Source organism: Malus domestica, chromosome 08, assembly GCF_042453785.1.
Source record: "Malus domestica chromosome 08, GDT2T_hap1".
In the NCBI taxonomy this organism is placed as follows: Eukaryota; Viridiplantae; Streptophyta; class Magnoliopsida; order Rosales; family Rosaceae; genus Malus; species Malus domestica.
The window spans coordinates 25,630,506-25,908,614 of record NC_091668.1 but is presented as its reverse complement, the minus strand read 5'-3'; the positions used below and the strand labels follow the sequence as shown (position 1 = coordinate 25,908,614).

The 278,109-nt window shown below is 38.4% G+C and overlaps 18 protein-coding genes, 8 long non-coding RNA genes and 2 pseudogenes across 77 annotated transcripts; 12 read left to right on the top strand and 16 right to left on the bottom strand.

Moving 5' to 3' along the window:
* The first annotated feature begins 7,592 nt into the window (after positions 1 to 7,592).
* On the top strand, positions 7,593 to 13,340 carry LOC114826610 (protein CLT2, chloroplastic). 4 transcript variants are annotated; one of them, XM_070825981.1, is made up of 11 exons: positions 7,593 to 8,118; positions 8,237 to 8,382; positions 8,631 to 8,668; positions 9,689 to 9,804; positions 9,886 to 9,921; positions 10,797 to 10,896; positions 10,980 to 11,015; positions 11,125 to 11,175; positions 11,541 to 11,664; positions 12,264 to 12,389; positions 12,918 to 13,340. In XM_070825981.1, exons 1-11 carry the CDS (start codon positions 7,703 to 7,705, stop codon positions 13,064 to 13,066), a joined length of 1,338 nt encoding a protein of 445 aa, XP_070682082.1. In that variant the 5' UTR covers positions 7,593 to 7,702; the 3' UTR covers positions 13,067 to 13,340. The 4 variants fall into 4 exon arrangements, with proteins under 4 accessions (XP_070682082.1, XP_070682083.1, XP_070682084.1 ...); XM_070825982.1 differs by lacking the exon at positions 9,886 to 9,921; XM_070825983.1 differs by lacking the exon at positions 11,125 to 11,175.
* A 1,872-nt stretch (positions 13,341 to 15,212) lies between these two features.
* On the bottom strand, positions 15,213 to 18,422 carry LOC114826609 (uncharacterized; annotated as a pseudogene).
* A 5,694-nt stretch (positions 18,423 to 24,116) lies between these two features.
* On the bottom strand, positions 24,117 to 27,400 carry LOC139197927 (uncharacterized). Of its 2 annotated transcripts, XM_070825987.1 has the most exons (8): positions 27,191 to 27,400; positions 27,009 to 27,095; positions 26,489 to 26,668; positions 26,203 to 26,391; positions 25,938 to 26,111; positions 25,694 to 25,848; positions 25,460 to 25,586; positions 24,117 to 24,351 (listed from the first exon to the last, which is right to left on the bottom strand). In XM_070825987.1, exons 2-8 carry the CDS (start codon positions 27,060 to 27,062, stop codon positions 24,340 to 24,342), a joined length of 891 nt encoding a protein of 296 aa, XP_070682088.1. In that variant the 5' UTR covers positions 27,063 to 27,095; positions 27,191 to 27,400; the 3' UTR covers positions 24,117 to 24,339. The 2 variants fall into 2 exon arrangements, with proteins under 2 accessions (XP_070682088.1, XP_070682087.1); XM_070825986.1 differs by having other exon boundaries at positions 27,009 to 27,223.
* Positions 27,277 to 42,794, top strand: LOC103428888 (protein SABRE-like). Of its 5 annotated transcripts, none has more exons than XM_070825978.1 (9): positions 27,277 to 27,407; positions 27,575 to 27,724; positions 28,341 to 28,440; positions 29,128 to 29,397; positions 30,498 to 30,760; positions 30,980 to 31,202; positions 32,187 to 32,357; positions 32,464 to 32,541; positions 41,029 to 41,316. In XM_070825978.1, exons 2-9 carry the CDS (start codon positions 27,654 to 27,656, stop codon positions 41,314 to 41,316), a joined length of 1,464 nt encoding a protein of 487 aa, XP_070682079.1. In that variant the 5' UTR covers positions 27,277 to 27,407; positions 27,575 to 27,653. The 5 variants fall into 5 exon arrangements, with proteins under 5 accessions (XP_070682079.1, XP_070682077.1, XP_070682078.1 ...); XM_070825976.1 differs by having other exon boundaries at positions 28,329 to 28,440; XM_070825977.1 differs by lacking the exon at positions 27,277 to 27,407 and having other exon boundaries at positions 27,585 to 27,724; positions 41,029 to 42,794.
* On the top strand, positions 41,344 to 47,032 carry LOC139197926 (protein CLT2, chloroplastic-like). Of its 2 annotated transcripts, XM_070825974.1 has the most exons (7): positions 42,777 to 43,125; positions 44,610 to 44,709; positions 44,793 to 44,828; positions 44,938 to 44,988; positions 45,354 to 45,477; positions 46,077 to 46,202; positions 46,731 to 47,032. In XM_070825974.1, exons 1-7 carry the CDS (start codon positions 42,983 to 42,985, stop codon positions 46,850 to 46,852), a joined length of 702 nt encoding a protein of 233 aa, XP_070682075.1. In that variant the 5' UTR covers positions 42,777 to 42,982; the 3' UTR covers positions 46,853 to 47,032. The 2 variants fall into 2 exon arrangements, 1 of the variants encoding a protein (XP_070682075.1); XR_011583326.1 differs by lacking the exons at positions 44,938 to 44,988; positions 45,354 to 45,477; positions 46,077 to 46,202; positions 46,731 to 47,032 and having other exon boundaries at positions 41,344 to 43,125; positions 44,793 to 44,829.
* A 4,847-nt stretch (positions 47,033 to 51,879) lies between these two features.
* Positions 51,880 to 58,069, bottom strand: LOC103410920 (uncharacterized). Of its 2 annotated transcripts, XM_008349572.4 has the most exons (10): positions 57,929 to 58,069; positions 57,553 to 57,645; positions 54,827 to 54,990; positions 54,644 to 54,731; positions 54,201 to 54,380; positions 53,911 to 54,099; positions 53,646 to 53,819; positions 53,403 to 53,557; positions 53,169 to 53,295; positions 51,880 to 52,115 (listed from the first exon to the last, which is right to left on the bottom strand). In XM_008349572.4, exons 3-10 carry the CDS (start codon positions 54,874 to 54,876, stop codon positions 52,104 to 52,106), a joined length of 975 nt encoding a protein of 324 aa, XP_008347794.3. In that variant the 5' UTR covers positions 54,877 to 54,990; positions 57,553 to 57,645; positions 57,929 to 58,069; the 3' UTR covers positions 51,880 to 52,103. The 2 variants fall into 2 exon arrangements, with proteins under 2 accessions (XP_008347794.3, XP_070682074.1); XM_070825973.1 differs by lacking the exons at positions 57,553 to 57,645; positions 57,929 to 58,069 and adding an exon at positions 56,679 to 57,016.
* A 3,106-nt stretch (positions 58,070 to 61,175) lies between these two features.
* Positions 61,176 to 70,721, top strand: LOC139197923 (protein SABRE-like). 8 transcript variants are annotated; one of them, XM_070825962.1, is made up of 8 exons: positions 61,176 to 61,722; positions 62,235 to 62,334; positions 63,023 to 63,292; positions 64,375 to 64,637; positions 64,857 to 65,079; positions 66,104 to 66,274; positions 66,381 to 66,458; positions 70,350 to 70,721. In XM_070825962.1, the coding sequence occupies exons 4-8, from the start codon at positions 64,567 to 64,569 to the stop codon at positions 70,479 to 70,481; spliced, it is 675 nt and encodes a 224-aa protein (XP_070682063.1). In that variant the 5' UTR covers positions 61,176 to 61,722; positions 62,235 to 62,334; positions 63,023 to 63,292; positions 64,375 to 64,566; the 3' UTR covers positions 70,482 to 70,721. The 8 variants fall into 8 exon arrangements, 6 of the variants coding, with proteins under 6 accessions (XP_070682063.1, XP_070682069.1, XP_070682066.1 ...); XM_070825965.1 differs by having other exon boundaries at positions 61,221 to 61,722; positions 70,399 to 70,721; XM_070825966.1 differs by having other exon boundaries at positions 61,221 to 61,722; positions 70,358 to 70,668.
* Positions 63,764 to 68,882, bottom strand: LOC139197924 (uncharacterized). 3 transcript variants are annotated; one of them, XM_070825971.1, is made up of 5 exons: positions 68,633 to 68,855; positions 67,394 to 67,481; positions 66,874 to 67,053; positions 66,588 to 66,776; positions 63,764 to 63,805 (listed from the first exon to the last, which is right to left on the bottom strand). In XM_070825971.1, exons 1-5 carry the CDS (start codon positions 68,692 to 68,694, stop codon positions 63,779 to 63,781), a joined length of 546 nt encoding a protein of 181 aa, XP_070682072.1. In that variant the 5' UTR covers positions 68,695 to 68,855; the 3' UTR covers positions 63,764 to 63,778. The 3 variants fall into 3 exon arrangements, with proteins under 3 accessions (XP_070682072.1, XP_070682070.1, XP_070682071.1); XM_070825969.1 differs by lacking the exon at positions 63,764 to 63,805 and having other exon boundaries at positions 66,490 to 66,776; positions 68,633 to 68,882; XM_070825970.1 differs by lacking the exons at positions 63,764 to 63,805; positions 68,633 to 68,855 and adding an exon at positions 67,577 to 67,696 and having other exon boundaries at positions 66,490 to 66,776.
* Positions 70,722 to 73,017: 2,296 nt separating the features above from the next.
* Positions 73,018 to 74,113, bottom strand: LOC139197925 (uncharacterized). Its single transcript, XR_011583325.1, has 3 exons — positions 73,873 to 74,113; positions 73,690 to 73,777; positions 73,018 to 73,252 (listed from the first exon to the last, which is right to left on the bottom strand). It is a non-coding gene; the product is annotated as an uncharacterized lncRNA (long non-coding RNA).
* Positions 74,114 to 76,940: 2,827 nt separating this feature from the next.
* On the top strand, positions 76,941 to 163,819 carry LOC103441728 (protein SABRE-like). Of its 8 annotated transcripts, none has more exons than XM_070825955.1 (23): positions 76,941 to 77,433; positions 78,034 to 78,133; positions 78,821 to 79,090; positions 80,190 to 80,452; positions 80,672 to 80,894; positions 89,745 to 89,915; positions 90,022 to 90,099; positions 90,740 to 90,994; positions 93,154 to 95,250; positions 96,634 to 98,587; positions 98,842 to 98,942; positions 99,275 to 99,631; positions 99,861 to 99,979; positions 100,453 to 100,702; positions 102,121 to 102,345; positions 103,348 to 103,487; positions 110,722 to 110,794; positions 111,452 to 111,553; positions 111,640 to 111,813; positions 112,096 to 112,410; positions 112,490 to 112,657; positions 112,855 to 113,227; positions 113,512 to 114,066. In XM_070825955.1, exons 1-23 carry the CDS (start codon positions 77,363 to 77,365, stop codon positions 113,649 to 113,651), a joined length of 8,019 nt encoding a protein of 2,672 aa, XP_070682056.1. In that variant the 5' UTR covers positions 76,941 to 77,362; the 3' UTR covers positions 113,652 to 114,066. The 8 variants fall into 8 exon arrangements, with proteins under 8 accessions (XP_070682056.1, XP_070682054.1, XP_070682055.1 ...); XM_070825953.1 differs by having other exon boundaries at positions 78,022 to 78,133; XM_070825954.1 differs by lacking the exons at positions 112,855 to 113,227; positions 113,512 to 114,066 and adding exons at positions 162,704 to 163,076; positions 163,265 to 163,819 and having other exon boundaries at positions 77,108 to 77,433; positions 78,022 to 78,133.
* LOC139198451 (uncharacterized) lies at positions 121,231 to 121,779 on the top strand. The gene is made up of 3 exons (XR_011583979.1): positions 121,231 to 121,305; positions 121,460 to 121,579; positions 121,672 to 121,779. It is a non-coding gene; the product is annotated as an uncharacterized lncRNA (long non-coding RNA).
* On the top strand, positions 126,388 to 127,684 carry LOC139198263 (uncharacterized). Its single transcript, XR_011583630.1, has 3 exons — positions 126,388 to 126,892; positions 127,010 to 127,124; positions 127,511 to 127,684. It is a non-coding gene; the product is annotated as an uncharacterized lncRNA (long non-coding RNA).
* LOC139198474 (uncharacterized) lies at positions 132,702 to 133,693 on the bottom strand. The gene is made up of 2 exons (XR_011584008.1): positions 133,559 to 133,693; positions 132,702 to 133,385 (listed from the first exon to the last, which is right to left on the bottom strand). It is a non-coding gene; the product is annotated as an uncharacterized lncRNA (long non-coding RNA).
* On the top strand, positions 158,972 to 162,292 carry LOC103446001 (protein SABRE-like). Its single transcript, XM_070826752.1, has 8 exons — positions 158,972 to 159,202; positions 159,395 to 159,466; positions 159,672 to 159,821; positions 159,968 to 160,036; positions 160,575 to 160,720; positions 161,123 to 161,195; positions 161,854 to 161,955; positions 162,035 to 162,292. The coding sequence occupies exons 5-8, from the start codon at positions 160,716 to 160,718 to the stop codon at positions 162,290 to 162,292; spliced, it is 438 nt and encodes a 145-aa protein (XP_070682853.1). The 5' UTR covers positions 158,972 to 159,202; positions 159,395 to 159,466; positions 159,672 to 159,821; positions 159,968 to 160,036; positions 160,575 to 160,715.
* Positions 163,820 to 168,477: 4,658 nt separating the features above from the next.
* LOC139197919 (protein SABRE-like) lies at positions 168,478 to 188,555 on the bottom strand. Of its 2 annotated transcripts, none has more exons than XM_070825951.1 (11): positions 188,342 to 188,555; positions 188,066 to 188,163; positions 187,809 to 187,978; positions 187,495 to 187,612; positions 187,155 to 187,239; positions 186,898 to 186,957; positions 186,731 to 186,795; positions 186,216 to 186,279; positions 184,890 to 185,114; positions 183,563 to 183,702; positions 168,478 to 168,788 (listed from the first exon to the last, which is right to left on the bottom strand). In XM_070825951.1, the coding sequence occupies exons 9-11, from the start codon at positions 185,043 to 185,045 to the stop codon at positions 168,761 to 168,763; spliced, it is 324 nt and encodes a 107-aa protein (XP_070682052.1). In that variant the 5' UTR covers positions 185,046 to 185,114; positions 186,216 to 186,279; positions 186,731 to 186,795; positions 186,898 to 186,957; positions 187,155 to 187,239; positions 187,495 to 187,612; positions 187,809 to 187,978; positions 188,066 to 188,163; positions 188,342 to 188,555; the 3' UTR covers positions 168,478 to 168,760. The 2 variants fall into 2 exon arrangements, with proteins under 2 accessions (XP_070682052.1, XP_070682053.1); XM_070825952.1 differs by having other exon boundaries at positions 187,533 to 187,612; positions 188,342 to 188,536.
* Positions 177,816 to 182,221, bottom strand: LOC139197916 (uncharacterized). The gene is made up of 2 exons (XM_070825940.1): positions 182,091 to 182,221; positions 177,816 to 181,803 (listed from the first exon to the last, which is right to left on the bottom strand). The coding sequence occupies exon 2, from the start codon at positions 181,732 to 181,734 to the stop codon at positions 178,978 to 178,980; it is 2,757 nt and encodes a 918-aa protein (XP_070682041.1). The 5' UTR covers positions 181,735 to 181,803; positions 182,091 to 182,221; the 3' UTR covers positions 177,816 to 178,977.
* Positions 188,556 to 190,657: 2,102 nt separating the features above from the next.
* On the bottom strand, positions 190,658 to 192,335 carry LOC139197917 (protein SABRE-like). Its single transcript, XM_070825942.1, has 2 exons — positions 191,015 to 192,335; positions 190,658 to 190,757 (listed from the first exon to the last, which is right to left on the bottom strand). Exons 1-2 carry the CDS (start codon positions 192,093 to 192,095, stop codon positions 190,738 to 190,740), a joined length of 1,101 nt encoding a protein of 366 aa, XP_070682043.1. The 5' UTR covers positions 192,096 to 192,335; the 3' UTR covers positions 190,658 to 190,737.
* An 82-nt stretch (positions 192,336 to 192,417) lies between these two features.
* LOC103429731 (uncharacterized) lies at positions 192,418 to 203,812 on the bottom strand. Its single transcript, XR_011583319.1, has 4 exons — positions 203,477 to 203,812; positions 203,288 to 203,390; positions 203,062 to 203,170; positions 192,418 to 192,602 (listed from the first exon to the last, which is right to left on the bottom strand). It is a non-coding gene; the product is annotated as an uncharacterized lncRNA (long non-coding RNA).
* A 959-nt stretch (positions 203,813 to 204,771) lies between these two features.
* LOC139197918 (protein ABERRANT POLLEN TRANSMISSION 1-like) lies at positions 204,772 to 210,136 on the bottom strand. Of its 18 annotated transcripts, none has more exons than XM_070825949.1 (10): positions 209,763 to 210,136; positions 209,337 to 209,360; positions 209,150 to 209,226; positions 208,900 to 208,994; positions 208,532 to 208,627; positions 208,372 to 208,434; positions 207,619 to 207,696; positions 206,624 to 206,653; positions 206,377 to 206,482; positions 204,772 to 205,539 (listed from the first exon to the last, which is right to left on the bottom strand). In XM_070825949.1, the coding sequence occupies exons 6-10, from the start codon at positions 208,388 to 208,390 to the stop codon at positions 205,512 to 205,514; spliced, it is 261 nt and encodes an 86-aa protein (XP_070682050.1). In that variant the 5' UTR covers positions 208,391 to 208,434; positions 208,532 to 208,627; positions 208,900 to 208,994; positions 209,150 to 209,226; positions 209,337 to 209,360; positions 209,763 to 210,136; the 3' UTR covers positions 204,772 to 205,511. The 18 variants fall into 17 exon arrangements, 7 of the variants coding, with proteins under 7 accessions (XP_070682044.1, XP_070682050.1, XP_070682051.1 ...); XR_011583316.1 differs by having other exon boundaries at positions 207,619 to 207,688; XM_070825943.1 differs by having other exon boundaries at positions 206,370 to 206,482.
* A 6,279-nt stretch (positions 210,137 to 216,415) lies between these two features.
* On the top strand, positions 216,416 to 217,988 carry LOC139198246 (OVARIAN TUMOR DOMAIN-containing deubiquitinating enzyme 5-like). The gene is made up of 3 exons (XM_070826707.1): positions 216,416 to 216,545; positions 216,957 to 217,058; positions 217,431 to 217,988. The coding sequence occupies exons 1-3, from the start codon at positions 216,511 to 216,513 to the stop codon at positions 217,786 to 217,788; spliced, it is 495 nt and encodes a 164-aa protein (XP_070682808.1). The 5' UTR covers positions 216,416 to 216,510; the 3' UTR covers positions 217,789 to 217,988.
* A 3,610-nt stretch (positions 217,989 to 221,598) lies between these two features.
* Positions 221,599 to 222,841, top strand: LOC139198130 (F-box/kelch-repeat protein At3g06240-like). Its single transcript, XM_070826392.1, has 2 exons — positions 221,599 to 221,992; positions 222,084 to 222,841. The coding sequence occupies exons 1-2, from the start codon at positions 221,599 to 221,601 to the stop codon at positions 222,839 to 222,841; spliced, it is 1,152 nt and encodes a 383-aa protein (XP_070682493.1).
* Positions 222,842 to 222,973: 132 nt separating this feature from the next.
* On the bottom strand, positions 222,974 to 225,539 carry LOC139197921 (uncharacterized). Of its 2 annotated transcripts, XR_011583322.1 has the most exons (4): positions 225,397 to 225,539; positions 223,804 to 224,020; positions 223,259 to 223,360; positions 222,974 to 223,172 (listed from the first exon to the last, which is right to left on the bottom strand). It is a non-coding gene; the product is annotated as an uncharacterized lncRNA (long non-coding RNA). The 2 variants fall into 2 exon arrangements; XR_011583321.1 differs by lacking the exons at positions 222,974 to 223,172; positions 223,259 to 223,360 and adding an exon at positions 225,047 to 225,099 and having other exon boundaries at positions 223,885 to 224,020; positions 225,397 to 225,523.
* A 74-nt stretch (positions 225,540 to 225,613) lies between these two features.
* Positions 225,614 to 226,592, bottom strand: LOC139197920 (uncharacterized). Its single transcript, XR_011583320.1, has 3 exons — positions 226,454 to 226,592; positions 226,096 to 226,196; positions 225,614 to 225,753 (listed from the first exon to the last, which is right to left on the bottom strand). It is a non-coding gene; the product is annotated as an uncharacterized lncRNA (long non-coding RNA).
* Positions 226,593 to 227,882: 1,290 nt separating this feature from the next.
* On the bottom strand, positions 227,883 to 229,018 carry LOC139198129 (protein SABRE-like; annotated as a pseudogene).
* Positions 229,019 to 242,207: 13,189 nt separating this feature from the next.
* Positions 242,208 to 246,109, top strand: LOC103428879 (uncharacterized). Of its 7 annotated transcripts, none has more exons than XR_011583306.1 (9): positions 242,208 to 242,431; positions 242,548 to 242,598; positions 243,005 to 243,067; positions 243,159 to 243,226; positions 243,343 to 243,465; positions 243,716 to 243,874; positions 244,040 to 244,146; positions 244,302 to 244,363; positions 245,582 to 245,735. It is a non-coding gene; the product is annotated as an uncharacterized lncRNA (long non-coding RNA). The 7 variants fall into 7 exon arrangements; XR_011583305.1 differs by lacking the exon at positions 242,208 to 242,431 and adding an exon at positions 245,950 to 246,109 and having other exon boundaries at positions 242,458 to 242,598; positions 245,582 to 245,660; XR_011583307.1 differs by lacking the exon at positions 243,716 to 243,874.
* Positions 246,110 to 246,527: 418 nt separating this feature from the next.
* On the bottom strand, positions 246,528 to 248,448 carry LOC103421309 (uncharacterized). The gene is made up of 3 exons (XM_070825939.1): positions 248,182 to 248,448; positions 248,023 to 248,091; positions 246,528 to 247,916 (listed from the first exon to the last, which is right to left on the bottom strand). The coding sequence occupies exons 1-3, from the start codon at positions 248,250 to 248,252 to the stop codon at positions 247,640 to 247,642; spliced, it is 417 nt and encodes a 138-aa protein (XP_070682040.1). The 5' UTR covers positions 248,253 to 248,448; the 3' UTR covers positions 246,528 to 247,639.
* On the bottom strand, positions 246,663 to 247,615 carry LOC139198128 (F-box/kelch-repeat protein At3g06240-like). Its single transcript, XM_070826391.1, has 2 exons — positions 247,512 to 247,615; positions 246,663 to 247,410 (listed from the first exon to the last, which is right to left on the bottom strand). Exons 1-2 carry the CDS (start codon positions 247,613 to 247,615, stop codon positions 246,663 to 246,665), a joined length of 852 nt encoding a protein of 283 aa, XP_070682492.1.
* Positions 248,449 to 271,035: 22,587 nt separating the features above from the next.
* LOC114825474 (uncharacterized) lies at positions 271,036 to 273,449 on the top strand. Its single transcript, XM_070826390.1, has 2 exons — positions 271,036 to 272,839; positions 272,932 to 273,449. Exons 1-2 carry the CDS (start codon positions 271,045 to 271,047, stop codon positions 273,447 to 273,449), a joined length of 2,313 nt encoding a protein of 770 aa, XP_070682491.1. The 5' UTR covers positions 271,036 to 271,044.
* Positions 273,450 to 278,109: the final 4,660 nt, after the last annotated feature.

Sequence of the window (278,109 nt, the reverse complement as noted above, 5' to 3'; positions counted from 1 at the left end):
TTTGCGTAATTTTTGCCATGTATTGTAATTATGGTGAATTTACTAGCAACCACTGCACTTTACAAGGATAGCTCGGGTTAATTGATCGGCAAATCGACAAAACATCTTTGGCAGAGAATCAAGGGCCGTTTTTTTTTAAAACACCCTATCCCATTCTGACCTCGATATGTGGAACCGTCTTGCGCCATGATACCACTCAATGTCATCCAAAAGCGGGCTTTAGCGCTTGCTCGCCAAAGCATGAACTGAAACACCCCAAACCCACTTTTATTTAAAAGTTGTTTTAAGGCCTTAATTGGTGAGCCATGGGGCCCACTTTGTTTTATTTTTGTGTTTTCCCGGTCTCTCCTTTCTCAGTTCTCTCTTCTCCCTTACCTCTCCCGTACCTCTCTTTCTCAACCTCTCGCCTCACTCTCTTCTCTTGGTCACGCACGGACCTTGTCACCATCAAGGGAGGCTCGCAACGAGCCCAGGACCTTTTCCCTGTGAGTTCGACGGCACGAGAGCAAAGCTCCAGCGAACCCTCCCCTTTTTCCGTTAGGTAAGTCGCGAATCTCTCCTTCTCTCTGTTAGCATGATGTGTGGTTGTGATTTCTGAGTCAAATCATTCCATCTTTATGTGAAGGTAGCAATTTCTTCCCCTCATCTTGCTCTTCATTTTCGTACTTAGATCGGGGTTTAGAACCTCCATTTTCAGGTAACCAGAGTTGTAGCAGCTCCGACCTTCTTCTTCCTCAGCAAACCAAACCTCTCAGGCCGTTTAGAAATCCCACAAGCCTTAAGCTCGTTATGCCTTAGCCTAAAACCCCAGCCCGTTTGGTTTTTATTTTTAGTTATGTGTTTTTTTTAACCCAAAAGGCCACGGGCCTTATACTGAAGGGCCTTGGGCCGGTTTCTGTTAAAGGGCTTAAAGCCCTGCCCTTTTGTGAGGCCTTAAGGCTAGCCTATGTGTGTGTGTGTTGTTGTGTGGGCTGTGCACTGCATGTGCAGCCCGTGTGTGTGTATGTGTGTGTGTGTGTGTGTGTGTGTGTGTGTGTGTGTGTGTGTGTGTGTGTGTGTGTGTGTGTGTGTGTGTGTGTGTGTGTGTGTGTGTGTGTGTGTGTGTGTGTTGTGTGTGTGTGTGTGTATGCATGTTGTGCATGCTATGCAAGCATATGCATGTCGTGCATATGTGTGTGTGTGTGGGTTTAAAGCCCAAACCACCATTCTTCACCCTAAACCCTTTTAACCCAAAAACCTTAGAATTCCAAAACCCAATAGATCCTAATCCTATTTAACCTAAACCCTAATCCGGATTTCAAGCCTAAAACTCGTTAAACCTAATTGGACCATTGACCCCCGGTCAACATTGACTTTAGGGTTGACTTTTCAGGTTTTCGTCCGAGACCCTTCTTAGGGTAATTCAACGTTCTGAATCTATTTCCAATGTCCGTTTTCCCAAATTCAATTGCTATTATACAGTTTTATTTATTGGACTCTTTATGTGCTTAGGGGCAATTATTGTGACGTTTCCGTCTTCGCTAGTGGCGCATCTTTTGGCAACTAAGTACTATGAGTGGACCCCTTCTAAAATTACATGATTTTATAGTTTAATTGCATAAATGAATAGCATGCCTACGAGTTTATGATTTGATTTTATGTTGTTTATTGAATATGTTGATTTTCGTCTCGTGTTTTTGGTGAGGAATTAATTGTTGACCTATTTTGAGCTACATGGTAATATATAGTATTTTCTATAAAAAAAACCATGAACTGGTAGACTATCTGATGGATGATGATAGGATGCTAGAACATGTTTTTGAAACCCTTCTTTATAGTATAGACGATGGATGACTTTATACTATGAAGTGGTTATTTTTTAGAGGCGTAACTATTTGTGCGTACCTAGTGGACATTATGCCGCCTGGGGCGAGGATCTGGTGTTGGCGGTTAGGCCGAGAGAAATAATCCCTAGCGAAAGGCTGAGGGACACGGTGACAGGCATTGGGCCGGGAGGGAGTTATCTCTGGCTACGGGCACAAAGACTTAGGTACAGGCATTGGGCCGAGAGTTATATTTATTCGGTGATCTTTCTAGCAGCACACCGCGCTTACGAGACAATTTATGAGACGTTTACTGTTTTGATTTCTGCGATGATATTCCGCGATATGGCTTTTGAGATATTTTTGGCATGCTAGGATTTTTATTAAATCCATCATTTATATTGCTAGTAGTTTTCATTATATAAACGGTGGGGTTAGTATCTTGATAACTGTTTTATTATTATATATATGAACTTGGTCCACTCACATTTGTTTTGCGCCCTCATTCAGGACTTAGAATCAAGGCACCTAATCCCGGCGTCAAGACACTTCCGCAGCAGCATCTTCGGATCCTCTCGATGTAGGACTCACTCCTTTATTCATTAAATTTTATCTTAACTCTTTTTAGTGACTATGTTTAGTTGTATGCTCTGAACACGTTCCTAAATTGTTAATTCATTGTATTTAAATTCATAACCCGTATTTATTTCTTATTCTTAGCTTTTGTATCAATTAACGGCTTTCGTCACCCTCGAATGTCGGCCAACACGTGTCTATCCTGGTATTCGGGGAATATCAGGGTCGGGGCGTGTCATGAACTGATCCAGGATAGGCCAGATTACGTTGGTCTTTTGAGACATCATTTTAGATTTTTTTTTTTTACCTAAAACGACTCTATATTTTTACTCTATGAAGATTAGTATATCTAGTTTGACCTGTATATTTTTGGTAATAATCAAACTTATGAATTAATTATAGTAAATTCTACAGTAGGTATACTTATTGTTGGAATTCAGTTTGACAACTTTACGTTGGGGGTGATAGATTTTCTATTATGTAGAAAATATGAAGCAATATTATTTAGTACATTCTTTGAAAGAATATATTAATGAGCACTTGCCCAATTGAGAGAGTTAGTGAAAAAAATTGGGCTTCACACTCATTAACTTATTTGCAATAAGTGTATAAATTCTATTCTAATCATATTGTTTATAAAGTTTTGGGCATTAGTTTATTAAAGCATTATTCTATCTATTGTGTGATATCTATATAGTAAAGAATTAAGGCAGTTTGTGTCTCTTTCTCAATTGACATAAACATGCATGTTAAATAACTTGTTTTCATGGCCGCTTGAGTTTTGAATTAAAAATTACTTAATTGGTATTTGACCAAATAATCATTTTATGATGGATGACTTCTTTGCCTAATGTTTCTTGGCAACAATAGTCTTTTATGATAATATTTTTTGCACTAAGCTTCACTTCTTCAGGAATACTTTTTAGCAAGATTTTGTAATGCAGACTTGTGTAAATTATGGTTTTTAAAACTCATAACATGTCAATGTTCTTTTCCAAAGAGAGAAATGTATGAGTGTTTTCGGGGTATAACATTTTTAAGAGAATTAAGTTGACTGTTTACTTGTCCAAAGATTTTGAAATCTTGGTTGTTTTCTTATTCTTTTACATGGTTGTTATACAATAATATTACATAATCAATTATCAAATGGTAGTTGTTTATGTTTATTGCCCCAAGGTGTAACATAAACTTACATAAAAGATTTCTCAGTGAAGGAAGAGAGAAAATTGTCGGTGTTGATTGAGCACAATGATACGAAACTGATGCTAGTTGATCATTTGACAAAGCCAATGATTGTGGGAACTTTCAAGAGCATGTCGAAAATATGAGTGTCCATGATAGTTTTGATTCTGCTGACATGTGTGATCTTTATCAACAGTTAATTGTTTGGAATGTATGTACATGTATATATATCATAGCATCATATGGTATGATTTTTGGATATTGTGATTCCGGGGTGAATGCAGTATTGATACATGCATAATTTTTTGGAGTTCAATTTTCAAATGAATGCTGGAAGATGTGTATAAGATGTAGATTGGGTGAAACTCAAGGTGATCACTAAAGAATGATTTTGTCATGAGCATATTTTTTCAAACCATAACTAGTTAACGTTCATGTGGGAGATTGTAAGAATCCTATTTGAACTGAACTAGTTATGATAAAGGTGAATTAATATGTTGTAAAATATAAATCAGTTTTAAGGTTTGCATACATGTAAAAACGATATCCTATAATTGAGGAAGTACATTCAACATGCCTCTGAAACCTAGCACTACTCATAGCTGCTCAAAACACGATCGTCGGCTCTATAACCTAACATCTAATCTAACAAATTTATCGTTGAACAAAAAAAAAACACGACTGGGATTTGATGCAACGGATGAACAACCAACCCCCACAATAGATAAAAGTTGGCTACCATTGTATGTATATATAAATGAATTCCCTGTTCATAGAGAATATGTTCTACGTCACTGAGGCTATCACCATAAGAATATAAGTCTTTAAGTGAGTAGAAGAGTTCTTTTACAACTGCCATTTCTTTTACGACGGCCATGTCTTCAACATGTAAGTCTATTTGCCTCAGTATTGATCGTGATCTAGACAGCATGCTAACGTGGTTACGGAGTGGCTACGGTGGTGGGTCTGTATTTAACGGCGGTGGTGAGATCATAAGAGAGGATGGGGGAAGAAGATGGGGTGGGGAAATCAGGGTTTCTTTTTCCCTCTATTCTGAAAAAAAAACAAAAGTAAAAATTTCATGTTTATCTGTTGCTTTATAATTGGTTGAGTAAATTAATGGGTTTGAAAGAACTTTTTGCCCTTAAACTTAACGGAAGAAAATGGAAATTGCAATTTTGATCAACATTGCTAACAGACTTAACCACATGCATGACCAACAGTTTTTTCATCATAGATGCCAGGGGTGGGAAACTTTGCCATAAATCGATTTACCGACCGAACCATATCGGTCGGTTTATAATAGTATGGTATAGTTTTGGTATTTTTTTCATAATTGGTTGGCAAACAATTAATGGTCTGGTTTTGGTATTGAATTTTGTATTATGGCGGTATGCCATACCTACCAATATATATATTTTTCTTTTTCTATTTAAATATTTTAGGTGTTTTTTACATGCTTGACATGTAAAGAACTGAAAAAATGTAAGTATTACTATATTTTTTCTAAGTCTAATTATAGTACTTCAATCCAATGTTTATTGATATTTTTTATTTATTATTCAATATTACTTCTTATTCTAATCATAATTTTTTTTATGTAACATTTGAATTGAAATAGTTGATGGTTCTACATCTCAAGCAGGAACATCAATTCCAAGTGCTTCAAAGAATTGATTCATGGATGATTTCACATGCATTGGTTGTTGCTACTTCAGTGACGTTGTATTATCAAAACAACAAGTTATTTGTTTTGGAATTATAATAAGAGGATCTTATAACCAAAACCATACTTTTGAGTTTTGAGTTTTTTGTTTATGCATTAGTTGCTACAATTTAATTTAGACAATTATATTAGTTAGACTTTTGAGTTTGTGAACTTATAACTATTTGGATTATGTTTGCTGACATTGTTGTTGGCTTATTAAGTTTTGATTTGATTTCCATTTTAATTTGTAAAGTCATGATTGTGTTGGCTTATCATCAATTGAAAAATTGCAGCAGGAACTTCTTTTTCTCTTTTTTGGTTTGTTGTTTATGGGTCGGTGCATGGTCTTGAGCTGTTGTTTTTGTAGCTTATCTGCAAACCATCGATTGTACCATTTACCAAAAGAACCAGCGAATAATTTTGGTTAAACTTATTTTTGGCAACAGCATGAAGACGGTTGGCTAATGGTAATTGATTTTCAATAATTGTATATGTGGTTGGCAGGTGGCACAAGGAATTATGCACATTTTGCCAACCGAACACAACCCTAGAGGTCAATTCGAAAAATGATAAACGGTAAATGGTGGGTTGAGATTTTTCTATATATATATATATATACACGTTTCCCAAAAACTGTTTTAAATGGAATTTCGTTTAAAATGCCATGTCATAATTGCTTTACATTTTAGCATATGCATTAGTATAGCTGTGTATAATATTGCATGATACTGCGGAGGCCCAGGTAAGTTCAGGTGAGTACATATTGATGGCATGGTTGCATGGTAGTTGGTTATGAGTTGATGCACGTAGAGCTCATTGTCCTGCACCCCGGTGTTAGTGCTCTACCCATGGCCAATGCCTAGCCTTCACGTGATCGTTCACCTCCCACACCGCACGCTCAGCTTGGATCCAAGTCAGGTGCCAGCCTGTCGTACAGACCACAGTAGATAGTTCCAACTCGTAGGTGACCTGTGATTCGTCGCACAACCTTCACGTGATCGTAGCACTTAAGCGTATTTATTTACATCCAGTCTGTCGTACAGACCACATTAGGTGATTCCGACTCGTGTGCAGGTTTAGAGCCATACAAGTCACATTAGGTGACTGTGTCTGGATTGACGAGCAATATGTTCAACCGTATAGCTCACATTAGGTGACTCCAGCTGACATATCATTTTTACTTTGATTTATATCACCTAACTTACATCTTTTAGTGCTGAAACGCTATGACATGGCATATTTTAGTTTTTATCGGCCTTGTGCATTGGTTTTCATATATACGTAGTATTATTTTCTGGAAACTATACAGGTTTTACAGTGAGGGGTTATTATTTTCAGAAAAGAGAAATGTGTTTTCTAAAGCTTTGTTTTTGCCCATTCACCCTTCTGTTTTTCGCCCCTCCAGGTTTTAGCTACTGAAGGTTTGTATCGACGAGAATTCTTGGCGAAATCTCTGTATAGGTGGCTGCCTCTGAGGGTATGATCCTTACCCACACTACTATACTATACTTATGCTCTAACGTTGCGTGTGAAATGAGTTCATTCCCGCTCACAGCGTACTCTTTAGGCACTTTTAGGTTTAAATTTATTCACATTTCCCACATCACTATATTTTATGGCTTCGTCACCTTCTAAGTGTCGCCCAGCACAGCTCGATTCGAAGTCCTAGTGGACATTCCGAGTCAGGGTGTGTCAGTTGGCTAGTGGTAATTGATTTTCCATAATTATGTATATGTGGTTGGCAAGTGGGACAAGGAATTTGGCACAATTTGCCAACCGAACACAGCCCTAAAGGTCAATTCGAAAAATGATAAACGGTAAATGGTGGGTTGAGATTTTTCTCCTGAAATCGCAAACCGAAAAATCCTGACCCAACCCGATTCTATCTAAACTGAAAATACCTAAAACAAATTGATCCACAAAATTTCAAACCTTGAAACATTCGGTATGGAGATCGGTTTTACATGGTTGTTCAATTCAGGAATTTCAAACCGAACCGATTATGCTAGAAGCTCAACCATTAGAGGGAGTTGTGTAATTGCGATTAATTCCTCGTTCTTCTATCATGTAATTCCTTGCGTTTAATTCCTATTTGATGTTTAAGATATTTGCTTAGCCAATCCACATCCTTATATCGCATGATGCTTTGTCTTGTTCTGCAGTGTGATGACGGTGTTAGGGTTAGTTTCATATTGTTGTGTTTTTTTAAAAGAAAATAAGAAAATTAAATATTTAACTACTTATATTACAACACTTCATGTACTGAGTCTTTTTTTCAGCACAAAAAATCTCCCATAGTTGTTAAATTCAGACGTAATGTTTTGATATGGGCACTTTAATATTTTGGTTGGTAGTTGCACGTTTTCCAAAAAAAATTCTCTCTATATTTCCCCAATAAAACACCACGTCACAACCCAGAAGTCCAAACCCTCTGATGGGATATTCAATGTCCACCACGTCGCCGTTTCACCACTTCTCCGCCCCTTTTCACGCCCGGCACTGCACCGTCAAAAATGGCGCGATCCCCTTCCCTTCTCTCTCCTCCTCCGCAATGCCGCTCCTTCAAAGCCCTCGACTCTCTCTTCTCCGCCTCCCTCAAAACGCACCGCTTCACCACACCTCTGAACGCTCCTCCTGCAGACCCTCACCGACAACTCGCGATGTAAAGGCCCGAGCATCGCTCCCAGAGCCGCCCTCCTCCACCTCCTCCACCTCCACCTTTACAAAACGCGTCGTTTTGAGCTCCGCATTGACCATAGCTCTGGCCGTCGCCAACCGCGTGTTCTACAAGCTGGCCCTCGTCCCCATGAAAAACCACCCTTTCTTCTTGGCCCAATTCACAACCTTCGGGTATAAAAATCCAACCATTTCTCTTTAATCCTTGTTAATTTTTAATTTAATTTTCGAATTTACTGGGAATTATTGCTTTTGTGATGTGAGAAGAATAGTGGGTTTGTTTTGGTTACAGCTACGTGGTGATTTATTTTTCGATATTGGTCGTACGGTACCGTTCTGGGGTTGTTACTGACGAAATGATAGGTCTTCCCAAGTCACGGTTTGCCGCCATTGGTGCCCTAGAAGCCCTTGGAGTTGCTTCTGGAATGGCTGCTGCAGGTACCATTCTTTTTTCTCTCTTGTTTTGGTTTTGGTAATGTCAAAATTTGTGTTTTGTGAGTTATTTTATCCTGTTTAATTGGTTGAGTGGTTCCATCCCCATAAAAAAAGAAAATGGTTGAATGGTGTTTTAGAATTTAAGCTAGATCTTCGTGGTTTTTGTTTGTGGTGAGAAATGAAGCTGGAAGTGTATGTTATTAGTGATGATTTTGGTGTTTGCTTTTCTGAATTTTACTTGTCCTCGACAGCCATGCTTCCCGGACCGGCCATACCCATATTGAGTCAGGTATTTTCTGATATCCCAGAAAAAAGTAGTAAGATAAGAAAAAGAAGAATTAGGACTATGCATGGTATACAAACTAGGTTTTGCCTGATGGGAATTCGTCCACAATTTCACCTACTATGGATTGATGTGCTTAAGAACATATTAACTGTTTTGGATGTGTATGCCCTGGAATAGGAAATTAGACCCATCCTGTATGGGAGTTCGGTATTGGAGGGCTTCCCCATCGACATCAGCAGCATGGAGGCATACCATATGTAATTAGAAGTATAATCTATTTCGTGAGAGAATATAATATATAAACAATGAGAGCAGTGTTTATGACGAAGGTGCTTGAAGGATAATAGGTGGATGAATAGATACCAAGCATGCCCCATATGGGATGGCCAAGGGTTTTATTGGGGTTATTGTTGCTTCATTTGAGGTCAAGATAATTTTGCGGTAAAATATTACTCTAGAGAAGTGAAGTATAAGGAACTTTCCTTACCATTTAGTTTCCTGAAAGATTTATAGAAAGAGGAAAATAAGTCTAAACTCTCTTATAATGCATTATTGTGTTGGTTGTGATTCTGTAACTGCCAATTGGATGTCTAGCAGCTGAGCCTTTTTTTTTTTAGCATAAGCCAGGCTTAATTTGGTCAAGGATCGTAGATTCTTTCAGGTTGGACTGAACCAATTTATTGCATGAATAATTATTAAATATTTGGGGGCTAGAAGTTCTGTTTACCTTTTACTTTCCTTTACTTGTTGATCAAATAGAAGATAAGAACTCAGCAGGGCTGCAGAATTTTGTTCTGCTCTCCTCAAATAATTGGAGAATGGTTTCTCTGGTTATAACTTATAATACAGTGCAGTAGAAATATGAAAATAAAATGTGAAAATCAAAGGGTATATCGAACATTTATTTTAGTCCAGATTCATAACAAAAGGCATAATGGGTCTATTACTTTGAATCTTGTTTTCTTCTTATACCTATATTTGGCATTTCCTCTTCTCAGCTTTTACTGTCTCCACATTGTGCAGACGTTTTTGGTGTGGCAGCTGAGTTTTTCTGCCCTTCTCTTGGGGAGAACATACACATTTAATCAGATTGTTGGCTGCATACTCGTAGCTACAGGTGTAGCAGCGGCTGTTTCAAGGTACCTTGATCCATTCTTCCACAGATTAAAGAGCTGCTACTGTGTTTGGTTATCTTTAATATTGTCCATTTCTTCTGTCAGGAAAGGTGAAGGATCTGTGATACAGAACTTTTCAAGGTCATTACTAGTAGTCACTTGGATGTGGTGTACTTTAAACTCATGCCATGTCTACAAATGTTAACTGCATACTTATACATTGTGTTCCAGATAATAACAAAGCAAAGATCAGAAAAGTTGAAAGGGCTCAACGATATACTGATTACATTTATAAACTTGAAGAAAACAGTTCTGAAGAAAGAACTGTGCCCAATGTTTGAACAGTTTGACATCTGTTCTGTGTTTTTCATCTCGCTGACAAATGCAATTTTAGATCAAATGCCCGAATTTTTTTGTTGAAAAGAAAGGCAAAATAACTCATTTTTATTCTGCTGATGATTAGTTTAACACCCTGTTTTGAATGTCTGCCTGAAGATTGTACTTCTAACAAGCATGCCTGCTCTGCACTTTACTTGAGAGTTTGTTAGATATCACCTTTTTTTCTTTTTGGCATCCTTTTATCTTTAATGCACTGCCTAGGATACGAACAACCTTATCATTTTATGTGATAATGGCTACCAATATTCTGTCTTCACTTAGTGGTGATTTTGATTACGAATGAAGTTTTTTCTGAATAAACTGAAATATTTCTACGGCTGCATGTATTTCATGACCCTCCTCTATTCTTACTATTTTTTATCGGGTTTTGTTCTTTCTTCTTGGTTAATAAAGTCTGTCAAGTGCCAATTTCTTTATTATCCAACTTTAGCAATGCTTTAACTGGACACTTTCTCTGAATTTTATCTTGAGATGGCGAACGTTGTTGGTAAATTTCATATTCTTAGAAAGTAAATTTGCAGTGTCATAAACTAGAGTATCATGCACTCTTGGAGTTTCATTGTGACATGTTATAAAGTAAGGCTCCTGATAGTTATATGTATTTTATGAAATTGCAGTGGCTCTGATTCTGGTCAGATGCTATCTGGAGTTGAGTCTATATGGCCAGCACTAATGATTGCTTCAAGTGCTTTTCAAGCCGGTGCATCTATAATCAAGGTTAAAGCAATGAACATTTGTTAAAAGTTCAGTGGTGCCCTTTATAGCAAAATAATCAATCTTGAATTTTTGTCTTCAAACAGGAGTTTGTCTTTGTTGATGCTGCAGCCCACCTTAAGGTATGGCTATTTCCTCATCTTTTCAAATGGTTATCTAGCCTTCTAAACTTTATGGTTGACATAACTACTCGTGCATACTTTCTAAGTCATAAACCATTTTACATTGCAGGAAAAATCACTTGACATATTTGTTGTCAATTCTTTTGGATCTGGATTTCAGGTGACTGCTATATTTTTATAAGATAGTTTTTATCTTGTTTGTAATCTTGATGCACCTTAGTATGGTGGACCCTGTTAATTATACCACAAGACCCTACCAGAACTAGAAAGATTTGCGCCGATCTTTAACTAGACTTTTAGAGGTGATGAAGGTCCATTTAATTTGAAAGTGGACATCGATATGGGACTATTTATATTCGTTCAAATGCCTGGGGTTCCCTCACTGTTATCATATGTATCCACACCTTACATCTGCTTACTCAGGTTAACCGTAAAGTCCTGCACATAAAATTTCAATTTAACTGACAGGATACTGGTTGGTGACTGGTTTTGCTGAAATTATTCTTTATTTCCTGTGACTTGTAGGCTCTTTTTGTTCTTCTGTTTCTACCTTTCTTGTCAAACCTGAGAGGCATACCATTTGCGCAACTTCCTTCATATCTAAAAGATGGTGCCTGTTGCTTTCTGAATATTGGAGCCTATACAACAGGCAAGCTGTCATATCATTTTTTTTCTTTTTGTCTGTAGTCTTTTAAAATACCTGGATTGTTTTGAGTATCTACTTTCCAGCCCATAAGTGAGCTGAAAGTTATTGTTCATAATCTGAAAACACCTATTGTCATATCAAGCATGTGCAGAATGATTTTCTCTAACCTGTTCTTACTTTTAAATGGATGACTGCAATGAATGAACAAGACTTTTATTGCATTACGAACGGGAAACATCGACTAGTAAGAGCAAAGCTTAAAATAGCATCCCAAGAATGGTAAAAGCTTTTGACACCAAGTTACATCTGAACAGTGTATATTATGAACTCATGTGAACATTACAAGGGAACTTTAGGTGGTGATGAGAAAATCTACTTACACGGTTGCATAACATTTAGGAATGATGGGAAATCATGCACTTCACATAAAATCTCAGTTTGAATGCTGGCAGTAAAAAAGAACAAATTTTTTCTGTCATGTAATTCAATTTCAATTGGTTGAAGTGGTTATTCTGATGTGATAATTCTATTCAAGATGTTAAAAGCTTCTTAAGGTTTTCTCGGGTTCAAATTCTTACCAGCACATTTGTCACTTGTGTCAGGTTGCAATGGGGCTCCGTTACTACCATTGCTGTATATAGCTACCAATCTGTTTTTCAACATTTCATTGCTGAATGTAGTAAAGATTTCCTCTGCGGTTGTTGCTTCTCTCATCGTGATGTTGTCAGGTTCGTTCTCTTTTACACTTGTATGTACGTACGCATTGTTAAGCGCTAGCCCTGTTGTGGTTATGCCAAGTACCTGGTATATCTGTATAGTCTACATATACTTAGTTGACCTTTCCACCCCTAAAGGTTAAGATTTTGGGTTGGATGACCACCGGTTACACAACAGTTTAACCTTAAACCTTTAAAGGGACCGCACATGACATGAGAACCACTCGTAACTTGTCCACGTGGATGGCCACCTAAAAGAAGGGTCCCACATGAAATTTTTATAGTACTATCCCACATTCGTTGGTTAAGTAGTTAGTAGAGCGATATATATCTCTGATTTGGTTCTGCACTTTAACAGTTTTGGCTTTTCAATTGGATGCTTTAGCATAGAGGACTAAAAAGATATTCACTGCCACGCAATATGTGCCCGCGCGCATAAGCACTTATGCGCTTCGTGGTCATTGATGTATGCAAGAATGTGCAACTAACCTATGTTTTTGAATGAAGTTTTTATAACATAAGCTTTCGTTTATGTTGCAGTGCCAATATCAATTTATGTTCTTTCCCTTCCCTTGCCGTATATGGAAGGAGGTTCAACTTTGAGCCCCTTTTTCCTCTTCGGTAGTGCGGTTCTCGTGTTGGGTCTTATTCTGTACAGCATACCCCAGCCTGCCAAGGATCTGCTTTGAAATTAGTTGACATTACCAACTCCGGTGTTGAAAGATGTTATATATTCTAGATATTGAATTTGTATACCGAGTCGCCACTCATTATTAAGGTCTGTTGGTGTTCCTCTTCAATCGTAAGTGAGAGGTTTTAGGTTCGAATCTCGTAGATGACGAATTTGATACCACATTAGGTTGTTCATTGTGTGGCTTAGCCGAACTTTCCCCCTCCCCTTAGTGTAAAATAATCTTTGTACTAAAAAAAATAAATATATATATATATATATATTTCTGGTCACGTTCAGTGTTGTTGTATATCGCGAGTCACGTCCAGTGTTGTTTTCTACTCAATCCCAGTAAGAGCATGACCTTTTCCCCAACTCTCTCTCATTAAGAACTGGAATATAACTCATTTTGTTCCGTCCTCGTTCAAACGCGTCATGTTGAACCAGAATTCAAACGAAAAACTTGTACAGATGCAGTCAGGTTATGGAGTTTCAATCGTAATTTACGTACTGGGAATAGCATAAAAGATTGACGCAAGATAAATCAAGTAAATATCATCGTAAGGTGTCCTTTGGTCTAGGGTTAGATAGTAGAACAGAAGATTTAAAACAAACAAAATTTTGTTGCCTACCTGGAACCCTCCAAAGTTCTAATCCATTACCATTAGTCCCTCAACTCATCAAAACGTGTAGTTATGATCTCTCAACTAAAAATTTATTACCATTGGTCCCTCAACTCTAATCCAACTGGCAAAATAGTTCCTCAACTTTAACTTAATTGGAACAATGATTCCTCAACTTTTAATCCAATTGTAGCAATAGTCTTTTCAGCCTAACTTATTTTGACAAAATTCTTACAAAGTTGACAAAAATGACCATAACTACACATTTTGATAAGATGAGGGACTCCAATTGTAACAAAGGTCCTTCCAACATAATTTATTTTGATAAAATTCTAATGAAGTTGATGCAAAGGATTATAGCTACACATTTTATGTGATAGTTGGAATAGACATGTGGGTTAATATGTCAAACATCACCCTTGGCTTGAAAATTGCAGCTTGGGTAATAAGCAATTCAAATTGTTTCAAGCGCGTTTCAGTTTGTATTTTTACATTTTTTTTTTAATTAAATTGTATTCTTTAAAAAAATTTAAAATTAAAAAAAATGAGAAAATAGGCATTTTAGTGTGCTCTACATTTAGGTACGGATGCAAAAAAAAAAAAAAAAACCGAAAATTCCAAACCGAACAAAAAAAATTCCAAAACCGAACCGAAAAAATCTCATACCGAAAATCCCAAAACTGAACAAAAAAAAAACTGTCTATGTCCAAAAAGCAAAAGTAAAATGTATAAGTCACGGCTAAACGAAATTTGCCAACACCGCAAATGGCAATTGCCTGCCTATAAGACCACTAAGGTAGATCCTGACCACATGCCCCAGTTCTTCTCCATTGTAACTGTCAATGGGCGTAACTTCCCGACGGTCGAAACGTTTAGGTCGTCAAAAGAAGTTAGCATGAGGCTGCCAAGCTCAACATGAGAGGTGGTCGACAGCGACCTTAGTAGCCTCATGTTGAGCTTCTTTTGACGACCTAAACATTTCGACCGTCTGGAAGTTGCTCCCATGCGCATAAGTTGACAACTTGACATTACCCCTGCCTGCCAAGGATGTGCCTGGAAATTAGTTTACAATACCAACTCAAGTGTTGAAAGATGTTATATATTCATGATATTCGATTTGTATCTCGAGTTGCCACTCAATATTTGGGTCTAGTAGTATTCTTCTTCACTCGTAAGTGAGAGGTCTAAGGTTTGAATCTCGTAGATGACGAAGTCGATACCACATTAGTTGCTTATTGTGTAGCTTAGCCTAACTCTCACCCTCGTCTAATATGTAAAATATATCGTTATACTCCAAAAAAAAAATGTATCTCGAGTCACGTCCAGTCCAGCATTGTATCCTACTCAATCCCAGTAAAGAGCATGACCTTTTCCCTAACACTCTCTCTTTAAGAACTGGAATATAACTCATTTTGCTCCGCCCTCGTTCAAACGGGTGATGTTGAACAAGAATCGAAAGAAAAACTTGTACAGATGCGGTCGTACTATGGAGCTTCAATCGTAATTTACGTACTGGTAACTGCATGTAAGATTGACACGAGATAAAGCAAGTAAATTTTCTTTGGTGTAGGGTTAGATGCAAGAACAAAAAGATTAAAACAAACAATCTAATCGGTCCAAACAAAATTTTGTTCCCTACTTGGTCTGCCGCCAAAAGAAAAACATTTAAGATTTGTGGGAAGCTATTTCATGCTACTGGAGCAATCGGAGCTTGGCCCGGCAAATAAATTGTTGGGCGTTGTCAAGTTTGGCATACGCTATTCCTTCAACGCCTCATCTGCACAATCAGTCGAAAGTGTCAATGCCTTTGCGATAATATCATAAAATCAAATAAAGCATAAAACCGACCGAAGCCATGAATAAATATACGCAAATATGGAAGAAGAAAAATTTTGAATACTGGAAACTCATGCACACAAGAAAACCCGAGTAGCCAGCTGGATAATTTAGAAGGTTCGATGGTACTGGTTCGGGCAAAAACAGAAATAATCCAGCAGCTTGCTAAAAGGATTTGAGAATTAAGATAAACATTCACCCAATTAATCACTCAGGAATGGGTACATCGGGTAATTATACACATTAGAGATAACTCGGCTGCGACAAAACCCTAACAATCTTGTAACTAATTTCAGTGCAGGTTTTGATTCTAGACAGATTTACCATACGTAACATTCACCAGCTGGGCTGCTCTATCAAGATATTACATGAAATGCCGAGAAAAATTCACACGCATGATATGGATTGATAGGAGGGAGAACAATAGGAAGTGTTCTGCAGTAAATTTATAGGTGTCGTTTTGTGCAGCTTCAAGACTCTGACCATACGTAAACATAAACGAGAAAAAGAAATGCAGGCATTCCTAGATGAGTTGTGACTAAGCAAGAAATGCATAAGCACGGCAAGTTATAGCCCACCACCAAATATTCTAATGAAGATGGTACAATCAATAATCGGCAGTCTTAGTTCAGATACCAAAACAGTACTTTTCCACATTATAAAGAGGCCCGAGTATTCAATATAAAGACGCATGTATCACTAAATGGTCTGCCTACAGAAGTCTACACGCGTATATTCCTGTGAGAACAGGACATGCTTTCCAGTTTTTCCAATAGGCTTCTATAACACAGCCATTCACGTCCTAAATTTATACCCACATATTTAGTACAAACGAACAACTTCATGGAAATATAAAACAGTTAACGTTGAATTTGCATGTTAGAAAAAGTCCAAGGGAAACAGAGGTTCACAAATGCAGTTGGTTCAAAACAAAAGAGGGACACATATTTCATAAACTAAACTTGATTCCTTTTTAAGAGATTATGATATACCTTGCGCTTCTTATGCCTCCCCATTCCACCCCTAGCACTGCGGGAGCTTGCAACCTGCTCATCATTCTCATCGTCCAAGGGTAAACCTTTAATTTCATCATAGAAATTCTCCGTCAAACCAAGCAACCTGATAGAAACGATTCAGAACAGCCATCCATCAACAGATCTTACAGAAAAATAAATTTGGAATAATTGAAAAGGAAAATCATAAATAATTTCTCAAATGTCAATTACCCATTTCATGATTTCTTTAAGTGTTTTTCTCTCTGTTTCTCCTTCTTTGTAATAGGAGCACGCGTAAAAAGTTCCTCTTCTTGCCGTTCACGTTCATCCCTCTTTGCCCTGTATCTCGCTAGTTCTATGCTTTCAGCTCCAACACTTTCTACAATCTGTAATTGACATAAAAAAAACATCAGTTACAAGAACAGTATATCCAGCAGTCATGCCTGGTAACTCCACAAAAACAGGCCACAACAAACCTCTTCAGGCCTCCCCTCCAAATCATCCACCAGTTCCCTCACATAAGCACTCTGCTTAGCTTGTCGTAAAGTATTCTTATCCCTTCTCAACGCATTTTTTTTCCTGCTTTGACAACTTATCTTCCTCCATCGAAGTCGGGGCAAATTTGGGAGGTCGATACACATCCTTGCCATCCTACAATATACAAAATAGAAGAAGAAACCTCGAGTATTGTTTGGCAGATGACAAAAGAGGAATTCAAACATAGTACTGATGCGCATTTCACCTTAAAATTCACATCTGTTTTGCTAACAAGCAAGTCAGGGTTAGGGCGGTATCTCAGCAAATCATCTGTTTGCTGAGGCACATTGGGTTGTGGTTCCTTCCCACTTTGCCCTACATCTTCGGTTGTGCTTGTAGTAACCTTGGTGAGCTTCTCAACTTGGTACTGGAGCTTCTTGTCAATGGGTCGAATCTGTTGCACACAAAAATGGTGAGAATTGATTGATAACTGACTACACGGTTACTAGAACGACAAAGAAAAAGAAAAAAAGATCACCAGAGGCCCAGACCTTTTCCAGAAACAACCTTATCTCCACAAGGCTACGAACAACGGGATGCCCATTTATTGAAAACCCTTTAGCCTTACGAAGTAAGTAATAGACAAGTGACTGGCAATAGTTTAGAAGCAGCAAATGCTTGGCTTCAAGATAGCTTATCCCATCTGTTGTAGGATAATTATTTGCTTTCACCTGATACATTTGACATGGAGAAGAAAACAAATGAAACAAGTGCCTTTTGATGCAAATCATACTTGTTATACTAACACGCCAATGGGACTCCTATGATCTCCAAGTATTAAAAGATTGCTGCAAAAAATGGAAAATTTCGAAGAAAAAAAAAACATAGCTTTCTAGTCAAATCAGTTTTTATCCCTCAAATTAATATTAAACCTCAAGGAAGCACACTATCAATCCAGAAACAGTTTTCCTACAGCCTACAAACTGGCATAACAATTTCGAAACAAGATTTCTTGACCGAAATAAACCGATAGCGAAACTAAAACGACCCCAGAAGAGGGAACTCGTTTACCTTTGCAGTTAAAGCTTGGACTTTTGCCCTCACTGTATCTAATCCTTCCTTCATTTCTCTCAACAAAGCAGCAAGCTGGGGAGCTTCTCTGAAAAAACAAAAAGCAACAGAATGTAAACAACATACCGAATTCGAATATCGAAACCCAATCAGCATAATTGCAAATTGACAAATTGAACTCACTGCTTTACTCTATTTTCAGAGATTGGGTTTGAATTTGAAGCGTCTTCCATGGTTTTGAAGCTTCAGATTTCAAAACCCTAAAGACTGTCAAAACTTAAAGCTCGATGGGAGAGAAAGAAGATGAATCAGAAGATGAAGAGGAGGAAGAGAGAAGCTTGAGTTGTTGCCTGCGAGAGGAAGAGAGGCTGGACTGGGGATACCTTACTTTCCAATCGAGCTTCTCTCTTCCTCCAAGGTGCGGTCAGGTTATGGAGTTTCAATCGTAATTTACGTACTGGGAATTGCATATAAGATTGACGCAAGATAAATCAAGTAAATATCATCGTAAGGTGTCCTTTGGTCTAGGGTTAGATAGAAGAACAGAAGATTTAAAACAAACAAAATTTTGGTGCCTACCTGGAACCCTCCAAAGTAGACCTGGCATTCGTGTCGTGTTTTTCGTGTTCGTGTCGTTTTCGTGTCATACCCGATATCTTAACGGGTCGTGTCGTGTAACACCCGTTAAAATAAACGGGTAAAATGACCCGACCCGAAATCAACCCGATAATATTAACGGGTAATATGACCGGACCAGTTACCCGTTAAGGAAAATATATTTTAAACTAATAAATAATTAAAAAAAAACATAATATTTTTTTGAGTGAAAAAAAGGTTGCACGCCCAAACTAATAACCCTAAACCTAAACCGAATTATTACTAATAACCGTAAACCATTCCTCAAATTTGATCTTCTACCAACATGTCATATTTAATCGAAAAAAATTGGAATATGTACAATTGGCTAAGCATTTAGTAGGCATACAGATTAAAAAGCAATAAAAGTATAAAACTGGGGCTTGAAGTTTTGCCAGAATTCCTCTTCCTAATAAATTATAATTAATTCATAATTAACCCGGACACTTAAGTTAAAACAATTTTCCAAGATTTAATTTATATCCCTCATTTTCGTTAGGGTCACAACAATGATCTAAAATAGTACTTTCCAAAGCAGCCACTGCTTTCAGTTCAGTTACATTTTGTTTGCACTCAAAATATACCCATTTTTACTTATTTGGGCAATTTGGGTAAAATATGGCATTTGGGGGATTAATATGCAAGAAAGCTAACTTGGAAGGATATTTAGATGCAAGTGGAGGGGTTGGACATTATAATATTGTTTCTCCAATTCGTTTGGGTGGTGGAGATGTGTATGCCTTCAAGTAGATTGGAAAAGCATTCAGACATTCTTGCAGGAGGCATGTGAAGAAGACAGCTTGCTTCTTTTTATTATTAATTTATTACAAGTGGTGGAGATATGTGGTGGAGATTCAAACTTGCTTATTCTAAATATTTCACAATGCAACCTGCCCAAGCTTCGTTCGGGCAGGAACAAAACCTCAGCAGGAGGGTTTCCTCCAGACCTCTATAAAAAGGAGCAGATGCACAAGGATTAGGGACACTCAAACAAACAAACAAAAGCACAAACTCTGCTCAAACCAGATTTGCCAAAAGCCCTCTTTTATCTAGTTTATTAGCTCTGCTGCTCACTTGCGGTATCGATCTCATTTGTAGCTTTTATGTACTCATTTCCAGCCATATAAATTACAAGCAATCTGCAATTTTAGTCACTTTCCTCTGTCATTTATATTTCCAAGCAACCTTGTCATTTACATATTGTTCTATCTCTCCATATAAGTAAAGTCCTTATTTTTAAGGCAAACAAAGAACCTTAATTTGAGCAACTCCCACTCAAATGGCACAATCTCTTGGTTCGAAGTCAAACTCAGGCGCAACCTCAATCATTCAAATCCCGTCTACTAGCGGCATCTAGTAGTGGCACGCCCGCACCCACCAATCTCGTATGTGCAGTAAATCCCCGACTTGCCCGCAAGGCACCATGGCGGATTTAGGGAGCGAACACATTTTTTTCATTTCTATGAATGGGGGAATAAAGAGGGAGAAATACTTACGTAGAGAAATAAAGAGGAAGTGGCCGTACGAATGGAGGACGAGAAGATCGTGGCTGTCGCATTAGAGCTTTTTGGAAGAACAGACGGTGGGAGAGAGGTGCTAGGAAGAATAGATGGCGTCGGCGGGTCAGGGCTCGGGAGAGACAGACAGCCGAGAGGGTTACGGGAGGGGAGAGGGAAAGGGATTAGAAATGATGACTATTTAGGGCTGGGTAGGTAGCCTGGCCCCTGGGCTCAGTGGGCTGGCTTAGTGTTGTTAGTGGCATTTGTTTTTTTTGTTTTTTGAAGACTACTAGTGGCTTTTGTTTTGATTTGATCAGATCAGTGACACTAAGTCACTGACTGACCAGTCAGAGTCAGATGGAAATAATGGAAAATATAAAGGGTTTTTTTGTCCAATTTTTTTTTAATAATATAAGTAAAATAGAATCCAACGGTACAGATTTACTCTCATTTATCTTACGGCTGTTATTTAAGTAAAGTCTTTAATAGTTTTTAAATTAATGTAGAAGTATAAAAATATAGAAAAAATATATAAACGCTCGTAATAACAAGCTTTACAACTTTCATGAAGAGCTTAACTTCAAAATTCGCCACTATAATCATATAAATCTTAGATCAAAATTTAACCGTTGATTGTTGTTTACATTTACGCTTCATTTTTCTCATCAAATTTTGTTTTTTCAGATTTTGTTTTTTGAAAACATGATCTATTAGAGGATGCCAGAAGATGAACGGTTTGGATCGTTGATATTATGTTCAGAGTTTTACGGTTAGTGAAAATATTGCTTGATGTTTATAAAGTTTCTACAAACTATATGACATCGACTCATATTTTAGTTAACCGTAAATATCGAAACGTGATATCAAAGATCTGAACTGTTCATCTTCTTACATCCGCCAGATGATCATGTTTTAAAAAAAGAAAATTAAAAAAATGAAATTCAATAACAAGAATACAGCGTAAATGACAATCGACGGTTAAATATAAATTTAAGGTTTATGGATTATAGTGTTGGATTTCGAAGCTAACCCCTTCATGAAAGTTGTAAAACTTGTCATTATGAGTGATTGTATATTTTTTTTTTACATTTTTTACACTTCTACAATAATTATTATTAATTTTGCTCTAAAATAAAAAACATTAGTCATGAGGATTTGGAGGATTTTAAAAATCTAAATGATAATGTAAGTGTAACCATTATCTACTCGTAGAGGAATAATGATGAATCACAAGTGTTTATATATTCTTTCACATTTTTCATACTTGTACGTATGTCTTCTTAGTTTATTTTAATTTTGAACAACAATATATTAAGTAAAATTTATTATCCTAAGCTTCTCAGGGGTACTGAGGTGGGCCTGGCCCACGGTTTCCTTCTGGTAGGCATCAAGATTGGCCCTATGCTGCTGGGGGAGCTGACTCATCGGCTTGGCCTGCTGCTAGTCTTGTTGTGGTCATCCTTTTAAAAGCACATCAAGTTATTACATGAACAAAAGAAGGATCCTTGGACCCAGGACTCCAACATACTTATTTCTTTTTTTTATTTTATTCTTTGGCACTTAATTAAATTAGAAAATAGGTTTTTTTTTTAAAAAAAAAATTTTAACAAACAATAGTAAGGGATACAAAGGTGGGCTAAGCCTCATACAGTCATACTGAGCCAACTATAATAATATGGTTCAACATCGCATTTAGCGAAAATTAAACACTTATCGCTTATAAATAAAGAAAAATACTATTAGATTGTACTACTAATACAGTAATACTAAGTGGCAAATTAGAAAATAGGTTATTTATTTATTTATTTTTATTTTTTTGAAAGACATTAGAAAATAGGTTTTGAATAGTAGCAAAAATGGTAGAGATCGCCATATCCATTCCATATGCATGCAGCATGCACATGGTTTTATATTCAACTGTGAGAACAGAGAAGCAGCATGTTAGAGAGAGAGAGAGAGAGAGAGAGTCCTTCCTAACCCTTTGCTTGACAGACAACCTATGGAATTTCCTCCTTCAAGGAAGGAGAGCTCCCATATCCTGGTAATGATAATAAAGAACTCTCATAAGAAAAATAAATAATGATAAAAACTTTTTTTTAAACTTATATAGAATAATAATAAAAAACTATATATTTAATATAAAATATATTGTATATATTAATATGGCTATTATATTTAATAATAAATCTTTTAGTAATTAAACTTTAAAATTATCAAAATAAATTTTTTTCTTAACGGGTCGAAACAGGTTACCCACGTGTTACCCGCGTGTATACCCGTTAAGAACCCGTTATTAACGGGTTCTTAACGGGTCACCCGATAATGACCCGATAAGTTATCGTGTTGACCCGAAACCCGTTATTTTCGTGTCGTTTTCGTGTCGTGTCATCATGTCGTGTCAGAAACTGCCGGGTCTACTCCAAAGTTCTAATCCATTACCATTGGTCCATCAACTCATCAAAACGTGTAGTTATGGTCTCTTAACTAAAAATTTATTACCATTGGTCCCTCAACTCTAATCCAACTGGTGAAATGGTTCCTCACCTTTAACCTAATTGGAGCAATGGTTCCTCAACTTTTAATCCAATTGTAGCAATAGTCTTTCCAACCTAACTTATTTTGACAAAATTCTTACAAAGTTGACAAAAATGACCATAACTGCAGGTTTTGATAAGGTGAGGGACTCCAATTGTAACAAAGGTCATTCCAACATAATTTATTTTGATAAAATTCTAATGAAGTTGATGCAAAGGATTATAGCTACACATTTTATGTGATAGTTGGAATAGACATGTGGGTTAATATGTCAAACATCACCCTTGGCTTGAAAATTGCAGCTTGGGTAATAAGCAATTCAAATTGTTTCAAGCTCGTTTCAGTTTGTATTTTTACATTTTTTTTAATTAAATTGTATTCTTTAAAAAAATTTAAAATTAAAAAAAATGAGAAAATAGGCATTTTAGTGTGCTCTACATTTAGGTACGGATGCAAAAAAAAAAACCGAAAATTCCAAACCGAACAAAAAAAATCCCAAAATCAAACCGAAAAAATCTCATACCGAAAATCCCAAAACTGAACAAAAAAAACTGTCAATGTCCAAAAAGCAAAAGTAAAATGTATAAGTCACGGCTAAACGAAATTTGCCAACACCGCAAATGGCAATTGCCTGACTATAAGACCACTAAGGTAGATCCTGACCACATGCCCCAGTTCTTCTCCATTGTAACTGTCAATGGGCGTAACTTCCCGACGGTCGAAACGTTTAGGTCGTCAAAAGAAGTTAGCATGAGGCTGCCAAGCTCAACATGAGAGGTGGTCGACAACGACCTTAGTAGCCTCATGTTGAGCTTCTTTTGACGACCTAAACATTTCGACCGTCTGGAAGTTGCTCCCATGCGCATAAGTTGACAACTTGACATTACCCCTGCCTGCCAAGGATGTGCCTGGAAATTAGTTTACAATACCAACTCAAGTGTTGAAAGATGTTATATATTCATGATATTCGATTTGTATCTCGAGTTGCCACTCAATATTAGGGTCTAGTAGTATTCTTCTTCACTCGTAAGTGAGAGGTCTAAGGTTTGAATCTCGTAGATGACGAAGTCGATACCACATTAGTTGCTTATTGTGTAGCTTAGCCTAACTCTCACCCTCGTCTAATATGTAAAATATATCGTTATACTCCAAAAAAAAAATGTATCTCGAGTCACGTCCAGTCCAGCATTGTATCCTACTCAATCCCAGTAAAGAGCATGACCTTTTCCCTAACGCTCTCTCTTTAAGAACTGGAATATAACTCATTTTGCTCCGCCCTCGTTCAAACGGGTGATGTTGAACAAGAATCGAAAGAAAAACTTGTACAGATGCGGTCGTACTATGGAGCTTCAATCGTAATTTACATACTGGTAATTGCATGTAAGATTGACACGAGATAAAGCAAGTAAATTTTCTTTGGTGTAGGGTTAGATGCAAGAACAAAAAGATTAAAACAAACAATCTAATCGGTCCAAACAAAATTTTGTTCCTTACTTGGTCTGCCGCCAAAAGAAAAACACTTAAGATTTGTGGGAAGCTATTTCATGCTACTGGAGCAATCGGAGCTTGGCCCGGCAAATAAATTGTTGGGCGTTGTCAAGTTTGGCATACGCTATTCCTTCAACGCCTCATCTGCACAATCAGTCGAAAGTGTCAATGCCTTTGCGATAATATCATAAAATCAAATAAAGCATAAAATCGACCGAAGCCATGAATAAATATACGCAAATATGGAAGAAGAAAAATTTTGAATACTGGAAACTCATGCACACAAGAAAACCCGAGTAGCCAGCTGGATAATTTAGAAGGTTCGATGGTACTGGTTCGGGCAAAAACAGAAATAATCCAGCAGCTTGCTAAAAGGATTTGAGAATTAAGATAAACATTCACCCAATTAATCACTCAGGAATGGGTACATCGGGTAATTATACACATTAGAGATAACTCGGCTGCGACAAAACCCTAACAATCTTGTAACTAATTTCAGTGCAGGTTTTGATTCTAGACAGATTTACCATACGTAACATTCACCAGCTGGGCTGCTCTATCAAGATATTACATGAAATGCCGAGAAAAATTCACACGCATGATATGGATTGATAGGAGGGAGAACAATAGGAAGTGTTCTGCAGTAAATTTATAGGTGTCGTTTTGTGCAGCTTCAAGACTCTGACCATACGTAAACATAAACAACAACAACAACAACAAAGCCTTAAGCAAGACTCTGACCATACGTAAACATAAACGAGAAAAAGAAATGCAGGCATTCCTAGATGAGTTGTGACTAAGCAAGAAATGCATAAGCACGGCAAGTTATAGCCCACCACCAAATATTCTAATGAAGATGGTACAATCAGTAATCGGCAGAGTCTTAGTTCAGATACCAAAACAGTACTTTTCCACATTATACAGAGGCTCGAGTATTCAATATAAAGACGCATGTATCACTAAATGGTCTGCCTACAGAAGTCTACACGCGCATATTCCTGTGAGAACAGGACATGCTTTCCAGTTTTTCCAATAGGCTTCTATAACACGGCCATTCACGTCCTAAATTTATACCCACATATTTAGTACAAACGAACAACTTCATGGAAATATAAAACAGTTAACGTTGAATTTGCACATTAGAAAAAGTCCAAGGGAAACAGAGGTTCACAAATGCAGTTGGTTCAAAACAAAAGAGGGACACATATTTCATAAACTAAACTTGATTCCTTTTTAAGAGATTATGATATACCTTGCGCTTCTTATGCCTCCCCATTCCACCCCTAGCACTGCGGGAGCTTGCAACCTGCTCATCATTCTCATCGTCCAAGGGTAAACCTTTAATTTCATCATAGAAATTCTCCGTCAAACCAAGCAACCTGATAGAAACGATTCAGAACGGCCATCCATCAACAGATCTTACAGAAAAATAAATTTGGAATAATTGAAAAGGAAAATCATAAATAATTTCTCAAATGTCAATTACCCATTTCTTGATTTCTTTAAGTGTTTTTCTCTCTGTTTCTCCTTCTTTGTAATAGGAGCACGCGTAAAAAGTTCCTCTTCTTGCCGGTCACGTTCATCCCTCTTTGCCCTGTATCTCGCTAGTTCTATGCTTTCAGCTCCAACACTTTCTACAATCTGTAATTGACATAAAAAAACAGCAGTTACAAGAACAGTATATCCAGCAGTCATGCCTGGTAACTCCACAAAAACAGGCCACAACAAACCTCTTCAGGCCTCCCCTCCAAATCATCCACCAGTTCCCTCACATAAGCACTCTGCTTAGCTTGTCGTAAAGTATTCTTATCCCTTCTCAACGCATTTTTTTCCTGCTTTGACAACTTATCTTCCTCCATCGAAGTCGGGGCAAATTTGGGAGGTCGATACACATCCTTGCCATCCTACAATATACAAAATAGAAGAAGAAACCTCGAGTATTGTTTGGCAGATGACAAAAGAGGAATTCAAACATAGTACTGATGCGCATTTCACCTTAAAATTCACATCTGTTTTGCTAACAAGCAAGTCAGGGTTAGGGCGGTATCTCAGCAAATCATCTGTTTGCTGAGGCACATTGGGTTGTGGTTCCTTCCCACTTTGCCCTACATCTTCGGTTGTGCTTGTAGTAACCTTGGTGAGCTTCTCAACTTGGTACTGGAGCTTCTTGTCAATGGGTCGAATCTGTTGCACACAAAAATGGTGAGAATTGATTGATAACTGACTACACGGTTACTAGAACGACAAAGAAAAAGAAAAAAAGATCACCAGAGGCCCAGACCTTTTCCAGAAACAACCTTATCTCCACAAGGCTACGAACAACGGGATGCCCATTTATTGAAAACCCTTTAGCCTTACGAAGTAAGTAATAGACAAGTGACTGGCAATAGTTTAGAAGCAGCAAATGCTTGGCTTCAAGATAGCTTATCCCATCTGCTGTAGGATAATTATTTGCTTTCACCTGATACATTTGACATGGAGAAGAAAACAAATGAAACAAGTGCCTTTTGATGCAAATCATACTTGTTATACTAACACGCCAATGGGACTCCTATGATCTCCAAGTATTAAAAGATTGCTGCAAAAAATGGAAAATTTCGAAGAAAAAAAAAACATAGCTTTCTAGTCAAATCAGTTTTTATCCCTCAAATTAATATTAAACCTCAAGGAAGCACACTATCAATCCAGAAACAGTTTTCCTACAGCCTACAAACTGGCATAACAATTTCGAAACAAGATTTCTTGACCGAAATAAACCGATAGCGAAACTAAAACGACCCCAGAAGAGGGAACTCGTTTACCTTTGCAGTTAAAGCTTGGACTTTTGCCCTCACTGTATCTAATCCTTCCTTCATTTCTCTCAACAAAGCAGCAAGCTGGGAGCTTCCCTGAAAAAACAAAAAGCAACCGAATGTAAACATCATACCGAATTCGAATATCGAAACCCAATCAGCATAATTGCAGATTGAGAAATTGAACTCACTGCTTTACTCTATTTTCAGAGATTGGGTTTGAATTTGAAGCGTCTTCCATGGTTTTGAAGCTTCAGATTTCAAAACCCTAAAGACCGTCAAAACTTAAAGCTCGATGGGAGAGAAAGAAGATGAATCAGAAGATGAAGAGGAGGAAGAGAGAAGCTTGAGTTGTTGCCTGCGAGAGGAAGAGAGGCTGGACTGGGGATACCTTACTTTCCAATCGAGGTTTTAGGTTTCGTTTTATTTTATTGAGGTTTTAGGTTTCGTTTTCTTTTTCTTTTTTTTAGAGGTTTTATTTATTTATGGTCGAAATGATTGAGAGGTTTTATTTATTTATTTTTATAAAACCAAAATAATCAAGTTTTGATGACATGATCAAGTTATGAGCGCAGAATGCTTTCCCCTTTTCGATTCTCTTCAGCAATTTACTGAAATTCATCGCATCATCAATCTCGTCGCGGGCAGACGACAATGGCAGCTTCGCCCGTCAATTTCCTCTTCTGTTTCTTGGTCATTTGCATCACGTTATGGCTCCTCTTCATGTACGTCCCTCTTTTCCCCATCTCCACCACCCATTCATATAAGATATATGTATACGTGTATGTATGTATGTATGTATGTATGTATGTATGGTATGTGAATGCTTCAAACTCGGGTTTTATTTGGATTTTATTTTTATGACTTTTGTTGGGTGCAATTCAGTTTTGATGCCAATTGCAATGCCTGTGGAATTAGAAATGGGATAAATTTGCTAGTTTTGGGAACGAAATTCGTCATACAGGCGTGCTTGAGATATCAAATTTGCAATGTTGGGACAATTTTAGCAGCCCTGGAAACCAGTGAAGACAATGTGTGTGCGAAAGTGGGTGGGTGTCTGCGTATATGTAGTGTAGGTGTATTAATTTGAAGTTTTGAACAGTATACAGAAAGGAACCATTCTGGAACTTAGTTGAAAATTGAAATAAAGAAACAAATGACTGACCAGGGTGATGATAATAGCATCAGTTATTAAGATGAGTTATTTTATGGGTTCAAAATAGGACTCTTTCATTATTACTTTGATAAACTTTTTCTTTCTTTCTCCGGGCTTGAAGTGATTTAGATAGGTTCTTGTTGCCAAGTTTTTGCACTAAGCATCTTTGGCAGATTTTCTTCAAGGTTGCTGGCTTGGATTTTGAGCCGCGTAGTGGGAGCATCTATCAGATTCCGGTTTGGCGGATGGAAGTGTATAAGGGATCTCGTGGTGGAGTTCAAAAAGGTTTTCACTTTTTCTTCAGTGGTTCGGTTTACTTATTTATTTATCATGACATGGTTGAGTAATGGGGTTTTTCTTGTTCCTTATATTAAGTTGAAAGCTAATAAAAGTATTATGAGACCTATGTTAGCATGACTTCACAATAATTACTAATGAAAAATGGATTTCATCTTTTAATCAGTAATTCCATATAAATCTCTTCTCATTAATAAGTCATGCCAGAAAATTTCTGTTCATGTTTCTCATGTGATATAACTCAGTGGTTGTTCTGCAACATGGAGTTTCTAATTGAGGCTCTCGGTCCAATGGGAAGTTCTTTATGATCTTTCTCCTTTCCTGGATGGTTTTGAGGTTTTTATATAGAGCTAAGCAGCTGTTTACAAAGCAAGTGTGTATGTTGTTTGTAGATGTGTTTCATTGGGGCTTTGTGATTTATCTCTCTGGAGTGCTCCAAGTGGTAGATCTAGTCCTTAGTTATGTCTACAAATTTGATTACTGCTCATCTATAATGGATCATAGTCTACCTAAAAGAAAATGAAGGGATTACTCTAACCCTCCCTGGGCCCTCCATATGCTGTTTGGAATTTTGTTGGATGATTGTCAATGCTTTAGGAAATTTTTGTTTTGTCAGCAGATTAGTGCCCATTAGATGTTGACATTCTTTTATTTACGACTATGGTAATTTTGCAGGGCGCTGTTGAATCTGTTTCTGTTGGTGAAATTAAACTCAGCTTACGTCAGTCCTTGGTCAAACTGTTTGGTTTTATTTCTAAAGACCCTAAGCTGCAAGTGTTAATATGTGACTTAGAAGTTGTGATGAGGCCTTCGAGTAGAAGTACGGCAAAGGCTAAACCTCGAAGACCTCGTACGACAAAGGCCAATTCAGGCAGGGGAAAGTGGATGGTTGTGGCTAATATTGCAAGATATTTGTCGGTTTCCATCACAGATTTGGTTTTGAAGGTATGCTGGATTGTACTAGTATTTTTATCCCTTTTTATCTGTAGAATACCTTCTGTTTGCTTTACTCGTTCTTAATGCGTAGAAGTTTGTTCATGAATAACTTTTTGAAGGATATTTGTAGTTGCCATTTGAAGAATAAAACCGGTTCAAGGTTAACTCATCTGAAATAAGTGGAAAGAATATGCAACACCAATTTTTTTTTTTAAAATAAGAAAATATATCAAACTACATACCTCCCACCCCCTCAAAATATAGGATTATTTTTTAAGTTGGTACAGGATCACAATTTGGTAAGTAAGAAAATATGGTCAACTAATCCCTCAATATGCTTGTTAAATGCTTGCATGGCAAATGTGGGTCTCATTTTTAATGGTTATCTGGAGTGTGTCATGTGTATTTACTAATGCGATGTGGAATAAATAAGATAGAAAACAAAGCACAAAAATAAAAAGGAAGAACAAACCTCCCTCTCTTGGACACTCTATGCCCTTACGTTCTCTCTCTCACTACCTGCAGCTGTTGGAGAGATAGATGGTAGAGAGGGAGGGAGAGAAAAGAGAAGGAGGTTTAGTCCTTCTTTTAGATTTATGGTTTTTTATGTTATTTTTTTATTTAAATTTCATCTTCTGATGACTTTTCAAAATGTTCTCTAGTTTTCTATTGTTTTGTGTTTCACGTGACATTCTAAATGCACGGTACACTTTTGGAGTCCGATTAATCATAGAACATGGGACACGTTTGCTACATAAGAATTTAACTGACCCACTCGGAGATCGGATATGTAGGTACTATTAAGTTTGTTTACCATTTTATCCAACCTCTGGAGATTGGATACCAACTTGAAATAGACCCTATAGTTGTGAGGTTTTTTGTAGGCGATCCAAAATTTTATTCCAATAAGTTGGACATATTTTGTGTCATCGACAAGAAAAAGGGATGAATCTGATAGTGTACAAATATTAGGTTGGAAATAATCAAGTTCAAGAGGCTGTGCTTTTTAATTTTTTTTCGTTAACTAGTAGTCTATTCATTTCATTTTTCAGTTGTATCTTTCGTGCCATGGACTTTATTTTGTCGTTACAATTTTTGAAATGTTACAGATGCCCAAAGCATCCATAGAAGTGAAGGAACTGAAAGTGGACATGTCTAAAGATGGTGCATCCAAGCAAAATCTTATTGTTAAGCTACAGATATCACCTATTGTTGTTCTGAGGAGTGACCCACGGGTTAGTTGTGACTTATCCAATTTTTCCACTGGAGGATCCATTTCTGCAAGCCAGTCATCATCCTCCATGATGGAAAGGACATCTGCTCTTTTTATTTGTGAAGATTTCATCCTCTCCTGTGAATTTGGTTATGATAGGTATTATCTTTGGAGAAATATGTTTCTTTCTGTAGATGCAAAAGCATAGTTAATTGCTTTTAACGTGGCTTCAATATGATTTCTTGAGTATGAGACTTTCATTCTTAAATTACTTTTTGTGTCCCTTCTATCATTAGATTTGTTTTTTTTTTTTTAATTTCCAATGATAAGGCAAGGTAAACCAGCTAATATCTTTTTATTCACTTGATTTGGATGTAGGGAAGTCGGTGTAATGATCAAGAATGTGGACATTGCCTGTGGAGAGATTACTGTGAACCTAAATGAGGAGATGCTTTCAAAAAGCAAAAGTTCATCACAAACTTCTTCTCAACCTGATAATTTTCTAGGGTCTGCTACGGATTCTGTTGCTTCTAAAAAGCCACACAAAAAACAACAAATGATTGTTGCACTCTCAAAGTACACCTCTCTATTTCCAGAAAAGGTTTGTCAACTAATATGGCTTTCAACATGATCTGTCCGTCTCTTCCCCCCTTCAGTTTGTCATATTTTTACTAATGCCATTTTCTTTCTGTTCAGATTCCTTTAAACATGAATTTTGTTAAGTGTTTTCTTCTAGACAGAATTATATTCTTTATATTGGGCATCTTTTTTTTTTGAAAGGGATTATATTGGGCATCTTTATTAAAGAATTTTGGGATATTCCTTTTTAGTGAATGTAAGTTATGATTGCACAGTTGGTTTTGATACCTTGTTCATTTTTGTAGATGTTTTCTTTTCTTGTTGATAAATAATTACTTGAGCATCAAGCTTTATTGTCAGATTTTCAAAGAATTAGTTGTTGGACTATACGTATGTGTAATTACATGCGATATGATGGTATAGATTTTCTCCTACCAAGATTTGGACTAACACCTACCCATATCCCAGGCTGTTCCTTAATCCTTACCAGTCAGGTGAAATCCTGAATAGTTATGTGATAGCAATAATTTAGTATACAGTATTAAGAGGCTGAAACAAGTCTAAACTAGTGCCAGAAGTGTGCCTTGGAGGATATCTCCCCTGTCCAGAAAGAGTCATAAAGGGTAGAGGAGTCATGAACTTTTTTGTGCCTATTTTGAAGTTGAGTGAGTGGGCTATAGATTATTTTAAAACTCTGACCAACCTTTATTTTATGCGATGTTTTGCTTGGCACCGGACTCTAATGTGATTTCTTTCTGACAGCTTCTCTTGCATCTTTCTACCCTATATCTATTACTCAGAGTTGTTGCACTGAATGTGATGATATTAGCAATTCATTTTCCATGTCAACCTCTTGAATCATATTAAGTATCATGCAATTATTTACGATTGAATCTTTCCTTGTTCTTGTTTATGTGCTTTCATCAACGTCTGGTTCATCCACTTGTGTAACTTCTCTTTTATTAAATTGTTCCTTATAAGAATTAATATTTTACTTCTTTGATAGGTTTCCTTCAGTTTACCAAAACTGGACGTGAGATTTGCGCATCGGGAATATGATTTTTCTGTCGAGAATAACATAATGGGCATCCAATTAAAAAGCACCAAATCACAATCCAGTGAAGATGTGGGGGAGACTACACGCCTTGATGTTCAATTGGATTTCAGTGAGATTCATGTATGAATGGAACTTCGACACTGTTAATATGATTTTAGTGTTTTACTTTTCACATTCGTTGCATATTGGTCTATTCTCGATGATGATTTTTGACATTATGTTTCAGTTGCTTAGAGAAGCTGGCATTTCTGTTTTGGAGATACTGAAAGTTGATGTTGTATCATTATTTTACATTCCAGTACAGGTAAGTTTTTTCAGTTTAAGTCCTGTGTCTCTTAAAAGTTAATCCTCTTCCTTCTGCTTATATTTTATACTTCTTGCATACGTTGGGTAAATATATCCAATTAAACATATCATCATGTACAGTTAATTCTGATACTGAATATATTGATGGATCGTTTTTTTTTTTTTTTGTTTTGTTTTGTTGAGAAGAATATATTGATGGATCATTGATTTAGCACTATTCAAGGATTATTTGATTGTGGTTTTTCACTGAAGGTTTGTGGTTTATACTTACTAGTAGTGCTTTCCATGTTTAATATGGAATGTATTTATATGATGAAAATAAGGAAAGAAACTGAGGACATAGTCTCTAAATAAATGAAAACAATGTTTCTAAAAGCAACGAAGCACATGATAAGATCCACGGGCCACTGCTACAGTCCATTCCAACAAATCTAGAATTTCCCATGCGATATATATATATATATTTTTCATGGTGGCCATGGTTTTGGGGAGAGAAACGAGGATGGGGAAGCTATCTTGGATTTTGCAATGGCATATGATCTCTTCTTAGCCAACACCTTCTTTAAGAAGAGAGAAGAACATGTGATCACCTACAAGAGTGGGTCGTCAAAAACACAAATAGATTTTCTTCTAATGAGGAAAGGGGATCGTATAACTTGTAAGGATTGCAAAGTTATACCAGGAGAGAGCGTGGCTAATCAACATCGCTTGTTGGTGATGGATGTACATATCAAAAGAGTAAGACAAAAGAACAAGACTTGGAAGTGCCCAAGGACTAGATGGTGGAATCTAAAAGAAGAAAAACAAGTCATTTTCAAAGAGAAGGTAATCACCCAATGTGTGTGGGATAGAGAGGGGGAAGCTAGCCAAATGTGGGATTCCATGGCTAGTTGTATCCGAAAAGTAGCAAAAGAGGTATTAGGAGAGTCCAAGGGCTTTGCCCCACACCAAAAGGAATCTTGGTGGTGGAATGAGGAGGTACAAACAAAGGTGAAGGCTAAGAAGGAATGTTGTAAAGCCTTATACAAGGAGAGGACCGATGAAAATGGTGAAAAGTATAGAAAAGCGAAGCAAGAGGCGAAAAAAGCTGTCAGAGAAGCTAAGTTAGCGGCTTACGACGATATGTATAAACGACTAGATACCAAAGAAGGAGAGTTGGATATCTATAAACTATCTAGAGCAAGGGAAAAGAAGACAAGGGACCTAAACCAAGTGAGGTGCATCAAGGATGAGGATGGAAAGGTTCTTGCTACAGAGAACGCGGTTAAAGACAGATGGAGAGGTTATTTTCATAATCTTTTCAATGAAGGACATGAAATGAGTGATTCTTTAGGGGAGTTGAGTAACTCAGAAGAGTGTAGAAACTACTCTTTTTATCGTCGAATCCGGAAGGAAGAAGTGGTTGTAGCTTTGAAGAAGATGAAGCATAAAAAAGCAATAGGCCCAGACAATATACCAATCGAAGTGTGGAAACTTTTGGGAGAGACAGGTATAACATGGCTCACTGACATTTTCAATAGGATTTTGAAAACGAAGAAGATGCCAAATGAGTGGCGAACGAGCACTTTGGTGCCTATCTACAAGAACAAGGGCGACGTACAAAATTGCATGAACTATAGGGGTATTAAGCTAATGAGTCATACAATGAAGCTCTGGGAGAGAGTCATTGAGCATAGATTGAGGCAAGAGACACGGGTTTCGGACAACCAATTCGGGTTCATGCCAGGGCGCTCAACCATGGAGGCAATCTATCTCTTACGAAGATTGATGGAAAGATATAGAGATGGGAAAAAGGATTTACACATGGTCTTTATAGATTTGGAAAAAGCGTATGATAGGGTCCCAAGAGACATTCTTTGGAGGATTTTAGAGAAGAAAGGAGTACGAGTAGCATATATCCAAGCTATAAAGGATATGTATGAAGGAGCAAAGACTGCCGTAAGAACTCATGAAGGACAAACCGAAAGCTTCCCCATAACTGTAGGATTACATCAAGGCTCATCCTTAAGTCCTTACCTTTTTGCGTTGGTAATGGATGAGTTAACAGGACATATTCAAGATGATATTCCTTGGTGTATGCTTTTCGCAGACGATATAGTGTTGATAGATGAAACTCAGGAAGGGGTAAATGCAAAGCTTAACCTTTGGAGAGAAGTGTTGGAATCAAAAGGTCTTCGCCTAAGCCGATCAAAGACAGAATATATGGAGTGCAAGTTCAGTGCAAATGGAGGCCAAAACGAGTTAGGGGTGAGGATCGGAGATCAAGAAATACCAAAAAGCGACCGTTTTCGTTACCTAGGATCTATCTTGCAAAAGAACGGAGAATTAGATGGAGATCTCAACCATAGAATACAAGCTGGATGGATGAAGTGGAAGAGTGCATCCGGTGTGTTGTGTGACCGCCGTATGCCATTGAAGCTCAAGGGAAAATTTTATAGGACGGCAATAAGGCCGGCGATGCTGTATGGCACAGAATGTTGGGCGGTGAAACATCAACACGTACACAAAATGGGTGTAGCGGAGATGAGGATGCTTCGTTGGATGTGTGGGCACACGAGAAAGGATAAGATTAGGAATGAGGATATCCGGGGTAAAGTAGGAGTAGCCGAAATTGAAGGAAAGATGAGAGAAAATCGGTTACGGTGGTTTGGACATGTGCAAAGAAGGCCTACTGACGCTCCGATTAGAAGATGCGACTATGGGACAGAGGTTCAGGGCCGAAGGGGTAGAGGAAGACCTAGGAAAACTTTGGAAGAGACTCTAAGAAAAGACTTAGAGTACTTGGATCTAACGGAGGACATGACACAGGATCGAGCACAATGGCGTTCTAAGATTCATATAGCCGATCCCACTCAGTGACTTGGATTTTCCAAGTCTCCAATCGAGAAGTTTTCCTCACTCGGGAAATTAAGGGAACACTACCCCAACCTACATGCTCCACTCAGAAAGCTTCAACATACAAGCTTCAACAAAAGAAAATTCAAAGAACTTAGCGAAGAAGGCTTTGGTGTATTTAACACAATACGTTGAAATGAAGGAAAGCTTATTTATTGATATCCCCGATCAGCTACAAATATGTACATATACATGAGTCAAAATAAACACACAAGACGGAGCCTTCACAAAGGTTGCTTAGGAGAAGTCTCAGCAGTCGGTAGAGCCCCAGAAAGAGAAGGCACCGGAGGGGGATCATTTGGAGCCTCAGTACTGGACAGAACCCTAGAAGGAGGAGGCATCAGAGGTTGATCATTCGGAGCTTCATTACGCGGTACAGCCCCAGAAGACGAAGGCAATAAATGCCTTTGGAACAAACCCACAAATCTCTGATGATCAAGTAAAACCTGACCATCAATTTCCTTCATCTGGTCAAGCTTCCTCTTCATGTTTGTAGCATAGTCATGTGCGAGCCGGTGCAACTGTTTATTCTCATGCTTGAGCCCTCTAATCTCCTGTTTGAGACTCATCACTTCAGCCGCCAAGGATTCAACTTGGCGGGTTCGAGCAAATAGGCGTTGGGCCATATTAGACACAGAACCTGCACACTGAACACTGAGAGCCAGCGAATCCTTAACAGCTAACTCATCAGACCGTTTGGAAAGTAGTCTGTTATCTTTGGGAGTGAGAAGGTTCCTGGTCACCACCGCAGCGGTCATATCATTCTTCATCACGGAATCCCCAACGGTAAGAGGACCAGTAGGAGAGACGAAGGATGGGCGCCATATGTTGTCTGGAGAAGGCGGGGCTGCCTCTTCAACAAGGTTCAAGTCAAAACGACCGTCGGAGGGGCCAGACATTTTCAAAGGTGTTGAAGAGAGAAGAGGTCGGACAAATCAAGATCTTAGAAGTGCAAGAATGAAGCTTCTACTGGTGGAGATTCAAGTGTGCTTTGGAACTTAATGTCAGCCTCTATAAAAATCTGCACTCGACGGAGCTTCAGAAATCGAAGAGGCGCCTGCTCAGAAATCGAAGAGGCGTTTGCTTTCTCAAAAGCTGGGCTGCTTAGAGATCACGAGGGTTGATCTCAGAAATCGAAGAGGCGTTTGCTTTCTCAAAAGTTGGGCTGCTCAAAGACCACGAAGGCCGATCTCAGAAATCGAAGAGGCGCTCGCTTTCTCAAAAGCTGGGCTCCCCAGAGACCACGAGGGCCGATCTCAGAAATCGAAGAGGCACCTACTTTTCCAGCCTTGTCAGCACCCGTCACACGCACACTCAGCTTTGCAGAAATTATGGGCATTCTGTCGAAGACTTCTGGGGAAGTAGAAAACACATGAATCTTACTGTTCAATCACCCACTTCCCACACGCAACAATAGCTCATGGGTACCACAGATAACTTTGCCAAAGTTCTCTGCCAAAGTTGAGCACGTGAAGCTTGCAGCTCCCACTACATCGCTCTGACCAAGAAGGGTAAAAGAATAGCAAAGAAACAGCATTAACAAAGTTTAGACCCATAAATTTTGAAGGTCTAGCTACCATATTATTACCCACAAGGGTAAAGGAACAGTACCACTGCTGGATAATTGGAAAGTCCCTGTGTGTCAACCTCTGTGCTTCGTGGCAAGGTAGACTAGCAAACATGCCCAACCTTTACTCACATTCGAGAAAACACTCCCAATAAGATTGCTTGCTCCAAAATCGAAGAGGCACCGTCCTCCGAATCTCGAGAGCCAGACTCCCAACATGACTACTTTCTTAAAAATCAAAGAGAGGGTAAAGGAACAGTACCATTGCTGGATAATTGGAAAGTCCCTGTGTGTCAACCTCTCTGCTTCGTGGCAAGGTAGACTAGCAAACATGCCCAACCTTTACTCACATTCGAGAAAACACTCCCAACAAGATTGCTTGCTCCAAAATCGAAGAGGCACCGCCCTCCGAATCTCGAGAGCCAGACTCCCAACGTGATTACTTTCTCAAAAATCGAAGAGACACTGCTCCTCGAATCTTCGAGAGCCAGACCCCCAGCATGATTGCTTTCTCAAAAATCGATGAGGCATCGTTCTCCGAATCAATCGAAGAGGCGCTCGCTTTCTCAAAAGCTGGGCTGCTCAGAGACCACGAGGGCCGATCTCAGAAATCGAAGAGGCACCTACTTTTCTAGCCTTGTCAGCACCTGTCACACGCACTCAGCTTTGCAGAAATTATGGGAATTCTGTCGAAGACTTCTGGTGAAGTAGAAAGCACATGAATCTTACTGTTCAATCACCCACTTCCCACACGCAACAATAGCTCATGGGTACCACAGATAACTTTGCCAAAGTTCTCTGCCAAAGTTGAGCACGTGAAGCTTGCAGCTCCCACTACATCGCTCTGACCAAGAAAGGTAAAAAAATAGCAAAGAAACAGCACTAACAAAGTTTAGACACATAAATTTTGAAGGTCTAGCTACCATATTATTACCCACAAGGGTAAAGGAACAGTACCACTGCTGGATAATTGGAAAGTCCCTGTGTGTCAACCTCTGTGCTTCGTGGCAATGTAGACTAGCAAACATGCCCAACCTTTACTCACTTTCGAGAAAACACTCCCAACAAGATTGCTTGCTCCAAAATCGAAGAGGCACCGTCCTCCGAATCTCGAGAGCCAGACTCCCAACATGACTACTTTCTCAAAAGCGAAGAGAGGGTAAAGGAACAGTACCATTGCTGGATAATTGGAAAGTCTCTGTGTGTCAATCTTTGTGCTTCGTGGCAAGGTAGACTAGCAAACATGCCCAACCTTTACTCAGATTCGAGACAACACTCCCAACAGGATTGCTTGCTACAAAATCGAAGAGGCACCGCCTTCCAAATCTCGAGAGCCAGACTCCCAACATGATTACTTCCTCAAAAATCGAAGAGACACTGCTCTACGAATCTCGAGAGCCAGACCCCCAGCATGATTGCTTTCTCAAAAATCAAAGAGGCATCGTTCTCCGAATCTCGAGAGCCAGATACCACAAACCACTTTTTCAAAGTGCTCTGACAGAGTTAAAACATGTGAAACTGGCAGCTCCCACTACCGTGCTATGACCAAGCAGGGTAAAGGAATAGCATTACTACTTGTTGTTAGGGAGACTCCTATATATGTCGACCTCCATCCCCAACGGACAGGCAGACCTGCAAAAATGCTCAACCCTTCATCATATCTGAGAGGGCACTCCCAACGAAGCCTTTCGAAATATTCAGCTTTCTTTCCCCCCGATAATACCTCTGCAAACAAGCTATACTAGAGCAAGAATATCTCATATCATCAGGGTTAAAAGCAAGAGTATCCCATATCATGCTTTTTCCCTGTCTTTTCCTTTGGCCTTGTTTTTACCTGCAAGACAAGGAGAAAGAGAGCAATCAGTCAGCACTTGGATCAAGCTTCCAGCCAGGAACTGACTGCCTGGAACCCCTTACCTGATTACTTACCTGGCATTGCTCTCGAGTACTCATCTTCAACATCTTATGTTTCCAGGGAAGATTCCGCATCTACTTGAGGAACAGATAGGGCAAGTGCGAAGGATACAAGGAAGCATGTGGAGACAAGCGTAACAGCACACGTGCCGATACACCCATTACTCTGTCAAAAGCAAAAGTATCCCATATCAGCAGGGTGGAACGTACTCTAGATTTGATGGACTTGTTTTGACCCTCAAATTCTTCAGTCGGCCTTATACTCTGGAGGAAACCAGAAAACCCTCCAGCTCAGTTCAAGAATAAGCCTGTGGAAAGTTACTTCTTCAAAAGCAAAAGTATCTCATATCATCTCTTCTCATTTTTCTTCTTTTTATCCTTCATGCTGCTGCAAGATGGGGAGAAGGTGAACAATCAGTCGGAGCTCTGATTGCTTACCTTGTCTGTCACCTCTTTCAGCAGACCCCCTAGCTCGGCGACTTGGGAGACTCCTACTACATGGTTTGTATCGCGCTTGACCAAGCCTGAGACTACAAGTAAGCTTCAAGTGAAATTGATACATTACCTTGTGCATCTCCACCAGTTAAAGATACCACCCCTGGATGGAGGAAGAGTACTTCCAGAGAAGATGCCACATCTACCTATGAGACAGATAAGGCAAGTCAAGACGACACCACACTCCGATACTTAGAAGTTTCGTGATTACGAGATCATTCTCCCACAATATTTCCTAATGTCATTTGTACTAAATCATTCACTTGTACTCACTAAAGGAAAGCTTGAACCTATGTACTTGTGTAAACCCTTCACAATTAATGAGAACTCTTCTATTCCGTGGACGTAGCCAATCTGGGTGAACCACGTACATCTTGTGTTTGCTTTCCTATCTCTATCCATTTATATACTTATCCACACTAATGACCGGAGCAATCTAGCGAAGATCACAAAAAGCGACCGTTTTCGCTACCTAGGATCTATCTTGCAAGAGAACGGAGAATTAGATGGAGATCTCAACCATAGAATACGAGCTGGATGGATGAAGTGTAAGAGTGCATCCGGCGTGTTGTGTGACCGTCGTAGGCCACTGAAGCTCAAGGGAAAATTTTATAGGACGGCAATAAGGCCAGCGATGTTGTATGGCACAGAATGTTGGGCGGTGAAGCATCAACACGTACACAAAATGGGTGTAGCGGAGATGAGGATGCTTCGTGGGATGTGTGGGCACACGAGAAAGGATAAGATTGGGAATGAGGATATCCGAGGTAAAGTAGGAGTAGCCGAAATTGTAGGAAAGATGAGAGAAAATCGGCTCCGATGATTTGGACATGTGCAAAGAAGGCCGACTGACGCTCCGGTTCGAAGATGTGACTACGGGACAGAGGTTCAGGGCCAAAGGGGTAGAGGAAGACCTAGGAAAACTTTGGAAGAGACTCTAAGAAAAGACTTAGAGTACTTGGATCTAACGGAGGACATGACACAAAACCGAGCGCAATGGCGTTCTAGGATTCATATAGCCGACCCCACTTAGTGGGAAAAGGCTTTGTTGTTGTTGTTGTTGTTGTTGTTGTAGAGTTTTGAACGCTCTTCTTGTCCTTGCTTGAATATCATTTTATGTACATGGGGAACTCATAGGTGATAGGATATGAAACTATCCATTCGCCATTGCAAAAATTCAGAGTGGTTTTTGTTCTATTTCCTTTAAAATGAGTAAAAGTGAGGTGTATATTAAAACCCCTAAGCAGGTCATACATAGTAGGGCCTTCTGTTTTGATTAAGAAAAAAGTTGTATTAGATCAAAGAAAACAACATTGTAGTACCATTCTCTACCAAGTGCACTTCTAAGTTCTTAAGCAATTAATATTTAGTCATATTATAATGTAAAACATTTGCATATATGTAGGTGATAGAGCTCTATTTTTGTTGATTTGCCGTCTAATTTTCACCGTCCGGTGAAGTAGCCATTGTGTCTCTTGCTCTTCTTTAGCTTCAGCTTCTTTATTTGTCATTAATCATGTATTCCTATTCCCGTTAATCTCTTTTTTTTTTTTTTTTTTAGTTCAAAAATAAAATTATGAATTACAAGTCATAACATTTGAGTTTCTGGTGTAGGGTTGCTCTCAATCATCGCACATATTTGCGAATAACATATCAAATACGGGAACCACTGTACATATGGAACTTGGTGAGCTAAATTTGCACATGGCAGATGAATACCAAGAATGCTTGAAAGAGAGCCTTTTTGGTGTAGAATCAAATTCAGGTTCTATAATTAATGTTGCAAAGGTTAGTCTGGACTGGGGCAAAAAGGACATGGAATCATCCAAAGAAGACAGTCCGAAATGTAAATTGGTTTTATCTGTTGATGTGACTGGTATGGGTGTGTTTTTTACATGCTAGCGTGTTGAGTCGCTTATATCAACTGCAATGTCCTTTCAAGCACTTTTGAAAACTTTGTCTTCTTCTGAAAGAAGAGCATCACAAAGCCGAGGACGTCCGTCCAAACCATCAGGGAAAGGGACTCAGCTGTTGAAGTTAAATCTTGAACGATGTTCTGTGAAATTTTGTGGTGAGGCAGGCTTAGAAAATACTGTTGTTGCAGATCCTAAGCGTGTGAACTATGGATCACAAGGTGGTCGAGTTGTAATAAGTACCTCAGATGATGGCACACCCCGGGTTGCAGACATAATGTCCACAACATCTGATGAACGCAAGAAACTGAGGTATTCCATTTCTCTTGACATCTTCCATTTAAGTTTGTGCGTGAACAAGGAGAAACAATCCACACAGATTGAACTTGAAAGAGCCAGATCTATCTATCAGGACCACTTGGAGGAAGATAAGCCGGAAGCCAAAGTGGCTTTGTTTGACATCCAGAATTCCAAATTTGTACGGCGTTCTGGTGGTCTGAAAGAGGTTGCTGTTTGCTCTCTTTTCAGTGCTACTGATATTACAGTTAGGTGGGAACCTGACGTACAATTATCACTAGTTGAACTTGGACTACAGTTGAAGTTACTTGTACATAATCAGAAGCTTCAGAGACATGGTAGTGAAGATGCCCCTGGCATGAAAGGTTCTGACCAGAAAAAAGAAGTCATTGCAGAACCAGTGAATTTAGACAAGCCCAAGAAGAGGGAATCTATTTTTGCTGTAGATGTGGAAATGCTGTCCATATTTGCTGAGGCTGGTGATGAGGTTGATGCAATGGTTCAGGTACAATCAATTTTTTCTGAGAAAGCCCGTATAGGTGTACTTCTTGAAGGGCTTATGCTTAGTTTTAATGGGTCCAGAGTATTAAAAAGTAGCCGGATGCAAATTTCACGTATTCCTAGTGCCTCATGCCCTTCCGACGCAAAAACACCTGTAGCTACAACATGGGATTGGGTAATTCAAGGCCTTGATGTTCATATTTGCTTGCCATATAGGTTAGAATTGCGCGGCATTGATGATTCTGTTGAAGAAATGTTGCGCGCTTTGAAGCTTGTAAGTGCTGCTAGAACTAGTCTCATCTTTCCCACGAAGAAAGATACCTCAAAACCTAAGAAGCCTGGTTCAATGAAAGTTGGCTGTTTAAAGTTTGGCATACGAAAGTTAACTGCTGATATTGAAGAAGAGCCGCTGCAAGGTTGGTTTGATGAACATTATCGGCTGATGAAGAATGAGGCATCTGAGATAGCTGTTAGGTTGAAGTTTCTTGATGAATTTGTCTCCAAAGCCAACCAGATTCCTAAAACAACCGAAACAGTAGATTCTACTCAAGGAAGAAAAACTTTCTTTAATGGAGTTGAGATTGATGTACAAGATCCATCAGCAGTCAGTGAGATGAAAGGAGAAATTTATAAACAATCATTCAAATCGTATTACAGGGCATGCAAAAATCTAGCACCATCTGAAGGTTCGGGTGCCTGTAGGGAAGGGTTTCAGTCTGGTTTTAAGCCAAGTACTTCTAGGACTTCTCTTCTTTCCATAACAGCAAGAGACTTAGATGTAACCTTGACAAGGATTGATGGTGGAGATGATGGGATGATAGAGGTCATAAAGACGCTAGATCCGGTTTGTTGTGAAAATGATATACCATTTTCTCGACTATATGGGAGTAATATTCTCTTGCACGCAGGTTCTCTTGTCGTTCAGCTACGTGATTATGCATTTTCTCTATTGTGTGGTACTTCTGGTAAATGTGAAGGTCGTCTTGTACTTGTACAGCAGGTAATTTGCAAAGTGACATATTCGGTTTGTTACCCTTCTTTTGATTTCTTGGGTTTAGCATATGTAAATTTGCTTTGCCAGTTGCTATTTTTGGGGAGAAAATATTAAAAGAAAGACAATCGTTAGACGCCTCTTCATTACAGGAGCATTGTTTTTTCCAATTATTTTCTGTTGGCCAAGCCTACCATGATAATTTAAAAAAAAAAAAAAGAACAAAACTGGAAATACAAGTGATGAACGTCTGTGCTGCAAAACTTGATGTTTGGTCAGATAGTTCGACAAAGTAGCTGAAGAATTACTCATATCCTCCAGCTTAATTTCTCCTCTTTTCTTTTTAGTAATGTCTCTTTATGAAATAAAAGTAAAGATTTACTAATTTTCTACGGCTTAAATAATCTGCTATGTGGAAAGGTCATTCCTTTGGGTTAACCAACACTTTCAAAGTGGTTTTTCTGGTCCAACATCAAGTCGTCAATTGTGATTGTCGATTAGTGATTATATGGTTCGAAAAAAGTTAAAGAGCTAGTTAATGTGCCAATATGTCATTTCATCTAGTCATGTTGAAGTAATCAGTAATGTTGTCCCCACTCTTTGGACAAGAACCAGTGTAAATTTCTTGTAAAATGTCAAATGCGGGGATATTACCCACCTTTTATCAATGCATCTCCTTTTGGTCATGCGCTAAGAATATTGTTTGTGAAGTGGAATTGTAAGTTTATTTGATTTCATACAATTCATCTTGGATAATTAAGGACTAAATACTTGCATCTATTGCTACGTGCATGCATGCTGACATAAAAAGTCTTAGAGGACATTGTGGGGTTTAGATGACCAGGTCCTTCCTGTTTTTTCAGTAGCATATTTATTTTTCCCGAATTTTTTTGTTGAAAAGAAAGGCAAAATAACTTATTTTTATTCTGCTGATGATTAGTTTAACACCCTGTTTTGAATGTCTGCCTGAAGATTGTACTTCTAACAAGCATGCCTGCTCTGCACTTTACTTGAGAGTTTGTTAGATATCACCTTTTTTTCTTTTTGGCATCCTTTTATCTTTAATGCACTGCCTAGGATACGAACAACCTTATCATTTTATGTGATAATGGCTACCAATATTCTGTCTTCACTTAGTGGTGATTTTGATTACGAATGAAGTTTTTTCTGAATAAACTGAAATATTTCTACGGCTGCATGTATTTCATGACCCTCCTCTATTCTTACTATTTTTTATCGGGTTTTGTTCTTTCTTCTTGGTTAATAAAGTCTGTCAAGTGCCAATTTCTTTATTATCCAACTTTAGCAATGCTTTAACTGGACACTTTCTCTGAATTTTATCTTGAGATGGCGAACGTTGTTGGTAAAGTTCATATTCTTAGAAAGTAAATTTGCAGTGTCATAAACTAGAGTATCATGCACTCTTGGAGTTTCATTGTGACATGTTATAAAGTAAGGCTCCTGATAGTTATATGTATTTTATGAAATTGCAGTGTCTCTGATTCTGGTCAGATGCTATCTGGAGTTGAGTCTATATGGCCAGCACTAATGATTGCTTCAAGTGCTTTTCAAGCCGGTGCATCTATAATCAAGGTTAAAGCAATGAACATTTGTTAAAAGTTCAGTGGTGCCCTTTATAGCAAAATAATCAATCTTGAATTTTTGTCTTCAAACAGGAGTTTGTCTTTGTTGATGCTGCAGCCCACCTTAAGGTATGGCTATTTCCTCATCTTTTCAAATGGTTATCTAGCCTTCTAAACTTTATGGTTGACATAACTACTCGTGCATACTTTCTAAGTCATAAACCATTTTACATTGCAGGAAAAATCACTTGACATATTTGTTGTCAATTCTTTTGGATCTGGATTTCAGGTGACTGCTATATTTTTATAAGATAGTTTTTATCTTGTTTGTAATCTTGATGCACCTTAGTATGGTGGACCCTGTTAATTATACCACAAGACCCTACCAGAACTAGAAAGATTTGCGCCGATCTTTAACTAGACTTTTAGAGGTGATGAAGGTCCATTTAATTTGAAAGTGGACATCGATATGGGACTATTTATATTCGTTCAAATGCCTGGGGTTCCCTCACTGTTATCATATGTATCCACACCTTACATCTGCTTACTCAGGTTAACCGTAAAGTCCTGCACATAAAATTTCAATTTAACTGACAGGATACTGGTTGGTGACTGGTTTTGCTGAAATTATTCTTTATTTCCTGTGACTTGTAGGCTCTTTTTGTTCTTCTGTTTCTACCTTTCTTGTCAAACCTGAGAGGCATACCATTTGCGCAACTTCCTTCATATCTAAAAGATGGTGCCTGTTGCTTTCTGAATATTGGAGCCTATACAACAGGCAAGCTGTCATATCATTTTTTTTCTTTTTGTCTGTAGTCTTTTAAAATACCTGGATTGTTTTGAGTATCTACTTTCCAGCCCATAAGTGAGCTGAAAGTTATTGTTCATAATCTGAAAACACCTATTGTCATATCAAGCATGTGCAGAATGATTTTCTCTAACCTGTTCTTACTTTTAAATGGATGACTGCAATGAATGAACAAGACTTTTATTGCATTACGAACGGGAAACATCGACTAGTAAGAGCAAAGCTTAAAATAGCATCCCAAGAATGGTAAAAGCTTTTGACACCAAGTTACATCTGAACAGTGTATATTATGAACTCATGTGAACATTACAAGGGAACTTTAGGTGGTGATGAGAAAATCTACTTACACGGTTGCATAACATTTAGGAATGATGGGAAATCATGCACTTCACATAAAATCTCAGTTTGAATGCTGGCAGTAAAAAAGAACAAATTTTTTCTGTCATGTAATTCAATTTCAATTGGTTGAAGTGGTTATTCTGATGTGATAATTCTATTCAAGATGTTAAAAGCTTCTTAAGGTTTTCTCGGGTTCAAATTCTTACCAGCACATTTGTCACTTGTGTCAGGTTGCAATGGGGCTCCGTTACTACCATTGCTGTATATAGCTACCAATCTGTTTTTCAACATTTCATTGCTGAATGTAGTAAAGATTTCCTCTGCGGTTGTTGCTTCTCTCATCGTGATGTTGTCAGGTTCGTTCTCTTTTACACTTGTATGTACGTACGCATTGTTAAGCGCTAGCCCTGTTGTGGTTATGCCAAGTACCTGGTATATCTGTATAGTCTACATATACTTAGTTGACCTTTCCACCCCTAAAGGTTAAGATTTTGGGTTGGATGACCACCGGTTACACAACAGTTTAACCTTAAACCTTTAAAGGGACCGCACATGACATGAGAACCACTCGTAACTTGTCCACGTGGATGGCCACCTAAAAGAAGGGTCCCACATGAAATTTTTATAGTACTATCCCACATTCGTTGGTTAAGTAGTTAGTAGAGCGATATATATCTCTGATTTGGTTCTGCACTTTAACAGTTTTGGCTTTTCAATTGGATGCTTTAGCATAGAGGACTAAAAAGATATTCACTGCCACGCAATATGTGCCCGCGCGCATAAGCACTTATGCGCTTCGTGGTCATTGATGTATGCAAGAATGTGCAACTAACCTATGTTTTTGAATGAAGTTTTTATAACATAAGCTTTCGTTTATGTTGCAGTGCCAATATCAATTTATGTTCTTTCCCTTCCCTTGCCGTATATGGAAGGAGGTTCAACTTTGAGCCCCTTTTTCCTGTTCGGTAGTGCGGTTCTTGTGTTGGGTGCCAAGGATGTGCTTTGAAATTAGTTGACATTACCAACTCCGGTGTTGAAAGATGTTATATATTCTAGATATTCAAATTGTATATCGAGTCGCCACTCAATATTAAGGTTTGATGGTATTCTTTTCACTCGTAAGTGAGTTTTTATTTTAGGTTCGAATCTTGTAGATGGCGAATGTGATACTACATTAGGTTTTTCATTGTGTGGCTTAACCGAACTCTTCCCCCTCCCCTTAGTGTAAAATAATATTTGTACTAAAAAATATATATATATATATATATATATATATTTCGGGTCACGTTAAGAACTGGAATACAACTCATTTTGTTCCGTCCTCGTTCAAACAGGTCATGTTGAACCAGAATTCGAACGAAAAACTTGTACAGATGCGGTCAGGTTATGGAGTTTCAATCGTAATTTACGTACTGGGAATTGCATATAAGATTGATGCAAGATAAATCAAGTAAATATCATCGTAAGGTGTCCTTTGGTCTTGGGTTAGACAGAAGAACAGAAGATTTAAAACAAACAAAATTTTGTTGCCTACTTGGAACCCTCCAAAGTTCTAATTCATTACCATTGATCTCTCAATTCATCAAAACGTGGAACTATGGTCTTTCAACTAAAAAATTATTATCATTGGTCTCTCAACTCTAATCCAACTGGAGAAATGTTTTTTTCAACTTTAACTTAATTGGAGCAATGGTCCCTCAACTTTTAATCTAATTGTAGCAATGATCATTCCAACCTAACTTATTTTGACAAAATTCTAACGAAGTTGATAAAAATGATCATAACTGCACGTTTTGATAAGGTAAGGGACTCCAATTGTAGCAATGATCATTCCAACATAACTTATTTTGATAAATTATGATGAAGTGGACAAAAATGATTATAGCTACATATTTTATGTGATAACTTTGGCTTGAAAATTGCAGCTTGGGAAATAAGCAGTTCAAATTGTTTCAAGTGCGTTTCCGTTTGTATTTTTACATTTTTCTTTTTTCTTTTTTTTTAATTAAATTGTATTCTTTAAATTTTTTAAATTAAAAAACAAAAGATAAAATAGGCATTTTAGGCTTCACCAAAAGTGTGCTCTACATTTAGGTAGGAATGGAAAAAAAAACGAAAATTCCAAACCGAACAAAAGAAATCCCAAAATTGAACTGAAAAAATCTCAAACCGAAAATCCCAAAACTGAACAAAAACACTTGTCAATGTCCCAAAAGAAAAAGTAAAATGTATAAGTCACAGCTAAATGAAATTTGCCAACACTGTAAATGGCAGTTGCCTAACTCTAAGAACACTAAGGTCGATCCTGACCACATGCCCTAGTTCTTCTCCACTGTAACTATCAATGGGCGTAACTTCCTGACGGTCAAAATGTTTAGGTCGTCAAAAGAAGCTTAGCATGAGGTTGCCAAGCTCAACATGAGAGGTGTTCGATAGTGACCTTGGCAACCTCATGCTGAGCTTCTTTTGACGACCTAAATATTTCGACCGTCTGGAAGTTGCTCCCATTGACAGTTACAGTGAAGAAGAACTGGAGCATGTGATTGGGACCGACCGTAGTGGTCTTACAGGCAATTGCCATTTGCAGCTTTGTCAAATTTTGTTTAGCCGTGACTTATACATTTTACTTTTGCTTTTGGAAGACTGGCAGTAGGGTTTACAACACCACCACCGATTTACTCTTTGAGTTGGTAGCCAAAGAGTTATTATAAATAATAAAGGGAGAAGAATCCACAACGAAGGAAGGAACCATGCCTCACCTAAATGTAGAGCCCACTTTTGGTGAAGCCTAAAATGGCTCTTTTCTCAATTTTTTTTAAAGAAGACAATTTAATTAAAAAAAATTATAAAAATACAAATACGAACGCGCTTGAAACAATTTGAACCGCTTATTACACGAGCTACCAAGGGTGATGTTTGATATATTAACCCACATGCCAATCCCAACGACCACATAAAAAAGTGTGCACGCACCAAATTGCAGAAATGAATCATCATCCTTTTTTTATGTGGTAGTTGAAATTGACATGTGGGTTAATATGTCAAACATCACCCTTGGCAGCTCGGGTACTAAGCAATTCAAATTGTTTCAAACGCGTTTGCGTTTGTATTTTTACAGTTTTCTTTTTTTTTATAATTAAATTGTATTCTTTAAAAATTTTATAATTTAAAAAAAATAAAAAATAAAAATAAAGCCATTTTAGGCTTCACCAAAATATGCTCTAATTTTAGGCATTTAGGACCAGAACATTCGGTGTGACTACAATTAGGAGAGGCATGATTTTAGTGTTGAAGGACCTAAACCAAGTGTCCCTATTATTTTTAACATATTTTGATTTGTATATTTTGTTCTTGGAAATTGCTTCTGCTGGCTCTAATATGGTGTAGTGTTGTGTTAGGTACAACACTAAGCAGAAGAACGTGTTTTGAGGTGGATACCCGTTGTTCTATTTCTTAGATTTTAATTATGACAAACGGTTTTATTTTAATTTCATATTTGGTTTGTAATTTTAAATTTAATTTTGTTGAACTATGCATAATTTTTGTTAAAATTGCAAACCAAATATGAAATTAAAATAAAATTGTTTGTCATAATTAAAATCTTAAGAAATAGAGCAGTGTCCACCTAAAAACCCGTTCATGTGCTTAGTGTTGTACCTGAAACAACACGACACCATATTAAAGCCGGCGGTAGCAATTTACATAAATATACGAAGCTTAGCATAATATAGCAGCTTAAGCAATGTCGTCCTTCACAGGAATTGAATGAATAATTTGTATTTAAAATAATCTTTAATTAATTATTTGAAAACAAAGTTTGGAAAACGTTGATTTTGGAATTTAAAATATTAAAAACAAATTTAAATTAAAACAAGTAGAGAAAGCGTCAAAGTAAGGAAAGTAAAAGTAAACAATTTTTAAAAATTAAGTTGTAAAAGTATTAGGGTTCCGTAGTCACTTTAATAATCCTATGTAATTTTACCAATTACATATGAATTAAACATGCAATTTTGAATGTTAGGTTTTTCTTATACATATTCTCCTCGTGATATATCATATTCAAGTAAGAACGTATATCTAACATGCAATACGTATGTGGTATTTAGATCAAATGTGAACATGCAAAACTCATTAAGTTAGGTAAAAACGCTTTGAAAAAACATGCAACCCTTACGAATATGTGAAATTACAATTATCAATCACAAGAAGCAATACTCAATCCTAAGATGATATTCCGATCGAATTGCATACGATTACTTATCGAAACATCTTAATGGTAGTTGATCATTAAGATATAGAGACAGTTTAAATATGGTGATTAATAATTCAAAGTATGCATGCATAATATCATAGATAATTAAATAAAAGACAACATATTCATGATAAGGCTCATGACTTCGTTACAAAAGAAAATTAGTTACAAAAAATCATAAAACAAAAGGAATTTTATTGAACTAGAAAAAGGATAGAAAACATCTTGAGAATACAAATCGTCAAAGCCTAGCCTAGTTCTCCAAATTGATGCGTTCAGAACCCTAATGGCTAAACAACCTTATCTATACTCCTACAAAATAAAATCCTGCCTAGAACAGATCTTTCAAAACCTAGGAAACAAAATGGAATAAGAGAAACTAACAAACATAATTCTAATCAAATATGGAAATTTGCCCAGCCAAAAATTAGCCATGTTTCTGGATCTCAAGGCTACATATCAAGCCCAAAACTAATTGAATTAAAGCTTAGGACGTCCTCACCAAGTTCCAAGATGAAACCAATAGCAAAAGACACAATCTTAGACACCACAAAGCCCAAATAAGCCCAAAATATCACTTTAACAGCATTGCATGATGCTTCTTTTGATTTCATCACTATAAATAAATTCCTGGGTAGAAAAATTTGTAACTTTGACACGAACAAGCTAAGAGACTTAGAAACATCCTTCTATTGAAATCACTCCAAAATTCATCCATTTGAATACTTTTTTCTCAAGAGGAAGTTGAATGTCCTATATTAGAAATATAAATCAATTTATAAAAATTCAACCAAAATAAATACCAAAACATACGGTAAAATATATAGTATAATATCGGCTCATCAAACACCCTCAATGTGAAAACTTATTCCTGGATTTCACTATTGTAATTTACATATTTCATATTTACGGGCTTTTATATTATTATGTGAATTTAATCTAATTTAATTTATTTTAGATTTTAATTACTTAATTACAAAGTGATTTTTTGAAAATAATCATATAAAATCCGTAGATGAAGGGGATCACCCCTAGTGTTTTCGAATAGAATGCGATCACACGAGTGCGTATGCGAAATCGTTTGCAAATCCAGGCGATGACAAAGAAGTTACAAACGTTTCAAGTTTGATTTAGATAGTTAAATAGGAGTTTATATAAATAAATAAAAAATAAATAAATAAATAAAAAGGAGAGGAGGACTCCCAAGGAAGAGGGAGGGTCATATTACCTGATAATATGACCACATCAAGCGCATAAATTGACAACTTGACATTACCCCTGCCTGCCAAGGATGTGCCTTGAAATTAGTTTACAATACCAACTCAAGTGTTGAAAGATGTTATATATCCATGATATTCAATTTGTATCTCGAGTCGCCACTCAATATTAGGGTCTAGTAGTATTCTTTCACTCATAAGTGAGAGACTTAAGGTTTGAATTTTGTAGATGACGAATTCGATACCACACTAGATTGCTTATTGTGTGGCTTATCCTAACTCTTCCCCTCGTCTAATATGTAAAATATATCGTTATACTAAAAAAAAAATGTATCTCTAGTCACGTCCAGTCCAGCATTGTATCCTACTCAATCCCAGTAAAGAGCATGACCTTTTCCCTAACGCTCTCTTTAAGAACTGCAATATAACTCATTTTGCTCCGCCCTCGTTCAAACGGGTCATGTTGAACAAGAATCGAAAGAAAAACTTGTACAGATGCGGTCGTATTATGGAGCTTCAATCGTAATTTACGTACTGGTAATTGCATGTAAGATCGACACGAGATAAAGCAAGTAAATTTTCTTTGGTGTAGGGTTAGATGCAAGAACAAAAAGATTAAAACAAACAACTCTAATCGGTCCAAACAAAATTTTGTTCCCTAATTGGTCTGCCGCCAAAAGAAAAACACTTGAGATTTGTAGGAAGCTATTTCATGCTACTGGAGCAATCGGAGCTTTGCCCGGCAAATAAATTGTTGGGCGTTGTCAAGCTTGGCATACGCTATTCCTTCAACGCCTCATCTGCATAATCAGTCGAAAGTGTCAATGTCTTTGCGATAATATCATAAAATCAAATAAAGCATAAAACCGACTGAAGCCATGAATAAATAAAAGCAAATATGGAAGAAGAAAAAATTTGAATACTAGAAACTCATGCACACAAGAAAACCCGAGTAGCCAGCTGGATAATTTAGAAGGTTCGATGGTACTGGTTCGGGCAAAAACAGAAATAATCCAGCAGCTTGCTAAAAGGATTTGAGAATTAAGATAAACATTCACCCAATTAATCACTCAGGAATTGGTACACCCGGTAATTATACACATTAGAGATCACTCGGCTGCGACAAAACCCTAACAATCTTGTAACTAATTTCAGTGAAGGTCTTGATTCTAGACAGATTTACCGTACGTAACATTCACCAGCTGGGCTGCTCTATCAAGATATTACATGAAATGCCAAGCAAAATTCACATGCATGATATGGATTGATAGAAGGGAGAACAATAGTAAGTGTTCTGCAGTAAATTTATAGGTGTCGTTTTGTGCAACTTCAATACTCTGACCATAAGTAAACATAAACGAGAAAAAGAAATGCAGGCATTCCTAGATGAGTTGCGACTAGGTAACAAATGCATAAGCATGGCAAGTTATAGCCCACCATCAAATATTCTAATGAAGATGGTACAATCAGTAATCGGCAGAGTCTTAGTTCAGATACCAAAACAGTACTTTTCCACATTATACAAAGGCTCGAGCATTCAATATAAAGACGCATATATCACTAAATGGTCTGCCTACATAAGTCTATACACGCATATTCCTGTGAGAACAGGACATGCTGTCCCGTTTTTCCAATAGGCTTCTATAACACGGCCATTCGCGTCCTAAATTTATACCCACATATTTAGTACAAACGAACAACTTCATGGAACTATAAAACAGTTAACGTTGAATTTGCACGTTAGAAAATGTCCTAGGGAAACAGAGGTTCACAAATGCAGTTGGTTCAGAACAAAAGACGGACACATATTTCATAAACTAAACTTGATTCCTTTTTAAGAGATTATGATATACCTTGCGCTTCTTATGCCTCCCCATTCCACCCCTAGCACTGCGGGAGCTTGCAACCTGCTCATCATTCTCATCGTCCAAGGGTAAACCCTTAATTTCATCATAGAAATTCTCCGTCAAACCAAGCAACCTGATAGAAACAATTCAGAACAGCCATCCATCAACAGATCTTACAGAAAAATAAATTTGGAATAATTGAAAAGGAAAATCATAAATAATTTCTCAAATGTCAATTACCCATTTCTTGATTTCTTTAAGTGTTTTTCTCTTTGTTTCTCCTTCTTTGTAATAGGAGCACGCGTAAAAAGTTCCTCTTCTTGCCGTTCACGTTCATCCCTCTTTGCCCTGTATCTCGCTAGTTCTATGCTTTCAGCTCCGACACTTTCTACAATCTGTAATTGACATAAAAAACAGCAGTTACAAGAACGGTATATCCAGCAGTCATGCCTGGTAACTCCACAAAAACAGGCCACAACAAACCTCTTCAGGCCTCCCCTCCAAATCATCCACCAGTTCCCTCACATAAGCACTCTGCTTAGCTTGTCGTAAAGTATTCTTATCCCTTCTCAATGCATTTTTTTCATGCTTTGACAACTTATCTTCATCCATCGAAGTCGGGGCAAATTTGGGAGGTCGATACACATCCTTACCAGCCTACAATATACAAAATAGAAGAAGAAACCTTGAGTATTGTTTGGCAGATGACAAAAGAGGAATTCAAACATTGTACTGATGCACATTTCACCTTAGAATTCACATCTGTTTTGCTAACAAGCATGTCAGGGTTAGGGCGGTATCTCAGCAAATCATCTGTTTGTTGAGGCACATTGGGTTGTGGTTCCTTCCCACTTGGCCCTACATCTTCGGTTTTGCTTGTGGTAACCTTGGTGAGCTTCTCAACTTGGTACTGGAGCTTCTTGTCAATGGGTCGAATCTGTTGCACACAAAAAGGGTGAGAATTGATTGATAACTGACTACATACACGGTTACTAGAACGACAAAGAAAAGGAAAAAAAGATCACCAGAGGCCCATACCTTTTCCAGAAACAACCTTATCTCCACAAGGCTACGAACAACGGGATGCCCATTTATTGAAAACCCTTTAGCCTTACGAAGTAAGTAATAGACAAGTGACTGGCAATAGTTTAGAAGCAGCAAATGCTTGGCTTCAAGATAGCTTATCCCATCTGCTGTCGGATAATTATTTGCTTTCACCTGATACATTTGACATGGAGAAGAAAACAAATGAAACAAGTGCCTTTTAAAAAATGGAAAATTTCGAAAAAAAAACATAGCTTTCTAGTCAAATCGGTTTTTATCCCTCAAATTAATATTCAACCTCAAGGAAGCACACTATCAATCCAGAAACAGTTTTCCTACAGCCTACAAACTGGCAGAACAATTTCGAAACAAGATTTCTTGACCGAAATAAACTGATAGCGAAACTAAAACGACCCCAGAAGAGGGAACTCGTTTACCTTTGCAGTTAAAGCTTGGACTTTTGCCCTCACTGTATCTAATCCTTCCTTCATTTCCCTCAACAAAGCAGCAAGCTGGGGAGCTTCTCTGAAAAAACAAAAAGCAACAGAATGTAAATATCATACCGAATTCGAATATCGAAACCCAATCAGCATAATTGCAGATTGAGAAATTGAACTCACTGCTTTACTCTATTTTCAGAGATTGGGTTTGAATTTGAAGCGTCTTCCATGGTTTTGAAGCTTCAGATTTCAAAACCCTAAAGATTGTCAAAACGTAAAGCTCGATGGGAGAGAAAGAAGATGAATCAGAAGAAGAGGAGGAAGAGAGAAGCTTGAGTCGTTGCCTGCCACAGGAACACAAAAATCACTAGATAATTCAATATGAGGACATGAATTTACAACTTTTAATCAAATTCTTGATGTTGTGAAGTTAAACTTAACGCGAAAGTTTGAAGTTTGAAACAACTGCTATAACAGAGCACTAGTTTGAACTTGTTTCTTTACAGTAATACCGCTACACCGATAGCAAGTCAGGTGAACAGAGTATCAGTTTCAATAGCACAAAACTACATTCATCGACTTATTACATATGACTAGGGGTGGTTCGTTATGGGATCCCATACCAAAACCCTTGTCCCGATTCCCATACCAAAATTTTCGGGAATCCCAATTTCAATACCGATCCCAAACCAAATTTTCGGGAATCCCAATTTTCGGGAATCCCGAAATAGTTTCGGGATTTCGGGACAATTCGGGAATCCCAAAAATAAATTTTGGGCTTTTGGGCTTTTGGACAAAAAAAGCTAATATTGGTCCAATTGGACAAAAACTTATTATTGGGCCGTGCCCACTGAATGTAACAGCCCCCATATGGGCTTAACTTGATTCAACCAAATAAAAAACTCATTACTTCTTCTACTTCTTCTACTTCCTCTTCCCCCTCTTCCCCCTCTTCCCCCTCTATATCCTCCTCCACATCGGAATCATCATCCCAACAATCTTCATAATAATCATTATGCAAATAATCTTGAGGTGAAGGAGTGCCTAGTTGAAGGGTACCACTAGGTTGGGTTTGTTTTCGTTTTCCTAATACCGAGACCATAGGTGTACTAGATTGACTACTAGACCCGTCCATCCTAACAAATAAAATAACAATACACATTAATATATCACAACCACAGTTCAGCATATATATATATAACCTGCAGCGAAATTCCCTTCACAATATATATATATATATATATAACCTGCAAATATATATATATAACCTGCAGCCAAATCCCAAATTCCCTTCACAATATATATATATATATATAACATGCAGCCAAACTTGCTTCATTAAGGATGTTGTTTCAAACACACACATACACAACTAAGTTGTGACAACTTGCAGCCATTATATACATACAACCTGCAGCCATTATATTTATTATATATATATATAATAAAAACTGAATCACACAACACATACACAACCTGAACCTGCAGCCATTATATATATAATAAAAACTCAGTCACATAACAGCAAACTCAGTCAAAATGCTTCAGCTATGTGCCCCAGTGACATTCCGAAGCATAAAAATACCCAATCTCAAGCACAATCAATCGTGGAAACTCAATTCAATTACTTTATGAAGCATAAAAATACCCAATCTGTTATTACAACTCAATCAATATATTCACTAAAATACAAATCAAATCTCTAAAACCACTTGCTGCTGTGATTTCAAGTGCGCAACTATACTTTCGTTTTTTTGATCTAATAATTCATGTAGAGATGGGGGGAATTTGCGTACACGGATTCAACAGTAGGGTTCATCGAACTATCTAAAACCACTTTCCCTAGACATCTATAAAGAAAAGGAACTCCACTTGATCAGCAGTGACCCAAAAGGAACATAGATTCATAAGTGATACAACAACCAGACAATAAGTTTTTTTCATGCAGAAGAAGAGAAGTGTGTGCATATATTTTACAATTGAAGTTTCCAGAGCACAATGAGCATAGTCGAAACAATGAAGGCTGCCATACCTTTTGCTGTGATTGAGAGGATGCTGTTGTGAATCTCTAAGACAGACAGAGAGGATGCTTGCTGCTGCGAATCTCTAATAAGAGGTGAGGCTGCTGCAACTTGCAAGGGGGAATGAGAGAGACAAAGAGAGGGCTGCTGCTGTGAGAGAGAGAGACAGATGGAGGAGACTGCTGCAAGGCTACGTGCGAAGTGGAAGTGCGACTGCGATCTGCGATCTGGGCAGGGGATTGGGAAAAACAAGAGAGAGACCGAGAGAGGAGGAGAGCGGCTAGGGTTAGTTTTTACTTTCGGGAACCAGTTTTTAGTTTAGGAATAAAACGGTGCCGTTTTAGACTTACGGAATTTTCGGTTCGGTTTGGGAATACCGAAATCCCAAAAACGTAAGACCGATTCCCGTACCGAAATTTCGGGAATTTTCGGTTTGGGAATGTTTCGGTTTGGGAATTTTTGGTTTGGGAATTTTTTGGTTCGGTTTCGGGAATTTTTCGGTTTGGTTTGGTATTTTTGGGATTTTTTTTCCAGCCCTACATATGACTGCAGTTTCAATGGCACAAAACTAAATGTTTGAAGTTAGATATTGGGCATTAGTTTCGATTGCTACACACAAATTTTAGAGAACCAGCGAAGCTCTACAATCCAACCCAATAGTCGATGAAGATGAAAACTGTGAGACACAACACCAATTAACAGAAACACCATTAAGATTGGGATTGACAGGAAAATCCAACACAGAGAGCCCAATCCAACAGAGGAAAATCCAAAACATGTAACCCAATCCAATCCAACAGAACCCAAAGACATCAGATTTATAGATTTCAGCACATAAAAATCGAAACTTGAACACTGAAAAAATGAATCCAGATAGAGAGATACCTCTAAATGCAGTACTGCTCAATAGGGGGAGTGGAAGGAGATAAACAGAGGCGGATCTTTGGTTGCAGATGCAGTATTGGGCAGATCGAAGCACTACAAAATACAAAGAAATCAAAACAAGCAAATCAGAAAAGAATACAAAGAAATTCAGCAGAATTAGGAACTGGTTAATGAAATCGAAACAAGCAAATCAGAAAAGAATAATAATGTCATTTCAAATTTACATCAAAATTAATTAAAGATAAGATTGGAGGATTTGTAAGAATATATGGGATTTAGTTTCAAATTTACAGCAAACACCAAACCAAGAGAGAAAGTACTACAAAATACAAAGAAAGAGAGACTGAGAAGCTACACAATCACAATTAGATCGAACCTGGAAGGGAGATGCAAAGCTGAAAGTTCACGGAGAGGCTACACGGAAGAGGATGAGGAGGAAGGTTGCGAAGGGGAGATGGGATGAACAAGTTCACAAAACGGCAGAGAGAAGAGAAATGGTAGTTTTAGGGTTTGTTGTGTGATATAGATGATGTAAATATTAAAAAAGTTAAGGGGTATTTTTGTCTTAAAATTTTATGATTTTTGTGTTCCATGGGATGGAACAACCCGTTCCAGGGGAGATACGTGGAACCAAAATTTCACCCTTTTTCGTTTCGTGGGACAGGCGTTCCACACAATTTAAGCGCACCAAACGTGGAACGGAACAAGTCCGTCCCACTCTGTTCCGTCCCGTCCCACGTACCAAACGCACTCTTACTTTCCAATTGAGGTTTTAGGTTTCGTTTTATTTTATTGAGGTTTTAGGTTTCGTTTTCTTTTTCTATTTTTTAGAGGTTTTATTTATTTATAATCGAAATGATTGAGGTGTTTTATTTATTTATTTTTATAAAACCAAGATAATCGTTTTATTTATTACAAACAATAATACTATTTCACTCTATACTAACATAAGAGATGGTTTTTAGAGCTGCGGTTCCTGCTCTGACATACTATTGAACTCATAAGTCAAAAGTACGCTATCGTCTTTTGTTATACCAAATTGTATGAAAAAAAATTAGGTTGTTATCAATGTGTGATTTGTGATGGATACCTCATATATTTATTAAAAAAAAGTTTACACACCAAATGCAACTGGCTAAAGAAGAAGTCTATTCACACTCACAACCCACCACTTGTCCTTTTAATCGTTGTTCAAAAGATTTTAGGATTTTGAGCAATGGCGGAGTCAGAATTTCATGTGAGGAGGGGCCTCACAACATGAAAAGTTGTAGTAAATTGCACATTGGGAAAACCAATCAAATTCAGTATAGAGAACAAAAAAACATGGTACAAACTCAAACTCAAACACTTGAATACGAGGTAAGAGTTAAGCATGAAAGATTTGAAAATATAACAAAAGGACAAAAGAGATGACAAAGAAAAGTTGATAGCTAAAGGAGGGGAAGGGGAGTTTGCATTGAAATAAGAGAGATGAAGTGAAAAACGAGGCATGTAAAAGGAAAAAAGAGTTTAGATTAAGAATGGCACATTTGAATTTAATGGTATTCCACTGATACGCAGCAGCAACAACAATATGTTATTATAGCAAGAAAAAAGGCACGATGGGCCCAGGACTATTCTAGTCCTTTAGTAGCTCCGCCTCTGATTTTGAGTGCATGAAAGAGAATGATGTAGAGCTAGCATTCCTTTACCTCTCCCTTCACCAAAACAAATTGGCCACCACAAGGAGGAGCTTTATGGTTATTTCATCTTCTTTTTTGTTCATGTTTCGGGTGGAGAGTTAAAATCATCTTCTTTGGTAGTTTTGAAGAATCCTCGTCAAAACAAAGGAAAACTACATTCATGAAGATTTGAAAGTCTTTCCTCAAAGATGTTTAACTTTGGTTCTAGGAACCAAAGAGAGTCTTCAAGAGTAATCATCTCATCTCTATAACTTTTTTTTTTATAAAAAAAAAAATGGTTCTTCAACCTTTACGCCTTGAAGATTTTGAGAAATTGATTTAGTTTTTTAATATATGCATATCTAGCTTCCGCCTTTAATTTGATCTTAAGCATGAGTTATTCAATAAATCCTCTAATTTCACACTATTTTTCTTTCAATAACGGGTTCATTTAAACTTTTGTCGAAACCTGCAGTATGTACGAGTAAATGGTTAACCAAGTTGAGGGTTACCTGAAAATTGGTTTTACGACAAATGATCTACATAATAAAGTGACTGTTAGTCGAGAAGAAGTTGTACTGGAATGTGAATTGCAAGTGGTACTTGTGCGCATGCACGCTATAGATGCCACTAACCTGTGATTGTATTGAAGATTTTTGGTTGACACAAGAAAGAGGTTGACACATATGCTATAGTCAGACTCATAATCCTTAACTATTTATGGGTTATTTGACGATGTATTAATATTTGATAGAAATTGCATGATAAATATCTATGATAAGCCACTAGAGGCACCTATAAATAAGCACATGAACAACCTTGATCAAATGAGTTATCCATTCCTCTAACTTGGAGCCCACTTGCTCAAGGACATGTGGCAAAACTACAATAACATTCTTAGAGTCCCACATCGATCACATACAAGAATGTGGGACTCTCCTCATATATGAAAGGAGACTTCTCCCTCACAATTAAGCTCTTTTGGATCATAGGACTCTCACATATCACCATCACTTAGTGACCGAAGCATCCTCACAAAGGTTCTCACACTCCACTTTACGTTGACTTAAAGTCCACCCGATTTTGTGCACCAACGTATTTGGATTTGCCGGAAAAACAACACTTTGATAAATACACTATCTTCAACTTAGCTAGGCTAAGTACCGATCTTTATCAAAACCTTACCTTCATTTCAACATGGGGAACGAAGAAAGTTCACCTCGCTTTGCTTATGTCCATCACGAGGGACAAGCTTCATCATCATTGCATGAATTCACCTTTGACATGCTAGTAAATTGAGCGAGCCCTTCAAAACACAAACGTCCAAAGACCCTATAGCCGTGCACCCACTAGCATGCCTAGAACAAGCCTGAGCATTGGTTCATTCGAAAGCCCTCGCCTCGCTACTGTCTTCCAAAGTTATATCTCCACAACAACTTTCTGATCACCTTCGATTGCACTACCCTTAAGATGAATTGTTATGATTATCCAATATATCTTTTGAAATGCAGTAGGAATATCACACTATAGTACTACGTCTTGATCCTTGATTTCAAGGTAAAAAAGTGTGCCATGCTTAACGAAGTGTAGGTAGGGACCCCACTTATCATCGTTATTAACACGGAGGATGACGATGATGGTGGGGTGCTAGCGGTGGTGATGCTAGGTGGTGGTGACAATAGTAGTAGAGGCGGAAGTGGTGGTGCAGACGGTAGGTGGTGGTCAAGATGGCCTCGGTGACTATGGTGGTGATGTGACGACGATGATGATGGTGGAGGCAACGCTAATAGAAGTTGTTGTGATGGCCACTTATGATTAAGAATTTTATTTTATTTTTTATTTTAAACTCTCATTCATGAAAATTTGAAAATAATAACTAATTACATGAAATTAAACTGGCAATTGAAAAACTTTTTTCATTTAAAAATTCTATATTTATAGTTCCAACTTTATTTTCCCCGTGTAAACGGAGAGTAATAATAATTGAAAGGGAAGTTCTTCATGGCAATCCTTAGAGGGTACATCAAAACCGCGCGTTGACTTATTTCACCCGCCCCAACCTCCAAAGGACATGTTCGCCATTTTCTCCTCAAGAACACTTGCCCGTACACTCGCCACGCACCTGATCCCAGGCCTTCCCACGCGCTCTCTCTCTCTCTCTCTCTCTCTCTCTCTCTTTCTCTCTCGATCTGTGCCTCAGGGATCGGATCTGCTCTGCCTCTGAAGTTTCTCTCTCATACAAAATTACAAAGCGATCGCGACGGAAGGGAAGAAAAAGAAAACTGTCAGTCTCTCTGTCGCTGGGTTCCCTTTGATTTTCCATTAGGGTTTTGATGACATGATCAAGTTATGAGCGCAGAATGCTTTCCCCTTTTCGATTCTCTGCAGCAATTTACTGAAATTCATCGCATCATCAATCTCGTCGCCGGCAGACGACAATGGCGGCTTCGCCCGTCAATTTCCTCTTCTGTTTCTTGGTCATTTGCATCACGTTATGGCTCCTCTTCATGTACGTCCCTCTTTTCCCCATCTCCACAACCCATTCATATAAGTTATATGTATATGTGTATGTATGTATGTATGGTATGTGAATGCTTTGAACTCGGGTTTTATTTTTATTAATTTTGTTGGGTGCAATTCAGTTTTTGATGCCAATTGCAATGCCTGTGGAATTAGAAATGGGATAAATTTAAGAATTTGCTAGTTTTGGAAATGAAATTCGTCATACAGGCGTGCTTTAGATATCGAATTTGCAATGCTGGGACAATTTTAGCAGCCCTGGAAACCAGTGAAGACAATGTGTGTGTGAAAGTGGGTAGGGGTTTCTGCGTATATGGAGTGTAGGTGTATAGTTTGAAGTTTTGAACAGTATTAAGATGAGTTATTTTATGGGTTCAAAATAGGACTCTTTCATTATTACTTGGATAAACTTTTTCATTCTTTCTCCGGGCTTGAAGTGATTTAGATAGGTTCTTGTTGCCAAGTTTTTGCACTAAGCATCTTTGGCAGATTTTCTTCAAGGTTGCTGGCTTGGATTTTGAGCCGCGTAGTGGGAGCATCTATCAGATTCCGGTTTGGCGGATGGAAGTGTATAAGGGATCTCGTGGTGGAGTTCAAAAAGGTTTTCACTTTTTCCTTCAGTGGTTCAGTTTACTTATTTATTTATCATGACATGGTTGAGTAAAGGGGTTTTTCTTGTTCCTTATATTAAGTTGAAAGCTAATAAAAGTATTATGAGACCTATGTTAGCATGACTTCACAATAATTACTAATGAAAAATGGATTCATCTTTTAATTAGTAATTCCATATAAATCTAGTCTCATTAATAAGTCATGCCAGAAAATTTCTGTTCATGTTTCTCATGTGATTTAACACAGTGGTTGTTCTGCAAAATGAAGTTTCTAATTGAGGCTCTCGGTCCAATGGGAAGTTCTTTATGATCTTTTTCCTTTACTGGATGGTTTTCAGGTTTTTATATAGAGCTAAGCAGCTGTTTACAAAGCAAGTGTGTTTGTTGTTTGTAGATGTGTTTAATTGGGGTTTTGTGATTTATCTCTCTGGAGTGCTCCGAGTGGTAGATCTAGTCCTTAGTTATGTCTACAAATTTGATTACTACACTCATCTATAGTGGATCATAGTCTACCTAAAAGAAAATGAAGGGATTACTCTAACCCTCCCTGGGCCCTCCGTATGCTGTTTGGAATTTTGTTGGATGATTGTCAATGCTTTAGGAAATTTTTGTTTGGTCAGCAGATTAGTGCCTATTAGATGTTGACATTCTTCTATTTACGACTATGGTAATTTGCAGGGCGCTGTTGAATCTGTTTCTGTTGGTGAAATTAAACTCAGCTTACGTCAGTCCTTGGTCAAACTGTTTGGTTTTATTTCTAAAGACCCTAAGCTGCAAGTGTTAATATGTGACTTAGAAGTTGTGATGAGGCCTTCGAGTAGAAGTACAGCAAAGGCTAAACCTCGAAAACCTCGTACGACAAAGGCCAATTCAGGCAGGGGAAAGTGGATGGTTGTGGCTAATATTGCAAGATATTTGTCGGTTTCCATCACAGATTTGGTTTTGAAGGTATGCTGGATTGTACTAGTATTTTTATCCCTTTTTATCTGTAGAATACCTTCTGTTTGCTTTACTCGTTCTTAATGCGTAGAAGTTTGTTCATGAATAACTTTTTGAAGGATATTTCTAGTTGCCATTTGAAGAATAAAACCGGTTCAAGGTTAACTCATCTGAAAAAAGTGGAAAGAATATGCAACACCATTTTTTTTTTAAAATAAAAAAAATATTAAACTATATACCTCCCACCCCCTCAAAATATAGGATTGTTTTTTAAGTTGGTACAGGATCACAATTTGGTAAGTAAGAAAATATAGTCAACTAATCCCTCAATATGCTTGTTAAATGCTTGCATGGCAAATGTGGGTCTCATTTTTAATGGTTATCTGGAGTGTGCCATGTGTATTTACTAATGCGATGTGGAATAAATAAGATAGAAAACAAAGCACAAAAATAAAAAGGAAGAACAAACCTCCCTCTCTTGGACACTCTATGCCCTTATGTTCTCTCTCTCACGACCTGCAGCTGTTGGAGAGATAGAGGAGAGAAAAGAGAAGGAGGTTTAGTCCTTCTTTTAGACTTATGGTTTTTTATGTTATTTTTTTATTTAAATTTCATCTTCTGATGACTTTTCAAAATGTTCTCTAGTTTTCTATTGTTTTGTGTTTCACGTGTCATTCTAAATGCATGGTACACATTTGGAGTCCGATTAATCATAGAACATGGGACACATTTGCTACATAAGAATTTAACTGACCCACTCGGAGATCGGATATGTAGGTACTATTAAGTTTGTTTACCATTTTATCCAACCTCTGGAGATCGGATACCAACTTGAAATAGACCCTATAGTTGTGAGGTTTTATGTAGGCGATCCAAAATTTTATTCCAATAAGTTGGACATATTTTGTGTCATCGACAAGAAAAAGGGATGAATCTGATAGTGTACAAATATTAGGTTGGAAATAATCAAGTTCAAGAGGCTGTACTTTTTAATTTTTTTCGTTAACTAGTAGTCTATTCATTTCATTTTTCAGTTGTATCTTTCGTGCCATGGACTTTATTTTGTCGTTACAATTTTTGAAATGTTACAGATGCCCAAAGCATCCATAGAAGTGAAGGAACTGAAAGTGGACATATCTAAAGATGGTGCATCCAAGCAAAATCTTATTGTTAAGCTACAGATATCACCTATTGTTGTTCTGAGGAGTGACCCACGGGTTAGTTGAGACTTATCCAATTTTTCCACTGGAGGATCCATTTCTGCAAGCCAGACATCATCCTCCATGATGGAAAGGACATCTGCTCTTTTTATTTGTGAAGATTTCATCCTCTCTTGTGAATTTGGTCATGATAGGTATTATCTTTGGAGAAATATGTTTCTTTCTGTAGATGCAAAAGCATAGTTAATTGCTTTTAATGTGGCATATGATTTCTTAAGTATGAGACTTTCATTCTTATATTACTTTTTGTGTCTCTTCTATCATTAGATTTTTTTTATTTTTTTATTTTAATTTCCAATGATAAGGCAAGGTAAACCAGCTAATATCTTTTTATTCACTTGATTTGGATGTAGGGAAGTCGGTGTAATGATCAAGAATGTGGACATTGCCTGTGGAGAGATTACTGTGAACCTAAATGAGGAGTTGCTTTCAAAAAGCAAAAGTTCATCACAAACTTCTTTTCAACCTGATAACGTTCTAGGGTCCGCTACTGATTCTGTTGCTTCTAAAAAGCCACACAAAAAACAACAAATGATTGTTGCACTCTCAAAGTACACCTCTCTATTTCCAGAAAAGGTTTGTCAACTAATATGGCTTTCAACATGATCTGTCTGTCTCTTCCCCCCTTCAGTTTGTCATAATTTTACTAATGCCATTTCTTTCTGTTCAGATTCCTTTAAACATGAATTTTCTTAAGTGTTTTCTTCTAGACAGAATGATATTCTTTATATTGGGCATCTTTATTAAAGAATTTTGGGATATTCCTTTTTAGTGAATGTAAGTTATGATTGCACAGTTGGTTTTGATACCTTGTTCATTTTTGTAGATGTTTTCTTTTCTTTTTGATAAATAATTTCCTAAAAAATATGAAACTCCAAAGACACACGCACACACACTTCAATTTAATTGCACAAGCATCAAAGAAATTACTTGAGCATCAAGCTTTATTGTCAGATTTTCAAAGAATTAGTTGTTGGACTATACGTATGTGTAATTACATGCGATATGATGGTATAGATTTTCTCCTACCAAGATTTGGACGAACACCTACCCATATCCCAGGCTGTTCCTTTATCCTTACCAGTCAGGTGAAATCCCGAATAGTTATGTGATAGCAGTAATTTAGGGTACAGTATTAAGAGGCTGAAACAAGTTTAAACTAGTGCCAGAAGTGTGCCTTGGAGGATATCTCCCCTGTCCAGAAAGAGTCATAAAGGGTAGAGGAGTCATGAACTTTTTTGTGCCTATTTTGAAGTAGAGTGAGTGGGCTATAGATTATTTTAAAACTCTGACCAACCTTTATTTTATGCCATGTTTTGCTTGGCACCGGACTCTAATGTGATTTCCTTCTGACAGCTTCTCTTGCATCTTTCTACCCTATATCTATTACTCAGAGTTGTTGCACTGAATGTGATGATATTAGCAATTCATTTTCCATGTCAACCTCTTGAATCATAATAAGTATCATGCAATTATTTACAATTGAATCTTTCCTTGTTCTTGTTTATGTGCTTTCATCAACGTCTGGTTCATCCACTTGTGTAACTTCTCTTTTATTAAATTGTTCCTTATAAGAATTAATATTTTACTTCTTTGATAGGTTTCCTTCAGTTTACCAAAACTGGACGTGAGATTTGCGCATCGGGAATATGATTTTTCTGTCGAGAATAACATAATGGGCATCCAATTAAAAAGCACCAAATCACAATCCAGTGAAGATGTGGGGGAGACTACACGCCTTGATGTTCAATTGGATTTCAGTGAGATTCATGTATGAATGGAACTTCGACACTGTTAATATGATTTTAGTGTTTTACTTTTCACATTCGTTGCATATTGGTCTATTCTCGATGATGATTTTTGACATTATGTTTCAGTTGCTTAGAGAAGCTGGCATTTCTGTTTTGGAGATACTGAAAGTTGATGTTGTATCATTATTTTACATTCCAGTACAGGTAAGTTTTTTCAGTTTAAGTCCTGTGTCTCTTAAAAGTTAATCCTCTTCCTTCTGCTTATATTTTATACTTCTTGCATACGTTGGGTAAATATATCCAATTCAAACATAGTACTGATGCGCATTTCACCTTAAAATTCACATCTGTTTTGCTAACAAGCAAGTCAGGGTTAGGGCGGTATCTCAGCAAATCATCTGTTTGCTGAGGCACATTGGGTTGTGGTTCCTTCCCACTTTGCCCTACATCTTCGGTTGTGCTTGTAGTAACCTTGGTGAGCTTCTCAACTTGGTACTGGAGCTTCTTGTCAATGGGTCGAATCTGTTGCACACAAAAAGGGTGAGAATTGATTGATAACTGACTACACGGTTACTAGAACGACAAAGAAAAAGAAAAAAAGATCACCAGAGGCCCAGACCTTTTCCAGAAACAACCTTATCTCCACAAGGCTACGAACAACGGGATGCCCATTTATTGAAAACCCTTTAGCCTTACGAAGTAAGTAATAGACAAGTGACTGGCAATAGTTTAGAAGCAGCAAATGCTTGGCTTCAAGATAGCTTATCCCATCTGCTGTAGGATAATTATTTGCTTTCACCTGATACATTTGACATGGAGAAGAAAACAAATGAAACAAGTGCCTTTTGATGCAAATCATACTTGTTATACTAACACGCCAATGGGACTCCTATGATCTCCAAGTATTAAAAGATTGCTGCAAAAAATGGAAAATTTCGAAGAAAAAAAAAACATAGCTTTCTAGTCAAATCAGTTTTTATCCCTCAAATTAATATTAAACCTCAAGGAAGCACACTATCAATCCAGAAACAGTTTTCCTACAGCCTACAAACTGGCATAACAATTTCGAAACAAGATTTCTTGACCGAAATAAACCGATAGCGAAACTAAAACGACCCCAGAAGAGGGAACTCGTTTACCTTTGCAGTTAAAGCTTGGACTTTTGCCCTCACTGTATCTAATCCTTCCTTCATTTCTCTCAACAAAGCAGCAAGCTGGAGAGCTTCTCTGAAAAAACAAAATGCAACAGAATGTAAACAACATACCGAATTCGAATATCGAAACCCAATCAGCATAATTGCAGATTGAGAAATTGAACTCACTGCTTTACTCTATTTTCAGAGATTGGGTTTGAATTTGAAGCGTCTTCCATGGTTTTGAAGCTTCAGATTTCAAAACCCTAAAGACTGTCAAAACTTAAAGCTCGATGGGAGAGAGAAGATGAATCAGAAGATGAAGAGGAGGAAGAGAGAAGCTTGAGTTGTTGCCTGCGAGAGGAAGAGAGGTTGGACTGGGGATACCTTACTTTCCAATCGAGCTTCTCTCTTCCTCCAAGGTGCGGTCAGGTTATGGAGTTTCAATCGTAATTTACGTACTGGGAATTGCATATAAGATTGACGCAAGATAAATCAAGTAAATATCATCGTAAGGTGTCCTTTGGTCTAGGGTTAGATAGAAGAACAGAAGATTTAAAACAAACAAAATTTTGGTGCCTACCTGGAACCCTCCAAAGTAGACCTGGCATTCGTGTCGTGTCGTGTTCGTGTCGTTTTCGTGTCATACCCGATATCTTAACGGGTCGTGTCGTGTAACACCCGTTAAAATAAACGGGTAAAATGACCCGACCAGAAATCAACCCGATAATATTAACGGGTAATATGACTGGACCCGTTACCCGTTAAGGAAAATATATTTTAAACTAATAAATAATTAAAAAAAAACATAATATTTTTTTGAGTGAAAAAAAGGTTGCACGCCCAAACTAATAACCCTAAACCTAAACCGAATTATTACTAATAACCGTAAACCATTCCTCAAATTTGATCTTCTACCAACATGTCAAATTTAATCGAAAAAAATTGGAATATGTACAATTGGCTAAGCATTTAGTAGGCATACAGATTAAAAAGCAATAAAAGTATAAAACTGGGGCTTGAAGTTTTGCCAGAATTCCTCTTCCTAATAAATTATAATTAATTCATAATTAACCCGGACACTTAAGTTAAAACAATTTTCCAAGATTTAATTTCTATCCCTCATTTTCGTTAGGGTCACAACAATGATCTAAAATAGTACTTTCCAAAGCAGCCACTGCTTTCAGTTCAGTTACATTTTTTTCATTTCTATGAATGGGGGAATAAAGAGGGAGAAATACTTACGTAGAGAAATAAAGAGGAAGTGGCCGTACGAATGGAGGACGAGAAGATCGTGGCTGTCGCATTAGAGCTTTTTGGAAGAACAGACGGTGGGAGAGAGGTGCTAGGAAGAATAGATGGCGTCGGCGGGTCAGGGCTCGGGAGAGACAGAGAGCCGAGAGGGTTACGGGAGGGGAGAGGGAAAGGGATTAGAAATGATGACTATTTAGGGCTGGGTAGGTAGCCTGGCCCCTGGGCTCAGTGGACTGGCTTAGGGCTGGTTTGGTATTGCTGTGCTTTGAAAAAAAGCTGCTGTGAGAATAAGCGGCTGTGCTGTGAGAATAAGCGGCTGTGAAATAAATCAGCAGAGTGTTTGGTAAACTTTTTTGTAAAAGTGCTTTTGGAAAAAAAAGCAGTCTGATAGTGGATCTTTTCATTAAAGGAGCACTGTAGTTCTATGTGCTTTGAAAAAAAGCCAGTTTTCCAAAGCTACAAATTGCAGCTTCAGCTTTTTCCTTTGATTTCAGCTTATTCTCACAGCAGCTTCCAAAATAAGCCTTTTTTTTTAAGTTTACCAAACACCAAAAACACTCCCAGCTTTTTTTCATAAGAGCTTTTTTTAAAATCACATCAACCCCAAACTGGGGCTTAGTGTTGTTAGTGGCATTTGTTTTTTTTTTTTTTTTGAAGACTACTAGTGGCTTTTGTTTTGATTTGATCAGATCAGTGACACTAAGTCACTGACTGCCCAGTCAGAGTCAGATGGAAATAATGGAAAATATAAAGAGTTTTTTTGTCCAATTTTTTTTTTAATAATATAAGTGAAATAGAATCCAACGGTACAGATTTACTCTCATTTATCTTACGGCTGTTATTTAAGTAAAGTCTTTAATAGTTTTTAAATTAATGTAGAAGTATAAAAATATAGAAAAAATATATAAACGCTCGTAATAACAAGCTTTACAACTTTCATGAAGAGCTTAACTTCAAAATTCGCCACTATAATCATATAAATCTTAGATCAAAATTTAACCGTTGATTGTTGTTTACATTTACGCTTCATTTTTCTCATCAAATTTTGTTTTTTCAGATTTTCTTTTTTGAAAACATGATCTATTAGAGGATGCCAGAAGATGAACGGTTTGGATCGTTGATATTATGTTCAGAGTTTTACGGTTAGTGAAAATATTGCTTGATGTTTATAAAGTTTCTACAAACTATATGACATCGACTCATATTTTAGTTAACCGTAAATATCGAAACGTGATATCAAAGATCTGAACCGTTCATCTTCTTACATCCGCCAGATGATCATGTTTTAAAAAAAGAAAATTTAAAAAATGAAATTCAATAACAAGAATACAGCGTAAATGACAATCGACGGTTAAATATAAATTTAAGGTTTATGGATTATAGTGTTGGATTTCGAAGCTAACCCCTTCATAAAAGTTGTAAAGCTTGTCATTATGAGTGATTGTATATTTTTTTTTTACATTTTTTACACTTCTACAATAATTATTATTAATTTTGCTCTAAAATAAAAAACATTAGTCATGAGGATTTGGAGGATTTTAAAAATCTAAATGATAATGTAAGTGTAACCATTATCTACTCGTAGAGGAATAATGATGAATCACAAGTGTTTATATATTCTTTCACATTTTTCATACTTGTACGTATGTCTTCTTAGTTTATTTTAATTTTGAACAACAATATATTAAGTAAAATTTATTATCCTAAGCTTCTCAGGGGTACTGAGGTGGGCCTGGCCCACGGTTTCCTTCTGGTAGGCATCAAGATTGGCCCTATGCTGCTGGGGGAGCTGACTCATTGGCTTGGCCTGCTGCTAGTCTTGTTGTGGTCATCCTTTTAAAAGCACATCAAGTTATTACATGAACAAAAGAAGGATCCTTGGACCCAGGACTCCAACATACTTATTTCTTTTTTTTATTTTATTCTTTGGCACTTAATTAAATTAGAAAATAGGTTTTTTTTTTTTTTTTTAATTTTTAACAAACAATAGTAAGGGATACAGAGGTGGGCTAAGCCTCATACAGTCATACTGAGCCAACTATAATAATATGGTTCAACATCGCCTTTAGCGAGAATTAAACACCTATCGCTTATAAATAAAGAAAAATACTATTAGATTGTACTACTAATACAGTAATACTAAGTGGCAAATTAGAAAATAGGTTATTTATTTTTTTATTTTTTGAAAGACATTAGAAAATAGGTTTTGAATAGTAGCAAAAATGGTAGAGATCGCCATATCCATTCCATATGCATGCAGCATGCACATGGTTTTATATTCAACTGTGAGAACAGAGAAGCAGCATGTTAGAGAGAGAGAGAGAGAGAGAGAGAGAGAGAGAGAGAGAGAGAGAGTCCTTCCTAACCCTTTGCTTGACAGACAACCTATGGAGAGTCCTTCCTAACCCTTTGCTTGACAGACAACCTATGGAATTTCCTCCTTCAAGGAAGGAGAGCTCCCATATCCTGGTAATGATAATAAAGAACTCTCATAATAAAAATAAATAATGATAAATTTTTTTTTTTAAACTTATATAGAATAATAATAAAAAACTATATATTTAATATAAAATATATTGTATATATTAATATGGCTATTATATTTAATAATAAATCTTTTAGTAATTAAACTTTAAAATTATCAAAATAAATTTTTTTCTTAACGGGTCGAAACAGGTTACCCACGTGTTACCCGCGTGTATACCCGTTAAGAACCCGTTATTAACGGGTTCTTAACGGGTCACCCGATAATGACCCGATAAGTTATCGTGTTGACCCGAAACCCGTTATTTTCGTGTCGTTTTCGTGTCGTGTCATCGTGTCGTGTCAGAAACTGCCGGGTCTACTCCAAAGTTCTAATCCATTACCATTGGTCCATCAACTCATCAAAACGTGTATTTATGGTCTCTTAACTAAAAATTTATTACCATTGGTCCCTCAACTCTAATCCAACTGGTGAAATGGTTCCTCAACTTTAACCTAATTGGAGCAATGGTTCCTCAACTTTTAATCCAATTGTAGCAATAGTCTTTCCAACCTAACTTATTTTGACAAAATTCTTACAAACTTGACAAAAATGACCATAACTGCAGGTTTTGATAAGGTGAGGGACTCCAATTGTAACAAAAGTCCTTCCAACATAATTTATTTTGATAAAATTCTAATGAAGTTGATGCAAAGGATTATAGCTACACATTTTATGTGATAGTTGGAATAGACATGTGGGTTAATATGTCAAACATCACCCTTGGCTTGAAAATTGCAGCTTGGGTAATAAGCAATTCAAATTGTTTCAAGCTCGTTTCAGTTTGTATTTTTACATTTTTTTTAATTAAATTGTATTCTTTAAAAAAATTTAAAATTAAAAAAAATGAGAAAATAGGCATTTTAGTGTGCTCTACATTTAGGTACGGATGCAAAAAAAAAAAAAAAAAAAAAAAAAACCCAAAATTCCAAACCGAACAAAAAAAATCCCAAAATCAAACCGAAAAAATCTCATACCGAAAATCTCAAAACTGAACAAAAAAAAACTGTCAATGTCCAAAAAGCAAAAGTAAAATGTATAAGTCACGGCTAAACGAAATTTGCCAACACTGCAAATGGCAATTGCCTGACTATAAGACCACTAAGGTAGATCCTGACCACATGCCCCAGTTCTTCTCCATTGTAACTGTCAATGGGCGTAACTTCCCGACGGTCGAAACGTTTAGGTCGTCAAAAGAAGTTAGCATGAGGCTGCCAAGCTCAACATGAGAGGTGGTCGACAGCGACCTTAGTAGCCTCATGTTGAGCTTCTTTTGACGACCTAAACATTTCGACCGTCTGGAAGTTGCTCCCATGCGCATAAGTTGACAACTTGACATTACCCCTGCCTGCCAAGGATGTGCCTGGAAATTAGTTTACAATACCAACTCAAGTGTTGAAAGATGTTATATATTCATGATATTCGATTTGTATCTCGAGTTGCCACTCAATATTAGGGTCTAGTAGTATTATTCTTCACTCGTAAGTGAGAGGTCTAAGGTTTGAATCTCGTAGATGACGAAGTCGATACCACATTAGTTGCTTATTGTGTAGCTTAGCCTAACTCTCACCCTCGTCTAATATGTAAAATATATCGTTATACTCCAAAAAAAAAATGTATCTCGAGTCACGTCCAGTCCAGCATTGTATCCTACTCAATCCCAGTAAAGAGCATGACCTTTTCCCTAACGCTCTCTCTTTAAGAACTGGAATATAACTCATTTTGCTCCGCCCTCGTTCAAACGGGTGATGTTGAACAAGAATCGAAAGAAAAACTTGTACAGATGCGGTCGTACTATGGAGCTTCAATCGTAATTTACGTACTGGTAATTGCATGTAAGATTGACACGAGATAAAGCAAGTAAATTTTCTTTGGTGTAGGGTTAGATGCAAGAACAAAAAGATTAAAACAAACAATCTAATCGGTCCAAACAAAATTTTGTTCCCTACTTGGTCTGCCGCCAAAAGAAAAACACTTAAGATTTGTGGGAAGCTATTTCATGCTACTGGAGCAATCGGAGCTTGGCCCGGCAAATAAATTGTTGGGCGTTGTCAAGTTTGGCATACGCTATTCCTTCAACGCCTCATCTGCACAATCAGTCGAAAGTGTCAATGCCTTTGCGATAATATCATAAAATCAAATAAAGCATAAAACCAACCGAAGCCATGAATAAATAAAAGCAAATATGGAGGAAGAAAAATTTTGAATACTGGAAACTCATGCACACAAGAAAACCCGAGTAGCCAGCTGGATAATTTAGAAGGTTCGATGGTACTGGTTCGGGCAAAAACAGAAATAATCCAGCAGCTTGCTAAAAGGATTTGAGAATTAAGATAAACATTCACCCAATCAAATCAGTTTTTATCCCTCAAATTAATATTAAACCTCAAGGAAGCACACTATCAATCCAGAAACAGTTTTCCTACAGCCTACAAACTGGCAGAACAATTTCGAAACAAGATTTCTTGACCGAAATAAACCGATAGCGAAACTAAAACGACCCCAGAAGAGGGAACTCGTTTACCTTTGCAGTTAAAACTTGGACTTTTGCCCTCACTGTATCTAATCCTTCCTTCATTTCTCTCAACAAAGCAGCAAGCTGGGGAGCTTCTCTGAAAAAACAAAATGCAACAGAATGTAAACAACATACCGAATTCGAATATCGAAACCCAATCAGCATAATTGCAGATTGAGAAATTGAACTCACTGCTTTACTCTATTTTCAGAGATTGGGTTTGAATTTGAAGCGTCTTCCATGGTTTTGAAGCTTCAGATTTCAAAACCCTAAAGACCGTCAAAACTTAAAGCTCGATGGGAGAGAAAGAAGATGAATCAGAAGATGAAGAGGAGGAAGAGAGAAACTTGAGTTGTTGCCTGCGAGAGGAAGAGAGGCTGGACTGGGGATACCTTACTTTCCAATTGAGGTTTTAGGTTTCGTTTTATTTTATTGAGGTTTTAGGTTTCGTTTTCTTTTTCTTTTTTTTAGAGGTTTTATTTATTTATGGTCGAAATGATTGAGAGGTTTTATTTATTTATTTTTATAAAACCAAAATAATCGTTTTATTTATTACAAACAATAATGCTATTTCATTCTATGCTAACATAAGAGATGGTTTTTAGAGTTACGGTTTCTGCTTTAACATACTATTGAACTCATAAGTCAAAAGCACGCTATCGTCTTTTGTGATACCAAAATTGCATGAAAAAAAATTTGGTTGTCATCATGTGTGATATGTGATGGATACCTCATATATTTATTAAAAAAAAATTACACACCGAATGCAACTGGCTAAAGAAGAAGTCTATTCACACTCACAACCCACCACTTGTCCTTTTAATCGTTGTTCAAAAGAACTTGGGATTTTGAGCAATGGCGGAGTCAGAATTTCATGTGAGGAGGGGCCTCACAACATGAAAAGTTGTAGCAAATTGCACATTTGGAAAACCAATCAAATTCAGTATAGAGAACAAAAAACATAGTACAAACTCAAACACTTGAATACGAGGTAAGAGTTAAGCATGAAAGATTTGAAAATATAACAAAAGGACAAAAGAGATGACAAAGAAAAGTTGATAGCAAAAGGAGGGGAAGGGAAGTCTGAATTGACATAAGAGAGATGGAGTGAAAAGCGAGGCATGTAAAAGGAAAAGAGAGTTTAGATTAAGAAGGGCACACTTGAATTTAATGGTATTCCACTGATAAGCTGCAGCAACAACAATATGTTATTGTAGCAAAAAAAAAGGCAGGATGGCCCCAGGACTATTTTAGTCCCTTAGTAGCTCCGCCTCTGATTTTGAGTGCGAGAAAGAGAATGATGTAGAGCTGGCATTCCCTTACCCTTCACCAAAACAAACTGGCCACCACAAGGAGGAGCTTTATGGTTATTTCGTCTTCTTTTTTGTTCATGTTTCGGGTGGAGACTTAAAATCATCTTCTTTGGTAGTTTTGAAGAATCCTAGTCAAAACAAATGAAGACTACATTCATGAAGATTTGAAAGTCTTTCCTCAAAGATGTTAACTTTGGTTCTAGGAACCAAAGAGAGTCTTCAAGAGTAATCATCTCATCTCTCTAACCTTTTTTTTTTTTTTTTTTTGAAAAAAATTTGGTTCATCAACCTTTACGCCTTGAAGATTTTGAGAAATTTATTTAGTTTTTTAATATATGCATATCTAGCTTCCGCCTTTAATTTGATTTTAAGCATGAGTCATTCAATAAATCCTCTAATTTCACACTATTTTCTTTCAAAAACGGGTTCATTTAAACTTTTGTCGAAACCTGCAATATGTACGAGTAAATGGTTAACCAAGTTGAGGGTTACCTGAAAATTGGTTTTACGACAAATGATCTACATAATAAAATGACTGTTAGTCGAGAAGAAGTTGTACTAGAATGTGAATTGCAAGTGGTACTTGTGCGCATGCACGATATAGATGACACTAACCCGTGATTTTATTGAAGATTTTTGGTTGACACAAGAAAGAGGTTGACAAATATGCTATAGTCAGACTCAGAATCCTTAACTATTTATGGCTTATTTGACGATGTATTAATATTCGATAGAAATCACATGATAAATATCTATGATAAGCCACTAGAGGCACCTATAAATAAGCACATGAACAACCTTGATCAAATGAGTTATCCATTCCTTTAACTTGGAGCCCACTTGCTCAAGGACATGTGGCAAAACTACAAGAACATCCTTAGAGTCCCACATCAATCACAGACAAGAATGTGGGACTCTCCTCATATATGAAAGGAGACTTCTCCCTCACAATTAAGCTTTTTTGGATCATAGGACTCTCACATATCACCATCACTTAGTGACCGAAGCATCCTCACGAAGGTTCTCACACTCCACTTTACGTTGACTTAAGGTATACCCGATTTTGTGCACCAACGTATTTGGATTCGTCAGAAAAACGACACTTTGACAAATATACTCTCTTCAACTTAGCTAGGCTAAGTACTGATCTTTATCAAACCCTCACCTTCGTTTTAACATGGGGAACGAAGAAAGTTCACCTCGCTTTGCTTATGTCCATTATGAGGGACAAGCTTCATCATCATTGCATGAACTCACCTTTGACATGCTAGTAAATTGAGCGAGCCCTTCAAAACACAAACGTCCAAGGACCCCATAGTCGTGCACCCACTAGCATGCCTAGAACAAGCCTGTGCATTGGTTCATTCGAAAGCTCTCCCCTCACTACCGTCTTCCAAAGTTATATCTCCACAATAGCTTTCTGATCGCCTCCGATTGTGCTACCCTAAGATGAATTGTTATGATTATCCAATAAATCTTTTGAAATGCAGCATGAATATCACACTCTAGTACTACATCTTGATCCTTGATTTCAAGGTAAAAAAGTGTGCCATGCTCAGCGAAGTGTAGGTAGGGACCCCACTTATTATCGTTATTAACATGGAAGATGACGATGATGGTGGGTGGTGGTGGTGGTGGTGACAATAGTAGTGGTGGTCGAGGTGGCGTCGGTGACTATGGTGGTGATGTGGCAACGACGATGATGGTGGAGGCAACGGTAATGAGAGTTGCTGTGATGGCCACTCATGATTAAGAATTTAATTTAATTTTATATTTTAAACTCTTATTCATGAAAATTTGAAAATGATAACTATTTACATGAAATTAAACTGGCAATTGAAAACTTTTTTCATTTAAAAATTTCTATATTTATAGTTACAACTTTATTTTCCTCGTGTAAACGGAGAGTAAAAATAATTGAAAGGGAAGTTCATGGCAATCCGTAGAGGGTACATCACAACCGCGCGTTGACTTATTTCACCCGTCCCAACCTCCAAAGGACATGTTCGCCATTTTCTCCTCAAGAACACTTGCCCGTACACTCGCCACGCACCTGATCCCAGGCCTTCCCACGCGCTCTCTCTCTCTCTCTCTCTCTCTCTCTCTCTTTCTCTCTCGATCTGTGCCTCAGGGATCGGATCTGCTCTGCCTCTGAAGTTTCTCTCTCATACAAAATTACAAAGCGATCGCGACGGAAGGGAAGAAGAAGAAGACTGTCAGTCGCTCTGTCGCTGGGTTCCCTTTGATTTTCCATTAGGGTTTTGATGACATGATCAAGTTATGAGCGCAGAATGCTTTCCCCTTTTCGATTCTCTTCAGCAATTTACTGAAATTCATCGCATCATCAATCTCGTCGCGGGCAGACGACAATGGCAGCTTCGCCCGTCAATTTCCTCTTCTGTTTCTTGGTCATTTGCATCACGTTATGGCTCCTCTTCATGTACGTCCCTCTTTTCCCCATCTCCACCACCCATTCATACAAGATATATGTATACGTGTATGTATGTATGTATGGTATGTGAATGCTTCAAACTCGGGTTTTATTTGGATTTTATTTTTATGAATTTTGTTGGGTGCAATTCAGTTTTGATGCCAATTGCAATGCCTGTGGAATTAGAAATGGGATAAATTTGCTAGTTTTGGGAACGAAATTCGTCATACAGGCGTGCTTGAGATATCAAATTTGCAATGTTGGGACAATTTTAGCAGCCCTGGAAACCAGTGAAGACAATGTGTGTGCGAAAGTGGGTGGGTGTCTGCGTATATGTAGTGTAGGTGTATTAATTTGAAGTTTTGAACAGTATACAGAAAGGAACCATTCTGGAACTTAGTTGAAAATTGAAATAAAGAAACAAATGACTGACCAGGGTGATGATAATAGCATCAGTTATTAAGATGAGTTATTTTATGGGTTCAAAATAGGACTCTTTCATTATTACTTTGATAAACTTTTTCATTCTTTCTCCGGGCTTGAAGTGATTTAGATAGGTTCTTGTTGCCAAGTTTTTGCACTAAGCATCTTTGGCAGATTTTCTTCAAGGTTGCTGGCTTGGATTTTGAGCCGCGTAGTGGGAGCATCTATCAGATTCCGGTTTGGCGGATGGAAGTGTATAAGGGATCTCGTGGTGGAGTTCAAAAAGGTTTTCACCTTTTCTTCAGTGGTTCAGTTTACTTATTTATTTATCATGACATGGTTGAGTAATGGGGTTTTTCTTGTTCCTTATATTAAGTTGAAAGCTAATAAAAGTATTATGAGACCTATGTTAGCATGACTTCACAATAATTACTAATGAAAAATGGATTTCATCTTTTAATCAGTAATTCCATATAAATCTCTTCTCATTAATAAGTCATGCCAGAAAATTTCTGTTCATGTTTCTCATGTGATATAACTCAGTGGTTGTTCTGCAACATGGAGTTTCTAATTGAGGCTCTCGGTCCAATGGGAAGTTCTTTATGATCTTTCTCCTTTCCTGGATGGTTTTGAGGTTTTTATATAGAGCTAAGCAGCTGTTTACAAAGCAAGTGTGTATGTTGTTTGTAGATGTGTTTCATTGGGGCTTTGTGATTTATCTCTCTGGAGTGCTCCAAGTGGTAGATCTAGTCCTTAGTTATGTCTACAAATTTGATTACTACTCATCTATAATGGATCATAGTCTACCTAAAAGAAAATGAAGGGATTACTCTAACCCTCCCTGGGCCCTCCATATGCTGTTTGGAATTTTGTTGGATGATTGTCAATGCTTTAGGAAATTTTTGTTTTGTCAGCAGATTAGTGCCCATTAGATGTTGACATTCTTTTATTTACGACTATGGTAATTTTGCAGGGCGCTGTTGAATCTGTTTCTGTTGGTGAAATTAAACTCAGCTTACGTCAGTCCTTGGTCAAACTGTTTGGTTTTATTTCTAAAGACCCTAAGCTGCAAGTGTTAATATGTGACTTAGAAGTTGTGATGAGGCCTTCGAGTAGAAGTACGGCAAAGGCTAAACCTCGAAGACCTCGTACGACAAAGGCCAATTCAGGCAGGGGAAAGTGGATGGTTGTGGCTAATATTGCAAGATATTTGTCGGTTTCCATCACAGATTTGGTTTTGAAGGTATGCTGGATTGTACTAGTATTTTTATCCCTTTTTATCTGTAGAATACCTTCTGTTTGCTTTACTCGTTCTTAATGCGTAGAAGTTTGTTCATGAATAACTTTTTGAAGGATATTTGTAGTTGCCATTTGAAGAATAAAACCGGTTCAAGGTTAACTCATCTGAAATAAGTGGAAAGAATATGCAACACCAATTTTTTTTTTTAAAATAAGAAAATATATCAAACTACATACCTCCCACCCCCTCAAAATATAGGATTATTTTTTAAGTTGGTACAGGATCACAATTTGGTAAGTAAGAAAATATGGTCAACTAATCCCTCAATATGCTTGTTAAATGCTTGCATGGCAAATGTGGGTCTCATTTTTAATGGTTATCTGGAGTGTGTCATGTGTATTTACTAATGCGATGTGGAATAAATAAGATAGAAAACAAAGCACAAAAATAAAAAGGAAGAACAAACCTCCCTCTCTTGGACACTCTATGCCCTTACGTTCTCTCTCTCACTACCTGCAGCTGTTGGAGAGATAGATGGTAGAGAGGGAGGGAGAGAAAAGAGAAGGAGGTTTAGTCCTTCTTTTAGATTTATGGTTTTTTATGTTATTTTTTTATTTAAATTTCATCTTCTGATGACTTTTCAAAATGTTCTCTAGTTTTCTATTGTTTTGTGTTTCACGTGACATTCTAAATGCACGGTACACTTTTGGAGTCCGATTAATCATAGAACATGGGACACGTTTGCTACATAAGAATTTAACTGACCCACTCGGAGATCGGATATGTAGGTACTATTAAGTTTGTTTACCATTTTATCCAACCTCTGGAGATTGGATACCAACTTGAAATAGACCCTATAGTTGTGAGGTTTTTTGTAGGCGATCCAAAATTTTATTCCAATAAGTTGGACATATTTTGTGTCATCGACAAGAAAAAGGGATGAATCTGATAGTGTACAAATATTAGGTTGGAAATAATCAAGTTCAAGAGGCTGTGCTTTTTAATTTTTTTCGTTAACTACTAGTCTATTCATTTCATTTTTCAGTTGTATCTTTCGTGCCATGGACTTTATTTTGTCGTTACAATTTTTGAAATGTTACAGATGCCCAAAGCATCCATAGAAGTGAAGGAACTGAAAGTGGACATGTCTAAAGATGGTGCATCCAAGCAAAATCTTATTGTTAAGCTACAGATATCAGCTATTGTTGTTCTGAGGAGTGACCCACGGGTTAGTTGTGACTTATCCAATTTTTCCACTGGAGGATCCATTTCTGCAAGCCAGTCATCATCCTCCATGATGGAAAGGACATCTGCTCTTTTTATTTGTGAAGATTTCATCCTCTCCTGTGAATTTGGTTATGATAGGTATTATCTTTGGAGAAATATGTTTCTTTCTGTAGATGCAAAAGCATAGTTAATTGCTTTTAACGTGGCTTCAATATGATTTCTTGAGTATGAGACTTTCATTCTTATATTACTTTTTGTGTCCCTTCTATCATTAGATTTGTTTTTTTTTTTTTAATTTCCAATGATAAGGCAAGGTAAACCAGCTAATATCTTTTTATTCACTTGATTTGGATGTAGGGAAGTCGGTGTAATGATCAAGAATGTGGACATTGCCTGTGGAGAGATTACTGTGAACCTAAATGAGGAGATGCTTTCAAAAAGCAAAAGTTCATCACAAACTTCTTCTCAACCTGATAATTTTCTAGGGTCTGCTACGGATTCTGTTGCTTCTAAAAAGCCACACAAAAAACAACAAATGATTGTTGCACTCTCAAAGTACACCTCTCTATTTCCAGAAAAGGTTTGTCAACTAATATGGCTTTCAACATGATCTGTCCGTCTCTTCCCCCCTTCAGTTTGTCATATTTTTACTAATGCCATTTTCTTTCTGTTCAGATTCCTTTAAACATGAATTTTGTTAAGTGTTTTCTTCTAGACAGAAACTCCGCCGTGTAAGTTTATCTTACATTGCCGGTCCCAAGCCCGGATAAAGGAGGAGGGGGAGGGCGTCAGGTGGTCGACAGCCGGCACTCCATAATCACGTCGAATCCTTATGAAAATGAATCCAGAACGAAATCGCGCTAAAGCTAGGGCGTCACCCGTAAGTGGCGCGCTGTGTGGCCTGAGCACAGTGATAAGTGAGCAAGGGTCACTGTATCTCCATCGGCACCCGGATGCAGTGTTAAATGAGCAAGGGGGCTATAGAAACTTCTTTTCGAACGACTCCACTCAAAGTTGTTTGGGAGCATATGCTCCTATCAACTTTACACGGGACACACAAAAGAAGTACTTTGATCCTATTAGACGGGGAAGGGTGAAGAAGCTAGGACAGAAGGGTAGAGTTCAAGAGAGCAAAATGCGTTTAGGAACGTGGAATATAGGAACCTTGACGGGAAAATCTATGGAAGTAGTAGAAGTTATGGTGAGGAGAAGGATAAATATTTTGTGCCTACAAGAAACTAAGTGGGTTGGTCGTAAGGCAAAGGATCTAGAAAACTCAGGGTTTAAACTATGGTATTCGGGCACAAATAGAACGAGAAACGGTGTTGGCATCATCGTGGACAAGACCTTGACACAAGATGTTGTAGATGTCAAGAGGGTAGGAGATAGAATCATGGCAATCAAGATTGTAATAGGACAAGAACTTATCAATGTGATTAGTGCGTACGCACCTCAAGTAGGGTTGGATACGAGTTCGAAGGAGAAATTTTGGGAAGACCTTGGAGACTTGGTGCAAGGAATTGCTCAGACAGAGAAGTTATTTATAGGAGGAGATTTAAATGGACACGTGGGCAGGGAGACAGGCAACTATGGAGGTTTTCATGGTGGCCATGGTTTTGGGGAGAGAAACGAGGATGGGGAAGCTATCTTGGATTTTGCAATGACATATGATCTCTTCTTAGCCAACACCTTCTTTAAGAAGCGAGAAGAACATGTGATCACCTACAAGAGTGGGTCGTCAAAAACACAAATAGATTTTCTTCTAATGAGGAAAGGGGATCGTATAACTTGTAAGGATTGCAAAGTTATACCAGGAGAGAGCGTGGCTAATCAACATCGCTTGTTGGTGATGGATGTACATATCAAAAGAGTGAGAAAAAAGAACAAGACTTGGAAGTGCCCAAGGACTAGATGGTGGAATCTAAAAGAAGAAAAACAAGCCATTTTCAAAGAGAAAGTAATCACCCAGTGTGTGTGGGATAGAGAGGGGGAAGCTAACCAAATGTGGGATTCCATGGCTAGTTGTATCCGAAAAGTAGCAAAAGAGGTATTAGGAGAGTCCAAGGGCTTTGCCCCACACCAAAAGGAATCTTGGTGGTGGAATGAGGAGGTACAAGCAAAGGTGAAGGCTAAGAAGGAATGTTGTAAAGCCTTATACAAGGATAGGACCGATGAAAATGGTGAAAGGTATAGAAAAGCGAAGCAAGAGGCGAAGAAAGCTGTGAGAGAAGCTAAGTTAGCGGCTTATGACGATATGTATAAGCGACTAGATACCAAAGAAGGAGAGTTGGATATCTATAAACTAGCTAGAGCAAGGGACAAGAAGACAAGGGACCTAAACCAAGTGAGGTGCATCAAGGATGAGGATGGAAAGGTTCTTGCTACAGAGAACGCGGTTAAAGACAGATGGAAAAGTTATTTTCATAATCTTTTCAATGAAGGACATGAAATGAGTGCTTCTTTAGGGGAGTTGAGTAACTCAGAAGAGTGTAGAAACTACTCTTTTTATCGTAGAATCCGGAAGGAAGAAGTGGGTGTAGCTTTGAAGAAGATGAAGCATAGAAAAGCAGTAGGCCCAGACGATATACCAATCGAAGTGTGGAAAGTTTTGGGAGAGACAGGTATAACATGGCTCACTAACCTTTTCAATAGGATTTTGAAAACGAAGAAGATGCCGAATGAGTGGCAAATGAGCACTTTGGTGCCTATCTACAAGAATAAGGGCGATGTACAAAATTGCATGAACTATAGGGGTATTAAGCTAATGAGTCATACAATGAAGCTCTGGGAGAGAGTCATTGAGCATAGATTGAGGCAAGAGACACGGGTTTCGGACAACCAATTCGGGTTCATGCCAGGGCGCTCAACCATGGAGGCAATCTATCTCTTACGAAGATTGATGGAAAGATATAGAGATGGGAAAAAGGATTTACACATGGTCTTTATAGATTTGGAAAAAGCGTATGATAGGGTCCCAAGAGACATTCTTTGGAGGATTTTAGAGAAGAAAGGAGTACGAGTAGCATATATCCAAGCTATACAGGATATGTATGAAGGAGCAAAGACTGCCGTAAGAACTCATGAAGGACAAACCGAAAGCTTTCCCATAACTGTAGGATTACATCAAGGCTCATCCTTAAGTCCTTACCTTTTTGCGTTGGTAATGGATGAGTTAACAGGACATATTCAAGGTGATATTCCTTGGTGTATGCTTTTCGCAGACGATATAGTGTTAATAGATGAAACTCAGGAAGGGGTAAATGCAAAGCTTAACCTTTGGAGAGAAGTGTTGGAATCTAAAGGTCTTCGCCTAAGCCGATCAAAGACAGAATATATGGAGTGCAAGTTCAGTGCAAATGGAGGCCAAAACGAGTTAGGGGTGAGGATCGGAGATCAAGAAATACCAAAGAGCGACCGTTTTCGTTACCTAGGATCTATCTTGCAAAAGAACGGAGAACTAGATGGAGATCTCAACCATAGAATACAAGCTGGATGGATGAAGTGGAAGAGTGCATCCGGTGTGTTGTGTGACCGCCGTATGCCACTGAAGCTCAAGGAAAAATTTTATAGGACGGCAATAAGGCCGGCGATGCTGTATGGCACAAAATGTTGGGCGGTGAAGCATCAACACGTACACAAAATGGGTGTAGCGGAGATGAGGATGCTTCGTTGGATGTGTGGGCACACGAGAAAGGATAAGATTAGGAATGAGGATATCCGGGGTAAAGTAGGAGTAGCCGAAATTGAAGGAAAGATGAGAGAAAATCGGTTACAGTGGTTTGGACATGTGCAAAGAAGGCCTACTGACGCTCCGATTAGAAGATGCGACTATGGGACAGAGGTTCAGGGCCGAAGGGGTAGAGGAAGACCTAGGAAAACTTTGGAAGAGACCATAAGAAAAGATTTAGAGTACTTGGATCTAACGGAGGACATGACACAGGACAGAACACAATGGCGTTCTAAGATTCATATAGCCGATCCCACTCAGTGACTTGGATTTTCCAAGTCTCCAACCAAGAAGTTTTCCTCACTCGGGAAATTAAGGGAACACTACCTCAACCTATATGCTCCACTCACAAAGCTTCAACATACAAGCTTCAACAAAAGAAAATTCAAAGAACTTAGCGAAGAAGGCTTTGGTGTATTTAACACAATACGTTGAAATGAAGGAAAGCTTATTTATTGATATCCCCGATAAGCTACAAATATGTACATATACTTGAGTCAAAATAAACAAACAAGAGGGAGCCTTCACAAAGGTTGCTTAGGAGAAGTCTCAGCAGTCGGTAGAGCCCCAGAAAGAGAAGGCACCGGAGGAGGATCATTCGGAGCCTCAGTACTGGACAAAACCCTAGAAGGAGGAGGCATCAGAGGTTGATCATTTGGAGCTTCATTACGCGGTACAGCCCCAGAAGACGAAGGCAATAAATGCCTTTGGAACAAACCCACAAATCTCTGATGATCAAGTAAAACCTGACCATCAGATTCCTTCATCTGGTCAAGCTTCCTCTTCATGTTTGTAGCATAGTCATGTGCGAGCCGGTGCAACTGTTTATTCTCATGCTTGAGCCCTCTAATCTCCTGTTTGAGACTCATCACTTCAGCCGCCAATGATTCAACTTGGCGGGTTCGAGCAAATAGGCGTTGGGCCATATTAGACACAGAACCTGCACACTGAACACTGAGAGCCAGAGAATCCTTAACAGCCAACTCATCAGACCGTTTGGAAAGTAGTCTGTTATCTTTGGGAGAGAAGGTTCCTGGCCACTACCGCAGCGGTCATATCATTCTTCATCACGGAATCCCCAACGGTAAGAGGACCAGTAGGGGAGACGAAGGATGGGCGCCATATGTTGTCTGGAGAAGGCGGGGCTGCCTCTTCAACAAGGTTCAAGTCAAAACGACGGTCGGAGGGGCCAGACATTTTCAAAGGTGTTGAAGAGAGAAGAGGTCGGACAAATCAAGATCTTAGAAGTGCAAGAATGGAGCTTCTACTGGTGGATATTCAAGTGTGCTTTGGAACTTAATGTCAGCCCCTATAAAAATCTGCACTCGACGAAGCTTCAGAAATCGAAGAGGCGCCTGCTCAGAAATCGAAGAGGCGTTTGCTTTCTCAAAAGCTGGGCTGCTCAGAGACCACGAGGGTCGATCTCAAAAATCGAAGAGGCGTTTGCTTTCTCAAAAGCTGGGCTGCTCAAAGACCACGAAGGCCGATCTCAGAAATCGAAGAGGCTTGCTTTCTCAAAAGCTAGGATGCTCAGAGACCACGAGGGCCGATCTCAGAAATCGAAGAGGCACCTACTTTTCCAGCCTTGTCAGCACCTGTCACACGCACACAGCTTTGCGGAAATTATGGGCATTCTGTCGAAGATTTCTGACGAAGTAGAAAGCACATGAATCGTACTGTTCAATCACCCACTTCCCACACGCAACTGTAGCTCATGGGTACCACAGATAACTTTGCCAAAGTTCTCTGACAAAGTTGAGACACGTGAAGCTTGCAGCTCCCACTACATCGCTCTGACCAAGAAGGGTAAAAGAATTGCAAAGAAACAACACTAACAAAGTTTAAACACATAAATTTTGAAGGTCTAGCTACCATATTATTACCCACAAGGGTAAAGGAACAGTACCACTGCTGGATAATTGGAAAGTCCCGGTGTGTCAACCTCTGTGCTTTGTGGCAAGGTAGACTAGCAAACATGCCCAACCTGTACTCACATTCGAGAAAACACTCCCAACAAGATTGCTTGCTCCAAAATCGAAGAGGAACCGCCCTCCGAATCTCGAGAGCCAGACTCCCAACATGATTACTTTCTCAAAAATCGAAGAGAGGGTAAAGGAACAGTACCACTGCTGGATAATTGGAAAGTCCCTGTGTGTCAACCTTTGTGCTTCGTGGCAAGGTAGACTAGCAAACATGCCCAACCTTTACTCACATTCGAGAAAACACTCCCAACAAGATTGCTTGCTCCAAAATCGAAGAGGCACTGCCCTCCGAATCTCGAGAGCCAGACTCCCAACATGATTACTTTCTCAAAAATCGAAGAGAGGGTAAAGGAACAGTACCACTGCTGGATAATTGGAAAGTCCCTGTGTGTCAACCTCTGTGCTTCGTGGCAAGGTAGACTAGCAAACACGTCCAACCTTTACTCACATTCGAGAAAACACTCCCAACAAGATTTCTGGCTCCAAAATCGAAGAGGCATCGCCCTCCGAATCTCAAGAGCCAGACTCCCAACATGATTACTTTCTCAAAAATCGAAGAGACACCGCTCTCCGAATCTCGAGAGCCAGACCCCCAGCAGGATTGCTTTCTCAAAAATCGAAGAGGCATCGTTCTCCGAATCTCGAGAGCCAGATCCCCGACAGGATTGCTTGTTCGAAAATCGGAGAGGCACCACTTTCCCAACTTCAAGAGCTGGATCTCCTTGGATAAAGCTTGTCTGTAATCTTCACACGCAACATCAGCTTTCCAGATACCACAGACCACTTTTTCAAAGTGCTCTGACAGAGTTAAAACATGTGAAGCTGGCAGCTCCCACTACTGTGCTATAACCAAGCAGGGTAAAGGAATAGCATTATTACTTGATGTTAGGGAGACTCCTATATATGTCGACCTCCATCCCTAACGGACAGGCAGACCTGCAAAAATGCTCAACCCTTTCTCTTATCTGAGAGGGCACTTCCAACGAAGCCTTTCGAAATATTCAGCTTTCTTTCCCCCCGATAATACCTCTGTAAACAAGCTATACTAGAGCAAGAATATCTCATATCATCAGGGTTAAAAGCAAGAGTATCCCATATCATGCTTTTTCCCTGTCTTTTCCTTTGGCCTTGTTCTTACCTGCAAGACAAGGAGAAAGAGAGCAATCAGTCAGCACTTGGAATCAAGCTTCCAGCCAGGAACTGACTGCCTGGAACCCCTTACCCTGGCATTGCTCTCGAGTACTCATCTTCAGCATCTTATGCTTCCAGGGAAGATACCGCATCTGCCTGAGGAACAAATAGGGCAAGTGAGAAGGATACAAGGAAGCATGTGGAGACAAGCGTAACAGCACACGTGCCGATACATCCACTACTCTGTCAAAAGCAAAAGTATCCCATATCAGCAGGGTCGAACGTACTCTAGATTTGATGGACTTGTTTTGACCCTCAAATTCTTCAGTCGGCCTTATACTCTGGAGGAAACCAGAAAACCCTCCAGCCCAGTTCAAGAATAAGCCTGTGGAAAGTTACTTCTTCAAAAGCAAAAGTATCCCATATCATCTCTCCTCATTTTTCTTCTCTTTATCCTTCATGCTGCCTGCAAGATAGGGAGAATGTGAACAATCAGCCGGAGCTCTGATTGCTTACCTTGTCTGTCACCTCTTTCAGCAGATCCCCTAGCTCGGCGACTTGGGGGACTCCTACTACATGGTTTGTATCGCGCTTGACCAAGCATGAAACTACAAGTAAGCTTCAAGTGAAATTGATACATTACCTTGTACATCTCCACCAGTTACAGATACCACCCCTGGATGGAGGAAGAGTACTTCCAGAGAAGATGCCACATCTACCTATGAGACAGATAAGGCAAGTCAAGACGATACCACACTCCGGTACTTAGAAGTTTCGTGGCTACGAGATCATTCTCCCACAATATTTCCTAATGTCATTTGTACTAAATCATTCACTTGTACTCACTAAAGGAGAGCTTGAACCTATGTACTTGTGTAAACCCTTCACAATTAATGAGAACTCCTCTATTCCGTGGACGTAGCCAATCTGGGTGAACCACGTACATCTTGTGTTTGCTTTTGTGTAAACCCTTCACAATTAATGAGAACTCCTCTATTCCGTGGACGTAGCCAATCTGGGTGAACCACGTACATCTTGTGTTTGCTTTCCTATCTCTATCCATTTATATACTTATCCACACTAATGACCGGAGCAATCTAGCGAAGATCACAAAAAGTGACCGTTTTCGCTACCTAGGATCTATCTTGCAAGAGAACGGAGAATTAGATGGAGATCTCAACCATAGAATACAAGCTGGATGGATGAAGTGTAAGAGTGCATCCGGCGTGTTGTGTGACCGTCGTAGGCCACTGAAGCTCAAGGGAAAATTTTATAGGACGACAATAAGGCCAGCGATGTTGTATGGCACAGAATGTTGGGCAGTGAAGCATCAACGTACACAAAATGGGTGTAGCGGAGATGAGGATGCTTCGTGGGATGTATGGGCACACGAGAAAGGATAAGATTGGGAATGAGGTTATCCGAGGTAAAGTAGGAGTAGCCAAAATTGAAGGAAATATGAGAGAAAATCGGTTCCGGTGGTTTGGACATGTGCAAAGAAGGCCTACTGACGCTCCGCTTCGAAAATGTGACTACGGGACAGAGGTTCAGGGCCGAAGGGGTAGAGGAAGACCTAGGAAAACTTTGGAAGAGACCCTAAGAAAAGACTTGAGTACTTGGATCTAACGGAGGACATGACACAAAACCGAGCGCAATGGCGTTCTAGGATTCATATAGCCGACCCCACTTAGTGGGAAAAGGCTTTGTTGTTGTTGTTGTTGTTGTTGTTGTTTTCTTCTAGACAGAATTATATTCTTTATATTGGGCATCTTTTTTTTTTGAAAGGGATTATATTGGGCATCTTTATTAAAGAATTTTGGGATATTCCTTTTTAGTGAATGTAAGTTATGATTGCACAGTTGGTTTTGATACCTTGTTCATTTTTGTAGATGTTTTCTTTTCTTGTTGATAAATAATTACTTGAGCATCAAGCTTTATTGTCAGATTTTCAAAGAATTAGTTGTTGGACTATACGTATGTGTAATTACATGCGATATGATGGTATAGATTTTCTCCTACCAAGATTTGGACTAACACCTACCCATATCCCAGGCTGTTCCTTAATCCTTACCAGTCAGGTGAAATCCTGAATAGTTATGTGATAGCAATAATTTAGTATACAGTATGAAGAGGCTGAAACAAGTTTAAACTAGTGCCAGAAGTGTGCCTTGGAGGATATCTCCCCTGTCCAGAAAGAGTCATAAAGGGTAGAGGAGTCATGAACTTTTTTGTGCCTATTTTGAAGTTGAGTGAGTGGGCTATAGATTATTTTAAAACTCTGACCAACCTTTATTTTATGCGATGTTTTGCTTGGCACCGGACTCTAATGTGATTTCTTTCTGACAGCTTCTCTTGCATCTTTCTACCCTATATCTATTACTCAGAGTTGTTGCACTGAATGTGATGATATTAGCAATTCATTTTCCATGTCAACCTCTTGAATCATATTAAGTATCATGCAATTATTTACGATTGAATCTTTCCTTGTTCTTGTTTATGTGCTTTCATCAACGTCTGGTTCATCCACTTGTGTAACTTCTCTTTTATTAAATTGTTCCTTATAAGAATTAATATTTTACTTCTTTGATAGGTTTCCTTCAGTTTACCAAAACTGGACGTGAGATTTGCGCATCGGGAATATGATTTTTCTGTCGAGAATAACATAATGGGCATCCAATTAAAAAGCACCAAATCACAATCCAGTGAAGATGTGGGGGAGACTACACGCCTTGATGTTCAATTGGATTTCAGTGAGATTCATGTATGAATGGAACTTCGACACTGTTAATATGATTTTAGTGTTTTACTTTTCACATTCGTTGCATATTGGTCTATTCTCGATGATGATTTTTGACATTATGTTTCAGTTGCTTAGAGAAGCTGGCATTTCTGTTTTGGAGATACTGAAAGTTGATGTTGTATCATTATTTTACATTCCAGTACAGGTAAGTTTTTTCAGTTTAAGTCCTGTGTCTCTTAAAAGTTAATCCTCTTCCTTCTGCTTATATTTTATACTTCTTGCATACGTTGGGTAAATATATCCAATTAAACATATCATCATGTACAGTTAATTCTGATACTGAATATATTGATGGATCGTTTTTTTTTTTTTTTTTGTTTTGTTTTGTTGAGAAGAATATATTGATGGATCATTGATTTAGCACTATTCAAGGATTATTTGATTGTGGTTTTTCACTGAAGGTTTGTGGTTTCTACTTACTAGTAGTGCTTTCCATGTTTAATATGGAATGTATTTATATGATGAAAATAAGGAAAGAAACTGAGGACATAGTCTCTAAATAAATGAAAACAATGTTTCTAAAAGCAACGAAGCACATGATAAGATCCACGGGCCACTGCTACAGTCCATTCCAACAAATCTAGAATTTCCCATGCGATATATATATATATATATATATATTTTGAAAAGAATCAAATTTATATATATATATATATATATTTTGAAAAGAATCAAATCTGGAATTTCCCATGGAATTCCCTATGCAATATTTCATTGGAAACAGGCACTGCATTTTTGATATGGTGGGGGTCATTTATTGACTTGAAACTCTTTTAACTTTTCAGCCAACCTTGCCTGTCAGAGCTGAAATGGATGTAAAGCTAGGAGGTACACAATGCAACGTTATAATGAATAGATTAAAGCCATGGTTGCACCTCCACTTCTCAAAAAAGAAACGAATGGTGCTTCGGGAGGGAACTTCCACTCTTGACAAGCTACCACCAACCGATGATACCAAAGCCATCATGTGGACATGTACTGTTTCAGCCCCTGAGATGACTATTGTGGTTTATAGCATCAGTGGGTTGCCATTGTATCATGTAAGTGATACGACTCTCTGTTAGCACTATCATATTTTTTAGGTTACACTGAACAACTGATATTTTTGTGTTTTTTTATTTATGTGTAAAAATTTAACAAAAAATTGTGCCCAGAGGGCATTACCCATATGTGCAAGCCATGGGATCAAAATCAATGATATAAAATTAGTTATAAAAATCAGGAAAAGTTTAAAGAGTAAGATATTCTTGTCTGTGCATGTAAGAAACTTTGGAAAAAGTGAAATTTTCTTGTGCAATATCAGTTTTTTTCTGTTATATAATTATCTAATTTGAAATTTATAGAGCCAACCAGGAACAACAAACACTGAAAGGCATTTATTTTGCCAAATTGAGTTATATAAATTATCAAGCATTTTATGCAAATTTTACCATAGGAAAAGACAATATAAAAGCAGGAATGTATTAAATCATAAGAAAGTTCAGGGCAGCAATTCTGGTACAGTTTCCCACGTCTCCATTCCTCATTCATATTATATGATTAGGGTATGTATGATGCGCAACAGTTTCTTTCCCAGTTATGATGACTGCGTAAGGATTTGGTGGGAGAGATGCTTAAACAGCACTTCCATAAGTATGAGTGATTTTATTAGACATTTTGAGGAAAATCTGTGGGGTACCAAACAAGTGATTAAAGTGGTAGTGAATTTATGCAAGTGCATTCTAGATTTTAACTTTCCTAAAATCATTTACGGTAAATTCTATTCATTTTCCCCTATTTGATCACATACCGCTCAGTTATTAGTTGCCACTCTGGAAAAGGGCCATGGAGGGGTGTTTGATGTTTGAAAAACCTTGAATCCATTAAATGATTTTAAATCACACGGAGTATGTTTTCCAACATAAATCATTACAGACAAAGGCCAAAAAAAATCATAAGCAATGAAAATAGTTACAGAAACCACAAATGAGCTTAGATTTAAGATTCACCCTAGGTCTTCGCTGAAGATGAAATTCAAAAAGGTGCTTCTAAAAGCTTAGATGTGTGGTCATGTGGGAGTGGGTGAGCAGGTCTCATGAAATGTGCGGTAGCTCTTCAAGTCCAGTGACCCGGTGGATCAGCGGTGGGCTGTGATGGCAGTGGCTTTCATGTCTTCATAGTTAAGAGTTTTGAGAGTTATGAGGGATATAACGAGTAAAAAGTTTACCTAGGTTGGTTTAGTGAGTAAAAGGATGTTGTAGCTATTTGTGTGATAAGACCTAAGAATCCAATCTTTTTATTGGAGGGGCAAAGGAGAAATACAAAATAAGATGAAAAGACCGTTGGAAACAAACGCCTAAAAAGCAGTGATTTTTCAAACATCCCTCAAACCCCACTCCGGACTTAGAGAAAATAGACCCACTTCGACTAAAATGGCAGACCAATACACATGGATCAAATTAAAAGAAACATCCCTTACGTGCTTTGACAAGGAGACACAAAGGGAAGCCAGCAATCTAACCCTGGGGGCATGATCTAATCCAAAAGGATCAGTATCTCTTAATACAAATTGGGGGCATTTGGGATTAGGTTGGTTATCGAGCAAATCTTTAATTTGTTAAAGGAGATGAGAGGTGTAGTAAGCAAATGGGTTATTATTAGAATTTTGTGTTATTTGTAGAGTTTTGAACACTCTTCTTGTCCTTGCTTGAATATCATTTTATGTACATGGGAAACTCATAGGTGATAGGATATGAAACTATCCATTCGCCATTGCAAAAATTCAGAGTGGTTTTTGTTCTATTTCCTTTAAAATGAGTAAAAGTGAGGTGTATATTAAAACCCCTAAGCAGGTCATACATAGTAGGGCCTTCTGTTTTGATTAAGAAAAAAGTTGTATTAGATCAAAGAAAACAACATTGTAGTACCATTCTCTACCAAGTGCACTTCTAAGTTCTTAAGCAATTAATATTTAGTCATATTATAATGTAAAACATTTGCATATATGTAGGTGATAGAGCTCTATTTTTGTTGATTTGCCGTCTAATTTTCACTGTCCGGTGAAGTAGCCATTGTGTCTCTTGCTCTTCTTTAGCTTCAGCTTCTTTATTTGTCATTAATCATGTATTCCTATTCCCGTTAATCTCTTTTTTTTATATTTTTTTTAGTTCAAAAATAAAATTATGAATTACAAGTCATAACATTTGAGTTTCTGGTGTAGGGTTGCTCTCAATCATCGCACATATTTGCGAATAACATATCAAATACGGGAACCACTGTACATATGGAACTTGGTGAGCTAAATTTGCACATGGCAGATGAATACCAAGAATGCTTGAAAGAGAGCCTTTTTGGTGTAGAATCAAATTCGGGTTCTATAATTAATGTTGCAAAGGTTAGTCTGGACTGGGGCAAAAAGGACATGGAATCATCCAAAGAAGACAGTCCGAAATGTAAATTGGTTTTATCTGTTGATGTGACTGGTATGGGTGTGTTTTTTACATTCAAGCGTGTTGAGTCGCTTATATCAACTGCAATGTCCTTTCAAGCACTTTTGAAAACTTTGTCTTCTTCTGAAAGAAGAGCATCACAAAGCCGAGGACGTCCGTCCAAACCATCAGGGAAAGGGACTCAGCTGTTGAAGTTAAATCTTGAACGATGTTCTGTGAAATTTTGTGGTGAGGCAGGCTTAGAAAATACTGTTGTTGCAGATCCTAAGCGTGTGAACTATGGATCACAAGGTGGTCGAGTTGTAATAAGTACCTCAGATGATGGCACACCCCGGGTTGCAGACATAATGTCCACAACATCTGATGAACGCAAGAAACTGAGGTATTCCATTTCTCTTGACATCTTCCATTTAAGTTTGTGCGTGAACAAGGAGAAACAATCCACACAGATTGAACTTGAAAGAGCCAGATCTATCTATCAGGACCACTTGGAGGAAGATAAGCCGGAAGCGAAAGTGGCTTTGTTTGACATCCAGAATTCCAAATTTGTACGGCGTTCTGGTGGTCTGAAAGAGGTTGCTGTTTGCTCTCTTTTCAGTGCTACTGATATTACAGTTAGGTGGGAACCTGACGTACAATTATCACTAGTTGAACTTGGACTACAGTTGAAGTTACTTTTACATAATCAGAAGCTTCAGAGACATGGTAGTGAAGATGCCCCTGGCATGAAAGGTTCTGACCAGAAAAAAGAAGTCATTGCAGAACCAGTGAATTTAGACAAGCCCAAGAAGAGGGAATCTATTTTTGCTGTAGATGTGGAAATGCTGTCCATATTTGCTGAGGCTGGTGATGGGGTTGATGCAATGGTTCAGGTACAATCAATTTTTTCTGAGAATGCCCGTATAGGTGTACTTCTTGAAGGGCTTATGCTTAGTTTTAATGGGTCCAGAGTATTAAAAAGTAGCCGGATGCAAATTTCACGTATTCCTAGTGCCTCATGCCCTTCCGATGCAAAAACACCTGTAGCTACAACATGGGATTGGGTAATTCAAGGCCTTGATGTTCATATTTGCTTGCCATATAGGTTAGAATTGCGCGCCATTGATGATTCTGTTGAAGAAATGTTGCGCGCTTTGAAGCTTGTAAGTGCTGCTAGAACCAGTCTCATCTTTCCCACGAAGAAAGATACCTCAAAACCTAAGAAGCCTGGTTCAATGAAAGTTGGCTGTTTAAAGTTTGGCATACGAAAGTTAACTGCTGATATTGAAGAAGAGCCGCTGCAAGGTTGGTTTGATGAACATTATCGGCTGATGAAGAATGAGGCATCTGAGATAGCTGTTAGGTTGAAGTTTCTTGATGAATTTGTCTCCAAAGCCAACCAGATTCCTAAAACAACCGAAACAGTAGATTCTACTCAAGGAAGAAAAACTTTCTTTAATGGAGTTGAGATTGATGTACAAGATCCATCAGCAGTCAGTGAGATGAAAGGAGAAATTTATAAACAATCATTCAAATCGTATTACAGGGCATGCAAAAATCTAGCACCATCTGAAGGTTCGGGTGCCTGTAGGGAAGGGTTTCAGTTTGGTTTTAAGCCAAGTACTTCTAGGACTTCTCTTCTTTCCATAACAGCAAGAGACTTAGATGTAACCTTGACAAGGATTGATGGTGGAGATGATGGGATGATAGAGGTCATAAAGACGCTAGATCCGGTTTGTTGTGAAAATGATATACCATTTTCTCGACTATATGGGAGTAATATTCTCTTGCACGCAGGTTCTCTTGTCGTTCAGCTACGTGATTATGCATCTCCTCTATTGTGTGGTACTTCTGGTAAATGTGAAGGTCGTCTTGTACTTGCACAGCAGGTAATTTGCAAAGTGACATATTCGGTTTGTTACCCTTCTTTTGATTTCTTGGGTTTAGCATATGTAAATTTGCTTTGCCAGTTGCTATTTTTGGGGAGAAAATATTAAAAGAAAGAAAATCGTTAGACGCCTCTTCATTACAGGAACATTGTTTTTTCCAATTATTTTCTGTTGGCCAAGCCTACCATGATAATTAAAAAAAAAAAAAAAAGAACAAAACTGGAAATACAAGTGATGAACGTCTGTGCTGCAAAACTTGATGTTTGGTCAGATAGTTCGACAAAGTAGCTGAAGAATTACTCATATCCTCCAGCTTAATTTCTCCTCTTTTCTTTTTAGTAATGTCTCTTTATGAAATAAAAGTAAAGATTTACTAATTTTCTACGGCTTAAATAATCTGCTATGTGGAAAGGTCATTCCTTTGGGTTAACCAACACTTTCAAAGTGGTTTTTCTGGTCCAACATCAAGTCGTCAATTGTGATTGTCGATTAGTGATTATATGGTTCGAAAAAAGTTAAAGAGCTAGTTAATGTGCCAATATGTCATTTCATCTAGTCATCTTGAAGTAATCAGTAATGTTGTCCCCACTCTTTGGACAAGAACCAGTGTAAATTTCTTGTAAAATGTCAAATGCGGGGATATTACCCACCTTTTATCAATGCATCTCCTTTTGGTCATGCGCTAAGAATATTGTTTGTGAAGTGGAATTGTAAGTTTATTTGATTTCATACAATTCATCTTGGATAATTAAGGACTAAATACTTGCATCTATTGCTACGTGCATGCACGCTGACATAAAAAGTCTTAGAGGACATTGTGGGGTTTAGATGACCAGGTCCTTCCTGTTTTTTCAGTAGCATATTTCTTTTTCCCGAATTTCCCTTTTCTGAAAAGGAGACATTTTATAGCTAAAGGACAATAAAGAAACAGAGCTTGTGCGCATATTTCTTAGGTTAAAATACTTGTTTTGGATTTGCTCACATAAGCTGCCTTAATATCTTTTGTAGACTGCTTGTACGCATTGCCTGTATTTCACCTTTTGTTGGGGTCCAGTTGAGGCCCAAGGCCGAAAAAAGAGAGTGAAAACTAATGAAAAATAATTGCCTAGAGACCCTAGCAATATCATTCATCAAAAGGTGCTGAATATCCTTCACCTTTTCTTTTCCTGGATAAAATGACTCCCAGGTTCTTCTTCTTGTCAAAATGAAAAACCATTCTTCGGTCTTCTGTGATCAGACCTTGTAGTGATATTTGAAAGTGTATCAAACCTTTGTATGTATATCATGATTGATTATTTGGGTCTTGATGTGATTTTTTCATGTCCTTGCATGCAAAACTTGTGCGCGTATGCTGTATAATTGGAAATTATTTCTTTGGATCAGGCAACAAGTTTTCAGCCTCAAGTATACAAAGAAGTCTATATTGGGAGATGGAGAAAGGTGAACATGCTTCGTTCGGCTAGTGGCACAACTCCACCTATGAAAACATTTACAGATTTATCCTTACATTTTCAGAAAGCTGAAGTGTCCTTTGGGGTGGGGTATGAACCTGCTTTTGCTGATGTCACTTATGCCTTTTCTGTGGCCCTTCGCAGGGCTAATCTATCTGCTAGGAACCCTAACCCACTTCCCACTCCTCCCAAAAAGGAAAAGAGCTTACCATGGTGGGATGATATGAGAAATTATATTCATGGAAACATCACCTTATTATTTTCAGAAGCCAAATTTAATATACTAGCGACTACTGATCCTTATGAAAAGCTTGACAAACTTCAAATAATAACTGGTTCTATGGAGATTCAGCAGTCCGATGGCCGTATTTATGTATCAGCAAATGCTTTCAAGATTTTCTTAAGCAGTTTGGAGAGTTTGGCAAATAATCGTGGTTTAAAACTTCCTAAAGGTGTATCCGGTCCATTGCTAGAGGCTCCAGCCTTTACAGTTGAAGTTACATTAGGTTGGGAATGTGAATCTGGAAATCCCATGAATCATTATTTGTTTGCACTTCCTGCTGAAGGAAGACCTCGTGATAAGGTTTTTGATCCATACAGATCCACCTCTCTATCCCTTCGCTGGACCTTTTCTCTTAGGCCCTCTCCACTTGAAAAGCAAAGCCCTTTTTCTACTGAGGCAGGTAATGGTGATGTAGATGGAACTGTTTATGGTCCTCCTCATAAAGATGACAATGTTTCCGTTCTTTCACCGACACTAAATGTTGGCGCTCATGATCTAGCATGGTTGATAAAGTTTTGGAACATGAATTATCTTCCTCCTCACAAATTGCGGTCCTTTGCTCGTTGGCCTTGTTTTGGAGTTCCAAGAGTTCCTAGATCTGGTAACTTGTCATTGGACAGAGTAATGACAGAATTTATGCTCCGCATTGATGCCGCACCTACATGTTTAAAACATATGCCGCTAGATGATGATGATCCAGCTAAAGGACTGACATTTAATATGACTAAGCTCAAATGTGAAATGTGTTATAGTCGTGGTAAGCAAAAGTATACTTTTGAATGCAAGCGTGAGCCTCTTGATCTTGTTTACCAGGGTTTTGACCTTCATATGCCTAAGGCATTTTTAAATAAAAAAGAAAGTACTAGTGCTGCAAAAGTGGTTCAAATGACAATAAAAAATTCACAATCTGCATCTACGGATAGAGGTCCCAATGAGAAAAGTAACTATGTGAGTAGTTGCACAGAGAAGCATCGTGATGATGGATTTCTATTGTCATCTGATTATTTCACAATAAGAAGGCAGGCACCAAAAGCTGACCCAGCCAGGTTATTAGCTTGGCAAGAGGCTGGAAGAAAAAATCTTGAGATGACATATGTGAGGTCTGAGTTTGAAAATGGGAGTGAGAGTGATGAGCATACACGGTCTGATCACAGTGATGATGATGGATACAATGTGGTAATAGCTGACAATTGTCAGCGTATATTTGTTTATGGGCTCAAGCTTCTGTGGACTATTGAGAATAGAGATGCTGTTTGGTCTTTTGTTGGTGGTTTATCCAAAGCATTTCAGCCATCCAAACCTTCTCCTTCTAGGCAGTATGCCCAAAGGAAATTACATGAGGAGAACCAGGCACATAATGGTGGTGAAATGCAACAAGATGGTAACTCTAAACCCTCTACTACCAGCCATGGTGTTACTTCCTCTTCCGTCGAGCATGCGGAGACCTCTGGTTCACTTTCATCTCCAGCACATCCCGTTAAATTAGAAAACTCATCATCAGCCACCGAGAACTCATCATCTGTTGCAGTTGGGAACTCATCATCTGCGACATCTGGTAACTCTCCATCTGTTGCAGGTGGGAACTCGTCATCTGCTGTAGTTGGTAAATTTTCCACCCCATGAAATCTGAATTACTTATATTTTTATGTCCAATATGCGAATGTGTTAAACTTGTATTTAGAAGTGTACTTTTGGATTTCCTGGGCTTTTCTTTTTGTTTTTATAGGGAAAAAAACAAAAGGAAACAGGACTTTTTAAATAAATATTGTTAACTATATTGTGATGAATGTCATGGACATTAACTTGTTTTATAGACCAAAATTTCTGCTAAGTGGCATTTGTTTCCCATGATTGTAGCAAAGAATAGAGACACAAATGATTCTGAGGAGGACGGGACTCGTCATTTCATGGTGAATGTTATTGAGCCCCAATTTAATCTTCACTCAGAAGAAGCAAATGTGAGTTGTTTAGAATTTTCGTCGCTTATGTTTTGGTATTCTTATTATATTTATCAAATAATGTTTTAGATAGAAAGATCTTTCTCTCTATTAAATTTAATAAGAAAATGTTACAAGTCAGATTGTTAGTATCTTGTCATTTTCAGTACGTCATTACATTATCAGAAATTGTTGTCTGTAAAGTTCACTGGAAAAACATTAAATTTTTGGGAGGTCCAGGCCATGAGAGAAATATGTGCTCATGCATTATGCACTCTTCAATTGTTTGAACTATGCAAGAAATAAAAAAAATGTTATTTCCATCCAAGGATGACTGCCTTTTTGCTAAACAGGGAAGATTTCTGCTTGCTGCTGTTAGTGGCCGGGTCTTGGCTAGGTCTTTTCATTCAGTCCTTCAGGTTGGCTCTGAGATGCTCGAGCAAGCACTTGGTACTGGGAATGTAAATATTCCAGAATGTGAACCTGAAATGACATGGAAACGCATGGAGTTTTCTGTTATGTTGGAACATGTTCAAGCTCATGTTGCGCCGACAGATGTTGATCCAGGTGCTGGATTGCAGTGGCTTCCAAAGATTCGTAGAAGTTCTCCAAAAGTTAAACGTACTGGTGCATTACTTGAGAGAGTTTTTATGCCCTGCGATATGTACTTCCGGTACACAAGGCACAAAGGTGGAACTCCAGAGTTAAAGGTGATTTGGCCCTTCATTATGTGCATATGTTGGTCACCTTTTATATATATATCGTAGGTAAATGTATGCTTGAATGCATATTTATTTGCATAAATTGAGGTGTGTATGTATGGTATAACATAAATATCCAAGTGATCATCTTTCAATATTGATGCTGTTATCCCAGCCTGGTGTGTGAATGTTCACATTTATTAACCACTTTCCTCGCATTTGAATTTTTTTCTTGCAGGTTAAGCCCTTGAAAGAGCTGACATTCAATTCCCGTAATATTACGGCAACTATGACTTCTCGCCAGTTTCAGGTTATGCTGGATGTGTTAACAAATCTTCTCTTTGCACGGCTTCCCAAGTGAGGATTTGCATCCTTTTTATTTTTAATTTGATTTCTCTCCTTTTGAAATTGTGTCATATTATATATTTTTCGGATAAACAATAGACATAAAAATTTAGAAAACTATGCAAACAAAGATGGACAATAATTATAGAAAATTGTATAGGATCTCTTCATTTAATTTTCATGAGTTGAAGTTAGTTAGTTCTTGTACTTTTCCCATCACATTTTGATTTTCACTGTTTTCTTTGTGGTTTACTTCTTGCCCACTTTTTTATGATCTCATCGTTGGTTAGCAAATAAAATGTTGTTGGCTGAATTTTTAATAAGTACGATTTGTTTCAGTACTGGTACTTTGTTAGTCAGCTACAATGGCCTTTTCCCTATAAAGATCTCAAATTAAATGTGAAACTTCCAGTGAAAAGTTTGTTGGTTATGCGTTTTTACTTTTTATAGATATTCGATTGATTTGAATTATGCTTTTGGTTCAGGCCTAGAAAAAGTAGTCTGTCTCTTCCTGCTGAAGATGATGAAGATGTGGAGGAGGAGGCAGATGAGGTTGTTCCTGATGGTGTTGAAGAGGTAGAGCTTGCAAAAGTGGACCTTGAGCAGAAAGAGCGGGAGCAGAAATTGGTTCTTGGTGACATAAGGAAATTGTCTCTTCGGTGTGATACCACTGGGGACCTATATCCTGAAAAGGAAGGGGACTTGTGGATGATAAATTGTACAAGATCCACTCTGGTGAGAAACAAACTTTGCACTGAAGTTGGATCTTGTGGTAGTCAGTGAAAGCATTAAATTGTGTGATTTAGTCGGTGAAAGCATTGCATTGTGTGGTTTTTCATTTTTATGTTACCTTTTTCAAGTCATGTTTGTTTGATGTGCGGGGATAATCAAAATAACAATAATAAGAAAGGGATGGAATATACTATACAACTAGTTCTAGACAAAATTTGATACCTTTTATCATAGGTTTTCTTTAAGGGTCTCTGGGTGTTGATTGTAATTTTGTATTTGCTAATTAGGTCGAAGTTATAGTGTTAAATAGTGGTAAAGTGCTTTCCAACATGTATAACTTGGTAAGATGTGTCAAAGCTAGTCTTTTTTGCTTGTGTAGCCTTACATTTAGTTGTTTAAACTCTGAAGTTAATGGAAAATGTAATTGTTTATACTTTTTTTATTTTTACTTGGCATGGAATAGTTTACTTGAAATGCTTTTGGATAACATCCTTTTTCGGTTGGTTATGGCTTGGACTATTCCTCAAGCCGGCCAATTTTATTTATTTTATTTTGATGCGGTTGGTTTGGAATTGTATTTTCTGTTTGAAAAATAAGAAAAGCACTTCCGCATTTCAGTTTTACTAAAATCTATTTCCTATTTGACAGTATAGTAAAATGAATTTTTCTAAAAGTAAGTGACCAGCATTTGGGTATCGTTGGCCTTTTATTCCGATATTTTCTTCTGCATGTGGTTAATGGTTCCACCATTGTAGGATTCTTTTTTGTCCAATATGATTTTCAAGCTCTAGGTATAATGGCATCAGCCTCCTTACAAGGCTACAATCATGTGTGTTATACTTGAATGATCATTGTAGCCATATTTTTCTTATAAATACTTGGTATCTGCCATCCTATGCTAACATTTTGTTTTCTGTTCTTCTAACACACCACGCTTTTTAAGTGCTTTGGGTCTGACTTGTTTAGACATAGATCTTAGGCTTAAGTTTCATGTGCAGGGTCTGAATGTCTCCTTTAAACTTCTCCACCTGATTGGAGCGCCCCTTTCTTTCTCCCTTTTGACTCGTAATTTATAATAACTAATAAATGATACTTTTCTTGTACTTCATGCTATTCTAAAGGAAAGTTTTGCCCAGTTTCATACTAATAAACATCAAATATGAGTTTCCTATTCAAAAGTTTCTATTCTAAGGCTTATAAGGATTAGTGTAGTTTCAAACATTAGATGATGGCCTTTTTGCACAGAAGCTTGCTACTTTGAATGGATTTTCTTTCATCACTAGAATATGGTCTTTTTTGGCAAAGAATCTGTCTTAACATCTCGTTTATATTGTTTATTATTGTACTTGTATGGCTGTTTTAGTTTTTGGTTCTTCATTACATAATTAGAGATTTAAAAAACCATGGTTTTCTCTTTCCAGGTGCAAGGACTTAAAAGAGAGCTTGTGAATTCCAAAAAGTCAAGGAAAGCATCATATGCATCATTAAGAATGGCTCTACATAAGGCTGCCCAGCTACGCCTGATGGAAAAAGAGAAGAACAAAAGTCCATCCTATGCTATGCGCATTTCTTTGCAAATTAACAAAGTGGTTTGGAGCATGATTGTTGATGGTAAATCTTTTGCTGAGGCTGAGATCAATGACATGGTGAGAACTGAGCATCATCGTATTCTATGGTTGTAGAAACATAGAGAGCTTATTGTTCTTGTTTAGGAACCTTAATTTTTTTTTTTAATAACAAACACTGTACGGTAAAGTGGACAAGTAAGCCACCAGTAGCAGGAAGAAAAATAACATTAATACAGGGAGGAACTCGGTAGGTGAGTCATGACAGAAATTATTTCGGTACTGGGGTTGCGGGGAGATAAGCTTGCCTTGTTTTTCTTGGCATTAATGAACAGTTTCACAATTTATTATTGGAACCTTGTATGGTGTGTTGTTTATGAAGGATGCTAGGCTAGGACAAATATCCAGTTTGTTCTTTTCTTCTTCCTTTGTTTGGTGTACTTGCTTGAGGACTATCATGCCACTGGTTCCTATTGATCATGTTGCTTATATTTGGCAACTGAAATGGCACTAAACAAAATGTTAAAACTCCAAGGTACTGTTTACAGGTGTGTGCATAATGTCTTTATGATTTGTATTATTCAAAGAGGTTTGATGGGGTTGGCGAGTTGTTCACTGAAACTCTTGTTGCTTTTGGGAGGGGTAAGAAGGCTGTTTTGTCGGTGTTATCGATGAAGTGGTTGAAGGGGGGGGGTGTTTAGAAGTAGTTTGGCAGAGATGATGTTTTTGTTCTCTCTGGGCTTCAAAGTTTAGGGATCTAATATTCTCTTCTGGTTTGCTTATTGGAAGGCTGCTATAGGATAACTTTGGTTGCTATAGTTTTTGGTTGTAGTTCTCTTGTAATTGGTTGGTCTTTGTTTTTCTTTGTATCCATTTTGACATATTGTTTCTTTAAGAAATTAAGTAAAGATGCTCCTTGCCCACATTGTTTTCATCTGATGCCATTCTTATTTGTCTGTCGTTGCTTGTTCACGTCAGTTAACTTTCATAAATTTATGCTATGTATGATATATTTATTGTGTTTTTCTAAGCATTATATTTGCAAGAAGAAGGCTGATGCTATTTTCTTTTTCCTCCTCATAGATTTGTGACTTTGACCGGGATTACAAGGATGTTGGTGTTGCTCAGTTTACAACAAAAAATTTTGTTGTCAGAAACTGCCTGCCAAATGCCAAGTCAGATATGCTTTTATCAGCATGGAATCCTCCTACTGAATGGGAAAAGTATGCGCATTTTCCCTGCCTAAAGCATAGCTTATTCTATTAATCTACTCTGCTTTTATCACACTTATTCTTTCCACACATTAATATCTGCTTTCTTTTCTGTGTACAGTGTGAACCACCATATAATATTCTTGTGTTCCTCCTTTCACCTGTGTTATACAGTTGAATCAAATGTTTCAGAAGTTGTTACTCAGATTAGATCATGCAAATAAATTTTAGTGATTTTAAAATTTGGTTTTTACGTTTTAGTTGGTTAGCTGCCCTAAGGCACTCTCTTTGGTTCTCGTTCTGGAAAAAATTTTCATGTCTCCATCTTTAATTTTGATTCTGTTTGGTTCAGTTGAGTAAATTCGCCTGAATATTGTTTATGAGTAACAATTGATATTTCTTACTTTATACACCCAACATGGATGCTTATTCTGTTTTAGATGAATTTTTTTCCTTTGCCTTCACTCATCATAGTTTAGTGCGAGGAGAGGACTATAACGGTCCCCAAAGACAAGCTGTAATTGTCACAACCTTTGGTTTCTGTTTCCACGTAGGAAAGGGAAACTTTAAGCCACTGTTTGATTTAATCATGAAAATTTCAAGAATACTCTTTTATACAAGTATGTCCTTACCTTTTTGCGTTGGTAATGGATGAGTTAACACGACATATTCAAGATGATATTCCTTGGTGTATGCTTTTCGCACACGATATAGTGTTGATAGATGAAACTCAAGAAGGGGTAAATGCAAAGCTTAACCTTTGGAGAGAAGTGTTGGAATCTAAAGGTCTTCGCCTAAGCCGATCAAAGACAGAATATATGGAGTGCAAGTTCAGTGCAAATGGAGGCCAAAACGAGTTAGGGGTGAGGATCGGAGATCAAGAAATACCAAAGAGCGACCGTTTTCGTTACCTAGGATCTATCTTGCAAAAGAACGGAGAATTAGATGGAGATCTCAACCATAGAATACAAGCTGGATGGATGAAGTGGAAGAGTGCATCCGGCGTGTTGTGTGACCGCCGTATGCCACTGAAGCTCAAGGGAAAATTTTATAGGACGGCAATAAGGCCGGCGATGCTGTATGGCACAGAATGTTAGGCGGTGAAGCATCAACACGTACACAAAATGGGTGTAGCGGAGATGAGGATGCTTCATTGGATGTGTGGGCACACGAGAAAGGATAAGATTAGGAATGAGGATATCCGGGGTAAAGTAGGAGTAGCCGAAATTGAAGGAAAGATGAGAGAAAATCGGTTACGGTGGTTTGGACATGTGCAAAGAAGGCCTACTGACGCTCCGATTAGAAGATGCGACTATGGGACAGAGGTTCAGGGCCGAAGGGGTAGAGGAAGACCCAGGAAAACTTTGAGAGAGACCCTAAGAAAAGACTTAGAGTACTTGGATCTAACGGAGGACATGACACAGGACAGAACACAATGGCGTTCTAAGATTCATATAGCCGATCCCACTCAGTGACTTGGATTTTCCAAGTCTCCAACCGAGAAGTTGTCCTCGCTCGGGAAATTAAGGGAACACTACCTCAACCTACATGCTCCACTCACAAAGCTCCAACATACAAGCTTCAACAAAAGAAAATTCAAAGAACTTAGCGAAGAAGGCTTTGGTGATTTAACACAATACGTTGAAATGAAGGAAAGCTTATTTATTGATATCCCCGATAAATTACAAATATGTACATATACTTGAGTCAAAATAAACAAACAAGAGGGAGCCTTCACAAAGGTTGCTTAGGAGAAGTCTCGGCCGTCGGTAGAGCCCCAGAAAAAGAAGGCACCGGAGGGGGATCATTCGGAGCCTCAGTACTGGACAGAACCCTAGAAGGAGGAGGCATCAGAGGTTGATCATTTGGAGCTTCATTACGCGGTACAGCCCCAGAAGACGAAGGCAATAAATGCCTTTGGAACAAACCCACAAATCTCTGATGATCAAGTAAAACCTGACCATCAGATTCCTTCATCTGGTCAAGCTTCCTCTTCATGTTTGTAGCATAGTCATGTGCGAGCCGGTGCAACTGTTTATTCTCATGCTTGAGCCCTCTAATCTCTTGTTTGAGACTCATCACTTCAGCCGCCAATGATTCAACTTGGCGGGTTCGAGCAAATAGGCGTTGGGCCATATTAGACACAGAACCTGCACACTGAACACTAAGAGCCAGAGAATCCTTAACAGCCAACTCATCAGACCGTTTGGAAAGTAGTCTGTTATCTTTGGGAGTGAGAAGGTTCCTGGCCACTACCGCAGCGGTCATATCATTCTTCATCACGGAATCCCCAACGGTAAGAGGACCAGTAGGGGAGACGAAGGATGGGCGCCATATGTTGTCTGGAGAAGGCGGGGCTGCCTCTTCAACAAGGTTCAAGTCAAAATGACGGTCGGAGGGGCCAGACATTTTCAAAGGTGTAGAAGAGAGAAGAGGTCGGACAAATCAAGATCTTAGAAGTGCAAGAATGGAGCTTCTACTGGTGGATATTCAAGTGTGCTTTGGAACTTAATGTCAGCCTCTATAAAAATCTGCACTCGACGAAGCTTCAGAAATCGAAGAGGCGTTTGCTTTCTCAAAAGCTGGGCTGCTCAGAGACCACGAGGGTCGATCTCAGAAATCGAAGAGGCGTTTGCTTTCTCAAAAGCTTGGCTGCTCAGAGACCACGAGGGCCGATCTCAGAAATCGAAGAGGTTTGCTTTCTCAAAAGCTGGGCTGCTCAAAGACCACGAGGGCCGATCTCAGAAATCGAAGAGGCATCTACTTTTCCAGCCTTGTCAGCACCTGTCCCACGCACACTCAGCTTTGCGGAAATTATGGGCATTCTGTTGAAGATTTCTGGCGAAGCAGAAAGCACATGAATCGTACTGTTCAATCACCCACTTCCCACATGCAACAGTAGCTCATGGGTACCACATATAACTTTGCCAAAGTTCTCTGACAAAGTCGAGACACGTGAAGCTTGCAACTCTCACTACATCGCTCTGACCAAGAAGGGTAAAAGAATAGCAAAGAAACAACACTAACAAAGTTTTAGACACATAAATTTTGAAGGCCTAGCTACCATATTATTACCCACAAGGGTAAAGGAACAGTACCACTGCTGGATAATTGGAAAGTCCCGGTGTGTCAACCTCTGTGCTTCATGGCAAGGTAGACTAGCAAACATGCCCAACCTTTACTCACATTCGAGAAAACACTTCCAACAAGATTGCTTGCCCCAAAATCGAAGAGGCATCGCCCTCCGAATCTCGAGAGCCAGACTCCCAACATGATTACTTTCTCAAAAATCGAAGAGAGGGTAAAGGAACAGTACCACTGCTGGATAATTGGAAAGTCCCTGTGTGTCAACCTCTGTGCTTCGTGGCAAGGTAGACTAGCAAACATGCCCAACCTTTACTCACATTCGAGAAAACACCCCCAACAAGATTGCTTGCTCCAAAATCGAAGAGGCACCGCCCTCCGAATCTCGAGAGCCAGACTCCTAACATGATTACTTTCTCAAAAATCGAAGAGAGGGTAAAGGAACAGTACCACTGCTGGATAATTGGAAAGTCCCTGTGTGTCAACCTCTGTGCTTCGTGGCAAGGTAGACTAGCAAACATGCCCAACCTTTACTCATATTCGAGAAAACACTCCCAACAAGATTGCTTGCTCCAAAATCGAAGAGGCGCCGCCCTCCGAATCTCGAGAGCCAGACTCCCAACATGATTACTTTCTCAAAAATCGAAGACACCGCTCTCCGAATCTCGAGAGCCAGACCCCCAGCATGATTGCTTTCTCAAAAATCGAAGAGGCATCGTTCTCCGAATCTCGAGAGCCAGATCCCCGACAGGATTGCTTGTTCGAAAACCGAAGAGGCACCACTTTCCCAACTTCAAGAGCCGGATCTCCTTGGATAAAGCTTTTCTGTAATCTTCACACGCAACATCAGCTTTCCAGATACCACAGACCACTTTTTCAAAGTGCTCTGACAGAGTTAAAACATGTGAAGCTGGCAGCTCCCACTACCGTGCTATGACCAAGCAGGGTAAAGGAATAGCATTATTACTTGATGTTAGGGAGACTCCTATATATGTCGACCTCCATCCCCAACGGACAGGCAGACCTGCAAAAATGCTCAACCCTTCCTCTTATCTGAGAGGGCACTCCCAACGAAGCATTTCGAAATATTTAGCTTTCTTTCCCCCCGATAATACCTCTGTAAACAAGCTATACTAGAGCAAGAATATCTCATATCATCAGGGTTAAAAGCAAGAGTATCCCATATCATGCTTTTTCCCTATCTTTTCCTTTGGCCTTGTTCTTACCTGCAAGACAAGGAGAAAGAGAGCAATCAGTCAGCACTTGGAATCAAGCTTCCAGCCAGGAACTGACTGCCTGGAACCCCTTACCCTGGCATTGCTCTCGAGTACTCATCTTCAACATCTTATGCTTCCAGGGAAGATACCGCATCTGCCTGAGGAACAGATAGGGCAAGTGAGAAGGATACAAGGAAGCATGTGGAGACAAGCGTAACAGCACACGTGCCGATACATCCACTACTCTGTCAAAAGCAAAAGTATCCCATATCAGCAGGGTCGAACGTACTCTAGATTTGATGGACTTGTTTTGACCCTCAAATTCTTCAGTCGGCCTTATACTTTGGAGGAAACCAAAAAACCCTCCAGCCCAGTTCAAGAATAAGCCTGTGGAAAGTTACTTCTTCAAAAGCAAAAGTATCCCATATCATCTCTTCTCATTTTTCTTCTCTTTATCCTTCATGCTGCCTGCAAGTTAGGGAGAATGTGAACAATCAGCCGGAGCTCTGATTGCTTACCTTGTCTGTTACCTCTTTCAGCAGATCCCCTAGCTCGGCGACTTGGGGGACTCCTACTACATGGTTTGTATCGCGCTTGACCAAGCCTGAAACTACAAGTAAGCTTCAAGTGACATTGATACATTACCTTGTGCATCTCCACCAGTTACAGATACCACCCCTGGATGGAGGAAGAGTACTTCCAGAGAAGATTCCACATCTACCTATGAGACAGATAAGGAAAGTCAAGACGATACCACACTCCGGTACTTAGAAGTTTCGTGGTTACGAGATCATTCTCCCACAATATTTCCTAATGTCATTTGTACTAAATCATTCACTTGTACTCCCTAAAGGAGAGCTTGAACCTATGTACTTGTGTAAACCCTTCACAATTAATGAGAACTCCTCTATTCCGTGGACGTAGCCAATCTGGGTGAACCACGTACATCTTGTGTTTGCTTTCCTATCTCTATCCATTTATATACTTATCCACACTAATGACCGGAGCAATCTAGCGAAGATCACAAAAAGTGACCGTTTTCGCTACCTAGGATCTATCTTGCAAGTGAACGGAGAATTGGATGGAGATCTCAACCATAGAATACAAGCTGGATGGATGAAGTGTAAGAGTGTATCCGGCGTGTTGTGTGATCGTCGTAGGCCACTGAAGCTCAAGGGAAAATTTTATAGGACGGCAATAAGGCCAACGATGTTGTATGGCACAGAATGTTGGGCGGTGAAGCATCAACACGTACACAAAATGGGTGTAGCGGAGATGAGGATGCTTCGTGGGATGTATGGGCACACGAGAAAGGATAAGATTGGGAATGAGGATATCCAAGGTAAAGTAGGAGTAGCCAAAATTGAAGGAAATATGAGAGAAAATCGGTTCCGGTGGTTTGGACATGTGCAAAGAAGGCCTACTGACGCTCCGGTTCGAAAATGTGACTACGGGACAGAAGTTCAGGGCCGAAGGGGTAGAGGAAGACCTAGGAAAACTTTGGAAGAGACCCTAAGAAAAGACTTGATTACTTGGATCTAACGGAGGACATGACACAAAACCGAGCGCAATGGCGTTCTAGGATTCATATAGCCGACCCCACTTAGTGGGAAAAGGCTTTGTTGTTGTTGTTGTTGTTGTACTCTTTTATACAAGTATGTCCTTTATTGCTTTCGCAATATTCTACCCTGGATGTCATTCATAACATTTCAGAATGTTTGGTTTTTGAGTGTTGACATTTAACATTCCAGTGCCTTTTTTCTCAGTTTTTTTTTTTTGGTGTGTGTGGGTATTCTCCCTGAAATTGACTATATTTCAACTTAAATAATAAATTCATTTGGCAGCAGTTTGATTTTGGGTTCAATGCTGCTGTTGGGATAAAGAGTAGGAGGGAGAAAGGAAGGAAATGAGAAATAAATGAGGTGAAGAAGAAATGAATGACTAAACATAAAAAAAAAGCTGGATAAAAAAAACTGTTTAAATTTGTTACTAGCTTGTTGCCCTTGCGTTATATTTTGCACTATTATCACTATCTTTTCACCTTTTCTTCTGTTTTCTTTATCATGAGAAATGCTCAATCTTTCTTTCTCTCTACCTTTAATTTTTCCATTGTTGGTAATCCAACTCAAGACTTATATTAATCCTAAGCCAACCCCACACTCCCCCCCCTCCCCCTCCCCCTCCCTCCCTCTCCCCTTAGGAGATCCAACTACTGCTGTTTGCAAATCATTATCTTAAGGATGAAAGAAAACAAAGCTTTACGTAACGATCCCGTATTTATCTTTTCTACTAGTTAGTAAAATTGTATGTTTGGATTCATATTTTTAAGCATAAACCCATGTTGATGACTTCATGATTGTCCCATAAACGGTTACAAGCTTTATAGGTTAGTATGAGAAATTTTGCTGTCAACGGGTACAATTTTGAATATACATATGTTTTTCACGTTCATGTCAATATAAAAAGTATGCGTAAATGTTATATTTCCAGGATGTGAATCTGGACCTTTCATCAGAGGGATTCCTGCTTGAATACGTGTTCCAAATCCACAATCTGGCAAACATATCAGTCATGAGAACAATACCTTGCATATGTGTAGTTCATAGTTGTGACCTTGTTTATATGCTTATTAAACGTTTATGTTTCCTGACGAAAAATGTGTAGTTTGTACTGGTAGTTGTCATATATTAATACATGCAGCCATTCTTATGTTACGAAAGCAGTGGACTGATATGCTTAGGAAGAAACTAGGTATGCATATGGTATTATGGTGTGATAACATGATGGTAATTAACCTGTTGGATAAAATTTTGCTTAGTTAGGCATTGCGTAAATAAAAATTGTCCACCCTCTGAATCACATCATTTAAATATGAAGAATTTGGTAGTTCCTTAAATGTTTTCTATAATTGTTCACAAATTAAAGATATACGATTTTGGCTACAGGAAAGTTCTGCTTCGCGTGGATGCAAAGCAAGGAGCTCCTAAGGATGGAAATTCTTCTCTTGAACGTTTTCAGGTAATAGGTTCTCTTTCCCTCGCATCCACTGTCATTGTCAAATAACTATAAATACTAATCCATTTGCTTTTGATTATTTTGGGTTTGATCTGTATGGTGAGTCGGTGACTGCCACAGATGCTCTCACAGAATCCTTAGTTTTGTTTTCTTTTAATTCTCGAACTTCTTCTTTGCAAGAGGATAAAACTGTATTTTAAATTTTTTTTAAGAGAGGGTGGAGTGAGCATTTTGGCGGATGTAATAACAACCACACAACCACACATTGTTTTAGATACACAATTTATAAAAGCTCTCTTTTGACGGATGAATGTACCCACACAAACTCTTCGTTTCTGTAATCCTTCTTTCAGTGGCAGAAGTAGGGCAAGAATTTTGTATAATTGTGCTGTTGTATATGTTTCTTTTGGGTAATTTGGTTGGATAGAGAGATGCGGAGGAGAGTTACTTGGGAGAAGGTTGGGTTATGGGCACCCAAATTCCTTTCATAACCTAGAGTGTTTGACCAGTAATACTATCATAAAAGAACATGTATGCAGTGCATGGAATCTAGCTTGCCTTATATCAACCGTTTGTTTGGTAATAAAGAGGCTTGGGTTTGTGTATGTTGCCTTGGCAAACCAATATTTGCTTGCTCAACATTTATTTTTAATACTGTAGGTAGAGATCTATCCTCTCAAGATTCATTTAACTGAGGCAATGTACAGAATGATGTGGGGATATTTATTCCCAGAAGAAGAACAAGATTCACAAAGACGGCAGGTATGTTGGAAATGTTGCTGATTTGAAATTTGTGACTGCTAGAACTTTTCAGAGGTATAAATGGTTGTCCAATTGGTCACATGCAGGAAGTTTGGAAGGTTTCAACAACTGCTGGTGCAAAACGTGTGAAGAAAGGCTCATTAGTCCCAGAGATTTCTGCATTAAGCGGTCAAACAAATAAAGAGTCTGAGGCCCCATCCAAAGCAAGTGCCTCTGCCCCTTCTACCAGTCAATCCTCCATTCATGCAGATCCTGTGCAAGTGAGATTCCTTCTCTTCTTTCCTTTAATTTTTTGGGCTAGTTTTTTTATGAAACAATATGATTACCGCTTCCTTATTTTCTAGATTATCATTATAACAGATTAATGGATGCCTTTTATTTTATTTTATTTTTTTATTGCACAGTTACTTTAAATCAACATTTGATGTTATACTAGAATGGATATAGAGAAATTATTGTGTTCGTTTATTTTCTTCCATGTGATCTTAAAGCTACACTGCACTTTTGTTGATCTTTTTGTTTGACCTGATTCATCTGTGAAGGAACCAAAATTGCAAAACCTGAAGACAACAGTTGGTGGTAGTCCAACCAGAGAGTTAAGAAGAACGTCTTCCTTTGACAGATCATGGGAAGACACTGTGGCAGAATCAGTTGCTACAGAACTTGTCTTACAGAGCATTACTAGGCCACTTGGTTCTATTGAACCAGATGAGTCCTCGAAGAATAAATTGAAAGACCCCAAAGCTGTCAAATCTGGTAGGTCATCCCATGAAGAAAAGAAGGTAACAAAATCACAAGAAGAGAAAAGATCTAGGCCGCGAAAGATGATGGAGTTTCACAATATCAAGATAAGCCAGGTTCAGTTTCATTATCTACAATTCCAAATTCTGCTAATTTTCCATTTTTACTCAAATGCCTAATATCGTATTTTCACAGGTTGAGCTATGTGTTACTTACGAAGGATCTAGATTTGTTGTAAATGATCTTAAGTTGCTGATGGATACGTTTCACCGTGTTGAGTTCACCGGCACTTGGCGGAGACTCTTTTCGCGGGTTAAGAAGCATATCATTTGGGGAGTCTTGAAGTCTGTGACGGGAATGCAGGTCTGCATTTATTACCTTTTAATATTTACCCCTGCTTATTATCCGTACAAAAATCCAATGAGCTAGGGCTCTTTCTTCCCTCTTTAACACCACAGTTTAGTTGAATTTTCCCTACTATTATAATTTAACAGCAGGAAAATTGTTATGAAAACATCGATCTCTAACCTGCTTTAAATTATCACCATCAATTTTTTCAGGGTAAGAAGTTTAAGGACAAGGCTAATAGTCAGAGGGAACCCAGTGGATCAGGTGTTCCCGATAGTGATCTTAATTTCAGTGACAATGAAGGTCAGCCAGAACAGCCTGAACAGAATCCTATACCGTTTCTCAAGCGTCCAAGTGACGGAGCAGGTGATGGATTTGTCACTTCCATCAGAGGCCTTTTCAATACTCAACGTCGCAAGGCCAAGGCGTTCGTACTGCGAACCATGAGGGGTGAAGCAGAGAATGATTTCCAAGGAGATTGGAGTGAAAGTGATGCAGAGTTCTCTCCATTTGCTAGGCAGCTCACTATAACGAAAGCTAAGAGACTTATCCGGCGGCACACGAAAAAATTCCGTTCAAGAAAAGGTTTGTCAAATTGTTCACTTTCGTAAAATGATCAATCACCTCATCGCCTTCTTTTGTCCACTTGTCCTTTTTATTCTTCCCCAAGGACGTAGAAAATAACATAGCGCATGGCGTGTTCATTCTTAGGGATGCCATTTAGTTAGACGATAAGTAGGTACTAGGTGATCCTATAGAAACTGTCTTTGTCTGTCCAACCTCCCTTTTTCTGGCAATGTTGGATGCCTACTTTGATGATTTTTATCATTGAAACTGAAATCACTTCTACTTCTTTTCGTCTTTGAAAGGTTCATCCTCACAACAGAGAGATTCACTCGTATCCTCGCCAAGGGAGACCACTGCATTCGAGAGCGATTCTTCGAGTGGATCCTCGCCCTACGAAGATTTTAATGAGGGAAACATTTTGTCCTCCAGAGAGGTTCCTTGAAGGCGGCTTTAAGAATCCCCAGTTGAGAAGGGGAGTAAAATGAGACAATATTATTTGTTCTAGTCGGGTGGCCACTCTAGAAAGCAGGATTTCAGGTGCCATGTTCATCGTCTAAGGACGCACGGGGAAGATTGATGCATCCCTTGGTATCGCTTCGAGACCGTGCATTTGTGCAGCAGAAGACAGACTAACTTCGAGCAATGCGGGTTGAAGCCATCTCTCACCCCTTGATGGTCTTCGGCCTCGGGATGTAATTCTATTTGCCACAAGGGGCTGGTTGTATGGTTTTGTAAGTTGAGCTGAAGAAAACAGAGGGTCCTAAATTTGAAGAGCTCTCGGTTAATTTCCCTGAATCTGTACATAGATTCAAATATAAATTTTGAAATAAATGAATGTAGAATCTCTCCCTCCTAAACCATTGCCTTCCCGTAACTAAGCCAACGTTATCCGTCGCCAGTCTTTCCCTTAATTCTATGTTATCTCTAAACTACATTTACATCCTTGAAGTTTTGGGTGGTTTTTTAAAATGTGTCATGCCGTTTTAATTTTCTCAAAAGGGAATTGTTATTGGTACTCTAAAATTCTCATTTTACACACCAAACTTTCTCTATTTAGAAAGAAAAATACACCTGTGAGGAGTGTAGAATGAGATTTTTGGAGCACAAATTACACTTCCCATCTCAAATTGCAGTAAGAAGTTTTGAAATTGTTGTAATTTATGCATTTGTATTTGAATATTCATTAAATTGATGGCATGATGAGCATAAAACTCGTAATAGGATTGATATGCAAGCTACGTTGCATGCGGTCCACTTTTCTACTGGATAGGGTCTTGAGTTTCAACCCATTCCGTTCCAGAATTGAAACTCCCTTTCCTAAATTATTGTAATAGTTTCAAACTCTCTTCCATTAATAATAATTATTTAAAAAAAAATATGCAAGCCACATTTACACCACATTAATTAAAAACCCATCAATTTAATAGAGAATTACAAGTTCAAATAAATAAAATGTGTAAATCGATATAATTCTAAAACCTCAGGGTGTAATGTGAACAAATTTGAAACCTCGAGACTCATTTTTGAAAGCCAACTCAAATATACAGGGTATAAAGTGTAGTTTGGACTTTTTTTTTTTGGACCACATGGAAACCTTGATCTTGTACCATCTAGAGGTGGCAAATCAACTCATTGGATTGTTAATAGGTATCCATTAAGAACCTTTTAATTTGATATCACCATAATATAGAGGTGAGAATGGTGGTGATAGTACAAGGCGAAATCAAACTAAATGGATCTCAATGGGTATCTATTGACAACCCAATGGGTCGATTTGCCTGGCACTGTTCATTTAAAAATAATTTTTTGCTGGATTATAATTCTAGACGGGGCAATACTAAACTCTTTCGATTGAAGATGGCCTAATGACCTACAATGGCTATATTGTTTCCGTTTCAGTAAATTTTGATCAAGCTTGGTCGTACTTCTTCCTTCAAGAGTAATCTCACTGTGATACAACACAGAGAAGTATATATGCATTCAAAGAAAATAGCTAGGACCTACAATACGAGCAGATATTATAGATGACAAAAGTGGACAAACCATATAGAAATTACAATGAATGAACAGAAGTGAAGGATTAATATAAGGGAGTTTTAGTGAAAATCCTTCGGTACTATTCACTTTAACGAAAAACCATATTTTTACACTAAAAAGTCAAACCTGATACTATTTATTTTACCCTTTATTTTGTCCTTATCATTAAAACTCAAAGTTTTCAAGTTTTGTCCTTATCATTAAAACTCAAAGTTTTTAAGTCATTTTCATTAGTTTTTCATTAATATAAACTAATAAGGTTTTTTTGTTTGGACAAAGAAACTAATAAGGTCTAAATTACTTTTACAAACGCTCTATAGAATAAAGATGTCCAAGTCCAGTTTCTTAGCTATTTTGATCCCACGGTATTGCAGTATCTTTCATATGACTAATGAAAAATAAGTAAGACTCAGAAGGCTGGACGGGAACGAGTATTCCTTTTAACATTTTACACATCACACAATGTGTCCGTATAAAGTTACTTCTTGATATAGAAGCACCTCATTGTATTTATCGACCTCATGAAAACAACTACGTTCAGTTACAGAAATTCCCTAATGATTGCATCTTAAACTACTTCTTAACTAAGTCAAATATACAAATCTAATAAAAAAAATTAGAAAGCTTCATTTTAATCCTTGACAAAGATGACTTTTAAATTAAAATCATGAGTACGATCAAAATCTAATTTTAGTCCCTTGATACATTAATAACCTCATTTATTAATTATATATATATTTTTAATTATTTCTATTTTTCTTCCTAATTTTTAATGTATTAATTTTATAGAAAACTAGATTTTAATCCCTAAATAAGATGAAGTTTAGAAAAAAAATGTCTTATACAAGATTAAAAATTGATTTTAGTCCCTATACTCTATTATATGCCAGCAAATGTATTCAATGTCTCTCTTTTTTATTTATAATTTTGTGGTGTTCATAAATTAAATTTTATGAAAATATTATAAATTTTAATTCTCATTATGGTGAGTATCTTATATAAGAAAATATTTTCGTAGAGATTTTTCGGTACACTTATATTTTTGCATATTTTCTTATGTGCCACTAATTCATTACAATATATTTATGTACGAACATTTCAGTATACTGGGTTAGTATAATATGTTTAGGTGCTAACATTTAGGTACACTAGTTTAGTCTAATATATTTAGGTATCGACATTTCGGTACACTAGTTTAGTATCATATAGTTAGATACGGAATTTTCAGTACACTTATATTTTTGGATATTTTCTTATGTGCCATTAATTTACTACAATATATTTAGGTAAGGACATTTCGGTACACTAAATTAGTAAAATATATTATGATACAGACATTTAGGTACACTAATTAGAGGAAGTTAAATAAAATTAATGAATTAAAATGTGTATAATAATAAATTTAAAATGTAATGCAATGACATTAAATAAGATATCTATTAAATATTAAAACAAAAATATAATATAAATTTGAATTGAGTACACATTATCTATTCTAAAGTAGGAGGGGGGCAGGCACTGTTCAATTTTTTTTAAAATTTTGGTTTATTTACAACAATACCAGTCTATTCTAAAGTAGGAGGGGGGGGGGACAGACAGTGTACACGTTTTTTTTATTTTTAATTTTGCTTTATTTACAACAAAGCCATGAGATTTGGGGCTGGGTTGGAAGGTAGTTATTAAAAGTTAGGAGGGTAATTTTGTCTCTTGAGGTCGATTCCTCCCCTCGATTTTGCTTTATTTGCAACAAAAACCATGGGATTTGGGGCTGGGTCGGAACGTAGTTATTAAAAGTTAGGGGGGTAATTTTGTCACTGAACATATATATCGGTTTCACCTAATTTGCAAAATTGTCACTGCTTCAGAAAATTTTTATTGTGTTAAATGACGAGACTGCCCATCTCATCTTCAGATCCCATGGTGAGGATGGTGAGTTGGAGAGGTATAATAGTATTTTTATCATTAGGGGTTTCAGATTGGGGTTAGGTTCTTTCGCCGTCACTCCGTTCTGTCTTCGGCACAGGCAAAGGGCATGCCGATCCTGGCATGGGTGAGTGGGAGGGCGACAGTGAGAGAGAAAGTGAGAGTGACAGTGAGAGAAAGAGATTTTAGGGATTTGGGGGGTAGGGAGAGTGATTTCAGGGATTGGTAATCCCATTGCGTGTTTTCCCCTCATCTCTATCACACTCAACCTCTCTCTAACCCTTTCTCTTTCAGACTCTCCATCTCTCTCAACTTTAGTCCTAACCCTAATTTGTTCTTTCATTCCTCAATTTTCTCCATCCGAGCAATGAATTAAAATGTGTATAATAATAAATTTAAAATCTAATGCAATGACATTAAATAAGATATCTATTAAATATTAAAACAAAAATATAATATAAATTTGAATTGAGTACACATTATCTATTCTAGGGTGTGTTTGTTGCATCGGACTGTCTCAGACTAGACTAGCTTCAGGGACTAAGCTGGATTGACTTAGACTAGACTAAGCTGGACTAACTTAGTGAAGCGTTTGATGCAATGTCAGACTAAGAAGCTAGACTAACAATAAATTATTATTATATTTTAATTTATTTTCTATTAAAAATATCAAAATGAATATATGGAAAAATAAAAGGGCATAGCCCTTTTCTTCTTCACGAATTGCAGGTGCTTCTGACTCTTGGAGAATTATCAAACTTTCAACGACTCAAATTGATAGGCAAATACAACCGAATTTGCAGTTTAGAAGATGAACGAGCCTTGTATAAGATTTCTTGAACATTGGTTTCACCCTCACCCTCACCAACAGTTCCACTCAATTCGTTGGATTTTTGTAAGACTACCATAAAACTTAATGTAAAAGGTACTAATTAACTAGGTAAGATCATATACCTGTAGAAATTAATGAGTTAATAACAAAACAGATCAGAATTTACATAGAACAACTTTGTATTTCCATTCATAAAAGGAAAAATAACAGATAAATTGAAAACAAATGGGTAGTAATCAAAACCCAAAAATAAAAACCCAGAAACCAATCAAATCTGAGAAATCAATTAAACCCACAAATCAATCAAAAACAAAAATCTATCAAAACCCTGTAATAATTTCACGAATCTTCAAAACAAAACTGAAGAAAACTAAGAAGAGAAAGTGGGAGAGGAAGCTATGGTTTACGAGGATGTGGCGGTGGTCCTGGGATGGTCCGGCGAGGTTGTCAAGCAGGATGAGGAGTCGAGTAGAGCGAGGAGGCGAGTGGGATGACGCGAGAGAAAAGAAGGGTCTTAGCAATCCGGTGGTCGTCAGGGGGTCTCGCTAAGACTATCTAGTGAGACCCATAGTCGAGGCGAGTGAGGTTTAATCCCACTAAAGCTAGTCCCTTCCTCTAACAAACATGAGACTACACTAACACCTAATCTAGTCTAGTCCAGTCCCACTTAGTGAGAGCAAACAAACACCTCCCTAAAGTAGGAGGGGGGATAGGCACTGTACATATTTTTTTTTATTTTGCTTTATTTACATGGGATTTGGGGCTGGGTTGGAAGGTAGTTATTAAAAGTTAGGAGGGTAATTTTGTCTCTTGAGGTTGATTCCTCCCCCCTCGATTTTGCTTTATTTGCAACAAAACCATTAGAATTGGGGCTGGGTCGGAACGTAGTTATTAAAAGTTAGGGGGGTAATTTTGTCTCTGAACATATATATCGGTTTCACCTAATTTGCAAAATTGCCACTAGGCTTGAGAAATTTTTTATTGTGTTAAATGACGAGACTGCCCATCTCATCTTCAGATCCCACGGTGAGGATGGTGAGTTGGAGGGGTATAATAGTCTTTTTATCATTAGGGGTTTCAAATTGGGGTTAGGTTCCTTCGCCGTCACTTCGTTCTGTCTTGGGCACACGCAAGGCCATGCCGATCCTGGCATGGGTGAGTGGGAGGGCGACAGTGAGAGAGAAAGTGAGAGAAAGAGATTTCAGGGATTTTGGGGGGGGGGGGGGGGGTGGGGAGAGTGATTTCAGGGATTGGTAATCCCATCGCGTGTTTTGCCCTCATCTCTATCACACTCAACCTCTCTCTAAACCTTTCTCTTTCACTCTTTTTCAGACTCTCCATCCGAGCAATGAAAAATCGAACTAGGTTTTCAGATTATTGATGCACAGGAATTCACGGACAGAGAAGGGAGAAAAAGAGAGAGAGAGAGTTGATTGAGGGAGTTGGTGAGGATGGGCTTGCACTGAGGGAAGAACGCAGAAAGAGAGAGAGGGAGAGAACGATTGCACAGAGACAAGGAGAGAGACAGAGAGAGAGAGAGATCACAGAAAGAGGAGGATGACGAAAATTGAGGAGAGGAACCCATGCCTGCAGAGAGTGAGTAAGTTATGAACCAAAGCTTATTTTCTCTAATTTTTGGCTATGCGACAACAAATTTCTGAAGCGGAAGAATCAAGGAACCTTGCGTTTAGAATTTAATCCTAATTTTTTTCTCTCTGCAGGACAAAAAACTACCAGTGAAGGAAGAGACTGCCAGGAAAGTAAAACCCAGACCGGAGAAGACAAGCAATGGCGGAGGAACCAAGGCTGTAGATCTTTGATAAAAGGTATAAATCTTTTTCGTTTCTGGTAGTTTGCCTTCGCCTAAAAATGTGATTTGCAAGGTTTCCCAAAATAACAACATTCAAAACAATGGGGTGATTTCGCTTTTCACAAATTTGCATTGGTTGTCATCTGTAAATGTGATACAATGCTGAGTTCCAAACTTTATCTCTTAACATTTTAGTGCGTTTTAGATAGGATGCAGTTATGGCCGTATAGCTATGTATTTTTTTTATCTTATTTTTTTCTTTCCTTTCGCTATTATTAGGTGCACAGTACAGGGTAGACAAGCCTAGTGGTTTTCCTAAATGATGAGAAATTTTGGAATTGAAAACATGGTGGGATTTTAGGAACTACCCATGGGCTGTAGTTTTCCCCATTTGTAATTAGCAATTTCTTTAATCATGTTAGTTTGATAGTGTTTCGGTGCTCAGAAAATTTAACGATTTAAAATATCATGGGTTAGGGGTTTTAAGAAATACCCAAGTTCTATAGTTTAGCGCCTTTGTTCTTATTAGGATTCTTCAACTTTGATTTGGATCAATTTTGGGTCTGCATGTTGTAATTGAGGTTAAAATTCAAAAGTTTTTTAGATCTTTGATTGATTGATCAAGTTTACGGTATAGATGATGTAAGAATTTGTCGCCAATGGTTTGAGAAAAGGGTGGTTTCATAGGAATTGAAGCTCTTGCTCTCGGTTGTGAGTTCCATAAATATTTGATTGTGCAAATATACAATGATTTGTATTTTATGTCGATGATCAAAATGTGATCATAATCAATATTTATATATAGATAAATAATTGAAAGTTTTAGTTCCAGAGATGGAATAGGTATGAGTGGTTATTGAAATCTATTCTGTTGTGTTTTTTTCTGCAGGAGAAGCAAGAAATTACAATTGAAAAAGCCATGCATAATAAGCGGAAATGTATCACCGCTGTGAAAGGGCTGCAGCTTTTTGGTGAGCTATCTGTTGTATTACATCCTTTGTCTTTTTATTTGGAGACTCTTATTTAAATCCTACCATAGGTAACTGCAATTTACTTTTGGATTTGATTCTTCACTGATGGGATGTTGTGGGGGCGTGATTTGGGGGAGATAGGGGAGGGGGTGAGGTGCAGAGAGAGGGTCAGGGCAGGTGTACGATTAGGGGGACAGAAAGAGAGTTGATTGGGTCCACCATGAGCGGAGCTCCTTTGAAGTTCGAAAGCCCGATCCGAGATGCAATTTCCATAATCAGATTCGCCCTGAAATCCGACAACATCCTCAACTCCTCTCGCGACCTGTAAGTGTTACTCCACTTTGGTTCTCAGGAATTTGGAGTTTGTAGCACTTTTGGTTTTTCAATCGTAAAAATTGACTCTTTAAATTCTTTTTGCAGATCTTAAGATTGTACGACCTGGAAGTGACGGGCAGACCAAATGGATCCATGGATGGATGAAACTCTGAAGAAGACTCATGTCAACCACCAAGCTACCCAAAAAGTAAGGCTTCAAATTTGAGTTGTCTTGCATATCCGTGTGTGATTTTGATTTCTTTGGTTCTGGATGGGTTTTGATTTCTTTGATTCTGGGTGGATTTTGATTTCTTTGATTTTTGGGTTGGCTAATTTATGTGCTTATTTATTTCTTTATGCAGCTTTGAAATCTTGGGTGAGTTTTTCAACGACTTGCACACCTCGATTCGGTTGTTGCGGTTGAGGGGATTGAAGCCCAGTTTCAGCAACATTTACTCCCAAATCGAGTGTTTAATGGATAGGTATTTTGTTTTGCTTGGTTGTTGAGAAAATGAAAGGCTGTTATGTAAATTGATCGTTTTTATCTCCATTTTTTGTATTAATTGGACAACAGTGATCCTGACATGGCAGATCCTCTTCTTGATGTTGCTTGTTCCTCGGTTTGAATTGATTGAATGGCGAATAACTGAAAAATACTATCCCATCACCACGGAAAATGAGCTATCCATTGTGAGCATAACCCATGGAGGTAATCTCACTGTCGAACATTTTATGAATGACTATCTCTCCCAGTGCTAAAATTGAAAACCTGAAGTATAGATGTAGAAGTTCCACCAATCAAATACAATCAATTAAATTGATAATATCCTTGCAACCCTATAACGTTATTGGAATAAAAAAAAAATTAGCTCCCTCATGCTTCAGGAAAAGGATAAGCAAAAATCAAAGTAGCAATAAAAACTTTGTGGGGGGATGTCTAATGAGATGTTCCATTGTGATTGTAATGCAATGCATGCGATGAATGATGTTTTGTTCATCCGTGTCATTCAGAGGGTTGTGAGAGAGTGAGAGTGCTGCGTTCTAGGGTTTGAGAGTTGGTTTCGAGAAAGTGAGGGGGCCGGAATGGGGGTAAGGCTCGGGCTGGGTTTGTGGAATGGGGCTGGATTAGTTATAGACAGAGAAGGGGATGAGGGTGTGGAATGGCAGGGAGAGAAGGGGAGAGGGAGGTCTGCCAAAAATTGGGATTGATGGTGAGGGGATTGTAGGGCAGACATGATGCCATGCCGCCTCTGAGATAGAGATAGAGAGAGACAGAGAGAGAGACGGAGACAGAGCGAGAGAGGGAGGGATTCAGGGATTTGCAAGTTCTTCCCCTTGCTGCCTGTTCCGTTTTGATTTGAAGATTTCTCAAGTGGCTATAATTTCATGGTAGGTTGATTTAAAGCAGTTCCAAAATACGGGATCGTTTGGGATATCCTCTCTCTACATCTCAAATCTCTGCAGTTTCACAAATTAGGGTCACAAATTTCTCTCTGACTTCTGATTTTTGAATTTGTGCTTAGTTTTTTGTTTGTTGAGATTTTCGGCCTATGGTCTGATTGACATTGGGTTTGCTCGAGTTTATAGGTCTATGTGTGCAGCAAGCAAAATCCTTTCATTCATATGAGCTTCTTGGGCCTCTTTACCTTCACAGCAGTTTACCTACCTGGGTCAGTAATCTTAAATTGATTTCTTGATTTCTGTTGTTGAATGTTTATCTTAAATTGATTCCTTCCAGCTTATTTCCGTCTGCAGCTTTTCTTTTGGCTCCAGAATACCATATGGAGACATATCATCTTTCTCTTCTCTCTCTCTCTGTCTGTCTTTCTCTCTTTATGAGCGCTGTCTTTCTTTCTTTAGGTGCGCACCATCAGGGGTCGGGCTGTAATTAAATCTTATCTTTTTGCTATATTTCTTTTACTTTTGAGTATTATGAGGATGAGATTTTAGACTCATCAACGACAAAAAAAATTGCTTTCATTTTATAGGAGTGAAAGATTTGATTTTTCATGCACTTATCTTTTAATTTTATTTGTTTATTTAGTTTTCCTAATATTTTGGGTGAAATTCTACCCCATACATTTGGGTTTTAGTCTTTTCTAGGCCAGTTGCTAGAAAAAAGGCGTTTTAGAGAGAGAAAGAAGACGGCTTGAAAAATTTAGTATCTTGAAGTGATAAAGCAAAGAGATTTCCAAAGCTAATCAAATTGTTATCGTCAGCTTGCTCTCTTTGGATTAATTGGTGTTATAATGCATTTTGAAGCTTAAATTATAGATTCCTTTTCTGTGGCAAACCTTGATTTATCAGTGTATAGAAAAAAATATCAATTCATTTCAGTTTAAATATTTCTGAAAAGTTAGAGATCCTTTTATTAGTTTCAAATTGTATACTACTGAAAAGTTTAACATCTGCTGAGCACGTTGAGTGTTTGTAAATTAGCCAAATTATAGGGTCATGTGCAGGTGTTGTGTTTAAAACTTCTTTTTTTTTTCATGAGGTTTTATTAAGCTTTGTGATTTTATTTTTTTGTATCTGTTAATTTCTAAATTACTATAATTAAGAACAAGATTAGTGAATTTATAATTTGCTGCTTAGCCAAACACGATCCTTGAATAAAGTTTGGGTCTTAGTTAAAGCAAGGTCATATTTTTAAGAATGGTAAAAACTAAGGAAATTTTCTGGGTATGTCCTGTTCAACTTTTGTTGGCAAATAGGTCTTTGCTAATCAATGTTATTTTTGGTGCTAACTGTTTTGGTCTTTATAAATTTTGGTAGCGGTGATTTCTTCTACACTGTGACAACGTTGTGTAATGATTGTAGGTTTTTGAAAATTTTGAGCTTCACAAACTGTGGAAAAAGAAACAAGTTTTGCTGAAATCAATTTAAAGGCACAATAACAAAGGTATAAAAAAAATTCTATTGGATGATGTAATTTGGTTTGGATTTGTAAAGTATGCTTTTCAATGTGGATTAATTGTTTAAATAATTTTAGATTATGCTGATTGTCTGTTTTCTCTTCTACTTATTTTGTGTTTTCCAATTATTTTTCTGTAATTACCTTTTGTTTATATTATAGGACAGGTGTGTAATTCTTATTTTGATAATATTTTCTCTTTTCTCTCTTTGATACTTTGCATGTGTATTCACTTGGGAAAAATACTTAAGTCTAAATGATATTAATGATGCAGGATATATTTTCTTTTGCAGCCATAAAATCCGCAACAGATTTCCAAGTATACAACGAGGTTGCTGGCCTTTCAGCGCTTGACTTTGGTTACACAGATAACACTACGGTATACCATACAAAAGTTATTTTTCTTCCCTTTTGCACCTTTTTTGGGATATTAGTTACAAAATCTGTTTAAAGCATAGATGTGAAATTTACAGGACGGGTTAGTAAGTTAATTAGTTAATTTGATTCTCAGTGGATATGAGTTATTACGATTTGAGGAGATAGACTAAAGACTTAAAGAAAACAATGTTTGTTTTGAGTACTTCTCACGTCATTGAGGCGCAAATGTTGTTCCTGCATTAATTAATTTTCTTTATATCGAAATTGAATAAATTTAATTTTCCTTGATATGTCCAAATGTATTAAAGTAATTTTGATTGAAGTTTGTTTATGTCTGCTTTCCAAGATTCATTTTTTGGTTACCAGATGTCTCACTCCGTTTTCGGTGTGCTTTTTTTAGTTAACTGAAAAGAAGGCTTTTTATTCTTTGGTTTTCAGGACTTCATTTACCGTTTACAAGTCAACCCTGCAATACCGAAGTACAAGAGAAACAAAGATTAGAGGTAATTTTTGCTCTAACTTGGAATAGTTTCTAAGATTTGTATTGCGCAATTGGCCAGTGTTAGCTACTAAATCGATTAAAAAACATTCTGTAGGGGCTGCGCCGCCATTCAATTACCTATGGAATTTATAACATGCAATCAGTTTCTTTTTAGTTGAGTTCAAATAATGTTGATTGCGCTTTTATAAAGCTCTTTTTTATAGTTAGGTTGAAAATCTTATCAAAATTTGATGTTTTTTTTTTGTGTGAAATTATAATGGAATTGCAAGTCAAGTATATCTTTAGATTCTTGGTTGTATACTCACCTTCCCACAACTATTATATTGTCTCTTAACTGGATGGATTTTTATAATTTCCTGGATCTACGGTTACAATGCTTTTTATAATTTCCTAGATCTATCATTTTTGTTCCTTCATGATTATGTTGAATGTTTTTCAGGTTAAATGTGTCATATTCATGTAGTTAAGGCTGGTGGTTTCGTGGCATCGTTAGGGCATATTACTAGTTAGGGACTAAAATCAATATCCAATCTAACACCAGATTTTTATTAAATTTTAATCTTCTCGAATGATTAAAGTTCAAAAATCCCATAAATATATAAGAGAGGAACAAGAAGTTTACGAAGCTTGTGAGTATAAAGAATAATAATAACCACTGGTCCACGAGAAGAAGGTTTAAAATTTTAATTTGCAGAAGCACGTAGCATGTAAAGATGGTGTAAAAAGAATGATTTATGGATGGTTGATTAGGGTTTAGGTAGCTCACGGGAAGAAAACTTGTATGGAAATTAGGTAGCTCACGGAAGAAAACTTGTATGGAAGTTAGGTAGCTCACGGGAAGAGACTTGTATGAAAACAAATATAAATAGGTCGTTTGACCTTGGACAACCAAACCACCTTCAGACTCGATCGGAGGCTTACGTTTACTGTTCCCAGCTCACACACCCATCAAGTTCCTTTCTTTTTTAACCATTTCAACACTGCACAATGGTGATGAAACTGGACCTCTTTTTCGTTTGAGCATTCTTAATCAAGAATGCTCATCTCTCCTAACTGTATGATCAGCATAATATGGCCTGAGTTTCAATATCTTTGCATGGAGCCATGGATAACTTGTGTGAAAACGGATGATGCTCCATGCAATGATCAGTACTAAACCCTATAATTTTAACCATGTTAGGGTCAATTGACTTGCTGAAAACCCAAAATTGGCTAGACTGTTGCTGATCTTTGAAAAAGACCAAACTTACTTGCAGTCAAGAACAAATTTGTCCTCCTCTTGAACATCATTTACTCAGGTGAAATCATCCATTGTGAGATGTCAGGTGTTGCACAGTGGATGATTTCACCTGAGGGAACGATGTTGGAGAGAGGACAAATGTTCTTGACTGCTCCTAATTTTGTGAGTTTGCTCTTGTTCAAAGATCAGCAGCGATCTGGGCAGTTTTTGGTTTTCAGCAAGTCTATCGACCCTACGATGGTTAAAATCGTAGGGTTTGGTTGCGATCATTGCTTGGAGTTTGACCCGTTTTCACACAGGTTATACATGGCTTGAGAGGAAAAAATGGAATCAACAATATATTGTTGAATCTACTTATTTGTTGGTTTGAGAGGAAAAAATGTCCGAGGTCATGAATGATGAATAATGAATAATTTTATTGTTTTTATTGCTGCTGATATTTCTGTTAGTATGTAAATTCTTGTTTGGTGGTCCAATTCTCAAGAAAACTACACTAAAAAACTAACTCAAACATAAAACTTTGTTGTTGAAAACAAAGTTGTTTTTAAATCCCCATAGCCTCCACCTCCACCCTCCTTGTGGCCGAGATAAATCGACGGTGCACGGCCACACTGGCGAAGATGCGATTTTGTTTCTCTTCTCCTTGGTTCTACAGATGGCTGGAATTCGGATCCGAAACTGGCGACGCCAAGGTTGGAGAAATATCACTCTCCTTACTCCATTCGAACGGCAAGCAGGAAAATGGCTGCAAATCCAGCCAGGTAAAAATCCTTCCTTTCTGTGTCATCAGATTTCATGACCTCCGAGGTCATATGAAATCAACCTTGACTTCATGCATGTGTCCGATTATGTGTCTGATGCTTGTATGCGCTTTGCAGGTCCCTGACGCCGATGCATGTGTGTGCTTTGCCAAGGAAATGGTCAATCCGATGGATCTGCAAACAGAAAAGAGAGGAATCCTCTCGGAAATGACAGATTCCGTCTGATGTAAAGGTAAAACTTGGTAATCCTTGTGTGGATCTGCCATGTTTCTCTTTCAAAACGACTTTTCTACTTTGAAAACCGGCTTCAACTTTGTTGATGAATTTCCTTCTCAATTTTAATCGGTTATCTACTTGAATCCATTTTTCTAAGCCTAATTAGTTCATGCAATCAGCTCTCTTTCATGTTTAAATATGCTAAATACTTTTTATTTGAAACTTTGTGTCTTCAATGTCAAGATAGAGAAACTTTTCTATAAACAACCATCTGTCCATTTATGCATTTGTTTCTAACTTTATGTTATTCCTTTTATTGTTCTAATCTTTAGCAAAAGCATCCTTTAACAAATCCACTTGTCATTTGTTCATATTAACTTCAAAATTTCCAATTTCTAACAGATACATGAAAACAGCAACATATCAGAAGAAAGGAGGAACAAAGTGAAGAAACAAACCATTAGATTCTGGAAATTCAACGCTACTCCTTGGTTCTTATTGTAGATAGGGTTGTAAATAGATTTCCCCATGTATACAAGTAGTAATGCTAATCATATATATTTAAAACTTTCTACATGTTTTATATAGTTTCAAAACCTGCAGCACCGCGTAAGCACGCTTGCTAGTAAAGCCTGGACCCAATATGCTTGACCGCAGTAAACACCGGAAAAAATTATGAACAAACTGGACTAGCATAGTGGACCCTTATGTATTGGACCTCCGAATTGTAGAATACTAGAATGTGGATCTAGGACTTTAAGCCCTGGTTTGGTACTGAGGTGATTTTGAAAAAAGTGGCTATAAAAAAAAGTTGGGAACTTTTTTGTGTTTGGTAAACATTCAGTTTCAGTTTTTTTTTCCATAGTTTTTGGTGAAAAAAGCCAAAAACACAAAGTTGTAAAACCCGGCTTTGAAAAATCAGCTTTTTTTTCACATCTGTTTTACATAAAAGTTTAACAAACACTATAATACTTTTTTTTTTTCAAAAGCACTTTTACAAAAAAAATTTACCAAACACTCTGTTGCTGTATTTCATAGCTGCTTATTCTCACAGCACAGCAGAAGCAATTTTTTTTTCAAAGCACAGCAATATCAAACCAGCCCTAAAAATGATGTATATCTATGGGGTAGGATTGAGTTGAGTGACATGAGTGGATTAGTTGGGTCCGATACAGAAGCCTCATTAAAATTGCCCGTGCGCTTTCTGAAAACCCTCCCAAAATAACTGCTGTTTGCGGTGAAGGTGATTAGAAAAATTACTTGGGACGCATCTCTGCAAGTTAAGCAATGCATTTCTAGGCCCCATGACTGCTTGTTTGCTGTGACTGTGCTTGCATGTTTGTCTAACTGCTTTAAGCTTCATTAAATTTTGCAAATTGATAGCACTAGAACTGCTTGGTTGATGGTAAACTGGACTTGCTGCTGGATGCAGGATCCAGTTTTACTTTTTTGTGTGCGCACTTGACCACTATAGTTGGAAAATAGGCCCGTCTTGCTATTCCGGTTTGCTACCTGCAAAAATCCAATGTTCTTCAATTAATATACTGTTTTTATTACCCCAAGCTTACACAGCACAAATTGTAACACACACACACACACACATATATATACTTTTTTTTTTTAGAGTTTCTATTAAAAAAAAATTTGAAATAAGTGGGTAACAAAGGAAATATGCACCTAGAAATAAATATAATAAAAAAAAATGAAAGACTTGCGCATCTCCAATAGAATGTCTACAACTATATAGTCACTAAATATATGGACAAATGACTTTTAATGGGCCGGATTTGAAGTTCTCAAAGTATCTTAATATATAGGGATTTGCCAAATATTTTAAAGAAATTCTCAAATATGAGGATTGAAAGAGTGGACCCTATATTAGTTTTAAGTTGGAATGTTGTTGCTTTGTATGTTTTTTCCTCGTTTTTGGACCTGCCCACATGGGAAAACTTCTCATTTGGCTCCCCTTTTTTATTTATTTATTTATTTTATGTTGTAAACTCTTGAAAAATCAATGGTAGAAATAGATTTTTTATTTTTATCAATTGGCACGATACTCCAACGAAATGAATAATAATATTTCGGTCTCTACATTTAGGGATGATACTTTAAGGATTTACAATTGCAGACAATATTTTTTTTAGGGACTAAAATATTCTTTTAAAGCTCCTAAATGAGTCCTCAAAGTTTGTGGTGGGAGTTCCTATATAGAGGTGCTCTAAAGAAAAGAGAAAAGGGTTAGAAAATAGGGTTGCCTCCGCATAAGCGATTTATTTAATCTGTGGAGACACAATTGAAGTTCGGTGGTTAGATCACTGGTTACTTAAGAGTCATTGACTTGCTCGTAATATCGAAGGACGACTCTAAGTACGGTTTCAGCTTGTGGCCATTCATCTTGAATGTGTACCATTAAGCTCACTTTTAATATTAACAACTCTAAGTGAGTGAACCAAGTAACAAGATAAGGCCCATTCAACTGAGATTTGAACTTTCATGAAAATAACTTCTAACCTTGAACTGAATAGTAAAAACTTTTGTCATGGCTGAATAGTTTTTTGAGAATTCGATTGTCATGAAATGCCTTTGTTTTTGCAGAATGAAGATGGGAGATGGCGTCTGCATATTGAGGGGCCAAATACCATGTTTGTGGACTGTTTTGGTTCTTCATTAGGATGTAAATAAATTTTGATATGTATGAGAATATATTTTAATATATTTCACACATTTAACATAGTTTTAAAACCTGCGATATCGCGCGGGTTCAATTTCTAGTTTATTACTACGTTTGCATTAATTCATGTAATATTATTAGTTGCACGTCCCCTGTATGTTTCTTTGACATCTTATTTTAGTTCCTCCTGAGTCACGTGTCATATACATTAGTGAAGGCCAAGCTGCCACGTGTGCGTGGTAGTTATGAACCAGGTGGGCCAAGCAAACTAACTTTGAAACTTTGATTTCAGAATTTCAATCACAAGAGCTTGATTTGATTTTTGGAGAGCAAGAAGAAGAACAACTTTAAAAAAGGGGGAGGAAATGCATATGAGACTCGAGCATGTAATATTGAAGGAAGACGAAGAAACCCAATTGATTCATTAGATTCATCCCCAGAGATTCATCTCAGACCCTCCAACCTATCCCACAAACTGGTGAGTTGTGACTAATTGATCCCATTCACAAACTCGATGAACACTAAACAGACAATAAGTCACGTATAAGTTGATGGTTTACTTTTCTATGTAGTGTAAACATGCTGCAAGTTTCAGACAAATTCATTGAGCTTATTATCTTCGTTTTCCCCTACACTAACGGATCGCTTTTTCTTCCAGAACTCTATATATATATTTACATTTGATCTCATTTATAAAGAAAGGAATTATATCGATGGAGCTATGTATGTCCGTTTGTTCTCGTACATGATCATGAAGGGAGTAATAGATCAAAAGTAAGTAATATAAATCTAAATTCGGTCTCGTACATGATCATAAATCTAAATGTACTCATGCCATAGCAATTCAACCATTCTAGTCATTATAATATTATTCATGACCATAAATATAATTAAGGCATCCCTTTAATTATAAGCTTACTTGTGCATCCCATAGGATTATTTCATCATTTCCCAACAATAAGGCATTTCTTATAGAGAATTGTTATTGGCATTCTAAAATTCTCATTCTACACTTCAAAATTCTCATACTACACTCCAAACTTTCTATATTTAGAAATAAAAATACACTTGTGAGAAGTGTAGAATGAGATTTTTGGAGTGCCAATAACACTTCCCTTCTTATAAACGTTAATTTAATCATGGAAATTACGTAGATAATTTATTAATAATTGTATATATGGAAACTGACCTATCTATATATATATATATAAAGAAAAGTGTCACATCCCAACCCGGGGTCCACCACATCCCGGGCCTGCTCCACCACCGTAGCACGATATTGTCCTCTTTGGGCCCCGACTACGCCCTCACGATTTTGTTTCTGGAAACTCACACGAGAACTTCCCAGTGGGTCATCCATCATGGGATTGCTCTCGCGTGCTACTCTCTTAACTTCAGAGTTCCGATGGAACTCGAAGCCAGTGATCTCCCAAAATGCCTCATGCTAAGTAGGGATGTGAATATACATATAAGGATCACTCCCCTGGGCGATGTGGGATGTTACAATCCACCCCCCTTAGGGGCCCGAGGTCCTCGTCGGCACACCACAGCCAGGGTTAAGCTCTGATACCAAATTGTCACATCCCGGCTTAGGCCCCCACCACATCACGAGCTCGACTCCACCGTAGCACGATATTATCCGCTTTGGGCCCTGACCACGCCCTCACGGTTTTGTTTCTGGGAACTCTCACGAGAACTTCCCAATGGGTCACTATTCATGGGATTGCTCTCGCGCGAACTCGCTTAACTTCGGAGTTCCGATGGAACCCGAAGCCAGTGAGCTCCCAAAAGGGCTCGTGCTAGGTTGGGATGTGAATATATATATAAGGATCACTCTCATGGGCAATGTGAGATCTTACAATCCACCCCCTTTAGGGGCCTGATGACCTCGTCAGCACACCACAGCTAGGGTTAGGCTCTGATACCAAATTGTCACATCCCGGCCCGGGGTCCACCGCATCTCGGGCTCGCTCCACCACTGTAGCACAATATTGTCCGCTTTGGGTCTCGACCACACCCTCACGGTTTTGTTTATGGGAACTGACACGAGAACTTCCCAATGGGTCACCCATCATGGGATTGCTTTCGCACGAACTCGCTTAACTTTGGAGTTCCGATGGAACCCGAAGCCACTGAGCTCACAAAAGGCCTCATGCTAGGTAGGGATGAGAATATACATATAAGGATCACTCTCCTGGGCGATGTGGGATCTTACAAAAAGACCCACTCACAGATGTCGAGTCAAAGCCGCCTCGTAGCATCAATAGTCATTACGATTCGTTTCGCCTAGAAACGAAACCATTTATGTAAATACATAATGTACCAACGTATAAATGCGTATTCGTACAATGTACGGCTAATAAAGGAACTATCTTAAAACGGTCGAATTTTAAAAAACGGAGGGCAAATTTAGGTTTGGCACGTCGAGAAACCTGAGGAGGGACTGCGGGTTCCTCTCAGCGCCACTGCACGCTACATGCGCCGCCACGCTGACTCCCTCACGTGCGTCTGCCTGCTTATGAGTATGACTGTACTCGCCTTCCTCACGATTTCTTTTCACCTGTGTTACACTTATTCTTTCCACACATTAATATCTGCTTTCTTTTTTGTGTACAGTCACTACTACAAAATTCACTATAACTGGTGGTTCAAAAATCGACAAAAAACGTATCTTATTGTCGGATTTTAAGTAAAATCCGACAGAAAATGGATGCAGTGACGGATATAATAAGCGGCAGAATTGCCTGCGTCAGGAAATGAATTTTCCAACAAAAAATACTCTAAAACCGACAGAAATTTTGTTGGTTATATCCGACAGAAATACTGTCGGTTATAACCAACAGTATATATATATATATATATATATATATATATATATATTTATTAGAATTTATGTCGGATAAAACTGACAGAAAATAGTAAAACTGACAGAAATACTGTCGGTTATATCCGACAGAACATTTATTATAAAAATGAATAAAATTATTCTTGTCGGCTAAAACCGACAGAAAATATATTAATAATAAAAAAAAATATTTCTGCATTCACCATCCGAAACCTCGCCGGAGCTCAATCTCGAAAACGTCAGGACCCTTAAAGTCCTAGGCAAGGGAGCAATGGGTAGAGGTTCAGGAATTGAACCCAAATCAATGAAATTTTTCTTGCTTTTGTATCACAATATTCTCTCTGTTTCCTACCAAACCATTTTTCTGGACAGCAGCCAAGTTCTCCATCGAAATAGCCAAGTTCTCAAACCCGCTCCTTACTCCCTCCCCATTCAGTATCTTCAGCAACCTGTTTAGACATTTATCCAGATCGAGAAGTTGCTTGGCGTATTTATACTTTTTGAAGCCTTTCCACGGGCTAAGCTTGGAGCACTTGAGAACCAGCTCTTCCCTATTCACTATTTGTCTCACAATCTTTTCCACTTCCTTGTTTGATTGATCCAGCACCTCTTTGTATCTCTCTATATCTTTGATCAACGGATTCAACGTTTCTAGCGTGGAATCGAGACCTCCGAGCGGAGCTCTCTAAACATCATAGTCTTGTCTTTGACATCCTTAACAACCTCATACAGCACAGTAAACAATGCTCCTACAGCAGAACCTACAAAAAGCTCCCCATATGAGTTGAATGTAAATCCTAGACATGACAAATCCCATATAAATTGTAAATAAAGCTCAAAATTGATTTATATGACAAAATAAGTTCTAAAAAGAATCTACAACGTCAGAGTACACAATCCAACTGTAAGAATGGAGGTTCATGTACTGTAGTACCTTCCATTTCACTTTGCTTCCGTACCACGCCACTCCGTTCAATTTTCTCAGCAACCGGTTTTTTATTCCTGACATGAGGAGAGGAGAGAAGAGAAGAAGGAAATGAGGAGTGGGGAAAATGGGGAAGGGAGAAGTATCGGCACAAGGAAGATATGAAGGGGTTATAATGTGGAAATATTCATTACTGTCGGTTAAAACCGACATAAATGTTTTTTAAATAATAAAAATCGACAGAAACTTCTCATTAATGTCGGCTATAACCGACAGAAAAAAAGGCGGCAAAAAAACCCCCCAAAATTCCCTCTGAAAATTTTAAACTTCCCCCCAAATTTTAAAATTCCCCACCCCCCCCAAAAAAAAATTGTTACGATTTAATAAATAAATAAATAAATAATATGTATTTAAATAGAATATGTTTTTAAAAATTAAATAAATAATTGTTTGGTTTAATAGATAATTTTTACAGCTACACTCTTCGACCGTATAAAAATCTAATGAATAAATTCGATCTTTAATTTAAAATATTTACACTAGGGGATACCACAAAATCTTATTTTATACTTAATAGAAGTATAATATTAACTCTAAGTGTTTGTTTAATCTACCGTTTTGACGCAATATGCATTCTACGAAACTTTTTTCAACGATCCAACCGTCAAACTTATTTGTACACAGTCCGAGATTGCATACGTAAGAAATCGTAAAAAACAAACATTCAGATATTACGTAACGGAACAAAAGTTTTCGACGGTTATAAACAAAAAATCACAATTTAACGGTTATTTTAGCTCCGATTTTGATGATTTTTTTACAGCTACACTCCTCGACCCTATAAGAATGTAATGAATAAATTCGATCTTTAATTTAAAATATTTACACTAGGGGATACCACAAAATCTTATTTTATACTTAATAGAAGTATAATATTAACTCTAAGTGTTTGTTTAATCTACCGTTTTGACGCAATATGCATTCTACGAAACTTTTTTCAACGATCCAACCGTCAAACTTATTTGTACACAGTCCGAGATTGCATACGTAAGAAATCGTAAAAAACAAACATTCAGATATTACGTAACGGAACAAAAGTTTTCGACGGTTATAAACAAAAAATCACAATTTAACGGTTATTTTAGCTCCGATTTTGATGATTTTTTACAGCTACACTCCTCGACCCTATAAGAATGTAATGAATAAATTCGATCTTTAACAAAATCTTATTTTATACTTAATAGAAGTGTAATATTAACTCTAAGTGTTCGTTTAATCTACCGTTTTGACGCGATATGCATTCTACGAAACTTTTTTCAACGATCCAACCGTCAAACTTATTTGTACACAGTCTGAGATTGCATACGTAAGAAATCGTAAAAAACAAACATTCAGAGATTACGTAACGGAACAAAAGTTTTCGACGGTTATAAACTAAAAATCACAATTTAACGGTTATTTTAGCTCCGATTTTGATAATTTTTTACAGCTACACTCCTCGACCCTATAAGAATGTAATGAATAAATTTGATCTTTAATTTAAAATATTTACGCTAGTGGATACCACAAAATCTTATTTTATACTTAATAGAAGTATAATATTAACTCTAAGTGTTTGTTTAATCTACCATTTTGACGCAATATGCATTCTACGAAATGTTTTTCAATGATCCAACTGTCAAACTTATTTGTACACAATCCGAGATTGCATACGTAAGAAATCGTAAAAAACAAACATTCATAGATTACGTAACGGAACAAAAGTTTTCGACGGTTATAAACGAAAAATCACAATTTAACGGTTATTTTAGCTCCGATTTGGATGATTTTTTACAGCTACACTCCTCGACTCTATAAGAATGTAATGAATAAATTCGATGTAACATTTTAATATAATAAAATAGTCAATTTCTGTCGGTTATAACCGCCACCATTAACTTAGAAACCGTCATAATATGTTAAAAATATTAAAAAAAAAGAATTCAAAAATATTGAGGGTTATAATAATTTTATGGCGGTTAAATCTGCCAGGAATTTATGTCGGATATATCCGATAGAAAGTAACTTTAATCAGATAGTAAATAAATTATGTGTTAGATATCTTTTATCCGTCAGAATGACTTATTAACCGCTAGGATCGTCCGACACCTAAAGCTAATATTGTAGTAGTGGCAGTATGAATTGCATGGGACGCGATTGGAGCGTCTAAAGCAGAACGTTGCTGAAACGTTGCTGGCAGCATCAACTAGTAGTACTAAAGACACTACTAGCACTTTATCGATGTTAAAGCGTATCGACTCAATGCAGCGATTGGGAGTGGCCTATTGTGGGAGGATAAAATCCGAGTTTCGACTCATGGGCCGATCCAAATCACATAAGGATGGTGTTATGCAAGATAAACCGTAAGGAAAGCCCACGAGGAACAAGCAGGTGCACGTGTCCAGGTAACCGCCTCTATTACGGAGGATCAACGAGGAAGTGGGAAAGGAAGGTATGACGTGGTGCTTGTTCCCGAAGCATGCAGTCATACTACGAGGACCACTAAGGAAGTGTGAAGGAGAGAGAGATCGTGGTACATGCTCTCCAAGCATGCAATCCTATAAAGATGGAGTGGAGCCAAAGAGCAAGGGGGAGGAGAACCCGAGAAAATCAAAAGAGCAGAAATCAATCGACTGACTTGAGCGTCGGAGTATCTTTTGCAGGTACCCGCTCGCCAAACTGCGGAAGAAGATTATTTTGAGACATCTCGAAGAAGGATTCGGCGAACGTGAGGATTGCGGTCAACAAATCTGTGGAGGTATTTCTTCTTGTAGGAAATCTCACTCTGACAGTTGGCACCGTCTGTGGGAAACACAAAATCAAACTACAAACATGACTGGATCCGCACAAGAAGTTCTGAATCCCTCTGAAGGCGTAGGGACTCGATCGGTACATGCTAGGTCTCAATCACAAAATACTGAACCCAGTCTTGCCATGGAACAATTTAGAAGGTTAACGAGGGAATTGCGTGAAACAAAAAAGACAGCAGATGAGGCATTGAAGAAGGCTGAAGCGAGAAATGTCGTAGAAGATGTAGCAGGCACAAAGAGACAACGTGCAGAAGAGGAGGATAAGGAAGGTAGCTCTAGTAGCGCGCCATCCAGTAACTGTGTTGAAGTGACAAAGAATCAGGGCGAAGGGGGCTACAGCGGAAAAGGATCAAAAAAGGTAAAAGATGTTGATTTGCGAGAACAAATTGAGAAGATTATGAAGGGATACAAGCCACAAACCCCAGCGGAGCTTGCCTTAGAAGCGGCCAAAGGAATTCGCAAATCGCCGTTCACAGAGGACATCGTGAAAGCTAAAAAACTTGCCAAGTTCACCCAACCAAAGTTTAGGTTGTTTGAAGGCACGACTGATCCTGTTGAACACATTTACCACTTTCAACAGCAGATGGCACTTGAAGGAGACGATGAGGCCCTCCTGTGCAAGTTGTTCCCCTCAAGTCTTTCGGATCATCTTTAACATGGTTCAGACAACTGAAATCGAGGTCTATCGGAAGTTTCACAGATCTCTGTGAAGCATTCATATCTCAATATGTTTGTAATCGGAGGCCAAGAAAAGATGTTACGATCTTGTTCAGCACCAAACAAAATGTTGGCGAGAGCCTCAAGAGCTACATGACTAGGTTCACGGAAGAGATGTCTACCCTAAAAGAGTGTGACTCTCACACCGCCGCTTTAGCATTCCGAGAAGAGGTGTTATCTGGAACGAAGATGCGTAGGTCGTTAATCGAGACACCACCACTGAACATGAGGGAGGTGATGGCCCGAGCTGATGGAATCATCAGATTAGAGGAAGAAGAACTTATCCAATCAAAGCGGGCCACCACAACTATTGCTGCATCTCCAGCGGACACTACCACACTTACCTTGAAACCCACGGCTCAACCGAGGCAAGAAAGAAGATTTTCACGGGATCCGAAGGATGGGTTTAGTGAAAGATCCAGACTTGATTGCCCAAACACTAAGCTGACAATGAGCCTGGGCAAAATTTTTCACGAAAACAAGGGAAAAGGAATCTTTCGTGCGTCGGCCCCAATTCGAACGCCACTAGAGAAGCGAGACAGGAACAAGATGTGCACTCATCACAACGACTTTGGTCATGCCACTAATGATTGTCGAAGCCTAAGGAACCAAGTGGAAGTTATGCTGAAGAAGAGGATGTTGTCACAATACCGTATAGAATAGAGAGACGAACACAAGAATGATGGAGGACTTCAAGCAGTAACAGGAAACATTGGAGCAGATGAGAGGTTGTTGGATATCAATGTCATACATGGTGGGCCCCAACCTCCTGAGGGACGTGAAGCGCGCTATCGGTCACAAAGACGAAAGGCCGAGAAGTCCAGACGCGTACACAACATAACTTCAGCCCCTGAAGCGTCTAAAGCGTTGGATAATTTCGGAGTCATCTCCTTTAGCCAAAAAGACCTCGAAGGAATTCAATTCCCTCACAATGATGCATTGGTCGTAACGCTACGTGTTGCCAATTCAAGAGTGAAAAGAGTAATGATAGATGGGGGAAGCAGCATAGACGTTCTATTTTGGAGCACATTTAGAAGAATGAAATTAGACGAGAAAGAGATAAGGCCAAACCCAACTCCTATCTATGCATTTGAAGGAACGAAGGCCCGGCCCATTGGAGACGTGACCATTCCTGTCACGGCAGCAGGTAAGACTCTTTTCGTCACTTTTGTCATCATCGATGCTCCGAGTGCATATAATGTCATTATGGGAAGGGATTGGATCCATCGAATGGATGGGGAAGCGTCAACCAGATGCCAAGTAATGAGGTGTCTGTCGACGGATGGTCAAACGACCATCGACATCAAAGGGGATTAGCTGGAGGCCAGAAAATGCTACAGCATGGCAACAGACGTCAAGACAAACAGGGAAGTGCAACAGAGCACGAACCTTCATGAGAATAAACCATTATAACAGTTAGCAGAGGACCCACCACAACAGGATCAGGAAAACGGCGATCAAGAAACCCCAACTATAAAACCATTGAGGGAAGAGGTTTTGGATCCAACCGATCCTGAGAAACGAATATGGGTGGGCTCCCTCCTATCTGATGCGGAAGTCGAAGAGTTGATGAAATTTCTAAGGAACAACGCTGATGTTTTTGCATGGTCTCATAGGGACATGCCAGGAATTGATCCGGAAGTGGCATGCCATCAGTTGAATGTTGATCCGAGTTGTCCTCCACACAGACAAAAGCAGAGGAGATTTGCGCCATAACGAAATCAGATTATCAGTGCAGAAGTCGATAGGCTCCTCGAAGTTGGGTTCATTCGTGATGTCTGGTGCCCAACTTGGGTTTCGAATGTCGTGGTGGTAGGCAAGAAAGAAAAAGGAAAATGGTGCGTGTGTGTGGATTATACCAACCTGAACAGAGCATGTCGGAAAGATTGTTTTCCAATTCCAAAGATTGACCAGACGATGGATGCTACGGCTGGGTACGCACTATTGTCTTTCTTAGATGCTTATTCTGGTTATAACCAAATTCATATGGTTGTCGAAGATCAAGAGAAGACTGCTTTTATCACTGAGCGTGGATTGTATTGTTACACCATTATGCCTTTCGGACTTAAGAATGCCAGCTCGACTTATCAAAGGTTAGTGAACAAGATGTTTAAAAATCAAATCGGAAATACAATGGAGGTTTACATTGATGATATGGTCGTCAAAAGCCGAGAAAGGTGCCAACACATTGATCATCTACGCAACACCTTTGACATATTGAGAAGATATATCATGCGGCTAAACCCGGCAAAATGCGCATTCGGTGTATCATCTGGGCAGTTCTTAGGGCACATAGTGAACAAGCGAGGTATTGAACCGAACCTAGCGAAAGTTGAAGCTTTGTGTAACATGCCAGATCCGATAACACCCAGAGACATTCAAGTGTTAACCGGGCGAATCGCTGCCCTTAGTCGTTTTATCTCACGATCATCCGATCGATGCAAACCTTTTTTTCAAGCCATACGAAACCGGAAAGGCGATGTGTGGGGGCATGAGCAAAGGGAAGCTTTCGAACAACTGAAGAAATATCTCACGAGCCCATTGTTGTTAATCATTCCCAAGCAAGGGGAGTTGTTATACATGTACCTAGCTGTAAGCGAAGGGGCAGTAAGCGATGCGTTATTCAGAGAAGAAGGCTCGGTTCAACAACCCATATTTTACGTGGGTAAAAGTTTAATCGATGCAGAAAAGAGGTATTCACCCACTGAGAAGATGGTGTTGGCCTTAGTAACCGCAAAGAAGAAGCTCCGTCAGTACTTTGAGGCACACACCATTGTGGTATTAACTAATCAACCGATGAGGGCTATCGTATCTAAACCAGACTTATCAGGAAGGATTACGAAGTGGGCCATCGAACTTAGTTCCTTTGACATAAAGTATCAGCCTCGAAGCGCAGCCAAAGGACAGGTAATTGCTGACTTTCTTGTAGAGTGTTATCCTCGTGAAAGTTTGCAGGGTGAATGCGAAGAAATTGCAAAATCTGACCCTAATGAGATCAAATGGGAGCTTTATGTGGATGGGTCATCCAATCAAGCAGGAGCTGGGGCAGGGATCATTTTAATTTCTCCTGAAGGTATAGACTTAGAGTGTTAGGTTCGGTTGGATTTTCCTGCATCAAACAACGTGGCGGAATACGAAGCATTGGTACTAGGCCTTGAACTTGCAAAACAATTGAAGATAAGCCGTCTTACCGTGCACAGTGATTCACAACTCATCGTCGGCCAAGCAACTGAAGAATATATGACTAAAAATGCGAGGATGGAGGCATATCGGCAACTGGTTAAAAGGTTGATGAATGGATTCAAGTATTTCGAGTTGAAGCAAATACCTAGAGAAATGAACAAAATAGCGGATCAGCTAGCGTGCACGGCGTCAACCGCATAAGGGAACCTGAGGGTAGCCGAAGTAGAATATATGCACTCCCCGAGTATTGGAGCAGTACAACCGGACGTGAAGCAAATTGGCGGGCAAATGTTGGGATTTGACAACCCGTTGCCAGAGCAAGCTCAAGCTGAGGATAATGACTGTTGGATGACGCCAATCGTAAACTACCTGACAAAAGGGATCCAGCCGGAAGATCTTGTGGAAGCGAGAAAACTCCGAATGAAAGCAGTAAGATATGCAATCCTTAGCGACACGCTCTATAGGAGGTCATTCTCAGGACCTTACCTCAGGTGCTTAAATCCAAGGCAGTCTGAATGGGTTCTGAGAGAATTACATGAAGGAATGTGTGGGAATCACTCAGGAGGAAGAAGCTTAGCACATCGAGCGTTAACTCAAGGTTATTTTTGGCCATACATGGCTCGAGACGCGGAGCAGTATGTAAGAAAATGTGACAAGTGCCAGAAATATACCCCAGTTGTTAGACAACCCGCCGAAGAACTCAATCCAGTCATAGGACCCTGGTCATTCGCAAAATGGGGCATGGATATCGTAGGCCTGTTGCCGAGGGCACCCGGAAGTAACAAGTTCGTCCTTCTTGCCACAGACTACTTCACTAAGTGGGTAGAAGCAGAATCATATGTTTCTGTCACACAAGATGACGTTGTAAGATTCGTATGGCGGAACATTATATGCCGGTTTGGCATACCAAGGGCGATTATGACGGATAATGGAACGCAGTTCGACAATCGAAGGTTTAGAAGCTATTGCACCGAGAAAGGGATCAAATTACAATTCTCTTCCAGGATTTATCCCCAAGGCAATGGCCAAGCAGAGAAGACGAATCGAACGATTTTTTATTGCTTAAAGAAAAAGTTGGAACAACGTAAAGGAAAGTGGCACGAGGAACTCCCTAATGTGCTATGGGCTTATCGCACCACAAAACGGAAGCCAACGGGTGAAAGCCCATTTTCTCTCGCTTATGGTACTGAAGCGGTTATCCCCACAGAGGTCGGTCTACCTACGGTCAGAACATTAGTTGTGGAAAATGGCGAGAACGATCAGCAACTAGCCCATAACCTCGACTTAGTCGAGGAACAAAGAGAGATCGCCGCACTACGACTTGCGAACTACCATAACCAAGTTGCCGCTTACTTCAACAAACGGGTTAAGTCGAAAAGATTCAGGGTAGGAGAATGGGTGTTGAGAAAGGTCATGGAAAACACAAAAGATTTGAATGCAGGGAAGCTTGGACGCATATGGGAATGACCGTATGAGGTGACCGAAGCCTTCGGAAAGGGAGCTTATAAACTCAGACACGTTGAAACAGGTCAGTATGTGCCGTGCCCGTGGAATGCAATTCATTTGAGAAAGTACCACATTTAACTTTTCGTATGTATGTTTCCCGCATTTAAATTTCTGTTTCCAGTAATGTTGAAGGGTAAATCCCTTTCCGTTTTCCTTGCATATCGAAGGGTGTATCCCTAGATGTCCATTGACATCTCCCTATTGTTTGATAAATAAAGTTGCATTTCATCCGAATCTTAAAAAAAGTCTAAAGCTGAAGAGTATAAACTAAGGGATGAGGAACGAATCAAGATCAAAAATCAAAGATCGAATAGGAAAATAAAACCCAAGATCGGATGGGCAGAGACCCAATCAAGATCGAAAATTAAAGATCGAATGGGAAAATAAAATCCAAGACCGGATAGGCAGAGACCCAATCAAGATCGAAAATTAAAGATCGAATGGGAAAATAAAACCCAAGACCGGATGGGCAGAGACCCAATCAAGATCGAAAATCAAAGATCGAGTGGGAAAGTAAAACCCAAGATCGGATGGGCAGAGACCCAATCAAGATCGCGAATATATGATCGAATGGGAAAAGAAACCCAAGATCGCATGGGCAAAGACCCAATCAAGATCGAAAATCTAAGATCGAGCAGGAAAGGAAAACCAATGGGCAAAAACCCATCCAAGATTAAATAAAGGAAAATGAGGCGTGACATGTACAAAGGTAAAAAGCTTAGGCAGTGGGATGTTGCTCTCATGCCGTAAAAGAGAATATGTTTTATTTAAAACATTCGACACATAGTGCGATAAGAGACAAGAATGGGAAGTAAACCTACTAGCGAAAAGGAAAAAACAAGGACAACAGCACTACTAGACATCCCAGTAGTGGTTGGAACTAAAGGCCCAACTTATTACAAGCAAAATGACACCTAGTCTAATGGGGTAGAGAGACTATCCCAGTTGACAGAAGGAAAAGCCGTTTTTACCTTGGAGCGGAAATATTGGACGCCTTGCTTAAAACCACCATATATGCCATCTGAGTGAGCAGCAGACACGGCACGATCGGCAGCCATTAATTCCCCCCTAAGACGATCCACCTGGTGTTCAGCGCGTTGTAAGTGTCCCTTCAGAGTTTCACACTCATTCAATAGTAGAGAGTAGTCGAAACACTGGGGACAGCGTGGTCGATGACGGGAAGGTGCGCGAGAAGGACCCGCTTCATCTCCTGCATAAGGGTCAGGAGAATGGGCGATAGAGTTGGGAACTCGAGTTGCGTGACTCTCTCATGAAGAGACCATTCTGTCAGTAATAGGATTAAGAGCTCAAGTGGTATGATTTAGCCCCGGAGAGATCATTCCGTCGACAATGGAGTCTAGAGCTTGTTTTCCACCCGATCTTGTTCGAGACCGGTATGAGGATTCACGGAAAGTGTTAGGGACTTCAGAAGAATAAGAAGCCCTCCCTGGCAAATGAGAAGAGGAGTTAGAACCTAGCTCGATTACATTCCTAGAACCCCTGGAACCCCTCCGGGAGCTTCTTTTTTTGGGAACATCAGCGTAGAGCCGGAAGTGGAGCTTCACTTTTCGATTGTTAGCCATGAAGATCTAGGTACTATCTAATGGCTCTCAAACATCCCTTTATATAGAGGCAATTCAAAATTGATAGAAACGAAAATTCAAAATCTAAGGTGATCGTGTCTTATCAAGATAAGTTAACCTCTTTGGTTTGAAAACTCAAATTTAAAGATAAAGGATAATTGTTCACATTCAGTTACATTTGAAAATTAAAAGGAACAGACAGGAAGAGTTAGGAAGTGGAAGGGTGAAGGCCCAATTTGTGAACGACAATTGCGCGAATATACAACGGAGATAATAAAGGAAAAAACATACTACAAACACAGATGGAGTTTTAGCCCATGAGAATGGACCACCAACACAAATGGGGTGTAGCCCAAAAGAACAGACCACGCGTTTGCGAGAGCTACTGAGCGCCGAAACGAGGGCCGGATTGAAAGCCTCCAAAGCCTAAACTCGAGATGGGTCCGGAAGTAGTAACAAACCCGCTGCCTGGGATAGGATCAGAAGAAGCAGGTTGGTCTGAGGGTCTCCGATCTTTAGGATCCATCCCTTCGTACCACTTGTATCCACCCGGTTTAATTCCCATATGGCGATCATACGCGTCAGGATCATCTACAAATCGATGTTCCGGGCGCTGCTGACTTTGCACCCAACCGAACCTGAAGCTGGAAGCCATCTCCTTACGTATTTGCTGCATGTTCATCTCGCGCTCAGTGGCCCTCGCTCGCTTGACCTCGGCTAACTCTTCCTTCGCGCGGCATACTTCGGACGTCGCAGCATCCCGAGCTCCTTGCAAACTTGTGATCTCTTCCTCATATCCGTGAAGCTTAGCCCGGTACTCTCTGACCTGTTGCTGAGTAAGGCTGAGGGATTCCAACCTGGCAGCTAGTCTGTCTGATTTTTCCCTTTGAAGGAGAGCCATCTGGAAACAACGTCAGGGCTAAAGCTTACAGAAATGACAAAGGCATGAAAGAATAAAGGCATACCTTCATAAGGCAATGCGATTCATAAGAGTCGACATCGTCATCGAGCACTGCCTCAAAACGACCGGCGTCACTAGGGTGAACCAAGCCCCTTGCCACAGCAGTAACGGCACTTGCATTGTCCCATAGATTGTCGCCGAGGGTGACGTGACTCCCATCTCTTTTTGTGAACTCAGGCCTCCAAGCTTGAGATGAATTGCTGGAACCATCATCACTAGCCGAGCCGAAGGTGGGAGGAGCCGATTGCCATAGCATGGATCTTGGGGCTGTGCCGAAGATAGTCGGCGACCTACGCCTAGACTTTTTGGACCTATCTGCCAAAGGACGCTTATCCGACCTGCCTGCAATTCTAGGTACAGGAAGATCACGTGGAGGCGACATAACGCAGTGAGACGGTGGAATGTCAGAAGGTGGTGAAGCCATCGCAGGAGAATAATTTAAGTCAGAATTTGTGTCCGATTGCCCTGACTCTTCGTTTTCTCCTCCTTCGTCTTCTTTTTCTGAGCCCTCCGTTCGAGAGTCGGCCATAAGTAAGGAAGACTCTACGCTAAACTGAAGGTCAAGATCGAGAGCGAAGATAGATTTGAGTAGGGGGTCTGGAGGCAACGACTGGTCGACCAAACAGTACGGGAAGTAAATGATGGAGTTGCGGAGATAGGTGATTTGAGTGAGGGTGTCGGCAACTTCTCTAGAGCTCCATATCTTCCTCGTCACAAACTTCTTTAGCCAGTGTTTTCGGTCTTTAGAAATGATCTGTTCGGGACCATCTGATAAAGCTGCGAAAGAAGTTCATGGTAAGTAAAGTCCGCATATTTATAAAAAAAATAATAAAGGTAAATTTATATATACCAGGTTTAGGACCGAAAGCAGAAGGAATAGATAGTTGTGACAGCTCGGGAGCCTTCCAGTTCCCCGAAATCAGAAGATGATGGTTCTTCCAATCTCTGGTTCTCGAAGGGCCCAATGACAAGAATTTCTTATGATATCTAGGTTTAAAATTAAAGAAGCTAGTTTCGCCCTTAATAACCGTCAAGTCAAAGAGATAGAGAAAATCCCTAAAACCTAAGGACACGCTTAGCTTCAAACCCAACGCCAGAAAGGTCGACATAATCAAGTAAGAATTTGGGTTCAGCTGCATAGGGTGAGTATTAGTGAAGAATAAGATGAGATGAATCATAGGGTGGAGCGGGAAACTAATGACCTCTAAATGGTCCGGAGACAAAACGGTAGACCCAGCTGGGATACCGAGGCCCGAATACATGTCAACTCCGGCAGGAAGTGGGCTAAGGTGTATATCATCTGGAACATGACCTTGGTCGCGAGCCTTGACAATTTCGAAGGGTGGTGGAGTACCACCATATTTAGACCAGGGTGTACGTCTCAACATGATAAACGGGTGGGAGACTTATCGTCCAAAACTTAGTTATATAAGATAGAAGGGGAATTTGTGCTCGTAATGTTTGGAATATTCTCGCAAGAGGAGTTGGAAATGAAAATTACCTGTAAAGTAAGAAGTTTATGGAGCAAGAAATCACAAGCTTGGAGAAGGAACTAAGCAGAAGAAGTGAAGACAAGCAAAGATGGAGATACAAGGTAATGACATACACACGCACATATACATATATATATATATATATATATATACATATATATATATACATGCGTGCATAAGATATACACGAATATATAAACAGTACGTGCAGAGATCCGCATGTCAGTATGCAGAGATATGCACACATAAGTTGCTCGTAGGTCTGCCTATATATGCCTACGAATCCAAGCATATATATGTATACACACATAAAGTACATATGCATACACATACATACATATATATATATAGAAAAGCATGCAAAAATCTGGACGTGATGTTCACATGGGATATATATATATATATATATATATATAAACATATATATATATAGAAAAGCATGCAAAAGCATGCAAGGACATAGACAGGACGTGTTGTCCACATGGGATATATATATATATATATATATATATATATATATATATATATATATATATATATATATATAGAAAGGCATGCAAAAGCATGCAAAAATTTGGCCGAGACAAGATGTCCACAAAGGTAAATATAGGGAAACGTGCAAAAGTATGTATATATATGTATAGGAATTGCTTAAGGGGAGGGATCCCCATTTTTTCAAAAAAATGGGGACACGCTCCCCACCGTTGGATTTGAATTAAATGAAATCCTGTGGTTGAGATTCTATGGCCTGTGTTTTAATCTCAACCACACAATTTCATTAAAGTCAATCTAACGGTGGGGAGCGTGTCCCCATTTTTTCAAAAAAAATGGGGATCCCTCCCCTTAAGCTCCCTGTATATGTATATGTATATATGTATAAAGGTAAGACGGGACAGGACAATGAGTTATAGATAGTACGCATAAGTGTGACATGTTGTACAGTTAAATTTCGTCAGTCCTCTTCCATGTCAGTCAACTTTCATAATGTCAGTCTTCTTCCGTAACGTTAGTCCTCTTCCGTAATATTAGTCCTCTTCCGTCAAGTCACTTTCTTAACGTCAGTCCTCTTCCGTCATGTCAGTCCACTTTCGTAACGTCAGTCCTCTTCCGTAATATTAGTCCTCTTCCGTCATGTCCACTTTCGTAATGTCAGTCCTCTTCCGTCATGTCAGTCCACTTTCGTAACGTCAGTCCTTTTCCGTAATATTAGTCCACGTTCGCCATGTCAGTCCACTTTCGTGATGTCAGTCCTCTTCCGTAACATCAGTCCACTTTCGTAATGTCAGTCCTCCGTAATGTCAGTCCTTCGTAATGTTAGTACTCAGTCCACCTTTGTAATGCCCTCGTAAATCCTCGTTCGTAGGTCTTCATTCGTAAATGTCAGTCTGCTTTCGTGGAAGGTGTCAGCCCATATTTTAGGTGAAGGTGTGAGGCGACTTTGGTAAACTCACTGAAGGTAAGTTTACTCATATAAAAACAACTCCCACAAATGTTGGTCTTAGTAAGAAATGCTAAAAGTTTAGCTAGGTTCAAAAAGCATAGTTTCATGGTCGAAAAACTTAGTTTTCCCCTATTTTACATACGTAAAAAAGGGAAAAAGGGGGCATTGTGGGAGGATAAAATCCGGGTTTCGAGTCATGGGCCGATCCAAGTCACCTAAGGATGGTGTTATGCACGATAAACTGTAAGGAAAGCCCACGAGGAACAAGCAGGTGCACGTGTCCAGGTAACCGCCTCCATTACGGAGGATCAACGAGGAAGTGGGAAAGGAAGGTATGACGTGGTGCTTGTTCCCGAAGCATGCAGTCATACTACGAGGACCACTAAGGAAGTGGGAAGGAGAGAGAGATCGTGGTACATGCTCTCCAGGCATGCAATCCTATAAAGATGGAGTGGAGCCAAAGAGCAAGGGGGAGGAGAACCCGAGAAAATCAAAAGAGTAGAAATCAATCGACTGACTTGAGCGTCGAAGTATCTTTTGCAGGTACCCGCTCGCCAAACTGCGGAAGAAGATTATTTTGGGACATCTCGAAGAAGGATTCGGCGAACGTGAGGATTGCGGTCAACAAATCTGTGGAGGTATTTCTTCTTGTAGGAAATCTCACTCTAACACCTATCATTTTGAAAAAGAGATCCAAGCAGTTCTAACTAGCCTTGGTTCTTCCAGTACTGCCAGTACACCAAGTGATCTTCACCCCGTTGCCTTGCAGTTTCGGATACTACGAGAACATGGTATCCCTATTGGCCCAGGTAAAGCACATGAATTATTTTGTTGATCACAATTAGTAATAAATGTTTTCGAAGCAACGCTTAATTAATTGTGAGTTACGGTGACAAAATGATCGAGCAGATGTGTTTAACAAGTTTAGAACCAGAGACGGAAGATTCGAGGATAGCTTAAGCAAGGATATGGAGGGACTTTTGATCTTGTATGAAGCCTCACACCTTGGTATGCTTGGGGAAGATCATGTTTTGGAGGAAGGCAAAAGTTTTAGTGCCAAAAAGTTGAGACAATTAGTGGGAACATGTAAAAAAATATTAAAAAAAAGAATTCAAAATTACTGAGGGTTATAATAATTTATTGGCGGTTAAATCCGCCAGAAAAAATCCGACAGAAATTAGCTTTTATCCGACACTAAATAAATTATGTGTCGGATATATTTATCCGTCAGAATTACTTATTAACCGCCACCATCGTCCGACACCTAAACCTAATATTGTAGTAGTGAGTGTGAACCACCATATAGTATTCTTGTATTCCTCCTTTCACCTGTGTTACACAGTTGAATAAAATGTTTCAGAAGTTGTTACTCAGATTAGATCATGCAAATAAATTTTAGTGATTTTAAAATTTGGTTTTTACGTTTTAGTTGGTAGCTGCCCTAAGGCACTCTCTTTGGCTCTCGTTCTGGAAAAAAATTTCATGTCTCCATCTTTAATTTTGATTCTGTTTGGTTCAGTTGAGTAAATTCGCCCGAATATTGTTTATGAGTAACAATTGATATTTCTTACTTTATACACCCAACATGGATGCTTATTCTGTTTTAGATGAATTTTTTTCCTTTGCCTTCACTCATCATAGTTTAGTGCGAGGAGAGGACTATAACGGTCCCCAAAGACTAGCTGTAATTGTCACAACCTTTGGTTTCTGTTTCCACGTAGGAAAGGGAAACTTTAAGCCACTGTTTGATTTAATCATGAAAATTTCAAGAGTACTCTTTTATACAAAAATGTCCTTTATTGCTTTCTCAATATTCTACCCTGGATGTCATTCATAACATTTCAGGATGTTTGGTTTTTGAGTGTTTTGACATTTAACATTCAAGTGCCTTTTTTCTCAGGTTTTTTTTTTTGTGTGTGTGTGGGTATTCTCCCTGAAATTGACTATATTTCAACTTAAATAATAATTTCATTTGGCAGCAGTTTGATTTTGGGTTCAATGCTGCTGTTGGGATAAAGAGTAGGAGGGAGAAAGGTAGGAAATGAGAAATAAATGAGGTGAAGAAGAAATGAATGACTAAACATAAAATAAAAGCTGGATAAAAAAACCTGTTTAAATTTGTTACTAGCTTGTTGCCCTTGCGTTATATTTTGCACTATTATCACTATCTTTTCACCATTTCTTCTGTTTTCTTTATCATGAGAAATGCTCAATCTTTCTTTCTCTCTACCTTTAATTTTTCTGGTTCCATTGGAGGTAATCCAACTCAAGACTTATATTAATCCTAAGCCAACCCCCCCTCTCCCTCTCCCCTTAGGAGATCCAACTACTGTTTGCAAATCATTATCGTAAGGATGAAAGAAAACAAAGATTTACGTAACGATCCCGTATTTATCTTTTCTACTAGTTAGTAAAATTGTATGTTTGGATTCATATTTTGGAGGCATAAACCCATGTTGATGACTTCATGATTGTCCCATAAACGGTTACAAGATTTATAGGTTAGGATGAGAAGTTTTGCTGTCAACGGGTACAATTTTGAATATACATATGTTTTTCACGTTCATGTCAATATAAAAAGTATGCGTAAATGTTATATTTCCATGATGTGAATCTGGACCTTTCATCAGAGGTATTCCTGCCTGAATACCTGTTCCAAATCCACAATCTGGCAAACATATGTCAGTCAATGAGAACAATACCTTGCATATGTGTAGTTCATAGTTGTGACCTTGTTTATATGCTTATTAAACGTTTATGTTTCCTGACGAAAAATGTGTAGTTTGTACTGGTAGTTGTCATATATTAATACATGCAGCTATTCATATGTTACGAAAGCAGTGGACTGATATGCTTAGGAAGAAACTAGGTATGCATATGGTATTATGGTGTGATAACATGATGGTAATTAACCTGTTGGGTAAAATTTTGCTTAGTTAGGCATTGCGTAAATAAAATTTGTCCACCCTCTGAATCAACAACAACAACAACAACAACAACAAAGCCTTTTCCCACTAAGTGGGGTCGGCTATATGAATCCTAGAACGCCATTGCGCTCGGTTTTGTGTCATGTCCTCCGTTAGATCCAAGTACTCTAAGTCTTTTCTTAGAGTCTCTTCCAAAGTTTTCCTAGGTCTTCCTCTACCCCTTCGGCCCTAAACCTCTGTCCCGTAGTCACATCTTCGAACCGGAGCGTCAGTCGGCCTTCTTTGCACATGTCCAAATCACCGGAGCCGATTTTCTCTCATCTTTCCTACAATTTCGGCTACTCCTACTTTACCTCGGATATCCTCATTCCCAATCTTATCCTTTCTCGTGTGCCCACACATCCCACGAGGCATCCTCATCTCCGCTACACCCATTTTGTGTACGTGTTGATGCTTCACCGCCCAACATTCTGTGCCATACAACATCGCTGGCCTTATTGCCGTCCTATAAAATTTTCCCTTGAGCTTCAGTGGCCTACGACGGTCACACAACACGCCGGATGCACTCTTACACTTCATCCATCCAGCTCGTATTCTATGGTTGAGATCTCCATCTAATTCTCCGTTCTCTTGCAAGATAGATCCTAGGTAGCGAAAACGGTCGCTTTTTGTGATCTTCGCTAGATTGCTCCGGTCATTAGTGTGGATAAGTATATAAATGGATAGAGATAGGAAAGCAAACACAAGATGTACGTGGTTCACCCAGATTGGCTACGTCCACGGAATAGAAGAGTTCTCATTAATTGTGAAGGGTTTACACAAGTACATAGGTTCAAGCTCTCCTTTAGTGAGTACAAGTGAATGATTTAGTACAAATGACATTAGGAAATATTGTGGGAGAATGATCTCGTAGCCACGAAACTTCTAAGTACCGGAGTGTGGTATCGTCTTGACTTGCCTTATCTGTCTCATAGGTAGATGTGGCATCTTCTCTGGAAGTACTCTTCCTCCATCCAGGGGTGGTATCTTTAACTGGTGGAGATGCACAAGGTAATGTATCAATTTCACTTGAAGCTTACTTGTAGTTTCAGGCTTGGTCAAGCGCGATACAAACCATGTAGTAGGAGTCCCCCAAGTCGCCGAGCTAGGGGGTCTGCTGAAAGAGGTGACAGACAAGGTAAGCAATCAGAGCTCCGACTGATTGTTCACCTTCTCCCCATCTTGCAGCAGCATGAAGGATAAAGAGAAGAAAAATGAGAAGAGATGATATGAGATACTTTTGCTTTTGAAGAAGTAACTTTCCACATGCTTATTCTTGAACTGAGCTGGAGGGTTTTCTGGTTTCCTCCAGAGTATAAGGCCGACTGAAGAATTTGAGGGTCAAAACAAGTCCATCAAATCTAGAGTACGTTCCACCCTGCTGATATGGGATACTTTTGCTTTTGACAGAGTAACGGATGTATCGGCACGTGTGCTGTTACGCTTGTCTCCACATGCTTCCTTGTATCCTTCGCACTTGCCCTATCTGTTCCTCAAGCAGATGCGGAATCTTCCCTAGAAACATAAGATGTTGAAGATGAGTACTCGAGAGCAATGCCAGGTAAGTAATCAGGTAAGGGGTTCCAGGCAGTCAGTTCTTGGCTGGAAGCTTGATTCCAAGTGCTGACTGATTGCTCTCTTTCTCCTTGTCTTGTAGGTAAAAACAAGGCCAAAGGAAAAGACAGGGAAAAAGCATGATATGGGATACTCTTGCTTTTAACCCTGATGATATGAGATATTCTTGCTCTAGTATAGCTTGTTTGCAGAGGTATTATCGGGGGGAAAGAAAGCTGAATATTTCGAAAGGCTTCGTTGGGAGTGCCCTCTCAGATATGATGAAGGGTTGAGCATTTTTGCAGGTCTGCCTGTCCGTTGGGGATGGAGGTCGACATATATAGGAGTCTCCCTAACAACAAGTAGTAATGCTATTCCTTTACCCTGCTTGGTCATAGCACGGTAGTGGGAGCTACCAGTTTCACATGTTTTAACTCTGTCAGAGCACTTTGAAAAAGTGGTCTGTGGTATCTGGCTCTCGAGATTCGGAGAACGATGCCTCTTCGATTTTTGAGAAAGCAATCATGCTGGGGGTCTGGCTCTCGAGATTCGGAGAGCAGTGTCTCTTCGATTTTTGAGGAAGTAATCATGTTGGGAGTCTGGCTCTCGAGATTCGGAGAGCAGTGTCTCTTCGATTTTTTAGGAAGTAATCATGTTGGGAGTCTGGCTCTCGAGATTCGGAGGGCGGTGCCTCTTCGATTTTGGAGCAAGCAATCCTGTTGAGAGTGTTGTCTCGAATGTGAGTAAAGGTTGGGCATGTTTGCTAGTCTACCTTGCCACGAAGCACAAAGGTTGACACACAGGGACTTTCCAATTATCCAGCAATGGTACTGTTCCTTTACCCTCTCTTCGCTTTTGAGAAAGTAGTCATGTTGGGAGTCTGGCTCTCGAGATTCGGAGAACGGTGCCTCTTCGATTTTGGAGCAAGCAATCTTGTTAGGAGTGTTTTCTCGAATGTGAGTAAAGGTTGGGCATGTTTGCTAGTCTACCTTGCCACGAAACACAGAGGTTGACACACAGGGACTTTCCAATTATCCAGCAGTGGTACTGTTCCTTTACCCTTGTGGGTAATAATATGGTAGCTAGACCTTCAAAATTTATGTGTCTAAACTTTGTTAGTGCTGTTTCTTTGCTATTCTTTTACCTTTCTTGGTCAGAGCGATGTAGTGGGAGCTGCAAGCTTCACGTGCTCAACTTTGGCAGAGAACTTTGGCAAAGTTATCTGTGGTACCCATGAGCTATTGTTGCGTGTGGGAAGTGGGTGATTGAACAGTAAGATTCATGTGCTTTCTACTTCACCAGAAGTCTTCGACAGAATGCCCATAATTTCTGCAAAGCTGAGTGTGCGTGTGACAGGTGCTGACAAGGCTAGAAAAGTAGGTGCCTCTTCGATTTCTGAGATCGGCCCTCGTGGTCTCTGGGGAGCCCAGCTTTTGAGAAAGCGAGCGCCTCTTCGATTGATTCGGAGAACGATGCCTTATCGATTTTTTAGAAAGCAATCATGCTGGGGGTCTGGCTCTCAAAGATTCGGGGAGCAGTGTCTCTTCGATTTTTGAGAAAGTAATCATGTTGGGAGTCTGGCTCTCGAGATTCGGAGGGCGGTGCCTCTTCGATTTTGGAGCAAGCAATCTTGTTGGGAGTGTTTTCTCGAATGTGAGTAAAGGTTGGGCATGTTTGCTAGTCTACCTTGCCACGAAGCACAGAGGTTGACACACAGAGACTTTCCAATTATCCAGCAATGGTACTGTTCCTTTACCCTCTCTTCGATTTTTAAGAAAGTAGTCATGTTGGGAGTCTGGCTCTCGAGATTCGGAGGACGGTGCCTCGTCGATTTTGGAGCAAGCAATCTTATTGGGAGTGTTTTCTCGAATGTGAGTAAAGGTTGGGCATGTTTGCTAGTCTACCTTGCCACGAAGCACAGAGGTTGACACACAGGGACTTTCCAATTATCCAGCAGTGGTACTGTTCCTTTACCCTTGTGGGTAATAATATGGTAGCTAGACCTTCAAAATTTATGGGTCTAAACTTTGTTAGTGCTGTTTCTTTGCTATTCTTTTACCCTTCTTGGTCAGAGCGATGTAGTGGGAGCTGCAAGCTTCACGTGCTCAACTTTGGCAGAGAACTTTGGTAAAGTTATCTGTGGTACCCATGAGCTATTGTTGCGTGTGGGAAGTGGGTGATTGAACAGTAAGATTCATGTGTTTTCTACTTCCCCAGGAGTCTTCGACAGAATGCCCATAATTTCCGCAAAGCTGAGTGTGCGTGTGACAGGTGCTGACAAGACTGGAAAAGTAGGTGCTTCTTCGATTTCTGAGATCGGCCCTCGTGGTCTCTGGGGAGCCCAGCTTTTGAGAAAGCGAGCGCCTCTTCGATTTCTGAGATCGGCCTTCGTGGTCTTTGAGCAGCCCAACTTTTGAGAAAACAAACGCCTCTTCGATTTCTGAGATCAACCCTCGTGATCTCTAAGCAGCCCAGCTTTTGAGAAAGCAAACGCCTCTTCGATTTCTGAGCAGGCGCCTCTTCGATTTCTGAAGCTCCGTCGAGTGCAGATTTTTATAGAGGCTGGCATTAAGTTCCAAAGCACACTTGAATCTCCACCAGTAGAAGCTTCATTCTTACACTTCTAAGATCTTGATTTGTCCGACCTCTTCTCTCTTCAACACCTTTGAAAATGTTTGGCCCCTCCGACCGTCGTTTTGACTTGAACCTTGTTGAAGAGGCAGCCCCGCCTTCTCCAGACAACATATGGCGCCCATCCTTCGTCTCCCCTACTCGTCCTCTTACCGTTGGGGATTCCGTGATGAAGAATGATATGACCGCTGCGGTGGTGGCCAGGAACCTTCTCACTCCCAAAGATAACAGACTACTTTCCAAACGGTCTAATGAGTTAGCTGTTAAGGATTCGCTGGCTCTCAGTGTTCAGTGTGCAGGTTCTGTGTCTAATATGGCCCAACGCCTATTTGCTCGAACCCGCAAAGTTGAATCATTGGCGGCTGAAGTGATGAGTCTCAAACAGGAGATTAGAGGGCTCAAGCATGAGAATAAACAGTTGCACCGGCTCGCACATGACTATGCTACAAACATGAAGAGGAAGCTTGACTAGATGAAGGAAACTGATGGTCAAGTTTTACTTAATCATCAGAGATTTGTGGGTTTGTTCCAAAGGCATTTATTGCCTTCGTCTTCTGGGGCTGTACCGCGTAATGAAGCTCCGAATGATCAACCTCTGATGCCTCCTCCTTCTAGGGTTCTGTCCAGTACTGAGGCTCCAAATGATCCCCCTTCGGTGCCTTCTCGTTCTGGGGCTCTACCGACTGCTGAGACTTCTCCTAAGCAACCTTTGTGAATGCTCCCTCTTGTGTGTTTATTGTGACTCATGTATATGTACATATTTGTAGCTTATCGGGGATATCAATAAATAAGCTTTCCTTCATTTCAACGTATTGTGTTAAATACACCAAAGCCTTCTTCGCTAAGTTCTTTGAATTTTCTTTTGTTGAAGCTTGTATGTTGAAGCTTTCTAAGTGGAGCATGTAGGTTGGGGTAGTGTTCCCTTAATTTCCCAAGTGAGGAAAACTTCTCGGTTGGAGACTTGGAAAATCCAAGTCACTGAGTGGGATCGGCTATATGAATCTTAGAACGCCATTGTGCTCGATCCTGTGTCATGTCCTTCGTTAGATCCAAGTACTCTAAGTCTTTTCTTAGAGTCTCTTCCAAAGTTTTCCTAGGTCTTCCTCTACCCCTTCGGCCCCGAACCTCTGTCCCATAGTCGCATCTTCTAATCGGAGCGTTAGTAGGCCTTCTTTGCACATGTCCAAACCACCGTAACTGATTTTCTCTCATCTTTCCTTCAATTTCGGCTACTCCTACTTTACCCCGGATATCCTCATTCCTAATCTTATCCTTTCTCGTGTGCCCACACATCCAACGAAGCATCCTCATCTCCGCTACACCCATTTTGTGTACGTGTTGATGTTTCACCGCCCAACATTCTGTGCCATACAGCATCGCCGGCCTTATTGCCGTCCTATAAAATTTTCCCTTGAGCTTCAGTGGCATACGGCGGTCACACAACACGTCGGATGCACTCTTCCACTTCATCCATCCAGCTTGTATTCTATGGTTGAGATCTCCATCTAATTCTCCGTTCTTTTGCAAGATAGATCCTAGGTAACGAAAACGGTCGCTCTTTGGTATTTCTTGATCTCCGATCCTCACCCTTAACTCGTTTTGGCCTCCATTTGCACTAAACTTGCACTCCATATATTCTGTCTTTGATCGGCTTAGGCGAAGACCTTTAGATTCCAACACTTCTCTCCAAAGGTTAAGCTTTGCATTTACCCCTTCCTGAGTTTCATCTATCAACACTATATCGTCTGCGAAAAGCATACACCAAGGAATATCATCTTGAATATGTCATGTTAACTCATCCATTACCAACGCAAAAAGGTAAGGACTTAAGGATGAGCCTTGATGTAATCCTACAGTTATGGGAAAGCTTTCGGTTTGTCCTTCATGAGTTCTTACGGCAGTCTTTGCTCCTTCATACATATCCTTTATAGCTTGGATATATGCTACTCGTACTCCTTTCTTCTTTAAAATCCTCCAAAGAATGTCTCTTGGGACCCTATCATACTCTTTTTCCAAATCTATAAAGACCATGTGTAAATCCTTTTTCCCATCTCTATATCTTTCCATCAATCTTCGTAAGAGATAGATTGCCTCCATGGTTGAGCGCCCTTGCATGAACCCGAATTGGTTGTCCGAAACCCGTGTCTCTTGCCTCAATCTATGCTCAATGACTCTCTCCCAGAGCTTCATTGTATGACTCATTAGCTTAATACCCCTATAGTTCATGCAATTTTGTACGTCGCCCTTATTCTTGTAGATAGGCACCAAAGTGCTCGTTCGCCACTCATTTGGCATCTTCTTCGTTTTCAAAATCCTATTGAAAAGGTCAGTGAGCCATGTTATACCTGTCTCTCCCAAAAGTTTCCACACTTCGATTGGTATATTGTCTGGGCCTATTGCTTTTTTATGCTTCATCTTCTTCAAAGCTACAATCACTTCTTCCTTCCGGATTCGACGATAAAAAGAGTAGTTTCTACACTCTTCTGAGTTACTCAACTCCCCTAAAGAAGCACTCATTTCATGTCCTTCATTGAAAAGATTATGAAAATAACCTCTCCATCTGTCTTTAACCGCGTTCTCTGTAGCAAGAACCTTTCCATCCTCATCCTTGATGCACCTCACTTGGTTTAGGTCCCTTGTCTTCTTTTCCCTTGCTCTAGATAGTTTATAGATATCCAACTCTCCTTCTTTGGTATCTAGTCGTTTATACATATCGTCGTAAGCCGCTAACTTAGCTTCTCTGACAGCTTTCTTCGCCTCTTGCTTCGCTTTTCTATACCTTTCACCATTTTCATCGGTCCTCTCCTTGTATAAGGCTTTACAACATTCCTTCTTAGCCTTCACCTTTGTTTGTACCTCCTCATTCCACCACCAAGATTCCTTTTGGTGTGGGGCAAAGCCCTTGGACTCTCCTAATACCTCTTTTGCTACTTTTCGGATACAACTAGCCATGGAATCCCACATTTGGCTAGCTTCCCCCTCTCTATCCCACACACATTGGGTGATTACCTTCTCTTTGAAAATGACTTGTTTTTCTTCTTTTAGATTCCACCATCTAGTCCTTGGGCACTTCCAAGTCTTGTTCTTTTGTCTTACTCTTTTGATATGTACATCCATCACCAACAAGCGATGTTGATTAGCCACGCTCTCTCCTGGTATAACTTTGCAATCCTTACAAGTTATACGATCCCCTTTCCTCATTAGAAGAAAATCTATTTGTGTTTTTGACGACCCACTCTTGTAGGTGATCACATGTTCTTCTCTCTTCTTAAAGAAGGTGTTGGCTAAGAAGAGATCATATGCCATTGCAAAATCCAAGATAGCTTCCCCATCCTCGTTTCTCTCCCCAAAACCATGGCCACCATGAAAACCTCCATAGTTGCATGTCTCCCTGCCCACGTGTCCATTTAAATCTCCTCCTATAAATAACTTCTCCGTCTGAGCAATTCCTTGCACCAAGTCTCCAAGATCTTCCCAAAATTTCTCCTTCGAACTCGTATCCAACCCTACTTGAGGTGCGTACGCACTAATCACATTGATAAGTTCTTGTCCTATTACAATCTTGATTGCCATGATTCTATCTCCTACCCTCTTGACATCTACAACATCTTGTACCAAGGTCTTGTCGACGATGATGCCAACACCGTTTCTCGTTCTATTTGTGCCCGAATACCAAAGTTTAAACCCTGAGTTTTCTAGATCCTTTGCCTTACTACCAACCCACTTAGTTTCTTGTAGGCACATAATATTTATCCTTCTCCTCACCATAACTTCCACTAATTCCATAGATTTTCCCGTTAAGGTTCCTATATTCCACGTTCCTAAACGCATTTTGCTCTCTTGAACTCTACCCTTCTGTCCTAGCTTCTTCACCCTCCCCCGTCTAATAGGATCAAAGTACTTCTTTTGTGTGTCCCGGGTAAAGTTGATAGGAGCATATGCTCCCAAACAACTTTGAGTGGAGTCGTTCGAAAAGAAGTTTCTATGGCCCCATTGCTCATTTAACACTGCATCCGGGTGCCGATGGAGATACAGCGACCCTTGCTCACTTATCACTGTGCTCGGGCCACACAGCGCGCCACTTACGGGTGACGCCCTAGCTTTAGCGCGATTTTGTTCTGGATTCATTTTCATAAGGATTCGACGTGATCATGGAGTGCCGGCTGTCGACTACCTGACGCCCTCCCCCTCCTCCTTTATCCGGGCTTGGGACCGGCCATGTAAGACATAGGCGGAGTTCACCCTCTGAATCACATCATTTAAATATGAAGAATTTGGTAGTTCCTTAAATTATATATACTAAAACTCAGTTTCTGAACACTGTTCATTAACAGTGATTTGACGAATTTGCCCTCGGTTTCTTCTTGATCTCCCGTTGTGCTGCCTCTTTTACACAGTGAAATGACCACTTTGTCCTGGCTGGCCACGCGTTCTTCATCAATGGCCTTTCCTGTTGGATTTCTCTGCTGTTTCATTCTCTGCCTTCCATTTCCTGCAATCGTTTTTTTTTTCTCAGCTCCACGTCTACACGTGTTGGTCATCGTGGAAAGAAAAGTGGTGGAAAGCCGACGAAAGCAGTGGAAAAACCCATTTGCTTTTCCATTCGCTAATCTCAGAAAGGGCATCCCCTCCCATCGCCGTTCTCGAGTTCTTTCGATGAAGTTTTCTCTCTCACTTTCTTGCTAAAAACGACAGAACCAGTCAAAATTTGTGCAGATCTTTTTTCTGGAACAATAGAAACGATGCGCTGTTCTTCCCTTATTCTCCAGGTTCCTCCCTCTTTCCTCTTCATCCGTTGGACAACGTCTCCTTCGTTTCGACCTCTCTCTTAGAAACACAGTGGAGATCTCTTCAGTTTTCTCTCCAATCTTCTTTGTCAGGATCTCTGGAGAAAAAAAGTTGATTTTTTTTTTTTTCAGTTTTTGGTTTGTGGGTTTTTAATTTTTTGACTTTTTGTGCAGGTAAAGGAAGAACCCAGAAGAGATATGTTCACTAAAGGACTTGACAGGAGCGCCCTTCATGGGGTTAGAAAGGTTTGTGAAGAAAAATCATTACCATCTTCCTTTTTTCGAATTGAAAAAATAAATAAAGTAGGGTTTAATTTTACTGTTGTTTGATTTAGTCCTCAGCACCATTCGTGGTATTTTTACTCATTCACTACCCGATAAATAAAACCCATATATTTTTTTTTGAATTTTATGAATTTTGGTGTGATTTTGGTTGTTGATGTTTTCTCAGTGATTGAATTCTGGGTTTTTAGCCGTACCCAATTTTAGTCGACCCATGCAGCATAGGGCGTTTGCCCCTGTTTGCTTTCCTTTTCTCACCAGACATCTCTGCCAGCATGATCCGCCAAACTCGCCGATCGCGTCTGCTCTCGCGGACTAGGTATGACTTCTATCATTTTCCGTTTGTTTCCCGGGAAAATTTAGGGCTAGAAAGTGTGTAGAATTTTAATCTTTAAACTTTAAACTGTCCTGTGCACAGAGAAATTGAAATTTAATTCCAGGTTCTGTATTGCTCTATAATTGAAGGTCTTCTACTCCCTAAAAGGCTGATTAACACCAGCAACCACAACACCAACAAGGACTACTGCAGCTTAGGTACAATTAAACAACCATAATTCCCAAGTTTTGATTATTATTTTTTACTAATTTGCTATCTTTTAAATATAATCATACCATCCGTGTTGATATGAACAGTCCATAATGTGTTTATTGTGTTGAAAGATGCGGAAAAAAATGAAAAATTTGGTGTGAGTTTGTTGCGTTTTGGTTTAATCGTTTGGGGAATGTGGAGTTGTTACTTCAAAATTGAAATTTAATGGGAATGCCATGATTGAAATTTTATAGCAATGATGAATGAGCCAATCTGAAATACCAAATTACAGCTGATGAACTCACTCCTATATGACTATTACTGCATATACTCATCTTTTATTTCGTTGGGTTTTATTTTTATTTCATTTTTTTTGGTTTCGCAAAGAACTGAATTTTATCTTATCTATAGCTCTATACGCATGTAGTTTTTCTCTTTTTTGGTTTCGAGTATGTGGTTGGTTTTATTTAACAATCTTTTGGAATATAGAGAATCTTTGCATCAATGTCTTATTCTTGGATTTCCTGATGATTTGGCATTGAGATGTTAAGCAAAGGTGTCCCATGGGAACCACAGATTGTTCGAAACTATCTCAAAGAAGTGGAGAGATTTGTTACGTAGCTCCAGACTATGCCAACTATGAAGCTCTAGAAAAATGGTGCGGAAATTGGCTGTTTGTCATTGATGAGGTATAATCCAATAGCTAATAAGTATGCTCCTATATTCGACACTTTAATTATGTCTAGAACTAATGTTGTTATTACTACTTTCATTTTTACAGAAGGAAAGGTTTTTTGTTCTTCATTTCTTGCTATATCATCTAGGGTTGTGCAAACTATTCATTATAGGGGATCCCTTCATGTATATAGTTGTTTCTTGCTAAGATTTCCGCAAACTATTTTTGTTATGTCGAAGTTGAAATCTTTTTTTACGATTGTAAATAGATTTCACATGTATGCAAATAGTATATATACACATTATAACTTTCTACATATTTTGTACAGTTTCAAAACCCGCGGCATCGCGCGGGCACTCTTGCTAGTGTTTTCTATAATTGTTCACAAATTAAAGATATACGATTTTGTCTACAGGAAAGTTTTGCTTCTTGTGGATGCAAAGCAAGGAGCTCCTAAGGATGGAAATTCTTCTCTTGAACGTTTTCAGGTAATAGGTTCTCTTTCTCTCGCATCCACTATCATTGTCAAATAACTATAAATACTAATCCATTTGCTTTTGATTTTTTTGGGTTTGATCTGTATGGTGAGTCGGTGACTGCCACAGATGCTCTCACAGAATCCGTGGTTTTGTTTTCTTTTAAATCTCAAACTTCTCCTTTGCAAGAGGATAAAACTGTATTTTAATTTTTTTTTAAGAGACGGTGGAGTGAGCATTTTGGCGAATTTAATAACAACACACAACCACACATTGTTTCAGATACTCAATTTATAAAAGCTCTCTTTTGACGGATGAATGTACCCACACAAACTCTTCGTTTCTGTAATCCTTCTTTCAGTGGCAGAAGTAGGGCAAGAATTTTGTATAATTGTGCTGTTGTATATGTTTCTTTTGGGTAATTTGGTTCGATAGAGAGATATGCAGAGGAGAGTTCCTTGGGAGAAGGTCGGGTTACGGGCACCCAAATTCCTTTCATAACCTAGAGTGTTTGACCAGTAATACTATCATAAAAGAACATGTATGCAGTGCATGGAATCTAGCTTGCCTTATATCAACCGTTCGTTTGGTAATAAAGAGGCTTGGGTTTGTGTATGTTGCCTTGGCAAACCAATATTTGCTTGCTCAACATTTATTTTTAATACTGTAGGTAGAGATCTATCCTCTCAAGATTCATTTAACTGAGGCAATGTACAGAATGATGTGGGGATATTTATTCCCAGAAGAAGAACAAGATTCACAAAGACGGCAGGTATGTTGGAAATGTTACTGATTTGAAATTTGTGACTGTTTTCAGAGGTATAAATGGTTGTCCAATTGGTCACATGCAGGAAGTTTGGAAGGTTTCAACAACTGCTGGTGCAAAACGTGTGAAGAAAGGCTCATTAGTCCTAGAGATTTCTGCATTAAGCGGTCAAACAAATAAAGAGTCTGAGGCCTCATCCAAAGCAAGTGCCTCTGCCCCTTCTACCAGTGAATCCTCCGTTCATGCAGATCCTGTGCAAGTGAGATTCCTTCTCTTCTTTCCTTTAATTTTTTGGGCTAGTTTTTTTATGAAGCAATATGATTACCACTTTCTTATTTTCTAGATTATCATTATAACAGATTAATGGATGCCTTTTATTTTATTTTATTTTTTTATTGCACAGTTACTTTAAATCAACATTTGATGTTATACTAGAATGGATGTAGAGAAATTATTGTGTTCGTTTATTTTCTTCCATGTGATCTTAAAGCTACACTGCACTTTTGTTGATCTTTTTGTTTGACCTGATTCATCTGTGCAGGAATCAAAATTGCAAAACCTAAAGACAACAGTTGGTGGTAGTCCAACCAGAGAGTTAAGAAGAACGTCTTCCTTTGACAGATCATGGGAAGACACTGGCAGAATCAGTTGCGACAGAACGTTTTCCCTACTATTATAATTTAACAGCATGAAAATTGTTATTAAAACATCGATCTTTAAACCTGCTTTAAATTATCATCGTCAATTTTTTCAGGGTAAGAAGTTCAAGGACAAGGCTAATAGTCAGAGGGAACCCAGTGGATCGGGTGTTCCTGATAGTGACCTTAATTTCAGTGACAATGAAGGTCAGCCAGAACAGCCTGACCCGAATCCTATACCGTTTCTCAAGCGTCCAAGTGACGGAGCAGGTGATGGATTTGTCACTTCCATCAGAGGCCTTTTCAATACTCAACGTCGCAAGGCCAAGGCATTCGTACTGCGAACCATGGGGGGTGAAGCAGAGAATGATTTCCAAGGAGATTGGAGTGAAAGTGATGCAGAGTTCTCTCCATTTGCTAGGCAGCTCACTATAACGAAAGCTAAGAGACTTATCCGGCGGCACACGAAAAAATTCCGTTCAGGAAAAGGTTTGTCAAATTGTTCACTTTCGTAAAATGATCAATCACCTCATCGCCTTCTTTTGTCCACTTGTCCTTTTTATTCTTCCCCAAGGACGAAGAAAATAACATAGCGCATGGCCTGTTCATTCTTAGGATGCCATTTAGTTAGACGATAAGTGGGTACTAGGTGATCCTATAGAAACTGTCTTTGTAAGGTTCATCCTCACAACAGAGAGATTCACTCGCATCCTCGCCAAGGGAAACCACTGCATTCGAGAGCGATTCTTCGAGTGGATCCTCACCCTACGAAGATTTTAATGAGGGAAACATTTTGTCCTCCAGAGAGGTTCCTTGAAGGCGGCTTTAAGAAACCCCAGTTGAGAAGGGGAGTAAAATGAGACAATATTATTTGTTCTAGTCGGGTGACCACTATAGAAAGAAGGATTTTAGGTGCCATGTTCATCGTCTAAGGACGCACGAGGAAGATTGATGCATCCCTTGGTATCGCTTCGAGACCGTGCATTTGTGCAGCAGAAGACAGACTAACTTCGAGCAATGCGGGTTGAAGCCATCTCTCACGCCTTGATGGTCTTCGGCCTCGGGATGTAATTCTATTTGCCACAAGGGGCTGGTTGTATAGTTTTGTAAGTTGAGCTGAAGAAAACAGAGGGTCCTAAATTTGAAGAGCTCTCGGTTAATTTCCCTGAATCTGTACATAGATTCAAATATAAATTTTGAAATAAATGAATGTAGAATCTCTCCCTACTAAACCATTGCCTTCCCGTGACTAAGCCAGCGTTATCCGTCGCCAGTCTTTCCCTTAATTCGATGTTATCTCTAAACTAAATTTACATTCTTTGAAGTTTGGGGTGGTTTTTTAAAATGTGTCATGTGGTTTTCATTTTCTCAAAGGGAATTGTTATTGGTATTCTAAAATTCTCATTTTACACTCCAAACTTTCTATATTTAGAAAGAAAAATACACTTGTGAGCAGTGTAGAATGAGATTTTTGAAGTACCAATAACACTTCCCATCTCAAATTGCAGTAAGAAGTTTTGAAATTGTTGTAATTTATGCATTTGTATTTGAATATTCATTAAATTGATGGCATGATGGGCATAAAACTCGTAATAGGATTGATATGCAAGCTACGTTGCATGCGGTCCACTTTTCTACTGGATAGGGTCTTGAGTTTCAACCCATTCCGTTCCAGAATCAAAACTCTCTTTCCTAAATTATTGTAATAGTTTCAAACTCTCTTCCATTAATAATTATTATTTTAAAAAAATATGCAAGCCACATTTACACCACATTAATTAAAAACCCATCAATTTAATAGAGAATTACAAGTTCAAATAAACAAAATGTGTAAATTGATATAATTCTAAAACCTCAAGGTGTAATGTGAACAAATTTGAAACCTCGAGACTTATTTTTGAAAACCAACTCAAATATATAGGGTGTAAAGTGTCGTTTGGACTTTTTTTTTTTGACAAGGATGACTTCCTGCCCACGTGGAAACCTTGATCTTGTACCGTCTAGAAGTGGCAAATCAACTCATTGGATTATTAATAGGTACATGTTAAGAACCTTTTAATTTGATATCACCATAATATAAAGGTGAGAATGGTGGTGGTGGTGATAGTACAAGGTGAAATCAAACTAAATAGATCTAAATGGGTATCCATTGACAACCTAATGGGTTGATTTGCTTGGTACTGTTCATTTAAAAATAATTTTTTGTAGGGTTATAATTCTAGACGTGGCAATACTAAACTCTTTCGATTGAAGATGGCCTAACGACCTACAATGGCTATATTGTTTCCGTTTGAGTAAATTTTTATCAAGCTTGGTCGTACTTCTTCCTTCAAGAGTAATCTCACTGTGATACAACACAGAGAAGTATATATGCATTCAAAGAAAATAGCTAGGACCTACAATACGAGCAGATATTATAGATGACAAAAGTGGACAAACCATATAGAAATTACAATGAATGAACAGAAGTGAAGGATTAATATAAGGGAGTTTTAGTGAAAATCCTTCGGTACTATTCACTTTAACGAAAAACCATATTTTTACACTAAAAAGTCAAACCTGATACTATTTATTTTACCCTTTATTTTGTCCTTATCATTAAAACTCAAAGTTTTCAAGTTTTGTCCTTATCATTAAAACTCAAAGTTTTTAAGTCATTTTCATTAGTTTTTCATTAATATAAACTAATAAGGTTTTTTTGTTTGGACAAAGAAACTAATAAGGTCTAAATTACTTTTACAAACGCTCTATAGAATAAAGATGTCCAAGTCCAGTTTCTTAGCTATTTTGATCCCAAGGTATTGCAGTATCTTTCATATGACTAATGAAAAATAAGTAAGACTCAGAAAACAGAAGGCTGGACGGGAATGAGTATTCCTTTTAATATTTTACACATCACACACTGTGTCTGTATAAAATCACTTCTTGATATAGAAGCACCTCATTGTATTTATCGACCTCATGAAAAGAACTACGTTCAGTTACAGAAATTCCCTAATGACTGCATCTTAAACTACTTCTTAACTAAGTCAGATATACAAATCTAATAAAAAAATTAGAAAACTTCATTTTAATCCTTGACAAAGATGACTTTTAGATTAAAATCATGAGTAATCAAAGTCTAATTTTAGTCACTTGATACATTAATAACCTCATTTATTAATTATATTTTTATTTATTAATTATTTCTCTTTTTCTTCCTAATTTTTAATGTATTAATTTTATAGAAAACTAGATTTTAATCCCTAAATAAGATGAAGTTTAGAAAAATGTCTTATACAAGATTAAAAATTGATTTTAGTCCCTATGCTCTATTATATGCCAGCATATGTATTCAATGTCTCTCTTTTTTTATTTATAATTTTGTGGTGTTTATAAATTAAATTTTATGAAAATATTATAAATTTTAATTCTCATTATGGTGAATATCTTATATAAGAAAATATTTTCGTAGAGATTTTTCGGTACACTTATATTTTTGCATATTTTCTTATGTGCCACTAATTCATTACAATATATTTATGTACAAACATTTCGGTACACTGAGTTAGTATAATATGTTTAGGTGCTGACATTTAGGTACACTAGTTTAGTCTAATATATTTAGGTATTGACATTTCGGTACACTAGTTTAGTATCATATAGTTAGATACGGAATTTTCAGTACGCTTATATTTTTGCATATTTTCTTATGTGCCACTAATTTACTACAATATATTTAGGTACAGACATTTCGGTACACTAAATTAGTAAAATATATTATGATACAAACGTTTAGCTACACTACTTAGAGGAAGTTAAATAAAATTAATGAATTAAAATGTGTATAATAATAAATTTAAAATTTAATGCAATGACATTAAATAAGATATCTATTAAATATTAAAACAAAAATATAATATAAATTTGAATTGAGTACACATTAGGGACTAAAATCAATATCCAATTTAACACCAGATTTTTATTAAATTTTACTCGTCTTGAATGATTAAAGTTCAAAAATCCCATAAATATATAAGAGAGGAACAAGAAGTTTACGAAGCTTGTGGGTATAAAGAATAATAATCACCACTGGTCCACGAGGAGAAGGTTTTAAATCTCAATTTGCAGAAGCACGTAGCATGTAAAGATGGTGTAAAAAGAATGATTTCTGCATGGTTGATTAGGGTTTAGGTAGCTCACGGAAGAAAGAGACTTGTATGGAAATTAGGTAGCTCACGGAAGGAAGAGACTTGTATGAAAACAACGACTTGGTATATAAATAGGTCGTTTACTGTTCCCAGCTCACACACCCATCAAGTTCCTTTCTTTTTTTTACCATTTCAACACTGCACAATGGTGATGAAACTGGCCCTCTTTTTCGTTTGAGCATTCTTGATGTTGATACAATATTCCTCCTACACTGCACCGTAGTGTGGAAGAAGGACTATTGTATCGGATTTTCTGCGGAATTGACAAGCTCGACTTGTAGATAGCGTTGTTCATCTGGCAACACCGTTGAAGCTCGAAGCACAGGAATGTCATGTACTCTCTGTGGATTCCTACCGGGCAATAGTTCTCGAAGAGATTTGATGAAGCTTCTGTATGCTTCAGCACGATCAATTTGCTGGTTCTCGGCATCCTCGTTTGGAATGAAACTGAACTCGAGCCCCTTGTTTCCGGGGTGACGATCATGTATGTAGTAAAATATAAAATGAAAAAGAGGGCCAGCTTCTTGTGCAGTATTGATTTACTTGAAATGGTAAAAAAGAAAGGAACTTGAGGGAGTGTGTGAGCCGGGAACAGTAAACGTAAGCCTCCGATCGAGTCTGAAGGTGGTTTAATTGTCGAAGGTCAAACGACCTATTTATATACCAAAAGTCATTGGTTTCCATACAAGTCTCTTTCTTCCAGTGAGCTACCTAAACCCTAATTAACCCTGTATAAATCATTCTTTTTTACAGCATATGCTACGTGCTTCTGCAAAGAATACAAGTCTCTTTGTTCCCGTAAGCTACCTAAACCCTAACCAACCCTGCGTAAATCATTCTTTTGTCTCCTCCTTCCCGTAAGCTACCTAAACCCTAACCAACCCTGCATAAATCATTCTTTTTACAGCATCTTTACATGCTACGTGCTTCTGCAAATTAAGATTTAAAACCTTATTCTCGTGGACTGGTCATTATCATTCTTTATACCCCACAATCTTCGTAGACTTCTTGTTCCTCTCATATATTTATCTATAATACTTAGGGACAAGTAATATATATATACACACACACACTAGAAAATAGTACCTGCGCATTGCTGCGGGATTACAAATTGTATGAAAAATTATGCTTCAAATATATAAAAGATTGTGTCATAGAAGATTAATATCATTTACGCATACTTTTTATATTGATATGAACGTGAAAAACATATGTATATTCAAAATTGTACCCGTTGACGGCAAAACTTCTCATACTAACCTATAAAGCTTGTAACCGTTTATGGGGCAATCATGAAGTCGTCAACATGGGTTTATGCCTTAAAAATATGAACCCAAAATCAAACTGCTGTCAAATGAAATTATTATTTAAATTGAAATATAGTCAATTTCAGGGAGAATACCCCAAAAAACAAAAACAAAAAACAAAAAAAACAAAAAAAACTGGGAAAAAAAGGCACTGGAATGTTAAATGTCAAAACACTCAAAAACCAAACATCCTGAAATGTTATGAATGACATCCAGGGTAGAATATTGAGAAAGCAATAAAGGACATTTTTTAAAAGAGTATTCTTGAAATTTTCATGATTAAATCAAACAGTGGCTTAAAGTTTCCCTTTCCTACGTGGAAACAGAAACCAAATGTTGTGACAATTACAGCTAATCTTTGGGGACCATTATGGTCCTCTCCTCGCACCAAACTATGTTAAGCAAGTTTAGGGAGTCACTGCCCAATCTTTTACTTAAAAGACGAGTAGATTTCAATTCATAGAATACAATGATGCTCAGTTCTCACCATGTCATTGATCTCAGCCTCGGCAAAAGATTTACCATCAACGATCATGCTCCAAACCACTTTGTTAATTTGCAAAGAAATGCGCATAGCATAGGATGGATTTTTGTTCTTCTCTTTTTCAATCGGGCGTAGCCTTATGTAGAGCCATTCTTAATGATGCATATGATGCTTTCCTTGACTTTTTGGAATTCACAAGCTCTCTTTTAAGTCCTTGCACCTGGAAAGAGAAAACCAATGTTTTTTAAATCTCTAATTATGTAATGAAGAACCAAAAACTAAAACATCCATACAAGTACAAATAATAAACAAAATAAATGAGATGTTAAGATAGATTCTTTGAGAAAAAAGACCATATTCTAGTGATGAAAGAAAATCAATTCGGAGTAGCAAGCTTCTGTGTAAAAAGGCCATCATCTAATGTTTGAAGCTACATTAATCCTTATAAGCCTTAGAATAGAAACTTTTGAATAGGAAACTCATATTTGATGTTTACTAGTATGAAACTTGGGAAATTTTTTCTTTAGAATAGCATGAAGTGCAAGAAAAGTATTATAATACTTAGTAGTTATTATTAATTACGAGTCAAAGGGGAGAAAGAAAGGGGCGCTCCAATCAGGTGGAGAAGTTTAAAGGAGACATTCAGACTATGCACATGAAAGTGAAGCCTAAGATCTTTGTGTAAACAAGTCAGACCCAAAGCACTTAAAAAGCGTGGTGTGTTAGAAGAATAGAAAACAAAATGTTAGCATAGGATGGCAGATGCCAAGTATTTATAAGAAAAATCTGGCTACAATGATCATTCAAGTATAACACACATGACTGTTGCCTTGTAAGGAGGCTGATGCCATTATACCTACATCTACAATGATCATTCAAGTATAACACACATGACTGTAGCCTTGTAAGGAGGCTGATGCCATTGTACCTACATCTTGAAAATCATATTGGACAAAAAAGAATCCTGCAATGGTGGAACCATTAACCACATGAAGAAGAAAATATCGGAATAAAAGGCCAACAATACCTAAATGCTGGTCACTTACTTTTAGAAAAATTCATTTTACTATACTGTCAAATAGGAAATAGATTTTAGTAAAACTGAAATGCAGAAGTGCTTTCAAAAAGAAAATACTAATCCATACCAACCACATAGGAAAAATTCATTTCTATAATTAATCAATTATTGTCCAACTTTGTTTGCATAGTTTTCTATATTTTTATGTTTATTGTTTATCCCAAAAATACATAATATGACACAATTTGAGAAGGAGAGTAATCAAATTAAAAATAAAAAGGATGCAAATCCTCACTTGGGAAGCCGTGCAAAGAGAAGATTTGTCAACACATCCAGCATAACCTGAAACTGGCGAGAAGTCATAGTTGCCGTAATATTACAGGAATTGAAAATCAGCTCTTTCTGTTAGAATCTGTAACACAACTACACAAAATAATGTCTAACAGGATTTGAGAGAGATATTTAGAAAGATTTAGAAAATGAATTCAGAGGAAGAACGAACACACTGAGCTTAACTCTTCAACTTCTATCATTGTATTATCATACCGAGCATAATAGCCCCAAAGAGAAGAATGAGAGAGAGAGAGACATAACCTCAATTCAATCTCAACCAACCATTACAAACTATCTTAAGATCAAGACACTTGTCAAATGATAAGCCCTATGAGACTTAATCAACACATCACAAATTTACACAATAGCTCAGCCTATGAGCTGAGACATAACACACATAACAATCTTGTAATGTTTTCTAATCAGTTCAACTACTTACATACTAACACTCCCCTTTAAGTTATGAACTGATTTCACTCCAAGGAGATTTCTCAAGTAAGTGAACTGCTCCCTTGCCAATGCTTTTGTAAAGATATCAGCTATTTGCTCCTTAGTAGGACAGTGAATCAAATCAATTACTCCTTGCTGCAATGCTTCCTTTATGAAGTGATTTCTTCTGTTTATATGCTTGGTCTTCTGATGAAAGATAGGGTTCTTGGTGATGGCTATGGCTGATGTATTGTCACAATTCATTGGTGTTGCAACTGTTTGCATTTCACCAAAATCCTCTAGAACAAATCTCAACCAAGTAGCCTGTGCTGTTGCTTCAGAAGCATTGATATACTCTGCTTCGGCTGTGGATAATGCAACACATTGTTGCTTGACTGAAGACCAAGAGAAAATCCCATTTCCAAAAGTAAAAGCATACCCAGATGTGCTTTTCATATCATCCTCTGAGCCACTCCAGTCACTGTCACAGTATCCCATTAAGAGTGTTCCTTCACCTTTCTTGTATTCCAAACCAAAATCAAGAGTTCCTTGAACATATCTCAATACTCTCCTTGCTGTTCCATAGTGCTTGTTAGTGGGACAATGCATAAACCGAGATAAAAGACAGGCAGCATACATTATATCAGGTCTAGTTCCTGTGAGATACAGCAAACTACCTACAATCTGTCTATACAGACAGGCAGCATACATTATATCAGGTCTAGTTCCTGTGAGATACAGAAAACTACCTACAATCTGTCTATACTGAGCTTCATCTGCATTTCCACTTCCATCTTCTTTTCTCAGTTTATCACTTGGAACCAAAGGAGTACTCACAGATTTGCAATTTTGTAGTCCGAATTTCTTTAGAAGAGATGAAGCATAATTCCTCTGATGAATGAAGATACACTCCTCAGTTTGGATCACTCCCATACCAAGAAAATGATGTAAAAGACCAAGATCTGTCATCTCGTACTTATGCATCATCTCAGCTTTGAAAACATCCATTAACTCTTGACAGTTTCCAGTATAGATAATATCATCAACATAGATGGATACTATGATCAAATCTATGTCTCCCTTGTACTTGGTGTACAGAGTTGCCTCACTGATGCTTTTCTTAAATCCACAAAGCATAAGGTATGAATCTATTTCACCATACCAGGCCCTAGGTGCCTGTTTTAGACCATACAAAGCTTTATGTAATCTGTAAACCTTTTCTTCCTCTCCTTGCACCACAAACCCATCTGGCTGTTCAACATATACTTCCTCTTCTAATACTCCATTCAGAAAAGCTGATTTCACATCTAGTTGAAATATCTTCCATTTATTCTTTGCTGCCAGTGCAATTAGAGTTCTAACCGTGTCTAATCTTGCAACAGGTGCAAAAGTCTCATTAGAATCAATTCCGGGCTTTTGTGCATAGCCTTTTGCAACAAGCCTAGCCTTGTTCTTGTTAACAGTTCCATCCAAATTCAGCTTTGTTTTATACACCCATTTTACCCCAATCACAGGCTTATTTGAGGGTCTTCTCACCAACTCCCATGTCTGATTTTTCTCGATCATATTCATTTCATCCTTCATTGCCTTTTTCCAAGCTTCATCCTGTGCAGCTTCATCAAAGGATTCAGGTTCAACAATACATAAGTGACATCTCTCATAGATCTCGCTCAAGTTCCTATACCTCAGTGGAGTATTATCATACTAAGATGAGACCAGTGAACTACTTGATTCACCAATAGCAGTAACTGGAGAACTTCCAGCTTGAATTTGAGACCCATCAGATCCTTCTTGTTCATGAGATTCAAACATCTCATCAATTTTATTCAACTCTGAAAATTCAACTGCAGATAAAGGAATACAAACTTCCTTGACTTTGAGTTTCTCCCAATCCCATCTACCATTCTCATCAAAAATTACATCCCTAGATAACAAGACCTTTTGAGTTAAAGGATTCAGTACTCTATACCCCTTTTCACAAGTACCATATCCAATGAAAACACCCATGACACTTGTTTCTTCTAATTTGTGTCTTAGATTCCCTGGAATAAGAGAATAACAAACTGAACCAAACACTTTCAAGTGTTTAACCCCAGGTTTTCTTCCACTAAATTTCTCAAAAGGTGTAATATTCTTCACTGCCTTTGTAGGACTCTTGTTTAGCAAATAAACAGATGTGTTTACTGCTTCACACCAGAGATTGTATGGGAGTTCTTTCTCAAAAATCATGCATTTTGCCATCTCCACAATTGTCCTGTTTTTCCTTTCTGCTACTCCATTTTGCTGTGGAGAGTATGCAATTGTAAGCTGTCTTTCTATCCCCAAACATTCACAAAATTTTCCAAACTCATTTGAGTTGAACTCACCTCCTCTATTTGTTCTTAGCTTCTTTACATTGTATCCACTTTGAAGCTCAACCATGGCTTTAAATTTCTTAAACACATAGAAAACCTCTGATTTATTTCTCAAGAAATATACCCAGCACATTCTTGAATAATCATCTATGAAGGTAATAAAGTATCGATTGCCACTCAAACTTGATGTTTGCATGGGACCACACACATCCGAGTGTATTAATTCAAGTGGTTCCTTTGCTCTCCACATTGATTCTTTGGGAAATGGTTCCCTGTGATTTTTCCCCAGTGCACAACTTTGACATACAGTTTCACTGTCTTGGATTTCAGGCAGCCCCAAAACCATCTCTTGACTCTGTAATAGTTTGAGACTTCTGAAATTTAGGTGGCCAAACCTCTTGTGCCAAGTTCTAACACACTCCTGCACATTTGTCCTCAATGCAAGCTCCTTGTTTGTGTTGAGAATTAAAGGAAAGCATCTATTTCCTTTCTGCTTCACACGGACCACCAGGTTTTGTAAGGATCTATCATCGAACACATCCACCTTACAATCTCCAAATAAAAGAAAGTAGCCTTGCTCAGTCATTTGTCCCACACTTAACAAATTTTCTGCAAGACCAGGTACAAGCATAACTTCTTTTATATATCTTCGACCCTTTATTGTTTCAATGATCAGTGTTCCCTTCCCTTCAACTTCAACCAAACCTCCAGTGCCAACTTGGACTTTTGCTTTCACTTTCCTGTCAATATCAACAAGTAGATCTTCTCTGGATGTCATATGATTACTACATCCACTATCTATATACCATTCATCACTTATCTTCCTCACTTCTCCGGAATGATTTGCATAAAACAGATTTCCAGTTTCTTCAACCTGATTAGCAAAGTTCACATGTTGCACAGTCTTGTTCATATTACAATACCTTGCAATATGCCCAATTTTGTTGCACTTGTGACACTTGACTTTGTTTTTAACCCAACACTCTCCATAGTGAAGTTTATCACAGAATTTACACTTATCCCCAGTGTTGTTTGCCTCATTCTTCACAATGAATCCACCCTTATTACTCCAATCACCCTTGTTGCTCCATTGTTTCTCTTTTGGCTTAAAATTCTTGTGATATTTGTTACTGTTTGACTGACCATTGAACTTATTAGACTTCGGGACAAACTTCAAACTAGTAAATGCTTTCTCCATACTACTCTCTCCATGTCCATCCAACCCTTGTTCATACCCCTTCAAGATAGCTACAACATCCTGTGCATCTATGGTGTCTAAATCCTTAGTATTCTCTATCACAGCTGCAATACTATCATAGGACTTAGGTAAACTGATTAACAGTTTCTGAACAACTCTTTGATTACTTAGATCTTCACCATAGCTCTTCATTTGATTAATCAGATCAAACAATTTAGCAATATACACAGAAAGAGATTCACTATCATTCATGCGAGTATATTCAAAATCTCGCCTAAGACCTTGAAGTTTCACAGATCTTACTTGTTTATCACCAACGAACTCTTGTTTCAGAATGTCCCACGCAGCCTTCGCACTTTCCTGAGTTGCAATCCTCGGGAAAATTTGATCTGAAACTGCACCTTGAATAATACCCAGTGCTCTAGCATCCTTAACTACATTCTCACGCAGCAACTTCCTCTCCGCCTCTATGAGTTCCTCCTCCTTCGCCGGAGCTCTGTACCCACTCTCAACCATATTCCACAGTTCATACGAACGAAAGATGGTCTTCATTTTGATTTGCCAGAAATCAAAATTCTCGCCATTGAAAATTGGAGCCCGAAGTTCTCCTCCTCCAGATCCAGCCATATTAGACACTCGAATCACTGCAATAAGCTTTTGCTGTGAATCCGAGTTCACCCACTCGTATAAACAACGCCCAGAAGTTTAGATCGAACTCGGCTCTGAGGCCATGTTAGAATCTGTAACACAACTACACAAAATAATGTCTAACAGGATTTGAGAGAGATATTTAGAAAGATTTAGAAAATGAATTCAGAGGAAGAACGAACACACTGAGCTTAACTCTTCAACTTCTATCATTGTATTATCATACCGAGCATAATAGCCCCAAAGAGAAGAATGAGAGAGAGAGAGAGACATAACCTCAATTCAATCTCAACCAACCATTACAAACTATCTTAAGATCAAGACACTTGTCAAATGATAAGCCCTATGAGACTTAATCAACACATCACAAATTTACACAATAGCTCAGCCTATGAGCTGAGACATAACACACATAACAATCTTGTAATGTTTTCTAATCAGTTCAACTACTTACATACTAACACTTTCAAGGGCTTAATCCGCAAGAAAAATATTCAAATGCGAGGGAAGTGCTGAATAAATGTGAACATTCACACACCAGGCTGGGATAACAGCTTCAATATTGAAAGATGATCACTTGGATATGTATGTTATACCATACATAAACACCTCAATTTATGCAAATAAATATGCATTTTTTTTTTTTTTTGAGAAGAAACAAACATTTTATAAAAGAAACACAGAAAAACACTTAAGTGGATAAGAAATCCACCATTTACAAGAAACAAGAAAAACTCTCAAAAGGATTTGGCTACAGCAACAATAGCTAGACCTAACTCACTTTACTGCTGCTAACAAATCCCACAGTATTTGAGAAAGAGAGTAATTATTAAAATCATTTGAGACTGAAGCCCATAGGGCTGCCCAATATTTTACTCTTCCCCAAAGTACTTCTACCCCCACACCCGAATAATCCTCAAAAATTCTTTTGTTACGCTCCAGCCAAATGTTCCAAAAAACTGCTGAGACCAGACAACCCCACAAAGCTTTAGCTTTCCTTCCATTTCCTAGGGCCTGAAACTTGGTGCTAAGAAGCTCGAAGCAACCCTTTGGAATGACCCAACTAGCTCTAACCTCTTGAAACAATTTCCACCACAGTTGAATCGTGTAAGAACAATGGAGAAAAATGTGGTTTACACTCTCCTCCTGAGCTTTGCACAAACTGCACCAATGTGGAGATAAGCAGATAAAAAGGCTTCTCCTTTGAATTTGGTCACAAGTGTTGAGCTTCCCTTTGGCCACCAGCCAGACAAGGATTTTGACCTTCAGAGGAACTTTTGATCTCCAAATCTGTGAATAAGGTGGAAAATATTGCATAATCCCATTGTTACTCAAGAAGAACCGATAGGATTTGCATGTGAATAATCCTGATGCTTCCAGTTTCCACCTTCTGTTATCCGTTCTTGATTGTGACAATCGAACCTCTTCCACTTTCTGTGTTAATCTAGCCGCCTCTTCTATCTCCACCTCATTCAAATTTCTCCTGAAATCCAAATTCCAACTCAAAGAATTGGTAGAAACATCCACAAAACTTGAAATGTTCTGATTGTGCATCCTCGATAACAAGAATAATCTAGGAAATTGCTCTTTCAGTGGTCCTCCTTCTAACCACCCATCCTCCCAAAACCTCACCCTCTCCCCGTTGCCCACCTCAAACTTACAGCAGTGAAGAAACAATTGGGAACCACTCGAAATATCTTTCCATGGGCTACGGCTTGAACCCCTCATCGGAGGAAAAGCGTTCCATCCATTATTCTGTAGCCCATACTTGCTTCTTATCACCTTGTGCCAGAGAGAATGAGGTTCCTTTGGGAATCTCCACAACCACTTAGCGAGTAATGCTTCGTTCCGATTCCTCAAATTCCCCACTCCTAAACCTCCTTCCTCTTTACTTTTAATAACTAACTCCCATTTTACCAGGTGGTTTTTCTTTCCTTCCTCCACACCTTCCCACAAAAAACCTTTCATTAGTTTTTCTAGGCGTCCAATCACCCCACAAGGAATTTTGAACAAAGACATGTAGTAGATCGGCATGCTTCCCAAAACAGATTGAATCAGAGTTAATCTACCTCCTCTGGATAAGAAGGCTTTCTTCCAGCTTTGAAGTCTTTTTTCCATCTTTTCTACCACTGGATCCCAAAATTGCAGTGCTCTTGGCCTACCCCCAAGAGGGAGTCCCAAATACTTTATAGGCCAGCTGCCCACCTCACAACCCCAAGAATCTGCCAACCTATTTAATTTCTCACAATCTGAGTTTATTCCAGCCAAATAACACTTAGTTTTGTTGATTTTCAACCCTGAAACAGTACAAAATAAGTTGAGCACCTCTAATAGATTGTTCCATACTCCCTCGTCTTCCGCCAAGAAAAAAATGGTATCATCTGCAAATTGAAGATGAGAAATCTCCACCTGTTCTTGCCCAATGCATAAACCTTTGATGAGATGATTTTCTTGAGCTTTCTCCATTAACCTACTCAAGACATCTACTACTAAGGTAAAAAGAAAAGGTGACAGTGGGTCACCTTGTCTCAAACCTCTTGAAGCTTGAAATTTTCCCCTAGGCCTCCCGTTGATCAAAACGGAGAAATTTGCGGAACTTAAGCATCCTTGCATCCATTTCCTCCATCTATTGCCAAAGCTTTTTCTTTGTAAGACTTCGTCCAAAAATCTCCCCTCGACATGATCGTACGCTTTTTCAAAATCTATTTTGAGCACTAATCCCTCCTCTTTCTTCTGCCTGACCTCCTCTACCACTTCATTTGCAATAAGGACGGCATCCAAAATTTGTCGATCCTTAACAAAAGCTCCTTGATTTGGAGAAATTGTGCTGCCCAAAACCTCCTTTAATCTTGAGGCCAAGGTTTTCGCCATAATTTTATACAAACCAGTAACTAGACTTATAGGCCTGTAGTCCGTCACTTTCAAAGAATCTGACTTCTTCGGAATTAGACAAATAAAAGTTTCATTTGTCACCGCATTTATTATCCCTGTGTCGTAGAACTCCTCCATAATCTTCATAATGTCCGCCTTCAGGATATCCCAACAATGTTGAAACATTTGCAAAGAATAGCCATCCGGTCCCGGCGATTTATCCTTTCCACAATCAAAAACAGCTCTTTGAACTTCGGCTTCCTCGAAAGGCCTCTCAAGCCAATCTGCCTCAAGTTCGCTTATTGGGGCCCAATTGATACCTTCCAGGCCCCAACATGTCTCTACGCTGCTACAAAACAGGGACTGGAAAAAATTGACGATATGTTCTTCTATCTCTTTCGCATCCTCTATCACTCCCCCGACATCCGTTTCCAACCTTTCTATATAGTTTCTCTTCCTTCTCCCGCGTGCAATTCGATGGAAAAATTTAGTATTGTCGTCCCCTTCCTTTGCCCATTCCACTTTACTTCTCTGCCTCCACTTCACTTCTTCCTTGAAAGCCAGATCTCCCACAAGGAAAAGTAGTTCTTCCCTCTTTCTTCTAGCATCAGCATCTAGCCCTTCCATCCCCTCTTTCCTATCTAACTCCTCTAAACTGGCCTCAGCTTCTTTAAAGTCTTTCTCGACTTCCCCGAAACTCTCCTTACTCCAACTTTGCACCTTTTTTTTTATGGCTTTTAACTTGATCAGAAACTTGTAACCTTCCCATCCCTCCACCTGCTCAGATTGCCACCATAGGTTGAACTTGTTCCTGAAATCTGGATGTTGTAGCCACATGTTTTCAAATCTAAAAGGACTTGGCCCCCATTTCACCTTGTTGGAATCTAGCTGGATAGGGCAATGATCAGAAATGACCCTTGCCAAAGCCATTTGTCTTACCTCTGGAAAGATCTCTTCACAGCCTACAGAGAATAGAAATCTGTCTAGCCTCCGACACACAGGTTCTTCTCTGAAATTTGACCATGTAAATTGAGCGTTGGGCATTTCCAAATCCTTGAGTTCAGTTTCTCGAATGAAATCATTAAAATTCCTCATGCTTGTAGTCAACCTTCCCCCATTTGATTTCTCATTTACGAATCTCACCACGTTAAAATCTCCTCCTACACACCATCTTGGTCCGCACAGGCCGTAAAGGCCAGCCAATTCTTCCCAGAACTCCCTACGCTCTCTATTTTTGCAAGGACCATAGACACCTGATAACCACCATTCCAACCCGTTGAGAGCCTTAATTTTTATGGAGACTGAGAAAGCTCCAACCAGAGATTCAGTAACTGAGATGTGTTTGGTGTTCCAAATTACTGCTATGCCCCCAGAACTTCCTTGAGTAGGGACGAAAATCCACTCTTTAAATCTGCTTCCCCACACGCTAGCCACAAGCCTCCTATCAATTGATGCTTTCTTAGTTTCTTGTAAAATAATGATATCGGGCTGTAAACGTCGGAACTGCTGTTTCAATGTCAGTCTCTTCTGTCTACTTCCCAATCCTCTAACATTCCAGCTAATTATCTTCATTAATTCTGATAATTCCCCTTTGAAGTTTCTTGACTCCCTTGCTTCCACCCTCACTCTTGCTGACTTTAACTTTCCCAGTCTTCCTTTCATGGAATAAAGACCTTTTCAGAGGAAACAAGGAAACTTTCATCTTTGACAAAAATTTGGAAGTTTGATCTTGTGCCTCACGTTTGACTGATACGCAAGCCGACCTTTTCCTTCTACTGTACTTTAACATTTTCTTGTTTTTTCCAGTATCCTTGAAATCAGACTGCTCCACCTCTTCAGATTCTACCATATGGTGCGTTTGATTAGGTGCCTCTTCCGACGGCGCCTTTGATTCCAAATTTGTATCTGTGAAGAGGTTGTGAAGCTCACCGTTGAAACAATCAAAAACATCGGATGGTTCTTTCTCGTCTTGTGAAGAGTCACCAATCTCCTCATCTGAATCTGATGATTGTGACATGTATTCTTCTTCAACACAATCTGACAAATGAGACGAATCCATGCCAAGAGCCTCTGTCCATGTAGTCCTTTGAACAAATGGTTCCTCCTCTGTCGACCCGCCCGGTGGCCGAACTGGATTTTCATCAACGTCACTCTCCTTTTCTTCCTCTAATTCACAAACAGAATCTAAGATGGTGAGATTGGAAGATTGGATTTCCATCATTTTAGGCCTTTCGAAAGGAGTCTGATAAGATCCGAATTCATGTGGGAGAAAATGCTTCAGCCTTTTTCCAAGATTGTCAGTTTCACCAAATCTCCCAAGGAACTTCAATTTGAAACAAGTGGGGGATCTTTTTGGATCACCATCGAAATGAGTTACCATAGCCCGCTGTCGATAAGATAAAATCTCTGTAGTAAGCTTTGGCATGTTGCTCACCGAAAACAACGTCTTTGGTACCGCCGACACGGGTGGTTGCAAAAAGATCTTGTTTGATAGTTCCCTTCCTAACTGAAAATGATATCTCAGCCCATCAAAGTTTAGAATAAATGGGCCTAGACATGACCCAGCAAAATTATTTCGTGGGTCAAGACCCGCCAGCCTTACAAAGTCACTTAGATAAAAATCCTTGTCAACCAAGGGCCCACTCACCACCTTAGCTTTTTCTGTACTTTGGAAACTAACCTTCTTTTTTGATCTATTAAAATAATACCCACTTGTAGAACTTTGTGCTTCTTCGGTGGAACTACCACCACCACCTACTTTCCCACAAACTTCCAAGCCTTTGCCTCTTTCCGAGAAGAACATTTGTCTGAGACAATCTTTCCTTTTTGAATTCTTAAAATAATCCGTTGCATCTGCACGTTCTGGTTCTTCTGTAAAGCTCGCTGATTCTGTCAGACTTTCTGCTTGAAGTGGCGTCCCATGCGTGCTTATAGAATAAGTAAAGTCAGGAGTTGCAGACTCCTCAAACCGTGCTTCCTCTGTCGCGTGCCTGTTCAGACCTTGCTTTCTGTCAGATCCGACAGTGACAGGGCATTCAAACTCACCAATCCGGAAACAGACACGTGTCCCCGGAGAGGGGACTGATTGTTGCAAATCTGCGTTCGCCGGAGGGATAGCTCCGGTGAACCTCTGTATCTTCAGATCCGTCTTCAAAGATCCAGTTGGTGATTTAGTTACTCCACCATCTTCAGCCCAAAGATTAGGTCTCTTTGCTGGCGAAAGTTGACGAATTTTAACCCTGAAAACTGAATCTCCATCTGCCACATCAACGAACTCAGGAATAAAGCCTGTGTCGTTGGGTTTCAGTTTTAATTTTGCTTCAAGCAGAAAACCAAAGTTAGCTGTTCTTCGGTCGATTTCTACCAGACCTCCGCAGGCCTCTCCAATCTTCTGGAAAAAGTTAATGGTCCAAAGGTGTGACGGTAATCCTTCCAGAGCAACCCATCCGCCGTAACTAACCGCCTTTCTGTGATTTGAATTGATACTGTCCCACCATCCAGACAGCACCACGTCTGGTAGCTTATTCATGGTTAGAGTTCCAAATTTAGCAATTTTTGTTGCTTCCTCTTCGTTCTGACAAACGAACAACGCCTTGTTGCATTGGAAGGGCGAGAGCCTAATTTCCATTCCCAGAAGTTTTAGAAGTGAGGCCTCCACCTCTCTCCAAGGTTGATGTACCACCTGTCTCTCGCAAACAACTACGCTCCCCCAACTATAGGATTCCTTGGAAATGTCGCTCTTATTCCAGATTTTCTTTATCCATATTTCCTCTATGGCGTTTGGAATGGGTGCCACTATTGCCGCCGTCTTACCTCCGAGTACAGCGTCCCTATACGAAACCTGAGGGCCTGCACCCGTCTGGCTGCTCACAAACTCTTTTCCGACTCTCTTCGCTTTCCTCTGAGTAGCCCCCGCTCTCATTCCCCCATTGAGGATTTCAGACAGTAAGTCCCCCAAACTTCTCCATCCGAAAAAGTTAAAACCTTTAGGGACGATGATATTTCTGACAAAACCTTCCTTTTCTGATTTGGAAATAGCAAGGAAATCCCCGTTTTTGTTATGAAATCTTTCGACCCAAAACTGGTAGTTATGTCCTCTATATTTTCTGAAGAAATTCTGACCGCTTTTAACTATTGCCTCCTTTACCTGATCGACGAGCCATGCCGCACAACCGAAATCGAAAGAAATCTGGAACCCTCTGATTCTAGTTCTCTCAGTTATTCGAATCCTTTCGCCATAAGACTTATCTTCAACCTCTAAAATGAAAACCTTTTGCTCAACTTTGAAATCCCTGGATAAATGTCTGTAGCTCATCCTTAATCTGCTCAAGAACAGATATCAGCTCCGTAGCAGTTCCTTAATCCTTTTCAATCCAATCTCAATCTGTATATTAACAAGATCAGCATGATCTAATTGACCAACAAGTAGCTTGATGATGCCAACCTCACCAATGGACATATCAGAAAGATGACAATAGACACTGGAAAACAAGAATTTTAATCGCTTCCTCTCCCACACAGAACAAGTCATCATGTCAGAAAAAAGGAGCTGCGGCAGAGAATTTTCAGCATCCTTGAATATGCAAATAAATATGCATTCAAGCATACATTTACCTACTATATATATATAAAAGGTGACCAACATATGCGCATAATGAAGGGCCAAATCACCTTTAACTCTGGAGTTCCACCTTTGTGCCATGTGTACCAGAAGTATATATCACAGGGCATAAAAACTCTCTCAAGTAATGCACCAGTACGTTTAACTTTTGGAGAACTTCTACGTATCTTTGGAAGCCACTGCAATCCAGCACCTGGATCAACATCTGTTGGCGCAACATGAGCTTGAACATATTCCAACATAACAGAAAACTCCAAGCGTTTCCATGTCATTTCAGGTTCACATTCTGGAATATTTACATTCCCAGTAACCGAATTGAGGGGCATTTTGGTCCGCACACTGCCCTAGAACAGTAACCAAATGTTTGGGTTTTAGTATATATAGAATTTAAGGAACTACCAAATTCTTCATATTTAAATGATGTGATTCAGAGGGTGGACAATTTTTATTTACACAATGCCTAACTAAGCAAAATTTTACGCAACAAGTTAATTACAATCATGTTGTCACACCATATGCATACCTAGTTTCTTCCTAAGCATATCAGTCCACTGCTTTTGTAACATAAGAACGGCTGCATGTATTAATATATGACAACTACCAGTAAGAACTACACATTTTTTGCAGGAAACATAAACGTTTAATAAGCATATAAACAAGGTCACAACAACGAACTACGGATATGCGAGGTATTGTTCTCATGACTGAACCCAAAATCAAATTGCTGTCAAATAAAATTATTATTTAAATTGAAATATAGTCAATTTCAGGGAGAATACCCAAAAAAAAAAAAAAAAAAAAAAGCTGAGAAGAAAGGCACTGGGATGTTAAATGTCAAAACACTCAAAAACCAAACATCCTGAAATGTTATGAATGACATCCAGGGTAGAATATTGAGAAAGCAATAAAGGACATTTTTTAAAAGAGTATTCTTGAAATTTTCATGATTAAATCAAACAGTGGCTTAAAGTTTCCCTTTCCTACGTGGAAACAGAAACCAAATGTTGTGACAATTACAGCTAATCTTTGGGGACCATTATGGTCCTCTCCTCGCACCAAACTATGATGAGTGAAGGCAAAGGAAAAAAATTCATCTAAAACTGAATAAGAATCCATGTTGGGTGTATAGAGAAAGAAATATCAGTTGTTACTCATAAACAATATTCAGGCGAATTTACTCAACTGAACCAAACAGAATCAAAATTAAAGATGGAGACATGAAATTTTTTTCCAGAATAAGTGCCAAAGAGAGTGCCTTAGGGCAGCTAACCAACTAAAACGTAAAAAACAAATTTTATTATCACTAAAATTTATTTGCATGATCTAATCTGAGTAACAACTTCTGAAACATTTTATTCAACTATGTAACACAGGTGAAAAAGAGGAACACAATAGTACCATATGGTGGTTCACACTGTACACAGAAAAGCAGCAGATATTAATGTGTGGAAAGAATAAGTGTGATAAATGCAGAGTAGATTAATAGAATAAGCTATGCTTTAGGCAGGGAAAATGTGCATACTTTCCCCATTCAGTAGGAGGATTCCATGCTGACAAAAGCATATCTGACTTGGCATTTGGCAGGCAGTTTCTGACAACAAATTTTTTTGTTGTAAACTGAGCAACACCAACATCCTTGGAATCCCGGTCAAAGTCATAAATCTATGAGGAAAAAGAAAATTGCTTCAGCCTTCTTCTTGCAAATATAATGCTTACAAAAATGCAATAAATATATCATACATAGCATACATTTATGAAAGTTAACTGACGTGAACAGGCAACGATAGACAAAGAAGAATGGCATCAAATGAAAACACTGGGCAAAGAGCATCTTTACTTAATTTCTTAAAGAAACAATAATGTCATAATGGATACAAAGAAAAACAAAGACCAACCAATTACAAGAGAACTACAACCAAAAACTATAGCAACCAAAGTTATCCAATAGCAGCCTTCCAATAAGCAAACCAGAAGAGCATATTAGATCCCTAAACTCTTAAGCCCAGAGAGAACAAAAACATCACATCTACCAAACTACTTCTAAACACCCCCCCCCTTTCAACCACTTCATCGATAACACCGACAAAACAGCCTTCTTACCTCACCCAAAAGCAACAAGAGTTTCAGTGAACAACTCGCCGACCCCATCAAACCTCTTTGAATAATACAAATCATAAAGACATCATGCACACACCCATAAACAGTACCTTGGAGTTTTAACATTTTGTTGAGTGCCATTTCAGTTGCCAAATATAAGCAACACGATCAATAGGAACCAGTGGGATGATAGTCCTCACGCAAGTACACCAAACAAAGGAAGAAGAAAAGAACAAACTAGATATGTGTCCTAGCCTAGCATCCTTCATAAACAACACACCATACTACAAGGTTCCAATAATAAATTGAGAAACCGTTTATCAATGCCAAGAAAAACAAGGCAAGCTTATCCCCCCTCAACCCCGTACCGAAATAATCTGTCATGACTCACCTACCAAGTACCTCCCTCTATTAATGTTATTTTTCTTCCTGCTACTGGTGGCTTACTTGTCCACTTAACTGTACAGTGTTTCTTATTTTAAAAAAAAAAAAAGGGTTCCTAAAACTGGAACAATAAGCTCTCTATGTTTCTACAACCATCTCGCTTTGTGTGTGCGCGTGTGTGCAAATAATAGATGAGGAAAGGTAAAAACACAAACATTGAACACATTTGCATAATGTTTTCTTCTTGATCCCATCTTTATTCCAAGAAAGGAAGTCATGTTAAGCAAGTTTAGGGAGTCACTGCTCAATCTTTTACTTAAAGACAAGTAGATTTCAATTCATAGAATACGATGATGCTCAGTTCTCACCATGTCATTGATCTCAGCCTCGGCAAAAGATTTACCATCAACAATCATGCTCCAAACCACTTTGTTAATTTGCAAAGAAATGCGCATAGCATAGGATGGACTTTTGTTCTTCTCTTTTTCAATCAGGCGTAGCTGGGCAGCCTTATGTAGAGCCATTCTTAATGATGCATATGATGCTTTCCTTGACTCTTTGGAATTCACAAGCTCTCTTTTAAGTCCTTGCACCTTGAAAGAGAAAACCATGGTTTTTTAAATCTCTAATTATGTAATGAAGAACCAAAAACTAAAACATCCATACAAGTACAAATAATAAACAAAATAAATGAGATGTTAAGATAGATTCTTTGAGAAAAAAGACCATATTCTAGTGATGAAAGAAAATCAATTCGGAGTAGCAAGCTTCTGTGTAAAAAGGCCATCATCTAATGTTTGAAACTACATTAATCCTTATAAGCCTTAGAATAGAAACTTTTGAATAGGAAACTCATATTTGATGTTTATTAGTATGAAACTTGGGAAATTTTTTCTTTAGAATAGCATGAAGTGCAAGAAAAGTATTACTTAGAAGTTATTATAAATTACGAGTCAAAGGGGAGAAAGAAAGGGGAGCTCCAATCAGGTGGAGAAGTTTAACGGAGACATTCAGACTATGCACATGAAAGTGAAGCCTAAGATCTATGTGTAAACAATTCAGACCCAAAGCACTTAAAAAGTGTGGTGTGTTAGAAGAATAGAAAACAAAATGTTAGCATAGGATGGCAGATGCCAAGTATTTATAAGAAAAATCTGGCTACAATGATCATTCAAGTATAACACACATGACTGTAGCCTTGTAAGGAGGCTGATGCCATTATACCTACATATTGAAAACCATATTGGACAAAAAAGAATCCTGCAATGGTGCAACCATTAACCACATGCCCGGAATAAAAGGCCAACAATACCTAAATGCTGGTCACTTTAAGAAAAATTCATTTTACTGTACTGTCAAATAGGAAATAGACTAGAAAACAGTGCCCGCACTTTGCTGCGGGATTAGAAATCACAAAAAAGATTGTTTCATAGAAGATTGTGACATAAAAGATTAATATTATTTACATTGAAAACGTTAGGAAGATGTTTACATAAAAAAAAGATTGACAAATAAAATATCAAACGCAGTTTATTGTCTTTCATTTTAAATCAAATGGTGTTGCATTTACTCCAATAAATGAAAAAAAAAAAGTTAAAATCGTTAAAAGCTAAGATAGAGATTCAATTAGCAAAGCTACAACCCAGTGAGAGTATGAATTTATAGATTAGATTCACTCACATAGAAACAATTACCTTAGCATTTGCTAACTCTGTATAAGTTCTCCATGAAGCGCAATTTCAAGCATTAGTCTTGAAACTGTAAATCACGAATAACTTGTTAGAGCAGCACTATTAACAGGAATGGATATATTCATTGACAACCTTTAAAAAGTGGAATCTCAAATGAGATGAAAACTGTACACTCACTAAAAAGTAAAATCCCAAATGAGATGAAACAATCAAAGATTCTACTCATATAAACATGTGATCATGAATGAATATTCAATATAAGCATAAAATTATTCTCTTAATTCTGTGAAAATAACGTAACAGAACTTTTAACGTACTAACCGTGTCCCTTTAATGTGGATATATTCAATGTTCACCCTATGAATCAAACCTCAAAATAGTTGCTCTAAAAAAAAGGCAAACACTTTACTCCTAAGGATGTATCGAAAGTATTCCATATTTACCAAAATAATTATTTGCATTAAATACAAATTGAAGTTAGTTAGATAAGAAGACAGTCATATATAGTTTCGTATCACCTTTATCTTACTCGGAAAGCCTGATTCCCTTTTGAAATATCTCTATGACAAAGCAATTCAATCCCCTAGTAAAGAGAAAAGACCAAATTGTTTCCATCACAAACAAGAAGAAAATTACAATAATAGGATGAACTACAAAACGATGGAGGAAAGATTAAGAGCTAAACCTTGCAAAATCAAAGCTCACCAAAATGCTTACCCTAACCAAAGAATCGTAGAGAATAAATCTGCATCAACATGTAATCGTAGAAAGAAAAAAAAAATTAAAATTTATAAATACCATCATTTGACTACAAATTTGAATAAATCCAGAAACGATACATTGGAATAATCTTTTAGGTCTTCCAATGTTAACAGGTTAGAAATTCAGAAGACAAAACACCACAATTCATTAAATTCAAAGTTGCACATATTTCTTTTATACCTTGTATATCATGTTTTTTATATGATTATGACTTAAGACCTGATTTCTCTTTGATCAGCCTGGGTAGCTCAGTTTTTTTGAAAGCCTGCAATTATTATACAAAGTCGACACATTATATACATGGAGGAAATTGCCAATGTTAAAATTTAATAATACAAAAACAGCAAGTACCAAAAGATTATTCTCCATAGAAAACTCAAATAGATTATACATCAAAATTCAAAAACAAAGTCAAAGAAAAACATTATGATTATTGAGCTAGTATTGAATAATGGGTTCACCATATTTATAACTCAAGAAATGCAATCCACCATTAAAATTCTATTAATTAAACAGTTACCCCTATATCTTTTGCTAATGAATCTGACTGAGTATAACCTGCCTGCTTTGCTTCAACCACCACCTCACTAAAAGTGCGTCCTCTAGTGAAGTTGTTGAAGATAATACTCAAAGTCTCACTGCAACATCAAATGATAGAAGTTAAAAGTCATATGATGTGTGCATTTGCAGACATCATGATTTTAAATGGTCACTCCATTAAAAAGAGAAAAGCTATGGATACTGCAGGTACATTAACCGGACCACTAATTTTAAATGACAGCATATACTCGAGTAAGCGAAAGACTAAAGGGCGAAAAGAAGAGGGTTATATACCGGTTTCAATGTCAGTGTCAGGGCCCTCTTAAACCTGGTTCCAGAATGATGACAGTCCAACACCAAGAGTGACTAATACTTATTGTGACTTTCACCCACTTTATGGTGTAGCACTACACCAGCTCCTTCAGATGTGGCTGCTGTTAAAAATTCTCCTCAAACTACAAAACCTAATTCACCAAATAACCAAAAATTACCCACTTTTGAATTCTTACCCTGAAAAATCAAACTCATTAAAAGTAGAAACATAGACCCACATTCTATTGCTTTGCAGTTTCTAAATTATAATTCTTGGAATCTTTCAGCCCAAATAAACAACTTGCTCTCCCGTTTGGTTGTGTATGGAGTGGAATAGCTGAAAATAGACCAAAAGTCGAAAATCGGCTTGGGTGAACTGGAAAATCACAACTAATTTCTATAAATAAAAAAGTATATATAATACCATTGGAAAATCAAAAACCTGAGCCATTTTTTCATTTTTCAAGATGAAAAATAAAAAATAAAACGAATGGAGTGGAAGCAGAGGAAGAGACCTGGCCTCCGACAACGCCGAGAGAGATGCCCTTGCTGCCATAATCGCCTAGCGGTAATTGGTAAAAGCAAGAGGGATCTGAGGAAATACAAAGATGAAGAAAAAAATACCCATGAGAAGGAGAGGAGGAGGAAGGAGGGAGGAGCCTGGAGGGTGAGATGTTGTACAACGGAGGAGAAGGATGTTGTGATTCGTGTACCATAAACCATGTGCGTGGGTTTAAAAAACCAACGACAGGTTAAAAGAAAGGCTTCACGGATGGTGGACACGTGGAGTAGAAAGCACCAAACCGGTTTTTAATATTATTTTTTTGCCTGCCATCAGTTGTTTTATCATATTTTTTATTTTTATTTTTGTCTTGGCACCAATTTTTTATCATTTTTTTAATTTTTTTTTAATTTTTTAATTTTAGTCAAAGATACCTTCACAACAAGATTACAAAAATCAAGCATAAGACAACATAAAGGACCTGCCAAGCAAACATAAACAACCACAAGTCTGGCCCAAAACAAAAGAACCGAAAAAACAAAACAACAAAAAAACCTAGCAACTTCATCAAACTTTCTGCGTGCACCGCCGCCAGCAACACCAAAGAGGAGACCGAAATCTCGACAGGTAAATAAGAGACTGAAGCCTCGACATGTGATCTGTAGAAGATGGTATTGTAGCACCCACTCGGAGCAAGAAACAGGCGTCATCTTCAAGCGATCAGAGGATGAGTCAAACATGACTCTCAAACTATCAGACCCACCACGGCAGACATGAAATCCACAACTGTAGGAAGAACTGAGAGGAGCACCAACAGCGAACGGATACAAAAAGACATCAAAAGCACACAATGCAATGCTTTCACCGACTAAATCACACAATTTAATGCTTTCACTGACTACCACAAGATCCAACTTCAGTGCAAAGTTTGTTTCTCACCGGAGTGGATCTTCAACACCATCAGGAACAACCTCATCTGCCTCCTCCTCCACATCTTCATCATCTTCAGCAGGAAGAGACAGACTACTTTTTCTAGGCCTGAACCAAACGCATAATTCAAATCAATCGAATATCTATAAAAAGTTAAAAACGCATGACCAACAACCTTTTCACAGGAAGTTTCACATTTAATTTGAGATCTTTATAGGGGAAAGGCCATTGCAGCTAACTAACAAAGTACCAGTACTGAAACAAATCGTACTGGTTTTTTCGTGTTCGAGAGAAAAAAAAAGAGTGTATTTCTTGTTTAAGTTAAGGGCAAAGTGTGTGCGAGAAAAAAAAAAAAAAAAAAAAAGTGTATTTCTTGTTCTTGTTCTTTCAGGTTTTTTCGTCAAGTCCTAGTTCTAGAGATTTGGCAAGATTATTGGTTGTACTCATTATTGATATAGTGAAAGATTGTTGTTGCTGTCAAATGGACATAGACACATATTACCGAACCACGTAAATTCTTAGTGTTATTTATCTTGGTTATTTGTTTTTCGATTTTTAGAGTTTATTCTTATTTTTCCCTTTCTTAAACGCGATATTCTCAACAATACATACACACCTCAATTTATGCAAATAAATATGCATTCAAGCATACATTTACCTACAATATATATATATAAGGTGACCAACATATGCGCATAATGAAGGGCCAAATCACCTTTACTCTGGAGTTCCACCTTTGTGCCTTGTGTACCGGAAGTACATATCGCAAGGACATATCGCAAGGCATAACAACTCTCTCAAGTAATGCACCAGTATGTTAAGTTTTGGAGAACTTCTACGAATCTTTGGAAGCCACAGCAATCCAGCACCTGGATCAACATATGTTGGCGCAACATGAGCTTGAACATGTTCCAACATAACATAAAACTCCATGCGTTTCCATGTCATTTCAGGTTCACATTCTGGAATATTTGCATTCCCAGTACCAAGTGCTCGCTCGAGCATCTCAGAGCCAAACTGAAGGACTGAATGAAAAGACCTAGCCAAGACCCAGCAACAAGCAGAAATCTTCCCTGTTAAGCAAAAAGGTCGTCATCCTTACATTTTTTTTTATTTCTTGCATAGTTCAAACAATTGAAGAGTGCATAATGCATGAGCAAATATTTCTCTCATGGCCTAGACCTCCCCAAAATTTAATGTTTTTCCAATGAACTTTACGGACAACAATTTCTGATATGTAATGACATACTGAAAATGACAAGATACAAACAATCTGACTTGTAACATTTTCTTATTAAATTTAATAGAGAGCAAGATCTTTCTATCTAAAACACTATTTGATAAATATAGACGGTAATAAGAATACCAAAACTAAGCGACGAAAATTCTAAACAACTCACATTTGCATCTTCTGAGTGAAGATTAAATGGGGGCTCAATAACATTCACCATGAAATGACAAGTCCCGTCCTCCTCAGAATCATTTGTCTCTATTCTTTGCTACAATCATGGGAAACAAATGCCACTTAGTAAAAATTTTGGTCTATAAAACAAGTTAATGTCCATGACATTCATCACAATAAAGTTCACAATATTTATTTAAAAAGTCCTGTTTCCTTTTGTTTCTTTCCCTATAAAAAAAAACAAAAAGAAAAGCCCAGGAAATCCAAAAGTACACTTCTAAATACAAGTTTAACACATTCGCATATTGGACATAAAAAATAAGTAATTCAGATTTCACAGGGTGGAAAATTTACCAACTACAGCAGATGACGAGTTCCCAACTGCAACAGATGGAGAGTTACCAGATGTCGCAGATGATGAGTTCCCAACTGCAACAGATGATGAGTTGTCGGTGGCTGATGATGAGATATCTAATTTAAGGGGATGTGCTGGAGATGAAAGTGAACCAGAGGTCTCTGCATGCTCGACGGAAGAGGAAGTAACACCATGGCTAGTAGTAGAGGGTTTAGAGTTACCATCTTGTTGCATTTCACCACCAGTATGTGCCTGGTTCTCCTCGTGTAATTTCCTTTGTGCATACTGCCTAGAAGGAGAAGGTTTGGGTGGCTGAAATGCTTTGGATAAACCACCAACAAAAGACCAAACAGCATCTCTATTCTCAATAGTCCACAGAAGCTTGAGCCCATAAACAAATATACGCTGACAATTGTCAGCTATTACCACATTGTATCCATCATCATCACTATGATCGGACCGTGTATGCTCATCACTCTCACTCCCATTTTCAAACTCAGACCTCACATATGTCATCTCAAGATTCTTTCTTCTAGCCTCTTGCCAAGCTAATAACCTCGCTGGGTCAGCTTTTGGCGCCTGTCTTCTTATTGTGAAATAATCAGATGACAATAGAAATCCATCATCACGATGCTTCTCTGTGCAACTACTCACATAGTTACTTTTCTCATTGGGACCTCTATCAGTAGATGTAGATTGTGAAATTTTTATTGTCATTTGAACCACTTTTGCAACAGTAGTACTTTCTTTTTTATTTAAAAATGCCTTGGACATATAAAGGTCAAAACCCTGGTAAACAAGATTAAGAGGCTCACGCTTGCTTTCAAAAGTATACTTTTGCTTACCACGACTATAACACATATCACATTTGAGCTTAGTCATATTAAATGTCAGTCCTTTAGCTGGATCATCATCATCTAGCGGCATATGTTTTAAACATGTAGGTGCAGCATCAATGCGGAGCAGAAATTGTGTCATTAATCTATCCAATGACAAGTTACCAGATCTAGGAACTCTTGGAACTCCAAAACAAGGCCAACGAGCAAAAGACCGCAATTTGTGAGGAGGGAGATAATTCATGTTCCAAAACTTTATAAACCATGCTAGATCATGAGCGCCAAAATTTATTGTAGGTGAAAGAACGGAAACATTGTCATCTTTATGAGGAGGACCATAAACAGTTCCATCTACATCACCATTACCTGCCCTGGTAGAAAAAGGGCTTTGCTTTTCAAGTGGAGAGGGCCTAAGAGAAAAGGTCCAGCGAAGGGATAGAGAGGTGGATCTGTATGGATCAAAAACCTTATCACGAGGTCTACCTTCAGCTTCATGGGATTTCCAGATTCACATTCCCAACCTAATTTAACTTCAACTGTAAAGGCTGGAGCCTCTAGCAATGGTGTTGAACAACAAAAATATACAACAAAAAAAATAATAATCCATACAAATTGGGTCAAATTACAAGGCAAAACAAAAATGTGATCCAACCCAAAAAAAAAGAGGATGGGCTTTACATACAAATTACCATCCATAAGTAAATAAAATAAAAAATAAATCTGAAAGTCTTCCTACAAAAGGGGGAGGAAACTGTGCAAAGCCGATTTTTTTGCAAGGCATAAAAAAACTGCATAGTTAGTGGGAGAAGTTAAGGGAAAGTGACAGGAGGTTAGAACCTCCATCCTCCCCCACGTAACAAATTCTAGAGCTTTCTTGGGTCACCTATAAATAGGCATCACCTGCAGCAAGTAAGGACAGACAGAAAAAAAGAAGGGGAAACTCTGCAGAAAAATAGAGAAACTTTGAGAGAATACCAAAAGCAACGAAGTGCTACCAGAAAAGAGAAGGAATTCAATCTTTCGTGCTTTCGAAGTCAAGAACCAAAGAAGAATCATCACCAGGTATAAAAACAAAGCCCTGTTAAATTTATTTTCTCTCTTGATTTTTGTTATGTTATACATATATACAAGAAACAGAGAAGGACACGAAGGAAGAAACAACGCAAAAAAATGGCAGCCGAAGGCCACCAGGCAATTGTCCAGGACATTCCCCTTTTGCTCGGCAATGGTCCACAACACAAAAAATGAGAAGGACAAATCATGTTTTCTCTAATCCTTCTTCTAGCCATATTTTGGCTTTTGTCTCTTCGCTTGGATGGAGGTGGAAGCTTTAAACGACGCAACTCCCCACTAACTGCAGCAAAAGGAATCTCCAAGAATCCCATGAATTTCTTCGGGGTGGCTTAGACCACCCCGTGAAGTTTTAACCGAGTCCAAATGGTCTGTAACCCCTCACCAGACTGACAAGTGCAACTTCAAAATCTCAAGCTCAGTTTCTATAAAGAAAGACAGTAAGAAAGCAACATAGACTGATATACGACTCAAGGGGTAAGAAATTGTGCTGTTTGGTGCTACTCACGGGTACAAGACATGGAGATATGCCCGTGAAGAGGAGGAAGAAGAAAAAGTTGTTTGTTTTTTTTTAACATATGGAGACATACAGGTGGAAGTCATATTTGGATAAAGGAGACAAGGGAACAAAGACAAATGACCATATAAGTACATGTATATGTTGAAAAATAAACAAAGGAAAAGAAATCAGAAATTTTGATGATGACAAAAGAAAAGTCCTCAACACAACTTTTGACAAAGACAAATAAAAGGAGGAAGGAGACGTGAAGAAGTTTTCAAGGTCAAAGTTTCGAAGTTTTCAAGGTCAAAGTTTTCAGGGCCGAAGGGGTAGAGGAAGACCTAGGAAAACTTTGGAAGAGACCCTAAGAAAAGACTTAGAGTACTTGGATCTAACGGAGGACATGACACAGGACAGAACACAATGGCGTTCTAAGATTCATATAGCCGATCCCACTCAGTGACTTGGATTTTCCAAGTCTCCAACCGAGAAGTTTTCCTCACTCGGGCAATTAAGGGAACACTACCTCAACCTATATGCTCCACTCACAAAGCTTCAACATACAAGCTTCAACAAAAGAAAATTCAAAGAACTTAGCGAAGAAGGCTTTGGTGTATTTAACACAATACGTTGAAATGAAGGAAAGCTTATTTATTGATATCCCCGATAAGTTACAAATATGTACATATACTTGAGTCAAAATAAACAAACAAGAGGGAGCCTTCACAAAGGTTGCTTAGGAGAAGTCTCAGCAGTCGGTAGAGCCCCAGAAAGAGAAGGCACCGGAGGGGGATCATTCGGAGCCTCAGTACTGGACAAAACCCTAGAAGGAGGAGGCATCAGAGGTTGATCATTTGGAGCTTCATTACGCGGTACAGCCCCAGAAGACGAAGGCAATAAATGCCTTTGGAACAAACCCACAAATCTCTGATGATCAAGTAAAACCTGACCATCAGATTCCTTCATCTGGTCAAGCTTCCTCTTCATGTTTGTAGCATAGTCATGTGCGAGCCGGTGCAACTGTTTATTCTCATGCTTGAGCCCTCTAATCTCCTGTTTGAGACTCATCACTTCAGCCGCCAATGATTCAACTTGGCGGGTTCGAGTAAATAGGCGCTGGGCCATATTAGACACAGAACCTGCACACTGAACACTGAGAGCCAGAGAATCCTTAACAGCCAACTCATCAGACCGTTTGGAAAGTAGTCTGTTATCTTTGGGAGTGAGAAGGTTCCTGGCCACTACCGCAGCGGTCATATCATTCTTCATCACGGAATCCCCAACGGTAAGAGGACCAGTAGGGGAGACGAAGGATGGGCGCCATATATTGTCTGGAGAAGGCGGGGCTGCCTCTTCAACAAGGTTCAAGTCAAAACGACGGTCGGAGGGGCCAGACATTTTCAAAGGTGTTGAAGAGAGAAGAGGTCGGACAAATCAAGATCTTAGAACTGCAAGAATGGAGCTTCTACTGGTGGATATTCAAGTGTGCTTTGGAACTTAATGTCAGCCCCTATAAAAATCTGCACTCGACGAAGCTTCAGAAATCGAAGAGGCGCCTGCTCAGAAATCGAAGAGGCGTTTGCTTTCTCAAAAGCTGGGCTGCTCAGAGACCACGAGGGTCGATCTCAGAAATCGAAGAGGCGTTTGCTTTCTCAAAAGCTGGGCTGCTCAAAGACCACGAAGGCCGACCTCAGAAATCGAAGAGGCTTGCTTTCTCAAAAGCTGGGCTGCTCAGAGACCACGAGGGCCGATCTCAGAAATCGAAGAGGCACCTACTTTTGCAGCCTTGTCAGCACCTGTCACACGCACACTCAGCTTTGCGGAAATTATGGGCATTCTGTCGAAGATTTCTGGCGAAGTAGAAAGCACATGAATCGTACTGTTCAATCACCCACTTCCCACAGGCAACAGTAGCTCATGGGTACCACAGATAACTTTGCCAAAGTTCTCTGACAAAGTTGAGACACGTGAAGCTTGCAGCTCCCACTACATCGCTCTGACCAAGAAGGGTAAAAGAATTGCAAAGAAACAACACTAACAAAGTTTAGACACATAAATTTTGAAGGTCTAGCTACCATATTATTACACACAAGGGTAAAGGAACAGTACCACTGCTGGATAATTGGAAAGTCCCGGTGTGTCAACCTCTGTGCTTCGTGGCAAGGTAGACTAGCAAACATGCCCAACCTTTACTCACATTCGAGAAAACACTCCCAACAAGATTGCTTGCTCCAAAATCGAAGAGGCACCGCCTTCCGAATCTCGAGAGCCAGACTCCCAACATGATTACTTTCTCAAAAATCGAAGAGAGGGTAAAGGAACAGTACCACTGCTGGATAATTGGAAAGTCCCTGTGTGTCAACCTTTGTGCTTCGTGGCAAGGTAGACTAGCAAACATGCCCAACCTTTACTCACATTCGAGAAAACACTCCCAACAAGATTGCTTGCTCCAAAATCGAAGAGGCACAGCCCTCCGAATCTCGAGAGCCAAACTCCCAACATGATTACTTTCTCAAAAATCGAAGAGAGGGTAAAGGAACAGTACCACTGCTGGATAATTGGAAAGTCCCTGTGTGTCAACCTCTGTGCTTCGTAGCAAGGTAGACTAGCAAACATGCCCAACCTTTACTCACATTCGAGAAAACACTCCCAACAAGATTGCTTGCTCCAAAATCGAAGAGGCACCGCCCTCCGAATCTCGAGAGCCAGACTCCCAACATGATTACTTTCTAAAAAATCGAAGAGACACCGCTCTCCGAATCTCGAGAGCCAGACCCCCAGCAGGATTGCTTTCTCAAAAATCAAAGAGGCATCGTTCTCCGATTCTCGAGAGCCAGATCCCCGACAGGATTGCTTGTTCGAAAACCGAAGAGGCACCACTTTCCCAACTTCAAGAGCTGGATCTCCTTGGATAAAGCTTGTCTGTAATCTTCACACGCAACATCAGCTTTCCAGATACCACAGACCACTTTTTCAAAGTGCTCTGACAGAGTTAAAACATGTGAAGCTGGCAGCTCCCATTACCGTGCTATGACCAAGCAGGGTAAAGGAATAGCATTATTACTTGATGTTAGGGAGACTCCTATATATGTTGACCTCCATCCCTAACGGATAGGCAGACCTGCAAAAATGCTCAACCCTTTCTCTTATCTGAGAGGGCACTCCCAACGAAGCCTTTCGAAATATTCAGCTTTCTTTCCCCCCGATAATACCTCTATAAACAAGCTATACTAGAGCAAGAATATCTCATATCATCAGGGTTAAAAGCAAGAGTATCCCATATCATGCTTTTTCCCTGTCTTTTCCTTTGGCCTTGTTCTTACCTGCAAGACAAGGAGAAAGAGAGCAATCAGTCAGCACTTGGAATCAAGCTTCCAGCCAGGACCTGACTGCCTGGAACCCCTTACCTGATTACTTACCTGGCATTGCTCTCGAGTACTCATCTTCAACATCTTATGCTTCCAGGGAAGATACCGCATCTGCCTGAGGAACAGATAGGGCAAGTGAGAAGGATACAAGGAAGCATGTGGAGACAAGCGTAACAGCACACGTGCCGATACATCCACTACTCTGTCAAAAGCAAAAGTATCCCATATCAGCAGGGTCGAACGTACTCTAGATTTGATGAACTTGTTTTGACCCTCAAATTCTTCAGTCGGCTTTATACTCTGGAGGAAACCAGAAAACCCTCCAGCCCAGTTCAAGAATAAACCTGTGGAAAGTTACTTCTTCAAAAGCAAAAGTATCTCATATCATCTCTTCTCATTTTTCTTCTCTTTATCCTTCATGCTGCCTGCAAGATAGGGAGAATGTGAACAATCAGCCGGAGCTCTGATTGCTTACCTTGTCTGTCACCTCTTTCAGCAGATCCCCTAGCTCGGCGACTTGGGGGACTCCTACTACATGGTTTGTATCGCGCTTGACCAAGCATGAAACTACAAGTAAGCTTCAAGTGAAATTGATACATTACCTTGTGCATCTCCACCAGTTACAGATACCACCCCTGGATGGAAGAAGAGTACTTCCAGAGAAGATGCCACATCTACCTATGAGACAGATAAGGCAAGTCAAGACGATACCACACTCCGGTACTTAGAAGTTTCGTGGCTACGAGATCATTCTCCCACAATATTTCCTAATGTCATTTGTACTAAATCATTCACTTGTACTCACTAAAGGAGAGCTTGAACCTATGTACTTGTGTAAACCCTTCACAATTAATGAGAACTCCTCTATTCCGTGGACGTAGCCAATCTAGGTGAACCACGTACATCTTGTGTTTGCTTTCCTATCTCTATCCATTTATATACTTATCCACACTAATGACCGGAGCAATCTAGCGAAGATCACAAAAAGTGACCGTTTTCGCTACCTAGGATCTATCTTGCAAGAGAACGGAGAATTAGATGGAGATCTCAATCATAGAATACAAGCTGGATGGATGAAGTGTAAGAGTGCATCCGGCGTGTTGTGTGACCGTCGTAGGCCACTGAAGCTCAAGGGAAAATTTTATAGGACGGCAATAAGGCCAGCGATGTTGTATGGCACAGAATGTTGGGCGGTGAAGCATCAACACGTACACAAAATGGGTGTAGTGGAGATGAGGATGCTTCGTGGGATGTATGGGCACACGAGAAAGGATAAGATTGGGAATGAGGATATCCGAGGTAAAGTAGGAGTAGCCAAAATTGAAGGAAATATGAGAGAAAATCGGTTCCGGTGGTTTGGACATGTGCAAAGAAGGCCTACTGACGCTCCGGTTCGAAAATGTGACTACGGGACAGAGGTTCAGGGCCGAAGGGGTAGAGGAAGACCTAGGAAAACTTTGGAAGAGACCCTAAGAAAAGACTTGAGTACTTGGATCTAACGGAGGACATGACACAAAACCGAGCGCAATGGCGTTCTAGGATTCATATAGCCGACCCCACTTAGTGGGAAAAGGCTTTGTTGTTGTTGTTGTTTGTTGTTGTTTCCTCTACCCCTTAGTGGTAAAAACAAGGCCAAAGGAAAAGACAGGGAAAAAGCATGATATGGGATACTCTTGCTTTTAACCCTGATGATATGAGATATTCTTGCTCTAGTATAGCTTGTTTGCAGAGGTATTATCGGGGGGAAAGAAAGCTGAATATTTCGAAAGGCTTCGTTGGGAGTGCCCTATCAGATATGAGGAAGGGTTGAGCATTTTTGCAGGTCTGCCTGTCCGTTGGGGATGGAGGTCGACATATATAGGAGTCTCCCTAACAACAAGTAGTAATGCTATTCCTTTACCCTACTTGGTCATAGCACGGTAGTGGGAGCTGCCAGCTTCACATGTTTTAACTCTGTCAGAGCACTTTGAAAAAGTGGTCTGTGGTATCTACCACGAAGCACAGAGGTTGGGCATGTTTGCTAGTCTACCTTGCCACGAAGCACAGAGGTTGACACACAGGGACTTTCCAATTATCCAGCAGTGGTACTGCTCCTTTACCCTTGTGGGTAATAATATGGTAGCTAGACCTTCAAAATTTATGGGTCTAAACTTTGTTAGTGCTGTTTCTTTGCTATTCTTTTACCTTTCTTGGTCAGAGCGATGTAGTGGGAGCTGCAAGCTTTACGTGCTCAATTTTGGCAGAGAACTTTGGCAAAGTTATCTGTGGTACCCATGAGCTACTGTTGCATGTGGGAAGTGGGTGATTGAACAGTAAGATTCATGTGTTTTCTACTTCCTCAGAAGTCTTCGACAGAATGCCCATAATTTCCGCAAAGCTGAGTGTGCGTGTGACAGGTGCTGACAAGGCTGGAAAAGTAGGTGCCTCTTTGATTTCTGAGATCGGCCCTCGTGGTCTCTGAGGAGCCCATCTTTTGAGAAAGCGAGCGCCTCTTCGATTTCTGGGATCGGCCTTCGTGGTCTTTGAGCAGCCTAACTTTTGAGAAAGCAAACGCCTCTCCGATTTCTGAGATCAACCCTCGTGGTCTCTAAGCAGCCCAGCTTTTGAGAAAGCAAACGCCTCTTCGATTTCTGAGCAGGCGCCTCTTCGATTTCTGAAGCTCCGTCGAGTGCAGATTTTTATAGGGGCTGACATTAAGTTCCAAAGCACACTTGAATCTCCACCAGTAGAAGCTCCATTCTTGCACTTCTAAGATCTTGATTTGTCCAACCTTTTCTCTCTTCAACACCTTTGAAAATGTCTGGCCCCTCCGACCGTCGTTTTGACTTGAACCTTGTTGAAGAGGCAACCCCGCCTTCTCCAGACAACATATGGCGCCCATCCTTCGTCTCCCCTACTGGTCCTCTTACCGTTGGGGATTCTGTGATGAAGAATGATATGACTGCTGCGGTGGTGGCCAGGAACCTTCTCACTCCCAAAGATAACAGACTACTTTCCAAACGGTCTGATGAGTTAGCTGTTAAGGATTCGCTGGCTCTCAGTGTTCAGTGTGCAGGTTCTATGTCTAATATGGCCCAACGCCTATTTGCTCGAACCTGCCAAGTTGAATCATTGGCGGCTGAGGTGATGAGTCTCAAACAGGAGATTAGAGGGCTCAAGCATGAGAATAAACAGTTGCACCGGCTCGCACATGACTATGCTACAAACATGAAGAAGAAGCTTGACCAGATGAAGGAAACTGATGGTCAGGTTTTACTTGATCATCAGAGATTTGTGGGTTTGTTCCAAAGGCATTTATTGCCTTCGTCTTCTGGGGCTGTACCGCGTAATGAAGCTCCAAATGATCAACCTCTAATGCCTCCTCCTTCTAGGGTTCTGTCCAGTACTGAGGCTCCGAATGATCCCCCTCCGGTGCCTTCTCTTTCTGGGGCTCTACCGACTGCTGAGACTTCTCCTAAGCAACCCTTGTGAAGGCTCCCTCTTGTTTGTTTATTTTGACTCATGTATATGTACATATTTGTAGCTTGTTGGGGATATCAATAAATAAGTTTTCCTTCATTTCAACGTATTGTGTTAAATACACCAAAACCTTCTTCGCTAAATTCTTTGAATTTTCTTTTGTTGAAGCTTGTATGTTGAAGCTTTCTGAGTGGAGCATGTAGGTTGGGGTAGTGTTCCCTTAATTTCCCGAGTGAGGAAAACTTCTCGGTTGGAAACTTGGAAAATCCAAGTCACTGAGTGGGATCGGCTATATGAATCTTAGAACGCCATTGTGCTCGGTCCTGTGTCATGTCCTTCGTTAGATCCAAGTACTCTAAGTCTTTTCTTAGAGTCTCTTCCCAAGTTTTCCTAGGTCTTCCTCTACCCCTTCGGCCCTGAACCTCTGTCCCATAGTCGCATCTTCTAATCGGAGCGTCAGTAGGCCTTCGTTGCACATGTCCAAACCACCGTAACCGATTTTCTCTCATCTTGCCTTCAATTTCGGCTACTCCTACTTTACCCCAGATATCCTCATTCTTAATCTTATCCTTTCTCGTGTGCCCACACATCCAACGAAGCATCCTCATCTCCGCTACACCCATTTTGTGTATGTGTTGATGCTTCACCGCCCAACATTCTGTGCCATACAGCATCGCTGGCCTTATTGCCGTCCTATAAAATTTTCCTTTGAGCTTCAGTGGCATACGGCGGTCACACAACACACCGGATGCACTCTTCCACTTCATCCATCCAGCTTGTATTCTATGGTTGAGATCTCCATCTAATTCTCCGTTCTTTTGCAAGATAGATCCTAGGTAACGAAAACGGTCGCTCTTTGGTATTTCTTGATCTCCGATCCTCACCCCTAACTCGTTTTGGCCTCCATTTGCACTGAACTTGCACTCCATATATTCTGTCTTTGATCGGCTTAGGCGAAGACCTTTAGATTCCAACACTTCTCTCCAAAGGTTAAGCTTTGCATTTACCCCTTCCTGAGTTTCATCTATCAACACTATATCGTCTGCGAAAAGCATACACCAAGGAATATCATCTTGAATATGTCCTGTTAACTCATCCATTACCAACACAAAAAGGTAAGGACTTAAGGATGAGCCTTGATGTAATCCTACAGTTATGGGAAAGCTTTCGGTTTGTCCTTCATGAGTTCTTACGGCAGTCTTTGCTCCTTCATACATATCCTTTATAGCTTGGATATATGCTACTCGTACTCCTTTCTTCTCTAAAATCCTCCAAAAAATGTCTCTTGGGACCCTATCATACGCTTTTTCCAAATCTATAAAGACCATGTGTAAATCCTTTTTCCCATCTCTATATCTTTCCATCAATCTTCGTAAGAGATAGATTGCCTCCATGGTTGAGCGCCCTGGCATGAACCTGAATTGGTTGTCCGAAACCCGTGTCTCTTGCCTCAATCTATGCTCAATGACTCTCTCCCAGAGCTTCATTGTATGACTCATTAGCTTAATACCCCTATAGTTCATGCAATTTTGTACGTCGCCCTTATTCTTGTAGATAGGCACCAAAGTGCTCATTCGCCACTCATTTGGCATCTTCTTCGTTTTCAAAATCCTATTGAAAAGGTCAGTGAGCCATGTTATACCTGTCTCTCCCAAAACCTTCCACACTTCGATTGGTATATCGTCTGGGCCTACTGCTTTTCTATGCTTCATCTTCTTCAAAGCTACAACCACTTCTTCCTTCCGGATTCTACGATAAAAAGAGTAGTTTCTACACTCTTCTGAGTTACTCAACTCCCCTAAAGAAGCACTCCTTTCATGTCCTTCATTGAAAAGATTATGAAAATAACATTTCCATCTGTCTTTAACCGCGTTCTCTGTAGCAAGAACCTTTCCATCCGCATCCTTGATGCACCTCACTTGGTTTAGGTCCTTTGTCTTCTTTTCCCTTGCTCTAGCTAATTTATAGATATCCAACTCTCCTTCTTTGGTATCTAGTCGCTTATACATATCGTCATAAACTGCTAACTTAGCTTCTCTCACAGTTTTCTTCGCTTCTTGCTTCGCTTTTCTATACCTTTCACCATTTTCATCGGTCCTATCCTTGTATAAGGCTTTACAACATTCATTCTTAGCCTTCAGCTTTGTTTGTACCTCCTCATTCCACCATCAAGATTCCTTTTGGTGTGGGGCAAAACCTTTGGACTCTCCTAATACCTCTTTTGCTACTTTTCGAATACAACTAGCCATGGAATCCCACATTTGGCTAGCTTCCCTCTCTCTATCCCACACACACTGGGTGATTACTTTCTCTTTGAAAATGGCTTGTTTTTCTTCTTTTAGATTCCACCATCTAGTCCTTGGGCACTTCCAAGTCTTGTTCTTTTGTCTCACTCTTTTGATATGTACATCCATCACCAACAAGCGATGTTGATTAGCCACGCTCTCTCCTGGTATAACTTTGCAATCCTTACAAGTTATACGATCCCCTTTCCTCATTAGGAGAAAATCTATTTGTGTTTTTGACGACCCACTCTTGTAGGTGATCACATGTTCTTCTCTCTTCTTAAAGAAGGTGTTGGCTAAGAAAAGATCATATGCCATTGCAAAATCCAAGATAGCTTCCCCATCCTCGTTTCTCTCCCCAAAACCATGGCCACCATGGAAACCTCCATAGTTGCCTGTCTCCCTGCCCACGTGTCCATTTAAATCTCCTCCTATAAATAACTTCTCCGTCTGAGCAATTCCTTGCACTAAGTCTCCATGGCCACCATGGCAGATATTATGAATACGTTACTACAAATTTCAAAGTACAAACTCTCACCTTTGGAGCCATAAATCAACAATTGTCTTCAACTAACTCGGGCCTGCAAAATGGTTTTGTCCAAACAACCAATCGAAGAGATGTCGTTGCCCGGGACGCCTGCACGAAAGAATTGACAAGTTCATCACAGTTAGAACTTTATTTCACTCCAAATACATAAGCAGATCCGGAATATGAAGAAAAAATGAAAATGGGTAACCTGTTTAAAGGAATCACCTGCAAAGTGGTAAGCTTTTGATCCACAAAGAGAAGAACAAACAAAAATGGCAAAGAACAAGGCAAAGAACAAGGCAGCAGAAAAGGTGAAAGCTTTTGTGACCTGTAAACGGGTTTGCAATATGAGGGGGAAATAATGGTAAAATTGAAGGAATTTGAATAAAAAATCTGAGCTCCAACAAACCTTACCCATTCTCACTTTGAAATCCACGAATACCCAATCCAAATAGAAGTTTGAAATGTAACGAAATCCACGGAACCCAAGTATATCAGGAGTGCCTGCCGTTTCGGGACGGAGACCACTGAGTCTGGGAGCTGAGGAAAGGAGGGATCTCTAAAGCATTTCACGGGGTATGAATGAAGTCCACCTCACGTGAGGGTTTTCTCACATGGAGAAGAGAGGAAAGTTGCCGCAATTGGAAGCCAAAACCATCTGAGCTTGGAAGCTTTAAACCACATAAAAAGAAAGAAAAAAAATATAAAAGTAAAGTTTGCTGTCATCAAGACCCTTGGAAGTCCCATTTTATGACTCACGTAGGAATTGACAAAGCAAGGAAAAGTGGTTCACATGGGAATTGGTAATGAATGGGAATAAACTGACAAAGGTACCAGAAAAGCAAAAGAAAAATGGGCAACCTAACAACAAACAAAGAAAAAGAAAAAAAAAAGTAGTGAAAAGCACCATCAAGTTATGTGAATGTGATGTGGCTTTCAAACATTAGTCATGATTATGAGTAGCTATTTTTTTTTCTACTTGCTGCAAATTAGACGAGAATACTATGCATTTGGAACTCGAAGAGAAGAAAAAGAATAGCTTTCTCATATTATTCATGTGGGCAGTATCACTTTGGCAAACATGTGTGCCAAATAAGAGTTCATTACTGCATCTCGGAGGCACCAATTTCAAACGATTAAAACAAAAAGAAATATTGGAGACAACTTTAAATATAACGAACTACGCCGGTTTGATTCCGTTAAGGATACGTAGGCAGTCTCATATCAAATTTTAGACGCAACCGTGAAGCTGAAACGAATCCCTGGTTTATATAAACTAAATTCATTCCTGCTATTTTGATCAAGTAAGTCTACAAGGAGTAAGAGAGATCTTCAAAACACGAATTATTAGACTTTCAATTAATACATGTTGCTCATGCAATAAAGCCGAAGAAAAGTGGCCAATAGCACAAAGCCGAAGAAAAGTCTCAGATGGCATGAAGCTGTATCAAGTGTCAAATGGCACAAAGCTGCAACAAGTCTCAAAAATCACGAAGTTACATATTGCTCCAACGGCTTAAAGCCTTCGCCTGCATGAGCTAAAACTGCACTAGACATTAATGCTCCTCGCCTGCATGAGCTAAAACTGCACAAGGCATCAAATCCAAACAAGTACCAAATACATGAACTACGAGTGACTTGATCCCTCAAGAGGGTACGTAGGCAATCTAGGATTCAACCTAGGTACAGTCACAAAATCAAACAAATACTAAAATCCTCAAGTTACATTTTTTTTTTATTGGAATCAAAGGGTATTCCTTTCCCAAAAGAAGGGTTGTAATTAATAGGCGCGTAGCCTAGAATGGGTCGAACTCGAATTAATAAAACCCTCTTCGGAAAAACGAATGAGGGTGAAATTGTGTCGAGTGAATTATTTGTTTACATATTATGTACAATTTTTGCTCAACAAATGGACCGGATACATTTGCTGATACATAAATCTCAAAAGCAATGAAACTCTCCAAAGTGCTTATGAAAATCTTGAAAGCATTTGCTGATACATAAATCCGGCCATCAGACTGCTGAATCTCCATAGAACCAGTTCTTAATTGAAGTTTGTCAAGCTTTTCATAAGGATCGGTAGTCGCAAGTATATTAAATATGGCTTCTGAATATAATAAGGTGATGTTTCCATGAATATAATTTCTCATATCATCCCACCATGGTAAGCTCTTTTCCTTTTTGGGAGGAATGGGAAGTGGATTAGGGTTCCTAACAGATAGAGATTAGCCTTGCAAAGGGGGGTCACAGAAAAAGCATAAGTGACAACAGCAAAAGCAGGTTTCTGAAAATGTTAGGATAAATCTGTATATGTTTTGCATGTTTTCATAGGTGGAGTTGTGCCACTAGCCGAACGAAGCATGTTCACCTTTCTCCATCTCCCAATATAGACTTCTTTGTATACTTGAGGCTGAAAACTTGTTGCCTGATCCAAAGAAATAATTTCCAATTATAGAGCATACGGGCACAAGTTTTGCCTGTAAGGACATGAAAAAATCACATCAAGACCCAAATAATCAATCATGATATACATACAAAGGAAGGTCTGATACACTTTCAAATATGACTACAGGGTTTGATCACAGAAGACCAAATAATGGTTTTTCATTTTGACAAGAAGAAGAACCTGGGAATCATTTTATCCAGGAAAAGAAAAGGTGAAAGATATTCAGCACCTCTTAATGAATGATATCGCTAGGGTCTCTAGGCAATTATTTTTCATTAGTTTTCCCCTTCTTTTTTTCGGCCTTGGGCCTCAACTGGACCCCAACAAAAGGTGAAATACAGGCAACGCATACAAGCAGTCTACAAAAGATATTAAGGCAGCTTATGTGAGCAAATCCAAAACAAGTATTTTAACCTAAGAAATATGCGCACAAGCTCTGTTTCTTTATTGTCTTTTAGCTATAAAACTAGAAATTGAAACCTGCGCGTTGCTGCGGGAATAGAAATTGTCTATACCAAAATTATATACACATAAAGAAAAGTAGGTATGGGGGCTTCTTTCGCTTAACTACTTAGCTTAATTAGGACAGATTTTTTGTGCTGTTGAAGTAATGAGACAAAACACAATAATCAGATCGTACCAAACTTATATATTATGTAACTGCAAGTTTGTCCATTAAGAGGGAAAACACCAAATATACTAATCAACTGCATGCTTGCAGGTTTATATATAAATCCAAAATAAGAATGAAATCAGAAACAGAGCCAGCTTGTCATAGAACATATTACTATTTATAAAAAAACAAAAATCTGAACCAATTAGGTACAAATGAGAAACAGAAATGTAAGCAAGTGATTATACGTAATACATGAGGCATGTACAGCTTTCTTGTCCTGAATTCGGTGACGAAAACATAATGCAATTTGGTGGTTCTTGAATGTCCAGATAGAAGCCAAAACTTGTACTCTCATCTCCTGATCATCAAAATATATTTTCACACACCTCAAATCAAGAAGTAATCGTCACAAAAACTAATACAACCCAATCATGTTTTCAATTCCAAATTTTTCCAGGCATTCAAATGAAAGTGGTGGAATGAAGAGTAAAATTAGTACCTTTGCCAGACCCAAAATGGCCATAAAGGTCTGAAAAACCACACGCCAATCATACGAAAATAGAATTGACAAACAAAACCAAACACAATTAAATCCACATTCTAGTTCAACCAAAATTCAACTTCACCCCAAATTAGATCAACAAAAAAAGAAACAGGGATAAACCCAAATGCAATAGGAGAGAGAAAGAGGAGAGAGAGAATGTTTCATTTTCTTTGCAATTTGAACAATTATTAGTTTCAATCAAACTAATCGGACATATATGTCGTTCTCAATAATTGAGGTATTTTTAAACAAATTGGTTCTTAATTATAATAGTTATCATGGACATATATGTCGTTCTCAATAATTGAGGTATTTTTAAACAAATTGGTTCTTAATTATAATAGTTATCATGGACGCATGGTATTAGTCTTTTACACACAAAAGAAAGCAAGTGCCTCATGCCTTGGGAAATTGTTAAGTACCTATCAAACTAATCATTTGGAAACAATATGGTGCTTCCCAATCTAAAGAGTCAGTGACAATAAAGCAGCAGATTAGTGAATAGTTAATTATGATTTCTATAGGGTCCAAAGAAAACTTATCAATGATGATGAATCAATATGAAAGTAGCTCTAGATTAGTATCACAACTGTTTTGTTAGTAACACAAACTAACAAAGTGTTCCAATTAAACTTCTACCTCCGTCTCTCAAATGTTGAGTTTGGCATCATAAACGGAGCCTATTAATACTCAATTCTCATTAAAAACAAATCATACCACCAATATTATCATATAATTAACAATAACAATACCCCCTTAACACAATTGTAAACCGTACATGCCACCAAAAACAACTCAACAGTAGCAACACATGAATACCCCACATTCATACAACCTGATTAACCAAATGTAAAACCTTTTTCTCCCATTTGATATCCAACAACCTAATGCTTATTAAAAAAATCACACTGGCAACATCAAAACCACCAAGAAAGCACGTATAAGCATACCTTGGCAAAGGCAGTAAACGGCACAACAGATACCGAATAGGCACCTCGAATATCTCTGGGTGCTCCTCAGCTTCAACCCTTAAGAGATGAGCATGAACAAAATCACGCAGAGCATGATGTCAGCACAAATTTATCAACAGGAACTTTTTATGTAATGAAACTAATATAACATCATGCAGATTAAAATGGTGGTTGCATGCCACAGAATTTGAGGTATATATTATGCAGTGGTATGAAACTTAGTATTTCAGGTACATGTCATGCAAGGATCAAGTATGCCATTAACCTTCACATACTGATATATTTATGCAGTGGCATATACTATCGTTGACATATACATATATTATTATTAGCTATAGCTATAACCGTTGCTATACCATCATGCAAAAAATTTTACCAGAGACAACTTTTGATTAGAATAATAATGTTGGTGTATAAAAATGTTTTGAAATTAAAAACATTAAATGCATCATACTTTAGATTGGTTTGACTAAACATAATTTAATATAGAGTACAGGATGACGTATGATTATTTGTTCTTTATTGAATATTTTAGTTTTACATTGATATTGAAAGTATTCATACAATAAATTGGCAAGCGGTGCTGAATATAAAATTACGAAAACAATTATACATACTGGGCAACTGTGCCTTGAAACTCAGAAATTCAAAATACCTAAGCCAAAAATTCATTAAAAAGCAAGGAATCGATATCCCATTAAGGAAAAACAACAAAGAAAGTAATTGGGTTACCATATTCAAGTGGTCTCATTTTCTTTGAAATAGGGGTACCGCCTGAGCTTGAATTTCAATGCCCTGAAAATTCAGAAAATGACTTGTTTAAATCTGCAGATAGATGCATTCTATATAAGAAAAAAAAAAAGGGAAATATAATGAGGTTCAGAAGCCCAACCATGTTGTTAAAATCCATATGCCAGGTTGCTCAAGGATGACCTCCTAGCCCTTGGAACAGTCTGGGGACTTGGCGACTTAGTTTCCTGCTTTCAAGCTTAGAAGGGAAGTAAAGGGTTCAAAGAATAAGTAAAACATAACTTGCAGCTGTATAACACTGAAATTATCTATGCTTTTAAGTGAGAGTTAAATTGGTTTCACATTCCGACTCTCCAGTATTTTGGTGCACCATTTTGTAAAGGAGAAATGGCCAATTCACACTGAGAAAATTAAAATAGACACTATGCGTTTGATTGGAGCTATTATGCTGGATCTGTCATATAATAAGAAAGCAAGATCTCTCAAGTTTATAAATATGTAAACCCTAACTTTTGTATTAACTATTGGAAGGTAGATGAGCCTGTGTGCAATTTGTTAATTTGTCCACCTCGATTGGGGTTTTCCATCTTCTTGCTCCTATACATCTGATGATGAAATCAAAGAAGAAAATGTAGAACAATATTAATCAGAGATGAACCCTTAATTTATATTTAATCAAAGTATTGAATCTTATATATATAGTACAATTAGTAGAGAAAATATATATAGATCATGAAATTGATGGGATCAAATCAATTACTTGAAGATGGCGCTTGACATGAGTTATACCCAGACCCTTAAAATTCATCAATTGAAGAACCAACTTCGGAGTTGCCCCTGCACCATTAATTCACAATTATTTAGGAAATAAGAACTAACGGGGACTCTAGGCTAATCTCATAAATTAATCCCAAAACCTAGCTTTGATTTATATGTACTACACTTACTTTCTTGTCCACCTAATCTTTCAACTGCATGAACAAAGAAAAGATGGAAATCAGATGTCTACTGAAGTCATGATGTCTTGGAACGAACATAAATCACATAGATACTTCAGAAATCAAAAAAAGAATGCTGCAAAGGGAAATTGGAAAATGATATTGAAAATTCCAAAATCCATGAACACATAAAATTCCAAATCCATAAACACATTATCATAACTAAAACGAAATTTGCACAGAAAACCCATTAGGATATCCAAATTTATATTTTTAAATTAGTTGGAGCAATTCAATTGATTAACATCCAAACACAGTAAAACAAAAAAAATGATATAGACAAACACAGAGATATAAAAACGCTTACGTGAGATCTACTAAAAAAAATTGAAGGAAAAGAAGGGATACGAGGGAAAATAGAGATGAAATAAATACGCAGAGAAAGAGTGGAGGAAATGTTGTCCAACGGAGGAGAAGGAATGAGGGAGGAGCCCGGAGGGGAGATGTTGTCCATTGGAGGAGGAGGAAGGAGATGCTGTTGAAGAGAGGAGGATGTTTCGTGGTTCTAAGAGAGAGGTCGAAAGATTCTCTTGGAAGCAAATGAGACCAAATGGAAGAGCCTGGAAGCAAATGGAAGACTCTGGTTCCATCCTTCTCCCCGTCCACGATGAGCAACACGTGTATAGGAGGGTCAAAATCGTAAATTAACTGTTCAACACAAAAAAATAAGCTGAGAATAGGAAGCAGGTGAGGGCTATTTTCGCTAATACACTGCTCGTGAACAGTATTGTTCACCGGGTTTTAGTATATAGATAATGTCTCCTTTTCAGAAAAGGGAAAAAGAAATATGCTACCCAAAAAAACAGGAAGGACCTGGTCATCCAAACCCCACAATGTCCTCTTAAGACTTTTTATGTCCGCATGCATGCACGTAGCAATAGATGCAAGTATTTAGTCCTTAATTATCCAAGAAGATGGATTATATGAAATCAAATAAACCTACAATTCCACTTCACAAACAATATTCTTAGCGCATGACCAAAAGGAGATGCATTGACAAAAGGTGGGTAATATCCCTGCATTTGACATTTTACAAGATTGAAATGAACGAAGATGGATAATATTATCCCTGCATTTGACATTTTACAAGAAATTTACACTGGTACTTGTCCAAAGAGTGGGAACATCCTTCAATTACAAGAAATTCATCCGTTTGAATATTTTTTGCTTCAGAGGAAGTCGAATGTCCTACATTGGAAATATATAAGAAAATATCAAAATTTTACCAAAATAACCAATAAGTTATAACTAAGATTAGGGTAAAATATATAGTATAAAAGCGACTCATCAGTATAATCGAAATTTTTTATTTTTTATTGTGAAAATCGAAGGGCATGTGATACTCTGGAAACTTGGAGGACTGAGTTGAAAATGCATAATTCTGTAAAATCCTTGAAGGGTTTTGGGTATAGGGTAGTTGGGGAAAAGGTTTTTGGTTGGGACAATGGATTGATGGGGAGGTAGGAGTAAATTTTTGAGAAACTTACTGTATCCTCTTAGGTCCTTCTTTTGGTCTAGTCATATTTGCTTTACTAAACCCAATTGTTAAGGTGTGTTGTGATGGTGTTTGGACCCAAATTTACACTATCGGCCCGTGCATTCAAGGCCGTTAGATGAGTAAAGTTCTAGACCGTTGGATAATAAAGTGGCTGAGATAATTTTCAATTTTTATTAAGGAATAATATTGTGATTTTAAGCATAATATTATCTCTTAATATATATTAGATTATCTAAGCCTAATATTGGGTATATCCAACGGGCTGCTTAAAGATAAATGGCAAAGCAAATCGTTTTTCCAACTAAGAAGTACAGTTCAAACAGGTTTGGAATGGTTGGTGCGACTTATGCGGCAGTACAACTACGATTGGATTGCATTTCATTTGAAATTAATGTATGTGTTGGATAAAAGTGAAATGGTGCAGCAGAGACCAACAATTTGCAAATAGCAAAGAAGGATCAGGATCATGTATTGGATAAAGGTGATTTGATGGTGATCAGGATCATGGTCAGTTTGTGATAATAGCAAAGAAGGGTTTTGCAATTGATTTACAAATGGATAAGACAAGCATGAAAAAGTGAGCTTTTTATGATTTCCACGTGAAAGCTTACTACGGACATTTTGGAGAATTATCTCAAGGATAATTTCAAATACATGCAGATTAGGAACGTGCGGAAGGTGGTCAGTATTTTGAGTCCACAAATCAGATCTTACGATAGTACGACACGACTGCAAGTTTTCTATAAATACAAAACATTCGACAACAGAAAGAGGCCCCCACAAAATCAATACAAAATTGCCCTGCGCAAACTCTCACAACTTGAGATCTTTTTCTTTTCCTTTTTCGCTGACACATCTTCCGTTGGCATCAACAGCACTGTGGAAGCAACCGGTGATATCTTAAGTCGGCATAGATAGCTCTGTCACCGTAGAGTCGGTCGGTCTCGCAGTATCTTCCATTGGCATCAACAGCACTGCGGCGAGAACGGTCGATTACCTATCCAAGTCTCGGTCGAGAAGGGTTTTCGAATCCTTGTTGGTCGAGGTCATCTCATTAGCCTTCTCGGCGAGGTGAGATGTCACAGTTATTACATTCGGCACATTGCAAGCCGAATTCGGTTCGTGAACTTTGTAAGAAATAGCAGCCTTGTCTTCAGGCTCGAGAACCCAAGAGGCCGAGACGTGTTCCTTTCTCGGCCGCAATCGCAAGACGCAGAAGTCAGTAGCGCGACCCAACGCAGCATCATCAAATTTACTCCTCGGCCGAGCCTCGGCCGACGAGTTGGCACGCCCGCAATCACCGAAGGACGTAGTTAGCTTAGAATATACTTGGCATGCGCGCCACGTAGGCTTTGTAATTTCTAGGGTCAACATTTTGGCACGCTCGGTGAGACTTAGTGCTAAAACTACGAAGTTCATATGATATATCAAGATTCCGATCTGGCTCAACATAGCCGATTATACGAGCTCCTAGAAGAATTGAAAAAACACAATGAGGAACGTAAAAGATCTTTTGAAGTGGAAAAAATTCTTCGTGGCCATAGAGATATGCAAAAGTCATTCGCTTGCATGTTGAGAATAAAAGCTCCTGTTACCCTGCAAAAGCAATGGGCAAATGAAGACAGGGCTAGATTTAATGCCTGGCTAGATGAAGAACATTTTCCTTACGTTTCTGATTACATATCAATTCCATTTGAAAAATGGTTAGGTTCAAAGGCCGGGGGGCAATTTTTCGCTCCGGCCACAATTAAAATTCGGCCTCGGAAAATTGTCGAGACGGCCGAAGAAGAACATGGGCCACCTGTTTTTTTGGTTGAGACTGAAAGTGTGGTGGGCCTAGAAGAAAAAATTCAAATTTCTGAGCCACAACTCGACTTAGAAAATGATTCGTCAGAAAAGTGCTCCAATGACGAAAAAGGCCAAGATATTGGCCTAGCCCAAGAAACTACGCCAATTGATATGATTATTGGCAATAAAGCCGATATGGAGAAATCATGTTCGGCTAAGTTGTTTGAATTAAAAGTTGAAATTATGCCTGGGGGGCATAATAATTGTTCAACACATTCGGCGGCCGAGAATGAAAAATATTTCACCAAGTCAAAAATATTTTGGAAAAATTCTTTATTCGGTCTAAAGCGAAATCAATTTGAAAATTTTGATGTGAAAAGATTTCGGCTTGGAATAAAACATCGTTGGCCTCCTCCTGTTGATAGCTCGGCCACTTTTGTTTTCTGTTATTAAAAAATATTGAATAAATTATTTTCTCAACCCATTCGGCTTTTTAGGCCGATGCATAAGAAAATAAGGGGGCAACACAGATATAATCGGCGGTTTAAAGGTTTAAATTTTTTTAAAAAAATCTCGCCGAGGATGAGCCTATATAAAGAGGCTGACTAAAAAAAAAAAAAAAAAAAAAAAAAAAACAAAAGAAAGCATTTCGGCCGTCTAGGCCGAGGCCGAATAAAAATTTGGTCAAATACACTCGTTTGATTATTTTGGCCGAATACATTTATTTGTGGACTTTGCTTACAAAAGCCTCGGCCTCGGTCAAAACATATATATATATATATTATATATGTAACTACTTTTTGGCCGAATTGTCATGAATATATATACAAGTATGGGGCTTTGAAAGGTCCAAACTGAAGACAGGCTTTAAGCCTAAAGCCTAGACCTAAGGGTGGCAGGTATTTTGGCAAAAGTGGTTGACTAAAAGAGAGAGAAGAAAAGATGTGATGGAGCTTTACAGCTTGCTTTGGGGTGCTATTATCAAGAAGGAAAGATATATATATATATGCCAACTACATGGCTGGCCGATCACATCAGACATCAGGCTACTTATATATATATATATATATATACGCGGTATCCTTTTCTTCTCGGTAGTGAAAGCTGTGGTAATTTTCTCTTCTTTTCTGCTAATCTGGTGCTCTCGGCTCTGCTCTCTGCTCTCTGTTGCAGCCTTTCTGCTATCTCATAGATGGTGCACACTTTTTCTCACCTTCGGCTGCTATCCTTCGACGATAAATATATGATTTGATCAGTGGCATTCAGTCAAGGAATGGTGACCGAGGGTTGTTGGTCGAGCGCGACGAAAATTTTCTCGGTCTTATATTTGCCCACTAATAAGTTGGTCGACTAGTCAAAGAAAGGTGGATTTAAAATTTTTATTCCACTTTCCCTGACATGATGTGGTGAAGTAGAAAGATTTGATGTGACTCAAATATGGTGATATTATTCGTTTCAAGCTTCTCGACCTCGGCTCAATATATATATCTATATAGGCAGGCCGAGCTGCTATGGAAAATTCTGCTCAACCTCGGCCCCAGTTTTTTAACAGTCGAGAGCTGCGGTAGTTCACGACACTGGCAGAGGAAGATCATGACATTGGCAGAACAGAGGTGATGATAAATATTTTAGCTTCTGCCGAGTAAATTTGTATTCGGCGGTGGTTCCTCAATAGTTCTCGGCAATATATTTTTCCTAGTCACTCGGCGGAGTTGTGAGTTTCAAAGCTATCTAGCCGAAGTTGAGTAAGATTTTGATATGCGTTGACAAATAATTTCCATGATCATTCGGCTTACAAGCCGAAGCTCAAGGAAACTGGGGGGCAATGTTTGGACCCAAATTTACACTATCGGCCCGTGCATTCAAGGCCGTTAGATGAGTAAAGTTCTAGACCGTTGGATAATAAAGTGGCTGAGATAATTTTCAATTTTTATTAAGGAATAATATTGTGATTTTAAGCATAATATTATCTCTTAATATATATTAGATTATCTAAGCCTAATATTGGGTATATCCAACGGGCTGCTTAAAGATAAATGGCAAAGCAAATCGTTTTTCCAACTAAGAAGTACAGTTCAAACAGGTTTGGAATGGTTGGTGCGACTTATGCGGCAGTACAACTACGATTGGATTGCATTTCATTTGAAATTAATGTATGTGTTGGATAAAAGTGAAATGGTGCAGCAGAGACCAACAATTTGCAAATAGCAAAGAAGGATCAGGATCATGTATTGGATAAAGGTGATTTGATGGTGATCAGGATCATGGTCAGTTTGTGATAATAGCAAAGAAGGGTTTTGCAATTGATTTACAAATGGATAAGACAAGCATGAAAAAGTGAGCTTTTTATGATTTCCACGTGAAAGCTTACTGCGGACATTTTGGAGAATTATCTCAAGGATAATTTCAAATACATGCAGATTAGGAACGTGCGGAAGGTGGTCAGTATTTTGAGTCCACAAATCAGATCTTACGATAGTACGACACGACCGCAAGTTTTCTATAAATACAAAGCATTCGACAACAGAAAGAGGCCCCCACAAAATCAATACAAAATTGCCCTGCGCAAACTCTCACAACTTGAGATCTTTTTCTTTTCCTTTTTCGCTGACACATCTTCCGTTGGCATCAACAGCACTGTGGAAGCAACCGGTGATATCTTAAGTCGGCATAGATAGCTCTGTCACCGTAGAGTCGGTCGGTCTCGCAGTATCTTCCGTTGGCATCAACAGCACTGCGGCGAGAACGGTCGATTACCTATCCAAGTCTCGGTCGAGAAGGGTTTTCGAATCCTTGTTGGTCGAGGTCATCTCATTAGCCTTCTCGGCGAGGTGAGGTGTCACAGTTATTACATTCGGCACATTGCAAGCCGAATTCGGTTCGTGAACCTTGTAAGAAATAGCAGCCTTGTCTTCAAGCTCGAGAACCCAAGAGGCCGAGACGTGTTCCTTTCTCGGCCGCAATCGCAAGACGCAGAAGTCAGTAGCGCGACCCAACGCAGCATCATCAAATTTACTCCTCGGCCGAGCCTCGGCCGACGAGTTGGCACGCCCGCAATCACCGAAGGACGTAGTTAGCTTAGAATATACTTGGCCTGCGCGCCACGTAGGCTTTGTAATTTCTAGGGTCAACAGATGGACATTTCGTTATGTAAATGGCATGATTGATAAGCTTGCTTCTGGTTTCATGATGGTCAAAGCAACATTGACATTAGTCTTTAGGCATGCTTGAAGCTTCAAAATTGTCACATTCCCATTAATTAGATCGAACTTACTAAGAACTTCGCTTTGAGTGCTTTGCGCCTATTGTTGTGAGTTTGTGTAATCCCACAAATTGATGTTCTCTATATTAGTAGAACCACTACTATAACCGATTTAAGTTGACACACCTGGCCTTGGAAGCAAAAACTTGTTGCAGACTCGCAATGTGAAGTCATATCAACAAGTTGTAAATTTTGTTTTAACGTCCCCAATTGGTATAAACTGTTTGAATTGTTGGGTGGATGTGTTGTTTTTGTTGTTATATTGTCTGTAGGTTTTAGGAAATGTTATAGTATTAGGAGAGGTTCTGCCGAATTTTCGGTAGAAAATAGAATTCGTCTAATGTTTACTTTGTTTATTTGGTAGTTAAAAAAAAAAAAAAAACCAGGGGCCCATGCAGACTTCTGAAGATAGCACATACCACTCGCACCACGACCGAGAAGATCACCATTATGTGGGATCCTCAACATAAGTGCGGCTGCAACAAAGGAGCAGCACAATACGTTGGCCAACAACATTGGCTTGGTTATCAGGAATCATTGCCCCTTCCTGTTGGAGTCATGGAAAGCTGTCCCACATGAAGTCAAGGAAGCCGTTCTTCATGAATTATAGGTAAGTATTTTCAACCTCAAATACTAAATTTTTATTAAAGTATACAAATATTATAAATTTTAATATTCAAGCATCCAAACTGTTGATTCAAATTATCAAAACCAAAAAACAGAGTCTGAATGTTGGTTTTTTCTTTCTTTCAAAGAATGTTAAATTTCAAATCTTAATCTTGGATTATCTCAATTGTGATTATTATGTTGTACTTTGTTTATGGTAAAATTATTCATTGGACTTGATGAAGTTCCTTGTATAATTAGTGTTAATTTTTGTGATTTGATTGGGTGTAGTATTGAAATATTTCTTAGTTTCTGCTTTGATTTTAGATGTTGGGTCAAGCTGGGATTTAGTAAAGATTCAAACTTTACGATTTTTGTGATGGATGATTTTATAATGTGTCGAAGTTGATTTCAGGGTTGTTTCAATGGAGGATGCACAACAAGTATCTGATACAATGTCAGACAAAGCTTATGAGAATACACAGGAAACTCGTGATGAAATGCTTTCTAGGCACAGGTGATTTTCTCATCAAATCTGTGTTATTGGTTCTTCTGTTTTAGATTTTCTTGTGACGTTGTATTTGGCTGGTGGTTCCATTGGTAAAGCAAGTAAGATTAACTCTTAAATCTATAGGGTAAATTTGTAATCAAACGCAAACGCATTTGTGGTCGTCTAATATGAAAACTTATCTTCAAGATATTTGAAATCATGTAATTTTATTGGTAGTATATGTTTCGACCATGACATGCATAAGGCGTTTTCATGCTCTCCAAGAAGTGGTTGAGAATTTCATTGAGGCTGGTGCCTTAAAACTGTTAGTTCTACTTTGTTAACCTTCCCATAAATCATTCATGTCATTCCCCGTTGACGACATGTTTCCTTATACAGGAAAGAGATATCAAAACTTCAAGACAAGGAAACTGAAATGAAAAAGGCAGCTGCCAAAGGGAGCAAGGCTGAACAAAAAGCTAAGAAAAAGCAGGTGGAGGAAGATATTACTCGGCTTTCTGCTAATCTTAAAGAAAAACATGCTGCAGAACTTGCTTCGTTAGGCTATAGTGCTAGTAATGGGAATGAGAAAAGTAAACTTGACACTTTAGTGAAGGCCATAGCTGGTGTTTCTGTCACTAGTCAACCTGAGCAGGCAAAGCCCAGCAAGAGTTTGAAGAGGCGAGAGAAAGAGGGCTCAGCAAGATGCAGCCAGGGAACAAAGAATTCAAGAAGAGCAGAGCAACCTAGTAAGTGATCGAATGATTGAAAGCTATTTTTTGACCCTATTGTCTTAAATTCCTGGCTCCGTCATTGTCAGTCACATAGAGAAAAACTCGAAAGACAATGAACAGTAGACACTCGATCGATCTAACTCGAATGCTTGGTCATAGTCATTTTCTTCTTGGCATCTCTTTTTGATGTATATATAAGATGAACTAGATCCTTACAAACTTACCTAAAGTGAGTCGTCGTTTCAAGACTCATTGGGAAATGCCTGACGACAATTCATTGCGCGTGACTTGTTCTCATAAACTGCATTGTATCTATTGTTTTGGACACAAGCTCCTATCCGGAAGTATCCGACCACCGTGTTCCTCCAACATAAGCCATTTAATTGGGCCCAAGTAGTCTCTTTTTTTTTTGTAGAGTTAAAAATCGTGTCAAATTAATTATTTGAGTAGAAATCGGAGTTGGACTCGGAAGAAGTTAATTAAAACATAAAAATACAAATAAAGTGACCTATATATCCTCAAAATTAAATCGGTAGTACAGTGAAGCTTAACTTGTCCGCGGGCATAAGTGTGACAAATTGGCCTTTTGTTACTTATTTTCTAATTTTTAAAAAATTGTTATTTAATAAAAGACTTCTTAGTCAAAATGGTCCTTGATATTTGTATAACACCTCATTTTGGTCCTTAAGATTTGAAATCAATAGAATTGGTCCTTGAGATTGTCCACCATCAATCATTCTGGTTATTTGATGAAAAATTATATTAAGTAAGGATCAAAATGATAAAAATACCCTCAATTTAATAAACAATAGGGCAAAATGATTTGACCAAATCTGAAGGTATTTTTGTCATTTTATCCTTATTCAATGGAGATATTTCAGAGAATGACCAAAATGTTTGATTGGTTGGCAAACTCAGGGACCAATTCTATCGATCGATTTCAAATCTCAAGGACCAAAGTGAGGAGTTATGCAAATCTCAGTGACCATTTTGGCTAGAAAGTCCTCATAAAATTTATAAAAACCAGCAAGTATAATTACCCACAAATATCAGTTCTCTCTTCGTACCAGGTAGTTGAAAGTTAGAGACCAACAATATAAAACTAAGAAGAATACTTTTTATAATTGAAAAGGCCTAGACGGCTACATAACTCAAATGGATTACATCTTAACTAACTTGTTCTCGAACTAAATTACAAGCTTTATTTATAGTGAAATAAACCTAAGAGACCCTAATGCGTAAATGCCAAAAATACTACAAAATCAAATCAAATCTCTAATTATTTCCTAAATAAACCTAATAAATTCCAAGACCCCTGTCAAACTCATGGCGGTGCACGTCATGATATTGCTAACAAGCAGATGCAAATGCAAGCTCCTTTAGGAGGACACAAGGCAAGCTCCTTAGGTAGACACAACAAGGCAAGCTCCATTAAACGGACACGACAAGACAAGCTCCGTTAGGCGGACAAGCGATTCAAATGAGCACTTCGAGTTCGAGCGAACAAGCAAGCAAACAGACAAGCAATCAAGCAATTCTAGCATTCAACCATTTGGCAAGCAAGAAGATTTCGACGAACGATCCAACTAATAATCAGGTATACAACATCACTTGAGTGGTCATTAGTCCAAACACTCAAGTAATCGTGATGGTGGGGAACCAGGAGATCCAATACAAGCTCAACAATAACCATTCCTATATCAACCATGTGGGCTCCAAACAAACCAGGCCGACATCAGCTTCAATCAACAAGTGTAGATGGGCAAACAGTAGGCCCACGTGGACCTCAGTCAAAAGCAACCAAATTAACAATTCTTGCCTTCGTCCTGGGCCCAAACAAACAACCAATTTGTCTGTTTTAAAAAAAAAAAATACAAAAACAAATTTGTCTCCTCTTTTTTTTTTGGGAATTTTCTTTTCGTTTTTTTTTCTTTCAACAGCAGTACGACAGATGTGGTGCAACACGGTGGTTCGGGTTGCAGTAACAGTGAGCAACCGGGTCTTGGTTCGTCGATGCATGATCTTGGCACGGTGTTCGTCGATGCAGGTTCTGGGTTGTACGAAAAAGATGCTGTTGAAGGGAGCAACGTGTGTTTTATACAGGCTTCAAACAGGCACTATACGATGACGATATGGGCTGGAGGTTCATCAGGACGCTGTAGCAAGCAGCAACAGAGGTTCAAGACAGGCGCGAGATGGTGATTTGTCAGGGTCTCAGTCAAATCTGGGCATACACGGGTCAGGCAGCGGCAGTCTTGAGATGCAGAGGTACAGCGGAGTAACGGTGGCGGTGCGGTGCGGATGATACGATGCTACTAGCAGGCTGGCGCACAGACTAAACTTTTTTCATAAAAAAAAAAAACTAAACCTTATCAAAACTGATACCGAGCAAACTAACACACAAACTGATACGAAGAAGAGGAAAGTGACAAGACAATACAAACTGGCTACTAAGAACAGATTCAACCCCAAAGGATTAAACATGGTCTGATATCAAGTTGAAAGTCAAAGATCAACAATATAAAACTAGGAAGAATACTTTTTATAATCGAAAATATTGAGAGCCCTACATAACTCGAAGACTGCAGCTTGGCTAACTTTTTTTCAAACTAAGTTACAAACTCTATTTATAGTGAAATAAACCTAAGAACCCTAATGTGTAAATGCCAAAAATACTCTACTAAAAAATCAAATCAAATCGCTAATTAATTTCTTAAATAAACCTAATAAATTCCAATAGGATCCTTTAGCTGCTGTTCGACCTCTGGCTGCTGCAACACATGGAGGTCGGTAATCCAGTTTTATTCATTCTTCCTTGAAGATTCATTCTTTACTGTAAGAACCAACTGCCACTAGCAGATTTATGTTGTGTGAAAGTACAATTAGTATGAACAAGTAAACTGCTATATATGGTTTTAGGCTTCGTCAAATTTGAGAGGTTACAGAGACAGCTCTGGTGCTCATGCTTGGGGGAAGTTTTTGAGTATTTAACACAAGACATCACTCCACGTGTTGAAACAAATTCTCGTGTTACAATTCAAGTGAAATAGGAATGTCAAGCAGAAGATGCCAAAACGTGGAGCAAGGCAGAAGATACAAATTAGTTGCAGATATTTCAGTTTTGGATTGGGCTTTCTATTTTAATGTTGTATGTGCTTGAGTTTGAATACCAATGACGTAGACCCTGAGCCCAATTGTCCAAACACCTACTGATTGCCAAAATATACCCCCACTTTTATTGTTTTCCTACAAGTCTCTTGCGTGAGCTACCTAATCAACCCTTCACAACGATGGCCGTGGGCCACCTAAAACCCTATTCAACCATGCACAAGTCATTCTTTTTATAGCAGAGCTACATGCTTTTTCGATTTAAGATTTAAAACCTTCTCGTTGACCACTCCGTCCAGCTGATTCAAAATCGAATCAATTTTTTGCAGTTTGGTCCTCAAAATCTCTCTCAGTTTTCCATGGAGGTCCCCAAGGACAAGCCGGCTGCTGTGTTTCTCGATCGGACATCTCGCACCACCCGAGGGAAGAGGTAACAAAATTGACCGAATCATTCGACAAGGATTGAAACTTGGGACTCAATTTCTGAGAATTAACCTTCTTTTATATATATATATATATATATATATATATATATATATATATATATATATATATATATTAGGAGTCCTATATTTGATAGGAGTCGGATTTGTATTTATTCTTTCCTTAGTGATATATATATAGACACACACACAATATATATCTATATCTATATATATTTACATTTATATCGTAACCCTAACGATCAATAGGTACGAAACTTCAGCCATTCGCCTTCTACTATTATGGCGGGTGATGATGGAGAATTGCCGATCTTGTCCTCCAAGAACGACGATATAATCGTCGAGATACTTTCATGGCTACCGGTCGTATCTCTCCTCCGATTCCGTTGTGTATGCAAGTCATGGCGCGCCTTAATCACTACTCCCCAGTTCGTTGCCAAGCACCGAGCACATGCCAACGACAACAACAAGAATGTGCTGATTCTCACGAAACCGGACTGGCCGCCACCATACCCGCCACTCCCCTCTGGATCTCCTCTACTGATTGACTACCAATCACTGAAGGAGAATGTTGCCGCCTGCGCCTCTGCCTCTTCATCAGCGATACGAAACATTGAAGCTGAATTTCCAGATGATACTACCCTCAACGATTCATTACTTGTGGGTTCTTGCAATGGTCTCATCTGCCTACAACTTAAGCCTCCACCTGAATACTATTACTATGATAAATACTATGAAAAAATAAGACTTCTCTTGTGGAACCCTAGTACCAGAACAGCCCGTAAGTTACCGGACATTGATTGGTTTTTTTTTCAAACCATTGTATTACGGATTCGGCTACGATTCCACCACTCAAGACTACAAGGTCCTTTTGGGCGATATAGATGGCAAAGATAGATTTGCTGCAATCTTCTCACTCAAAGCGGGTTCATGGAAGATTGTTGTAGACTCCCATGCGGCCTCGTTATATTATAAAAATGGGCGAGGGTGCTTCTTAAATGGAGCTCTACATTGGAATTACCAGAAAATACATTGGAATGACCGGAATCACCATATAGAGAGGACAACAATAATCACCTCCTTTGATTTCGCACAGGAGAAATTTCATTCGTTTTCCTCTATTAGGCATAAAGGATATGGTCGGGCGAAAGTGGGGACTATTGGAAATCGTCTCTGCTTTCACACTTTCTGCTATGATTCCAAAAATCTTCCTGACCGTGAGGACACTGGCCTTACCATATGGGTGATGATGGAATATGGGGTCGATCAATCTTGGACTATTTTCGCAAAAATTCGCCACCCTTCTAATGTGTTGTGGTTGAATCCGTTATTCCTCGACGATGGTGCACTTTTGATGGAATCGAATCAATGTGACTTGGTATTATATATGCCTAAGGAAGATACATGCAAGATTGTGCTCGACAATGCTGATGTTGAAGAATTGAGACCTTCGTCTTCGTCTGGGTATGCAGAAATGGTTGCGTACGTAGGCACTTTGGTTTCACCGGTGACTGGTGGCGGTTAGCTCATACATTCGTCCTCGTCTCTCTTTTGCTCTTTTTATTAATTTAACAATGTAATTTCAAGGTAGCGAGTGCTATTTAATGTTATTAAGAATTATATTACTAATCTATTCTTCTTTTCATGATCATGTACGAGACCAAATTTAGATTTATATTACTTACTCTTGATCTATTTCTCTTTTCATAATCATGTACAAGAACAAAAGGACATACATAGCCCCATCGATATAATTCCAGGGGCAGAGGCACTTGCTTTGGATGAGGCCTCAGACTCTTTATTTGTCTGACCGCTTAATGCAGAAATCTCTGGGACTAATGAACCTTCCAAACATCCTGCATGTGACCAATTGGACAACCATTTATACCTCTGAAAGGTTCTAGCAGTCACAAATTTGAAATCAGTAACATTTCCAACATACTTGCCGTCTTTGTGAATCTTGTTCTTCTTCGGGGAATAAATATCGCCACATCATTCTGTACATTGCCTCGGTTAAATGAATCCTGAGAGGAAAGATCTCTACCTACAGTATTAAAAATAAATGTTGAGAAAGCAAATATTGTTTTGCCAAGGCAAGATACACAAACCCAAGCCTCTTTATTACCAGACAAACGGTTGATATAAGGCAAGCTAGATTCCATGCACTGCATACATGTTCTTTTATGATAGTATTACTGGTCAAACACTCTAGGTTATGAAAGGAATTTGGGTGCCCATAACCCGACCTTCTCCCAAAGAACTCTCCTCCGCATATCTCTCTATCCAACCAAATTACCCGAAACAAACATACAACAGCACAATTATACAAAATTCCTGCCCTACTTGTGCCACTGCAAGTCAGAAGGATTACAGAAACGGAGAGTTTGTGTGGGTACATTCGTCCGTCAAAAGAGAGTTTTTATAAATTGAGTATCTAAAAGACGAGTAGATTTCAATTCATAGAATACAATGATGCTCAGTTCTCACCATGTCATTGATCTCAGCCTCGGCAAAAGATTTACCATCAACAATCATGCTCCAAACCACTTTGTTAATTTGCAAAGAAATGCGCATAGCATAGGATGGACTTTTGTTCTTCTCTTTTTCAATCGGGCGTAGCCTTATGTAGAGCCATTCTTAATGATGCATATGATGCTTTCCTTGACTTTTTGGAATTCACAAGCTCTCTTTTAAGTCCTTGCACCTGGAAAGAGAAAACCAATGTTGTTTAAATCTCTAATTATGTAATGAAGAACCAAAAACTAAAACATCCATACAAGTACAAATAATAAACAAAATAAATGAGATGTTAAGATAGATTCTTTGAGAAAAAGACCATATTCTAGTGATGAAAGAAAATCAATTCGGAGTAGCAAGCTTCTGTGTAAAAAGGCCATCATCTAATGTTTGAAGCTACATTAATCCTTATAAGCCTTAGAATAGAAACTTTTGAATAGGAAACTCATATTTGATGTTTATTAGTATGAAACTTGGGAAATTTTTTCTTTAGAATAGCATGAAGTGCAAGAAAAGTATTATAATACTTAGTAGTTATTATTAATTACGAGTCAAAGGGGAGAAAGAAAGGGGCGCTCCAATCAGGTGGAGAAGTTTAAAGGAGACATTCAGACTATGCACATGAAAGTGAAGCCTAAGATCTTTGTGCAAACAAGTCAGACCCAAAGCACTTAAAAAGCGTGGTGTGTTAGAAGAATAGAAAACAAAATGTTAGCATAGGATGGCAGATGCCAAGTATTTATAAGAAAAATCTGGCTACAATGATCATTCAAGTATAAGTATAACACACATGACTGTAGCCTTGTAAGGAGGCTGATGCCATTATACCTACATCTTGAAAATCATATTGGACAAAAAAGAATCCTGCAATGGTGGAACCATTAACCACATGAAGAAGAAAATATTGGAATAAAAGGCCAACAATACCTAAATGCTGGTCACTTACTTTTAGAAAAAATCATTTTACTATACTGTCAAATAGGAAATAGATTTTAGTAAAACTGAAATGCAGAAGTGCTTTCAAAAAGAAAATACTAATCCATACCAACCACATAGGAAAAATTCATTTCTATAATTAATCAATTATCGTCCAACTTTGTTTGCATAGTTTTCTATATTTTTATGTCTATTGTTTATCCCAAAAATACATAATATGACACAATTTGAGAAGGAGAGTAATCAAATTAAAAATAAAAAGGATGCAAATCCTCACTTGGGAAGCCGTGCAAAGAGAAGATTTGTTAACACATCCAGCATAACCTGAAACTGGCGAGAAGTCATAGTTGCCGTAATATTACAGGAATTGAAAATCAGCTCTTTCAAGGGCTTAATCGGCAAGAAAAATATTCAAATGCGAGGGAAGTGCTTAATAAATGTGAACATTCACACACCAGGCTGGGATAACAGCTTCAATATTGAAAGATGATCACTTGGATATGTATGTTATACCATACATACACACCTCAATTTATGCAAATAAATATGCATTCAAGCATACATTTACCTACTATATATATATATAAAAGGTGACCAACATATGCGCATAATGAAGGGCCAAATCACCTTTAACTCTGGAGTTCCACCTTTGTGCCATGTGTACCGGAAGTATATATCACAGGGCATAAAAACTCTCTCAAGTAATGCACCAGTACGTTTAACTTTTGGGAGCTTCTACGTATCTTTGGAAGCCACTGCAATCCAGCACCCTGGATCAACATCTGTTGGCGCAACATGAGCTTGAACATATTCCAACATAACAGAAAACTCCATGAGTTTCCATGTCATTTCAGGTTCACATTCTGGAATATTTACATTCCCAGTACCAAGTGCTCGCTTGAGCATCTCAGAGCCAACCTGAAGGACTGAATGAAAAGACCTAGCCAAGACCAGGCCACTACCAGCAGCAAGCAGAAATCTTCCCTGTTTAGCAAAAAGGCAATCATCCTCAAATGAAATTACATTTTTTTTTTTATTTCTTGCATAGTTCAAACAATTGAAGAGCGCATAATGCATGAGCAGCACATATTTCTCTCATGGCCTGGACCTCTCAAAAATTTAATGTTTTTCCAGTGAACTTTACGGACAACAATTTCTGATATGTAATGACATACTGCAAATGACAAGATACTAACAATCTGACTTGTAACATTTTCTTATTAAATTTAATAGAGAGCAAGATCTTTCTATCTAAAACATTATTTGATAAATATAGACGGTAATAAGAATACCAAAACCAAGTGACGAAAATTCTAAACAACTCACATTTGCATCTTCTGAGTGAAGATTAAATTGTGGCTCAATAACATTCACCATGAAATGACAAGTCCCATCCTCCTCAGAATCATTTGTGTCTCTATTCTTTGCTACAATCATGGGAAACAAATGCCACTTAGTAAAAATTTTGGTCTATAAAACAAGTTAGTGTCCATGACATTCATCACAATAAAGTTAACAATATTTATTTAAAAAGTCCTGTTTCCTTTTGAATTTTTTTCCTATAAAAAAACAAAAAGAAAAGCCCAGGAAATCCAAAAGTACACTTCTAAATACAAGTTTAACACATTTGCAAATTGGACATAAAAATATAAGTAATTCAGATTTCACAGGGTGGAAAATTTACCAACTACAGCAGATGACGAGTTCCCAACTGCAACAGATGGAGAGTTACCAGATGTCGCAGATGATGAGTTCCCAACTGCAAGGACATGAAAGAATCACATCAAGACCCAAATATCAATCTTGATATACATACAAAGGAAGGTTTGATACACTTTCAAATATGACTACAGGGTCTGATCACAGAAGACCAAAGAATGGTTTTTCATTTTGACAAGAAGAACCTGGGAATCATTTTATCCAGGAAAAGAAAAGGTGAAGGATATTCAGCACCTCTTGATGAATGATATCGCTAGGGTCTCTAGGCAATTATTTTTCATTAGTTTTCCCCTTCTTCTTTTTTTCGGCCTTGGGCCTCAACTGGACCCAAACAAAAGGTGAAATACAGGCAACGCATACAAGCAGTCTACAAAAGATATTAAGGCAGCTTATGTGAACAAATCCAAAACAAGTATTTTAACCTAAGAAATATGCGCACAAGCCCTGTTTCTTTATTGTCTTTTAGCTATAAAATGTCTCCTTTTCAGAAAAGGGAAAAAGAAATATGCCACCGAAAAAACAGGAAGGACCTGGTCATCTAAACCCCACAATGTCCTCTTAAGACTTTTTTATGTCCGCATGCATGCACGTAGCAATAGATGCAAGTATTTAGTCCTTAATTATCCAAGAAGATGGATTATATGAAATCAAATAAACTTACAATTCCACTTCACAAACAATATTCTTAGCGCATGACCAAAAGGAGATGCATTGACATTTTACAAGATTGAAATGAACGAAGATGGATAATATTATCCCTGCATTTGACATTTTACAAGACATTTACACTGATTCTTGTCCAAAGAGTGGGGACAACATTACTGACTACTTCAAGATGACTAGACGAAGATGACATATTGGCACATTAACTAGCTATTTAACTTTTTTTGAAACATATAATCACTCATCGACAATCACAATTGACGACTTGATGTTGGACCAGAAAAACCACTTTGAACGTGTTGGTTAACCCAAAGGAATGACCTGTCCGCATAGTAGATTATTTAAGCTTTGGAAAATTAGTAAATCTTTACTTTTATTTCATAAAGAGACGTTACTAAAAAGAAGAGAGGTGAAATTAAGCTGGAGGATATGAGTAATCCTTCAGCTACTTTGTCGAACTATCTGACCAAACGTCAAGTTTTGCAGCACGGACGTTCATCACTTGCAATTCCAGTTTTGTTCTTTTTTTTTTTTTTTTTTTTTTTTAATCATGGCAGGCTTGGCCAACAGAAAATAATTGGAAAAAACAATGTTCCTGTAATCAAGAGGTGTCTAAGGATTTTCTTTCTTTTAATATTTTCTCCCCAAAAATAGCACCTGGCAAAGCAAATTTACATATGCTAAACCTAAATCAAAAGAAGCGTAACAAACGGAATATGTCACTTTGCAAATTACCTGCTGTACAAGTACAAGACGACCTTCACATTTACCAGAAGTACCACACAGAAGAGGAGATGCATAATCACGTAGCTGAACGACAAGAGAACCTGCGTGCAAGAGAACATTACTCTCATATAGTCGAGAAAATGGAATATCACTTTCAAGACAAACCGGATCTAGCGTCTTTATGACCTCTATCATCCCATCATCTCCGCCATCAATCCTTGTCAAGGTTACATCTAAGTCTCTTGCTGTTATGGAAAGAAGAGAAGTCCTGGAAGTAGTTGGCTTAAAACCAGACTGAAACCTTCCCTACAGGCACCTGAACCTTCAGATGGTGCTAGATTGTTGCATGCCCTGTAATACGATTTGAATAATTGTTTATAAATTTCTCCTTGCATCTCGCTAACTGCCGACCCCACTTAGTGGAAAAAGGCTTTGTTGTTGTTGTTGTTGTTGTATCTCGCTAACTGCTGATGGATCTTGTACGTCAATCTCAATTCCATTAAAGAAAGTTTTTCTTCCTTGAGTAGAATCTACTGTTTCGGTTGTTTTAGGAATCTGGTTGGCTTTGGAAACAAATTCATCAAGAAACTTCAACCTAACAGCTAACTCAGATGCCTCATTCTTCATCAGCCGATAATGTTCATCAAGCCAACCTTGCAGCGGTTCTTCTTCAATATCAGCAGTTAACTTTCGTATGCCAAACTTTAAACAGCCAAATTTCATTGAACCAGGCTTCTTAGGTTTTGAGGTATCTTTCTTCGTGGGAAAGATGAGACTAGTTCTAGCAGCACTTACAAGCTTCAAAGCGCGCAACATTTCTTCAACAGAATCATCAATGGCGCGCAATTTTAACCTATATGGCAAGCAAATATGAACATCAAGGCCTTGAATTACCCAATCCCATGTTGCAGCTACAGGTGTTTTTGCGTCGGAAGGGCATGAGGCACTAGGAATACGTGAAATTTGCGTCCGGCTACTTTTTAATACTCTGGAACCGTTAAAACTAAGCATAAGCCCTTCAAGAAGTACACCTATACGGGCATTCTCAGAAAAAAATTGATTGTAGCTGAACCATTGCATCAAACCCATCACCAGCCTCAGCAAATATGGAAAGCATTTCCACATCTACAGCAAAAATAGATTCCCTCTTCTTGGACTTGTCTAAATTCACTGGTTCTGCAATGACTTCTTTTTTCTGGTCAGACACTTGTCTAAATTCACTGGTTCTGCAATGACTTCTTTTTTCTGGTTAGAACCCTTCATGCCAGGGGCATCTTCATTGCCATGTCTCTGAAGCTTCTGATTATGTACAACTAACTTCAACTGTAGTCCAAGTTCAACTAGTGATAATTGTACATCAGGTTCCCACCTAACTGTAATTGAATCAAAACCTAGTTCAAGAATAAGCTGTGGAAAATCAACAATTGGAGGAATCCAGAAAATCCTCCAACCCAGTTCAAGATCAAAGCTGTGGAAAGTCAACAAGCGCAACAAAATACGTGCCGATTCACCCACTACCAAAGCCAAAGATCATCTACCACATGAAGCTCTTTGTGGTCCAATTTCAACCTTCAAGATCAAGCCTCGACGGCCCTTGAAGAAATTTCAAACAAAGTTCAAGATCAAGCCTCAACGGCCCTTGAAGAAATTTCAAACAAAGTTCAAGATCAAGCCTCAACGGCCCTTGAAGAAATCTCAAGCCCAATTCAAGATCAAGCCTCAACGGCCCTTGAAGAAATCTCCAGCCCAATTCAAGATCAAGCCTCGACGGCTCTTGGATCGACATCTACAGTAAGGGACTTCAAAACGCATCTCCTACACGCGACAAGCACATGTATACAACGCACCTTGAAGTGGGGGCATTTGTAGACATCGAAATTTCGGTAAATAAATGTTGACCGATAAATCAAAGTGTCAACGCTCATGTATTACATAAAATTTACACGTAGCGTGTGACTCAACGAAAATTGAAATGAGTTGGAAAAGTCATCAAATAGGACACGTGTCAACACCTGGCAGAAACGACTTATTTCATCTGGGATATTATATTCAAAATTAGGCCTTGGAAAATTCTATAAATACAAGCCCATTTCATTCATTTGAAGGGGGGAGGAACCAAAATCATTAGGCAAAACTCTTGAAGCTCTGAAGCTCTGAAACTCCAAGCTCTCAAGCATCCAGGTTTCCCGAAGAATCAAGAAAGCGTTCTTTGTTCATCGTTCATCCTAAGATCAAGCTCCAACGGCCCTTTGGATCAACAATCATCCACCAATTCAAGATCAAGCCCCGACGGCCCTTGAAGAAAGTGTTCCTCGTTCTTCGTTCATCGTTCTTCCAAGATCAAGCCCCAACGGCCCTTTGGATCAACAATCATCCACCAATTCAAGATCAAGCCCCGACAGCCCCTTAAAGAAAGTGTTCTTCATTCTTCGTTCATCGTTCTTCCAAGACCAAGCCCCAACGGCCCTTGGATCAACCATCCACCAATTCAAGATCAAGCCTCGACGGCCCTTGAAGAAAGCACCATCGTTCATCATCCGTTCATCCAAGATCAAGCCCCAACGGCCATTTGGATCAACAAACGTCGACAAATCCACACACATCCAACCGTTCTTCAAGATTAAGCCCAAAAGCCCTTGAAGATATGTTCATCACTGTTTCTTCAAGATCAAGCCCAAAAGCCCTTGAAGATCCGTTCATCACTGTTCTTCAAAGATAAAGCCCAAAAGCCCCTTTGAAGATCCGCTCAAATCCATCTTCAAGATCAAGCCCAAAAGCCCTTGGAGATCCGTTCATCACTGTTCTTCAAAGATCAAGCCCAAAGGCTCCTTGAAGATCCGCTCAAATCCACTTTCAAAGATCAAGCCCACGGCCCTTAAAGAACGTTCATCCAAGATCAAGCCTCGACGGCCCTTGGATCAATCGCACATCCACAAATACACACCTTACGGAGATCGAATCAGAGGATCAAAATAGAGAGAGATTGTAACCCAAAATCATCTAAATACAAATATTTGTTTGTGCGCGTTGTTCTTGTCTCTTTCGTTTCAGGAATTTTCCGTGTTCACAAATATATCCTCAAAGAATTCTGCATCCGCTGATTCTAATATAGTGTTGACATGTATGTCAAAAATCGAAGATTTCACAACAAGGAACCTATAAGCAGCACTATTATTTGCATATCCAATAAATACACAATCAATAGTTTTAGGTCCTAGTTTTGTTCTTTTGGGCAACGGAACTTGCACCTTTGCTAAGCAACCCCACACTTTGAGGGTTTTATAAGTGGGTTTATGTCCTTTCCATAGTTCATAAGGTGACTCGTCAATCTTTTTTAGAGGAACCTTGTTCAATATGGTATTTGCAGTAAGTAAAGCTTCACCCCACAAACTGTGTGGAAGCCCAGAACTATTTAACATGGAATTAATCATATCTTTGAATGTTCTATTTTTTCTTTCGGCAACACCATTTTGTTGTGGTGTGTATGGAGTCGTTGTTTGATGTATAATTCCATGTTGTGCACAAAAATCTGAGAAGGCAGTAGACTCATACTCTCCTCCTCTATCGGATCTAAGTGCTTTGATTTTTCTCTCAAGTTGATTTTCAACTTCGGCTTTATATGTCTTAAACATATTCAAAGCTTCGTCCTTGCTATGAATCAAATAAACATAGCAATACTTACTGCAATCATCAATGAAATGAAAAAGCAGTGTGCAATGCTGTTAAAGTGACGTTTTGGGCTTATTTGGGCTTTGTGGCATCCAAAATGTTTTCTTTTGCTAACTTGGAGAGGACGTTCTAAGCTTTGATTCAAGTAGTTTTGGGCTAGATTTAGAGCCTTGAGGTCCAGAAACATGGCTGATTGGTTGGGCAAATATCTCATGTTTGATTAGGATTATGTTTATTAGTTTCTCTATTAGATTTTGTTTCCTAGGTTTTGAAAGATCTATTCTAGGTTACCTATTGAAGGAGTCTGTTTATCCAAACAAGATTGAATCTTCATCATCTGAGACTAACTACAATAACAACAAGAATTGCAACTCTGTTTGGAAATTGATGAGAATAGCGTCTGCCACCAAGGAGTTTCCCAAGAAAAGCAATTAATGAAAATGAAGTCAACACTAGAAGAATATTGTGTAAAGCTGACGGTCAAAGGTTAAGGATGCTGAAGATTCATTCTACTGATTCACACGAGTACCCTCAGTGGGAACGAGTCTGAGAACTTTGATTCGATCCCACCAATTACCATTTACTAACTGTTGTCACAACTAGCACTTACTCGCTTCCTCTAATATACATTTCGAATGCTCCGAGCAATTTTCGAGAGATATAATTATGCCCGCCATTCCTAGGGAACACATGTTGCATAATGATATCACCGATTCAGAACTCCAGTTGGTTTTCACCAATTCATACCATTAAGATTTTTCCGTTTCCCAAGATTTTGATGTAGAGCCGACTCTGCCCGCAATTCCTAGGGAACGCATGTTGCAGAGTGTCATCGCCTTGATCAGACTTCCTCAACTGAGATTTCTAAAACACGTCGCTTCCAAATAACAATGACTTTGCTCACCAAGGAATGCACATGGTAGAGTAACGATCCGATGTGAAAGTTATCCAACAAATCAAACACGTCACTGCTGAGGCATAATCCTGACACGAATTCTTGTATTTCAACCAGAAGGTGACAATTCAAACCGAGAAAGGTTTGCACAACTGCGAAGAATGGCACCAAATCAGGAAGTCGTGACATCCAAATGACGTTAGGACTAACACACTACTACAGTGACAGAAGATCCTAAGTATACTTTGAACAAACCACGCTCTAATACCAATTATATTCTAAGCATGATTTCATAATTATGTTCTACTCAATAAGCATGTTATCTCAAAGCATTTCATAGAACATAATTGTGAAATCATGCTTTTCATGTATGCATTTCTACTATTAAAACATGCATTTTAGAAGGGGTCCACTCACCATACACCGTTGGTGCAAAGCCTTACCAAAAGGAAATAACTGAATCACCGCTAACAATTGCACTTATTCATACAAAGTGTACATTTAGTCAAACTCTACTCAAACGATTAAATTTGGGTAAACAAACTTCAGAAACAGGTCCAGGATATCACAAATTAGCTTAGGAAAGGTCCTGAACGAAAACAGAAAAAGTTAACGGTCAACTGGGTCAAACGGGCCGGTCAACGGGTTCGGGTCAACCCAGGTCAAAGGTCAACCGGGTTTGGGTTTGGATCCAGGTTAAGGTTTTGGGTTTAGACTGGATCTAGGGTTTGGGTTTTAGGGCAATTGGGTCGAGGGCCCTAGTTCTCAAATGGCCCTTGAAAAGGTCCTGGGTTTAGATTATACGAGCTCATGGCCTTATTTCCTCACGGCCTGAAGGCCTAATAAGAAGGAATGGGTTTGGGGTTTAGCGAAGTGGGCTGAACAGGTCTCTGGGCTCGGGCCCTCAACAATACACGGCCCAAAAGGCCCTTAGAATTTAAAGTAAAACAAAACAAACTAAATAAATAAAAGAGAATTGGGCTTGGGTTTAGGCACGACCCAAAGGGCCTGGTTCGATTAGTTTTGGGTTTGGTAGCAGCGGCTCGAAGGCCTGGGTTCTGTTCTTCTACACGGCCTTAAAGGCCATTGGCCGAATGGAAACGAATGCCGGAGCTTCTACAGCTTCGGCCAATTGCAAACGATAACTCTAGGCTCTGATCTAGGTACCAAAACGAAGGTAAAGGTGAGGGGAAAGAGATTATACCATTTCCAAGGCATGCTGTGGTCGGAGCTCGTGCGGAGTTTCGTCTGGTAATCCATGGTCCACACCAGAAACTGGGTTTCCTTCCCAAGCCATTTCTCTACAAATCCTTGACCACAACAAGTATATCTCTTAACAATCTCATTCAAGCATTAAACTAAAACGGAGAGAGGGGGAAACCCGTGAATTACCCAGCTAGAAGGAGGAGGAACCTCGCCGGAGTTCCTCTAAATTCCACGTAGATGAAGAGAAGGAGGGAGATGGCGGTGCTGTTGTCATTCTTTATAGTTATGGGTATGTGGGTGTGTGTTCTTGTCAGAGAGAATAGCACCGAGAGAGAGATATTAGCAAAGAGAGTTTCGAAGAGAGAAAGGGAGGGAAGGTTGAGAGAGAAAGCTTAGGAGAGAGAGTGAGTTTGAAAGAGAAAGAAGAGAGGTGAGAGAGAGACACGGAGGACAAAAATCAGAGGGTGGGCTCCTTGGGCTCACCAATAAGGTCCAAAATCCATTTTAAAAATAAAAATGGGGGTGGGGTGTTATAGAACGTAAGCAAATAAACACATATAATGTGTTGTTAGGACCATGAGAATGAGTACTTAAAAGATCAAAAGCTCGTTGGGTGTCAAAAGTAAACAGTTTTTCTATTTGGAGTGCTTTTGGATTGTTTTTTACATTAATAAAAACAAACGAGTGTGCCTTTGATGTCCATTGGAACTTAATCAAATAAACATATATTATGCGCTACTAGGACCATAAGAATGAGTATTCAAAAGATCAAAAGCTTATTGGGTGTAAAAAGTTCACAGTTTTTCTATTTGGAGTGCATTTGCACTGTTTCCGGTATTAATAAAAACAAATGAAGGTGCGTTTGACGCCCATTAGAACGTAAGATAATAATCACATACCTAGCTTATTTCTAGGAAAAAGTCAAAATTTGGAAATTTGGAGAGAGAGATGGGGAACAGGTTGAATATTACACCATAAAATTGATTGGAGAGCTTGAGAGTTGATGTAATGATGATCTTGCCAATTGAATCTACGGCTGATCTTGCAAATTGAGACTAGCAGATCGATCTCGGGTCCGACTTCTCTTGAATTTCTCCTTTCTCCCTAGCAGAACAATCTGGGGAAGTTAGAGCAAGACACGGAGCCAACAACTCAGGGAATGAAGTTGGAAACGCTACAGCAAGAGAGATGAGGATGATGTTACCCTTTTACTTTTATTTGTGCAGCATGTGCATGGCACTTGATAAATTTTTTGTTCATGCGCATGGCGCGTGACAAATGGAAAGTTGGAAATCTAAAGGCTGGTAATTAGCTATTAACAAAAGTTTAAAGGAATAATAGGCTATACCAAAAATTCAGGGTGTAAATTAACAGCAAGTAACAAGTTCATTGGGCAAATACCTCATAGAGAAACAAGAAAAATTGTGTTTTGCAATATTTTCCTACCTCCAAAGGGAAAGGTCCTTCCCTTTTTTGGCTGATTGCGAGCGAGGAGGGATTCAAACCCCTCAGGAACTCTATTTTATACTGTTATATATAGCAGGCAAGAGATTACATTGAACTAAACTCTAATTATTATATATTTAGTTGGAGATCCAGGAAGAAAGAAAATGAGTTTGTGGGATGAACACGCAATTTTTTTTTTATTTTTTGAAACCAACATAGAGGTTGGTGTGGATTGAAAAGTGTAGAGTCTGACGGTAGTATTAAAAAATAACTGGGATATTTTAAGATAAATAGTAATTTGAAAAGTAGGTATGGAATATATTACATAAGCAAGTATAGTCAACAATATGTAGGGTGTGAATAAAACAATCATTGTGTTTGTTTGAGCTTCCCTGGCTTGGGAACCCCTCGGCCACGCATACATCTGCCGATGTCCTTCTACATTGCTTTGCCATTTAGCATATCTTATCGCACTTGCTTTTGTTCCTTTTTTACAATAGTTGCTCGAGAAAAACTGATGGAAACAACAATAAATCTTCATGGACAAATTGTAGAGAAAGGCAACATACACACCAAAGGAACACGCAAGCATGAAATACAACTGTTAATTTGACTTAGCACAAGTTTAATTTTTTTTTTCTTTTTAGTACAAACTGTTAATGTGGATGACAGAAGTTGATTACATGGTTAATGAGAGGATAAGTAATTGGTAACTGCTAAATCCTCGTGTTAATGTATGTGTTGTTCCTGTATTTTTTTACTTGGATAAGAAGATTTAGAAGGGGCATAATATGGCCTCCTGATTAAGTATTTTGCTAAAAAGATTTCATTAATAAGAATACACCAAACAAAGCATACACCAAACAGAGCAACTCTTCAAAATCACCAAATTTATATTAAGTCTTTTTCTATAAGGTTTAATTAATAAGAATACATCAGCCAAAAATTTTACTTGTAATTATATTATTTAAGTTTGAATCTCAAAAATTTAATTTATATTAAGTCTTCTTTACTTGTAATTAAGAAATTTTAAGTTTGAATCTCAAAAATTTTAAGTTGGAAACTAATTTACACCAAACAAAGCAAACCCTTCAAAGTCACAAAATTTATACTACCTACCTCCAATACCACCAATTCCACACCACCTCCCTTTCTGGTTCTGGTGAGAATTTTTTTTTTTATTAAACACGTGCTTGTTTATGCATTGGTTGTTGCACACCAAATACATGCATCCATGTGACACCTAACGCCTTCCTCTGTATTTTTTTTTCTTCTGTCAAATGAACTCCTCCCTCTGCATTCAAATGTTTCAATATTGAACGTTTCCAAATTTTGCCACGTGAAAATTAACAAGGAAAGAAAGGGAGGGAGGGGTACTAATAATTGGAATGGTGTGTGATAAGAATATTATGGCATATTACTCAAGTCTAAATCTAATGTGGAAATGGTTGCAGTAGAGATCTAGGTTGTTCTTGGTTTTTTCTAGTTTAGGCTTAACCTTTGGTTGGGCTTTTTCTATTTTTTTGGGTTGGTCCTTTTTAATTTGTATATCTTGTCTGTCGGGCAGTAGTTTGTAAATTTATGTTGTGTTTAATAAAGCAGTTAATTAGAATTAGATGCCTCATTTTAGATTTTTCTAAATCAAACATCTGTTACTTTTCAACTTTTGATTAAAGTGCTTTTACTTTTAATTAAACTTTATATTCTAGGTATATTCTTAATTTAAGTATTCTATAAATTATTTTAAATCCATTTCTATGTAAAAAAAATGCACTCAATAATATTCATTAATTTATTGCTATTTTTATGGAATCTCATCCCTTCCTCAATTTAAGGATTCAATTATATCTACTGGGGTTCAAGATTAATTGGATGAAATATAGTTTTTCCAATTTCCAACTCAACATTTTATATAGATTATAAAAAAACAAGAGTTCGTTTACCATAAGTTTTGTACGTACCAAAATAAGGATAATACAACGTACTAATAACTTGGTACGTACTAAATAAAGAATTGCATAACGTACCAAAAGCAATATTTTATAACCTACCAAAATACTAATACGTACCCAGATTAAATTTATATAACGTGACAATAACGTACCAAATGATTGGTACGTTATATTTAATATATCTGTTTGGTACGTTATATTTAATATATGTGCATGTTATATTTCATAATTGTATGTTAATAGGATGTTTATGTGTTTTTAGAATTTAAAACAACAAATTATTTGAATAAGAAAAATTCATTTTGAACGAATTATGATAAGATAAGATAGGAAATTTGTGATGATTTTAGAATATTTGTGATATTATTTTCTGAACTAGTTGGTTAATTAAATACAATAAAAATCATAATTTTTAATTAAAAATTAGTAGAAGAATGTTTGATCAAAAGTTTAAAAGTTATAGATGTTTGATTAAAAAAATTCAAATTTGAGGCATCTATATCAAAATGCCCCATATATATATGTGTGTACCTGTTCTCACAGGGAAAGATAGACATACATAATAAAGGTCTTCTTCAATAAGGATTACTAATCCTAATTGGAATCTAGTTATGAATCCTTCTCCAATTGGGAAAACAATTTAATCCTCTAAGACTATAATTCCTAATAGATGTAGGACAACTTATCATGGGCTAGAAAAAACCCAACATTACAACCCAATTTGCTGCTATAAAGTTTTGCGTTTTACAATCTGTTCATCCTTAAACCTCTTCCAAATTTTCAATTCTGTGTAAATCTTGCTGGTCAAGATGGGACACCTATCTAGGCAATGTTGGGATGTCTAGGCTTGGGTGGAGACGTAGACTTATGGAAGAGATGAAGTAGCTTAGCTCTTATCTGTTCTGTTTAAGCTCATTGGTGTTGGCTCTAAGGTTTTTCGAAACTCTCAGTTTTCGAAATCTGAAGCTTAGAATCCCATTCAACCACAAGGAACAAGAATAATTGAAAAAAAAAATGTTTTGGCGTCCAAAAAGAAGCATGTGCAATCCTCTAATTTTATTAATATAAAAGAAGTGATGCAAATCCAGGAAAGATGCAAATAAGAGCTATTAGTGGAAAAAATAGTTGTATAATTCCAGGCCTTGAAGAAGGCTACAAAATATATGAGAATAACGTATTTTCATAGTGTTTATGTTTGTTCATTTCTCCCTTACGATTTTTTATGCATGTTAACGCTTGAACAATGATGCAGGTCAATCAAGCAGATAAGATTAAAAAAGAAAACTCCACATCTGTTGCCAGCAATGCTCATGGGGAGAAGTATAGGAAACCAAAGCCTACAAATCCGAAGCCTTTTAGGTTTAGAACTGATGTATGTGAAACCTGTTGTGACCAATTTCTTTAATAAGTATTAATAGCATTGATGCTTTATATGATATCTTTTGGGTTTTTTTTAAGGAAAGACGGATGTTTAAGGAAGCAACTTTGGAGGAAAAAGCTCATGCACCACTTAAGGAGGTCACATTAGTCAGGACTCCAGGAGCAAAGTCAACAAGCAAACATCAGAATGTGATACATGTATACATGGGAGCTACAAATGCTTTGTGTGTGGTTTGAATCTGAACAATTACATTGTGTATCACCGTCGTATAGGCAAATTTGTTATGTTTGATGGTGTATTGCATGACTGAATGGATGATCTAATTTTGTGCAATTTATAATTTAGGTTACTCTAAATTTCTGCTTTTTTTGTGATTTATTTGATGAAAGTTTCAATCTTCAGGTACATTTTCCATATATGTACTCATCAAATGTCATGATTACTGTTCCTTTGGTTTTTTGGGCTACAAATTAAATTTTGGGTTTCGTTTGATTGTTTGTGCTAATTGAGCTAATCTTTTGTTCTGTAGCAACAAGGAGAAATGAGTCGGCCGAAGGACTCTGAAAGATGATTGTTGTTGTTGCTGCTATAGATACGCTGGCGGATCCTTTGGAGGGAGAGTCAAGCTTGGATTGAGAAGTGGGATAATCCTCTGCAATGCTATCAATAAAGTTCAAACTGGAGCTGTGCCCAAGGTGACCCTGATCCTTTGATCCTTTGATCCTTTTCCAAATTCTCACATTTGTGGTTATTATTGAATGGTATGCATATGGAAGAAATATGGGAACCATTGAAATGTTGAATACTTTGATTTTGTGTGTTTCTTCAAGGAATGGGAGAACCTTTGAATAAGTACGGTTCCTTATTTGAAGCAATTCATGTTATGACTGGATCACTATTTCACCTCTACGTAAACTGCCATTTCTTATAATAACTGTTCTGTCAAATTATAGGTGCATAACTATGTTCCAACTACCTACGGTATATCAATGTGGTAGTCGAGCTATTATATCAATGCCACGGAAATCCTTGACAGTCAAAGAGTATACAATCAAGGAAATGCTAATAAGCTGTATATTTTGATTATATAATCAAAATTTTGTAGTTTTTAGATTTTGTGGATTTTCGCTCCCTAAATCCGCCATGGGGCCTTGCGGGCAAGCCGGGGATTTACTTCACATACGAGATTGGTGGGTGCGGGCGTGCCACTACTAGATGCCGCTAGTAGACGGGATTTGAATGATTGAGGTTGCGCCTTTTGACTTCAAATCAAGAGATTGTGTCATTTGAGTGGGAGTTGCTCAAATTAAGGTTCTTTGTTTGCCTTAAAAATAAGGACTTTACTTATATGGAGAGATAGAACAATATGTAAATGACAAGGTTGCTTGGAAATATAAATGACAGAGGAAAGTGACTAAAACTGCAGATTGCTTATAATTTATATGGCTGGAAATGAGTACATAAAAGCTACAAATCAGATCGATACTACAAGTGAGTAGCAGAGCTAATAAACAAGAAAAGCAAAGGATGCTTGGCTAAAAATAAATGTCTATAAGGAAGCTGATGAGCTAATTTGAGTAGAGTTTTGATTGGTTGTTTTGAGTGTCCATAATCCTTGTGCATCTGCTCCTTTTTATAGAGGTCTGGAGGAAACCCCTGCTGAGGTTTTTGTATTTGCCCGAAAGAAGCTTGGGCAGCTGGTATTGTGAAATATTTAGAATAAGCAAGTTTGAATCTCCACCACATATTTCCACCACTTGTAATAAATTAATAATAAAAAGAAGCAAGCTGTCTTCTTCACATGCCTCCTGCGAGAATGTCTGAATGCTTTTCCAATCTACTTGAAGGCATACACATCTCCACCACCCAAACGAATTGGAGAAACAATATTATAATGTCCAACCCCTCCACTTGCATCTAAATATCCTTCCAAGTTAGCTTTCTTGCATATTAATCCTCCAAATGCCATATTTTATCCAAATTGCCCAAATAAGTAAAAATGGGTATATTTTGAGTGCAAACAGTGGATCTTAGTAAATTAGGGAGTACGAAGTACTCTTTTGCTTCTTTCATTGGATGTGGGTGATTCATAGTTGCATAAGTAACGATGTAGTTCGCAATTGTTAAAAACATTTGGCTTACTACTCTGTCAGTTGTGCATCTAATCTTCTGTAGGTCGGCATTATTCATGCTATCAAAAAGCTCCATAGTGATCTTCTAGCTATGGATTAGCTGTTTCACTTTATGCATCCGTCCACGAAATCTGTTATCAGATAATGCCTGCAGCTCGGGCTTTTCCTTTAGTAAAGCTTATGGATACATTGCAAGACTACTAAGAGAACACGTAAAGTTTTATTACACCTCGTGTTTTTTTAGCTTTCATTTGTTTGCAATGAAACTTTTACTATCGTTTTACGCTCCTAGAGAATCACACTATAGCCCTTTTATCTGATTCTGCAGTCAACAAAAAATCTTCATTGAATACATAATGTTTGATGGAGTGACTCATGAAAAACAACATGCACACCTACACGGGAAAAACTTTGGAAATTGCTAGAGACATTTCAAGTGGTGAGTTCTAATCTTTATGTACTTGCAGAATAGGAGGAACTTCAATCCCTTTTGTGTGTTTCGTATAATATATATACAAAATAACCTCTGCATTTGTTGTCTCCTTTCCTACAGTTCATGAATTAATACATTTTCATCCAATTGGTAAGCAAAATAATCAGGTTTTTCCTTTTCTTTATTTTTTTATTTTTTATTTTTTTTGTTTTCAGATCATAGAATGCCTTTTCTCATGCTGAGATTGTAACCCAATCAACAAGCAACTGAAACACATAAGTTCTTCATCGCATGTTAGTTTTGATCCATTTCTAAAAATCCTATGCGTGGTACAAGAAAAACATCTTTTTAGCAGCAAAAAAGAAAGAAGAGTGAAGTACTGAACAACAATATGAAAAGTTGGGACATAGAAAATGTTGAAATGTCCCACATCGACCGTATCAATGACAAAAAGAAGAGTTTAAATACCTTAATTCCACTTCAACTAATACCGAGGCCTTTTGTGATAAAACCCCACACCTGACGGATTGTGCAGGTGGTAATTACCAAGTTGGGGACAATATCGGTGTTGTTGGAAGTGGGCTGTATGGCCCGTCTCTCTGATAATTCTATATGGTATCAGAGCCAGGGAGCGGGCCCGTACCGTAGTGCCACATGATGGGTGGGTCCCCTTGGCCCCGCGCGATGATGGTGGGTCCCTTGGCCCCGCGTGTAGGGTGAGCCCCCTTGGCTCCACGTGGTTGTCGATGTGTGGATCTCCCACGTGTGACCTGCTAATTGGGTCCCACGTGAGGGGGCGTGTTGAAATGTCCCACATCGACCGTATCAATGACAAAAAGAAGAGTTTAAATACCTTAATTCCACTTCAACTAATACCGAGGCTTTTTTTGATAAAACCCCACACCTGACGGATTGTGCAGGTGGTTAAGTGGGGACAATATCGGTGTTGTTGGAAGTGGGCCATATGGCCCGTCTCTCTGATAATTCTATAGAAAACAAGATATTTTTTTGTGTATATATGGATGTAAATAAGATAATTTTTACATATGATTTGTTCTTTATAGAACATAGGATGTCAATAAATTTTGATATGGATATAAATAAAATTTTACAAGTCTCACACATTTAACAAAGTTTTAAAACTCGGCATCGCACAGGCACTTTTGCTGTTATTTACTAAGAGAGAGAACGGGGTTACTGTTTATTCTACAGTGTTCTTCCGTTGCTGCCCTGAACTTCAAGTCAGGCTTTCATTTATAGGGAGTTTTAACAAAAATCCGTGGTACTGTTCACTCGAAATCTCTCGACTCTTCTGCTTCCTTCCGTTTTCTCTCAGCCAAAAGTGCAAATCCCTGCTTCTCGAACACACTCTCTCTCTCACCACCAGGCTCTGCTGCGGCGTCAAATTCTGGGCCTCCATCGACGTCGTTTCTACTCAAGGTAAGTTATTCTAGGTTTTAGTCCATATTCAGATCATTCACAATTTCAAAATTTTAGGCAATTGATTCGTTTTCCTGTGGCATTTTTAACATTCATCTGGGTGATGGTGGTTTGAGGGTGTACGAACTGGAATTGCTGATGGTAGGCTTGAATTTGGCCAAATTTGGGTAAGAACCATGAAACTCTTAATTTTAATTTTGTCCTCCTTTGAATTTAAGAGCGAAACTTGATGTATGTATACTCTTTTTTTGTTGTGAATTATGCAAATTAAGTGTCTTTGGAGGTATTATGGTTATATTGTCCGAATTGGGATTTTTAAAGTTTATCAAGAAATTTGATCTGGGATTCTGAATTTTTTTTACAACTCAGTAATCTGTGGAGTTATTCTTAGGTTTTGTCAAGAAATTTGATCTAGGTTTCATATATTTTGTGACTCACATTGTTTTTTAGCATTTTTTTCTGTCACTGACAATATTGGCAACAGTTTTGTTAGTGTTAATTAGAGCAGCCATGGTTTTAATTTGCATCAAGTTTCAGCATTTTGTTCTAATTTTTGCAAGTTATTTGGTACAGCTATTCATACTCTGATCACAATTGCTGAGAGTGTCAAGAGCAATGGAGTTGCTGTTGAAAAGAGTAAGTCGATATTTGACAAGTGTTGTGTTTGATTTCCAATACTATTTTGATAAACGTAATGGTTAATGTTGTGGGGATGCTACTGGAACAGGCATAAGCACCTTTACTGTTGTCTTGAAGCTGGATGGCGAAGATGGACGGATTGTGTTGAAGGCTCAGGTTCTTTTATCTCCTTTTGATTTTACTGATCAAAGTTGTTATGTTACTCACTGCTGGACCTTTTGTAATAATTATGTGTTCCTAATACTAAAATTGTCCCTCTTTCTGTCTCATAGTTGGTGATTTTGCTGGGAAAGGCTGAAGAAGTCGAGGAGGTTGCAGTTCCAGTGGTTGCAGCTTGAAGACATATATGATTCTGCAGAATTTGAGTTGACACTTGGATGATGAGTTGTAGCTGGGTAATTCATTAGAATAATAAGGATGTGTATATGAGAGACAGGTTTAGCACTTTGCTTCCTAATGCATGTTTTCTTACATGTCCTTTGATATAAATAATGAGGTTTTTTGCAGCTCACAGCTCTCTCTCTCTCTCTCTCTCAGCTCACACACGCACACAGAAACAACCACATTGTTAGAAAGCTGAAGAAACACTGGAATTTAGTGAGTCTGAAACATTAAGGTTGACATTTAGGGTTCTCTTTCTTTTAGGGGCTAGAAGATATCTGGATCTGCTTCAAATTTCAATTTTTGTGCCCATATTTTAGTGCCATGTACGGTTTGTGTTGTGCTAAAAGCATGATTGTTTATGTTGGAGTGGTTTAAGGGAATGTCCAACTGAGTTGGGCAGTTTTTGTTCATTCTGTTAAGGTGAGCATCTTTGGAGGTATTGCGTGTATATTGTCCGAAATGGGGTTTTTAAAGTTGAAATTTAATCTGGGATTCTGATTTTTTTTTTTTTTTTACAACTAAGTAATTTGTTTTGTGAAATTAGATACTTTTTTGTGAAGATTTTTTAATATATTGTTGTGGTAGTTAAGGTAATTTACGCGTCTAAAAATGCTCGAGAGTTGAATGTGACAAAGTAAGCAGATCAGCATGTAAACCTGAAACCAAGAAGCTCAAACCCTGAGAATTTGATGGTTAGCCCTGTTTTCAGATTTGTTTGCTTCAGTTAATTTTGTTGTAAATTAATTAATAACATATTTGAGCGAAACCCTGTTGGTTATTGTGCTTTTTTTTCTTCTTTTTTTATTATAGGTAATAACATGCATTTTCTCTTCTTTGCATTTAGCAGTAATCAACCTTAGTTATGCGAGTCAAAATCTGAGGCAGCTTCTGGACCTTATCCTCAGGAAGGTAACATTTTTATTTCTTTTCCTTATCATTTGATTGGGTTTTGGGTTTACGATTTCAATTTGGTGCCATTAAGCTATTACCCTCAGACCTCAAAATTCAGGTAACCCCATGATTTTAATATTGCTTTCACCTGTTTTGTCCAATTATTGTTCTATGAATTGTATTCTTTAGTTAAATAATGATTAATTAGAATGTCTAGTAAAAAAACTCAGGCATTGCAGTGTTTGAAATGATAATATAAATCCAATTTGGCCAATAGCCAGTCAGAGAAGCTTATTTGGGAAGTAGGTTTTAAAGTTTCAATAGTTTCGTTGTGTGTAATTTTTTGTGCTTTGCCTACAGGAAATCTAATAACCAAAGGCATACTTATGTTTCCCAAATGGTTTTTAACTGTATGTTTCGTTTCTTTACTATTTCCAGATGATATAAATGATCAGTTATGTGATGCTGATGATAATAAACGAATTTTGTGGTGCTCTTGAGAATAAAGGTTCTAGTGTATTTGATTTGTTGTCTACAGAAAACCAAGGATTTGCTAAATATTTTAAAGAAATTTACAAATATGAGAACTCAAAGAGTGGACTCTATTAATTTTGAGTTGGAATGTTGTTGCTTTTTATGTTTTTTTTCCTTGTTTTTTGGACCCACCCACGTGGGAAAACTTCTTATTTGGCTTCTTTTTTTATTTATTTATTTTTAATGTTGTAAACTCTTGAAAAATCAATGGTAAACATAGCTTTTTTATTTTTATCAATGTGCACAATACTCCAACGAAATGAATGAGCCCTCATGAGCTTCGATAGCCAGTCACCCCACCCAAGGAATAAAGTTTGTGGTGGGAGATCCTATATAGAGGTGCTCTAAAGAAAAGAGAAAAATGTTAGAAAATAGGGTTGCCTTCGCATAATCGATTTATTTAATCAGTGGAGACAGTTGAAGTTCAGTGGTTAGATCAGTGATTACTTAACAGTCATTGACTTGTCGAAGGATGACTAGTACGATTTCAGCTTGTGATCATTCATCTTGAATGTGTACCATTAAGCTCACTTTTAATATTGACAGCTCAAGTGAGTGAACCTAGTAACAAGATAAGGCCCATTCAACCGAGATTTGAAATTTCATGAAAATAACTTCTAACCTCGAACTGAATAGTTAAAAATTTTTCCGCGGCTGAACTTTTTCGAGAATTTGATTGTTATGAAATGTCTGTTTTTGCAGAATGAAGATGGGGGATGGCGTCTGCATATTGAGGGGCCAAATACCATGTTTGTGGACTGTTTTGGTTCTTCGTTAAGATGTAAATAAATTTTGATATGGATGAGAATATATTTTAATATATTTCACATATTTAACATAGTTTTATAACCCACAAGATTGCGCGGGCTTAATTTCTAGTGTATTACAATATTTACATTAGTTCATGTAATATTATTAATTGCAAGACCCCTATATGTTTCTTTGACATCTTATTTTAGTTCCTCCTGAGCCATGTGTCATATACATTAGTGAAGGCTAAGATGCCACGTGTGCGTGGTAGTTATGAACCAGGCGGACCAAGCAAACTAACTTTGAAACTTTGATTTCAGAATTTCAATCACAAGAGCTTGATTTTATTTTTGGAGAGCAAGAAAAACAACTTCAAAAAGGAGGAAATGCATCTGATCCTCGAGCATGTAATATTGAAAGAAGACGAAGAAACCCAATTGCTTCATTGGATTCATCCCTAGAGATTCATCTCAGACCCCCTAACCTATCCCACAACCTGGTGAGTTGTGACTAATTGATCTCATTCACAAACTCGAAGAACACTAAACGGATAATAAGTCGCGTATAAGTTGATGATTTACTTTTCTTTATGTAAACGTGTTGCAACTTTCAGTACAAATTCGTTGACCTTATCATCTTTTTTTCCCCTACACTAACAGATTGCTTTCTCTTCCAAAACTCTCTCTCTCTCTCTCTCTCTCTCTCTCTCTCTCTCTATATATATATATATATATAAATATATGTACGTACGTACGTTTGATCTCATTTATAAAGAAATGCAACCTGGAATTATATCGATGGGGCTATGTATGTCCTTTTGTTCTCGTACATGACCATGAAAGGAGAGTAAGTAATCTAAATCTAAATTTGTCCTCGTACATGATCATGAAAAGAGGAATAAATCAGTAATATAATTCTCAATAACATTAAATAATACTCACTACCTTGAATACATTGTTAAATTAATAAAAAGAGCAAAAGAGAGACGAGGCTCACAATACCATTTGGTATCTTACAAATCAAAATGTATGAGCTAGCCGCCACCAGTCGCCGGTGAAACCAAAGTGCCTACGTACATAACCATTTCTGCATGCCCAGACGAATACGAAGGTCTCAATTCTTCAACATCAGAATTGTCGAGCACAATCCTGCATGTATCTTCCTTAGGCATATATAATACCAAGTCACCTCGATCCGATTCCATCAAAAGTGCACAATCGTCGAGGAATAGCGGATTCAACGACCACACATTAGGAGGGTATATCTCCGGGCGAATTTTTGCGAAAATAGTCCAAGATTGATCAACCCCATATTCCATCATCACCCATATGGTAAGGCCAGTGTCCTCAAAGTCAGGACGAGTAATTGTGGAAGAATGGCAGCAGACAGTGTGAAAGAAGAGACGATTTCCAATCGTCCCCACTCCCGCCCAATGATATTCTTTATGCCTCATAGAGGAAAACGAATGAAATTTCTCCTGTGCGAAATCAAAGGACCTGATTATTGTTGTCTTCTTAGAGTCTCTCTGATTCCAATGTAGAGCTCCATTTAAGAAGCACCCTCGCCCAGAATAATATAACGAGGCCGCAGGCTTGAGGGAGTCTACAACAATCTTCCATGAAGCCGCTTTGAGTGAGAAGATTGCAGCAAATCCATCTTTGTAATTTATACTGCCCAAAAGGACCTTGTAGTCTTGAGTGGTGGAATCGTAGCCGAATCCATAATAAATTGGTCTGTAACGAAACCAATCAATGTCCGGTAACTTACGGGCTGTTCTGGTACTAGGGTTCCACAAGAGAAGTCTTATATTTTCATAGTATTCTTCATAGTATGCAATTGGAGGGTTAAGTAGTAGGCAGATGAGACCATTGCAAGAACCCACAAGTGATGAATCGTTGAGGCCAGTATCATCTGGAAATTCAGCTTCAACGTCTCTATGGTTGCTTCGTATATCTGATGAAGAGGCAGAGGCGCAGGCAGCACCATTCTTCTTCAGTGATTGGTAGTCAATCAGTAGGGGAGATACAGAGGGGGTGCTGGCGGGGGTGGTAGGTCCGGTTTCGTGAGAATCAGGACATTCTTATTGTTGTCTTTGGTATGTGCTCGGTGCTTGGCCACAAACTGGGGAGTAGTGATTAAGGCGCGCCATGACTTGCATACACAACAGAATCGGAGGAGAGATACAACCGGTAGCCATGAAAGTATCTCGACGATTATATCGTCGTTGTTGGAGGACAAGATCGGCAATTCTCCATCATCACCGGCCATAATAGTAGAAAGCGAAAGGCTGAAGTCTCGTACGTATTGATCGTTAGGGTAGAAAAAAAAAAAAAAAAAAAAAAAAAAAAAAAAACTTATATTAGACCAAATATCAAATATAATTACTTTTTTACCTCTTGAGAGCCTCCTGATTCCAGAACATCTCATCCTCTTCAATTTCCTGATCGAGTAACTTAGTCATCCTGATAAATCGTATAAAAAAAGAAGGTAGATTCTCATAAATTGAGTCCCAAGTTTCGATCCTTGTCGAATGATTCGGTCAATTTCGTTACCTCTTCCCTCGGGTGGCGCGAGATGTCAGATCGAGAAACACAGCGGCCGGCTCGTCCTTGAGGACCTCCATGGAAAACTGAGAGAGATTTTGAGGACCAAACTGCAAAAAATCGATTCGATTTTGGATCAGCTGGACGGACCGGTCGACGAGAAGAAGGTTTTAAATCTTAAATCGAAAAAAGCACGTAGCTCTGCTTTTAAAAGAATGAGTTATGTAGGGTTGATTAGGGTTTTAGGTAGCCCACAGCCAGAAACACACTCATTGTGAAGGGTTGATTAGGTAGCTCACGCAAGAAAGAGACTTGTAGGAAAACAATAAAAATAGGGGTATATTTTGGCAATCAGTAAGTGTTTGGACAATTGGGCTCAGGGTCTACGTCATTGGTATTCAAACTCAAGCACATATATAACATTAAAATATAAAGCCCAATCCAAAACAGAAATATCTGCAATTAATTTGTATCTTCTGCCTCGCTCCATGTTTTGGCATCGAGACAAAAGATACATCTGCTTGACATTCCTATTTCACTTGAATTGTAACAAGAGAATTTGTTTCAACACGTGAAGTGATGCCGTGGCTTGTGTTAAATACTCAAAATCTTCCCCAAAACATGAGCACCGGAGCTGTCTCTGTAACCTCTCAAATTTGACGAAGCCTAAAACCATATATAGCAGTTTACTTGTTCATACTAATTGTACTTTCACACAACAAAAATCTGCTAGTGGCAGTTGGTTCTTACAGTAAAGAATGAATCTTCAAGGAAGAATGAATAAAACTGAATTACCGACCTCCATGTGTTGCAGCAGCGAGAGGTCGAACAACAGCTAAAGGATCCTGTTGGAATTTATTAGGTTTATTTAAGAAATTAATTAGAGATTTGATTTGATTTTGTAGTAGGGTATTTTTGGCATTTACGCATTAGGGTTCTTAGGTTTATTTCACTATAAATAGAGTTTGTAATTTAGTTTGAGAACAAGTTAGTCAAGATGCAATCTATTCGAGTTATGCAGGGCTCTCAGTATTTTCGATTATAAAAAGTATTCTTCTTAGTTTTATATTGTTGATCTCTAACTTTCAACTTGATATCAGAGCATGTTTAATCCTTTGAGGTTGAATCTGTTTTTAGTAGCCAGTTTGTTTGTCTTGTCACGTTCCTCTTCTTCGTATCAATTTGTGTGTTAGTTTTATTAAGGTTTTGTTTTGTTTTTTTGTTTTTAAAGTTTAGTCTGTTTGCCCCAGCCTGCTAGTACCATTGTATCATCCACGCCGCACCGCCGCCGTTACTCCGTTGCATCTTGCCCACCATCATGATTAGTCGAGTGCTTGGACTGATGACCACTCGAGTGACATTGTATACTTGATTATTAGTTGGATCGTTTGTCGGAATTTGCTTGCTTGCCAAATGGTTGAATGCTGGAATTGCTTGATTGCTCGTCTGCTTGCTTGCTTGTTTGCTCGAACTCGAAGTGCTCATTTGAATCGCTTGTCCTCTTAACGGAGCTTGTCTTGTCGTGTCTGTTTAACGGAGCTTACCTTGTCGTGTCTGCATAAGGAGCTTGCCTTGTGTCCTCATAAAGAAGCTTGCCTTGTGTCCTCCTAAAGGAGCTTGCATTCGCATCTGCTTATTGGCAACCTCATGACGTGCACCGCCATGAGTTTGACGGGGGGTGTTGGAATTTATTAGGTTTATTTAGGAAATAATTAGAGATTTGATTTGATTTTGTAATATTTTTTGCATTTACGCAGTAGGGTCTCTTAGGTTTAATTCACTATAAATAGAGCTTGTAATTTAGTTTGAGAACAAGTTAGTCAAGATGTAGTCCATTTGAGTTATGAAGCCGTCTCGGCCTTTTCGATTATAAAAAGTATTCTTCTTAGTTTTATATTGTTGGTCTCTGACTTTCAACTACTTGGTACGAAGAGAGAACTGATGTTTGTGGGTAATTATACTTGCTGGTTTCTATGAATTTTATGAAGGCTTTTTAGTCAAAATGGTCACTGAGATTTGCATAACTCGGTCACTGAGATTTGAAATCGATAGAATTGGTCCCTGAGTTTGTCAACCATCAATCATTTTGGTCATTCTCTGAAATATCTCCATTGAATAAGGATAAAATGACAAAAATACCTTCAAATTTGGTCAAATCATTTTGCCGTATTATTTATTAAATTGAGGGTATTTTTATCATTTTGATCCTTACTTAAGTTTTCATTAAATGACCAAAATAATTGATGGTGGACAATCTCAAGGACCACTTCTATTGATTTCAAATCTCAAGGACCAAAATGAGGTGTTATACAAATTTCAAGGACCATTTTGACTAAAAAGTCTTTTATTAAATAGCAATTTTTAAAAAATTAGAAAATAAGTAACAAAAGGCCAATTTGTCACACTTATATCCGCGGACAAGTTAAGCTTCATTGTACTACTGGTTTAATTTTGAGGATATATAGGTCACTTTATTTGTATTTTCAGTATCTTTTAACTTCTTCTAGACAAAGGTGGGTGGGGTGGGTACTACGCGATTTTGCGGGGCTTCCTAAGCTCGTCGGAGGGGTGGGTGGTCAACAGTTTGCAGCTGCAATAATGGCCGAGGTGGAGGCGATCAGGCAGGGATTAGAGATGGTTATTAGTAGTGGTGTTTTGGAACCTGGGGGTAGTTTGGTGGTTGAATCGGACTCAAACGGTTTGATTCAAATGATTAATCAGGAGGTCACGGCTGATGTGGCTCTTGATATTTATCTCCAAGACATTTGGAGGATGGCGAACTTGTTTCAGTTGGTGAGGTTTTGCTTCACCCCTCAGTAGTGCAATCGTGCAGCTCATTCGGTGGCGGCGCACGCTGTTAAGCATGGCAAGAGATTTGGCTGGGATTTGTTAGGTCCAGAATTTCTATTTAATATTTTAGCAGAGGATGCAAATGTAACCGTTCGTATTTAATTTTAATAAAGTCCTATCTTTCGACAAAAAAAAAAACACTTCTTCCGAGTCCAACTCCGATTCCTACTCAAATAATTAATTTGACACGATTTTTAACTCTATAAGAAGAATCTTCAAGAGTTCTTACAAAAAAAGAGACTACTTGGGCCCAATTAAATGGCTTATGTTGGAGGAACACGGTGGTCGGATATTTCCGGATAGGAGCTTGCATCCAAAACAACAGATACAATGCAGTTTATGAGAACAAGTCACGCACCGTGAATTGTTGTCAGGCATTTCCCGGTGAGTCTTGAAACGACGACTCACTTTAGGTAATTTTTTAAGGATATTCATCTTATATATACATCAAAAGAGATGCCAAGAAGAAAATGACTATGACCAAGAATTCGACTTAGATCGATCGAGTGTCTACTGTTCATTGTCTTTCGAGTTTTTCTCTATGTGACTGATCATAACTTTCCATTTCGCTGTACACTTGAATTGTGTAAAAAGAAAGTTGATATAGTAGTAATCCATAAATATGTCAAATTTGTTGTCTAGCAATACCATCTTGAAGGTACTTAAAGAAGCAAAAGCCTTCTAAATAAAGTAAACATCGTCCATTTCTCTCGTTATCCATCCAGTTTCAAATGTTCAGATAAATTTCTTTAGTAAACTAGATCGACAATCCCTTTTTCTTCCGTGATAATCAATAAGCCCGATGAGTCTCGGTAGCTAATGCAATGACATAGAAAGCCTGCAAAGCCTCTATTTTCAGGTATCACATGCTCTTCCTGCTACTTAGCCAAAAGCTCTTGTTTAACACACTGGTGCACCAATTGTAACGGACGGACACTAAACAAACAATAACTCGAGTATAAATTAATGGTTTACTTTCCTGTATGTAAACAATCTGAAGAATGAAAACATGCTGCAAGTTTCAGTACAAATTCATTGATGTTGTTATCTTTATTTCCCCCACATTAACCGATGCTCTTCGAGAACTGTATGTATGTATGTACGTATGTATGTATGTACGTATGTATGTATGTATGTATGTATGTATGTTTGTTTGTTCTCATTTACAAAGAAATGCAGCTTGGATTTATATCGATCGGGCTAAGTATACAACTGCATACCAATGTACATGATCATGAAAGGAGGAATAGATCAAGACTAAGTAATATAAATCTAATTAACATTGGATAATACCCACTATCTTAATTTGTACGACAATTATATTACATTGCTACATTAATAAAAAGAGCAAAGGAAAGGCAAGGCTCACAATACTAGTTGGTATGTTTCACATCAAATGTATGAGCTAGCCGCCGCCAATCGCCGGTGAAACCAAAGTGTCCACGTGCATAACTGTTTCAAACCAGCCGACAGTTTTCCACCATAAAAAATGTCGACCACAATCTTGCACAATAGGATGTTGATTTTACACATATTCAAACTCTAACCGATTTGCATTATTAATATATTACTTCTCCTTAAAATCGGCCAGGAGGTTTAGCAGCAATGTGTGGGGACAAATATATGACCAGTTTGTCAATTCATCAACCAAAACCATAAATATTTATATGGTCCATGTTTTGGTCGGATTAATCCACATATATTCCCTTGAATCCATTGTGAAAAGAGGGTCATTTCTTATCTTTGCAAGGAATGATATAAAAATCAAATTCGCTAAACGAGTAGGCTTGGCAAATTGTGCAGGCACAAGATCCTTACTTCGGGTAAGGAGATGCGTTGTAGTATCATTGTTCGATTTGAGTGTCCCAAACGTTCGTGCCAAGGTGAGTAAACTGCTCAATCACCAGGCTCTTGGTTGGCCACATGTGGCACTCCCAATTGGGAGGTAGCCCATTGACCCCAAAATATTGGCTTCAAGCTTTTTATTTTAGAGGTGGTGCAAAGATATTCTACTCTATTTTCTTTAGTGGTTTCATTCATTATCTTTGTCATATATTTAAGACTCAATGACATTCTTCTAGAACAGAAAGAATATAAGGTGTCTTAAATGGTATTGTAGTACCATTCATACAACGAGGAGCGTGCCAATGCTCTTAATCAGGTTGGATGGACCTGAAATCGTTGCTAGAAATGTGATTTAGGTATAAAGTTAGTGTGCATTCATCAAGACAACTACCTTTCCCATATTTGTACCTAATCACGTGTTTAATCGAATTCAGTCACATGTATACAAGAAACATGATTCAAGTAACTCATATTCGAGGACAATATCCATATTATAATCCATAATTAAAACAAACACCAAAGTTAAATCCAAGGACATAGAAAAATGTTCACAAAGTAAGCCAAAGTTACTAAGGGGATTCGGCCAACAAGGCCATCCATGTCAAACTAAGCCAAAGTTACTAAGGGGATTTGGCCAACAAGGCTATCCATGTCAAAATTATGCTATTCAAACGGTGTTAAGCAAAATTAGTCTCATATATTGATGGTACTGTAAACACGAAAATTCTTGCGATGAATGAGACAAGAACACGTGTACAAAATAATATTTTGTATAAATGATTTTGGGGTTACAATCTCTCTCAAATTTAATCCTCTGATTCGATCTCCATAAGGTGTTGATTTGTGGATGGGCTACTGATCCAAAGGGTCGTTGGGGCTTGATCTTTAGGATGAACAGTAGTGTACGGATCTTCAAGGGCTTTTGGGCTTGATCTTGAAGAACAGTGGATGAATTTATTGATGTTGTTGATCCAAAGGGTCGTCGGGGGGCTTGATCTTAGGATGAACGGTGATGAACGATGAACATTTTCTTCAAAGGGCGTCGGGGCTAGATCTTGAATTGGTGGAAGTTTTTCAAGGGTCGTTGGGGCTTGATCTTGAAGGAGGATTTGACGAAGAACGAAGAGAGCTTTCTTGATCCTTCAGGATTTGCTTGGGAGCTTTGGAGTTTCAAAGCCTCAAGATTTTGGTGTGATGTGAATTAGGGGTGGGTTCAAAAAATCGAAAACCGAAAAAAACCGAACCGAAAACCGAACTGAGGCCGAAAAAACCGAACTGAAAAAAAACCCAACCGAAAGTGTAAAATTGGACCGAACCGAATCTAGTTCAGTTCAGTTCGATTTCTAGGGTTCGGAAACAGGATCGAATCGAACCGATTATAAGCAAAACGACGTCGTTTTTTCCTTAGACGACGTCGTTCAGAGTTCACTTCAGTCACTCTCTCTTCACTTCAATCTGAAAGACTGAAACCCTAAACAGATCCATTCGAATCCCTTTAATTTCCCTTATCGGCTTATCCCTCTCTTCTGTACTCTCACTTTGGAACTTCAGTCACTCTCTTCTTCCTTCCCAGCGACCTGCGACCTGTCTCACACATCTCGCCGACGTGACGTCGTCTCACTCTTAGTATCTCACCCCCGTGACCCGTGACCCGCGCACGACCCACTACTTCCTCTCGCCGTTTCGAGTCTCGACCAACAAATTCCCTCCTTTGCAAGGTTAGTCTCTCACTTTGTCACCCTCGTGAACGTGATGCCGGATACGTTTCGTAGATTTTTTTTTTTTGTTTTTTTCAATTTCATTGGTTCTGATTTGTAGCTTTTCAATTTCATGGATTTTGCAATTTGTTTTGGGTATGCTGGATTTGGTTGGGTAATTTCATTTCACTATTGGACTATTAGTTAAGGTTTTGATTAATTTGTGATAAATTTTGGTTATGCACTGCAACATGTTTTGGGTATGGGGAATGTCTGTACTCTGTTGTCGATGACAATTTGGGGAAATTAGGGCTATTGGGGAAATGAAATGAGGGTTGTTGGGGACTGGGGAGTCTGCTATATGATGCTTGCTTGTTCTGCACTGAAATTAGGGTTGTTAGGGTTGTTGGTTTTGCACTAAAATTAGGGTCATTTTCTTTGTGTTAGCTTCAGTTGATCAGTGTGATACTGTGATGCTTGCTTGTTCTGCTATGTGCAATTATGCATGTTACTATGTTAGGTTCTGTTATCTGCATGTTAGGTTCGGTTTTGTGGTTACTGCCAAAAGAGATGCACATAATGGTGCAACTACATCTGATGAACCTAGCCCTTGTTGTGATAATAGTTTACTAATTAAAAGCTTATAATGGTGCATCTGAGATTACAGTGCATGTTAGGTTCGGTTTATACAAGGCATGCTTTATACAAGGCATGTTAGGTTCGGTTTCATGACCATAATGACAAATGTTTATTTCCTATCTTTCCTTTGATAATATATATATATATATATATATATATATATATATATATATATATGGTCCTCACAAAAACCATCCCTAGTCTAATGGTTTCATAACATTTGTTTGGTTCGGTTTATTATGTGCATTCGTAGCTTTTGCATGTGCATCCTACCTTTGCTTATTATATGTTTTGTATCTTAATTAGATGAAGTCAAGTGCATCAAAGGCCTCGAGCTCAAGCTCAAACTCAATGAGATCATCAAATAGCTCCCGTGAAAAAATAAACTCATCTACTTCTACTCCATCGCAAATAAGTTGTCATCTCTATACTTTCTCTATGGTTTTTATGTCTCAATTTATTTAATAATTAATTGTAATGATTCTTTCTCTTATTTTTGAAGGACATTGTTGGTGAATCAACTCCACCTCAACTCCCCATGGTGGCAACTCAACAAACTCCTCTTACTCATGGTGGATCCACAAATTTATCCGATGCAACTCCAAAACAGGGTGGCTCAAGCTCAAGTGATCAAGTAAGTAAAGAAGACACTCTCTTGGATAAGTTGGATTCACTAAAAAGTCATTCAAGATCTACAATTTGGGAGCATTTTGATAGGGTAATTGAGGGAGGTAGAGTTAAAGGGGTGTGCAAGTATTGCAACAAATCGTATATGGCCGACACGGATAAAAATGGCACAACTAGTATAAGAAATCACTTAGCTAGATGTAGGAACTATGGTCCTAATAAGGAAATATTTGCCGCAAATAGGCAAAATATCTTAACCTTTGCCGACACAAAAGATAAGTTGGAAGCTATTGGTTTTTCTCAAGTGGAAGTTACTAAGGCTTGTGTTGAGATGATAATAGACGAGTTACCTTTTTCTTTCGTTGAGGGAGATGGGTTTTGTCATTTTTGCATGCATGCATGTCCTTTGTGCAGAGTACCTAGTCATAAGACAATAGCTAAAGATGTACTTGGCTTGTTTTACTCTGAAAAGGAGAAATTGAAAAGTCAGTTAAAGACATTTAGGGTGTGTCTAACAACGGATACATGGACTTCTATTCAACAAATAAATTATATGGTTCTCACCACTTATTTTATTGATGATGATTGGATGTTACATAAAAAGATTTTGAACTTTTGTGTCATTCCAAATCATAAGGGAGAATCAATTGCTCAACTTTTGGAGGAGTGAGGCATAGAGAATGTGTTAACTATTACGGTTGACAATGCTTTGGCAAATGATTCCGGCTTAAAGGATTTGGTGCACCAAATAAGTGGGTGGGGGATTCCTAATGCACTTTTGCATGATGGAAAATATTTGCACATGAGGTGTGTTGCTCATATCCTTAATTTGGTGGTGAATGATGGGATAAAGATGTTGAATACCGACATACAGAGCATTCGTAATGCGGTTAGGTATGTAAGATCTTCCCCTCAAAGGTTGGAGAGTTTTAAAAGATGTGTTGAGAAAGTAAGAATAGAAAGCAAAGGGCTTGTGATTTTACATGTCCCTACTAGGTGGAATTCCACATTTTTAATGTTAGAATCGGCTTTGAAGTTCAAGCTGGCTTTTGATAGGTTGAAAGTAGATGATGGTCATTACCTTCCTTACTTTACTAGAGAAAATCATGATAATATAAGGGAGGGGCCACCTTCGACTCATGATTGGAGTGAGGCGGGAATATTTGCATCTTTTTTTAGACCTTTCTATGAAGTCACTTTAAAAGTGTGTTGTTCTAATACTCCAACAATTCATACTACTTTTGGTGATTTGTTTAAGATCAAAAGTCTCATCCTTGAAAACAAAGACAATGAATTCTTGTCTATGATCTCCATGTTGATGCAAGAAAAATATGACAAATATTGGGGTTCAATTGAGGATATGAATCATTATGTTTTTGTTGCATATGTGCTTGATCCTCGCCATAAATTGGAGAAGGTGGTTGATTATTATGAGATACTATATGGTGAGGACGAAGAGGACAAGAAAAAAGTTGAAATTGCAACCAATGCGGTGAAAGATTTGTTGTTTGATCTTTACAAGATTCATGAAGAGTCATCTTTTGATACACAACAAAGTGCAAGTAGTGGTGGTAGTTCTCAATCGGCAACTACAAGTGGAGATCCTTTATCAAGCATGACAAAGATTGAAAGAAAGTTGAAAGAGAAAAGTGAAATGAGAAAAGCAAAGAGCGCTCGTATTGTGCACAATGATTTGGATAGGTATCTTTCGAATCCTAATGAAGGGGAAGAAGAGGCAAACTTTGACATCTTGAATTGGTGGAGGGTGAATAGGCTTTCTAAGTATCCTATTTTGGCAAGAGTTGCAAAAGAGATTTTAGCTATTCCCGTATCAACCATTGCTTCGGAATCGTCCTTTAGCACAAGTGGCAGAATAATTGATCCATATCGTAGTTCTTTGAGTCCAAAAATGGTGGAGGCTTTGATATGTACACAAAATTGGCTTAGGTCAGTTCATGTAGCATTACATCATGAGCCAACCATTGAGGAGATTGAGTTTTATGAAGAAGTTGAGAAAGGTACATTTACTTATTGCATTTGGTTTTGTTAGACTATTTTAATTAGATGCTAAGTTGCATGCTTGCTTTACATCATGTTGTTTCTTTTTTTATTTGCATGTAGAAATGACAAGTGGAAGCTCAAATAAAGGTGCTATGTTGCCTCATAGGCCGCCTAAGCGTTGAGCTTGAGCTTGAGGACTTGGAAGATTTTATTTGTGCAAGACATGAAGTGATGAAACCTTGAAGGTTTATTTGACTTGTGTGATGTTTATTTTAAATTTGGACTTTTTAAAGACTTAAACTTTGATGTTTATTTAAGTTTGGACTTTGGAAATTGGAAGACTTGGTTCTCATCATGGTTTTGTTGTTGTAAACATGTTCTTTCCCGAAGTTGGTGGACCGTGGAGCAACTTTGGCATATCTTTTCTTTGAATGTGAACTTTTATATTTCCTTTTTTTTATTTTTTGGGAAAAAAAAACCGAAACCGAACCGAAAAAAAAAATTGAACTGAAAAAAAATTGAACCGAACCGAAATTTCGGTTCATTTTCGATTTTGGGTAAAAAACGAACCGCTGGGAACCGAACCCAGCCCTAATGTGAATTGGTTATGAATTGGTGTCCTTAAAATGAATGCTTTGGCTTCCTATTTATAGAATTCCAAAACTTGATTTTTGGATTTAAATAATCAGATGAAATAAATCATTTCTGCCAAGTGTTGACATGTGTCATGTTTGATGACTTTTCTGATGATTCTCAATGTTTCGTTGAGTCACATTCTCTGTGTAAAATTTATGTGACATGTGAACGTTGAAATTTTAATTATTGATCAACATTTATTTCACCAAAATTTCGATGTCTACAGGTACTGCTTAACAACATTGGCAAGGGCACGAACAGGTGCGTAACCAGTGATTTCTTCTATCAAGACGGAAGTAGATTATGCAGGGTTGAAGTTCAAGAATATTATCCCTATTCTTAAAGTTTTGGGTCTTAAATGCTAAGGATAATGCTTCGAGCGTGATGCCACACCTTGACAGGCCTTGATTTTACCATATATTGTAAAAACAAACTCAAAATGGGATTGTTAGATAGACAGACTCAGACTTGGGTTCGAAAGGTCCTAGCCGAAGTTGTAGAGGTCTGTCCAGTACTCCTCTGCATAGAGCATACATTTCGGTAGGCTTTGACCTAGCTGGGTAGAGCAATTTAGTAGACTCCAACTGAAGTTGGGTCTATAACTTTCTCTCACATTTGTGGTAGTAATTAGATCCAAGAATTTGGTAAACATTCGCTCTCTCTACACTACTATTTCAGGAATGAGTTGAAACATGAGAGGGTGAGAAAAGTATTCTCTAGTCAAAATTCGATCAGATTTTATGAACTTCGAATCGTACTCATTCATGGATGTAATCATGGTGTGCTTCAGGCAATGTCTTTCGTGATTAGACCGTCCGTATGAGCGAGCCAAAGAGCCATGGAATCCTCGTTGGGGAGATATTTCCATTTGGTTACACTTCGGGTATAAGTATTCGATTGAAGATCATGGCAAAGGCTTATTCAGCTCTTCTATACCATTATTGGCTTCAATGGTTTCTCAACTTCTTGATAGTCAAATGGAGATTCACGTTTTGTACCCACTTAAAGTGGTTTCTCAACTTCTTGATAGTCAAGAGGAGATTCACGTTTTATATTGTTGATCTCTAACTTTCAACTTGATATCAGAGCATGTTTAATCCTTTGGGGTTGAATCTATTCTTAGTAGCCAGTTTGTTTGTCTTGTCACGTTCCTCTTCTTCGTATTAGTTTGTGTGTTAGTTTTATTAAGGTTTTGTTTTTTTTTTAAAGTTTAGCCCCAGCCTGCTAGTACCATTGTATCATCCGCACCGCACCGCCGCCGTTACTTCGTTTCATCTTGCCCACCATCATGATTACTCGAGTGCTTGGACTGATGATAACTCGAGTGATGTTGTGTACCTGATTATTAGTTGGATCGTCCGTCGGAATCTGTTTGCTTGCCAAATGGTTGAATGCTGGAATTGTTTGATTGCTTGTTTGCTTGCTTGCTTGTTCGCTCGAAATGCTCATTTGAATCACTTGTCCGCATAACGGAGATTGTCTTGTCGTGTCTGTTTAACGAAGCTTGCCTTGTCATGTCCACCTAAGGAGGTTGCCTTGTCGTGTCCACCTAAGGAGGTTGTCTTGTGTCCTCCTAACAGAGCTTGCATCTGCATCTGCTTGTTGGAAACCTCATGACGTGCACCACGATAAGTTTGAGACGGGTGTTGGAATTCATTAGGTTTATTTAGGAAATTAATTAGAGATTTGATTTGATTTTGTAGTATTTTTGACATTTACACATTAGGGTCTCTTAGGTTTATTTCACTATAAATAGAGCTCATAATTTAGTTTGAGAACAAGTTAGTCAAGATGTAGTCCATTTGAGTCATGTAGCCATCTCGGCATTTTATAAAAAGTATTATTCTTAGTTTTATATTGTTGGTCTCTGACTTTCAACTACTTGGTACGAAGAGAGAACTGAAATTTGTGGGTAATTATACTTGCTAATTTCTATGAATTTTATGAAGGTTTTTTTTTAGCCAAAATGGTCACTAAGATTTGCATAAATCTTCACTTTGATCCCTGAAATTTGAATAAAAGCCTTTTATTAAATAGCAATTTAAAAAAAAATAGAAAATAAGTAACAAAAGGCCAATTTGTCACACTTATGCCCGTGGACAAGCTAAGCTTTACTGTACTATCGGTTTCATAAATTTTCACTTTGATCCCTGAGATTTGACTAAAAGCCTTTTATTAAATAGCAATTTAAAAAAAATAGAAAATAAGTAACAAAAGGCCAATTTGTCACACTTATGCCCGTGGACAAGCTAAGCTTCACTGTACTATCGGTTTAATTTTGAGGATATATAGGTCACTTTATAAATTAATGGTTTACTTTCCTGTATGTAAACAATCTGATGGATGAAAACACGCTGCAAGTTTCAGTACAAATTCATTGATGTTGTCATCTTTATTTCCCCCACACTAACCGATCCCCTGCTCTTCGAGAACTATATGTATGTATGTATGTATGTTTGGTCTCATTTACAAAAAAATGAAGATTGGATTTATATCGATTGGGTTAAGTATACAACTGCATACCAACGTACATGATCATGAAAGGAGGAATAGATCCAGAGTAAGTAATATAAATCTAATTAACATTGGATAATACCACTATCTTAATTTGTACGACAATTACATTACATTGTTACATTAATAAAAAGAGCAAAGGAAAGGCAAGGCTCACAATACTAGTTGGTATGTTTCACATCTAATGTATGAGCTAGCCGCCGCCAATCGCCGGTGAAACCAAAGTGTCCACGTACATAACTGTTTCAAACCAGCCGACAGTTTTCCACCATAAAAAATGTCGAGCACAATCCTGCATAAGAGGATGTTGATTTTACACATGTTCAAACTCTAACTGATTTGCATTATCAATATATTACTTCTCCTTAAAATCGGCCAGGAGGTTTAGTAGCAATGTGTGGGGACAAACATATGACCAGTTTGTCGATTCATCAACCAAAACCATAAGTATTTATATGGTCCGCATTTTGGTCGGATTAGTCCACATATATTCCCTTGAATCAACTTTGAAAAGAGGGTCATTTCTTATCTTTGCAAGGAATGATATAGAAATCAAATTCTCTAAACGAGTAGGCTTGACAAATTGTGTAGGCACAAGATCCTTACTTCGGGCAAGGAGATGCGTCGTAGCATCATGTTCGACATAAGTGTCCCAAACGTTCGTGCCAAGGTGAGTAAACTGCTCAATCACCACGCTCTTGGTTGGCCACATGTGGCGCTCCCCAATTAGGAGGCAGCCCATTGACCCCAAAATATTGGCTTCGGGCTTTTTATTTTGGAGGTGGTGCAAAGATATTCTACTCTATTTTCTTCAGTGGTTTCATTCATTATCTTTGTCATCTTGAATATCCTTAAGACGCAATGCCGTTCTTCCAGAACGGGGAGAATATAAGGTCTCTTAAATGGTATTGTAGTACCATTCATACAACGAGGAGCGTGCCAATAATCATAATCAAGTTGGATGAACATGAAATCGTTGCTAGAAATGTGATTTAGGTGTAAAGTTAGTGTGCATTCATCCAGACAACTAACTTTCCCACATTTGTACCTAATCACGTGTTTAATGGAATTCGGTCACTGATATACAAGAAACATGATTCAATTAACTCGTATTCAATGACAATATCCATATTATAATCCATAATTAAAACAAACACCAAAGTTGAATCCAAGGACATACAAAATGTTCTTAAAGTAAGCCAAAGTTACTAAGTGGATTCGTCCAATAAGGCCCTCCATGTTAAAATTCTGTTGTTCAAACGGTGTTCGGTAGAGCAAAATTAGTCTCACATATTGGTGGTACTCCTTAATGACATTGGTAGGAGCACGAACAAGTGTGTAACCAATGATTTATTCCATCAAGATGGAAGTAGATTATGCAGGGTTGAGGTTCGGGAATACAATCCCTATTCTTAAAGTTTTGGGTCTTATGTGCTAATGATCACGCTTCGAGTGTGATGCCACACCTTGGCAAGCCCTGATTCTACCATATATTGGAAAAACAAACTCAAAATGGGATTGTTAGAAAGACAGACCCATACAAGTTTGAAAGGTTCCAACCGAAGCTATAGAGGTATGTCCGGTACTCCTCTACCGAAACAGAGCATACATTTTGGTAGGCTTTGACCTAATTGGGTTGAACCATTTGGTAGACTCCAACCGAAGCTGGGTCTATTACTTTCTTTCACATTTGTGGTAGTAATCAGATATGAGAATTTGGTAAACTTCCGCTATATCTACACTGCTGTTTCATGAGCGAGTTAGAAACATGAGATGATGAGAAAAGTATTCTCCAGTCAAAATTCGATCGAATTTTATAAACTTTGAATCATACTCATTCAAAGACATAATCATGGTGCCCTTCAAGCAATGTCTTTCAAGATTAGACTTCCGTAGAAGCGAGCCAAAGAGCCATGGAATCCTTGTTGGGGAGATATTACCATTTAGTTATGCTTCAGGCATAAGTATTCAAATGAAGATCATGGCAGAGGCTTATTCAACTTTTCCATACCATTAGTGGCTTCAAAAGTTTCTCAACTTCTTCATAGTCAAGTAGAGATTCACGTTTTGTACCCACTTAAAGTGGTTTCTGCTAGAAACGTCCAAATCAGTGAATCGAACTTGTGACGGTTCGACAATCCACTGAATGGAGGGAACAAGATTGTGATTGGTGCTATGGGAAATAAAACATCCATAAGCATAAATGTTAGAACATTCGGATTCGGTTTCTAAGACATGGTTTACATGAAAAGCTTCGAATTTCCATGGGCGTATTGTTTTATGAAAACTTTGGGTTTCAAGGGCACTAAATACGAAACTATATGTTTAAGTTTAGTTATGAACTTCCGGTTCATAAAAGGAGGAACCTATAAGAAACCATAATACATTATACACTAAATATGACTATATGACTTTAGGGGCCACGAAAAGGCTGCACGCCTTTGAGTCGTGGGTTGGGATGAGCTCAGCAGTGAAAAGGCTATTGCAGGCAGACCATGATGCAGGGACAAGGGCTTTCCAAGCATCAGGCTTGCCGAAGTGGGCCAGCGTGCAATGGGCAAAGCCTGTAAGCAGCAGACTTGCTGGTTTAGGCCAGGGGCATGAAGACAAAGCCCATCATAGCTATAGGGACCTAGGCCAAAGCCTGGTTATTAGTGCGTGCCCAGCAAGCCCAAATGATTGATGCCTTGGTGGTCCAGACATCAAACGACGTCGTTTCAGGGTTGCACAATGCACGGCTTGGAGTCGTAGCTCAGCCGCAAAAAATCCCAATTTTTTTTTTTTTTGACTTTAGGGTTTTTTTTTTTTTTTTTTTTTTTTTTAAAGCCCATTTCTAATTTCTTTTGATTCTTTGACTCACAAATTTCACATAGCAACAAATTCGTAATGCATGAAACGTGTATTAAGGGGAATGTTTTCATGCTTCATAGTCATTTCGAATATCTTCCTTTATTTTAAGTGTACCCGATTGACAGAAAACGACAAAAACATTTGAATTTGTAGAAGATCCTTCTTGGAAAGTCGGAATTGCATCTCCAATGTGTTGTATCATGTTCAACAAAGAAAAATTAAATTGAATCAATAACATGTAAATTAATTTAATAAAATAGTAAAATTAATCATAAAAAGAACAAAGTGGAGGTGAGACAACAGTAGAGAGAAAGAGAGAGATGTGTAATTGTGAGATGTGTGTTATTCCACCTCATTGTGCCTTTATTTATAGTAGCAAAGAAGGTAAATTCCTACCCAATAGGATTATAACTCTAAGAGGGAAGTTTCTCAAAAATCTAGGTAAGAAAATGAGGCTTGCTTACTTTTAATATCTAGTCTAAAAGATATGGTAGAATCCCATAAGGATATCCCAGATATGATAGAATTTACACAATCACATTCATAACCTAATAGGACTGCAACAAGATTTAGATTCAAGTCCCTTAATAAAATATTTAGATTGTTTTTTGTTTTTATGGTGGTATTCATATTCAATTGTAACTAAAGGCTCACATGGATGTGATAATATATAAATATTTGTATTGAGTTTGAAATTTAGTTATAGTTAATCCATTGTGCGGCTTGGTTAAATCATATCCCCTTAGTATAGAATATCATTGTATAGAAAATAACTTTATTTTTTTATAATTAAGTAAAAGATTTTTATCACAAATGATCCCTGAAATTGACCCATTCCATCAAGATGGTCCTTGAAATTGAAGATCGATCAATGTAGTCTTTGAAAATGAATGTCGCAAATCAATGTGATACTTCCGTCCCAATTGCGTAAAAAACTCTGTTATGTGCCACAAGTTTAATTAAATATTGTCATTTAAGTTAAAAACATTTAAATACTAAAAAAAAGTTATATTTTTTTGTAATTTAAAACTCAAAAATTAAAAAGGAAAAAAAAAGATGACTACGGGCTCGTTTGGATGTGCTTTTAAAATGACTGAAGCGTTTTTAAAGAAAATGTTTTTGGGTTCCAAAAGCACTTTAAGTGCTTTATGCAAGAAGCACCAGTTATGTGCTTCTTCTATGAAGCACTTTAAGTGCTTTTCTAGAATTTACTTGAATTTTTACCAATGATAGTTTCAAAAATATTTTTACCAAAAACGCTTTCGGTCACTTTAAAAGAACTTTCAAACGAGCTCTACCACTCTAGATCCCCAACCTCCAAATCGAAGCCAGCAACGTCGGCAACGTGGTCTTCGTCGACACCCACGTACCACCAAGTTCCTCATCTCCCCATGAATAACATCCACGCCGCCCTCGTCCACGTCAAGCTCGAGTCCTCCATCAAAGTCTGCTCCCCTATTGCCCTCAATGCCTTGCAAATTTCCTATCTGTCTTCCCCTTAGACTACGGCCTATTCTGTGAAAACCCCGAAGTCATCGACACCGGCAATGACCTCCGTTACTTCAACCTCTTCCACGCCCAGATCGTCGACGTTGACATCAACATGGTCGTGTTGGAAACGGATTGGCCGTCCAAAGACGACTAAGTTGAAGTCGACTCGGGTGGGCTGGAAGGTAAGAAGATGATGAACAGTCATCTTTTATTTTTTTAATTATAAAAATTAAAAATAGTTTTTTATTTAAATACTTTTAGTCATAATATTTTATTAGGTTGTATGACCAAGCATAACAAAACTTTTGAGAATGACCACATAGATTGCGGCATCCATTTTCAGGGACTACATTGATCGATTATCAATTTCAGGAACCGTCTTGATAGAGTGGGTCAATTTCAAGATTAAAAAAAAAAACCTTAAGTAAATTAATTGTTGAGATTTTGTTTGTTATGAAAAAAAGGAAATTTGAATCGGGACGCATGGATAGAAACCAAGACTTATACATGTTGTGTACTTTGATTTATAAACTTTTATACGTCTATAAACACTCTGCAAGTCAAGCGTATAATGGACCCAAATTAGACACCAAAAACCCCAAAAAAGATGACCTAAATTTTCTGTTCGAAATTCAAATCACCTCTTCGATCCCTTCGTCAAGCTATCTGTTAATTTAGGCTGTGCTAAGAGCATCTCCAATGGGAACCGAATTGCAAGATCAATTGGGCTCAGTTGCCATCTGCCCAAAAATATTGTTCCATCAGTAGGAAAAATGGGAGACAATGGGATTGAACAATTGCAAGGGCTTGTACCCAAGTGAAGCCTAGCAAACAAAGGGTGGGCACCCCTCCCCACGTGAAGCTCAGCAGACCCTTTGATTTTGCAAGGGCTTGCGCCCGAGTGAAGCCCAGCAGACAATGGGTTTGCCCTTTAATTGCTATTATCTTCCAACAATGGGTGGATATGCTCTAAGCAATGATTTTTGGGCCATATGTGACATGTCTAATGTGCAAGCCCAACATAGGAGGCTACCTTTGCAAGCCCGTAAATAAGGCCATATCTTCTTAGACGACAATCACAATGTTCTCACAGATGTACATAATACATTTAGTCATCTACATGTGGCTTGATAATTAACAACGATCACAATATTGTCAATACACCATGGAAGGTTCACTTTAATAGCTAAAGGCTAAACGATTTTTTTTCCCTCAAAAAAAAAATTAGGCTAAATTATAACCTAATAGATATATAGATTAAAATATAAAATTACTTTATGAAGCAAGACCAATTAACACCCTATTTTACTAAGGGATATTGTTATGGAGATTCAATTTGTAAACAAAATTGTATAAACTAAATAACATGTTTGTTATTTAAGCGTTAAAAAACGTGCCAATTTCTGTTGATGACATAATTTAGTTTGTAAATTTTGATCTCTCTAGCATTTTAGAGTGTTTGAGAGGACAATACATCTAAATTAAATTATTATCAATCAATTACCAAGTCTGACATCATCTATGAATATACGAGAGAGGATCCTCGCGCGGATCCTCCAGTCACATCCTTTCATCGTACATCGTGCAGCTAATTTTTGTCAAGTATTGTTTATATTCAATTTTAAATAAAAAATTTACAATAATTTCTGACCGCACGATGTACAATGAACATAAGTGATTTGAGGGTCCCATGATCCTCACAAAGAGGATCGGGCGAGGATCCTCATTCTAAATATACATCAGATTCTAAATATACATCAAATTCTAATGTCATGTCCAGTTTGTTGGGATTGTACTTTTGGTATGATAGGAGGTGGAAGAATAAAAGGATGGAATCCGTTCTGTATGGACAACTGACGGAGAAGCGCGATGTTTATTGCTTTGGAGTGGTTATTTTGGAGCAAAAAATAATCTCAAATATTCTGGAGGCGACACGTGGATTTTTACTTAAGAAAGACAAGATTGCCTTCATTAAAAGGGCAGGCTCTTCAAATACTCCCACGTGTAGCTCACACCTCTGAAGATCCCAGCAGCTAAAGACAACTGCCCACAATTCACCTACCCTTAGCAAGGAAAAGTCAAAACATTAAAGATAAGGATTATTACCCAAATCCTATCTTTAATACATTCCCAATTGAAGAATGACTTCATTCAAGTAAGTAATCCCTATTTAAATCAATTAGAGATAATTATTCCATTATCTCAATATATTATTTCCTACTTAATATCTTGAGAATATTTCTCTATAAATACCTTGGCCAATAGGATGCCGCCATGTGTAGGGTAAAACCCTAACACTATGGCCGATCCTCTTCCACTATATATACCCCATATTCTGCCAAATTTGGGAGAGCTTTCGCTACCCTAAAAAGCCCTAAACACTCTACTCTCCTAAGAGAAACTAACTTAGGCATCAGAGATCCATTGGCCTAACCCCCCCTCAACCTCATGGGCGCGTGAGGCTTAGGTCTTTTGATCAAAGGTGTTGATTGTTTTGCAGGTGCATTTTCGTCAAGACTGAAGACGGCGGAAATTTGCATCAACAAATTGGTGCTTTCATTGAAAGCTAATTTAAATACTCGAATAAGCCTCTTGCATTTAGTTTTTTTGAATTTTATGTTACGTTGAATTTCTCACACGTCGTATCAATTAATTTTTCCTAGAAAAGTTTCTTGATCAATCCCTGAAGAAAAGATACAATGGTAGAAAATACAAAAACCACGACGAACAGAACCAGTACGTACAAGGATTTGGACCGGAGAGTGGAGACGAGGACATAGCCATACGACAGCGATCCTCAAGGCTTAACGCGATGGCATGAAGAGCCCCATCGCCATAGAGCCGCACCACCACCATAACGACCTAGCAGCCACGGCAAGGCTACTAGGCTGCAACCCAAGTCTCTGCACCTTTGCCCTTGCAGCGCCGCAACCTTCAAAATCCTGGGCAGGAGGCCCAGTTCCACTTTTTGGCCCATGGGTAGAAGGCTCAAGGCTTGGTAGTTGCCACAACAGGCCCAGCCCACTGCAGCAGCAGGGCTAATCCTGAGCCTAGATCACGGGAGCCCAACGGGCCCAAGCCCAAGCCACTTAGCCAGCAGGCCACAGTGTGACAACCTAACGGCCATAAGGGCCCAATCCCATACAGGCCCAAGACGAGCAGGCGTCGGCCCAACGCGCAGCGCATGGCTTAGCCACCTAATCGGGTTGGCCCGCCCCGCAATCCGGCTTGCGGCCTAATCTAATCTAAGGCAACCTGGATCCATATTTCGACCATTTGTCCCACGATAGACTCATGATTATTTTCACCCCATTTTTTCTACAGGAATGCTCGTTCTAGGCTCAAGCTTTGTAACTGCAGTTCACTATACTTCCACCACACATAGAGATGTCCATTATCCAGACTTTTCCAATCCAAATGGTGAGCATCACCTGCCCCAGCAGGTCGCCAATTTGACAAGCGCCCTCGCGCAGCAGACCACCTTGGTGAACCAGTTCATTGAGCGTATCGAAATGCATCGCCCCCCCCCCCGATAAGGTGTCCCGAAGCAAGACGAGGGCAGAAGAACATGACTCATTCTAGCAACGTCCTAACAAAGAGCCAATCAGCCCACTACGAACCATGCGTTCGGGTAGTGTGCACTTTTGCTTGGGCCCTATGGGAAACGTATTATCCTGCCTAGATGCGTAAAACAGTGTTCATTCTCGATTCAGTTCACAAGTCAGAGTGCATTTGAGGCTGGGTCCACACTTCGACGAACATTGAGGACATTCTAGGCAGTGTTCTAAAAAACGGCCTAGGCGCTGGGCGGGCACCATCCGAGGCGTTTTCTTGCAAATCGGCTTGAAAAATCGACCGGGCTCTAGGCAGTTTTGTTTTTTTTTTTTTTTTTAAGTTTATTATATTCTAACTTCTAATTTAGATTCTAAGTTTCTTCCCGTGCCCTGCAGCTACCCTAATTTCAGAAACCAAGAACTCTCGTCGACAGCCACTTCGTCGTTCGTCCACTTCGTCTCTTCTTCTGTCACCTGCGACGTCTCTTAGTCTCAGAAAGCCTATCAAATATCGACGACTCCGAGCCCGAGGTATGCAGATAATGCGGCCATTGCTTTCTTATTCTTATTTTTCAATTTTCTGAATTGTTTTTGTCGAATGGTGTCTGCCCATTCACTATACGTTCATAAATTTAAGGTTGGTGCCCAAAATATTTGATGATAATAAGAATTAATCTTGCATGCTACATTGTTGGACTTTTAATTTCATAGTTATTGTGAAAAGTTTCATTCTTGGTTCATGACTGTTGACCTCATTTTCCAAGTCTGATAATTAAGGGGGGGAATTTAATGAAAGATTAAAGCAGAGATCCTGAAAGTTACACCATCTGCCCAGCAAAGAACATTTTCATCATAGCCCATTCGGTAGTCCGTATAGTGATTTGGATTTGTATGTGATTGATTGTTGCTTCTATTTTTTGTTTGTGAATCAATATGGAAGAACTCATGCTTCTGTTTTTTAGGTTGCTGGATACCTTAACAGTAAGGAGGTGGAACGGTTTAAAAGATTAATTTGGGAAGTACTTAACAAGGAGACTACAATTAGGTAATGCCTTTGCAAGTTTATAAGTTTTGACACATTTGTTTTCACAAGGATTTGGTGCAATGGCCGACTTTATGAGATTGTGACCGTTTTGTATATACTATATATGATTCATATATGAATGATTGAGCTAAAGGTCTGGAAAGTACGAGGTATGTATGTATAGGTTACGGTAACAAGTTACAGTTGAAGAAAGAAAACAATTATTGGAAATAATTGAAGAGAGTGGGAGAGATGTAGAGGTAATGTCCATGTATAATCTTTTATAAAGGTGGTAAATTTTATATGTGGTCAGAGGATAAAAATCCAGGTTAGCATAAAATTCACCTTAAAATATTTGTAGGAAAATGGGGAACAGTTGACAAACTTACTGGAGGTTCAAGTTTTGTAGTAAGTTTGTGAATTGGTGCGGCTTGTTAAAAGTACTTGACTGAGAAGAAATGACTTGGATATGTGGAATACAATAGGTAGGGTTCTGGATTTATGTATTCCGTGCCTTTTGTCTTCAGTCGAATGGAGTAAATGGGGATCATTGCAGCTGTGTGTGCTGTGTGCCTTACAAATATGTCAAAATGTATTAGCTTTAGAAGGATGGTGATTTATAGGTGCTATTAGTTATAGCTGCGAAAATATTTACGGGTTGGAAAGCTGTTTATCTGCTCTGCTGCGAGATACTTCTTTCGCTTATGTAATGAATTGTTTGATCTACATATACTTCTTTTAAGATCCTAAGCACATAAATAATACAACAAATTCTGAATGTGTGCATTGTTCTCTCTAAAGTGTATGTTTGGAAGATTCATTTAGCTTATTCACCATTCTTTGTCGGATTCCCATTGCAATATCATTATCTGCTCTTGCTGCTAGCTTTGATGCATGGGTTCTGACTCTAAGCCATTTTACTCTCTTTGATGCATTGTTCTGAGCCATTGCAGTAGATATATTGATCTTGACATTGCATGATCCATTTTACTCACTTTAAAACGTTGTGCTTTGACCAAAATAGAAAAACAAAACAATCTGAGTTGGCTTATAAGTTAAAATACTGTGATAGTTTTTTTATGGGAGATTAAGACCTAAAAGTTTGTAATGTTTATTTTATATGAATTTTAGGACTGTTTCTTGTATGATGATTGGTACTTCATCTTCTGGAGCATCTACTGCAATGTCGTCCTCCTCTCAATCTGAAAATGTGTTGAAGCGTAGCTCGGAAGATGTGGGATGGGAATATGGGATCTTGGCAAATCCTACAAACACAGATAAGGTGAAATGTAAGTTGTGTAACAAAATCATTAGTGGTGGAGTACATAGATTAAAACAACATGTAGCCAACATAAGGGGAAATGTAGCGGCATGCACACAGTCTTCGGATGAAGATAAAGCCAAATGTAGAGCCGCATTAGAAGAAGCAAAAAATAAGAAGAAACAAAGGGATAAGCACAATGTGGAAGTGAGGGAAGAGGTGCAACTTCAACAAATTCAAGAAGAAGAAGACGTTGAAGTGATTGGGTCAAGGAAAATGCCTCGCACTCTTGGACCTATGGATAGGTTTGCATCCGCCATCAATCCTGATTCTTCAAATGAGGGAAGTAAGAAGACTCGGCAACAAAACATCCATGATGCAATTTGGAAGGAAAGAGCACATCAAGTGGATCAATATGTGGCTCGATGGGTGTATGAAGCCGGTATTCCTTTCCATGCTATTGATAATGATAGCTTCAAGCGTGTAATGGAAGGGGTTGATCAATTTGCCCCGGGTTACCTACCTCCAAGCCAATACGAATTAAGGGAGCCATTATTGAAAGAAGAGGTAGAAAGAATAAAAAAGTCACTCAAGAAACATGAAGAAGAGTGGGCTTTGAATGGTTGCTCAATCATGACCGATGCTTGGAGTGACCGAAAAAGAAGAAGCATAATGAATTTATGTGTCAATTGCAAGGAAGGCACCATATTTCTTTCTTCTAAGGAATGCTCTAGTGAAGCACACACCAGAGAATATATCTTTGAATATGTTGACAAGTGTGTTGAAGAAATTGGGCCTCAAAATGTGATTCAAGTGGTAACCGATAATGCTTCTAACAATATGGCGGCAGCAAACATGATGAAGAAAAAGAGGCCGAATATGTTTTGGACATCATGTGCCACTCATACTTTGAATCTCATGCTTCAAGGGATTGGTAATCTCCCTAGGTTCAAAGGAGTTATTGACAAGGCAAAGGCTTTCACCATCTTCATTTATGCACATCATAAAACTTTGGCATTGATGAGGAAGCATACCAAGAAAAGAGACATAATAAGGCCCAGAGTCACTAGATTTGCAACTTCTTTCCTCACATTGCAAAGCTTGATGGATAAGAAAAAAGACTTGAAGGTTATGGTTGCTAGTGAAGAATGGGAACAATGCAAACATGTCAAGACTACAAAGGGGAAAGCGGCATATGCTACTATATTGAGTTCACATTTTTGGAGTGGGGTCTTACTTTGCTTGAAAGTATTTGAACCTTTATTCAAGCTACTTCGAATTGTGGATGGGGATAAGAAGCCATCAATGGGGTTTTTGTATGGAGAGCTACAAAAAGCAAAGATGGAGATTAAAGAGACATTCAAGAACAATGAGGCCAACTATCAACCAATTCTTCAAATTATTGATGAAAAAGCTCGTGAGCGGCTTGATAGTCCATTGCATTTGGCGGGCTACCTCTTCAACCCTTATTATTTCTTCAAAGATCAAAGCATACAACATGATCCAATTGTCATGGAGGGAATTTTTACTTGTGTTGAGAAGTTCTTCCCCGATAACTATGAGGTTCAAAACCAAGTGATAAATGTTGAGATGCACAAGTATAGAGTAAAAGAAGGTGGATTTGGAAGACATTTGGCCGAACTTGGATGCGTTGAGAATGATGAAAACTATAATCCGGGTATGAATATTCACATATGCTTATTTTATTTATTAAATTTGAGTTTACTACTTATTTTTCATTACTAATTGTGTGCTTTTTTTCTTCATTAGTTGCATGGTGGTATAATTATGGAAATGGTGTGCCTCATTTGCAAAGGATGGCTATAAAGATACTCTCATTGACTACAAGTTCATCCGGTTGTGAACGAAATTGGAGTTCTTTTGAAGGTATACATATAAAGAAAAGGAATAGACTAGATACAACAAGGTTAAATAATTTAGTCTATGTCCAATTTAATGCAAGGATTATGAATAAGAAGAAAAGAGAGAATGAGAAGAAAGTGGACATACTCCTTGCAAGTGAAGCTAGTATGGCTCAAGGATGGATTGTGGAGGGTGGTGATGAAGAACTTGAGCTTGGCTCAGGAATTGGAGAGACATCAGAGGTAGGTAGTTCCCTAGAGCCTAGGGGGAGTTCTAAAAATGTTGAAGTAAGAGAACTTCATGAAGAAGATTTTATATCGGATGAGGACACGGAAGAAGAAGAAGGAGATGATGAAGAAATTGAGTTCGAGTCTGACACAGAGAGAGTCTTGGAGGGATATGGTGAAGAAGAGTTTGATGCCTAGTAACTTTCGTAACTCGATTTTCTTTTCTGTTAGTGTTTGCATATGTAGAATTCGAACATTTGACTCATTGTTGTTAATTATATCCTATAAAATGTATGCCCATCACTCGTACTCATTGATGTTAATTATGTGAAATGTTTGTGCAGCATTTGTACATTTGACTCATTGATAGTAGATTATGTGAGATGTATGTGTGTCATAGACTCATAGTAATGTTGGACTTGAATGTTTCCATAGTTCTAGTACAAAAGAAGTAATGGCGGACATACTTGAATGAATTAGTGTTTGATTTAAATGTACATGGCTTGAACCTATCAAGTGAGGTTTGTTTCTTTTGCTTGCATTGTAATTTGTTTCCAGGTTGCTCAACTTTGTTCTAACTACGTTGTCAACATGGTGGAGTATTATTGCAACATTTGTAGTCTTCCCATACTTACAAACAGTGAGAATGCTCATTGGACATAAGATTGGAAATCACATTTCAGTGGTTGCAAGCACTGCCTTGTCCTCAAGTATACCATATGATTATAAAATATGAATTACTTCATTTGTTGAAAGAAATATTTCTTTTGTACATTTTCTACCTGTTTTGTAAGTGTCCATATGCACTTATTCACAGGATATACAAAAAAATTACTTAAATCCGCCTAGGCCGCCTAGGCGCTAGGCGCTAGCCCGCCGCCCGACTAGCGCCTAACTATTTTTAGAACCTTGATTCCAGGTGAAGCATTCATAGGAGGCTAGGTCCACAAGGAAATCCTCATGCGAGACACTGAAGTAAGCAGCCACATGACGGACTAAGGAGAGTATGAGAGAAGTCCAGGTCAAGTTCTACTAGTAGTCCTAGCCAAGCGCAATGGCAAGCAGCACAGAATGAACCAAGCGTAATGGCGAGCAGGTGATTCTGACGAGTATAGTAACTCAGCCCAAAAATGCCCCAAAGGCAGCCGAGCACATTGTAGTTGCACCAACCCGACCTGCAGGAGATTTCTGGCGTTTACACGTTGACGGATCATCCAACTACTAGGGATCAGGAGCAAGCCTAGTTTTTATTACCACAAACGGTTCGATGCTCGAGCAAACGATCACTATAAGCTTTAAGGCGTCAAACAATGAAGTAGAGTATGAAGCCTACTGGCAAGTCTCCGTTTGGCGAGAGACCTAGTGGTGAAGAAGTTCGCGATCTATTCTGATTCCCAACTGATCACCAATCGAGTTTCAGGGGAGTATTATACCTCACATTGACATTGACATTTACTGCACAAAACCATTCCTTTGATTATAGCTGTTTATGGTTTGGCAGGCAATCGTCTAACACCTTTATATGGCCTAACAACTTGCCTTTTTCACCATTCTTTTCCCAAATAGCCCTTCCTTTTCCTTTTTCAACCCAGTTAAGGTTGATCATGTTGATGGGAGCCTCTGGGAACGGATCTGTGTCAATCATCATGTTAAATTGGGGTTTTTCTAACAGCAGCTTCCCATTAACTATGAGATCTTGGATCCAATCCCTAAACTGGACATAATTGACTATGGAATGGTTGAAGGTGTAGTTAAGCTTGCAATATTTATTTTCTCTCAACCCTTCTGGTTTAGGCTGAAGGGAAAAATTTGTCCTAGCTAAGAACAAATATGAACATTTGAATACACATGCAAGCTATTAACACTTTAAAGTAGGCATGCATCCAAAAACAATTCATAAAACCCATGACTTTCAAAGCCTAGTATATGGTGAACCAAAATAAACTCTTTAACAACATTAAAGAGAAAGAAGAATTTAGTGATTCTTTACCCTTGAAGCTCATCCTTGATTACACAAGGGATTCACCCAAGTGGAGGGCCTTCAAGTCACCTCCAAGCTCCTTGAATCCTCCTTGTGTTTTCCTCCCTTTAGTGCTCCTTTAGAGATTTGAGGAAATAAGGATTTGTTCTCCAAAACACCAAAAGCTTGATGTCTCTAAGTCTCTTCACCAAAGATGTATATTGTGAAGATGATATGGATGACTTAGAGAGATTTTAGATGCTAGTAAAAATCCTTTAAGTGGCCGGCCTCTATGTAGAAAAATGAGAGAAAATGTTTCACCCAATTTCTATTAGAAAACCCTAATGAGAAACAAAGCTATAAAGATGACTTTATACTTCATCTCTTAGGTTAGTGGCAAACTTGCAATTAAGCAAAAATTCCCACTACCCTTGCTATGGCCGGCCTCCTTTTGTTATTGGGCTAAATACCCATATTTGTTTTAGTTGTCATACAACTTAAACATAATGGGCCTAGTGGACCAAAACAATTTTGGACCCCGAAGCCCTAACTAACTTAAAAGCCCAATACGAACCTTTCGTATAATTAATTAACTAATTAATTAACTTTGACCATTCTTCAATTAAACCATTTAATTGCTTATCCATTTCATATAATTTCTTCACTAACATCCTTATGTGGTGTGCGATCCATTAGGTTCCAATTAGCGAGGCAGTGGGCGATGTTACTCTTAACGATCGATTGTGAATTGAAACCACATTTCAATTCTCCCTTAAGATTAGTGTCTACCAATCTTCAGGGCTTCCACAAACCATGAGTGACACCTAGCAGCATATCATGGTTACAACTACAATGCAATACGGTCCTTCTCTAATACAATACTCTTAATCACATTGTTTAAGTGATAGTTTGTTTCATGTCTACTATCCAATGTGATACTTTCCCATATGATTCCTTTGAATATGATTTGGAACAAACTTCCTAAGTCATATTCATATGCTTTGGCCAAAGACTTTAGAATCATATCTTAGAGTATTCTTCTTCCACCATGAAAGGTTAGAGATCCCTTGTTGTGCATTCATATGCCTACATGACTAGGTAGCTTGACCCCAACAATGCCGTGGACAATCCGAAGGAATGTCGTTGACATGATCAAAGATCAAGGACCTAACCATTAGACATCTATGATGCCTCAGGTCAAAGGACTAATTTGCATATTGCAACTTTAGAGTTCATACATGACATGTATGTTCGAACTCTCTTTTGATCGTCGTTCAGTGTACTCGATTACCTTTTTCGAGCACCTATGTGTTTGTCTTAGTGTCCAACACCAAATGACTTGAGACTAGTTCATACTCACGTTTGAGTCAACATAACACATACTAACCTTAGCGGATTGTCAATGCCCAATTGGCAATCCTATGGCTAGGAACGTTTTAGGAATGAACATAAGAGAATGGTCTCGATAATCTAACTCACTTAAATCACTTGTCTCTTAGATCAAATACATCCCTTGGATTCCCTTATTGCTTAAACACATGATACAATAAATAGTGATTAACAATAAGCTTTGCCCTTCATTAAACATATAAAAGTTTAATACAATAAGTATTCCAAAAGCTATTACATCAAATGAGTGGCTTTGTGGGCATACTTCCAACATAGGCATCTTTTTAGTAATGTCGGGCACAATCACTCTTGCCCTTACTAACTCTTCATAGATGTATGCTGCCTTGGTCAAATCAAAAGAGTAAGTCTGGTACTTAAGGTGCTTCATAGCCACAAATCCTCTGTCATTCATCACAATTTTTTGGTCTTTAATCGGCTGACCAACCCCTTCACCATTAAAGGTTTGAAACGAGTGGTCATTTCTGCTGCACACAACTCAATTCCTTCTCCTACATTGCTATCATCATCTCCAGGTTCTAAGCCTTCAAACTCCAACTGATGTATTGAGGCTTAGTTCTTGTAGAAATGAGGTACTTTAGATGAGTGCTTTACTTGTTGCTCCTCAGTCAACAGCTTCTTATATTTTGTACCATCAATCACCAACTCTTGAAGTTCATTAAATTGCACATCATAGAACCTCTTCCTCAAAGGCAACCTCAAAACCTTCTAGGCAATAGCTATGAGCTGCGCATGGTTGATTGGGAACTGGCACGTCATTCTTGTCCTCTTAAACCTCATCATGAAGTTCTCTGTAGACTCATGCTCATATTTTTTTCACCTCCACTAGGTCATTGATGGTCATCTCGGGCTCCACCCTATAAAACTGCGCATGGAAAGCCATCTCCATTTGCCCCCAGTTGGCAATGGAATTAGGGGGTAACAGAGAGTACCATTGAGATGCTAAACCCACCAACGAGTTCCCAAACAGTTTCAACTTGTAGTTAGGATTGTCTTTAAATGCCACACAGTAGTTGGAAAACTTGAAAATGTGGTCTCTGGATGACACATTACAATTTTCCCTACTAAAGGTTGGGAACACGGGCATCTTAAAGTTAAAAGGAAAATGGTTCTGCTCATCAATATACTATGGATAGAGCTTCTAGTATGTGATCTAGAACAGCGGGCGAGCCTGTGGTTGAGCATTCTGAATCACCATCCTTCTTAGCTCGATCAACTCATTTTTGAGTTGTTGGTTAGCTGCATTGTTGTGCGGGGTATAAGGAGGTCCCTACTTCAGGCTACGCTCATTACCCAAAAAGGCATCTTTCTATGGCTCTTGCTGCCTCCACCTAGTTTCCCCTCCCTTATTAGTCAAGTGTGGTGGCTATAAGAGGAGGTTTGCCCGTAGGTATGGACAAACCTTTTGCACCAGACTTTCCAACTTGCTGAGTCATTCCAAACTTCCTTCCTTCTAGCCCCATCTGCCCCCTACCATCTAGTGGGAATCGT

Excerpts from the sequence above, each read along its gene's own strand:
- LOC114826610 (XM_070825981.1), top strand. The coding sequence starts at position 7,703 with ATGGGATATTCAATGTCCACCACGTCGCCGTTTCACCACTTCTCCGCC. Across the intron at positions 8,669-9,688 it reads CCATACCCATATTGAGTCAG|ACGTTTTTGGTGTGGCAGCT; the intron begins GTATTTTCTGAT and ends CACATTGTGCAG. Across the intron at positions 9,922-10,796 it reads GTGATACAGAACTTTTCAAG|TGGCTCTGATTCTGGTCAGA; the intron begins GTCATTACTAGT and ends ATGAAATTGCAG.
- LOC139197927 (XM_070825986.1), bottom strand. The coding sequence starts at position 27,131 with ATGATGTTTACATTCGGTTGCTTTTTGTTTTTTCAGGGAAGCTCCCAG. Across the intron at positions 26,392-26,488 it reads TAAGGTTGTTTCTGGAAAAG|ATTCGACCCATTGACAAGAA; the intron begins GTCTGGGCCTCT and ends TGTGTGCAACAG. Across the intron at positions 26,112-26,202 it reads AAACAGATGTGAATTTTAAG|GATGGCAAGGATGTGTATCG; the intron begins GTGAAATGCGCA and ends TGTATATTGTAG.
- LOC103428888 (XM_070825976.1), top strand. The coding sequence starts at position 27,654 with ATGGCAGCTTCGCCCGTCAATTTCCTCTTCTGTTTCTTGGTCATTTGC. Across the intron at positions 27,725-28,328 it reads ACGTTATGGCTCCTCTTCAT|ATTTTCTTCAAGGTTGCTGG; the intron begins GTACGTCCCTCT and ends CATCTTTGGCAG. Across the intron at positions 30,761-30,979 it reads TGTGAATTTGGTTATGATAG|GGAAGTCGGTGTAATGATCA; the intron begins GTATTATCTTTG and ends ATTTGGATGTAG.
- LOC139197926 (XM_070825974.1), top strand. The coding sequence starts at position 42,983 with ATGATATACCATTTTCTCGACTATATGGGAGTAATATTCTCTTGCACG. Across the intron at positions 43,126-44,609 it reads GTCTTGTACTTGTACAGCAG|TGTCTCTGATTCTGGTCAGA; the intron begins GTAATTTGCAAA and ends ATGAAATTGCAG. Across the intron at positions 45,478-46,076 it reads TATTGGAGCCTATACAACAG|GTTGCAATGGGGCTCCGTTA; the intron begins GCAAGCTGTCAT and ends CACTTGTGTCAG.
- LOC103410920 (XM_008349572.4), bottom strand. The coding sequence starts at position 54,876 with ATGGAAGACGCTTCAAATTCAAACCCAATCTCTGAAAATAGAGTAAAG. Across the intron at positions 54,100-54,200 it reads TAAGGTTGTTTCTGGAAAAG|ATTCGACCCATTGACAAGAA; the intron begins GTATGGGCCTCT and ends TGTGTGCAACAG. Across the intron at positions 53,558-53,645 it reads TGGAGGGGAGGCCTGAAGAG|ATTGTAGAAAGTGTCGGAGC; the intron begins GTTTGTTGTGGC and ends TGTCAATTACAG.
- LOC139197923 (XM_070825962.1), top strand. The coding sequence starts at position 64,567 with ATGATGGAAAGGACATCTGCTCTTTTTATTTGTGAAGATTTCATCCTC. Across the intron at positions 66,275-66,380 it reads TGGATTTCAGTGAGATTCAT|TTGCTTAGAGAAGCTGGCAT; the intron begins GTATGAATGGAA and ends ATTATGTTTCAG. Across the intron at positions 66,459-70,349 it reads TATTTTACATTCCAGTACAG|CTTCTCAGGGGTACTGAGGT; the intron begins GTAAGTTTTTTC and ends TATTATCCTAAG.
- LOC139197924 (XM_070825969.1), bottom strand. The coding sequence starts at position 68,694 with ATGCGACAGCCACGATCTTCTCGTCCTCCATTCGTACGGCCACTTCCT. Across the intron at positions 67,054-67,393 it reads TCCAAGCTTTAACTGCAAAG|GTGAAAGCAAATAATTATCC; the intron begins GTAAACGAGTTC and ends CAAATGTATCAG. Across the intron at positions 66,777-66,873 it reads TAAGGTTGTTTCTGGAAAAG|ATTCGACCCATTGACAAGAA; the intron begins GTCTGGGCCTCT and ends TGTGTGCAACAG.
- LOC103441728 (XM_070825954.1), top strand. The coding sequence starts at position 77,363 with ATGGCAGCTTCGCCCGTCAATTTCCTCTTCTGTTTCTTGGTCATTTGC. Across the intron at positions 90,100-90,739 it reads TATTTTACATTCCAGTACAG|CCAACCTTGCCTGTCAGAGC; the intron begins GTAAGTTTTTTC and ends TTAACTTTTCAG. Across the intron at positions 111,814-112,095 it reads TTCATGCAGATCCTGTGCAA|GAACCAAAATTGCAAAACCT; the intron begins GTGAGATTCCTT and ends TCATCTGTGAAG.
- LOC103446001 (XM_070826752.1), top strand. Across the intron at positions 161,196-161,853 it reads CTTCTCTTGAACGTTTTCAG|GTAGAGATCTATCCTCTCAA; the intron begins GTAATAGGTTCT and ends TTAATACTGTAG. Across the intron at positions 161,956-162,034 it reads AAGATTCACAAAGACGGCAG|GAAGTTTGGAAGGTTTCAAC; the intron begins GTATGTTGGAAA and ends GGTCACATGCAG.
- LOC139197916 (XM_070825940.1), bottom strand. The coding sequence starts at position 181,734 with ATGAGCTACAGACATTTATCCAGGGATTTCAAAGTTGAGCAAAAGGTT.
- LOC139197919 (XM_070825951.1), bottom strand. The coding sequence starts at position 185,045 with ATGGCTCTACATAAGGCTGCCCAGCTACGCCTGATTGAAAAAGAGAAG. Across the intron at positions 183,703-184,889 it reads AGGCTGAGATCAATGACATG|ATTTATGACTTTGACCGGGA; the intron begins GTGAGAACTGAG and ends TTTTCCTCATAG. Across the intron at positions 168,789-183,562 it reads CCTCCTACTGAATGGGGAAA|GTGCAAGGACTTAAAAGAGA; the intron begins GTATGCACATTT and ends TTCTCTTTCCAG.
- LOC139197917 (XM_070825942.1), bottom strand. The coding sequence starts at position 192,095 with ATGAATTATCTCCCTCCTCACAAATTGCGGTCTTTTGCTCGTTGGCCT. Across the intron at positions 190,758-191,014 it reads CTCGTCATCTGCTGTAGTTG|CAAAGAATAGAGACAAATGA; the intron begins GTAAATTTTCCA and ends CCATGATTGTAG.
- LOC139197918 (XM_070825943.1), bottom strand. Across the intron at positions 206,654-207,618 it reads CGTTTACTGCCTTTGCCAAG|ACCTTTATGGCCATTTTGGG; the intron begins GTATGCTTATAC and ends GTGGTTTTTCAG. Across the intron at positions 205,540-206,369 it reads GTACATGCCTCATGTATTAC|GCAAAACTTGTGCCCGTATG; the intron begins GTATAATCACTT and ends ATGTCCTTACAG.
- LOC139198246 (XM_070826707.1), top strand. The coding sequence starts at position 216,511 with ATGAAGTCAAGGAAGCCGTTCTTCATGAATTATAG. Across the intron at positions 216,546-216,956 it reads CCGTTCTTCATGAATTATAG|GGTTGTTTCAATGGAGGATG; the intron begins GTAAGTATTTTC and ends AGTTGATTTCAG. Across the intron at positions 217,059-217,430 it reads GAAATGCTTTCTAGGCACAG|GAAAGAGATATCAAAACTTC; the intron begins GTGATTTTCTCA and ends TTCCTTATACAG.
- LOC139198130 (XM_070826392.1), top strand. The coding sequence starts at position 221,599 with ATGGCGGGTGATGATGGAGAATTGCCGATCTTGTCCTCCAAGAACGAC. Across the intron at positions 221,993-222,083 it reads ACTTGTGGGTTCTTGCAATG|TACCAGAACAGCCCGTAAGT; the intron begins GTCTCATCTGCC and ends GTGGAACCCTAG.
- LOC139198128 (XM_070826391.1), bottom strand. The coding sequence starts at position 247,615 with ATGGTGCTGCCTGCGCCTCTGCCTCTTCATCAGATATACGAAGCAACC. Across the intron at positions 247,411-247,511 it reads GCCTCAACGATTCATCACTT|TACCAGAACAGCCCGTAAGT; the intron begins GTGGGTTCTTGC and ends GTGGAACCCTAG.
- LOC103421309 (XM_070825939.1), bottom strand. The coding sequence starts at position 248,252 with ATGGAGGTCCTCAAGGACGAGCCGGCCGCTGTGTTTCTCGATCTGACA. Across the intron at positions 248,092-248,181 it reads CGCGCCACCCGAGGGAAGAG|GATGACTAAGTTACTCGATC; the intron begins GTAACGAAATTG and ends ACGATTTATCAG. Across the intron at positions 247,917-248,022 it reads AATCAGGAGGCTCTCAAGAG|CCTTTCGCTTTCTACTATTA; the intron begins GTAAAAAAGTAA and ends ACGAGACTTCAG.
- LOC114825474 (XM_070826390.1), top strand. The coding sequence starts at position 271,045 with ATGATGATTGGTACTTCATCTTCTGGAGCATCTACTGCAATGTCGTCC. Across the intron at positions 272,840-272,931 it reads TGATGAAAACTATAATCCGG|TTGCATGGTGGTATAATTAT; the intron begins GTATGAATATTC and ends TTTCTTCATTAG.